Source organism: Nelumbo nucifera, chromosome 4, assembly GCF_055504915.1.
Source record: "Nelumbo nucifera cultivar China Antique chromosome 4, China Antique-T2T, whole genome shotgun sequence".
Lineage (NCBI taxonomy): Eukaryota > Viridiplantae > Streptophyta > Magnoliopsida > Proteales > Nelumbonaceae > Nelumbo > Nelumbo nucifera.
The window spans coordinates 13,489,459-13,776,810 of NC_142652.1; the positions used below are offsets into that span (position 1 = coordinate 13,489,459).

A 287,352-nucleotide genomic window follows, 5' to 3' on the forward strand; every position below is an offset into this window, starting at 1 on the left:
CGACTCCAACTCTAACTCCGACCCCATCTCCGTCTCATCACTGTCTCTGATTCCATATCTGTCTTCGACTCCAACTTTGACTCTGACTCCAACTCTATCTCTGTCTCATTTGAAAGGTTCCCAATGTAATTGTGTTCCCGATCTGGAAATTCTCTAAACTGTAGTGTTTATTTTTTCTAATGTATTAAGCAGGCAAAACGCAAAACCGGAAAGTTGTAATCATTCAAAACTGGACGAAGAAGCTGATGCAACCCAAGCTCACAATATTAAAAACTTAAAATTAACAGAAATAACTACTCAGAAAATAACATCTTAGGTTGAAAAATAAAGGAAAAAAATATAGATATGATGAAGAGAGAAACCACTCTTCTTCTTGAATGAACTACCAACTATTGTTTCAGAGAACACCTCTCAAGGCACCATTTCCAAGGCTCTGTTTTAGACATCTCTGACTTCCTTAGAGAGATGAACGTGATCTCCATCCAAAGATCCTCTGCTTAATACATTAGAAAAAAATGAGTGCAAGTTCAGAGAATTTCCAGATCGGGAATGCAATCGCTCTTTTTTATGTCTGCTTAATACATTAGAAAAAAAATTCATGAACACGGAGGAACATTCATGAACCCGGGTTGTGATTGTGAAGTGGCGTTGGAAGAAAATTCACAACCCAACAAAGCCATTTCTGAAAAGTCTCTCAGTGTTATTGCTTACAAAAATTAAAAAAAAAAAAAGAAACTCCATGATATGATAAAAAATTCCGATGCTCAAGAGAGAACAGAACATGCTTCAGACCCATTTGAAAAGAGCAACTTCCTTGACTCCTAACTTGTAAACCTCCTTAGTGGAGCAACTTCCTTGGCTCCTGAAGCCATGGTTTTTAAAACCGAACCGGTCAGGGGTCCGGTTACCGGTTCGAACGGTCTGACTGTTCGATCCGAACGGTTAGTTCATTTTAACAAAAAAAATTAAAAAATTGGAAAACAGTCAAAACCGTTCGAACCGTTAACCAACCGGTTCAGCGGTTTATTAACCAAAATGACTAGTTCTCGATTTTTCCGATCCGACCGTCCAGTCTGATCCGGTTTTGAAAACCATGCCTGAAACCAAAGACTGGCGAATGCGGTTTCAGGGCATATTTGAAATTGAAGCCAAAGTAGAATATCTGAGAATGACAGGTTAAATGGTCTTTTTCGTCCTTTCGACTTTTCCGTTAACGAATGTTACCGATAATAGGATTTAGTCAAGAGTATTTACAATTTACAAACAGGAGGGTGGAGATAGTCAATTACCAAAAAAAATTGCTAGTATACGAATTGCCCTTTCGTTTTCTTGTACGCCATTACATTTTACAAATGCATCGTACGCACACCATACATTTATAATGGCTGTAGGGCCTACTTGAAATGACAGTCCCACACAATCAAAAAACCTCAAACCGGACCATAAAAGACGATAAGAAGAAGAAGAAAAAAGAAGGGCGATGGAACCTGTGCTTCCGCTTGCAAACTCTCTCTCTCTCTCTCTCATCTGTGCTTATTGGTTCTCTACCAACAAATTACAATTACATCGCATTGGCTGACACCACCACTCCACTGTCCACTCATTCCTCAACTCATTGTTGTTGGATAGGCTATACACTACAGTTAAGCCGCTACCTTTCTGTGTGTGTTAGTTGCCGCAATGGTTGCAATTTTTATTAGAGCATTGGAACTCTTTTTGAACTGCGAATTTAATCTAATGACATTTTGGCCATGTCCGCCTTTCAGTTTTTGTATGTGAAGGTTCTGAGAGTAGTGTAAAGAAAGGAGTTCTCCTCTGATTCGTTTAAATTTTCTGGGTTTGTTAGAGAGCAACTCTAGTTTTAAACGATTCGAGCTAGGGGTTTAGAGATCTAGTATTATTTTTTCTTCAAGATGTGGAGTTCGGAAGAGAGAGTTGTTGCTGTGATCATGCTTGGTGGACCGACTAAAGGTACGAAATTGGTTGGAATTTTACGGACTTGCCTTGTTATTTGAACGTTATGATCTTTGGATTGAACTGTTGGAAATTTTTATTCTTTTTACATGCCTCCTGATAATTATATTCGAATTTCGCAGGTACCCGGTTTCGGCCTCTGTCTTTGAATATCCCAAAGCCGCTTTTTCCATTGGCAGGACAACCAATGGTTCATCACCCAATTTCAGCTTGCAAAAGGGTAACTTCTCAAATCCCTATGGAAATTACAGTTGTAGAACTCACAGTTGTATGTTAATTGAGATCATGAGAACTCTTATAGATCCCAGATTTGGCACAAATTTATCTCATTGGCTTCTATGAAGAGCGGGAATTCGCGTTATATGTCTCTTCAATCTCTAATGAATTGAAAGTCCCTGTAAGGTAAGTTGGATACTATGTTCTTATGTCTCATGTTATTTTACTTAAGATTAAAAAAAAATTGTCTAGATTTTGGGATCTTATACTGTTGGTTGTTATTGTTGTTGCTGCTGCTTCTTCAGATACTTGAGAGAGGACAAACCACATGGTTCAGCTGGTGGACTTTACAATTTTAGAGATCTGATCATGGAAGACAACCCGGTTTGGATCTTGTACTCCTTGCTTTATTTCATGTATATTCTCTGGTAATTGAACAAAAAAAAAATGGAAAAAGGAGTTTCTGCCAACTTTGTTTTCCCTGTATCAATCTTCTTTATTTTTGTTGCAGTCACACATTTTTTTGCTGAATTGTGATGTTTGCTGCAGTTTTCCACTGCCAGGCATGCTTGGTAACTTTCTTCCTCGCTACTGCTAATTTGATATTTATCATGCTAATATTTCTTCCTATATATATTGTGTAGTTCCATGCATTAATGGCTCAGTATGCAGAAAGCAGTAATTGTTTTCGTGCTGCAAGTTCCTCTTTCCAAATTCGTGATTGGCTTTTCTAAATTTTAACTGCTAGCTCTTGGCCTTCACATGTGCAGACGCCCATAGGAGATATGGTGGGATGGGAACAATCTTAGTAACAAAGGTTGGCTATTGCATCCACGAATCCTTCTTCTTGAATGCCCTTTTTTATGATTGGTGACAACCAAGAAGTTGTACCAAATTGTTAAGAATAAAAGAATGATATACAAAGATACTATGCCAAGCACCCCTTTTTTGTAGGTTATCCCTCACTACCTACCCTTGTGGGTAAATATAACCCTTTAGTATCTGCATTTCATTGTCTTTCGCCATGCTGAAATTTCATTACTCTTTTATGCAGGTTTCTGCTGAATCAGCCAACCAGTTTGGTGAATTGGTTGCTGATCCCACTACCAATGAGCTGTTGCATTACACGGAGAAACCTGAGACTTTTGTATGTACAAACCAGATATTCAGCTAGTGTTAACATATCTGAATTCATTTGGAATTTGGTTTCTCAAGTTGAGGCCTCAGGCATTCACATTATATATTCATCTATTACTCATCAATTTAATGCATAAAAAATTGAGTTTCTCATTACAGAGGTATGTGACAGAATACTCAAATGAGTGACTTTCATACATATAATTGTATACTTAATTAGTCAAGTTCATAAATATGACAATGTACTTAGGGAATCTTAAATTTCACGTAGCAAGGTAGCATACAATATTAAACTCAAAAAAAAATTGAAAAGATGTATATTCAATAAACCAATACTCCACTTCTTGCATAGTTTAGCATATACAATGCATAAAGGATGCTTCTTATATTTATCAAAAAAAAAAAAAGGATGCTTCTTATATGGTACAGTGCAGCCATGGAGTAAGCACTACGCTGTGAACTGCAGAGCTGCAACGTACCAAAAGATTGCAGCTATAGAATGCACTTTCTCTCTACCCCAATAGACAACAATCTTGGAGCACTCACTCTACACCCAAGGAATATTTTCTTACAGTATAATGTGGTCACTCAAGGAATACCTAGGAAACCACCTAGAAAGTAAGGTTGCCTACCAAAAGATCAGTTCCTATTGGGCCAAGGTTGATCCAGCCCAGGCCCATTTAATTCTACAAGGAAAATGGATTGGGTCTATAAATATGAGACTCAAGTTCCCAATCTTGTAACTAATTGGATAAGGTCTGGTTTTAGAATATCAAGTGTCTCATAGGATAAGGCTTAGTTGAGTTGAGTATTTAGGTTCTGTATCAATAGATTTAGTTCATCATGTAATGATGATCTAAGCCTTGTCCCAACTAAATGGGATTGGCTTACATGAATGCTCTTGAGTTTATCTCATTATACATGCCTTGAGAACTGTGCTTTAAATTGTTAATATTTTGCCATATATCACCCTGTTTCATTGTGGTCACTGTTACCTGACCAATTTTTGCAGGTAAGTGATCTAATAAACTGTGGTGTGTACATATTCACACCAGATATCTTTACCACCATCCAGAATGTCTCCACACAACGGAAAGACAGAGGTTTGTTGTAACTGGGAGTATTTGTCAGTGGGTTGCTGATGAATGGATAAGAAAAAAAATTATTGCCAGTAAATTTCATATTTTTCTATGTTTTAAACACACTTTTGAGAGCCTAAATCTTTATTAGAAGATATACTGATACCTTTTCAAAAGAAATAGAAGACACCTTTAAAAAATCTTTAATAGCAAGTTTTAAGATGAACCTTAAGACAAAATTTTGAATTATATTTATGTGCTTTATGTTCTTTCTCTCCTTGATTTTCCTTTTTTTTTATCAGTAATGTTTTTATACTTCCAAGAACCTGCCCCCATCTTGTAATCCATCTAACGGTTCCTTTCTCTTGTTTTCAGCTATGAACTTAACACTTCCATGTAAATGAAATCTGACTTTTTTTTTATATTTGAAATTCAAAGTGGTCAGCTTATTATATTTTTTGGTTTCTCACTTTTCTAAATCACCAAAGGATAGATAGTATAGAAGGCAAGACAACCTCTTCTGTTTTGGCCTCGTATTATATTCTCATTCTTCTTGTTCATCCACTTAAAAAAAAAAAAAACACTCCTCTTTTGGATATCATTTTTCACATTTATTTTCATTTCCTATATAGCAGCAGTATCCAATAGAAATTAGATACACCTATGGAAATTTGAGATGCTCTAACAACATAGCTTAATCTTTTGTGATAAAACTATAGAAAGCAAGGCAAACTCTTATGTTTTGGCCTTCTATTATATTCTCATTCTTCTTACTCATCCTAAAAAAAATCTCCTCTTTCTGAATATCATTTTTCAAATTTTGTTTTCACTTTCATATATATGGATACTTTATATAGCAGCAGTATCAAACAGAAATTAGATACATCTATGGAAATTTGTGAAGATCTAATGGCATAGTCTAGTCTTTCATGATAAAATAGATATTAAGACTCCAGTCTATAGATATCTGAATTTTTCATTTTTATTTGCAGCTAATCTAAGGCGTATGTCCAGTTTTGAAGCCCTCCAGTCAGCAACAAAGTATGGCATTGTGGTATCTATACTTTTCAGGCACAAAAATTCTGAGTGTTCTGGAATCACATTACATTAACAGTCACAACTTACAGATTAACATACCTTATACAACTTCCATATTTGTTTTCATTCATTTTACTTGTGGAATCAGACATTCAAGCTTAAATATCTTCAGTCCTTTGATTTGAGGAAACCTCTTTGAAATTGCTTTTGTTAATAAGAATAATATCCTGATACAAGAGAATGACAACAGTGGTGAGGAGCACTACAATGCAGGTTGGAGCCTCTATGAATGAGGTGAAGACCAACAAAGATGTTTACTAATGTAGTGAGAGAACATTTCACAAGCATCTTTTATGGGCTAGAGTATAATTCAATGACAAGCAGCCCATTCAAATAGTTCAAATAAAGATTTATTGAAGTTGGTGATAGAATGAGGTAGAGGCTTACACATTTTCTTATTTCATTAAGAAATCATTAATATTGCATAAAGGATGTAGTTGAGTGGTATCCTATTTTTGAGACAAAAGGGATATGATATCCATTTTATGATTTCAAAATAAGTTTGACATTGCCACCAAACTGACCACTAAGTAAGAAATAGGTGCAATTTAATTAATAGAATATTTCATGCTTTCTCTTCTTGAGCTTTGTCATATGTGACTCCAATAAGAATAACTACCTGGATTTTGCCAGGCTGATCCCGAAAATTTGTCGCCAACGTGCAAAATTACTGTAACATTGGTATCACATATGATATCACTGGTGGAACAGACCATCCATCACTTGACTTTTGTGATAAGGAGAATCATAACATAATTCTTTCAAGCCATCATGAGTAAAAGGATTGCATACAGTAATAAAGTTGGATATATTTTTGCCTACAGTTTGCTGAGGCATCAATTTGGTCTAAGGTTTTTTTCATCGGTTAGTTGTTTGATATAAACTTCCAAGGTCCATTATTTATTTGGCATGTATGGGAAGGGAAGCTTATTGTAATGTTATAGTCGCTAACCCATGTACCTCTTTGCTACAGAAAGAACACTTCCACCCACTTAGGATCACACTCAGGCTATCCAAAATGTCAACATTTTGCACATCCCAAGGGTGTCAGTAAAGCATAGTTACCTGGAAAATACTTAATTAATTTTTATGGCCTTAAATATTAACATTGTTGTAGGAAAAAAGGTTTCACTTTTCAGGTCAGTAGGAAGTGTCCCTATTTGAACTTATCTTTTTCTGCCATGTGACAGGTCCTTGTTGTACTTTATTTTTTTTCTGAGTAGTATTTACTTTCTCACCTGCACGGTTTAACATATTATTTAAGTTTAGAGTTCAAAATAATCAATAATTTTTCCTCATTTACATTCCTGCTTTGGACCCATTGGTATTTGAATGTTGATTGAAGCATAATTTCCTTTCAAGCATTATGCTAAAATAAGATCAATCTCAGGACCATTCCTACAGATTTTGTAAGATTGGATCAAGACATCCTGTCGCCTCTTGCTGGAAAGAAGCAGCTATATATATATAAAAACATGGACTTTTGGGAACAGATCAAGACTCCAGGGTAGAGCAATACTCCTTAATTCTCTATTTTTCCGCTTTTAGTTTTTACTTTCGTATTTGTTTCATGGGATGACTTATTTGAATTTATGTTTGTACCTACAGAATGTCTTTGAGATGTTCTGCCTTGTATCTTACACAGTTCCGGTTCACCTCTCCCCATCTTCTGGCACAAGGGGACGGTGCCAAGAATGCTACCATTATTGGTAATGTTTATGTTCATCCATCAGCAAAAGTTCATCCAACTGCAAAGGTATTTTAGTTTTTCCCTGTCTTCAGCTAAAGAACAAATGGCATCAGAGCATTACACTTACTCATAGGAACTTGTATGGTTTGCCATCAGATGATTAAGAATTTCATAACCCCCCAAGAAAAAAAAAAGTAAAAAAGAGAAGAAAACCATAAAGGAGCTCTTAAGCCCTCCTGGGAAAACCTGGGACAACAGGAGTCAGGGGAAAGCCTTAAAAAAGACACTCTTTTGGCTTACTCAGGTCTAGTTGGGTTGAGTGGCTTGGTTAGTGCTAAGATAAAGCCTCACTGTAAGATTTTCAGGTTGATGTCATCTATTGACTGAAACCAGTTGGTGGTATAGAGATGAGTTGCGGGTTATTATGGGTGGTGTAATCAGACAGATTTTCAAACTGTGCAAGAGGCAAGAGCCCTGACATCCAGATTGAACATCTTGTTCAGGTGGACTAGGAAGTAAAATAACTCTTTGGTTAAAAGCCTAGTTAGAGGAAGAGGAGTGGACAGAACTGAATTGTATTGGGGATTGCTCCTAATATGATTTTATTACTTTCTTTTATTTACTTGCTTTTGTCCATGTATAGTTATGGATTTACTTTTTACATCTAAGTTTTTCTGCCCTTCATGCGTAGAATTGGTTTTTTGCTCTTTTTCTGTGATTAAATAATGTTTATGCAATATAGAAAGAAAAGAGGGATGGTAATGTGGAAAGCAACAAAGGCAGCAATTTGTTGGGTAATATGGGAAGAGAGGAACAACAGAATTTTCTTGGAAAAAAGTAGAACAGTAGAGGAAGTGATTGATAGTATCAAGGTGAAAGTAGCCCATTGGGTAAAACTCTTGGACTGCTTTCAAGTCTTCTCAGTCGCAGATATTATAAGAACATGGTCCGAAGTAGCACAATCTTCGAGAGTAAGAGATAAAGTAAGGCTGGAGTGGAAACCACCTGAAGGCAATAAAGTACAGCTGAATTTTGACAGGTGCTCATATGGAAATCCAGGCATCTCAGGAATAGGAGGAGTATTAGGAAACTCCAACAGGAGGATATTGGGTATATTCTCAGGACCGATTGGCAACGGAAACTCGCTGAAGGCTGAACAATTGGCATTACTACGAGGGTTAAAGTTAGCCAAACAACTAGGATGCAGACATGTTGAAGTGGAAGGGGACTAAAAAGTAGTAATTTCATGGGCAACAAATAGCAGCCACACCTCATGGATGTTTAAACATGTGATTAGGGAAGTGGAGAAGATTGCAAAGGAGGTTGAGGCTGAATTTAAATGGGTCCGAAGAAGTGCAAATGGGCTAGCTGATGGGTTAGCAAAACAAGGGGCATTGAGACAGCAATTATTTTGGGCTAAACTGTAATGAGGGGTGAATAGAGTGATTAAAGGGGATCAACAGTCCCATCATCAAGTTGTATAAACTGCTTACAATCTGAATTTTAATAAAATACATATTTACTGATAAAAAAAATGTTTCTGCAATATATCTCAACTAAATTCAGCCTTAATCCTAACTATTTGGTTTCAACCAGACAAATCTTGTCCTGCCATTGTGCTCCATCATGTCATGTTTCCTGTCAGTTTCTGCGATATGTTACACACACCCACCTAGGAATGTTTCCTTGGGGGTGTCACCTTGGAGAAACTTCTAAACCTTTGGTGGGGTCTACCTTATACATAGGTCCTAAATTTAGTTCAGTTTTTTGGTTTTTTTTTCTTCTTTTGGGGGGGAGGGGGGGGTATGGCCCCCAATCACCCCCTTCCCCAGTTCTGTGCATGCACACGCACAGAAACAGTACACACACAGAATGCAATTCTTGGGAGTTACTTCAAAGTTCTAAGAGAAAGATATTTGACTATTTGATCTCTCAAATAATTCATGATAATCTGAGTGCATGCACCAAAATGAAGATCCAGAGCTCATCATCTTCCACCTCTTCCCCAATGTAAAATATGTTTTCTCAATGGTCAAGGGACTTTAGTCTATCCATAGGTATGGGAAGAATATGTCATAACACATTATGATTTCTTTGGATCTTTTTTAAGAAATTCCATCATGAAATTTTTAAATTTGTGGATGGTTTTGGAAACAAGAGTTTTTATTTTCCGTTCCTTCTTTTTTAGACTCATTAAAACTGGAAAAGAGCAGAATGTTGGGCAATTAAGAAACATCATGTCCACAAAATGAGTGTGGCAGAAATGTATGCACTTATGGATGAGTGGTAAAACTAGGAAGAGAATGGTTAGAAATTAAGTCATACAAAGAAACCTAGGAGTAGCGGGTAGCCCCAATGGGTGATAAAATGAGACAAAGTAGACTGATGGTTTCGTTGCATGCATAGAAGACCATCTACGACACCCGTTAGAAGAAGTGATATGTTACAAGTTGGAGGGGCTAGAAGAGCTAGGAATAGGCCAAAAGGGACTTGGATGGAAGTAGTAAGAAAGAATTTAAGCACCCAAATTTAATGATGGAACTACCTTGGTTTGCCATTGGAAGATAACCCTCAGAAAGGAGAGTTTTGGGATTCGGTTGTGGAGGGGTTTGAGAAGAGGCCTGCCACATGGAAGAAAAATTATCTGTCTATGGGAGGGAGAATCACCCTAATTAGGTCTACATTGGCTAACCTTCTAGTTTATTTTTTTTCAATCTTTAAGGTCCCAGTTGGGGTGGCTAACAGGTGGAAAAAACTAATGAAAGATTTCCTTTGGGAGCCAGGGGAGGAGAAGGACCATAGGGTTAGGTGGGAGGTGGTTTGTAGAAGCAAGGAGGGAGGTTTGGGTATTGGGAACATAAGGAATAGGAACTTGGCACTACTAGGGAAATGGTTGTGGAGATTCTCATTGGAGAAAGAAAATCTTTGGGTTAAGATAGTGGGTAGTATTCATGGGATTGCAGACAATGGATGGGACTCTGGGATTTTGACAATGACTACAAGAGCATGTCCCTAGAAAGCTATTCAAGCTATTTTGCCTTTGTTCTCTCCCTAGATCAGGTATGACTTACACTCAGGCAATCTCATTAAATTTTGAGAACATGTTTAGGTTGGAAAGTCTCCTCTAAAAGACTAATTTCTGGCTCTTTTTGCTATTACTTCCCTTAAAAATGAACTAGTTCTACCTTCCAACTCAACTTTTGGGTTTGGTTGGAACTTGGGTTTGAGAAGAGACATAAGGGACTCAAAGTTAGACTGTACTTTATCGTTACTATCCATCCTTGATAGGGTTTTCCTAGATCCAACAAAGGCAGACAGTAGAATCTGGACACTCACTCCCTCAGGTTCCTTCACTTATGCCTCATTCTTTAAAGCCCTATTACAACCATCTTCTGTTGGACTGTCCTTTCTTGTTAAAGAGGTGTGGTGTCAACCTATACCTCCGAAGGTTGGGAGTTTCTGTTAGGAAGCCTTTCTGGAAAGAGTTAATACAGGAGATTTGCATCAAAGGAAAAGACCCTGTTGAAGATTAATCTGTTTTATGATGTTTTTTTCTGAGTAGATGTTTTATGTTAGTTGTTAAATAGGAGATGGGGACCACAGTAGTTATGTGAGTCCAAATTTTATTATGTTTCTGAGTGTTATATATGCTGTTTTATGTTTTGCCGCCCTATAAGGGCATAGTTGTCTTTGTACTGTTCTATTATTTTTAGTATAAATAATAAGTGAAGGGGGCGGCCAGATTATTGCTCTCTTTTCTTTTCAATTTCTCTTCTTCTCCTTCTCTCTTCCTTCTCTCTTCAAGAAACTACTTTTCTTTCATATTTTTTAATTCAGCAGATTTCTACTTGGTATCAGAGCATCGATTAGGGTTTCTTGAAGCATTCTCATGCAGCCCTAGATTAGCCGACTACATGAAGTAGTAAAGGGCTGATCGATCTACTATAGATTGCCCAGTTCTTGGATTTTTTTGTGGGATCTAGTCATCAGGAAGGTGATCTACTGTTCGGCATCAAAATTAGGAAGAATTGGAGTACGGGGAAGAGTCCCAGAAAAGTTGGACTCTTTGATTTTGATATGGTCTTGGGCGCCCAAGTATTGTTAGTTTTCTTTTGATTTTCTGAAGAGGGCGATTTGGTTTTTGGAATTTTCTGAGCCTCCCGAAGTGATCGATTTACTCCTCTCTGTTGGGAGGCATGGGGAGGAGAGAAATTTCTCTCCAACTAGGGTTTTCTTCTTCCGGAAGGGTTGGTTTCTGTGTGTGATATTAAATTATTTTTTGAAGGTCTCCAATCTATTTTTTTTCTTACTGTTGAACTGTTTGAAGTAAGATGGAGAGTTGGAATACCGAGATGAAATCTACTGGTACTGTGGGATTGGGTGTTGGAGGTAGTAGTGATAATTTTGGGTCTGTGATCATTGCTACAGTAAAATTTGATGGTACAAATTATTTGGAGTGGGCACAATCAACTAAGATGGCTATTGGTGCCCATGGAAAATTAGGTTATCTCATTGGGGAGGAGAAGAAACCTAATACGGACTCTTCCCGATGGGTGTAGGAGAATTACATGGTAATGTCCTGGTAGTGTAATTCTATGTTACCTCATATTGCAAAACATTTCCTATGGGCTAATACTGCGAAGGAGATTTGGGATGAAGTGATTGAAACCTACTCTCAGAAGCAAAATGAAGCCAGAGCCTATCAGTTAAGAAATCAGGTGAGAAGTATGAAACAGGGAGAAAAACCTCTTGCTGTGTATTTCTCCATGCTGAAAACCCTATGGCAAGAAATAGATCACTTAGAAACTGTGGTATGGAAAAGTGTAAATGATGTAGCAACCTATCACAAACTGGTAGAGAGGAATAGGGTTTTTGAGTTCTTGGCAGGGCTGAACCCTGAATTTGACATTGCTAGGTAGCATATTCTTTCTAGAGAGGGTGTGACACTCTCTCAGGCCTATGCCTTTGTCTCTGGAGAGGAGAGTTAGAGGAATGTATGCTGAGACAGCCTGGGATTGACCATTTGGTTATGGTTGGTACAACAAAACCTAAATCGAATGGAGATAGAGGGAGTAGTGAGACTAGAAGGGAAGATAAGAAGGACTTGGTGTGTGATTATTGCAAGAAGCCTAAGCATAACAGGGACACTTGTTGGAAGTTTCATCCAAATCTTATGCCTACTCGGATAAGAAACAAGAAGGGAAGTGCAAATGTAGCCACTACAGGAGACTCTTCAACCCCTCTTTCCTAAACTGATTAGAAATACATTGCAATAGCAGCAGTGAGAACAGAACTGGAGAGGTTTGGACAGCTTATGAGTAAGAAAGAATCACCTAGCTCTAGCCTTCCAGATGGCAGCAAAATGCAGGAGCAAACTACACCACTTCCTTTGCACATACAGGTAGTTCATATGCAACTGCAAATCTTGCATCCACTTTAGGTAAGGAGGGACCTCCTTGGATTATAGACTCAGGAGCATCTGAGCACATGACTAATGCCCCTACCCTTTTCAATTCCTATCAGTTGTGCTCTGGTAGAGACAGAGTCTCTACAGCAGATGGTTCACATATGCCCATTGCCAGGAAGGGAACAGTTAGAGTAACCAATGATATAACTCTGTGGTGAACTGGCTAAAAGAGGACAACTCTAGGCTTTGGAAGTAAAGCAATGAAAAGAGAAGATTTAAGTGACTGACTAAGGAACTTGAAATTCAATGTACATGGGTAAAGAGAAGGGCAAATTCATTGGCAGATGGTCTAGCTATGCAAGGGATGAACAGAAACTCTATGTTTTTAGTTGTGCTGTAATAAATTACAAAGACCCCCCTGTACTATGGGGTCTGTGACAAAGACCCCCTTGTACTATGACCGTGAGACAAAGACCCCCTTCCGTTAGTCTTCCATCTAAAAAGGCCGTTACAATATTTTTTAATCCCCATACTACCCTTGTAATAACTATTTGGACAAGAAAAAAACTGTTCATCTTCCCCAACCTCACGATACACTAACAGCAACGGAAGACCGGCGGTAATCCCCTCTACCTCAGATTCCTTCACATTTCTATCTCTCTCCCCCAATCTCTCTTCTTCCTATTCCCCTTAACAGCCTCGGGATTGAACCCATTTAATTTAATCCTGCTCCGTTTCACTTACGGTATTCCGATCCGTAAGTGATCAATTCAGATCGATTGAGAGAGAGAGAGAGAGAGAGAGAGAGGTGTTTCGCTATTTGAGTTAATTTTGAAGTGATCTTCAAATACCTCAAGCCCCAGCTCGTGATTCCAAAGTCGAAACGATGTTTTCTGAAAACAGTGTAGTCTCATCCAAAACAATTTTATCGACGGCTGCCTCTCTGGCTGCATCGGTGATGCTCATCCGTTCGATAGTCTACAACTTCTTATCCAACGAAACTCAAGACTACATCTTCTTACCCCTCTGCTACTCCTTTCCAAGCACTGCTTCATTATTTTATATTTCAAATACTAATGGATTGAGCCCAGGAATTAGATTCCCTGTCCCTAGAAATTTTACAGTTTCACTAGAGAGAGAGACAAAGAAAGAATAGTTTTGTAAGGCTGCTGAAGAGAAGGGTTCTCTCTTTTATCCTTATGCCTGAACTGGAAGAAAGTTGCAGGTAGATTCTATAATATTTTGGTTTGTCTGATGATGGATCTTTTATGATGTATGCTTGTTTATCATCTTTGCTTCTGCATCATGGGGATCAAGTAGAGAAACCATTGGTCATTTCTTTGTTCCTTGAACTAGATTTCCGCGAACTTGTGACCTTCATCCTTGTGTCAACTTGAGTCTTTGAGATGTGGATGTAGAGGAAGAGTATCGGGTTGGTCATTGGTGTGTGCCCCACTTGCGAAATGTGCTTTGTTTTTGTTTCTCCACTCGGATCTTCTTCCGTGGCTGAAAAAGTTTTTGGCTTTGAACTTTTGAATCTGAGAGGCCCACAAGCTATCTGCAGTTCCAACTAAGCCTCTGACCATCAGGACATCAAGTTCCTGCAGCAGCCAATCGAGTAGTAAGAAATCTCTCCCTGTATCTCCTTTCTATTTGCTTTCACCATGCATAAAGAGCTCAATTGAATAATCCATCCCCATTGAATTCCCCATCCCTCCTCTCCCCACCATCATCAGCATTCATTTCAGCTTTACAATCGCCTTACATATGTCCAAGGGCCTTGCTTCCACCACCCCCAGAAAACGTGACTCCATCTACTACACCAGAAAACGCGACCCCATCTACTATGCCAGAAAACCCAACTCCAGCAACACATCCATCTCCTCCGGTTTCTTACTGTGGCCCTGTATCTGATGACATCCCAAGCTCTTCCTACACCCCTCCACCAGAAAGATTGGATTTCTGTGATGACTCATCTGACCAAAAGCTTAAATTTGTGACCTGTCCTTTGCGAAAACCTCAGTTTCTAACTCTCTTAATGCAAAAGTCAGGAGCTGTGATGTTTATATAGGCTTCCATGGCCAGAATTCCAATCTGATATGCTTATGTAAGGTGGCTTAAATCAGAGCTTGAGCTCCAGGGAATAGCTTGTTTTGTTGCAGACAGAGCTAAATATTCAAATACCCAGAGCCATGAGATTGCTGGTAGAATTATTTGCTCAGCCACTTATGGTGTTGTGGTTGTCACGAGTTCAAGCTTTCTCAATCGTCTCTCTCAATTGATCTGAATTGATCACTTACAGATCGAAATACTCTTAGTGAAACGGAGCAGGATTAAATTAAATAGGTTCAATCCTGACGCTGTTAAGGGGAAGGGGAAGAAGAGAGATCGGGGGGGAGGGGTGAGAGAGAGAGATAGAAATGTGAAGGAATCTGAGGTAGAGGGGATTACTGCCGGTCCGCCGCTGCTGTTAAGTGTATCGTGAGGTTGGGGAAGATGAACAGTGTTTTTCTTGTCCAAATAGTTATTACAAGGGTAGTATGGGGATTAAAAAATATTGTAACAGCCTTTTTAGACGGAAGGCTAACAGAAGGGGGTCTTTGTATCACGGTCATAGTACAAGGGGTCTTTGTCGCAAAACAAAGTACAGGGGGGTATTTGTCACAAACCCCATAATATAGGGGGGGTCTTTGTAATTTACCCTTGTTTTTAATTTGGGTGTACCTTGGTTGTTTCTAGGAGTTAAGATTGTTTAGCTCCCTTGGTTTGTAACTTTTTATTCCATTAATAAAATTCACTGTCATTGATAAAAAAAAATTTAATAATGGATATGGCACTGAACAGAATGGAATGGAGAAACAGGATTCATGTAACTGACCCATATAGTTGGGACAAGACTTAGATGATGATGATGAACAGGAAAGGTACTTCGTTAACAATTTATTACATGTTGAAATCAGTTAGCAACTTCTCTTTAAGTTTTTTATTTGAGTTTTCCTGTTCTTTAGTGCCACAGGGGCACTCTTGTAATTTCTTTTCATTTTATTATTAGTTGGGTCGCCCTAATATATAAGCTAATAGCTGGCGCCACCAGCTACATGTTTGAATCCAATTTTTTCTATCTTCCTCCTCTCCTCTGATATCTCTAGCCCGGTATTCATACATAGTACTATATGGGTATCAATATTTCAATTTTCATATTATTAAGCCAGATAATTTGATGTTACTGAAGGTTTCTGTAGTCCCCATAGTTGTATCCCCTAAACAAACCAATTTTGGATGCCTTGTTTATTTAGTACAATAAACTGACTTGGCTCCTCTGTTTAAACAGATTGGTCCAGATGTTTCAATTTCTGCAAATGCTCGAATAGCAGCAGGGGTAAGACTCATCAATTGCATTATCCTGGATGATGTTGAAATTAAGGTATGAGATTGTCTTAAAAGATATGTCAGCCATCAACGAATGCTTGCATCAAGACTTACCCATTTGTGGTCTTCTGTTCTCTGACAGGAAAATGCAGTTGTTATACATTCTATTGTGGGGTGGAAATCATCCATTGGTAAATGGTCACGAGTTCAGGCAAGAATACCCCCCTCCCCCAACGTACACATACACACAACAAACCACCCAACAAGTTATTCTCAGTTTGTTTATTTATAATCAGTGATTTAAAATATACATTCTACTGTAGTTTCATTGTAAGTTGCATGCCAGTGCAAAAACTGGCAGGGATATTAGATATATGGTCAAATTTATATTGAGCCAGGAAGGTACTGAAAAAAAGTGGCTTACATGTGGTCATACTATTTTTACCCTACTCCTTAATTATTAGAAAGATGGCACAGAAAATAGGGGTGCAACTTGGGGGAGCTCATGTTGGAATTTTGTTGAAATTTAAACAGTCAAATCAGGTGCCTGACTTACACCCGTAACTGAAAGATATATAATTTCCGCTATGAGAGTCTGATCTCAATCTTGCAAAACTAAAGTAGATCTGATTCACATGAATGAAGATATGGTGTAATATGCTCAAGGATCTTTCCTTCTGTCTGCATATTTTCTTTCCACTTCATTGTAATTGACCTGGACTTATCAACTGCTTCAGGGTGAAGGAAATTGCAATTCCAAACTTGGGATTACTATCCTAGGTATTTATTCCTGATTTCCTTTGTTCTACCTGTTTCACTTTATCTTAGAAGACTAAATTATACATGGGATCCTAACTTTATATTAACACTGGTGATTTCAAATTCAGGAGAAGCTGTGACCGTTGAAGATGAAGTTGTGATCATTAGCAGCATTGTTCTGCCAAATAAGGCTCTCAATGTCAGTGTACAAGAGGAGATTATTCTATAATAAGGGAAATTTGGTCCCTTGTTGGGCCTCCTTGTTACGGGGTGGAGTCCAGTTCCCTATTTTATTCCTATTATTACTGTTACCCAAGTGATTTGTCAACTAGGCTCAATTTGTTTGCAGTGTGAATTTCATTCGTATTAATGTAAATGCATGAGTGCAAAGATGCTAAATGCAAATTCTGGTTTGCTTTTGCTTCAGATTTGACTGTGTTGTTTGTTTGTGAGAAGGGAAATAAGAAGTAAAACATTGTCCCCGCCTTATATGGAGGATAGACGTAAGAGGAGGGTTATTTCCTTGAGAGTGAGGTTGGAATCAAGATGATGTGGTCCCTCTACTTCATAAGAGAAATTGAGTTAGGAGAAAGATGGTGCAAAATTTTTCAGATACAAAATTTGCACTGCCAGTGAGTTACAAATGAAACAAAAGGTAATAAGTCTTGTATCAGGTAGGAATACAGAATCATGGTTACAAATAGACCTGTTCATGGGCTGGGCCAGGCCGGGCTTTCACTCTGTATTAACATATTTTTCTAAGGCCCGAGCCCGGCCCTCATAAAAAGCCTGGGCCTGGACCCGAGCCCGAAATTTAGCCCATGCTGTTACTACTGCTGAAGCGGCTGAATAGAGAGAAAAATTATAAAGAAAAAAATAAAAAATGTATATTAAATTATAAATATATATATTTCAATAAATATTATATTATTTATATATTTTATATAATATATAAAATACACATTACGTATTTTATAAAATATATAATGCTGAATCGGGCTGGGCTTTTTTGACAAATCCCAAGCCCGGCCCGAAACACAGTCAGGCTTACTGTGTTAGGCCCAAGGTCAGGCCCACGGGCCTAATTACATGACCAAGACCGACCGGGGTGCGGGCCGGGCCATCAGGCTATCCGGCCCATGAACAGGTCTAGTTACAAACAAACAGATGCAAAACTGAACTGGGTACAAAATTTATATTCACTTCAGATTTGCATTGCAAACAAACGGAACCCTAAGGACAACTTTTTCCCCTCGAGGAGCTAATTTTGAGTTTATTTTTAGTTTTAACTTTATTATCTATATAAAACTTCTATTTTCTTTGGTATGCTTATGCCTTTATAGATCTTAATCCCAAGTATTTGTCATTTCCTAAACGTCTCATATTAGGGGTGTAATCAAGCCAAGTTGAATGAGAATCAAGCTGGAGCTCGACTCAAAAACTTTGAGCTCGAAACTCAACTCAAATTCGATTGAGTTTTTAAGTTTCCAGCTTGAGCTCTACTTGAGTCAATACTACTCAAGCTCAAATCAAGCTGATTGTAAATTAATCAATATTAAACATATTAGAAAACTTGAGTTGAGTTATAGAAAAAAAATTATAGATAAATTAACACTATAAATACTATAAATAAAAGTGTATTATGAAAATCAATTACTATTTATTTATTTATTTGTATTATAAATAAGTTAGTGTCAAAACATTAATATCTATTTATATTATAAATACAAATATATTAAAAATCACTTTATTATAAGCTTGATTAGGCTCACAAGCCATTTGAGTCGGGTATTGTAAAGCCTGAACTACTCGGCTGGACTAACTGCTTGACTCGAATTGACTCAAGTTTGATTACTCCGAGCTGAGTTCTAGGGTTTAGTGAGCTGAGCTAAAATCTCTAACGGAGGGTCTGGGCTTGACCAATTTCAAGCATCGACAGTTGAATGAAGCCTTCTTATACTGGCTTTAGTGTTTGCCACATCAATATAGTGATACAGAAAGTTAAAGATTTCCAGCATGATCACTCTCCTAATCTCCTTTTAGCAGCTGGTGTCAGACTGCCAGTCTATGGCATGGTTTTTAAAACCGAACCAGACCGGATGGTCGGACCAGAAAAACCGGGAACCAGTCACCTGACCGGTTCTGTTTTCACCCCAAAACCGTTTTTTTCCTAAAACCGTTGATTTTGGTCAGTAAACCACTGAACCGATCGGTTAACTGTTCAAATGGTTGACTGTTTTCCGATTTTTTAAAATTTTTTTATTTTTGTTAGAATGGGCTGACTGTTCAGGTCGAATGGTCGGACCATTCGAACTGGTAACCGGACCCCTGACCGGTTCGGTCACCAGTTCGTTTTTAAAAACCATGGTCTATGGAGATGGCACGGAGCAAGATGTTATGAGCTGGGCAGAGCTGACATGGATCCCGTTTGACAATTGGATCGGGTTTAGGTTGAGATGAGGTCATTAGTCTTCTACAATTGGTCTAGCCACTCTTTCGTTTACCTCTGCATATATAAAACCCACCACATAACAAGTCGAGACCATAGTATTGAACCGCTACTGCAAGGTAAATGTCATATCTCTAGCCTCTTCAACAATACAATCCCCTAGCATTGAACTACTCTGGTTGGGACAAGCACCATCGTTCTTAGGCAAATGCATGCCCTTTCGACAGTTGATCGTTTCCAGGAATAAAATGCTTCAGGAAAAGCATTGATATCACATATCTATCTGTGTAACAAAACACTACTAATTACAGCATATATATTATTCCATGACTTCCTGTTTGAAGTACGCAGGATCAAACAAAATGCTCAACAAAGAAAAAGAAGGGACTAGCAAAAACAGGTTGTCATTTTCCTACTACATTTCCCGCAGGTACGACTGCCGATGTGTCCCAAACCTTTTGCAGCAGCAAAGTCTTCTTACTAGGTCCCCAAAAAAAATTTATGCATTTCATAAGAATCGTCTGTTACCAATCTTCTGGGCAAGGCCTCACTATTTATACAATAGACTCGCAGCCTACATCTTCAGACAATCCATGAAAGGGGGAATAAAGCTGGTAACTCTGAGATCTTCAATTGAACTTAGTACAGCACAAGGAAGAAATAGTGTAACCTTTCTTGCACGAGGTTGGGAAATGGTCTCATTTCAGTCAATCGGCAAGTTACTCCGCCAATGGTGGCAATCAGCAGCAAAAAGGAGACAATCACCTCATTGTTGTTGGGGCCTCAACTCTAGTTTGTAAGCTTGTATTTCCATGGGAGATATGAGAACATGCCCATCTTGTGCAACATCTCCAAACTGCTCAACGTACCCAAGCATTTCTGTATCATCGTGTAAAAGATTTAAGGAAGTTGCCCTTGCATTCAGGACTGCAAGATCCTTGAACATGTAGAACAGATTAACAGGTTCTTCAGCTATATTTGAACACTGGGATCTCCCCTTCCGACAGTAGGCAGAATCCCACTGCCGCCTCTGTAAGGTTAAAACAAATCTCGAGTCCCCAATGTGATGCTGGGAGTATTTTAAGGGCTGTGGTACTTTAAAGCTCACAATGTGCACATCACATGGTAAGGGAGCTGCCAAAGGAGAGAAGGATCTTGGTGGCTTCTGGACAGATGCTTCCTGTGGTTTCTTAGCAATGAATGCCTGCATTGGGTAGTTCAGGTGGGCTCCAACACAATGGGAGAGGAGGGAAGGATTGAATGGAAGGAAAGTAGAATTTTTGTTTGAAATAGATGAGATATTGGAGTCCCTGAGGATATGAAAGATTACATTCATTGGATGGTTATCCAACACTCCTTGTCCAAGACCACGCCCATCATCTGTGACTAAACGGCGGTCCATCATAATCTCAAGCCAACCATTTTTAAGGCTTGCCACACCCAAAGATTGTCGTGTGTGGACAGAGAACCGTTGACCACTTGAATCCTGCATGAAGGCAAGAGAAGGCATTGGGTAGTAATTTCCCTGCAGAGGGATTTTATCACAAGTCTCTCTCCGGCTCATCTGAAAACCGTTTAAATCAGAATAGAAAACCCGTTTATTGTCAAGATCTGTTCTGAACCTAACTATCAGTTCTTTGTCATTGAAGTTCGAACCAAGGAGCTCAACATGGTATTCCTTCTCTATGACAAATTCCTGAATAGTGCTCTCTCCATCATAGACACGGGTGCTATGGGAGATTGGAGCTTTGTCCCATGTCGTCTTTGGATAAGAGTAAAATTCCTGCATCAGGTGGCCCTCTGATATCACAACCTGTCCTCCAGCTTGACAAATAGGTTGAGCCTCACCATTGGGTCTGAATATATAGGCCCCTCCCGAGCTTGAGTACATACCTATTTCTTCTCCCACTACTGTTTGGGACCTATCTGCATAGCTAATTTTCTGCAACAAACCAAGCTTGACATCAAAGGTGAGTATCTGATGTCGGTTCTGGATTTCTGCTGTGTCACCATCTAGTTTTGTGCAAGTATATGGAGTAGGGCAAGGTAAGTTTTTAGAATAAGTGAACATTTTTAGTTTGGCTGGTTTAGCCTTTTCACATCCAACAAACCCATTAGCAATATAATAGGTTTGCAACCCCATAGCAGGAACAGAAGCTTGCCAATGCAATCGATGCCTCCCAGTAAAAATCTTGTCCTCGTTGTGTTCCCACTCTGGAGAGACTTGGCTTTGCACACACGAATAATTTGAATCTAGTACAGTTACATCCGGCCTATCAACAATAACCATCACAATTTCATTCCTTGTTTGCTCCAGTGGATTAAAGAAGACAACCGACTGTGCACTCCCTTCTGGAGCACTGATTGCCCTATGGACTGGCTGGGCATCATATCTTGATCGGACCTGCTCTGACTCAAACAAGGAAGGATTTTGATCTGATTTCTCATGGCGGATCCCTAGTAGTACTTCAACAGCTTTAGACATGAAAACTTGCAGGTCCTGTAGAGAAGCATGCATGCGAGATCCATAGTCTGTAACTACATGATCTCTAGCAGTACCTGTAACACCATCATGATGCTGAAAAAGAGCTAGATTCCTCCTTGCTGCTGTCAACTTGTAGGAGAAGCTAGTGGGGAACTTTTCACACTGTGACCTCTGACAATATCCTAGCAATAATGCCATCATCATTTCTGATGCACGCAGAGTCTGTTCCAGTACTCGATCAACAGCTTTAAAGAAGGGCCTAGAGACATAGTAGCCACTCCAGTAGTCCTTTCCTCGATCAGCATATGTAAAGAAATCACCAGACAGAGAGGGGAACCCCCCAATCTGGGCAGAACCAACCTCTCCAGGACGGGAATAATTTATTCTCTCTACCTCCTCACGAAGGGTTTGGAAGTAATCTTCAAGAGTGCCAAATTTTGCTTCAGCATTTAAGCTGGGATTAGAATTGATATAATCAAACAACATCTGGTAATTTCTGAACTGAGCTTCCGCTTCATCAATGCTGATATAACGAAAATCATCCCCAAGAGGAACAAGAAGTGTATTTGTTCTGTATAAAGTCGATTTTTTCTTGTACTGATCTAATAACAGCAGTGCTCTCTCCTGAACATTGCTTTGGTCAGTTTCAACAGGATGGCTCCCCCACGGGCAAAGTTCATAAAGAAAACTACGTGTTCGAGCAAAGTCAAACTGACAACAGATAGCAGGCTCAGGCCCACAAGTGTGTGGGATATCATAAGAATAAAAGGGCATCATATGAACAAATATATCAGTTGTTTCCTCAGCATCCCAGCTCTGTCGCCATATATACTCCAAATTCTGGTGCAGGGCAAGTTCTTTCTTCAGCTCATAGTGAGTCCTCTGTATAAGCATGTTCTCAAAACCCATACGACGTAACAAATATGCCATGGTAGCTGAGTAACCAAATGGATCTATTGCCCAGGCATTCTTGGGAATAACTCCAATGGTGTCATTTAACCACATATTGCCTTCTGTCATCTGACACATAAAAGTATACAGAGAAAACTTAAAGATATATTAAATAGAGGAAGCAATATTAGATCCTTACAAGGTTCAAAAACAAGGTGCACATTTCCTTAGAGACCAGTACCAGTGAGATCATGCATTATGTGTTTCACCACTTTTCATGGTACATTATCCAAGACATACAGATATCCAACAGCTATCTTCAAATTTTCAAATCAATTTTGAACTCATACCACCTAAAAGCAACTTCTTAAGCTAGTTGGCTACAGATGGACCGCTCCGGATAATATGTTGGATTGTCTTCAACAGTGACAAGGCAAAGGTCTGAATAGAAGAGGTAAGGTTTATTGGCAAACAGTGCTGCATGCGGTGCTTTGGGGTGTTTGGGAGGAAAAGAATAATCATTTGTTTGATAACAAGGCCAAATCTCAGGATGAGTTAATTTCCCACATTACTTATTATTGTAATTTGTGGGCTTCCAGTTCTGATCTGTTCAAAGGCATCTCAGTAAGTGACAATAAGAGTACTTACAATTTCCTGTTCTCTTCCCCAACTCCCCCACCTATTTCCCAAAGCCCAATTGTTAGACGGGAAGAAGGAATGACTCTGAGCTTCGATGGAAGTACTTCAGGAAACTCCAGTGTAGCTGGTATAGAAGACTTAAAGCGATGATAGGAGAAACATCTGCTGGGTTTATAGCAGGCCATTGGAACTGCTGACTTTACTAAAGGTGAAGTGATAGCTGCCCTCATGGGGATTTGATTAGTTAACAGCTTGGGCATCACCATTTGGAACCTAACCATCCCCCTCCCTTGGGAATGAAATCCCATTTCAGCTGATTCCAATTCCTGTTCGAACCAAACAGACTATGGGAATAGACCATTCCGATTCCAATACCAAGGGATAGGGATTTCAATTCCGGTTCTGACTATGAACCAAAGGGACCCTAAAATGGTTAGGGGAGCAAGAGGCTGGGCCGTGGAGTCTTAAGTCATTTTCTGGAGGAGAGGGATTTATTGGATCTCATGAATGTAAATCTGGATTCCAAGGGACCTAAACTCTGTAGCAGATGGTTTAGCTAAGATTGGTGCTAACTTAGATGTTTAGGCTACCTCCTGTGTAATCTCCTGGGGTTTCCCCTAGACTGTTTATACATCTCCTCATGTACCTCTTTTTTCTTAATGAATTTCAGTTACTTTCTCTCAAAAAAGAACAACTCCAAAGAAATAATTCACAATATTGCAGCAGTTTGACATCATAAATGTGCATAGAAAGGTTTCAAAACATCACATGCCAAGCTTCAACACTGTTTAAAAAATAAAGTGTCAATTAAAACAACTATGAACACTGTGCAACAGTATTATCTAATGAACAATATTCATCCAGCTTCCATTTGGTCATACATAAAATGAAGGATAACAAACTTTATTCTTTTATTTATTAATCAATAAAGTGACTAATTATTGATCAAAAAATGAAAAACAATAAATGATCTGACCAGAATATGCTATTTTACAACATTTGATTGCATTAAAGTGGCACATTTTCCAGAAAGTGAATAGCTTGTAGGAAAATAGCATTCCTTCAAATTTTCCATAAGCCATTTCTCAAACAGACAGTTGGTCATTCAATTCATGGCCATGGATAGAATCTTAATTGCTAATCATTTAAAGCACAGAGGATTCACTAGTATGTGCTACAAGTGTGAAGAGGCAGAGGAATATCATTTGTTCATTTCATGCAAGGTGGCTGATTTTTGTTGGCACTTCTTTCAGCTCTCTTTGGGGTTAGATATTGTCAGCCTAGTTCTTCAGGGGAGATTTTCTCAAGTTGGCTGAGTTTCAGAGTAGCAAAAAGAAGATAGGATTAGCTGAACACAATAGCTGTTCGGCAGGCTGTGCAACCAATGGTAACACCCCACGCCAGACATAAAATACATGGGCCCACAATAATTCAACCTTTCACTGTGGGCCCCATGTATTTTATAACTGACGTGGGGTATTATCATTGGTTCCACAGCCATCACATTCAGCTAATCTGAACTAAGCAAAAAGGATACAATTTGCTGGAGTTGCTTTCGGTTTGCAATCTGTTGGGGAATTTGAAAAGAGAGGAATGGAAGATTTTTTTTAAGATAAGTTTTGAAGTATTGAAAGAGTGTTGGCAGATGTTAGCAGAACAGTAGTGGACTGGGTGCTGGTGTTACCAGAATTTGCTCAGATTTCAGGATCAAAAGTAGGAGAAAATATTTAGCAGTGTTAGAAATGCTAAATGTAGCTCCCTTGAGTGTCTATCAATAGTTGTAATTCTGGGTGCTGCCTCAACACCTAAATTAGATGTACTCAATCTTTTTCTTCTAATAAAATTTATTTTTATGTTGTTACAAAAAAAATCAGATTTCATGATACTCGTATATTTCATTATTTCCCACTTATTCAGGCTGTCCATCAACATCATCTAAGCCTTTCTATATGGGATCAGCCACATGAATCCTGTTCTGTTCAATACCACAGCCAACCACCTCAAGAGCTAACCTATGATACCCAAGTACAGATTTGAACATGAATATTGGAAATGGGGACATGATTCTCAATTTCCTAAAATCCCGAGCATGGATATGATACCCATGCAATATGCTTATAAATGTCATGCTTTTATATCTAGTTTTTTGATTCTCAATGTCATTTATCAAGGATTATGTCCTGCCAAATTTACATTTGCAGATTCTTTTACAGTATAATTTATTAAAACATACCATTTTTACATATTTTGAAAGTGTTAATGCTATAGAGTAAATCTACAAGTGGTCATCCAATATCTGGTTGGTTTCATGTACAAGGATCAAAATTTCGCAACATATCAGCCGATACATATTGTATCAGCAGGCTACTGATTCTCCAACTCTAACCAGTTTCAGAGGGTAGGCAGGCCTAAGCCCAACCCTTGACCCCCTTTTTTTTTGGGGGGGGGGGGGGGGGGGGGGGGGGGGGCTAAAAAAGTTACGGTCAGCCAAAACACCCAATATGCAGGTTTATGCGTCTCAGGTATATTGATACTTTGAACCTTGATGTCCAACACCAGTACACTAGGCATGCAGGTATCATAGTTGCCAAGGCAATGCCTAGGCGAAAAGGCGCCCTGGGAGGCTCACCTTGCCTAATCGTCAAGCAGTTTTGTACATTTTGTTATAAGTAAAATACTTTTATATTCTTAATTTGTTGAGATTATAATTATAAAATAGACATTTTTTATAAATAATTATAAAATAGACATTATTAAACTAAAATATTCATTTGTGTGTATATGTACTAATTTTTTTTTTATTTTCTTATTTTTTAGGGTTTAATCAACACATACATTGTAAATGCTGTATTGAACCTCAAAGACTTCAAAACCTGAACCAATACTGTATTGAACCTCAAAGACTTCAAAACCTGAACCAATACTGTATTGAACCTCAAAAACTCCAAAACCTGAACCAATAAGTACAGAAGAACTTAAAATTTTTTCTTCCACCTTCTCTTTTCTTTATTCCTATAACAAAAATAGGGATTCAGCCCCTATATTTTTTAATTTTCTTTTCTTTCTTCTTTTTCTTCTTGTGAATACATTGATTTTCTATACTCTAACATGAAGTTTATACTTTTCTTATGAAAATTATGGATAATTTTTTTTATCAATAAAGTAAGGATAATTATTAAGGAAGTATGGTTATGGAACCTAGGGAACTACCCTAGGATATATGTTTTTTACTTAAAAAATCCATTGCCTAGGTAACACCTTGGTGAATTGAAAACTATGGCAGGTATCATAGCTTCCAATAAGAAAAAGCCTAAGGAAACAGCAAATTCCCCAGTCCAATAAGAAAATGAAAACACATCAGCACAGACTCGAACACACCCCCATAACTTATACTTTGACTGAACACCACCTCTTTCCTTTCCCATTCCTCTAGATTCCCTGGCTACAACTCCTCAACCCCCTTTTGTTACAGTTTAGCAAAACAGAGATTACACCCTCCAAACCAGCCAGCACATCCTTTCCAGAACAAACCATCTGTCTCCCCAATCTCAGCATCAAATGTCAGAGACTTCTGCTCATTTGCTCAATGACTCCCATGTCTCTCTCAACCATTGTTTTAGCTGCTGCTTGTGTAACACTTTTTTGGGAAAAGGTAAAGTATAATTTCATTATAAAAGAGGGAACAAAAACAACCCCAAGGAATGTGGACTACTCATTGTTTTGCGATATCTTGTAGTTTCTTATCTTTGTTTGTTGTCTTTGGGTGGGTGAGTTAAGAAAGCTTATCTCCCCTAATTCTGTATCGCTGTATCTATTTCTTCTTCAATTAAAAAAATTTGTGAGTTATTGATCAAAAAGATGAGGGATTACTCATGTAACACGTTATGATGGCACTGGTCCACATTCACCTTTGAACCCAAACTACCCCCTCCCAAAAGGAAAAAAAGAAAGGCATAATAACATCAATACTTATTTTGTATAATATGGATAATTTATTTTTGCATATAATAATTAACTTCTCCGCATGCACTCTATAATTCATTATATTCTATCAGATGCATTCACACCAATTGCCAAATGTGCCAATTAGAATAGAACTTGCTATCTAATTCAACACCACAAGCCATCAATAGAGAGGGATCAAAATCCATAGCTTGGCCACTTGAAATGGTCATGTAATGAATTTTGAAACAATTAGCCATTAAAAAACCAGATTGGAAAGCTCTTCAAAGATACCTGCTCAATGATGGCAAAGTAATGTGAATTAGCCTGCAAAAGAGAACACACATATTAAACACGATAAACTTCCTTGAAGAAAATATTTTAGGACACATAATTAACTGCATATCCAAGGGTAGTGAAAACCTACTTTCCTCCTTATATGCAAATACATTGTTAAAGAATACAGATATTATTCCTTAAAAATGCCGATAATATTAAGTTGCACAGTACCATAGCCAGAACAGCCAATTACTAAGTTGGGGTGGTTATATCTAACTGAGTTGGGAAAAGAAAAAGCACCTAAGCAATTAGTTGCAAACTTAGAAAAACTTCACCGTAGAGTTCTAACAATTAATGGAAAATGTGCCTAGCTTTATATAATTATATCACTTATCTACAATAGGTTTTCAGCAAAACTCACAAAGCATTGTGATGTTAATTTTAGTACTCTAATGGTGCTGAGAAGAAAAACTGAAGAACTAACCCTTCTGGGTCTGATCCCAGCTTGTATGTTTTTTGAGTTGAATAAAATTACTTTACCTTTTCCAAAAAAAAAAATTACTATTTCAAAGGTTCGTTACTTTGTTAGTAGATAATCACAGGAAGAAGATCAATAGCACCAAATGACTCCACTGGTTATGGTTCTGATGGTATTGACTCCACTATGATCCTCCACTGTGATCCTATTAATCGGGACACCAGGATAAGAATTTTAGATAAGGCTGCAGTTTTTTCTATGTAAAAGGAGCAGAAGGAAGAAAGTCAAGAAACATAAGTGACATTTGTTGGATTGAAAATTTTTTGTGTATCTTATGGTGAAACAAATTGGGCCTAAATGTATTGATCCATAAACAGAGGAACCAGGATTTAGTGAAGAAGCCTGCTAGGAAACAAATTGAATTCCTCTTATAAGAACCATGAGTCTTTTACACTAATTATACATCTATGAAGAGGACAATAAGATGAAAGACGCAGTCAATATTTCTTATTGTTTCACAGATCTTCACTAAAGATTGGTCATTGCAAGGCCTATTAAACAGCAACCAGTAACTATTTGGTTCCTCCTTTTGGTCATAGTTGAACTTGCAAAAGTATAGTTGAGGTGACAAACTAGGTTGCAGTTTTAAACCTTAATCCCTTTCTAATTATCAAAAAAAAAAAAAAAAACTCTAACCCCTTTCCCAGTAGATGTGCTCGGACCAGGCCTCCCAACTCATAATTTTAGCATAGCATGCCAGCAACTTGAGTTTTGGGCTTGAGTCCAGAGGTGGCAACACCTATGTAGGCACCATTGCTTCTTATCTTCTGAGCAGGGATTAATAATATCAATATAATACACCCAATTATATCAGTATTGGTGTACCCAAATACACTTCGATACATCAACACAGAAGTATTTTAAAACTTTTAAAACATCCTTGCTCCTGAGGCTTTTTTTACATCAGTCCTTGCTTCTGAGTTAGGATTAGGATGCATTGAGATCAAAATAGATATGACATCAGCAGGATGCAGAATAGGTTGAACAGTGGCTTTTTTTTTCTTTTGATAATAGAAAAAGAGAATAGAAAATAAAACAGAGTGGCGAAACAGGATTTATGTAGCAGACCCCATATAGTTGGGATAAGGCATGGGTTGAAGAGAAGCAGATTAATTAATCAGAAAATGCACGGAACTAGTTATGATCTAAACCACCATACGAGAGAGACAAATCTAAGAGCAAAAAATTATCATATTTAAGTATGATAACATGTATATGGTTACCTCATCGTTCATAACCCAGCCACCTCCAACAATTTCTAACTGTCCATTCTTGACTAAATTGATGAATGCTTCCCTTTTCTCTTGTGAGGCATCCTTCCACCATCTCTCCAAATATGACATCTCTTCCCATATAAATTTCCGGCGGTCATCCTACAAATCCAAATTAAAACAATCTTCAGAAACCTAAAAACTCAGTATGCCTTCTTTGAACATGTCCTTTATTGAAAAATCAAAAGACACCGACAACATTGATTCCATTTCAACAATCAGTGACTACAAACTATTGCATCAATCCTGCAAAGTATTCCACTTTTATCATATCAATTTCTCTGCATTAGAAAACCCGGCAAGGGGCATAATTAGGATGGTCTCACAATCACATAAATCTGAGTCGACAGGAAAAAATGTAAAAGGAATAAAAAATGATAGTACTTAGATTCACCAATTCCAATCTAATTATTCAAGAAAACACCCAAATTAAAATGTAGTTAAAAGCGATTCCAGGACCACATGAAATGAAAGATCTATATCAAAAATTAGTTGCACGTTACACTAATTATGCTTGATTAATCAGTTATAAGACAATTCATTAAGAGTAGCAGAAATTAGATGGAAAACAGTTGCCCGCTACAGTAATCTAAAGAGTACTTCGATCCGTTATAGAACATTTCATTTCATTTCATTTCGATCCAATGATCTGTTATAAGACAAATCATTGAAAAGGTTTTGCCTGTTACATTAACATATAGAGTTAAATTCGCATTTACCTTGGAAAGAGCGTCAACAATAGTATCCAATATACGGCGCGACTGCAGTTCATAGTACTCCTCGACAGTCATCTTCCAACCGGGATCATTATGAGAATGAGGAACCACAAAAACCTTCAATTTCTCAGAATCCCACTCATTTCCTTTGTAAGTGACCCTCCAGCCTTGCTTCCATGGTCCTCCATCGATATCCAAGAATTGGATCTTATCGTACAGATCCTTCGTCGTAATATCGACAATAGCGCCAGAAGCGAATTCACTTGGGATGTTGGGCAAAGCGGGTTTCCGATAAGCAGGTTTTCTGGGTTTGGGGAAACGATAATTCCTGGGCTTAAAGTGAGAAGATAGGGGTCTTGGGATACCATAGCGAAGGACGGCGGCTATGAAGAAGATAAGAGAGATCGAGAGACCGATTGTAAAGAAGTTAGCGAAAATGAGATCTCGGAGAGAGCTTCTTCTCCTTGACTTCCTGGGAAGCTTTGGTTTAGGGCTCGACAGCGGGAGCAAAGAGTTTAACGAACTCCCCCGCCGGTTGCTGCTGGTGTTGAAGAAGGCCATCGAAGTTCAAGTATCAGCACCGGTGCTGGTTCAGCTGCATGTACAGTCTTCTGTCTCTCTAACCTCCTCCACACTGACTTTAAGCTAGTCTTCCTCTCCCTTTCTGGCTTTTCCTTTTATTTTTATTTTTCTATTTTCTTTCCTCTTTTGATTGGGTTGGAGCAGCTTCGAAGGAAAGAAAATGAGCATTTATGCTTTAACGGCCTCGTTAGAAAAGTGTACCGGAAATAGATGTTCGACTCCCTCTAATTATCCAATGACAACAATGCCCCTTTCTTTCTTTAAGATATTTTTCTGCAGAGATAGAACGTGAGTGCAGCAGGGGTCAGGCAAAATCTTGGGTCTTAGGACCGTAAGATGAGTTTTACTTGCCACGTGGTCAATTATCAGCTTGTTTACGCGTTTTAACTGAGTCCGGATCACTTGCCACAGTCTCGTGATGAGATATGGAGTGTTAGATCAAATTGGTAGAAGGTTGGAACATATTTGATATCAACTCTGTTTTTGCTACCACTTGATCATCGAATATTTTCCTATTTATCTCATTGCAAATCATACCGTTCATTTACAAATAAGAAAAGTCCCCCTCTCTTGTTAATTAGTGTCTACATTACACTGATAAATGTGTACGTGTACTTTATACATATAAAACGTTGACCCGTGTTAGCTGGTTTGTTCCGAATCCAGTACTTCGGGAAAAAAGGATAAGGGGAAAGTTATTAATGGAGGTGCATGGCACCAAATACCCAAAAAAGATAAATGTTATACGTAGTAATAATAATGGTGATGAAAGTAATTATAACATGGTAATTCTTTTTGTAAATTAGAAATGTATAATGATATATTGATATATTGTCTTTTTTACCTGTTATTGTAATTTGATGTGCTTCCACCATTAACGTTAACATTGATTGTTTGGCACCAAGGAAAAAAAAAGGCTCATGAGTGGTTTGAAGGGGCCAAAAACTATGAGACATGAATAAGGGGCCACAAGCTAATAAGATGGATTGGGGATCAAAATATAAGTAGGCTTTAGCTCTCCTTTGCCACCCCCAGCTCTGCCACGAATTGTCACTGTTCAGATTCAATTTAATTTCTAGGATCCTATTATATCGTAGGAAGACATGTTTGATGCACCGGACACGTGTACAAAGTTCATTATCGCATTATTGTTCAGGTTCTTATTCCTAAACTTTTATTTTACAGGCTCAGTTTGGAAGGAGTATAAATACAAATTTGTAGAGTAAAAAATCTTATATTTTGTATATATTTGCACTATGGTTTTTAAAAATGAACTGTTGATTAAACCGGTCAGGAGTTCAGTTATTGGTTCGAACAGTCTAACCGTTCAACCCGAATGATTGGCCCGTTCTGACAAAAAAATAAAAAAGTTGAAAAACGGTCAAAACCATTTAAACGGTTAAATGGTTTTAGAGAAAAAGTGGTTTTGGTGGAAGACAGACCGGTTTCCAGTTTTTCTGGTCTGACCGTTTGGTCCGGTCTGATTTTGAAAACCATAATTTGCACTGTAAATATTTGTCTTTGTACTCCTTCCAAACTGAGCAACATGTATCATGTAGAACGACAAAGTAAAAAAGCCAAGAAATCTAAAAACTAGAAATACACGGGACATTTTTTTTTGGTTGGATAGAATTTAATGGGAGGATGAGAATGAGATGCATGTATCATATATAAAATGCATATTTGCCTTGGGTTATACATGCAGGTCATAAAAATCAAATTCAACTGTTATATGGTTAATGTTTAATTTGCAGGCATGCTTGAGCTGTAAAGCAGGCTGGGTTGTTCGCGTGCTGGCATTACTCGGGCCATGCTGGGCTTGGGTTCCAGGCCCAATTCGGCATGGCCTACATCATACTATTTTATTCCAGTTTCATTGTATTTTTTCAATTTTATTTTATTATTTTATAGAAATAATTATATATATTAAAATTCATATGGAATAAAATTTTAAGATTTTTTTAAAAATTTATTGTCTATCTTATTATTTTTTTATTTTCATTTTTCAATTAAAAAAACAAAAGGCCATGGACTGTTCCAAGCTCCCCTCTTGGTAGATTTATGCCAAGCAGGCACGGCCCACTACAATGCAGGCGACACTAGCGATTTTAATGGTGATCAGTTATGAGTGATGACTACTAAACAAACTCAATTAAGTTTTCTTTATCAAAATACTAATTTTCCCTTAGTTTGGAAGGAGTACAAATACAATTATGTAAAGTGCAAAACCTTGTATTTTGTATTATTTTGTATGTATTTGTATTGTACATATTTGTATTTGTATTCCTTCCAAACTGAGCAAAGAAGAAAAGGGCAAATTTTGCCCAGTGAAAATTCAGAAAGTAAGCCCATTGCACTTTTATAAATAGTATAATATAAATGATCAAAATATAAAATCTCTCGTGTAATGGTGTGGTTTTATATTACACACACATAGGACAAGCCCAGATCTCATGCAAACAAAAAACTCTACACACACGGCATCTAACCACACATCAGAATTTCCCATACCTGTATGTTAAATTCATGGGGAGATGTCCACAATGCATGGCTGGATGCCCACGTCTTCGAATTTTTGGTTGCTGGAGATCCTTTCACAAACTTCCCAAACAATGTTGGCAATTTCGGCATAAGGATTAAAAGCACAATATGGATAACAACAGTTAATCAGTTTGGCTTCAGGAAACAGAAACTAAAACATGGTAAAAGGATTCAACCGATTAACTGAATGCATGGCTCCAACAGATTGACGGGTTCATGTAACAAAAGGGAAGGAAATTAGGGAATCTCAGGGGAAATCGACTTCAGTGCTCACAAGATCGTGTTCACACCGTTCACACAGTCCCAATGGTTCTCCAAAACCCATAAAACTATTTCACTGATTCATGCACAGAATAATACTGATAGTAGCCATATTGACGTGGCACCGTTGCTTATCAAAGGGGAAAATGTGCATACGTACGAGGGATTGAGCCATTGAGGGTGCAAGGCCCACAGGAAGCAATATGCAACTAGAGTACTAGACAATACAGACATGTCAAAGTTCAACTAATTAGTTTCATCCTTTCACTAGACGATCACTACGAATGAATACTCCGCGCACATCACAGACAAATACGCCAACGTCTCATAGCTAGAACTATGATATCATTCGCATTTCTACAAGGTTCCTCTCTCTCCTGGTTGACTCAACAAAAATTTAGTCATTATGTAAATCCAAACTCGTATGTGTTTTAAGTGTGTATTGGGATCCAAAGTCGTCCGTATGGATTTGGATATGATGGTTAAGTCAAAATGTTCTTACCAAGAGATGACAATTTGCCAAGTCATCAGTCGATGTGTCAATTGTTTTTGTTTTGAAAAAACAAAATCACACAAAATAAACATGATTTGAATTTTGAACCCCGGAGACCCGCATTTGAAATTTAAGAAAGCAAGCAAGAATATGCTGATCTTGAAGATTTCAGGGAGAAACATGTGAAAATACGTATTGCTTATTTACACATACCATGATTATCTCCAAGGAGGACATCAGTAACTTCTTAGTAACATCATACAAGCTCAGAGAGAATATTTCAGGACTACAAATAGCACCTACAGCTCCAGTTCAAGTTTTCAACACCTTACCGGCCTCTCATATGTTGGTGGTAAGGAGGGGCAGTTTTCATTCATGTTGGCATATGGCTCAATGGTGTTATACTGAGGCAATTCCATTTGGTACTCTCCAAGAATCTGGCAGAATGGAAGCTCACCATCTGCATTACTGCACCAACTTGGTAGGCGTGTTCGGTTATTCTCAAATATCTTTAGCATGTAAGCATCACGAATCTGCAAGCAACAGCAAAACTTTGTCAGATGACTAACTACTCATTTACCTGAGTTGAGATAGACATAAGATGCATTTTACACTTACAGTGAACTCAGTGACCTGAATAGAACTGGAAATAGGATAAAAAATTCCAGCCTCTTTATACATCTCAAGTATAAATGCAACGCATGTTGTTGATTTTCCATCACTGTACACCCATTCATCTTGTTCTGGGATGATAAGTAATTGATCAAAGGAAATGCCACGCCTCTCACTTTCAGCGAGTATTCCAGGCAAATCCAAACCCTATATCCAACTAGGCATGAATGTTATTTCCAATTAATATAAAAATCTTAATAATTTAGACAAGATGCAAGACGCAATAGTAGTAACGATTAAGGGTCATACCAACCCACAGGAAGCACACAAAAGATGCACATGACAGATAACAACTTGGACTTCCAATGCATATTTGTGGAAATCCATTTTAATTATATACAGATCACATCATTGGGTCAACATGTAAACTGCTTCCATATAAACTAATATGAGCTTTAATATTTTGCAATGTTCTGATATGGAGAATTATGGAATTTTTTTGCAAATATGAATCGATATTTGTCATTGGACTGAAGAATTTCCTCCATGATTACATCAACAATGTACTTGTAGGAGACCTAGTATCTGTCTTTTTCTAGTTCGCAATCTTTCACTTCCCATTCTAATTAACTGTATTCTCCTTCTTGATACATTCCCCCTATAAGCGCTGTCTGGGAAGAGTGTAAATACAAATATTGTCATTTTCATGAACCTTGCTTTTTTTTTTTTGATATGTTCATTAAGGGCTACACAGTGGGGGTAGCCCATCTCCCAACCCAGGTGCAGGCGGGATTCGATCCCAAGTCTCCGCTACGACCAGCAGGAGACCTTACCAACCAGCTGCTTGGCACCTTGCTTCATGAACCTTGCATATTTGTGTTCAGTCTTCCAAAATGGAGCTATAATGTCTTATTTATTTCAAACCCTTTACCTTTATTTTTTTATAAAGTTTTGTCTCCCTCATATTTTGCGACTTTTGTTTTACTTCTACAAAATTTCCCATGTCTCTCTAGTTGACAAAGTGACATAGGATTGGTATAATACAAGGATGAATCTATGAGAGTAATAATGAACTGATTTTAAGACTGACAGTAGAGATTAACAAGGTCTAGAAAGTTCTAGACAAATTCTTTGAGAACTATAGGTTCTTCACAAGATGGTGGAAAATAGAAAATTCAAAACTAAGTATACAGATGGATTTTTTTTTTGATGAATGAATGGTATTCTATTAAATAGAGATAGAAATAGTACAAGCATGAAGCACCCTAAGAGGAGGCACGAGGTGTTACCTCCCCTTAAAGGTGGTTCCAAGCCCAACTCTTTTCAGAATGCAGTTACAAATTAGCCAAAAACAGAGAATCCCTTGAAGCCCCTTGTTTAGCTAAAGAATCTGCCAATCTACTAACCCACTAAAAGCTAACTGACATGGTTCTCGTAAGCCATTTGACTTTTTTGATGATGTCCCTATATATCCAAACAACAGTTTCTGGATCCGACATCCATCCCACTATCACCTTAGAGTCTCCTTCAATTATCAAATTAGTCACTCCAAGTTGGTTGGAAATCTGTAGTCCTTGTACCACAACTAATATCTCAGCCCTTGTAGAGTCTCCATAACCCACTGGACCTAAGAATAAGGACAGAATATTGCCATCCTTATTCCTCAAGATCCCTCCTATACCCGAAGGTCCTGGATTGCCTTGACTGCTCCCATCAAAGTTCGACTTTACAACTCCTTCCGGAGGGGGTAACCAACTTGCTTGTGTTCTATTTTTCTTGGATGATGTGGAGGCCACTGCTGCCCAATTCCTTGTGTTCAATCATCTTTCTTCCTACTAAATTTTATCTCAAAACTCCATCTAAAAGTCTAAAAACTGTAGTTCCTGAAATTCTGGCAAATTTTTCTGAGTTTTTGTTTTTTTGTGGAATACCTACCCAATATCCCAGTTAAATTGCCCCTACAATACAGATGGAATTTTTTAATGAGACTATGTATACCTACATATTGTAGGGGCAATTTAAGTAGACGGCATACTGGGTAGGTATTCCACAAAAAGACAAAAACTCTGAGAAAATTTTCCCAGAATTTCAGGAACTACAGTTTTTAGTCTTTTAGATGGAGTTTTGAGATAAAACTTAGTAGGAAGAAAGATGATTGAAACTCATGGAGGAAAATTAGGGATGCCCATTACATAAAATACAGAATTGCTACTACCATATGTTGACTCGAAGAAAAACTAAATGACTATTATGAAATTTTAAATACAACTACATTATGACTAAACAAATCAAAATACCAGGGTGTGAATAGGCAACATGTAAAATGAGGAAATACTCTTTCTATCTAAAAATACAAAGAAAAAAACATAGTCAAATTTAACTTGTTTACCCCTTAATCACAAAGTATATTCAAATATTCTTCTATCAGTTGAAAAAGAAGTTGCAACCAAGGTCACTTTAAATGTTATACATGGTAGGACTAGGATCCCTCTTTTTTTCACTTGAAACCAAATCAAAATACCATTTCATCTCTAGACCCAATCTTCTTTTTTTTTATGCTTAGACAAAATGTCAAAACAGCACAATGCATCATAAGATGCCAGTATGCACCAAAATGAAACAATCAAAACATATTTGTAATGGGGCTCCTAGACAAGGTGTCAGGAGAAACAACACCTATTAATGCATGGATTTTCCAAGTTCTTCAAGCTTTTAATGAAGTTTTTAGTAATGTGATTTATGCAGTTTGATATATGGGACATCCATTAGCAAAGCAAGGGGTGAATAGAGAGTCTTTGTTTTGGGCTGTGTTGTAACTTGATTTTTGTTCAGGGATCACCTTTTCCTTCTGTAGGTGACAGTTTGTAATTCTGATTTTACCATTTCCTATAAAAAAAAAAAAAGCGAGGCCTAGGGAGGGTCAGATGTACACAGCCTTACCCCTGCACAGAGAGGCTGTTTCTAAAGATTCGAGCCCTGGTCACCCAGGTTGCAATGGAGAAACCTGACTGTTACGCCAAGGCCCACCCTCAATTTCAAGACCTCGGATACAGGACCAAAAATCGGCAATGACTTAGTCTTCCTGTACATAGTAAATGCATAACTCCCAACAGTATACAAGCATCTCTTCATCCTAGAATATACAATTTTTAGAAGTTTAAGGTCTGCCATATCCACTTAATCTTGAATGTAAGAGTCATTAAATCCGAGCAATGAAAAAAATAATTAGGCCAATAGAATCATGCAACATATTAAAGAAATTCAGGAAAAGCTATAACATACATCAGTTCCCAGACGCTTGTTTAGAGCTTCATTCCACATATTAGCAGCATATGCCGGTTGCAATCTAGTCCACATAAACATGACAGAAAGGACCTTGTAAACATGGGGAACAAGTTAGCCATGTCTGAAAAGGCCACGCATGTTTATGTACATACAGCAACAAATACAGATAAATTAGAGATAGAGACAGCAAAAAAGGTGCGCATGTAAACAAAATCAAGTGTATGTATCATGGGCAACATAGTTGGGCTGACTGGCTAGCGGTAAATGGAGAATTCATGAGCATTCCAGCCAAATTTGGAACCTTCTAGAGTGTGCTCCAGTGGACTGGAAGCACTCTAGGACATTGGAGAACTTAGTAGATCTTCCTTGAGGTGTCTAGATGAACTTAGACATGCTCTAGTATATTCTTGTTGAAGGGTGTAGAAATGTTAAGGTCTAGGACTAGAATGGTTCTAGATGTATCCATTGAGAAGAGTGCAGAATGTTTCTAGAGAAGTCTTGTATGGAGGTGGAACATGTATAAATAGGAGCCACCTCCCTCATTTTTAAATTATCCAAGTAGTCAAGCCTTGTAGAGTAGTTGTAACCATTTCCTTAATGTAATTCTATTTTCTTCTTGTGCAACACTTAGTATGTCCTTGTGTGCTTTGGTGTGTCCTTAGCATTTAAGCTTGAAGGGTCAATTAAGTAGTACATGACTTAGCCAAAGAAGCAGTCAGATTGTGATATATGGATATGGTTAGATACTATACTACCTGATGCAAATATATACACAAAGAGAGAAGGCACATATTCAGTGAATTAATCATATTTTACCACAACTATTGTTCCCATCCTCATTCACATGATTGACATAAGTTTATACTCCATTCTGAAAATTTGTCAGTTTCATAAGTTTTTTTAGTGATCAATTCAACAGGAATAAATCACCAGGCTATGAAGGCCATAAGCAATTTTAAAAACAATGGAAGCTTAAGACACCTGTACTTTGTGACAACACATACCAAGTGAGCATCAAGAGGAGGTGGATAATTTTCATCCATGGTATCGATCCAACTAAATATCATGTTATGATAACCATATGGCTTGCCTGCCATGTTCCGAGCATAGGCCCATGCTGCAGTAGCATTAAACTTTACACGCAAATCAGGATGCAAGGGAAGCAATGCTATATGCGGATTAGAGTTATCCTTGAGTGATAGTTCCCACCATTCATCCCATGGAATTATTACAATAATTTCCTCTCCCTGCACATCACCAATATATAATAGTGAACCTCTAATTTACTGCAATGTTTATACTTGTATGTTTTAAATTCTGAAAACAGCTTATGGTTTAAGATGTTATGGAAATAATAATTGAAACTGTCAGTGAACTATAAACTAGATAATAATAAAACTGTTGGTGATTAACAAAAAAATAAAAAAAAAAACAGAATATTGGTGTTTCTCATTAAAAAGCATCTATTTCACATAAGAATGCAGCCATTCTAGATGAATTCATAAACTATTCTGATTTTCCTAGCATGCAATTCAAGCTCAAGATTCATTTTGGTTCTTTCTGCCATATTATTCCTAAATGATCATCCACATACCTTGTCATTCTCATGCCCTGACTCACCAACCCATAAATTTCCCATTTCATCCTTCAAGCAAACTGCTGTGTGACCAGCAAATGCACCTGTTACCCATTTTTCTAATGTCTCAAAACCACCCCACCGCCCACGGATCTTTGAAATTGCTAAGAAATCACCAGAATGAACATCCTCTGGATTGATAATGGAACGCCAAGGCTGAGGACGCTTTTTAAATGATGCCCCCATGTGCTTCTCTAAAAAGGCTATGTTTGCACTCTGACCCCAAGCAGTGTTGGAAAATAGAGGCAAGACATCAAGCAGAGAGAGCAATGTTCCCAGCATTCCTGATGGCATAAGAAACACAGATATTCCATGCTGCTTTACCTGGTCCATAGTCACCAAGAATGTCATCTTTAGACTTATATTATCAAATGTGAAGCAGAAACGAGTCAATCAAGAGTTATACATATTCCAACTCTGCAGGTTCCTCCCATGATGCAATCTCCAAGGTGTGCTCCCTAGAAGAAAAGTAATAATCCCAGGTTACCCTATAGGGTGTAGCAAACACATAAAGATCCATACAGGTCCAGCTGTGAGCTTCGCCAGTCTGCAAAAGGAAGGGGAAGTCAACCAAGAAAATAAAGTAAACAAAAAAGGCAAATGATTCAAAGATCTACAATTCAAACATGTATGAGGCCATAAACTAATAACATATATAGCATATGCAGGATTCTTACTCAGAACATGTTCAGCATATAAGCAACCATGGAAATTCAGTTATGGTAGCAAAGCTATCACTTATGAAACATAAAGATCAATACACCAGTTCTCCAAAACTTGAGAAGATCAACTGCCATAGTGCTGTCTAAATCTAATACATGTTTGCAATTTATAGATACAGTGTACATTATAAAATTGATTTAAGGGATCATTTATGGTGGAGGCAAAGGGTCCTTTCTTGATGTATATATATATGTGTGTGTGTGTGTGTGTGTGTTTGTGTGTGTGCGCCATGTCAGAATGGTTCTCCTTTCTCCCCTACCATTTATCTATTTTGTGTTTTTTTTTATTTTTTTTTTTAAATTGAACAAAATAACTCAAGTAGCCAATCAACTTTAGGTCTTTAAGACTTTCACTTCTTCTCATTAACCCTATCTTCTCTTTCTCATTAACTCCTTTGATTATCTCTCCTCATTAATCATTCCATTAACTCTCTCTCTCTCTCCTCTGGTAACTCACTCCACTAATTCTTTCTCCTCTCCATTACTCCATTAAATTGCTCTTTTTCCTTTTTTATTTTAATTTTATTTTCTCTTCTCCTCATTAATCTAATAAACCAAAAGCAATTTGCTTAGGGGTGAACATTAGTCTGGCCCTGGCCCTGGCCCCATTAGGCCCACAAATTTCAAGGCCAAGTTGGACCTAATATTCAAGGCCAGCGTGAGCCCAACCCAACCTATAAACAAATAACAGTTTAAAAAGTAGTTAATAAAAATATCATAAATAGTTAAATCACCTAAAAATAATGAGAGAGAGAGAGAATTCTAAGGCATAGTTCCCACCCCTTCCATCACTAACCTATTTTAGCATATTTCTAAAGGCATCTTCCATTATTAGTCTATTGTATTACAAGGAGAGAGAGAATTTTACTCTCATCTAAACTTTTATTTCATATTCAAATTCTATTTAATTGGTTAATTTTCAGAAAATTCTAATTTGAAACCTAATAACTAAAATGAACAAAAAATTACTAAAGTTAATAAAAATACTAAATTTTAGCAAGTTTTTATCTAACGACTATTAAGAATTAAGAAATTAATGAAAATTAGTAGTTCATAAATTAAAATACATTTGAATTCTATTTAAAAATAATTAATATTGATAGGATAGTTAAAAATACTAATAATAAGTAACAAAATATTAAAAGTAATAAAGCAAACCATTTGCATTCTATATAAAAATTATAAAAAATAATTAAAATAATAAAACTAATAATGGCCAAATTAGAATTGTCATTAGACTCTACTTAGGAATGACCATTTATAACTTAGCCCAACCCGGCTAAGCCAATAAATTTGCGGGCTCAAGCAACAATTTTCTTTTAAGCTAGGTCTAGCTCAGGTCTACACTACACCAAACCCACACATAATGCAGGCAGTAGGTGATGTAGCGCGATCTGACTGCTCCCTGCTGGAGGTTGATCCGGCTTCCAATTAGGGCTGTTCATAAGAATGCCCAACCCGACCAAACCGACCCAACCCGAGTCGGCCGGGTTTTCATCCGTACAGGTCGATTTCGGGTTGGGCACATACATAAACTGAAATCTTGGGTCGGTTTCGGTTTTCTTGCATGAAAACCGAAACCAACCCGACCCGAACCGAACTAGTATTCTACTAGTTTGGTAGTTCCTACTTCCTAGTTTGAGTAGTTTCCAAATTCCTACTAGTCTTCTACTTTTAGACTTCTACTAGAACTAGAAATCTAGAAGGCCCATTAGGCAATTACTTAGAATTCAATTAGGTGTCCTTTTTTAGTTTTTTACCTAGATTAGAATTTAGAAGGTTTCTAAATTTTTATTTTATTGATTTACCTACCTAGATTTACCTAGTTTTTTACTCTAGAAGGCCCATTATTGACACTTGTTTTTACATGAAGAATTTATTGATTTTATTCTTTACCTGAATTAAATTTAGATTTATCTTGGACTCTTGAATATCAAATTATCAACTAATTCAGATTTTATTTGGCTTTGTACAGGAGCAAAACCGAAACCGACCCAAACCGACCCAACCCGACTCAAACCGACCAGGTCGGTTTGGCCTGTCAGTAGGTCGGTTTTGGTTCCCACCTTAACTAACCCGACCAGGTCGGGTCGGTTGGGAAAATCCCAAGAAACCGACCCAACCCGACCCGTGAACGCCCTTACTTCCAGTCAGACGACAAGCTAGGTGAATTTGCAAGACGAAGATCAAAGAACTCGAGGTGGCTAACCCAGCGAGGTCGCTCCGATGCTTAAATTAGTAATCTGATGCGAACTGAATAGCTTTGAGAACTTAGAGAGCTAGAGAGCTAGAGAGCAGAAAAATCACGCGTACCTTGTGTCATTGCGGTTGGTGCCTTTATATAGGCATTGTTTGGTGTAGGCTTCGCGCACCGCATCCGAGATTTCCGGGAGGTCATGCCTTACCGATCTGAAATCCTCAGAGGTAACCGCTATGCACGTTGACCATCCTCTAGAACATTCGATACGCGGGCCAACTTCAGAGAAACCTGGGAGTGTCGGGGTATGCATGCTGAATTTGTCGGCGAGCACATCTCGTAGGTCACCGCCTGGTCCTCAGTTAGGTCGGAAAACCCTCGAGAGAGGCCATGCCTCGCATCGAGGTCACTTTGGCCGGTGACAAGGTGTTGCAGGTCGGCCCTGGACGAGGTGCTACAAGCCGACCTAAGTTGTGGTCGAGGTCGCCAAGTCAGCGATAAAGGCAGGTCGCCAGGTCGGGGCGAAGACGAACTACGATCTGGGATTCCAAATCATCGCTTAGGTGGCATCTAGGTGTCGTCCCGCTGTTTTGGGATGCCATGTGTCATGAGGTTATTGGAGGGCCAAATCCGCCCTCATCAGTAGGGTTGTAAACGGATTGGATCCAACTGCATCTGCATCTGATTATGAAATCTCTAGATCCGCAACCACATCTAATTATTATGTTGGATTTTGGATTTAATTTGCAACCATATTATTGTGTTTAAAATGACCAAAAATTTTAAAAGTTTTAAAAAACTAATTATTTTTAAAGTATATATGTATAATTAATGTATATAAATATAAAATATTAAATGTATCAATTAAAAACTTTATATAATTATACATAATATCTATGTGTATACATAATTATACTACATATATACATAAAATAATAATTTTTATTAGACTTGGATTTTAGTCGGATCAGATGGGGTTAAATCCGCATCAGATCCAATTATTAATCGGATGCAAATTCTAACATCCAAATTTGAGTTATGAGATAATCGAATTCAAAGTCGAATCGGGTATCATACTTTCAAAGTCCATTGACAACCCTAGCAAACAGGGCCCAAGCTAAGCAACCCCTAAGCTTGACCTAGAAGTTATATACATATATGGTAAATATTATTATATAATATTTAGATAACAAATTTTGTATTAATATATAGATAGAAATTTTTATATATTTTTTATAATAGACTAAAATTAAATAAAAATTTTAGTTTGTAAAAAATCATAGTTTTATAATTAACACGAGCAAGCTTGTCTCTATCCTAAGCCCAAACAAATATTATTACACTTGAGGTGTGAGCCAAACTAGGGCAGGCAACCTTTTAAAAACTATTAATAAACTATCAAAATCTGGCCCGAGATCTTTTATTTTTTGGTTCATTAGGCTACACAATGGGGGTAGCCCATCTCCTATAGTTCCTTCGGCTTCAGTATTATCTAAAAATAGTTAAAATACCAAAAAGAATGCATGCATGGGTTGTACTTGGTTTGGTTAGTCCAATTATGAATGTCACAATGCTCTTAGGGGTGCAACTTGGATGGGTTGGGTCAAGTTGAGGATCAACTCAAACCCAACCTAAAGTCTTATTCCTCAAGTTCAGATTTAGATTAATTTAATTATGACTAAAAAATTAATATATAGATTATTTTAATTATGACTACAGCCTAATTTTATATATTTACTAATATTTAAGTAATATTCACAAAAAAAATGTAACATTTAAGCATTAATAAAATAAAAAATGAATAAAATAGAACACTAATAGATAATATGGAGAAATAATCATTTTATCAAGTAATTAGAAATAATTTATTGTTTTTGTTAGAATTTATTAATAAAATTAATCCAAATTATTAAGTTACTAAATTATTTTTGTAAGAAATTACTAAAATAAAGATTTTGTATTTTATTTTACTAAAATAAAGATTAAGTATTTTAAACAACATTGCATTTGTTCCTTATAATAGTTATTGGTTTCTGTTGTTTCACTTTCTCTTGACAGATCCTGTGCATCACATGGATCCCCACTAGTGGTCAAATATTGGGCTACCAAGTGTGAGAACATAGGTTCGAACCTGGGAGCAGCCACTTTGTACAATAAATGCCAAAGGTAAGGTCTGGATACCCTCCCAAAACCCCAGATAGCTAGGACCCAACATTGGGTAGTTGCCTTTTTATACATAGTGGAGAGCAATCCAGGGACCTAGTAAAAGGAAAGGAAAAGAAACATTATTCGAGAAAGCAGATCAACCATAAAAGGCCTGTTTACATATGTTAACTAGTTGGAGGAACTTCTAAATATTCTTCAGCTGCATCATACTATGAATATCATTTAGGTCCTTATTAATCAATACAAAGATTCACCCATTTGAGTATGCACAGTTCATAGAATAAAAGCATAAAACAGCTGAAATGTAAAACCAGAAGAATGGCCCAAGCCCCCCCTCCCCTAACATTTTCAAGAATCATATTTCGTTAACATAGAAATCCTCTCATGCACGCCTAGTAAACATGTAAAAAAGGGCAAATAAGTGAAGTACTGTACAGCCATCAACCCAGTTTCTGAATGGTGTTAAATATTCGAATTGAATAAAAAAAAGAACTAGCTATTTTCGAATTACATCAAGGTCAGTTACTCCAGTTTACTGAAACATTTTTTTCTTTTCCAGCAGCGACTATCCACACAATCAAACTAGGGTCTATAGAGCTTTGTAAGACATAATTCAGTCAATTCTGTGTTAATCCAATTCCCGACAACATCAGCGACATAAAACTACACCCAAACAGGGAATTAAAAAGAAGATGGATTATGAATTGAAGAAATAAAGATATTGATAAAAAAATCGAAGAAATAGAGGACGAACCGTGAGATATATAATACCGCCTCCCAAGCCCTTTTCATCGGTTTTTCCACTAGTGAACTCGAACCTAGCTTCATTACCATAAAAGCAAGCTCCTTTCCACTTGGTAGACGCATTGTTGGGAGAAACCGATCCGACAAAAGATGGCAAGAGATCAACGGCACTGTGGATAGTATTAAGCACAGGCCACGAAACCTGACGAGGCAGAACCGGAAGGACGTCCTTAACCCTAAATGGAACCTTCAAAGCATGTCCAGAATCCAAACCAGTCCCTAGCGCTAAAAAGAATAAGAACCCCAACCACGTGTGGCGACGGAACAACGTCATCGATGAAGATGCCATGGGTTCGGTTCGAACTGCTTATCCTTTCTTTCTGCAACTTGGGAGTTGCAGAGAAACCCTAGGTTTGAGGTTGCAAGATCAGGGATGAAGAGAATTTTGATCCATGTTTGAAAAATGAAATGGATTGAATGGAAACTTGGAAAAGGCCTGCGTTGAAATCAGATATTTAACCAGAATTGAGTAGCCAAAAAACAAGATAATTAATTACAATAATTAGTTAATTAATCATTACATATTCCTTTTTTCACGTGGATTAGCTGAATTTGATAGCTGTTACTGTGGCTGTGGACCAATCATTTTGCTCCACACCAGTCAGAAATTCAAATGAGAGATTGCAAATGCACGACTGGTGTTGAGTAAAATGATTGACCCACAGCCAGTACAACAGCAATCAAATTCAGCCATGGTCGTTCTATTCGTGTCGCTACTCGCTAAGGACCACAACACAATGAGCACGATCTGATCTTACGTGGAATCTTCTCGTAAGAAGGCAAGCTCTTCGCTTGTCTGTTAAATGGCACCCGGAGTTTTAAACTTCTAATCACCTACAATTGTCGACGTGTCATATTGTCATTGGTCCTGTTTCGTCCGGTTCTCGCAGAGGATTGACATCCGCTCACCACGTAGTTGTTTCTATATGGGATGTCGTATGCAACGAGTCATGATCCGTCCTAGCGGTACCTTCTCAGAATATTCCAGTTTTCGCAATGTGTCATTCCACCAGATGCCCTACGGGCTACGATAAATAAGGGGCGTTCATCGGCCAGGCTGGGCTTAGCACCTGTGGTGAAGGTTATACCCGACCCGATCTTTTTACTTCTGCCCGAGTCATTTTTTCTATTTTTAGCTCTTCCCCGCTCCCTTCAATTTGCAATAGATCACATTCCTGGTATGTGCTGTAAATGGTTTGTATGCACCTCACTAAACCACCTCACTCTCAATTTATCATATATTATAGCTACTCTTCAGTATATATGATGTATGCATCCATCTAATACTTCACATTTATGAGGAAATCTAATTAGCTTAATGAGATGGGTGTTTGGCAGGCTGTGGAACCAATGATAACACCCCACGCCATTGATAGAATGCATGGGGCTCATAGTGAGAAATTAAATGATCGTAGGTCTCGTGTATTTTATTACTAACGTGAAGTTTTATCATTAGTTCTACAATCCATTGAACAGCTATTGTGTTCAATTAATCCTTTTTCATTCATGACACACTCAGTCTTTAGATATTATTTCTCAACTGCCCAACACTATTCTCTATACAACATTACTGACCTTACAATTATTTTATAGAACTTTTTCTTAGTATAAGTGGCATTTGCCGATCACATGAGACTCTTAATGCACCCCACAATTTATACTTTAATTGCATAGGTGGCATCTCCATAATCTCTCTCACTCATTATGAATTATTGAGCCAAAATAACAAAAGATGTCATATTGAATTGTCTTTTAGTCCTTATTAACAATCATGGTATTATATATATATATATATATATATACTTTAATTGCAAGTGGGATATTCAGCCATTTGAAATTGGCTTGCCAAAATAATATCATGCTTATGTTCGATTTGAACTAGAGACTTGAGTTTGAATTATATGTATGTATGTACAAAACAAATATTATACATGTAAACAATTATTTTTGAAACTCGAGCTCACGAACCTCTCACAAGCTAAGCTTCATTGGGCTCGAGCTTGGTTCAGAGCTCGATTTAGATCAAACCGAATCAAGCTTTTATGAACTGAGCTCAAACAACTTATAATAAGTTCAATTCATATAACCCCTACTTTCAAAGTATTCTATCTCAATTTACCTTCAAATGCATCACATGTTGTCCAACATATCTAATAGATTAATCATGTAATAATTCAAGATTGTTGGGTTAGAAGAGCAAATACTAGGAGAGTGATCATTACCATGGATATTAGGTACATTGCTTGGTTACGGAACATGGAACACTCATTAAGCAATCATTTGGGTGTGTGACGAGACGGGATATGCTCCTCACAAATGGGCGCCTCACACGCACATCCACCGTGTATTGGGAACATCTCCCATAAATATTTATTAATAAGTATGAAAGATGTTCCCAATGCATGGTAAGATGTGCGTGTGAGGCGCCAGTTGTGAGGAGCTGATCTGGTTTTGTGTGTGATATGTGTTGAAAGCATCTTGTGGATGGTTTTGAAACAAGACATCAAAATTTATTTCATATACCAAAATCTCATTAATTTGGTTGCACAAGAGTATGTTGGATGATTACTATATGTAATACAATGAATGATTGACTTTTTTTAAACGCATATTACGATTGAATTGAAGGGAAATGAGAGATCCATCATATGGATGGCCGAACCATGCAGGGTGGTTGGGCAAATTTTCAAAAAATTTCTTTATCTCTTCCGAGAATCGTATTACCTGATTTAGAAAAACTGCATTTTCAATGTCCGCTCTTGAAACAAACCGGACCAGATCTGTAACAAAAAAGATGGAGGGATATACCTAATACGGAATACACAAATGTAGCTCCCAACGTAGGTGTTCACGCCCAAAGAGGTCACCAAATCCTGCCTCCACTGAAGATGACACAGCTTAGGATGAAGTATGATCAGCAAAGCAGCTCTTCAACAAGAACTGCCATCCCTCAACAAGGATCACACAAGGGAGTGTGAGCATAACTTTATATTTGATTTTTCTAGCAAAAATCAAAATCAATATCAAATCTTGATCAGTCCAAGACTATGGAGATCGAACAGGGTAGGGCGGCAAGAACATAAGAAAGAACTGGGTTCTACAAAAGTGTTTAACAGAAGGAATTCACCCTCTATTTATAACCTATATGGATCAACTTCCTAACCCTACCAGGAAAGAGTTATTTGATCCAAATCTTTATTTGGATCTGAACTCTTAAGTGGATAAGACTTATCTTATCCTTGCTGATCCAGATCCATATCTAATATCAAATTCGCCCACTTTTAATTAATCTCATTAACACAGTTCGAAATAGGCTTTAGGTCCATCAAGTTATTAGGCTCACTTATCTTTTAATTTGTTGGCTAGCTTGGTTCTCTTTGTATAGCGTGGGACTCTAACATTAATCTCCACAAAAACCATATGGGTTCAGCCTAGCCTCCATTACAAGGCCTGGCCGAATTCACTACCAAACACCGTGAATCCCTGAGCCCATCAGTATGAGCACTTAGTAGGCTCAACATTTACACTAAATGATCATTGGTTCCATCCACCTTATGAAGGCCCAAGGACTATGGACTTAAGTGAGATTAGCCCATCAGGTAAAAACCCTAAGTGGTCTTACACTTAACCTCTCAGTCCATAATGATCAGACACTGCCCGACAAAAGAGGACCTCTCCCTCGACTATAAGGTACAATGTCACACTCTCTACTCAAGATGGATCCCGATAATTAAAACCTTTGCAAACATTTTTCATAAAAATATAATATATATATATATATTGCAAAACAAATCTCAAACAAGTTTAAAATCCACTACCGGCAATTTAGGTTTCCATTAGAGAGAGTGTTGTCCGCGATCATTCACTTTGTCCGACAAAGGGGTTGATTCTGCCACTATGATCACCCACTCAGGTAAATTCTCAGACTGCCCCAACATACCCAAGTTATGACCTCCGCTAAGGATCTCACTGATTGACATAACAAATACAGTCCAATCCAACACCTAGTGCAGTATCATAATCAAGTCTAAGGGTTAGGTGTAACTTTCCATTTTTTCCCATCTATCTCCAAGGTCTAAGGCACAACTAGAAATTGGTTTGGTTTAAAGTTTCAAGCAAACCCACACTACATGTGCTTCGGGTCTCACCCTGTCAGCTAAGACAAACCACCCTAACCGACTTGGCAGCACATTATCATCAACCTTGGCAGGATAAACCTCCATAAGTTTATCCAACGGCTATAAATATTCTAAACTAATACGAGTCTCATAAGTGTCCAGTTGAAGGATATTGCACAAAAACACACCAGATATAACATGAATCAATTATATACTTTATTCATTTACAATAAATGTCAAAATGTACATCAATCTGATTGGAGCTAAGGGCATACACTATCTAACATGAATTCATGTGATTTCAACCACACCTCATTAGGACTCAATAGATTCACACACACACACACACATTATAGGGACCACACCATGGAATGCCCCCAAATATTTAAAAAATAATGTGTTAACCATATCTCACATTTTTTTTACATTGAAATTTTGTAAAAATGTATACATCAAAAGTTGGTTTAAGTGCAAACATCTATTTAGACACAAAATTACAGTTAGCTTAGGGGGGATTAGCTTGGTACGGTTGGATTTGGTTTACTTTGAAGCCATTAATTTCACTATGTGAAAAAAAAAACACGTCGGGATATGTTGACCACACCGCCTTGTTGGCTACTTCATCCAACCACACGATGGGAAGAGGACAATTTTGTTATCAAGATTCACATCCAAACTCCCATAGTTGCACTGTTGATATGGGCAAATTTCTTAAACTACCCGTAAGGTTTAAGAAATTGACTAACTATACCCCTATTGTTTCAGTGTTGTCTTAAAGTACTCTTACTATTTATGACCATTGGGCAAATTTTTTAAACTACCCCTAAGGTTTAGGAAATTGACTAACTATATTCCTACTGTTTCAGTAATGTCTTAAAGTACTCTTATTGTTTCTGTTAATTGACTAAATATTCCTTATCGTTAGTGTTCATTAACAAAATGATTAAAAAGACTATTTTGCGCATCACTCAAAAAACCCATATTCATGGTTAAACGGAATACATCGTTGGTGATCTTCAAGCTTCATCGACAATTCAATTTTGCAACTCCTCACTCACTCACTCTCTCTCTCTTACCTTTTCTTTTTTTTGCTTCGCAACAAATTCTAATAAAAAAGCGACTACCATCCCAATGGTAGTAAGCATAGTTCAAGCTATTCGATAATGTCATCGTCATTGACCTTGTCGATCACCACTTAAGAAATCACTATGATTGGATTTGAGGGAGACGAAGAGAATTAATGGAGTTGGTTTACGTTTTCTTGGAAAGGAAGCCCTTTTTTCATAATCAATTATGGGTTTCATAAGCTCTTACGTCTGAACGCCACTGTACCATGAAAGTGAATCAAATAGGGCAGTAGCAATTTGAGATGCTAAAATTTGAAACTCAAAATAAGGCAACGACAAAGGAGTTTCAGAAGCTCCCACATTTTGTCTCCTTCTCTCTCAAAATGTCTCTTATTCCTCTCTCATTCCCTATTTCTCTTCTTCCCCTCTCTCAATCCCCTTCCTCCCCCTCTCTCTCTCTTGTTTTCTTTCTCTACTACTGCATCGTCTCCCCCTTTTCTTGTAACATATTGTACAAATCTCTTTCTTTCTCTCTCTCTCATTCCATCACTCTCTTTCTCTATCCCTCTTATCTCCCTCTCTTTATCCCCTTCTCTCTCTCTCTCTCTCTCTCTTGTTTTCTCTTTCTCTATCGTTGTAGTAGATTTGTATCGCATTCCCCCTTTTCTTCAATCAGTGGCAAATTTGTATATAACTATAGATCTCTTTCTTCTTATCTCATTTGTTATCTATCTTCCCCCTCTCGATCCCCTTCTTCTTCTTCTCCTCTCTCTCTCTCCCTCTCTGTCTCTCTTTCTCATTTTCCCATTCCCTATTGTTGCAACGGTATCGCATTCCCCCTTTCTTCGGTCAGCGACAAATCTATATCACTATGATCTTGCAAAGTTCACAACGACGACCAATGTTAGTTATAGGAGAGGAGATTGATATTCAGGTAATGACAAATGTGGGGCGTCGCTACAACCAATAGCTCTTTGGCTTATCCAGATCTTGGAGCCCACAGGAGTTCTTGGTCACCGCAACTTCAAGATCATGCCAAACTAACTAAAATAGAAAGTCCTAATTCAAATCTCTTGTGACCACAAGAGCTCTTGGTCACACCTAGATCTTGGAGAAGAGTCTTGGTGGAACTCACTTAGGGTTTCTTTGGTGAGCTAGGGATGGATTTATCTGAACCAATCCATAGTGAAACCAACTCAAATGACAAATGCCCGCTCCTTCTACTGCAACAACCCCGTTCTTCCGGGGAAGTAGTGGTAGAGAGAGAAAAAATAAGAGGGTAAGAGAGAGACCAAGGGAGAACCAAAGTAGGAAAGAGAGAGATCTAAAGTGTATTTTTGGTTTAAAAAATGGTCATGTGATGTCACATGTGATCGAAAGTGACAGGAAGTTAACGATAGGGGAGGTTTTAGACAATTGTCGAAAACAGTAGGAGTACTTTAAGTCAATACTAATACAATAGGGGTAGAGTTAGTCAATTTCCTAAACCTTAGGGGTAGTTTAAGAAATTTGCCATTTCTTCTATCATGTCAAAGTAAATAAATAAATCCTTTTGACAACGAGGTTATAGGAAATGCAAGGGCGGTTATAAGATTCTTCCATTTCTTCTTGTTAGGTAAATCTAGTTGTAATTGCTTTATGAGATAGCAATTATGTTTATTTTGTCCATCAGAGAGGAAAAAAAACTACACGAGTCATCTTGAAAGCATTGTCCTGATTGTATGGGTTAGCTACATAATTATATAAACATAACTATATTAATAGAAAATGTACATGTTTTTTTAATATGGCAATTTTAGATGGCGACGATGGTGATAATGACAATAATAATATGTGTTTAAAATATTTTACAAACTTTTATATTTCCATGTGCACAAAAATAATTATTATTTAGTACACATTTTGTTGTTTAATATAATGAATGCATGATATTAAAGATGTATTCAAATGGTTTTTACAAAATTTATGTTGTATTTTGTTGTGTTTTATCTTTTATATTTTTCACTGTTTAATTGTGATATCAGTGATTGAACAATATATACATCGATACACATATATGCAAAATAAAAATTATACATGTAACAATTATTTTTGAAGCTTGAACTCTCGAGCCTCATAAGCTAATCTTCATTGGGCTCGAGTTTGGCTCGAAGCTCGACTTTTATGAACTAATATCAAATAGTTTATGATAAGTTCAATTCATATACATCCCTGCTTTCAAGGCATCTCATATCGACTTACTTGCAAATGTATCACATGTTGTCCAATATATCTAATAGGTTAATCATGTAGTAATCCAAGATTGTTGGGTTAAAAGAGAAAATAACGAGGAAATGATCATTACCATGGACATTAGGTACATTGCTTGGTTATGAAAATATGGTACGCCCATTAAGCAATCATTTGGATGTGTGACATGTGTTGAAAGCATTCTGTAGATGGCTTTGAAATACAAGACATCAAAATTTATCTCATATACCAAAATCCCATTAATTGATTTGCACGAGAGTATGTTGGACAATTACTATATGTAATACAATGAATGATTGACCTTTTTTTGAAAGCGTGTCATGATTAAATCCATGTAATTTCAACCACACTTCAATAGGTCTCAATAGATTCACACACACACATTATAGGGACCACACCATGGAATGCCCCTAAATACTAAAAATAAAAGGTGTTAACCATACCTCACCCTTTTTTACATTTAAATTTTGTAAAAATGACCCAAATTTATATGTATCTTAGGGGAGTGAGCTTAATACAATTGGATTTGGTTTACTTTTAAGCCATTGATTTTACAATGTGAAAAAAACGTGTTATGATTGTTGACCACACCACATTGTTGGCCACATTTGTCCAATCACACAATAGAAACATGGCAATTTTGTTATCAAGATTCACATCCAAACTCTCATAGCTATACTATTGATTTCTTTTATTATATAAGGATAAATAAGGGAATCTTTTGACTAGGAGGTTATAGGAAATTCAATGGATGTTATAAGATTATTCCATTTTTTATTGCTATGTAAATCTAGTTGTAATCATTTTATGAGATAGCAATTGTGTTACTTTGTCCATTAGAGAGGAAATAAAACTACATGGCTCCAAATTATTATTTCAAGTTTTATGTGATTGTACATCTAACACTTTTATGCAAGGCCTAAAGTAAATCATGTTGAATACAACTACACTTGAATCAACTGGAAAATATTGTCCCAATTATGTGGGGCTGGCTACATAATTATATTACTAGCAAATGTACATATGGCAATATTAAACAATGATGATGGTGATGACGACGACAATAATGATATGTGTTCAAATTTTCTACAATTTTTTATATTTCTATGTGCATGAAAATAATTATTATTTATTACACATTCTTTTTTGTTTAATATGATGAATGCATAATATCTGGAATGTGCCCAAATGATTTTTTACAAAATTTATTTTGTATTTTTTTGTGTTTTATTTTCTATATTTTTCATTGCTTAATTACGATATCATGAGTTGGCCAATTTGGTTCAAATGGTTTGATTGCTTACTATTTATGCAGACAAATGAAATTTTTACATTTTGATTAATTAAAAAAAATGAGTTTATATTATTAAATATATCGGATATAGATCTCATCGTTAGATGTTATTGGTGGAAAGTAACAACAACAACAACAACAACAACAACAACAACAACAACAACAACAACAACAACAACAACAATAATAATAATAATAATAATAATAATAATAATAATAATAATAATAATAACAACAACAACAAAATTAATAACAACAATAACAATAATAACAATAACAACAACAACAATAGTCCAAATTACATTGTCTACATTCACATGTAGAGAGAGAGAGATACTATATTCAAAAATGAGGTATTTTAGTAAAAAAAAGAGGTTCCACAAGGTCATTTATACCCATTTTAGTCAAATGGGCATTCTACATTTTCTTGTTGTTTTATTTCACAAAATTTATTATTTGACAATAACATATTGGTTTGACTAACTTGATTAGATGGTTGAATTACTTACTCGTCACTTGGACGGAATAATGGTTTTGTTTTTGCATTTGTTTAAAAAACATGGGTTAAAAATATTGAATATAAATATAATTAATACAAGTTATTAGTAAAAAAATATTTCAAATATAGCAATGATAGAAATGAGAGTTAATACCTTAAATATAAAACTCCATGATAATGGACTAAACTAGGCGAAAAGTATCTAATTTTCAAACCTTACTGATTTTTTGAGTGCAAAATTGTATTCTGGAGGTTATTTTATGCTGAACTACTGAGTATTGAGTGGAGGAAGCATCGTACAATGCCAAAGGAGTTGGCCTATGCATAACTCTGGTTTGACTAGTTGGATGTTCATGTTTGCTTGGCTTCCATTCTAATACTTAGAACCAAGGTCATGAGAAATGCTATTGCCATGGAAGAAGATCCAACATTGTCATTGCGGACGAAAAATAAAACAAGGGAAAATACATGAGAAGGGTAGTTTTGATATTTTGTAATATTCAAAGTTGCACATGACTTTGCGTGTTATGGATAACTAACGGAATACTAACAGATGAACTTAGGTGTCTATTTCCGAGAGTTCAAGGTACTCAAATGTCACAATTGAAAGTTCAGGGTACCTATATGTTACTATCCCCAAAGTATAAGTTACCTATTTATAATTTATCCTATTTTTTAAAATAAAATTTGTTCAATGAAATTTTTTAAATAAAAATAAAACAAAAGAATTGGAATCATGTCCAAGGAATTCACGTCAGCTCCCCTACATGGAGGCACCCCACAAACGTCCCACAACACATTTCAACCACGTATTGGGAACATCTCCTAATAGTGGCTCATCATTTCACGTAATATGATCGGATAATGTTCCAAATACACAGCCGGGATGTGCTGTGGGACGATGTAGGGCACCTCATTGTGAGAGGCTAATTTGAACTCTTGTCAAAGATCGGGATGAGGGTTTATGTTTCTTTCCGATGGAAACCGGGGTCGAGGATAGGATAGGGAGTATGTCCCTCGCTTCGAACCCGAAAATTTGCGGGCCGGGCTTGCAAATGCAAAGCTTGGAAGTTGGAAACATCAACCGGGCATGTTTGGAACTGTTTACGTTTATTGAAAAAACAACGCCATATATACTGGTGGGATAAACGATTTTTGGCTCAAAAATCATTGTTTGGTATGTGCATTTATTAAAAAAATGCAAATAAACGTTTATGTATTTATTTGCATTGGTTTTTCGTGAATATAGCCGTTGGGGGAAATTTCTCGCTTCCTCCAATGCCTGGGCATTTCATGAAACGATGAGCTGACGTGTATTCGATGTGGCTTCTAACGTGTCGTCCAGAGGTGGTGATCCGGTGCAACCCGAATCTACCATTCTAAAGGTGGATATCTTCTTGCTCACTGGATGACCTAGATGCTAAAGCACCAAAGAGAAGTCTTTCGCCGCCTCAGAGGAGAACACCCAGTCCAGTGACGATAAGAGAGAGGGTTCTTCGCCGAAGGGAGGAGCAGCTGCCGCCGGTAAGAAGGTCTTCGTTTTCTCCCTATTTTCTCTATGATTTCTCTTTGCAATTCAGATTTCTGAGGTTGATTGCAGTCCAGCTATCTTAAAATTCTGGTCACAATGCAAACTATACTGATTATGTGCCATATACATTAAAGCTGTGAAACTTCATATGAACTTTCCCTCATCTATTTCTCTTATTTTAAGAAGTTAATAGTCATTCTAATAAAATAACCAATTTGCATAAATGGGTAAAACAAAAGTTGCCTGTAAAGCAATCCGAAGTCTGTAACTAACACAACAAATAACTCTCTTAGGGGTGGGGGAAGAACAAGAACAAGACTAAGGCTTCTAAATTTGGTTTTAGCATACCTTGGCCTAAGGCAGCAAGGCATACTAACTTATAAACCTTGGCTTGATACCTAGGTTGTTCTTTTATTCCATCTTATCTTATGAAATAAAAATCATAAAAATATGGAACCTGTCTAGTAGTGTAGACTTTTTTTGAGTTTAACTATGTACGGAAAGGAAAACTGAATAGATTTCACAATGATGTAGGCTTATATACAAAAACTTATATGACTTGTTACTAACATTGCAAACTTGTTAGTATGGAATATATAAGGATCTTGTGCTTTTATTTTTATTAATTTTATTGGATGCAATTGAGAGAGAGAGAGTAGTAAATTGGGATGTGAAATTTACTTAAATTTGGGCTTTGGCTGGCCCAAGCCAAGCCCAAATTGATCTACCTTGTCAATGGTATATTTGTTATTCAAAAGAAAAAAGATAAGTGGTCCGATAAAATGTTGGAAAGAAGATATATATATAGAGAGAGAGTCAAAGTGAAAGTGTCGTATATTCACCTTTCGTTGGATGTGGATTATATCATATATTAGCCATTGGATCTGAAAATCAGTCTTTAAATTGAAGCATATGTAATTTAGACAGTTGGATTGACTAATGTATCCCATACACCACAATAAAAGTATCACATTGAAATATTCATATGGCTTTTTTTTGAAACACCCTACCAACAGCATGAAATGAAAAAACATTTATTATTGCCGAAGTGTAAAGGGACGTTTATTGAAACGCCCAAATTAAAATTAACCAAACAACAAAGTGGAAAACGTTTAAAATAGGCGTTTACTAGATAAACGTTTTTCTGATAAACGCCCACCCAATAATCACAAACGGAATCAAACACATAGTTAACCAACCATACTAAAGAGACCCGGTTCATGACCTGGTTCCGCAGTTCCGCCACCGCCATCGCCAAGAATCCCATTTACTAAACCGGTAAACCCTAACTAAAGACGAGAATCTATCTACTACGCGATTGCCGCCAACTTCTCGTATTTACGAAACTCGACGATGCTTAACCAAGCAAAGACATCTTCCAAAACCGTAGTTTCAAGACACCGGAGAGAAGAACTACGCTCTCATTCTCTCTTTCATCATTGACGAGTTGTATCAAGGATTTGCATAAAAAGGCAACTGTAACTCTTTGTTGAGTATAGTATCCTCTCTAGCAACTGGATTGTGAGTGAATCTTGTGGTAGAATTAAAAGGGAAGGAAGAAGAAAGAGGTAATTAGAATAGGAACTGAAAGGACATTTAGAATGCGCATCACAAGATTTCTGGACGGGATGGTTGTGGATCCACGAGTTGTTCATTGAAAGCCAAGGAGACAAATTACTCCATAGAAGCGAAATTGTTTTTTTTTTTTTTGAATTTTTTTGTCACGCTGAACTGAACTTGGTGATTAAATTTATATCATCCCTCGCTTGCATTTCGTCATCAGAGAAGGCGATCGAAGTGAGTTTCTTCCATTGAAAATCTAGCTCCTGTTAAGTCTAATATCGAGTAATTTGTTCGCATGGGTAAAACCCTACTCTGCTGCAAGTTTGTTTCCTTGGGTTTTATTTGTTCCACTCAATGGAGCTGTGTTCGGGAGTTTTTGCCTTAAGAAATTACAGTTCTACAGGTGGTTTGGCTTTTGAAGGATGCTCTTATTATAATATGATAAACGTTGTTTAGGATCTTAATCATCATAAACTACGGCGAACGATTGGCTCCCTCTAAAATTATTGTATTTCATTCGTTAGTCGATATTTTTTTCGATCCAATTTATTTTGCTGGTATTACTTCAGCACAGAAGATATGGCACGTTCTAAGCCGTCCTCGTCTAAGAAGCAACCGAAGAGAGGCGTGGACTTCAAAGTAATTTCCTGCTCAATTCTGTTCATTTAGCAAGGCATTAAGACATTATATTCATATTTGTTCCTGTAAATTTGTGCAGAAAATAAAACGGAAGATTGGTCGGAAACTACCACCGCCCAAGAATGCTACCAATACTGAAATCAAATCTAAAGGTACGTTGATCCCCAGTTTGAGGACGTTGTTTTTGCACTCGAAGTGATTATGTCTGGATGAACCATTTCTTAATATTGTAACTTTCCACGTTATCTGGCCTGATAACAAATGTTTTTATTGGACTCATGTGGAATGAGCAGCAATTATTCTTCCCGAACAAAGTGTGGCATCGGAGAGGGCAGGTTTAGCTGTGAGTAAAAAAGGGTTGACGTTAAAGGAATTACTTCAGCAAACATCCCATCATAATGCCAAAGTTCGCAGAGGTATTTATCATTGCCCCTAATCTTTACTTATGGCAGTGTAAAGGGAAACTTATTTACATTTATTGGTTTCTATTTTTGTTTAAGTTGTTAGGGAGGTAATGAAGTGATAGAATTGTTTATACAAACCATCAGTTACACAAATACATACATTTTCTCAAAAATAGTACACTTGACACTTGTATTGAGATGAGGTCCAAAACACCATTCTTGTGATTGTTGCAAGATACCGTGGTTTGGTTTTCTATACTTTGTGATTGAATCTCATAGAAGGTGGGCCCTTTCCTTTCCCTCTCAAGTTGATGGGTCTCAAATTCCAAAGGATTTAATGGAATGTGACAAGATGATCTCAGAAGATATAGAGGAAATTCTTGCATCCTCTCCCGTGTTCTTATCTGTAGGCCTCCCTTGTGAAAGATGAGGTGAGGCTGCAGTTTGATGGAAGCACATCAGACAATTCTCATAAAACCCGTTGGATGCTGGTATAGCTGGAGCTATTTTAGGTCAGGACTTGGGAGGGAGCCATTATTTGGATGTAAGGCTGATTGGGATGTTGATTCCACAAAAAAGCCAAGGTCATGTCTGTCCTTATAATGTTGCAGATGACCAGGCAGAAATACTTATTTTAGTTGTTCATCAGGGAGACTAGGTCAATGCCATTGGATGGAGCAAAATATGGGAGAAGGTCCATGGAGACTTGCTAATTTCTTAAAAAAACAAGGAAAAGACAACTCATTAGCTCAGAAGTCAGAACAGCTGGGTTTCAAGGAATTTCACTTCTATGGCTAATGGGCTTGCTGAATTGAGTTATAAAGGCTTCTGTGTATGGTTGCAGCTTCTTTCCTTCACAGTTTTAGCAATGCCATCAAACTTAGACTCGATGCAAAACCGTTTTGGTTACCCAGTCACCAGTTGAATGGTTCAACTGTTTAACTTGCTATGCAAAAAAGGCATATAGTTCCTGGTTATCTTTTAAAGATAGTTTAATCAGTGATTTAAAAGGCACGCCTCAGGCGCACAGGCGAGGCACACTTCAGGGTATGCGCCTCGCCTAGGTCTTAGGCGCAGCCCTTTCTTTTTTGCTTTTTTTTTGAACATAATGGCTGGGTCGAGGGCTCTGCCCCCGGACCCCTGTGCCATGCTCCTCCAAGAACCCCCAGTTTGGTAATATTGTTCATTCATTCATCCTAATAAAATGTCTTCTTAAAAAGCAAATAAAACTAAAATCATTATTTTTTTGTGTTAAAACTAAGAATTTAAGACCTAACATGGGCTTGTTTGGGCTTGCCTCGAGGGGCATGGCACAAAGCTGGCTCGTAGAATCAGGAATGTAATATGTTTTACATTACATTAGCTATATGAAGTACTGCAATTGAGTGAAAAAAGAAATTAGAGGTTTTACATGCTTGAAAGTGTTTTATATGTTTGATTTTATTTTTAAATTCTCATTTGAATATGCTCTACATCTTATGTTTATGTATTTTAATTTTAGATAATAGGTTTTTTAAAACATTATTTTAAAATTTTACTTCATATTTTTATTAATATTATTTTTAATATTTTTACTTTTTTTGATTTTTTTTGGCATTTTTTTGAATATTTTGACTTATTTTTATTTTTTTTTAAATTTTTTGTGCCTTGCATAAAAAAGGCACGTGCCTCGCCTTGCGCCCTGCACCTCAGGTGCAAATTGACCCCTGCGCCTTTTTTGCGCCTTGCGCTTTTAAAACACTGAGTTTAATCAACATAAGCTTAAAACAATAAATGTTATGGTCTAAGAACCAAATAACTTAAAGAGCATTTTGGGTGCAGTTTCCTGGTTAAATTGAAAAATGTCCACGATGGGTTTGAATGGGTGTTAACAAATGTTTATGGTTCCAATTGGTACAGAGAAAGAAACCTAATGTGGGAAGAGTTGGTTGATATCAGGGGCTTATGGGAAGGGCCCTGGTTTATTGGCGGTGATTTTAATGTGGTAAGATTTGCAGAAGAAATGAACATACTAGGCAGAGAGTAACAACCAGCATGATGAAATTCAATGTTTTTATTGATACTTTTGACTTGAGAGACATACCTCTGGGGTAATCTAGATTTACTTGGTCCATCCTTCAAGCTAATCCGATCTGTTCTAAATTGGACAGATTCTTGGTCTTAGTTGATTGTGAAGAGCATTGGAGTGGTTTATTAGGGAGAACTTTGCCTAGACTTACCTTTGAGTCTTTGACCATTGGCTGATTTGTGTCTTTCAACAAGGAGTGGTTGGTGGCCCTACCCCTATTAGGTTTGAGAACATGTGGCTAACACTTCTTGTATTCAAACAAAGAGTGAAGGAATGGTGGAGTGAACAACAATTGAGGATGGAATGGGAGGGGCAGAAATTTATGAAGAAGTTACAGAGGTTGAAGGCAAAAGTAAAAGAATGGACTAAGCTGATTTTTGGTAGACTAGAAGAGAAGGACACAATTCTAATTCTACAAATTGAGGACATAGATAGAAGGGAATTAGAAGGGCCTTTTGAGAGAGGAAGACATAACTCATAAGATTAATGTTTCAGTTGAAGAAGGAACTCCAAGAAACTCTATTAAGGGAGGAAATAATTTGGAAGAAATGGAATAGGGAGGGAGATGGTAATGCTAAGTATTTTCATGCAATTGCAAATGGTAGAAGAAGGAAAAATATTATCTCTTGTTTTGAAATTGAGGGTAGAGAAGCCACCGATCAAGCTGAGATAGCTAAGGCCTTTGTGGATCACTTTAAATCAATTTATTTAAGGCCTCTGAGAGAAAGATGAACAGTTGAAGGGTTGAATTGGGAAACTATTGATGCCTTCTAGAACCAACTTTTAGAAAAAGAGGTTTGAGGAAGATGAGATTAAGGAAGCAATATTTGCCATGGTTAGATCCAAGGCTCTGGGCCCGGATAGTTTCACAATGGCTTTTTATCAAGATTGTTGGGAGATTATTAAGCCATATCTTCTTAGAGTGTTTAAAGAGTTCCATAGGAAGGGTATAATTAATCCATGAATGAATTCAACCTTTATCACCTTGGTGCCAAAAAAGGCCAGTGCAGATCATCCGAGGGATTTCAGGCCAATCAACTTGGTTACTAGCATTTATAAAATAATCACCGAGGTGTTATCTCTGAGGATCAAGCAAGTTCTTACTTCGATCATCTCTCATTACCAAGGGGCTTTTATTTAGGATTAACATATTGTGGACCAAATTCTTATTGCTAATTAATGTGTGGAGGCCCAGAGAAGAGCTAAGAAAAATGGGGTGGCCATTAAGTTGGATCTGGAGAAAGCTTATGATTTGGCAGATTGGGAGTTTTTAATTAGTATTATGAGGACCTATGGGTTTGGAGATTTGTGGTGCAAGTGGATCAAAGGCTGCCTACAAACTAGTCATTTTTCAGTGGTTGTGAACGAGTCAGTGAAGGCCTGGAGGGTTTTTTGAAGCCATTAGAGGGCTTAGACTGGGAGAGCCCCTCTCTCCCTTTCTTTTCCTTTTGGTGGTAGAGGTTCTGATTAGATTGAGTTTTAAGGCTAGCCAGTTGCATCTCTTTAAAGGTTAGGAGGTTGGAAGGAATAGTGTGGTGGTATCCCATCTCCAGTTTGTAGATGACATTTGGATCTTTTGTGAGGGGGAAAATACAAATGGGATTGAAGTCTTAAAGCTAGTGGTTAGCCGCTTTGGAAGAATGTTTAACTTAATAATCAATTAGAATAAGAGTGTGGTGGTGGGTATAAATGTTATTGAAGAGGAGTTGGGCTCATTTGCAGAGATCTTGGGGTGTGAGAGAGGTGTGTGGCCCTTAAAATATTTAGGCTTACCTCTTGGTGGCAATCCGAGGTCTGTTAGCTTTTGGAACCCTGTGGTGGAGAGAATTGAGAAAAGGCTTGCTGGTTGGAAAAAGGAATTACATCTCTTTATGGGGGAGAATTACTTTGATCAAATCCACCTTGGGAATAAAAAAATTGATGAGAGACTTCTTGTGAGAGCTTGGAGATAGAAAAAAGATCATTTGGTTAGGTGGGAGAAGGTGGTCAAATGGAAGGAAGAGGGTAGGTTGGGTCTGGGAAACATTAGGAAGAAAAGCACTGCGCTTCCCCCCAGACAATGACAGATTGTGGCATAAAGTGGTTTCAAGTATTAAATACAATCTTGTGTCTAATTTCTTTGGGTTGTCTTCTTCCCCCAGGGAAGGTTGGAACTTGGGGCTCGTGAGAAACCTGAGAGGATTTGAAATCCCTTTGTGTCTAACCTTTTGAATATCTTGAACAACTTGGTTTTTGATGAGCCCAGGGAAGATAGACGTGTGTGGAATCTCAGTCCCTCTGGGACATTCACTTGTAAATCCTTTTTCTCTTCACTAGTAGCCTCTACTCCTTTCCATTCCTTCCTTGTTAAAGAAGTCTGGTGTGCCCATGTCCCCCCAAAAGTTAGTGCATTCTGCTGGGAAGCTTATCATGAAAGCATCAGCATGGGTGATTTGTTGCAAAAGAAAATACTAAATTGGTGCTTGTCTCCCAATTGTTGCATTTTGTGTAATGTAGGCCAAACAACATTTAAAAGAAAATTATTTCATGATTTGTTGACTAGATTTTGCTTCCACTAATTGGTTTGTACCCTTGTACTAACTGAAGAGTCTATGATGCTGAGACAAAGTGTTTTTCTGTTTGATCAAGATGCGTTGACTGGTATTAGGGATTTGGTGCTTAAATACCCAGCAGAGCTGACATTACACAAACTTGCCATAATAGAGAAGCTGCGTGAACGCATTAGTGATGAGGACAAAGTTGTCCGCGAGACACTCTATCAGCTCCTGAAATTAGTGATTTTCCCTGCATTGAAAAAGGTAACATGCAACATCTTTTCTTCCATAAGTATTTATACAAAAGTTTATGTTCCATAGAGGACAAACTTATTGATCTCCGATGCTGGGGAGTACATTGACTATCCCTAATTGAGATTTGAATGGATAATTTTGAAATTGGCCATTGTATTTTTTTTCCTTTTGAATGGCGGAATCAACATATCATTATGGTGATTGGTGAATCACTTGGCTCTTCAAAAGTGAAATGGTAATGACCTTGAATATCTATTACTTGGATAAGGAGATAGCAAATGGATTAGTTGGCTGTCTTGGCAGATCAGGTTAACATATGGAAGCATTATATTTGGGGACTGCAATCCTTTGGGGAGGAATGAACTTTTATGATGATGTAACTGATTGATTCAAGGGAAATCCCTTCTGGTAGATTGGTTATGGTCTGGTTTCTCTCTTTTTTTCCCCTCTGTTCTCTTTTTACTCTTTCTCATTTGTTTTTATTTTTTAATGAAAAAGGTTTTCACTGATAATAAAAGAGCTTTAATGCTTATCATGTTATAAATAAAAAAATTCTTTAAGGCTCATTGGCATAATAAGAAAGAAAAAAGATGCTTTATGACTCATTGAAATATTTTAAGCACATGGTTTTCCAATGTCGCAGTGAGTGAATGACTATGAATGAGTTCTCTTACAGGGTGCAACCATGCAAGATTTGTATACAAGTGGCATATCTGTACTTCTGGTGAACATGCACCACACAGTACTCTTACATTCAGTAGGTCAGGCACCAATTATCTATGTCAAAAGGATGTACAGATAAAAAAGGTTTTAAGCCTGTTAAGCTTAACTTATAAGATTGATCTTTGTTGCAGCAGAATGCCTTGGGGTCACTGAAATGGGACTGTTCTCCCCTATCTGTTCACTGTAGGCTGAATATAGTGTACATTTCCATCAAAGGGTAGCACAGTAATTTTATAATCAGAAGGATGCATATAGATAAAAAGGTTTTAATTTGTCAGTCACAACTTCCAGGGTTGATTTATGTTGCAGCTGGCTACCTAGCACATATAAATCATGCATTGGATTTCTGGGTAGATCAAATGATCCAACTTCAAAGAAATGTTTATGATTGTTCTGGAAGAAGTAGAACAAAATGTTCAACCAGAAGCAGGACCCTTTCCAGTTTCAAAATGTGAATGGCTGAAACTATAGTTAAAAAACTGTATTTTTTGATAGTCAACAATAATGGATTTTATTTGTGAGCAAAAGAATCCTCTCCACAAGAGTGGAGGTAATGTACAATATACAGACAGCTTGACCAACATTCCATTTTTACATACATGGCAAGTACAGCAAAGGTTTGCAAAAGCCCCATCTGGGCCTGGGCTATCCCATTCCAGGCTTCCCATATTAACTCCTGCCTTAATCAAACTATTAAAATCTAGGTTGAAAACTTTTCAAGCAGTTTTTTCTTTTCTCAGTTCCTTTTTTGATGTTTTATTATTTTTATTTTTATTAGTCTATTTATGACATGATGTTGATGTCACAGTTGAACCAATTGAGATAAGTTGAACTGGATGCCTTTCCATTTTGATGCCTGGTTTGGTTTTCAAACTGTTGATTGAAAAGGGATCTGCATCTCTATCTGTTCTCCTATAGGCTGAATAAGAATATAGAATGTGTGACTTAATATTTTGTTGGAGCTGGGAATAACATGCACTCATATGCGTGTGCAACCAAATTGGTTTGAGTCTTGGAGGACTTGCAGGTCAAGTCAAGGAAAGTCCCTGATTAAAATTGCTAGGTTTAAAAAAGTTCAAAGTATCGATACGATATGCCCTGTATCGGGCGTATCGTATCGTATCGTATCTTTTGGGGTTTGAAACGCCTGTTTACAGGTATTTCGGGACCCCACTCTTTTTTAATAAAAAATATGTTAAAATATCTTCCCAAAAACCAAAATTTGAAAAAAAAAACTAAAAAAAAAGCCATTTCCGCTTGTATCTAAGTACCGATACACCTCTGCCGATACAGAGGCATATCGTTACTTTGAACCATGGGTTTAATTTCACTATAGTTGGGGGCTATTTTTGATGTTGATATATGATTTTTTTCCTAATCTAAATTCATGCCATCTTGGGAGCCAATTGGTTTGTCACTTCATCTCAATGCCTTGTTTCTTACAGGAGTAACAAATGCAATGTCCTCTCTCTCAGCATTCTTTAAAATTTGTTTTTCTTTTCCTTTTTCCTTTTGTAAAACTAACATTTTTGCCCATACTAATTGCTTCTTATCGTTTTCTTCATTCTAGGATGTTCCAGGATCCTTAATCTCATTGATGATGGCCTATATATTTAATGGAATGACACATTTAGCAACTGATATACGGTTGATGGCTTTCAAATTTTTTGATCTTGTTGTCCAGCATTATCCATCTTCATTTTTCATGTATGCTGAAAAGGTACACACGTCATTCCCATAGTATTTTATGGAAATTTGTTACTTGTTAGTGTACTATGTGCAAGTCTGATAGAGGCTTCTTTGTGCAACATAAATAAATAAATAAAAGCCAAATGTTAGGTCCATATCCAGTCTACTTCTTTCTCCCAAGACCCAGATAGCTGGGATCAACACTGGGTAATGGCCTTTGCTTGTTTGTTTGTTTGTTTGTTTTGTTTGCTTGTTTTGTTTGTTTGTTTTGTTTGTTTGTTTTGTTTTTTCGTTTTTTTTTTGTAGAGTAAAAAGAGACAGTTCATTAAAAAAAAGAAAGAAATACAATCCAAGAGGCGACAAGTTGGCACCTCACCATACAAACAACTGAAACAGAAAAACTACAGGAATGACATCTGAATTTCAAGTACTTCCAAAAATTTTCCCTCAAATCTGATTTACTAAGTTGGGCAAAATCTGGAAGCACCCAACCCAATCGGCCACTTTCTTCCCAACCACAGTCACCAATGATTTGATGTTCTTAGACTAGTCTTCGAATAGCCTTCTATTTCTTTCGTTCCAGAGGGTCCAGAATACAGCAAAAGGGATACAGCTCCATATTATCTTTGATAGGAAACAGTAACTTTCACTAAGCTTGGAAATTATAGAATTACAATTGTCACCTTCTTAAATAAGGTGACCCCTCATAACATAATCAAATTACAAATTACAAACATGCCCAAAATAAAGTCTCCCTATTAACCATTCCTTGCTTTGTTAAAACATCAACCAAACCGTGTGCTAACCCAATTAAACTGTGCTCCAAGCTCCCTTGTCAAGTTTATTATTTCCCTTACATGGTGTCTAAACCAAGTGCCCAAATTATTTGTTTGCATCCAGCCTACGACCAATTTTGAATCCCCCTCCACTTCTAAATGTTAAAATCCCAATTGTTTAGTCAATCTGAGCCCTTGAAAGAGTGCTATTACTTCTGCCCTTAGTGAGCCACCCACTTCTATTGGGTCAGAGAAAAGGGCGAAGGTTCTTCCTTCCACATCTCTAAACACACCCCCAATTCCAGAAGGACCAGGATTGCCTATAGAGCTGCCGTCAAAGTTCAATTTCACAGAATGCTGTAAAGGAGGGGTCCAGTCCTCAAGTATGGTAGGAGGAGTGGAGAAACCTGCTACTATGTTCCATTCTCTGAGCAAATGATCTATAGAGAAATCCTTGAAGAGGTCCATAGTTTTCAGCCAATGTATGGCCTTGAAGGTGATGCCTTCTATAAGTTGAAGCAATGTTTTTTCTTGCCCTTGGAAAATCCTTTTTTTTTTGAGAAGGTAAATTATCATTGTATTAGAATGAATAAACAATGTACAGCAAGATGATGTACTATGGAAACAAAAAAAACTGTTCTCTCTAACCTTGATCCCCACCTTGCTTTACAAAAAGATTATCCTGTACAAAAAAGGATTCAAAACCTACATCCTTAAACAATCTGTGACCAGACAACCAAGAGAACATCTTCCCCACAATTTTCTGAAAAATGGAATCAGCAGAACTTATCTTGCTCTTGAAGATCCGTGCATTTCTTTCTGGTGAAAGACACCAGAATACCACTGCTGGGGTTATATTCCAGATTAATTTTCCTCTTTTATTCAGTCCTTCCTCCCTCCAACCCTTTACAAAGTCCTCTACTGGTCCTGGGCAGCAGCTTTGTACTCCTGTTATTTCTCTCTGCCCAAACTTCCCAAATAATGTCTGCTCTCATTGTTCTCCACATCACCCTTCCTTTCTTCTTTGGTTGTTGGAAGAAACTAGAGTTAAAAAGATTCACCACACTTGAGGGAGGAGTCCACTTACAATCAAAGAGAGAAGAGAACCATTCCCAGATATGAGTTACAAAAGGACAGGAGATTAATAGATGATTCACTGTCTCACCAGATGCAATTTCTTTGTTCCCTCTACCCCTTCCCACAAAAAATCTCTCTGAAGTTTCTCAAAGTTTTTCAGCCACCTTTACTGGAATCTTCAAAAAAGAGAGGTAATAAATTTGTATAAACGTGACAGAACACTTCTAATCAAAGTGATTCTGCCCCCCAATGAGAGGTATTTTGCTTTCCAGCTCTCCAACCTCTTCTCCATCCTCTCAACAATTGGCCTCCAAATCCCAACTGCAGAAGCTTTAGATCCCACTGGCAAACCCAAATAAAGGAAATGCAACCTTCCAGCTTGGCATTCAAACACCATAGCAAAATGATCCAACTCCTCCCTCCTTACAAACCCCACCCCAATCAACATACTCTTGGCCAGATTTACTTTCAAACCTGTTAGCATTTCAAAATTAGCCAGTATAGCCTAAGGTTCAGCACCTGGTCCACTGAGGCATCCAGGAAAATAAGGGTGTCATCAGTGTACTGAAGATGAGAAATATAGAGATGGCTATATTTTATCTGCCTTGCCATTGTTGATGCCAGAGTCTTGGTGGGACTGGGTATTGGCTTAGATCCTTGTTTCATTTTCTGGCTTGCTAGTTATGTGTTTAGTAATCTAAATCTTTTGAAGGTTCATATATGTCTATTTTCTTATGGTGAATGGAGTTAATTTAATTTATTGGTTTTGCATCAATGTTTCATTTTCTTTTTATTTTTGGTGTATGCTTTTTGACAAATTTCTTTAATTGTTCTTCATTCAACAGGTTCTCCAGAATTATGAGGATATTTTACGTAAGAACCATATCTATTTACAGGACAGGAGCAAGCTCAAGAATGCTCTTGTTGGGTTGGTTCGTTGCTTATCACTGTTACCATGTAATAGGAGAACTGTGGATCCATCATATGGAAAAGTACCTCCTACTAAATCTGCTTCTGAATAAATAAATTTATTATCATTCATAAAAAAAAGTACCTCCTACTAACGATGAAAACTAACTACTACTTTCTGGGTTGCACAATAATCTTTTTCCTTTGTTCTTTTTGTTGTTTTGAGAATGCCATTTTTTTTTTCTTTTCTCATTTGCAAATTGATATTCTAGAACATCTGGGTGCTCAGGTTGATTGTATTACTTGTGAGTGGCACTTTGGAATTCATATCCTTTTTATTGGCCTTTGTGTTAGTCAATGGTTTTTCTCTTTCCCCTTACAAAGACAAGCATGTATCCTGATGTGTTTCTTTCTCAGAATATGGTCTTTTCTTGGGATGTAGGATTGTGGAGAGGCCTAAGAGAAACTCTTGATGTCATTCGCCTGGCATTTCTTTGATAAGTCCAAATCTGAATATCTGATTGTAGAATTTGATCAAAGAATCCTATTGTTTCTTGTTGAGCAGTACCTCTTAAGACGTGTTTTTTTGGAGGTAAACAGTTGACAATGAATACTTCTGAGACCCTTAAAAGGAGAAGATTTAACTGGCATTTGGCTCATCTTGTACATATGTATTTCGTATTTGAGAAATTTTCTTTTCACCATTTGGATGTAGTTGGACTCCTTCGAGGATGTAGGAAGTCTTTGTAAGGCCTCTTTCTTCTCTTCACCTAAGAAGGGAAGTTATTGTAGAAGTGCACATGGGCTGCAATTTTGTGGAAAGTTTGGGAGGAGATGAATGCTATAACATTTAAAGACAAGCCCCGAACTAAAGGAATATCATTGAAAACATCTCTATGAAGGAGGCACATTGGGTAAAAATTGTGAGCATCTTTGCCCCATTTCTATAGATGATGCTAGGACCAGCACACCCTCAAATTTGTCCCCTCCAGCCCCTATCCTCATCAAACAAAATTTTGATGGCTGATACTTGGGCAACCCTGGATTTTCAGGCATAGGTGCAGTTTTTATAAACAGTGAAGGATATATCCTAGTAATTGATTGTTTTTTTTTTTAATTTTTTATGCATCATAACTCTTTTTTCTGGACCAATAGGTCATGGAGACTCAACAGGGTTTGAATTGTTAGTAGTGTAGCATGGACTAAAACCTGCTAAAACTCTTAATTACTAAGATGTTGTGGTGGAAAGGGACTTGTCAATAGTTGTAGATTCGCTTAAAAGCAGCAGTACTGGTTCTTTGACTTACAAATACATTATGAAAGAAAACAACTGGTTAGGGAATTGCTTATTACATTCAAATCCCTAGGAGATGAACTAACTAGTTGCAGCTAGCCCAATATTAAAAAGAGGTGCTTGGCATAACTCTGATTGTACTTTTTTTTTTATTTTCTTTAATAAAGATTCTGATCACTAATATAAAAATAATTTCAATAGAAACCTAGTTTTCTACTTTGCATTCCCTTTTTTGTTTTTTTTTTTTTCAGTTTGTTTAAAATGGTAAAACCATTACTAGTGTAAGACTTATTTAGGTTATTGAGGACCTTTTTGGAAACCTTATCGAGTTTATTTCCCATTATAAGTAGGTTAAGACTTAAGAGCCATTGTGTGTTAATTAAATTAAACTTAATTATATCATCTTACCTTCTAGTGTGCAAGTTATGAACTCTGTTGTATTAAGTACATATGTAGCAGATGCAGATAAAAAATGGGGTAAAACTACTTTCCTATATATGTTTTAAGTTTTCTTTTTTTTTTTTTTTACATATATGCTTTTAATTTCTCAAAAGTTTTGAAGTGGAGATAATCTTATGTTCTATGATGGTTCAACTCGATTTGGTTCACCCTTCTTTACAATTTACAATACAATTATGATTTCGGAAACATTGTATATGATGTGCATACTTATCACCTTAACTTAAGAAAAAGAAAAAAAAATGAAAAGTGAAATTGGGAGTATTTTTTGGCAGAAGGGAGGCTCAGGTCCTTCAATTTCACAAATTAGAGGATTGGTATCATAATACCCTGCAACTTTTGCTCTATTGGAGGAGAGGGATGGTTTAAGGGCCAATATGGAAATTTCTTCCTGGTATTGATGGAGATGTGCTCCTTTGTAAGTACAAAATCTTCCAAGCTGGTATTTGATACAAAATCTTCAGACTGGGCAAAACATTAGGACTCGCACTGTGAAAATAGAAGAGGATTTTAGAGTAGTAATGGGATGAATAAGAGGTGGCAGCAAAGGAAATTTGAACTATAGGAATACCATGAGAGAGATTAAATCTGCAAAAAGGAATGCGAGCATCACATACTTTTGGCTGCATAGATCAGGAAATGGGCTCCTTGATACCTGGGCTAAAGAGGGTGTACTATCCTTGGGGGAATTTATGTTTAAATTGGGGCAGACATCTAAGGCTCTAAGCTCCAATATAACTAAAATGTTCTGGTGATGATATTACGATTGGGCTACATGGCTGTTTGTACATATTTTCTTTCTTTTAGTCAATGCAATTTATAGTTACCAGATGGGTGGGCTTGGGCTACCTGAGACCTCAACCCAAGCTGGAGTCAGGCCTAGTCTGAAACCTGAGGCGCTGTTCGAGAGGGCTGAGCTGAAGATTCAGCTAAGCTGGTTCAGCTGCTTTGAAGCATGAACACCTTTAAAAGCATGAACTTCTTGTATAACAATAAAAAAGTATGTAGACACCCCCCAGTGGAACACACTGACTCAAAGAACCAAATTTCCTTCAACCGCCACTAATCCTCCCCCTCAAACACCTCCTGCCCAACATCATCTTCATTCCAAATTTCTCCTCTCTCCCCTGTTACATTTTTCTTCATCTGCTCTTCCTTTCTACTCCTCTCAAACTTCTCAAACGCTTTTCTAGCAAACTCCTCTCCACCCCAAAAGAACAAACCAAGGCTTTTTCCCCACCTGAGCGCCTCTTTCTACAATTTTTTCTCAAGGTGCAAAGCTTCAATCTTTTCCACCTTTATTAAACTATGGTTGGCATCTCTCCAGGTCATCTCATTCCTTTCACCACAATTTTGTTTTCCTCTTGAGTTGAGTCAACCCTTAGAGATCTTGACTTGAGTAGATCAAGATGGCCCCCCCCTCTCCCTCCCCCCCATGAACCTCTGAATTCAACTCTTTCTTCACTCCTCTTTTCTTGTAAACCTTCTTGTACCTTTTTGTTGGACCTACCCCAATGACCCCAAGTTTCAATCTCAAGAACACCTTTTTCACATGAACTAAATGGAGCTTGCTTGAGTTACGAGGTTTCTTCAAATCCATCTCCTTACTTTCCACCTTGTCTTTTTCTTCTATCTTCCTCTTGCGCCCCACCTCCACCCCAAGTTTGCTAATCACAACTTCCTTAACTAAAGAGTTTTCAACAGGAGGAGATTATCACCCTTATCTCTAGCAACAACAACTATTTCCCTTTCAATGACACCTTTGACCGCTTTGAAGTTCTCACCCTTCTCTTCCACCTTTCCATCTTCCAATACTCCTCCTTCCAACCCGGGCTCCACACCTTCTGCTTTCTCCTTTGAGTCACACAGCAGATTTGTGACCGGAGGAGAACCGCCAACCCTAGTCGTTCGAGCTTTAACCATCTCAGCATCAGAAGACGCATGATTCTCTATTTTTCAGCATCAACACGGTTACCAGGGCCTGGAGAACATTCGAGTGAAAGTGAAACATCACTTCTGATGTTCTTGAGATCAGTATATTCCTTCATGTCAAGCCAAATAATCTTCTTCCTACCTGATCTGTCGAACTCGAAAGCCACCCAAATCCTGTCCACCTTAATTCTTCAAAGCTTAAGCGGCCTGGATCTGTTTGACACCCCAACCTTTTGAACCTAAGATGTTTAAAAGAGAGGCCAAACATCATGTTAACATGTAACCTACCCAGACGGTTGTTTCTCTGAGGCCCAAAAAACCACTTCCTTGAAAAATAGTCCTCACTCAAACCTTCAACAAGTCACGTGGCCCAACTTAAAAAGTTGGAAATATTTTGCGAGCTAACTTCAACTCCCGAGTCCTCTTCCTCCCTCTTCTCAAGTTTATCAATCACATGTCCCTTTGTTTCGCATGGCACATCATCATTTTTAGCAATTAGATTAAGAATACCCACCCTTTCATTCAAATAGGCCCCACTCCCTTCACAAAACTTCAAGACTTTACCCTTCTCATTAACTCTTCTCCCCGTCGAGCCCCCCCCCAAGCATTACATTCTAAAATTCCAGGATTGTCTTCATCTTCAATCTCCTTTCCTTTGTCGAACTGACCTTTCGGCTCCCTAGCTATCTCCTTGAGTGGACGACACCTCTCACCGCCAATCACCCTCCCCAAACCCATGTTATCAACCCACATCAGTGGGTACCACTACGATTCTTAAATTACATAACTCTCCAGCAAATCATAAGGACAAGGGGTGTGCCCCCTTTATCAAAAATAGTTAGGATTGTGCCTCCTTTGTCAAAAATGTGATTTTCCCAAATCTCCCCCTTTTTATTGCATTAATCTTTCTTTGTTGCTTATCAAAAAGAAAGAGTTGGATTGGTCTGTTGTATTGTAGTCTTTCTATGTTATAATTTTAATAAATCCACTTTTGCTACCTATGAAAAAAATATGGGCATTGTGGTGGTTACCTTTCTTTATTTATAATGGCTCTTCACACCTAGAGTTTAGAGCCTAGTGTGCCTGAATCTATCAAAAGACTGTTTTTTTCCTCCACTGGCAGTCTCTAATAGGTTCATAAAGCTTGTTTTCATTACCATTGCTTTTATTTTGTTTTGGCGAGTATATTCTCATATAATTTAATTTCTATTTTCTGCACTGCATATTGTTTATATTGTCATTTTTTGCCTATCAATTTTCTCTTAAACTTTAATGAACTTCCAGACCACTTATTTGCATGGTTTCATTAATTTTAAATTAATATTGTCTACTTCTAATTGTTATGTCCTTTAACATTTCAGAATACTGAAACTCAAGGGTCATTGCATGCATATGAGCTTGAGGTGCCTAAAGAGCATACTGGTATGCAACTGTAGCTTCCTTCTACTTTCTTTTACTTTTTAGTTGGTAAGCACCGGGATATATGTATGCTGTTGTATTAAGAGAATACTGAACTGGTTTGTGGCAACTTGAAGTCCATAGTTCTTTCACTTTTCATAATTTATTTTCATGTTTTCTTGGTAACAGTGGAAAATATGTTAAGACAAAAAATGGAGTGTAGACAAGTAGAATGAACCCCCCTCCCCCACCCCCTCCAAAAAAAAAAAAAAAAAAGAAAAAACCACCACATGCACACACACAAAAAAATACACACTAAAGAGATCACAGAACATGCACCTACTCCCACCCTGTGGCTACTGAGCCATGTCAATGCAAGCAATCTTAAAAGGAGTGTCTCGCACAAATAAAGATCCAAAATAGAAAAAGGTTAAGTTTCAACTTCTGAGTCCTTATGAACCAAATGCCAAGAGATAACCATGCTGTTGTACCTTCATAGAACCATTTTCTTTTGTCTAGGAATTTTGTTGAGTAACTTCTTTCTCCATGCTGCTCATTTGACAGGAAAGCCACTGATGTCCACATTATCCCCTTTTGCTATGAAGTCAACATGATTTGAATTAGTGTTACTTGTATTGCTTATGTTTCCTAGATATAGGAAGGACATGGCTGCATATGGTATCGGATATAATATTTACACTAAAAATTGAAGTATCCAACATGATCTGACACCCTTGTACAGGGTCCTGGTATCATAGGCCATTTTGACTATTTTCTTTTTTCATCAACTATAGAGTCTCTGTGTGTGTGTGCTTCCCTACCTGGGGGGGGATCTTTCAGGTAGATGTAATGTATTATGCTGGATATAGTTGTCCTTTACAGGCTCAACTTCTAGACTTGTACTTGGAGGTCAGTATCAGATATAATATTGACTTTTCTAGGTTGATCATTTTGTTTTTATGCATTTCTCTGTCCTATTGTTCTTATTCTTTTTGTCTTCAAGTAGTTCACCTTATGGTTGTCTTAGCACTAAAAAATTATAAAAATAGTGATTGAAGAGAAGAAAGCAAGAAGAATAGACGGATACAAGAAGAAAAGAGTAAGAGAAGAGGGAAAAAGAGTTGGCCCACTCTTAAACTTTATATATTTAGCTCTTTAAATGTGATGAAATTACATCAATGCCCTTGTTAGGTAATAATAAGAAAAACATACATAGCTTTTCTACTGATTCCTACAGATTGCTCAACATTTGTTCCCATTGCATTGAAGTTTCTCCAGTAATAGAAGTAATTTTACTGCTGTCTGTCACTCCTGCCCTTTAACTCTTGGCCTTAGTTATTTGTATCCTTGAATGTTAGAAGCAGTGCAGCATGTCTTTTATGTTTTAATTGTCTTGCACTAGTTATTGTTAGTCTTTTATAATCTTAAAGGGAAAACTTTATATTGGTTTGTCATTTAACTTCCAGTTTGATTTTGTGTTTCATTCCATATTCCATTTTTTCTTTGAAAATAAAATACCAATGTTTGATTGCATCATTCGCTTTTCCTCTTTGTGCAGATTTCTCTTCCATCATTAAGAGACTAGAAGATATTTTGCCTATCTTGGTCAACTGTTTCCAAGATTTCATTCCATTAGTTCACCCAATGTCATCTCTTGATGCACAGTCATTTGATTGCATGCTATACTTACTTCGGAGCATAGATCTTTCAGTCAAGTTTTTTCTTTATGGGATTGATAAGCATCAAACAGATTTTGGAGTAACAAAGCCTACATATAATGAGAAGGATATGCCGGTGTGGGGAGAGATTGCAACACCAGTGTTTTTGAGGAAATTTTTGGAAGTGTTTCCCCTTAACCAACTTCATAACACTTCAGGAAAAGTGGGTGAATTTCTTTTTCTGAGACTGCTTTATTATTTTTGCAATTTGCATTTGGGTTGCTAATTTCTGTTTAATTGTAACCCAACACATAGGATTTATATGCACTTTCAACAATTTCTGTATATTCCAAAGTCCAAAGCTATCTGCATCCATTTAGTAATACTCAGGCGTCTCCCTCCATCTCTACCTACTCATAACCCAAGGAAAATATCATTCTGAATCCCAAATTGGCATGAAAATTTCTACACTAGTGAAGCCTTTATCACCTATCCAGCTAGTAAACACCAATGAAATCCCCCTTTTTTAAATATCTGTTATTATTGGCAGTCTTTTTTGCTTGTTGCTTTGTCTATTCAGGCATTTTAGTTTTACCCCTGTATTGGAATTGATGATTAGACCTCTCTCTCAGTGGTCAGTGCTGCTAACTTATTCTTCTAATACTGGTAACTTATTAAAACTTCTTCTGTTGGGTCATGAATGCACTCACATGTAATATTGGCAAGTTTGATGTGTACCATTTATATAGTGACACAATTGCTTTGATAATTCTTTTGCCTCATGGCAGGATGAAGACAAATTCTTTATCTTGAACATTGAGATTACAGAAATCTTTCTGCACTCTAATGAATGGATCTTTACTTCTGCCATTTTAATGGAAAGGTTCCTGGAATTTATAGAAAATCTGCTGTCTGGGAAGGTCTGCTACTTACGCTTCATCTTTCCTGTTAAAGTCATGGCATTACATGCTTGTCAGTTAAAAAACAATTGTTTTTTCTTTTAATAAATTTTCCTTTGCTATAAAAAATAATAGTGATTACATCACTGTTACTAGTTATACCCATTCTCACTGTTTTAACCTTGTTTATTCATCATACGCATTGATTTAATGATATTATATAATATTATTTTGCAGATTCGCTTTAATTCAAGGTCTGGTAAAGCACTGCAAGAAAAACATTTAACTTCACTACTTCCATTTATTCCAAGGCTTGTATCACTAGTGGCAAACACTTGGAAGTCGCGCCTTCTACAGGTTTGGCTTCTTTATCCAGAATTCATTCTTCTTAAAATCTGGACTTCTTGATGACATTGAGTATTGAATATGACATCTTCGTTTCTTTTAAAGGAAATGACACTGCCAGGTTCCAGCAATTAATTGGGTGTTAATCTTTTAATCTGTAACATATTCTTTTAGATTTGATAATCAATATGTATTTGCATCACATTCCTGTCATTTTATTCTTGATCTTCATTTTCAATTTTCTTGAAGTTCCCTTTGAAAACATATACATATTTGAAGATACAATTAAAGTTATTAAACCTTTCCGCTGCAGGCATTTACTATGGCATTCAAGGATTGTAAACCAGAGTCTACATTGAATTTGGCTTTCCTTTCTGCAATAGAAGAAATGCTACTTCCTGTAAACTCCCTCTCCTATACTTTTTAAAGAAATGATTTCTCTTAGCTTCCTTACAACTCATAGGAGGTGAATATACTATGAAAGTATGAATCTTACTTTCATTTAGGGCCCGTTTGGTTCACAGGAATAGGGGTCTGGAATTGGAATAGGAATGGGCCATTCCGATTCCAACTATTTGGTTGGGCAGACTTGGAATCCCATTCCCATTCCTGGTGGAATGGCATTCCCCCATTTGAGATAATGGCCATTCCCTCCCTCTCCCTTGGGAATGAAATTCCATTCCAGCTGATTTCAATTCCCATTCCGATTCCAATCTGAACCAAACAGACTATGGGAATATACCATTCCGGTTCTGATTCTGATGGATTTTGATTCCGATTCCAATCGTGAACGAAACGGACCTTTAGCCTTTTCTCCTATTTTTCTATATGAGAATCATTGAACTGTTTGGCATGTAAACCAGTGACAACATATAGAATATGTGTATGTTTCCATCACTTACTTTTTTTCTTTCCTTCCACTACAAAGTCAAAGAGGCAGGGCATACTGTTATTAGATGCAAGTGAACCAGAGATATTAGACCATCAGATTACTTGGATACGCGAGCTTCCAGTTTTGCTGGTTCGTCTGGGTGATACACTGTCTTCATTGTCTAAGGTTTGCATTTACATTACAACATTAATTTCAATGTTTCAATTGGGAAATATAGCCCTTCATCTTCCTAGATACATGTGCATTTTGAATTGCTGAATCTGGCTGGAAAGATTGAGGGACGATGTCTTTTTTTGTTGCAGATTTATTTTTTTGTTTTTTTCACTTCATTTTTAGTTCATAAATAAATCGTTTTTTCCTTTTAGTATTGAATGCAAAATGTTCTTTGTAGGTTATATTGCATCTTCTACTTCGCCTTGGACAATATGCTCCTATGAACTCCTCCCTTGCTTGGGAATATGATATCATGCAACATACATTAGGAGAATTCTATAGTATGTGTCTAGATGATGGTAAGATCAAAGCAATAAACTAGGTCAATTATTATATGCATCATATAAGTGAGTTTTTCTTGCCTTCTTGCCTTATTGGTTAGACTTCTCTTTTTGCAGGAAGCATATTATATGGTCCTTTCATGAAGCTCCCCAAAGACTGTCAGGAACTTTCTGTTTGTTGTCTATATTACTTCTCCAGTTTGGATTCACTTTTGCTTAGATCATTAGTATATTGTTGTTTGTGTAAGTATTAGCTGTCTTTTGATCCACTCTGTTTCCACATAGATTTGGTGTACTATGTTTCTCTTTTCTTCCATGGCCTTCTTTGATAAAATACTATATATGAGTCAAACAGTGTTTTTTATTTGGATATTTTCTTTTATGTTCCATTTCTTTAATAGAATTTCCGTCCCTTGTTATTGTCAATAAAAACATGTAAAAATAGAAAAAAATTCTACAAAACATGTTCCATCAAACAGTATGTTGATGCTCTACAAATTGTTGGGACTTTCTTAGTTTCTTATTACTAATCTAGTTAGTTTATTTAACTTCATTTCTAGCTGCCTCTTTACTTTTGGTTCCCTTTCTGCAAGACTATCATTTGCTTGCTTATGGTTTGTTTTTGTATTCTCATTGCTTCAATGCCACTTCATTGCAGGTGATAATTTGGAACCATCTGTATTGTTTCGAATTATAGATGTTCTCCACTCAGCTTATAAAATTGGACATCTCCAGCTCGTGGATTTAATCAGTTTCTTTGTCACCTTAGTTGCACGTTGGAAGGTTTTGCCTGGTAATTTGAATCCGTTTTTGTGGCATGGTTCTAAATTTCAAAATTGCTAGAAATATTCTCTTTGCTTTGGGTGTATATTGATTCCTTACAAATATCACCAATTTATTAGCAAATTAGGGAAAATTGAGGAAAGATTGGGCAAGCATGGTTGAAGCATAATTTTTCACAGATCGGAAAATATGGAAAATGGGGATATATTTTTAACTATCACTTGATATCTTGAAGCATCTGCAAAAATAAGGGAAAATGTTAAAAGGTTAGGGAAGGAATGAAAATTATAATGAAACTCCAAAAATCAAAATGTATCCTGGGATCCTGCATGGTGACTGCCAATGTTTTGGAGTAGGACCCCTCCAACGGGATAGTCAAATTTAACTTTGTTGGATGCTGTTTTGGGAACCTGGGGCCATCAGAAGTGGAAGGGTCTTTTAGAGATTATGAGGATCAGATTTTGCTGCTATACTCATGATCATAGTTACCCTTTTTTTTGGTTTTTTCATTTTGAGTCTGGGTTTGTAGTTCATAATTTTCCAGTCATAAAAGAACCCAGCTGATGAAGGGTAAGCAGCTTAATTTTTTTTTTTTTTTTTTGAAATTGAAGGTAAAAGAAGAAATGGATATAGTGGTAGTGTTCTTTGGTTGACTTGCCATTTGTAGATGCACCACATATCTTGCCTTAATCAGATTGTTTGATTGGAAAAAGAAAATTCAATCATTAACATAAAGAAATTTTGAAGAAAAGTGATTGGCCAAAGAGTTGCGAAGCCAGCTATGTTGTATGGAGCAGAGTATTTGGCAGTCAAGAGACAACATGTCTAGAAAATGAATGTGGCAGAAATGTGAATGCTAAGATGGATGAGTGGAAAAACTAGAAAGGATAAGATTAGGAATGACGCTATTCGTGGGAACCTAGGAGTAGCTCCAATAGGTGATAAAATGAGAGAGTACACTAAGATGGTTTGTGCACGCTCATAGTAGTCCACCAACTGCAGCAGTTAGAAGAAGTGATTTGTTACACATTGAAGGGGCTAGAAGTGTTTTGGGTAGACCAAAAAGGACACGAGTATAAGTAGTAAGAAATTATTTAAGCACTAATAATTTAGCAGTGGATATGGCTTTAAATAGAATGGACTGGCAAGACGGGATTCGTGTTGCCAACTCCATATAGTTGGGATAGGGCATGGATGATGATGAAAAATTGAAGAAAAGTACCATTAATTGGGTTTTGCCTCTAAAATTGAGCTTTTTAACTTGTAGATTGCCAGATTGATTAGTTTTAGTGAGAAAGACACATGGAGTAGCCGATTCAAGAGTATAGTTAAAAAATCTAAGTCCCTCCTCCAAAAGAAATGGATCTGATTCTTTTTAAATGTATCTTGCAGATGGCTGTGTTTCAAGCTAAGAGAAGTTAACAAAATCTCCCATTTTTGCCAGAACCTGAAAAAATGCACATAAAATTTTTAAAATATCTGTGATATTTCAGAACACTTGATGCATATATTGGCATTCATCGGGAAAAATACTGAAGTTTTCTTTTGTTTGAGATTTGTAAAACCCATGATGTTTTGCCATGTAAATACTCTCATCTGAAGCAACAACATAACCATTTCCAAATGTCTTGGTGAACCAAATATGATAATTGCAGAGTTTAAAAAATTTTATATACCTTAACTCCAAGTTGAAACCTTTGCAGGAAGGCTTTATACTCATGTGGAGAATGCTAAAAAGATATCAAACCGCGAAACTTTTAAGGCCATAACTGGTGCAGTCTGCTCTTGTCTCCGTCAGATGGGTGATGATGCTCTAATATTTCAAATAGTGCAGAGAGTTATACTTGATGAAATAGTGAGCTAACTGTGCTATCTGTATTTTATATGCTTCATTCCATTTTTCTTATATACATCATGCTCTTAATCATCATACTTGAGAGAGCACTTTTTAAGCACAAGATTTTTCCACTTAGTTTACTCATTTTGCATATCAGATACTTCATTTGCCGGTGGGGATTATTTCTACTGCAATTTGGGATCTCTAATGGTGCTCTTTTTTTCCCCAGCCCCTCAATCCACCTATTGACAACCTGTGTGGAATGCTAAGGTTGCTTGTTATACTGGACTCCAGACCAACGAAACTTTCAGAGCAAAGTATAATCATTCTAAGCAATTCCATTTCAGAATACTTGATTGATGCTGCTTCTGTAAGTGTTATCTCGTCACCTATAATCTCTAGTTATACAGTAGGTTTTCAATTGTGTTGCTGCCTTGCATGCAAAGTCTTTTTCTTAAACAGGAGCATATTCCCTCAACTCCTCTCTGTGGGGCTCATGCTGGCAATATAGTAATTCTTACCTAGACCTCCATTAGATTTTCATAATGCAAATGAAGGTTATTCTAATTTTTGTTTGGGAAAAAATTACCTCCAGATTTCTTTCTGATTGGCCACATCTTGGTGCTTGTGCATAATGTCACCAGCATATCTACAAGAACAGGATGACCAAAATAAACTAACAAAAAAGGGGGCAAACAATTCCACACTTCAAAATTTCTGTTAATTCCCCCCACAGTATTCTGCTCAAGGTTGTTCTTCCCTTTTAGAGAATAAAACCTATTCAAGGACCTCACTTAACAGCTTAAGCTTTTAGGTTCAATGGTTCTTTGAGATGGTATCAGAGCCACTTTGACCAAGTGGTCTAGCGTTCGATTCTCATCACCCCCATTATAATTAATTAAGTTTCAGCACAAGGTATGGGTGGGCCTGTGCTGTCCATGCTTCAAGCCCAATGGACTTTCGTGTGAGGGGGCATTTTAGAGAATAAAACCTATTCAAGGACCTCACTTAACAGCTTAAGCTTTTAGGTTCAATGGTTCTTTGAGATTCCCAATCAATTGTGTAAATGTATTGTCTAATTTTGAGCAAATAGAATTTTCTTGTATGCTAGACCAGGTGATTGCTGCATCCTAACTCCTAAGCAGGATTTCCTTCAGCAATCAGTTGTTTATAAATGTGTTGAACTTTCTAATGCTTGCTGTGATTCTAGAGGTCCCCCCTTTCTTTTCTTCACAAAATCTTATTGGAGTCCCCAATTCTTCATGACGCTCTAATGAGTAGTTGATGTTTCTCTTGCCCCCGAGAATGCGAAGACAATATTGGTAATACTGTGATAATGAAAATGCGAGGAGTGTTAGTTAAGGGTGTGAATGGATTAAAGGAGAGATTAGAGTTTTTGCATTGTTGCCTGGTTGGGATATTTCTCGAAGCTGATCCCGATGTAAGTGATGTAGAAGATTCTGTGTTTAGAGAATGGCAAGGAAGGGGTTTAGAGAAAGTGCAAAGATTGGGGGCTTGTACATTCTTGTTTAGCTTGAGGAGAAAACGTGATATGGAAAGGGTTTTGGAATGAGAAAAAGAAGGGGTCATCAGGTCGGTAGAGCTATGGGTGGATAGGTGGAGTCCAGACTTTGGGCAACTGTCAAAGGAGAGAGACGAAGTATGGATTGACGTCTACGTCATTCCATTGCATGCTTGGAGGATAGAGACCTTCAGAGTCGTTGGAAATGCTTGTGGCAAGTTCAGATTTATCGACTTTAGAAATTGCCGATGGGAGCAAATCCAATTTTCCAAGATCTTCGTGCAAATATAGAATGCTTGGTTGATTCCAACGTTGTTGGACCTTTTTACGTTGGAGAAGTTTACCAATTGAGGATTGCAGTTGCGGGGAGGGATTAGTGCATAAACCGGAGATGCTTCACTGGAGGAGATATAACAGAAAGAAATATTTTGGAAAGAGAGGAGAAAAAGAAGAAGAAGGGAAGGGAACAGTTGTAGTTCACAGGAGAACAACCAAAAGGGGAAGTGGAAGAAAATGAAAGGGCACAGATGATTAGGGGTAAAAAGGGATATAACATTGGGGGATCCTAGTTGAATATAGAGGGTAAAGGTGGAAATTCAAAAGAAGGGGTAAAGTTCAAGTCGATTATCAGAGGTGGGCCCAGGGTTAAGAAAAACATCAAAGTAAAAAGGAGTGAAGATAGATATTTGAAAGAGAGGAATAACATTAAAAATGGGGAAGGGGAAATTAAAGAGACGAAAAGGAAAAGGGATAGTTGTAGTGGTGATGGATCAACTTCCAATAAGCTTGTTAGCTTGGGGAACAGTTGAACAAGGGAGTGGTGCAAGTAATACACCGGATTGGTAGGAAGATGACATTGGATGGTTACGTTTGCTGCACAACAAGATCCATTTATGGAGAAAAAAATTAGAAAAGGGAAGTCGGTTAAGGAACCAGAGAAAGAAAAGAAGATAACAGAAAAGGGGGATTCTCAAGCTAACGTTCAAAAGATTCAGAAGGCACATCCGAAAGGGGAAAGTGACAGTGGTGGCCCGGATTGGACGGAGGAGAGAAGAGTGAATGAGAATCACGAGGAAGGAGGAGCAGTAGCAAAGGATTTCCAGGTTGAAGAGCCGCAGGAAAAAATGAGAATGAGAGAAGGTGACATAATTGGCGAGATTGAGGAGGCGGTCTCTGGCAAAGCACAAGAAGAGTACAATGAGTCAGGAGACATCAACAAGGATCATCAGGAGGGTACTGAGAACCTTGAGATTTCTACAGAAGGATGGGGATGGTGAAAAAGTAGAAAAAGGGGAGAAGGGAAGGGGTAGTAGGGAGGGACAGCCGGAAAGTGAGGAGTCAATTAAAGGGATCGGAAAGGGGGCGGTGGAAAAGAGTAGGTGGGAGGAAGGTAGAGAGAAGACACTGGGGAGAGAGAAGAGTAGGGGATTAACCTTGATGGAAGGGGTGGATAAGAAGAAGCTTAGGACAAGGCCTCTGGAGGAAAAAGGTGAAAAAGGGGATGATGTGCAGGAGGAAATAGAAATCGATGAAACCCATGTACCTCAGAAATCTGCTGATTTGGAGAGAGTGCTTGAGACAGACATAAAGGTGACTAAAATCCTGAGACTTTTTTTCTTAAGAGGAGAGGATTTTGCAAGAAAGCTTTTGGGGAGGTAGAAGGGAAAGAAGAGGAAGAACAAGCATCAAGGGGTCAGGAAGGGACTGAGGAAGTAGAGAAGATTGAGGAGGAATAAAAAAATGAAAAGAAAAAATAAGGGGAAATGAGAACCTGCTCATGGAATGTAAGCAGTTTAAGAGATTCTGGAAGGTTTGTCAGGTGGAATTAACTCTATTTGGGATTCTGGGATGTTTTATTGCGAGGTTTTCTGTTTCAGTGGTGCTGGAACATGCTCCTTCAGGTTCAAAGGTCCTTATCTCTAATGTGTATGGGCCTAGCTTGGATAGAGATAGGGGGTTATTATGGGAGGAATTGGAGGGATTCCATGAAGCCACAGTAAGCTCATGGCTGATTGGAGGAGACTTTAATGTGGTGAGGTGAATTGGGGAAATTATGGGAGGGATAGAAGAATGTCTGTGGCAATGAGGTCTTTTAGAGATTTTATCAGTAGAAATGAATTAGAAGAGCTGGTGCCAGTAGGGTCTAAGTTCACATGGTCAAATGGGCAGGACTCACCAATTCTTAGGAGACTGGATAGATTTCTGCTGAATGGGGATTTGGACCAGATGGTGGAGAGTCTGAAAAAGAAGGGCTATCAGTTTTTTTTTTTTTTTGGATCAATAACAAGTAAACTTTATTAGAAGAAAGAGCCAAGTACAATGCAGAGGGGGGTATCAGTTTCCTAGTAGAGGCCCCCTTTGCTTGTCAGATGAGGAACCTATTACCTGCTGGTGCGCTGCAGCTTCATTAAAGTATTTGTGTCTACTTTTTCAACCTTTTTCATCATGGCTGGGTGGGATCCTAGAGGTACTGAGATCTTTGGCTGCTGGCTGAGGGTGCAAGGAAGCATCAAAGCAAAAATAATATGGAGCTGTGTTCCTTTTGCTATATGCTGGGAGGTTTGGAAGGGAAAGAAGGTAGAGAATTTTCGAGGACAAAATGAGAAGCAATAGAAATTTGGGGGCTGTCATCAGTTCAAGGATTGTTGGTTGGGTTTTAGTTTTGCCAGAATTTGAAGGCTTAAGTAAAGCAAATTTCGGAGCTGATTTTTGGAACACTTTGAGTGTTCAAGTCTATCTATGATCTTTTTGTTTCTTCTTTGGGCCTTTCTTGTAAGCGATGGGGTGACTCCTTGTCACCAGAACATTGTATCTTCCTGTTTGATTGAATGAAATTTTTTTCTTCATTGATCTTCAAAAAAAAAAAAAAAACCTAAGGCTCCTCCCATAGGCCTCTCATGTAGGAGGTAGGTCCATAAATGTTGGTTAAAATCCATACAAACCCATCTTCTTTGTTCTTGTGTCTTATCAACAAAGAGAAGGCACCTGCCAATTCCTCTAAAAATTCAAATATGCTGTCTTCCTATATTGTTATAATTCCCCCTAAAGATCCATTGATGGTAATGGATTCATTCTTTTATTTCTTCACCCATGCTTTTTTTTTGAGACAAGTTAACTGAATCTCATTAAAACGAAAAAGAGGTACACAAGGAGGTGCACATGACAAATAGGAGTAAACCCCTATTAAGGGTGGGTTCGAGCTAAGTCGAGCTGATTACTTGGCTATTTGAGCTCGGCTTGCAGAAATATTGTTTGGCTCGAGCTTGCGCTCGGTTGGAGCTAGATACTTGAGCTCGAGCTCGACTCAGTTCAAAATCTCACAAGTTCGAGCTTGAGGTCAACTGCAAGCCAATCTTTTTCTAAAAAAATTGTACATATAAAAAGTATAAACTATTATAAAAAATAAAAATATTATATATATAATATTATTATATACAATAAAAATTATCTATTTATTATACTAGGCTTGATTAGGCTTGCGAGCCTTACGAGCCAAGCTTCAATGGGCTTGAACTCGGCTCGATTAGCAAACAAGCCTGTATATCGGGCTTGAGCTCGGCTCAAAGCTCGATTTAAACAGAGTCGAGCCGAGAACGAATAACTCGTGAGAATCTCGACTCGTGGTCACCCCTAACCCTTATAGATTACACAGGAGGAATCCTATCATAGTACAAGTCCTCTAAGAGGGCACCTATTTTTGTTCACCTATGCTTTCTATTACCTATTTCTTCCAATTTTGTTTCTTGGAGCATGACATCATCTTGTGCTCCTGAGAAAGTCTTTTAGGCTTAGTTTGGAAAGAGTATAAATACAAATATGTACAATACAAAAACATACAGTTGAAAATTACACCTATGGTAATTCAGATAATGTAAGAAAAGAAGAAAGAGAGAAAGAGAAAGAAGAAGAAAGAAGTTTCAGCAATAGGTTGTGGAAGAAGAAAAGGGGAGAGAGGAAAGAAGAATACGAACCTCTCTCTCTAGCCCCCTTTCATCACTTCTATTAATAATTCTGAGTACAATTACTTGGATGCCCTTAATGGGCAGCCAGCACTAAAGAAATAATTAAAGAAAATAAAAGAAGGTCCATAACTAAGAAACATAACTTTTAAATACTACTTAAAAGAAATAAAGAACACTTAGGCCCATTTGGCCCATTCTCACTACACTCCCCCTCAATCTGAGCATAGATGTCAATCATGCCCAGTTTGCTTACATAATGTTGAAGCTTTGCCTTTGGGACTCCCTGAGTTAGAAAATCTGCTAGCTGCTCTTCGATGCAATGAAAGGTAGACACACCTCTTTTGAAGCCACTCTGTCCCGTATAAAGTGTCTGTCTACCTCAATGTGCTTAGTTCTATCATGTTGAATTGGGTTGTGAGCAATGTTAATAGCAGCTTGGTTATCACAATACAACAATAGTGGCTCGTCACATGAAACACCCATCTCATTAAGGAGAGATCTAAGCCATAACAACTCAGAAACACCATGGGCCATAGCTCTATACTCTGCCTCAGTTGAAGATCTAGCAACCGCTGATTGCTTTTTGCTTCTCTAGGAAACAATATTTTTGGCTACCATAGCACAATATCCTGATGTGGATCTCTTGTCATCCACATTTCCTGCCCAATCAGCATCTGTATATGCTTCTTCCTTCATGTGTCCATGTTTAGCAAATAATATACCCTTCCCAAGGGTTCCCTTAAGGTAACATAACACCCTTTCTGCAGCAGCCATATATGCGTCTTTGGGAGCATGCATAAATTGGATGATGACACTCACAACATATGAAATGTCTAGATGAGTCATACATAGATAAAGAAGTTTCCCCAGTAATCTCTGAAACACTCCCCTATCAGCTAAAAGTTATCCATCATTTTTTTTTATCACTAACATTTCATTAATTAATCACATAAATAGTTACTTGGGGGAAGATAAACTTTCTTATCTTCCAACTAGAGCTTGAGCTCCCAAGAACAGAAAAAGGAAAGAATTACACTTGTGCCCAAAACATTGACTCCCTCTCGACCCCTTTCTTTGCCAACCCATCAGCAAAAGAGTTAGCAGCTAATCTTTTCACCCAGCTGATCTTGACTTCCATCTCTTGAACCAGCCACCTAAATTTCCTCCTCTCATTATTGTACATCCATAACCTGCTATTTTCTTTATTCAACCACCCTACCACCACCTCTGAGTCCCCTTCAATTATGAGTTTTCTTGTACTCATCTTCTTTGCCATTTGGACTCCTTCCAAAACTGCAAAGATCTCAGCCCTGAGAGAGTCACCCACTCCAAATGGACCTGAGAACAGGGCTGAAACAAACCCATTCTCATCCCTAAACACACCCCCAATCCCCGACTGTCCAGGATTCCCCCAACTACTCCCATCAAAATTTAGATTTAAGAGACCAGCCAGTGGGGGTGTGTCCAAGACACTCAATACTGTTTTGGTCCGGGTGCATTTAGCAATCTTGCCCCACTTTCTCAACAAATCATCCACTATGAAGTCTGTAAACAGCTCTGAAGATTTCAGCCACTATACTACCCTTAAATGGATCAAATTCTCTCAGTTCTTTATTGCCTCTCTTTACTTAAGAGAAGATCTTGGAATTTCTTTCCTCCAACAGAGCCCAGCATACTGCAGCCCTCAAACATCTCCACATGGTCCTTCCCCTTTTCATTCGACACCTAAAGAAAGGAGAAAAAAGACTTTGCAAGTTTGATGGAGGATTCCACCTACACCCAAAGAGGGATAAAGCCCACACCCAAATGGACTTTGCAAACTGGCAAGACACCAATAGGTGAAAATCAGTCTCCCCATCTGCTTTACAGGGAACACACTTGTGAGGGGATAAACATGTCTTGGGTCTCTTCTTTTGGAGCAGATCACCAGTATTGATTCTTTCCAGAAAAACTTCTTAGCAAAAACTACCAACCCTAGGGGGAATTGGTCTGCACCAAACCTCATTAACTGGGAAGGGAGGGGCAACAAGACTGGGGGACTGACTTAAGACTTTGAAAAAAGAGGCACAGGACAATGAGCCAGTGGGGTTGGGGGTCCAAATTATAGAATCCAACTTAGCAGGGTCCAAGAAAACATTAACAAGGATACCAAGGAGACACGAAATACTATCCAAGTTTGAATCTCTCACAGACCTTCTCAAGCCCAACTTCCACCCAAACCTAGAAGAGGAAGATGAGGGGGTAATGAAGGAAGAAACTGCCTCATGTTTTAAGTCAGAAAAGCCATACAAGGAAGGAAACAAATCCTTAAGAGGGGCATTCCCCACCCATGTTTGTTCCCAAAATTTTATGGAGTTACCTGAATTCAAATCATACCTGATGAGAGGGGAGAAAGTTAGAAGTAGATCATGAATGGCTTTCCAAGGTGACGCGCTTGTGGTCCTAGCTCGGATCCCAGCATCCCATCCATTTTGCTCCAGCCCATGTATGCTTACTAGTACTTTAGCCCATAGTCTCTCCTTTTCTATTGGGTCCACAATCATTTCTCCAGAAGAGCCAAATTCCTTTTCCTGATGTTCCCAAGCCCCAAGCCACCTAGGTTTTTTCTCCTAGTCACCACCTCCCAACTCACCCTATGATCCCTTTTGTCCTCTTCCGGCTCCCATAGGAAATCTCTCATCATCTTCTCCAATCTGTTAGCTACCATTGTTGGGATTTTTAACACTGAAAGGAAATAAATGGGTAAGTTGGCTAAAGTAGCCTTAACCAGTGCAATCCTCCCTCCAAGGGAAAGGTAATTCTTCTTCCAAGAGGCAAGTCTCTTTTTAAATCTTTCCACCACCGGATTCTAGAAACTCTCTTTCTTTGGCTTATCACCCAAGGCATCCCTAGATAATTCAATGGCCATCTTGAAACGTCACAACCTAGAAACTCTCTTTCTTTGGGTTGGATGCAATTCTGCTCTTTCCCTGATCTCTCCCTCCTCCAAATTCACACCCACTACACAACTTTTCCCAAAATTCACCTTTAGGTTGGACATTTGTTCAAAGAGTTGTATCACCAATTTCATGTTCTTGATGTACCTCAAGTTCCCTCCTTCACAGAACAGAATTGTGTCATCTGCAAATTGTAAGTGGGTAAGGGGAATTTCCTCCCTCCCAAGTCTCCAACCTCTTAAGAGGCCCCTAGAATCTGCTCTATGAATCAGTCTCCCCAGGACATTAGCAACCAGAGTGAATAGAAAGGGAGATAGGGGGTCCCCCTGTCTTATTCCCCTAACGGCTGGAAAGAAGCCCCACCACTGTCCCATTCACTAGCACATAATAATGACAGTTCCGAACACACCCCAAGATCCATTTACACCATCTAGTCCCAAATCCAAATTTGGTCATAACTTTTATCAAGAACGACAATTCCACCAAGTCATAAGCCTTTTCCAAATCTAGCTTACAAATCACTCCCTTCTTCTTGTCCTTCCTAAAATTCTCCACACTTTCATTGGCAATTGGGATTTGATCAGTAATTTGTCTTCCACTCACAAAAGCTCATTGATTTGGAGAGATTATTACTGGAAAAACTTCCTTCATCCTCAAAGACAAAACCTTTGCTAAGATCTTATACAAGCTATTTACCAGACTGATTGGCCTAAAGTCCTTTGGATGGGATGCATCTTTGTTTTTTGGAACCAATGCTAAGAAAGTGGAGTTCAGACCCGGGTTAACCACACCTCTTCTATAAAATTCCTCAAACACTAGCAATAGGTCACCTTTCACGATATCCCCAACAGTCTTGATAGAAAGCCATTGTAAAGGCTCCCCATGATGGGGCAGCCGCCCAGCTTGTCCCTTGGCTTTCCATACACTCTTTGCCCATCTATTATCAAATTCCATTCTTTTGGATTCTTGTATTAATACAATGTTCGGGTCAAACCTCTTTAACACCTCTTTAATCGTTGCTCTTTTCCTTGCACTTCCTATACCCCTCACACTCTAGCTAAGTATCTTCATTATCATCTCTTTCTTAGTTCCCTTCTTCACCTACCCACTACTTCCCCCCTTTTCTTTTCTTATCACCTTCCACATCCCTTTTTAATCTCTCAACTTCACTCAGTTTCCTTTTCTTCACTTTGATCTCCTCCTTTTTCTTTTGTAGGTTACCTTTCAAGACATTCAAGTTCTCCATTCTACATCCCAGCTTCCCTACAAATTCTGCTATTGAATCCTTTTTCCTGTCTCCCTCCACTAATGTCCTTTTTGCCATTTCCCTTTCATTTCTCCTCTCCTTTCCCACTCTCCTCTCAATTGACCCCTCCCCTATGATCTCATTCATATCCTTCATCCACAACACATTTTGTTCCACTTCACTAAATATTCCTTCAATAATTTCCCACACCTTCTCATTCCTATTACCCTCCCTATCAAGTATCAACTCCCCCCCCTGGTCCTTCATCACCCTCTCCGCAATCTTAGAGCACCCACCGCCTTTGTTGGCTTGACATACTAGGGTTGTAGAACTTGGAATGGGATCAGAATCTAGAACATTGGACACAGAAAACGTGTCAGTAACAAAAGCTGAATTTACTCGGTTACCTGGGTTTGTCTAGAGGGATGGAGTTGGATCCGGGCAAAAATTCTCAGCCTCCCTTACTAGTTTTGAGAGTTGGTAATTATTTGTCTCAGTGGGTTGGTTGGGGAAGCATTTATGTCCTTTGGACAATTTGGCAATCTGTCCTCTCTCCCCGTTGTTTACCCCTTGTTGATGTATTCCTGCTTCGCTTCAGGTTCTTCTGATTTACCCCTTTATTTGCGCCTTGCACAATCTGAAGCCTTGGAGATGGGTTATTCTCGTAAGACTTTGTCGCCCCACTTACTTCAAGACTCCCGAGACTCCTCTCATTGCCCGTTGAGCCTTCCTGGTTGTCTGGAATGCTCCTCCTCTCCTCTTCTATGCCCCCCTGAAATAGGCCTACAATGTTCTCCACCCATATCACCTTCATCATAACCTCCATCATCCTTCACACTACCAATACTGGTACCAACGACTGAGCTATCGTCCGAGTCTTCACTATTCTCTCTGCAGCGAACCCATCCTTCGTCCACCCCAACCTCTTCTTCACATTTCTCTCTTTCGAATATGGGGTTTGGTCTCTTTGTGGAGTGACTCAAGGAGCATGGTTTTGTTCGATCTCGACGGCGCATCCACTGTAAATCACCTTGTCTGCCAATTTTCCACTGCTGTGTCTTGCCCTCAACGGTCCTCCCCATTGTAGACGATGATAGACCGTAAGAAGGTAAGGTTTTTGCTCCTAGTCACCACCTCCCAACTCACCCTAAACCTACCTCTACCCTTATTGTGGAGTGCGGGCACAAGAACTCTGATTAATAACCCCAAACCTCTCAAAATAGGAGGTAAGGTCATTCTCAAAATATTCCTTAGCATTGTCTGAACGGAATATTTTGATGCAGGTATTAAACTGAGTATGTGTTCATGGAATTGTTGCACAAGTTTAGGCACTTCAGCCCGAGAGTGCATAAGGTAAATCAAGTATATCGTGAAAAATCATCAATAAACATGATGAAATATTTATACCCACCCATACATGTTGAATGGTAAGCCCCCAAACATCAGAGTAAACAATATTAAAAGGAATAGTTGATCTTTTATTACTTGAAGGATAAGTGTTCTGACAATGCTTTGATAACTCACATGACTCGCAGTGAAGACTCAATAGACTAATTCCTTTAAATAACTTTGGAAACAACTGACTCAATGAAGAAAAGGGCAAATGACCCAAATGATTATGACATAACATAATACGACTAGTGGACTCTAAAACAAATGCAATTCTCTTAGGTTGTACTTGGCTCTGCTCAGGCATATTTAATAGATAGATCTCATTTGCTTCATGGCCACTCCCAATCACCTTCTTAGATTCCATGTCCTGAAAAACACAATATAAAGGAAAAAAAAAGGTCACTGCAATTCATGGATTTAGTCAAATTACTAATTGAAAGCAAAATGGTATTAAGTTTAGGTACATGAAGAACAAGTGATAAGGTCAAGGCATTAGAGGTCTTAATGTCTCCCTTTCCTGTGATAGGGGCTAGGGAGCCATCAGCAAGGGATATCTTGTCTCAGCTAGAAAGAAGTTGGTAAGAGGTTAATAATTGTGAAACACTAGTCATATGGTCAGAAGCACAGAATCAATTATCCAAGGGGTTTTACGAGTACCTGAGACAAAAGCATGATGTGTAATGGCACAAATACCTAAGTGAGCATATGTAGAGGAAGGAATAGTCTCTAAAGGGGTTGTAGCAGTGGACTCCAAGTGATTGATGATTTGGCATACTTCTCATATTCAACCCTGGCGGCTGTAAGTTGTTCTCCCATTGACTTCTCTCCACCTTATCCTTGTTTACCTTGTGAAGAGGTGGCTACATTTGCATTTCCACCTTTTCCAGTTTCAACCCTTTTTCCACCATTTTCTTTCTTGACTCTGGCAGGAACGAGCTCTATATGCAACTTCCAACATGTGTCTTTAGTGTGTTTAGGCTTCTTGCAGTATTCGCAGATAACATCTTTCTTCCAGTGCTAACCTTCAGCTTCATCCCAGCATTAACATAGTGATCAACCTGCGGCTCAACGGACTGAACCTGTCTTCTGCTCTCCTCACTGCTCACCATAACATATGCCTGAGACAAAGTCACCTCATCCTTTGCTAAAACATTATGCCTCACAATATCACACTCCGAGTTGAGTCCGGTGAGGAATCCAAAGACCCGATTTTTCTCCACCAACCTCCTATATGTTTCTGCATCCTTTGTGCAACACCAAACAACAGTCTCCATCAGATCAATCTCTTGCCAAAGATTTCATCATAGAGAAGTAGACTGCTAAGGGCTTCTCCCCCTATTTAAGATTATTGACATCATGCTTCAGTTTGTAGGCCCGAGCAACATTAAGCTTTTGGGAATAGGTCTCTGTGACACTATCCCACGCTTCTTTTGTAGTTTCATCCACAGGTAATGCTGACTAATTTGTGGTTGCATAGAATTCACTAACCAACCCACTACCGTGTAGTTTTCTTGCATCCACCTTTCTTAGGTAGGATCCTCCTCCTCTAGTTTCTTCTTGCTCCTGGTAATATAACCCCATTTTCCTCTACTACACACATGTATCTTAATAGATTGAGACCAAACTAAATAGTTGGTCCCATCTAGCTTCACAGTAGTCATAGCCCCCAAAAGATTCTCCACTGACCCCCCATGTCCAAACTCGAAATCTACGGAATATTTGGTCTCTCCTCTAATTTACTCCATTGAGTAAACGGATGCAAACGAAAATCAAATTAGGGCTTTACTAGGCTAGATTTAGTGTTCTAAGCAAAGAAGAACCTTTCAACCCACCCAAAATTAGGGTTTCATAGAGTTCTACGGGATGGGGAGAAAGAGAGAAACTTTAACCACCCCTTCCAGAGGTTCCAGAATCCAATCCAACCAAAACCGCCCCTAATAGAAATCAAAAGGATTACCTCTGATCCCCAAGCACCTGGTTCAAACTATCTCTACGACCTATAACAAGGTTTCTCTAGTTATCTAGGGTTTTTTGGAAAAAATCTCCAAGAACCTGCCCTAGGCTTCAACTAAGGATGAAAAACCTCCACAAAACTCTCCAAAAACCTTCCTAACTGGGCTGCATAAGTTGTTTATTGATCAACCGATCAGTTCTCCATACACACTATGTATGGGCAAAGAAAGGAGAAAAGGTCGAAAGTGAGAACCCGCTCTGATACCAAGTTGAAAATTACACCTACAATAATTCAGATAATGCAAGAAAAGAGAAAGAGAAAGAAGTTTCAGCAATAAGTTGTGGAAGAAGAAAAGAAGGGAAGAGAGAAAAGAAGAATTTGAACCTCTCTAGCCCCCTTTCACCACTTTTATTAATAATTCTAAGTCTGAGTACAATTACTTGGATGCCCTTAATGGGGCGGCCAGCACTAAAGAAATAATTAAAGAAAATAAAAGAAGGCCTATAACTAAGAAACATAACTTTTAATACTACTTAAAAGAAATAAAGAACACTAAGGCCCATTCAACCCATTCTCACTACACATACAAAATAATACAAAATACAAGGTTTTGCGTTCTACATATTTGTATTTGGACTCCTTCCAAACTGAGCCTTATGGTTCTTCTTTTCTTCCTGCAATCTAAACTCCTAATGTCTCAACTTATTAGTTTCATTTCTTGCTATTCCCTTGTCATCCTTCTTTTCTTTATTCAATTCAAGCCACTCCTTTGTGTATTCTTTTCAAATATGTTTCTTTAATTTTGCACACTGAGGAGGTTAGTAATTCCGCCTCCATTCTCCTTTTTCTAGTTCTTGATTGTTGCTCCCTTCCTCTGAGCTCTTCCAGGTTCAATCTCAATCCATCCAGTAATATGTCTGTCCTATCAGTGTCTTGTCCTGCTGGATCCCTCTCCTCCAACCTTTTCTCTATATTCCTAGCCCCCCCCCCCCTTCCCCTCGCATGTCATTATGGTTCTGAGGAGAGTTGCACAAAAGCCTCCCAAATAATACTCTCAATCCAGTTGTCCACATCTGTTGCAGGCAAGATGAATAAATAAAAGCACAACACAAAATATATTCTAGTTCATTCTACAAATATTCTTGTATCTTATTTATCAAAAAAAAAAAAAAAACTTGTATCTTCTGTTTTGATTCTAAGATTGGCTCAAACATGGGCTGAGCCATGAGGCTCATTGGCCTTAAGTGAGGGATTGGCCCCAAAAGGGAATGCCTATGGCCTAAAGTAGATAGCTAGTCTTTGGGCATTGGGTTGGATTTATGGGCCTTCCTGCATTACAACAAGTTGCTTTACCATTCTTTAACCTTTACCATTTCAGAATGCGTACTTTGTACTTCTCAATTCTACTGCCTAATATTGTCACATGCTGATTTTCTTCTTATATAGTTGTACTCTTCCTTGTGATGATTAACTAATTTATTATTTTCTTTTGATAAATATGGATGTTCTGGATTGAACATATGGGATTTTTCTCTTAAATCAATTGCTCTTGGCATCTCATCTTTTCTCTGTTTCTTGTCCATATGTTTCTTTTTGGTCATATATTGGCAAAAATAGAATATGCTTCGAATTTGCTTATTTGATTCTTCTATTTTCAAATTTCATGCAGTACATTCCAGAAAATGGTGATGAAGTTACAGACTCCAATCAGATTAGCATATGCCAGTATTATCTCGTGCCATGCTTTTTTCTGTTTGATAGAAGTGATAAGCTCTTAAATCTTGTTTTGGATTTGATGGGATCATCAATTGGTGAAGATAATTCATCACTTGCTTGTAATCATGATACCCAACATACACTTGATCTATCAAGTAGGATTGTTGCAGTTGTGTCCATCCTCTTGTACATGCACCAGGATATAAAAATCCGACGAAGACTCTCTTCATGTAAGGGAGAGATTACACGGATTTTGCAGAAAATGCGCTTACAGGTATGCTGCTGTTCTTCAAGCATTAAGATGTTTTATTTCTTAGTTTTTTTTTGATAAGTTCAATCATGAAGTTGTTTAAACAATGGCCTTGCTTTTCTTCAATGTGGATGACTTGAATAGGCAATTACCATCATCTTTTTGATTTCTAGCTTTAGACTTGGAAAGTAGCCAATATGCTATTATTAATCAATGTAATGATAAAGGCAAGTGACCCACTAAATATATTCTCCTAAGCCAGTCTTTGAATCTTTGCACCTTTAGCAGCTTAAATTTATTTATTATTACTAGTGTAAGCTGATTAACTGTGCCCAAGTGAAGGCCAAGCCTCCGAAGGTCCAAGGCAATAGTAGTTGAGATCGAAGGAGAGAGGGGAAATTCGTAGGGTAAGTGGCAGTGTGCCCAAGTGAAGGTCAAGCCTCCAAAGGTCCAAGGCAATGGTAGTGCGAGATCGAAGGAGAGAGAAGGGAAATTCGTAGGGTAAGTGGCAGTGTGAGAGTGGATAAGCATATGGCAATAGCAGGCTCGAAATAACATCTCATGAATACAGAATGTAAGCGATCTCACTAAACCTAGCAAGCTCCTTATGGGGATCTCACAATGATTGTTAGAGATCATGACATTTCATCAATAAGATAAGGCAAGTGCGATATCACTAAGGTAGGATGAGTGTGCGTTCTCGTGTAAGGAAGGATGAGACTAGAGAGATCTAAGGTCTCACAATTTTATCTTCCAAGTAGTGTGTGATCTCGTGTAAGGAATACCTCACCTCAGTATGTCCTTAGAGAGCCTGCTTAGCATGAGGTCCAAGATGCCATGGGGCGTTTGGAACTTTGGATCATGACATGTGGCAGAGGTTAGGGAAATTGTACATAATGGTACCTGGTACTTTCCATATGGTTCCCAAGAGCATGGTATAACCGTCTTGCAGTCCCCAGGACATGTGCCCTTGAGAAAAACATGGGATTTGCCTCCCGCTTGTTTATTAAGGGCATAGAAGATTCTGGAAGGGTTTCATCCCGTTGCGTGGTGATTCTTTCCTATAAATAGGGAACCGAGCTCTGTGCTAAGGACCTTTTTTCCTAATTCCCCAATCCTGAGCTTACGGATCAGATCCCTTTGTGCTCTCTTTGATCCTTAGTGTTCAAATCCCAACTTTAGAGCTTTCAGACTAACCTTATCCCATCGACTTACAGGCAGGAGAGTGAGGAGAGAGAGATTAGAAAGGAGAGAGAATATGGGTTTCTTTTCCATAATATGGATCTATTGTGTTGTTATTCATGGGCCCCCATTTGGCTATGGGGCCCCTATTTATAATGTTTTTGGATCTCCCGCATTCTATTGCCCTGTAATTGATATTCTAGAATGTTCTAACACTAAATTGATGCAAATGGCTCTTAATCAATTGATCAATAGATCTGGTCCGGTCCGGTTTGACTCGGGTTCTTGCTGGTTCAAGTGGGTTAATGTACTTTTATGAACCCACTGTCTTACAACTAGTTGCAGGGGAAATTGGCATGAAGCTACCTAATGGATTATTGACATGCTATACACAATACCAGGTTATTTCACATGCTACTGGTACAAATATAACCCATTTGCATGGAGCATAGTTCTGGTGAAACCAGTTGGCTTTTGAACACTAATTCCAGTTTCCCATGGGTTTTGTTGTCTAAAATGTCTTCTTATCGAGATTTTAATTATTGATCACTAATTTCAAACATGATGAATGAGATCAGATCATCAGACTGGTTTATTGTAATACTCTTCTGGTGCAATTAAATACAGTTATTATTATTTTTTTCCTGTCATGCATTATGGTATATTGAAGCTATGAGAACTCTTTGGGGTTGTTTTCTGGTGCAATTTTGGACCCCTAATACCCTAGGCTTGTTTTCTTGTTCTTCCTTCTCTAAAGTTCTTTGCTGATTGTTCAACCCATTTCCGATGAGAACTCTTTGGGGTCAAAGTATTATTTTGGGAAGCCTTTTGGAAGATAATCAATACATGTGACTCTCTTCAATGGATGATTAAATGGTCCCTTTCTCCTTGTAATAACCATGGAATTCTATCGGTTGGTCAAGTTTCCGAAGGTCCAGGGGGAATGGCCGTGAAGAGAGAAGAAGATGGAGAGGAATGGTTGCATAGAACGGTCGGGAGGAGGAGAGAGATCCCTAAGAAACCCTAGGGTTAGGGTTATATGGTAGTGTCTAACGTGGGGGAGAGTTGTTCTCCCTCCTATCTATGAGGGTCATCCTCCTTTTATAGTTGTGTTATTAGGGTTAAAAGGAGGTGTTGAGGAAGTGCTCTTCCTCTTTCAGGAAGGTATTCTTGATTTGCTGAAGTGTCTATCGAGGTTTTTCCACATGTCCGATGAGGATCTTTTAGGATTAGGGTTTTCATATCCGCTAAGATTCTTGTACGTTTCTAATTCCATCCCCTTTTATGCTTGCCCAAGATCCCGTATCGGGAATGGTCGCAAAGCCTTCAGTGATTTTAACGGCAAATGTAATGTTCAGCACAGCTCGTATCGTGATTACCTTTGTGCTATCAAGATCCTCACTGTAATCAGTCCAATGGTAAACTACATGTACTTACACTTCCAATATGTGCTTCTTTGCTTGAAGAGTGGAGATTGTGCAAGTAATCTCCTTCTTAAGTGTCCTTTCATAACAAAGGTTTGAAGCTATTTTATCAATCTCTTCATTACTTCCCTATTACACTAGAAGAGGGAAGTTTTCAGCATTGCAGGAGGGCAACCGTTTTGTGCTATATTTGGTGTGAATGGAATTCCAGATTTTTTTAAAACAAAAGTCAACATATAGAAGCATTATTGACCTTTGCATGATCTGTGTTGCACACTGGGTGAAACACTAAAGATGAATTTAATTCCAGTTGATTTGGTAGTGAGAGGCTGGAGTACTGTGCTAGCTTTACTCCAAGACGAGCAATATCTGAACCATGGACAGCATCTGCACAAAGACACATTGAGCTTCGTTTTGATGGTAGTTTTCTTTGGAACCGGGTACAAGCAGGTGTAGTGGAAAAGGTAAGAGGTCATGATGGTAACATTTTAATGAGTTATTCAAGCCCAGCTGGGGTTGGTAACTTGTTAAGGGTTGAATTCTAGCTCCACTACAAGGACTGGAACTTGTGAAGAACATTGGCTGGAACAGGATTTTGTTGAGAGAGACCATCAATTGGTAATAGGTTGGTTGCAATCAAAAGCTGAGGGACCTTGATTTCTTTGATCTTTGTTTAGAGAAGAAATAGTTGTACCTTCCAACCTGAATTGCCTGTTCATCTGGATTTGCAGGTCTGCCAAGAGCTTGGCAGATAATCCAGCAAGGATGGGAATCAAAAAGAGTGACTTGGAATTGGGGATGCCTGGGCCATTTGAAAAACTGAACTTGTAACTGTTTACAATCTATTCTTTTGTTGTAGTCAGCCACTGTCTTCATTGAATTGCTGTCTTACTCTTGCAAGTTAAATTGGAATCTATGGTTCTCATCTGCTCTCTATTAATTAAAGAAAAGCACAGTTACTGATTCAAAAAACTTATTATCCAGGTATATACACCATAATAGTATGGGAATGATGAATCGAGAACCTTGAAGGATTGCTATGTTCTTTAATTATCAATTGATGTCAAATACAATGAGTAAAGTCATTGACTATTTTATTCTATATAGTTAATGCAGTCTTCAAATGAAATGGGCAATACACTTGAAGAAAGACACAAAATACAGTTTTCATTTGATCGTCTGAAGATTGCAGCAGGTCAATTAAATTGTTGGGATGCTGATGAACTCAAAATAATTTCTTTATTTGAATAACTTGCACATGTAAGTCTTCCCACCATTGCTTGCCCCAAACTTCTCTGTTACTCATTTTTTAAGATCCCATAATATATGCTATTTCCTGCAAAAACATTTGACTACATCAGATTTGCCTTTATTTGCATGTAGCATTTGTTATATAAACTCTGATAGTTATAAAGAGATATTTGCCATGTTTTTGATAAATCTACTTGCTTCCTTTTCTTCTAGATAAGGTGTTTGTATATTGATGGCTTAACCATGATTTATTGATTATCCTGTAGCTGTAGAGACCCTTAAAAATCTGTTTAGTAAGGTTTCTAAATTTCAAGATTGTTTTGGTAGATTAATGGGTTATCCTTTGAAGGGATCTGGTCCCCTAACATAGGAATTTGGTCTTCAAGCCTATTAAAAGTGCAGGTTAGAAACTAGAGCTCTTTGCTGTTATGTATGTATCATTGGTCACGCCAAGTAGCCTGATGGAAGTTCTTCAATGCTGGTTGTATGGTGACTTGGGTAATTGTCAGAGTTTGTGCCTTTATGGAGATTGATTTCCATTGCCACCTTTTGACTGTAAATGCAAGATTTCTCTAGGGAAAAAATGACAAAATAATGTAGAATGGTAGATATAAATTAGTTTCGCATTCCTTCACCAATTTCAAAATTTTTGGGTGGTAGGATATTGGTATTTTTTGAATATTTAAAATTTATTTTCTAGTTGTAGTTGTCTTAAGAATATGGTTTTAATTTTTCTAGAAATTTGTAGCTATTTAAAAAATACTACGTATGGTAACTTTCAGGATTTTCTGTTTATATTATAGGAATCCCATAATTACTATTTATAGTAAAACATCTATTTACTATTTTTAGTAATTTCTGCTGTCTTCACTTTAAGTTAGTTATAGCAGGAATAAGAAAGTGTTATTAAGGGTTACTATTGGATTTTTCTTAGTTCTAAAGCAACTAGAAGTTGATTTGTGTCAGTTTCTTAATCCAAATCAGAGTCTGTGAAGGGACATTCAAGTTCATAAGTTGTCTGTAAATAGTCATTGTAATTGCAATATAAAAAGAGTTGGTTTGATGAAATAAAGTTTGATTTAGTGATTTTTGGTTGCTGCCAGTAATTTTCTCATTATTTTCTTCTCTCACTTGTTTCTTCTAAGCAATCTATTTCTCTGTTGTTTACCCTAAGGCTATGTTTGGTTTGAAGGAAAAAGTAGGGAAAGGAAGGGAAAAGTAGGGAAACCTATACAAGGTTTATAAAGCTTTCCCTACCCTTCCCTACCTTTTATTCCATATTCTTCATCCTCAATCAGCCAAAGCACCTTCACCCTGCAAAGCTGTCCACCAGATTTGAAATTTGTAGGACCCCTACCCCATCCTACATCACAAAATCTCTCAAGGCAGTGATCAACAAAATTAGCAGGCTCTTGTTTTTACTTTTACCCTTCAATGCATTGGTTTTAGTTTTTTTTTTTTAGGAGATCTCATGTTAAGCCAAGGGGTTTGTCTTTTAGACCTTCTACATGTCTCGGGGGCCATTTCTTGGTGCAATGGTAAAATCTAATGCTGATAAATGTAACAATGGAGGTTTGAATCTTACAGCAGCCGCTGAGTGCAGAAAATGACAGCAGTTAAGTCTGTATACTGTCCTCCCGCTCCCAGGACCCCAGATAAACTGGGAGCAGAAATGGGTGATGTCCTCCCGCTCCTGAGAGGGGATTTTCCCCCTTTTTTTCTGATCAATAACAGGAATTTCATCAACAGAAAAAAAAAAAAAAAAAAAAAAAAAAAAAAAAAAAAAAAAACTACAAGGGGGGAGCTAAACCATCTTAATGCCACAAGGATGTCGACAGACACCGGAAAAGAACGAAAAGAATTACATCTGAACTCAAAAAACAGAATTCCTATTCAGTCTTAAGGTTGGCAAAGGAGATAGAATAAAGTTCTGGAAGGACCGTTGGTGCTTGGATGGCCCATTTGGTGGAACCATTATTTGGACCCAATGTGTTGTTAACCAAGACTCTTCAGTGGCTGAGAGTTATAACTATTCTGGAGGAACCATTATTTAGACCACCCTTCAAGGAGAAGCTTGTTTGATTGGGAGCTGGAAGAGACTGTGGAGCTGCTGGGGCTGCTTCAAAATCAGAGGATAGATATAAATTTGGAGGATGAATGGAGCTGGAAATGGAATTCAGATGGTTGTTTCTCTGTTAAGTCCTTGGCCCTCAAGCTGAACAGTTCAGGTCCTTCAGATTTTCCTGCCAATCAGAATTGGAATTCAACAAGCCCCTCCAAGTCTAACTTTCTTGTTTGGACAATGGCTCTTGATAAATGTTTGACTAGAGCTAACCTGGAGAGGCGTGGCATTAAGATTCCGGATCCTCTTGTGGTCTGTGTGGTTCTCTCCCAGAAACAACAGATCACCTATGCATTCATTGCCCGGCTTCCTCCTGGTGTGGGGACATTTCCTGAAAGCTCTGGGTATTAATTGAGTGATGCCAAGATCAGTCAAGGACCTGCTGTGCTGTTGGAGATTTAAAGGCCTAAACAAGAAAGGAAAATTAGTGTGGAGGACTGTTGGAGCCCAAACACCCCCTTCGAACCCAACAGCAGGTGCGGAGCAGACTCCCACCGATGAGCATTTCACTAGAAGACAGAGAGGCTAGCATGCCACACTGGCAGAGCCTTTTCCAGAGTTAGTTACACTGCCACAAGAAGATATTTTCTTCATGATTGAGTCGTTAGGCCAGCTATACAAGGCCCTGATCATGTAACAAGTGGTGTGAATGAATATCTCTTTACTATCTCTCTCTCTCTCTCTCTGTGTTATCTTCTTCCTCCCATCCCCGTTCTTCCACCCTTTCTGTTTCAGGAGGTTAAGCCACCCTCGAAGGGGCTTCCGAGGTGAGCAGCATCTCATCAAGGACCATTCCTGCAGCTGTTTTGTGGTCTATTTGGGCTGAGAGGAATAATAGAATTTTCTGTTATAGAGCTAAAAGTCCTGAAGAATTAGTGCAGAGAGCTGTGGGCAAGCTGATCTCTTGGGTGTCGGTTACTGAGGATTTTAAGCATCAGATTCTGTCTCTTATTTTGTTCTCAGTCTTGGGCCCTGTTTGAGAACACTTAAAAGAAGTACTTCTTTTAACAAGTACTTCTTTTAAAACATGGGACCACACATTAAGTGGTTTTTAAGTACTTATGGGTGTTTGGTAAAAAAGTGGGGAAGTACTTTTTTTAAAGTACTTGTTTGAAAAAGTGACTTCAAGTTGGCTTTTTTTTAAGTACTTCTTGAAGAAGTACTCCAAAAAAATAGGACGAACCAGTCCCTAATAAATTTTTATAATGCCTAAAATACCCCCGCGCCCAAAAAGCACTGTTCATAATCTTCTTCCCTGACTTGTCCCCACTCCCCAGTCTGATGCTTCACAGCTTCAGCTTCGTCATCTTCCTTCAGCCCCTCCCTTGCTCTGTCCCTTCATCTACCTCACCTCCCTGCCAACCAACTTTGCCATTGAAAACCTTTCGTCTTTCTTTTCTTCTAGTCGCCAAATCTTGGCTCCTCTTCTTAAGTTCCTCTCTCGATCTCTCCCCTATTTCTCTCCCTGCTACTGCAATTCTTAGTTGAAACTTTTCTTCTATTTAGAACAGGTCCAGCAGCGTTGGAATCTTCATCGCATTGTCAGTTTCAATCAGGATTCTGGCGAACTGTAACTGCTCCCAGTGGCGGTTCCTATCATCAAAATTTCTGAATTTGCGTACTGCATTTCCTATAGCTTTGGACGTCTCTGTACTCCATGTGTGCAGCGGCACTCCGTAAAAGAGAATGCGGTGAGTGTGAGGTGGGTTCCATCTCTGTACTCCATGCATCGAGAAGAGAACAACTCCCATCTTTTCTTTTTTGGTGACTGAAGAAACTGTTCAATTGGAATACTATTCTATTGTCGAAAGTAGATGAAATAAAAGGGGATGAAATACTGGTACCCAGAAAGAGAAACTGGAATTGAAGCTCGGAAAACTTTAATTGGAACCGAGAAACAGGGAAAGAAGATACCCCCGAAAAATTCAAAAAAGTGGGTAAATTAGTGACAAATACGGGCTGTTTCTGATGAAGAAATGTATCATTCTTCTTGGGGTTTTTTTTTACTTGAAACTCTCCTGTTTTTTCTTCATTCTTGTATATTTTTTGACATTGTTTGAATTATTTTTTATGCAAATAATGATGTTGAAAATGAGTGAAGTGAGGGTTAAATTTGTCGTTGTGTCAATATAAGCACTTATGGGGAAAGTAGTTTACCAAATATTCTCACCCCAATAAGTGCTTAAAAACATAATAAGTGATTTAAAAAGTGGGTTACTAAACAGCCTTAAGTGGTTGTTAAAATAAGTACTTGTGAAACAAGTACTTAATCATCAAACAGGGCCTTGGTGGAGTCTGTAATCTGATTTGCACTCAGGCCGTCTTTTTGGCCTGGGTTTTGTTGTACACTTGTACTTTCTCCTTTTCCGTTTGAATAAATTTACCTTACCTTTTTCCAAAAAAAAAAACCGTGGGTTTGTGCAAAGAAGACCATCTACATCACTGGTAATAAGAGGTGTTCTGTTACAAGTTGAAGGGGCTAACAGAGCTAGGGGCAGACCAAAAAGGACATGGGTTGAAGTAATGAGAAATGATTTGAGGGCCCATAATTTAACAATGAATGTGGCACTGAACACAACAGAATGGAGGAGCAGGATTCACGTAGCTGACCCATATTGTTGGGACAAGGCTTAGATGATGTGATGAACATTTTCAGATTAAAGTTGTATCTCCCTAACAAAGATTCTGCCAAGATTAGCTAATCAAGGATGTCAAAAAGAAGATGAGTACTAATTATCAAAAAAAAAAAAGATGAGTGCTCGTTTTAGTGGCCATCACTAAAATAAATTCACTGTAGACAGAAGAATGTTAAGTATCTGAATTGGCATTTTATCGAATATTGTTGGCTATAGTTGAGATGCAATTATTATCATACAAGTAAAGTTATGTCCTGTAAAATAAATGAACAAATCCTTGATTGAGGGAGTAGAGAAAGGCATACTGAATCAATTTTGGTATTATTTTTGGTCATTGAACTTCTTTTCCTTTTATTTGTTTTTTGAATGATTTTGAGCCTGTTGGAACATAAGAGTGCATGATGCAAGATGGTAATAAGATTTTGGTCTGCAATAACATACATTATTTATGTGGTATAGTGAAGCTCCAATGCAAGATTACAATGGCCACAACCCCAGTATATGTGGATAACAACTCCCTTACATGATATGTTCAATTAATTAACCTTCATCCAAGAACACAAAAGCAGAGGCCACCTATAATCAGTTTGCATGGACACATGTCATATTCTGACATCCGGTCCTTGCGACACTGGCAAAAATGTAGACCTTCCAGATGCACAATGTGCCACATGCAACTTACGTGATAATCTACCGTGAGAAGGGTGAACTTTAGACATAAATCTAAGCAATGCTTAATTCAGGGATGTCCACTTAGATTTTTTTCTTGGTGACACCAAAATTTCAACAAGAAAGAATTTGTTGTAAGACTTGGACTGGACTGGATGTCGGACCGTCAGGCAAAGGAGCTGGAGGGCATTATGATTTTTGAAGCTTTAGTTTTTAGATTTTTCAAGAACCATTTCACCCACACTATGAAGCCAGGCAAATTGTTGAAAACTGTCTTGGCTCAACGACATACCTGGGTCACTGATTCATCATATATTGTAAAATGGCAACAAGAACTAAAACCTTTTATTGACAAAGAATTGTATGTTATATTAAGCCATAACATTCGTGGTTTTGAAAACCGGACCGGATCAGATGGTTGGACCGGTTGACCCAGTAAATGGTCAGTTTTCTGGTTCCATTTCACCTTAAAACCGCTTTTTGGCCAAAGATTGTTTATTTGGTCAGCAACCCTCTGACCTAGGTGGTTGAACTGTCGACTCGGACAATAGTTTTTTGGCCATTGTTTATTTATTTTATTTTATTTTTTAAGTCAGAACGGACCATCCGTTCGAACCAGATGGTCAGACCGTTCAACCCGAGAGCTGGTCCCCAAAACAGTTACATGTCCAATCCGGTTTTTAAAACCTTATAACATTTTCTGTGTTTGTATGTTATTTATTTAATGCCTACATTCACCAAATATATATGTGCTTTTTACAAAACAAAAAAAAAAAACATGATTTACAAGGCTTGGACCTAGAAAATTAGAAAAATAACCATTAAACCACAGACAATTACACATTATGGTATATGCATAATATATTTATAATATGACTGACATGGGTCATTGGTTCAACCTAGTGATTGAATCGCTTGACATATGATATGGCCTGGTGGCATTTTTGGTTTGGTGAATGGTCTAATAATATTGATTAGATAAGTAGCATTTTATAGTATTGCTAAGAATCACATATATTTTAATAAACTCAAGGCCATTGCATGAAGTATTGATTTTTTATTAAAGAGTAAAATTGACAAGTTCTTTAACATTTATTATTATCTGCTCAGAAAAATCTTTATTTAGCGATGAAGTTGCAGGTTATTTTCCATTTTGCAGCTAATTGATCCTTGCTGGGAACAGTAGAAGCCATGTCTAATAAGCTTGCTTGAAACTCACCAAGGGCGTAAAGCAGTATCAAGTTTTGGTATTCGGTGGATCTGGCACAGGACCATGTTGAAATTCTATTGATTCATCGATAACGAGAACTTTTATTTGTTGTAAAAAAGAGGGGTACAGGTGGACACTCGGAAAACCATGAATAGCTCTGAACCACCCGAAGAGGAAAAAAACAAGTAAACAACACCTGCATATGCAAAGAGGCCCTGTACACAAGCTATGGATTCTAGGGGCACCGCTGACGCACATCTAGGAGACCAGTGGACTGATTAGCAAAGTCTGCAATTTTGAGCTGAAAGTAGCAGATTGAGAGACTGTTTTCCACATCTGCTATTTGAGATAGGGACCTCGAAAATGATATTTTCATATTGGTTGCCTTGAGGTGGTGATTGTAATGTAAATATAATATATTTTTTTGTTATTTTATGTTATAGAAAATGTAGTTTGGGGCTTGCTGATAATTGGGGGAAACTGGAAAGTTCCCCCTTTCATTACAAGAACCAAAGTTTTCGAATTTTCCTTATTTAACGACTGTATCTGCATGAAACGACAGGTTACTGGACGTTGGAGCAAGAAACCATATCCCATCTCCCGTCGGCCGTCGCATCATATTTTGTACTAAACAGTAAGTAATGCCATATTCATCCATGGATCAGAAAGGGAGAAGAGTGATGATCCAGCGGGTGAATTCAATCTTTGGGTCAAAAACTCTGAAAAAAAAATTAATCCCAAATAATCAAATTTAAATAAATCGTGACCGAACAGTCAATATTTTGTTGAAATCTCTGAACAAAATTTAAATCCCAGAAAACCAAGTTTCAAACCGAGCGATGAAACACGTTAAGATAGCATGGTTCGTTCAGTTCCAATTCTCCAGCAGCCCAGCTGCATACCCGTTTGGTGCTGAACACTTGGGATATAATGTCCACAGCATTATTTCATTACTTGGATACGGGATGCCTTTCAACAATAAGAGCAAAGCTATGAAATGAACCTAAGAAGCAAGCAGACCATCAGCTATGGACGATACAAATTTAGTTTAATAAAGCCGAAGGTTTATGGTGTATCAGTCTGACTCGAGAGGTGGCTATTCGTTCAGTTTTGATGGTACACTACAATCCTCTCCCAAGATTTTTGAGCCACTCAGAAATTTGATAATTGAAGAGTCGATTAACGTGAGCAAAGATCATTTGTGGATATTAGAAAAGCTGATGCTGTGTAAAGCCTATAGCCTATAGGCACAAAATCTGTCCCTAAAACGTGCTCTGATGCCCCAAATTCCTACAAGCCTAAAGAGCTGTCCATCTCTGATAGGCAACATATCACTGACTTGCAGCATTGTTCACCAACTTCTACAAAAAATAATTATAAGTAAAAAATATTATAATAAAAATCTAAGAGGACTCTAATCCCGGAGCACCGGCCCGAAATCAAACATATTTTACTGAGTCCAATCCGCGAACAGCATTGAATGGGCATTAACAGCAAGGATCAATAGACGACACCAATAAATCATCGATGTATCAGTAAAAATGTCAAATTTCACTATAGAAAAGATTTAGTCTAATGAAATGTGCATTTTGATTATAGGTTGTAATCACATTGTGTCACCGATCCTATAATACAAAAGATCTTCACCAAATGGAACGTACCGATGGCTGCCACTAAATGGAATGCACCAAAGGCTCACTGTAAATGTCACATGAAGTTTCAGTCTTTCAGACTACCAAAAATTGCCAATTCATCTCCTGGAGACTGCCTCAGGTACCATTTACCACATATAGTTTGATTGTACATCAAACTCGATCTACTAGTCTTCTTTGTCAGTGCAAACTGATTACAATCACCAAGCCTGAAGAATTTCTGTTTTCTTACTGCTCCTTGGATGGAAATTCCGAGCCTATAGCAAACACCAATTCATCACTTAAGCGTGCTTAGTTTACATACCAAAGACGAAGCAATTTGAGTAGCAAGGGAGAAACAAAGCACTATCTTCCACCGCCATTGGCTGCCTAAATGGATTTAATTGAACCTGCTAGTCACAAAAAATGCAAGCCAATTAAGTAAACCAGTTATTGGTCAAAAAAATAGGTAAATTAGTTTTTACCCTTTTCTTGCTCAAGGGTTTTCTTGTTTCTTTTCTTTTAGGCCTTCAGGTTCCAATTTTGTTCGAAAGAATTAGGGAAGAAGTGGCAGGTGCACATACAGGAAGCCTCAGAGGACGGTTTGTTACAGAGCTAATACAACACGCAGCCAAATGCGCAGCTTCTTCACAGTAATCAGAAAAAATAGCGGGGACATCCATCTCCTTTATTGTCTCCTGACAACAAGAAACACTGGGATATTTTATAAATTACAAATAAATATCAAAAAAGCCTTACATTTAACTTAGGGAAAGAAATTTTTGGGTTGTTAAAGAAGATTAAAAAATGAACCATTAGGAATGGGGATTAAAGAGGCAAAGGAGACCTACTATTGTTGGTAACCAGCTAGAATAAGCAGCAATGCCAGCATTTGAAGCAATGATTAGATGAGGAAAGGATTCCTGCACATGGGACAAAATCATGAGAAAACCAAAGGAGAAATTGGATGGAAATTTCACATGATCAAAAGCCCAATTTGAGAAAAGCCAGGTCCTCTGCATACAAAGTTTAAAAATTACGTTGACATAAATAGTGTCATAGTCTGTGTGTGTGTGTGTGTGAGAGAGAGAGAGAGAGAGAACCTTCACTATTTCTTTATATCTATCATGATAGAAACCTTTATGAAGCCGCATAGTCACTGCTGAATTTCTGCCATGGGAAACTAGAAGACTGGCATTATCACTAGAAGATTTGCAAGAGCAATCTACCTCAACACAATGAACATAACTCCTAAGATCAATCCTCTCACCATCCCTGCCAGTCCAAATGCAAAGATGTAATAAAATAACATCAAAGAGGGAAAATGCAAGAAAATTTTATATTTTCTTTCCTTCTTATGTTTACTATGTATGCCAATACTTGCCCTGGTAGGAGAAGGCTTTGTTGGATTTAGTAAAACCAAATTAAATAAGGCATAGGTCTTCAAAATGAAAAAATAAATAAACAAGACTACTGTGGCATAATTGGCTGTAGCCAACCTAAATTGCGGAACTGCTGGTCCAACAAGTTCCATATGCACCTGTATACCAGGAAAAAGTGCATGTAACTCTGCAAATCCGGCAAGTTGAAGAAGTTCTTTATCAGGCCCTACCAATATTTATTCATGAAGAAAACCTAAAAATTAGTAAAACAAGAAAAACAATAATACAACATAGACAAATAATGAAATAATTATAAAAAAAAACAAAGACAACTAATGAACTTAGCTTTTATAAAGTCAAAAAAAATGAGGGTAGAGAAGTTGCTTGAAAAAGAAAGATCTTTCAACTTGCTATTATCAAAACTATTACATATGGATTCAAATTTATGACCACCATTACAATTATCTTCATTTTTCCAAATCCTTAGATGATTATAGAAGGCCATAAGAGATTGAATACAAAACAGAATTTTTGCTGATCCATGATAATATTAACATGTGACAAATGAAAATAAGAATGAAAAATATCTCCGAGGTACAAAAATTAAATGTTAAATATGGATGCCCTGCCCACCAGCCTAATTAAGAAAAAATAACTGTTTCACAAAAAAGGAACCAATCTAAATGTCATACAAGGACCTAGCAACAAAACATAATTTAGGAGCTAATCGCCATTTATCATCAAATGCTCTTTAGGGGCCATTGCTTGGTGTAATGGACAGTGCGAGAATGCAGGTTTGAGTCTGAGAGCAGCCACTTGGTGCAAAAAATACCAAAGGTTAGGCTAGTATCCAATCCACCCCTTCCAAGACCTCAGAAAGCTGGGACCAACAAATGCTTTTCTACAAAACTTGAGGGGTTAAGTTTTTATGTTCCCAGTATTTAAATTTATTTCCTGGTTATTTAATAAATTCTGGGACAAAAGGGTGTTTAGAGAGGGATCCCCCCAAAGGGATGGCAGACAAGAAATCTTGTGAAACCTTCTTCCTGGCAATCTTTTGCAAAGAGAGGAAGGTGGGTGGGGTGGTTCCTGCTTTAATTAACTGCACATAAATTGCACATAAGCCATCCAGGGAAGATAGATTTGTCTGAAGCCTTTGTAAGTCCTTTGTTTACTTTAAAAAGAAAAAAGTTAAAACTGTTCACTCTTTCTGCAGTCCTTGTCAGAATAGCAAAAGGGAAAAAAAGGAAAAAAGGGAAAAGAACAAATAATATCATCCATAAAATACTCTCCTGACTTCTAGAAAACACAATAGTCACCAACTCTGTCAAGGAGTTCGCGAATCACGGGTCTTTAGACCCATCCAAACAAGGTGTTTATGCAGGATGCCAAAGACCATGCGCCCCTAACAGAATGAAGAGACATCCATGAACCTGATTCCTTGCCCCGCATCCACCCAATTACAATTTGATAGTCTCCTCGATCTATAATTTATCATAACAAATGGAGGTAGCCCTTGTAAAAGACAAAACAACTCAGCCGAAATGGGATTCCTTTGATTAATGAAGCATGTTTTCAATGTTTTGAAAACCAGAGGCCCAGGATAGGCTTAGCACCTTTGACAAGGGCTATAGTCCAGGCCAGGTCCCAGGCCTATGATTTTAAATGTAAAAACATTAAATATATAATAAAAGCATTCTCTCTCTCTCTCTCTCTCTCTCTATATATATATATATATTATGACAAGTAATATGTATAAAATTTATGTTATACTTTATATAATATAAAGTAACACACAGCGCACTGGATAATGCATCAGGCCCAGAAATTTCTGGGACGGGCCACAAATGATCATCACTACCAATGACTTCTCATAAAGTGAATATGTCTCACCAATGGGGTGCACTTCATGAAGTCCCCCTCAGAAAAAGCATAAAGCAATCCCAGAATTGTTGGATGAACTTAGCCACAAACGGTTATGTGTTTTTTATTACCAAGAAGCAATTCAGAAGAAAAGGATAATATAGAAAAGGATGTGATCTAAGTTGCATATCCAATATAAAACTACCATATTGACAGAAACAAATTTTAGCAAAAAGATAACTAAATTTGCAGGTTCTCCTAAATAAAAGTACCACTGCACATGAGAAAAAGAAATTACTTCAAAAATTATTGCTCAAGCAGCAGAAAGCAAGTAAAGATATACCTAGATAGTGAATATGGATCTTGTTGCTACTTCCATCAACTGATCTTGTTATAGTAGCAAGTTGAATAGCATGGTATACTGTAAGTGTCTGAAATTAAAATAGATATACAAATCAATAACTAAAGAAGTTATAAATTATAGAAAATAGAAACAGCATGAAGGATGTCTAAATACAATAAACAAACAGAAGTAGGTGATTATTGACAATGAATTTTACCTGTATTTTGTGACATAGATCAAAGTCATCTCATACATCGGAGGTATTTTTTTATTACTAACCTGCTTTGAATTTTATTGATATAGTAAAGTTATGTGTAAAATTCCAGCAGAGATTTTTTGTATCCTTTGATTTATTTTGCACCCTAATTTATGATGTAACTATTTCCTTTGCTAAACATAAAACCACTGAATTTATGTACCCCTGTAAAGACTAATTTTTTAATTCTTTTTTTCCACTGAACAACTTAATAAAACACTAGAAAATTAATCTTATAACTTGGTCACCAAACCATAGGTCCATAACATCTTGGGGATATATAACAATATCACAGACAAACCTGTGGTTAAGCATGAGAAGAATATCAATATAAGGAAGCTGTCCCATAGTTTCTTTTGACTCTTTTCCCTATAAAATATGATTAGGCCTTTCTTTGGGAAAAGGTAAGCAGGGGTTAAAGCCAACATCAACTTGCTATGTTAGAAAAACAATCAAATTACAAACAATAACAGGTAAGCCCATAGGCATCCTTTGAGATTACAACAACAGTCTAATAGGTTACGAAAACACCCAATGAAAAAGGAATATTATAGCAAAAATAGACTTATAGCATACCCAGTGGAGTAACAAAGCAACAGGTGAATGCAATGGGAGGCACCGCCACTCATAGTAGTCTTTCCAACTTCTCAAACAGATTGATATTGGAGTTATTGGCTCTACATGATTTTCAAGGTAACCAATAAAAGTATCATCTATTACTGAGAATGAATGATGGTTGCAAGCAACAAAAACTAAAAGCTAAGGGAAAATTACCACAGCATGGGCATAAAGTGCTTGGAAGATTCCAATCATCAATTATCCTGTGAATACACACCAGAACAATAAAAAAAGAAAGACTGTGTTATTACAATAAATTTAAAATAAAAATTTTAAAGGAACACCATCAATTATCCCTTATACATATATTACCACAAAATTTTAAGGTTAACTTTTGTAGCACTCTTGGCAATTTAAATCAAAGAAAAATATACAACAGTGTATTTAGTAATAAAAATACAGATAGAAAATAGTAAAAAGAATCACATGACAATTGCAGCATCATAACCATTATAAAGGTGCAATACCTTAATTGCCAACCACCTTAATCTTGATCTAAAAGAAAGGTATTGGAGATAATAATGGCAGGCTTTGTCCATTACCACTGTTACAATGGTTAAAACTGCTGTTACAGCAGTATTTTATTTTCTAAATCATTACAAGTAATCAGCTATTTTGTTGAATCATATATTACATTTCATGAATAAATAATGCTCTTATGGCACTTAAATGTTATTATACAATTCCAAAGCTTGCTTTGGGAAGCAGCTCATTAGCAATGCCACTTTTTCTGAATATAAAACAAACCTCTCAAGACACTTGCTCACCTATCCTTTTGCTAGTTTAAAAAAAGAGAAGAGATAGAGAAATGCACACATACATCATCATCATCCAAGCCTTATCCCAATTATATGGGGTTGGCTACAAGAATCCTGTTTTGCCAATCCATTCTATTAAAAGTCATATCCACTGTTAATTTATTAGTGCTTAAATTGTTTCTACTACTTCTACCCACATTCGTTTTGATTTATCCTAGCTCTTCTAGCCCCTCCCACTTGTAACAAATCACTTCTTCTAACAGGAGCTGCTGGTGGCCTTCTATGCACGTGACTAAACCATCTTAGTCTACCCTCTCTCATTTTATCACCTATTGGAGTTACTCCTAGGTTTCTACGGATGGCCTCATTCCTGATCCTATCTTTTCTAACTTTTCCACTCATCCATCTTAGCATTTGCATTTCCATTATGCTCATTTTCTCAACATGTTGTTTCTTAACTGCCCAACACTCTGCTCCATACAACACAGCTGGCCTTACAACTGTTTTATAGAATTTTATTTATAATCTAAGTGGTAGTCTCCTATCACACAAAAGTCCAAATACACACCTCCATTTTGCCCAACTTACTCTAATTCTTTGAATGACATCCTCCTTAATCTCTCCCTTGTTATGAATTATTGAACCAAGGTACTAGAAATGGGCACATTGAGTTATCTCTTGGTCTTTAATCCTAAGTGTATCCTGATTTACACTCTTATACTAAATCTACATGTCATATACTCAGTCTTAGCCCTACTTACTTTAAAACCTCTTGTTTCTAGGGCTGCATTTAATCCTTCATTAGTTTCATCAATTAAAACAATGTCATCCCCAAACATGCACTATGGAGCTTCTTCCTAAATGTGTTTAGTTAATTCATCTATGATCAATGCAAATAAATAAGGGCTAAGCATTAAACCTTGGTGAAGACCCATCATAACTGTAAAATCCAAAGTCTCTCCCACTAGTGGTCTAACATTGGTTGTTGCCATGGTTCAAAGTATCAATACGATACGCCCCATATCGGGCGTATCGTATCATATCTTTTGAAAAAGATACGGTCCGAAACACCTGTTTCCAGGTGTTTTGGACCCCCAACTTGTTTTAAGAATAAAAAACATCTTATAAGCTTCCCAAAAAACCAAACTTTGAAAAAAAACTAAAAAAAAAAAAAGTGTGTATCGGTCGTTTCTAAGTATCGATACGATACAGCTGAAATGCATAACGTATCGATACTTTGAACCTTGGTTGTTGCCCCCCTCAACATATCCTTAATTAGGTCTATATACCCACTTTGAACCCCTTTCTTTTTCAAGATCCACCATATTATCTCTCTAGGAACTCTATTATAAGCCTTTTCTAGATCCATGAACACAATATGAAGATCATTCTTCTTCCATGGCTGATCTCCCTGGCATAAATCCAAATTGGTTTTCTAATACACTTGTTTCAAGTTGTAATCTTTATTCAATTATTCTCTCCCAAAGTTTCATAGCGTGGCTTATGAGTTTAATCTCTCAATAGTTATTAAAATTTGTATATCACCTTTGTTCTTAAATATTGGCATCATACTGTTATTTCTCCAATCATTAGGCATCATCTTTTCTTTTACTATCTTATTAGATAGCTTAGTTAGTCATAAAAAGCCTACCTCTCCCATACTTTTCCACATTTCTATTGGAACCCCATCAAATCCTAACGCCTTTCCTTTGTCCTTCTTATTTAGTGCCTCTTTTACTTCAATAAGTCTAACTTTACATAAACTTATTGCATCATTAGATCTTGAAGGTATAACAATGAGAAATAACTGAATAATATCATTGCATCATGCATAAACTTATTGCATCATGATCTGTTGCAATACATAGATCATGGGGACAAAATAATATCATTAAGTATGGCTATTAAGGTAATAGCAATGAGAAATGACTGAATAAAAATTAAGACTATAGTAGTTGTCTTTAATACATAATATGCTCCAATATGAAGTAAGGTTAACTAACAAAGTTAAAAAACATTGGCATGGTATAACAAAGCATTCCTTCATCCACAATAGGTTAGCTTCTCAACGCATCTCAATATGATAGGTTACATGTTGAAGAACTACAGGACCAGAGAGTGGTAATGGTGGATGCTTCTACAGTTCCATTTATTGTATTTATGATGTTTCTAATTCCAATGATACTATAACATTCTGATAACCATAGGTTTTTAGTATGGCACAAATTATTGACTTAATCACTTCCATTTAGAGAAGCATTTAGGTTCCTATCATCGAACATTTATATAGGATACAAGAACAAAACGATGGGCGCACAATGTAGTTTCTACCCCCACATCTCCATGCAGACGGAGAGGATAAAAGTAAACCTTAAATGGTCAGAAGAAGCAACCGAAGTCCCACAACTACATTCATATTTCCACATTCCGACAAGATGAAGTCTCCTTGTCATCAAAAAGGAGCAACGAGTCACCTGTTTTTCACAAACCTAATTCAAAAGAAGAAGACACAGAAGAAGCATGTCAATGAAACTTATCACTAATCTAGTCATGCAGACAGAAAGAACAAAACTGGGATAGAAATTTTAGTCGACTTTGGCATAAAGAGCCATCTACCAACTGCCAACAACCAAATTACCAGTCACCTGGAGCGTAGCTTCCTTAGAGAATGTAAAGGGGAAATCGTGCAAGACCTCTGCGGACCTCATTTGTAGTTCTAACCTTTCACATTCTTGTTTGTGATCTCTCCAATGTGAAAGCTGAAGAGAAACAAACATAATAAGAGATAAAATCAAAAAATCAACGCCCTTCACATATTTTCCGAAATAAAACTAAACCAACGAGCTGAGTGCCGACCCAAATAAAACTACGCTTTCCATTAAATCAAAAGAGAAATTTGAGTTTCGGGCATTAACACGGATGAATTGTACAGCCATAACTATGTTTTCCGGCTTCTGTCACTGAAATTCAGTAGCAACTAGCAGCAACAACTTAATAGAGTTGAAAAATAATGAACTTTATCATGCCTGGTGAGAAACGGAACAGTAAGCGACGGCTCCGCAACGACCACAACGTCTTGTAGCTGGACCGATGCAGCGCGTTCCCCGTCCCTTCGCAGCGCATTCCATCGTTTCCCAACCCTCTTCCACGGTCTACAACGCTGCAACCACCCCTACTACATATTATTATTTTCGCAGTGCACGATTACTAATTCATCCAGAGTTCAACCGACGAGTTTTGGAATCGCTGATTCTGGCAATAACAGACGCCTTTACGCACGCTGAGTGTTGGATGTTGGTTGAGACTTGAGAGCACAGAGCAGAGAGTCTGAGACAAACGAAACCTTGGTCTACGGACGGAACGTCTGCCTCTTTAGACAAGAAATTGGAACAAGTACGGCGATCCTGACTCCTGAGCCCACTATAACTCCCACTCCCACTAAGCCCACGTTATCAAGATCGGGATCCGGTACTAATCCTTGCCTACTCGGTGGCATTAGTTTTTGGACGGCCCACTTATAGGTGAAACCCATCTAATATTAGACGCTGAAATTCGAAAATTAACGCGTGACAAGCTATGTGTTTGATTCCGTTTAGGTTTTTTCATTCAACTTTTTTATTTAATTTGTTTGTAAAACAGAGAAAGATAATAATTAGGTATTATTAGGTTTGACATCAGTATAATAGTGACAAAACTTTGGAACATGTGGGAAGCGTATTATTGGTAGCAGATCCAAACTCAACTACAAGTCTGATCGAACCCGCATGGGTCCGCCCTACGCGCGCCCGACGTGCACATCCAACCGTGTAGTCTGCACAATGTATTAAGTTCAAAACTATCGAAAAAGAGGTTCGGGTATTGTACATTCTAGAGATGATTAAATGTTAGATGACGAGTATGTGTATTGTCAAGTAATTTCGTTCGCCCTGCGTCTTATTCGTATAAGCAAATAGGATTTGAAAATTTAAGACAAGACCGAACCTTGAAAATGAACAAGCCGATACGAGTTGGTTAGGTTTTTCAGAATTCAGGCAACACTAGGCTTGCAGCTTGCTAACGAGTAACGACCGGTCGAACACGACCCATTGTCTGTCACCTAAACTGCATCAATTGCATAATGCACTTATCTTACAATGCCCATGGTTTTGAATGTAAAATAGTTCCAGTGGCCACTGTGAGCTAAAATTCAAGCAATATACCATCATCATATGCTAATGCTCCACAGATTCAATTCCCAAATTTTCTTGTAGCAACGTAGAATTAGAAGATACATTGAGTTACTAAAAAAAAATTGATTTTTATCCCATTTAAAATTACAATGAACAGAAAATGGAAAAGGAAAAGCATAGTACAGACAACTTAGCTGGATCATCAAATGCTAAAAACAAAGAAAAAGGTCGACATTATGTAATGATGTGGAGTGGAGGACAGCCATTCCAGTTGGTGCATAGAGTACATACACACCCAACTTTAAGGCCATCTCTTCTTTCTCAATAAAAATGGAGTAAAAAATGGCATTTCATTATTGTACATCTCTACTTAGTTAATGGAGAGTTTAAGAAAAGGGGTAAATCAGGAGAGCTGTTGTATTGGTTTCTTGCCAGCAACTTCAATGTACCATGACTTCCATGCCTCCATGTAATGAGCAAATAGGTCACTCAAAGCTGTACACACAACCCATTGTATGTTAGTCACTATACTTTTCATTTAATATAACAAGCAGCTCTGCACCAAGTTGTCTTCCTAGCAGTAGTACAAGAGCGCATTCCTACAGCTTGCAGATGATTTGAAAAAGCACATTCCCTTGTTCACTTTTGGCAATGTGACTGTGAAGACCAGACCAAACCAGAGATCGGGGTTCAGCACAGATCACGGCCATCAGATCTTTGATTGGAAAACAGCCAACCATTTTGATAATCATATAACATAGTATATGAATGGCACAATATGAGTAATGCACGCACAAAAAGGAACAAGGCCGTAAAAAATAAATATCATTGCATCACCATAATCGTCATCCAATCCACTACTACTTCAATTTAATTAACCCATTTATGTTTGGGCTGTGCATATTAATGCAATGAACATAGCATAGAAGTAAACTAATGTTAAAGTCATTCCCGTTCTATACCTTGATTGTGATATTGAGGACGATAAGTAGAGGCTAGACTCTCCCAATCTTGCACCCTGTTGGAGCTGTTCTTATCGGAATCACTGACTTTGGGAATCCCAACTGGACTGAAAGGACCAAACACAAAACCTTTGGAACTCTGCTTTGACTGTTGTTCCGCCTGATTTCTATCAATATGTTTGTTCAAATCCTCTTGATCCATCTGGTTTTGCATTTGTGCTTTCGTATTCTGGTTTAGCTTCTCATCTTTCAAATGAACCATCTTAGTCCTCTTAAGATTAGTGTTAGTAATGTCAGCCCCGAACACTCTTTTCCTAGTGTCTTTCAAATCCAAATTGGTAAATCCGTTCTCAGGTTTTCCTTTCATCCCCAACCACCTGAATGCTGGTTTCCTGCTCTCTGAGTGATGAGTCTGCAAATCAACCAGGAGAAAATTGAAGCTATGGGGATTTTCAAAACAGAACAAGCATAATCCTTTTATATTTCCTTCCTTCCCAATGATGAAATATCTTACCTTTTCAATGAGGTTCATGGAAGACAATACATTTGCAATGTCGTATAGCCTTCTAACTTTTGCTGCAGAGTTATCTTATGAAAAGAGTATTAGTCATGGAGCTGTGCTTTCTCTCCAAAATATCTACCTAATTATGTCAGTGATAATTCCAAATGAAATATAACAAAACAAGATCATTACTTCTCATCTGTGAAGAATTTTGGGCATCACCAAGCAATATCCTTGCAGCTTCATCTAGTGAGATCAAATCCGCCTGAATGAAAAGGAACAAAAATTATTAGAATTCCATAACAACAAAACTGTAACAGGTGAGTAATCGCAAAATTTGAGCTTACATTGGAGCAGAGAAAGAGCTTGACAAAATTCTGTGTAAGAAGTCCGAGAGATTTCTCTCTTCTGTTGTCTGCATACACATAAAATGTAAAAAAAAAAAAAAAAACAAACAAATCAAATATGATCAAATTTCGTATCCCAGATAACCTGTCAGTTCAAACACTTCTAAGCTATATTTTTTTTCTTTCCTAGAAGTTAGTGAACATGAGATGCTTAAGATTGTAGAGAGGTTGTGTAAATACATAAAAGGTTTCCGTTGTTTAATTCGGAAAATAAGATGAACTTAGGAGAAAATTACCAGCTTTTGAAGATGTGGAAGGCTTAAGAACGGAGTTGGGGCTTGATTTGTCATCCCCATTTACGGTGTTAGGATCCAAGGATTTTTCATCTTCATCATCTGAGATCTGAAGTAGAAAAAGGCTACTTTCAATTAGCACTAGAAGAAAAAACAGAAATGTAATAATGGGAAAAAAGCTTATAAAAGTTTAACCTACTTTTCCATAGTTGCAGGCATCAAAAGTGTTAAATAAGTTTTCCCTCAAAGCCTCTTCCTAATCAAAGATCATAGCAGAATTAGGGAATCTTTTGAAAATTTCCCCACTGAGATCTCTTTAAGCCAAAGGAAAGCAGAAAAATTAAATTACCTTAAGTTCCTTTAGAGCCTGAGGAATTCCCCCAAATCCCTTCCAAGAATACCTGTTTTTCGCTTTCCTTGCCAAGACCTATCAAAAACCTAAATTGCTAAGGATTTGCCCATCTCAAGAACTGAAACAAAACAAATGGGAAGAGATGAGAGATCATACTCCAACGCTTTCCAATACATTGACAATGTCATAGATCCGCCGCCGCTCAACTCCTGAAACCTCATAAATATTAAGAAACCTAGATCAAAACTTCAGACGCTAGAAACAAAAAACAAACAGAATAAGCAAAATAAAAGCAAAGAAAGGAGCTTAAGGGTCTGACAAAAACCTAATCGGTTTGCAGCATCATCCAGTCCGATTGATTCAACGCCATCTCGATTGTACAAAGTCAAAAAGCTGCCGAAAACATAGTGAAAGGAGTCATATGATATGAGGGGGCCGGATGATGGAGCAAGATCTACTAGAAAGAAAAAGAAGCAAGGATTACTTAGAGCACAGGAGTCCAAGGGATTTCTGCTTCCTGCTATAGGCATGATGCCTTGCTTCGGGCTCTCGAAACGCAGACATGGAAGACATCTCTTTAGTTCTTTTTCCTCCTCGTCTTTGATATCTACTTCTTCTGGTGTCACAGATCAAATAACCGTAGAAGTCAATTATAGATCAGTTGAAGGCAGCGAAAGTATTGTCGTGGAGAAGAGATCCAGAGTTCTGAGAGGGAAAAAAGAGATTAGGAGACCGTTAAAAAAGGTGGGAGATTTTGTTCACCTGGCGGGTTAGGAATTTCAAACAGCGGCTCGGTTCCGAGCCATTTTTGAACAGGCCGCGGGAATTCAAATTGAGAACATAACGCGCGTCGCGCGCCGGTTCTTAAATTACCAAGATAACCTTGCCCACTCGCCCGTTTGAGGGTCGTTTTGGTAAATTCCGTAGCTTAGATTCGTTAAACAAAAGCATGTACTTGTTTTAATTGGCGAAAATGCTCCCCTAGAGCATACGAAATTACAGAATCACCCTTGCTATAAATAGGATTAATTTAGGGGGAGAGTGGGGGGGGGCGAGTTTTACGAGGGAGAGGGAATCTGCACTTGGCTTGGTCCTTCCCTGCCTCACGGCTCTCGCCAATGACAGCAAATCACATGTTTGCTTGAATTTCTTGCCATGTAATTGAAGCAACACGTGACGTGACCAAGCCATCAGTTAATAGAAGCCCTCAAGGTCTATGTGGTCCCACTATAGGCAAACGAATTATTTGTGCCACTGCCACGTTATTTTTAATATATAAGTGGCACGCGTACAACGCGTACGAGTACAACTGAATTCCTACTCAAATTTGGGTGGACCGCCCCCGGCACGATGTGAATCAGCACGCATGGTCCACGTTAATAATATATAAATATACATATTAGGGTCATTTACTTAAACACCTCTATAATATACATATTTACTGAAAAACATATCTTTATTAATTTTTCATTTAAAAAACCTTGCCATTCCCTTATGGAAATACAATTTCGTGATGGAGGAGGGTTGAATAAAGCAATTGGAAATCACAGGGATGTATAAATTTGTATTTTCTTAATTGTTTCTTTTATAAAAAAGAATTTTGTGCCGGGCCTCTTCCCCAATTTGTCGTGCCATGCTGGCTCATGGCACTTACTTCAGGCACAATCAATCCACATTATACCTGTCTATTCTCAGCTTTCCCTAAGCCAAAAACAGCAAACGTAACACGGCCCGTGGTGCTTTTACAAATACCATGGAAAGAGAGTGGGGTTTGAATTAATCAATTCAAACTAAACAGCCTTAGAGTGTGAAGATGATGTATTTATGTAATTTGAACAAAGTTGGATGTTATAATCTATATCCGATCGGAATTGGATTTGACCCTATCCGATCCAATTAAAATTTAAATCTGATTATATTAATTTATATAATTATAAAAATATATTCTATATATAATAATAAATTTAATATATTATGTTTATATTAATTCATTATATATAAAAGTTGAAAAATAAATAAATTTTTAATTAACTTTTCTGGTATTTAAAAAAAAAAAACATAGCGGAATTGGATTAATCCAAATCTGATCAGAGTCAGAGTCCACTATGATTCGAATTCCAATCCGAATCTTTAAATCCAGTTGGATTTTGGATTAAAATCAGACGTAAATTCTCATTAATCGGATGGAATGCGGATTTTGATCATCCAATCCGAATCTGGTCCCATTATAGCCCTAGGTTTATGACAGTATAGTCCATGTCCGCAGTCCACCTCACATGTACCAACGCCATATTTGCTGTAGACCTATGGGCATTGACTTTGTTGTAGATTCAATGAATGAACGCCACCTATTATTTGCACAACACAACCCACAATTCATGAATCCAAAAATTGCATTTTTTTTTCTTCATTTCCTATTTTCACTCTTCATCTCTTCCTTAATCCTTACCTTCTCTTCATTCCCTAAACCCTAATCTACTGGTTTTTGGTATATGAATTGAACCAAAACAACCTAAATGATCTGCACACTCCAAACCCTCATATAGATATTTGTCATTTGGTAAGTCTTCACTCTAGTAGATTTCAACTTAAATGGTTTGATTATTTGAATCCAACTTTCCCCTCTTTTGGCCACTGACAAATAATTATTATGTGAGTTTTTTGGTAGAAAATATAATCCCTTTAAGAACAAAAAATTATTATATGATTGTTTTAAAACTTCTGAAACTTGGGTAGAAATTATTAAGTTAGAAGTCGTCGTTCACATACTCTGAGAAGGGCTTTCTAATTGAAAATTATTATTATTCACATAACTTGAATTCCTTGGATTGGATCCTTTCTTCAACTTTTCACAATGAAAAGTACAACTGGTCACTGGGTGTGATTAATACATCAACAGTACCCTCTTTTATTCTAGTTCCATATGCGAACACAAACAATGCTTACACTCGGGATTTCCAACCTACTCTCTATCCGCCGTGAATTGGAGCCAGATGTGTGACTCCAACTCACTATAGATAAAGAGTGAATAGGAAATCTGGACTCGAAAAACAGGGGAAAGGAAATCGTTGTGTTAAGAAATTGAAAACAAAAAATAAATAAATAAATAATATCCATTACTAACACTAGTTATGCAAAGAACACATTCACTGGGTCCACAGCAAAATCAACAATTGTAGGTCTACAGCAGGTCCGACTTCATCTTTTATATATCTTCTCCCAAGCATTAGCGGAGTTTCAGGGAATCAAACAAACTGGCCGATAAAACATAACCTATCACAGGAGTTCAGATAGACCACTGTGGGAGATTTGGGCTGTTCTGTAAGGCATCCTATCTTTTCCCAATCATACATACACTTTACTGTTGGTTTAATTTGTTTCTACCCTTTGAATTATATTTTACTGATGAATCTAACTTTGTCCATACTCTTTCCTTGTTTACATTTCATAGGGCTAAATTTGGAAACAACACATATATATATATATATATATATTTATTTATTTATTTATATGCAAAATACAAAGTTTTACATATTTATACTCCTCCATCCAATTTGGGCTGAAGGAATTCATGTTTAAAAGTGCAACAGTTTTTCCACTTTCTTTAACTACAGTGAAGTTATTGGGCATTTTGATATTTGAATGTGGAAAACCTGTATAACGTCTATTTCATATTTTTACGTTTAAATCATAATACAACAAGGTTTTTAAAAACGAACCGGAAACTGAACCGGTCAGGGGACCAGTTTCCGGTTAAGTGGTTCAACCGTCTAGGTTGAACGGTTTGACCCGTGATATCATAAATAAATTAAAAATAAAAAATATATTTATAAATAATAAAAAATAAAACTATCTAAATAAAAAATAATATAGTACGAAATACATAAAAAATATAAAAATAAAATACAGAAAATTTTTAAAAAATACAAAAAAAAATCAAAAAATACAGAAAAATAAAACCACAAAACTTCGACAATAAATCTCTCTTTGTCTCTCTCTCTCTTATTGGATGGTGGAATAGCTATGACTAACCACTGTGAATCCTCCATCTACTTCGTCTGAAGCAAGAAACAAAGCAGCCTTTGCTATATGGGCGGACTTTAACTTAGTGCCCTTCAAGTTGGCTGCAGCACAAGTGACAGCTTCCATGCTATCTGGGTCCAAATTGTAGGCATTGTAGGCCAATGGGGTAGCATATCCGAAAAGGGAGATGCAATTGACCCTGATGCCATGAGCCCCCAGCTCACTACAGGTTGACCAGAGCAGCCCCACCAATGCATGCTTAGAAGTGGTGTTTGTATGAGGAGCAAAGCCACCCAAGGCCACTGCCACAGTTTTAGTGCAGACAATTGAGCCCCATATCTTTCTCTCCACCGTATCCCAACATGCGTGCTTAATCGTCATTGCCACCCCTCCCACATTGGTGAGCATGGTGTTGTCGAACTCTTCCATGTACATCTCTAGAATGCTACTTAGAGGACCCAAGATCCCTGTTGATTGACACAGGTGATTGTCAATGCAAGTGGCTGCAACTGTTACTACAGCTAGAAACCCTCACCTGTCGTTGCAAAATCACCGTTGCAAACTTGGCCGCAGGCAAGCTCGCCATCCGCCACTGCAAGTGTTAGCCGCTGCAAGGCCCGCCAACTCTTACTACTGCCAGCAAGTTCACCATTGCCGGTCGGACACTGGAGGTGTTGGCCGCCACAGGTGGTCAGTTGGGTGTGAGGGTTAAGAAGAGGGAAGTCGAGAAACCCTAAAGCTAAATTGACTAAACATTCATACCGGGTTGGGGAGAAGGGTTTTTTTATTTAAAACATTGAAAATAAAAAGAGCAACCCACGAACTGCTGCCCGGGTTGAACGGTTTAGCGGTTCGACCGCACAGGTCAGCGATTTTCTGATTTTTTCAACGGTTTTTAAAAATTTATGGTTTTTAGTAAAATCGGACCCGAGGGCTGACCGGTTACCAGCTTTTTCCCGTTCGACTGTCCGGTTCAGTCTGGTTTTGAAAACCATGTAATATAATATTGTATTATAATAAATTGTATATTATCAAATACAAAATTCTATATTATTTACATATTATATAATATTTTTTAAGCATTGTATATGATATTATGGAAAAGGTAATGTTTTATATATTAAATTAAATTATGATATTGCATGTATTATAATAATTAAGCATGTTATATTAGAGGATTATGTGAGATTCCAATGTTAAATGGCAAATTTTTCGAAGGGCAACATTATCCAAATAACCTCTTAATAGAGTAGAGTCACGTAGGCGAGGTGATACGAGTTGATGCATTTCTTCATCATGTAGAGTCTAATCTAGAGTTGATCACTAGAGTTTCGTGGGGATGGTCTTGTTTATAATCTAGAAAGAAGCACACCTATGTTTCCTTTTCTATCCCACGTTTTTATTTCCACCCTCTTTGTCTATGCCTTAAATGAGTTTGATTATGGCCTCATGTATTTTAAGACTAGTGTGGAGTCTTACCATTGGTTCTACAGCCTGCTGAACAGTTATAGCGTTCAGCTAATTCTATTTCTGCCATGTGAGGATGGTGTGAGGCCTACTCTGTGAGAAGCAGATCTGAATTCATGCATCTGACACCCCCCTGATGCAATCTCCTGAAAGCAAAATCCTTCCAAATACTTTGCAAACAGGGCACCCAGCCCAACATTGGAAATATCTCCCCCTCGGAACAAATCATGGTTTTCGTCAGTTTTCAAAACATTGGAACAAATATATGCATATACATATCTATCACAAACTTGTACCCTTCGAATTTTCTCTCCTTTTCACCCTTTTGGTCACCTCAGAAGATATGATTTTTTTCAATTGGTAATATAACTAAGGATTCTTTCTGTATGACTTGTTTGTACGCATCCCTGTAAATTTGTTTGTAGATAACCTAAAGCAATGAGCTGCTGGAACTCTAGACAAGTTGCACATTCTACTCTTCAAAGCAATTCTTCCCGCTGCAACCTTACATATAAGAAAATACTATTCAGGACCCGTGTGATGCACGGGTTTTGTTAACAGAATGCCAAGCAAATTGAACACTATCACATTGTTAGCGAGCCCATAAGATAAACCCGTGGATGATAAAACAGATTGTGGTGTGAACCAATCCATGAGATAGTGTGGATCAATCCACACCACAGCCAATGGCACGAAACTGAATATATTGTGGCCAATCCACACACTGAACACCACCTTAACTAGATGCTTATGCTCTTTGATAGTGAGAAGAATTTGAAACTCTGTTATTTGCAACTTCCCTCTTAAATTACCATTTAAGAAAATTGGAGATTGCCATTTTCAGGCGGCAACTACATGGGCTTCTAGAGGGAATCTTGCACCCCTCTAGAATTGCTCCCTTAGGTAATAGAGCACAGAGAGGCCATTTGATGTGGCTTAACATTAATTTAGTATATATGCTAGTAAGCCTTGTGCGATGCACAGGATGGGGCACTCCTCATAGTCCCTCGCCCCTGTAGTCAATACACTACCCATCCCCGCCTCATCCTTGGTGATGGGGCGGGTTCGAGGCCGGGCACCTATTTCCTATCGGAGATGGGGAATCCCCAAATTTTCCCCACCTCGAGGCAACCACTTAAAAATAATTTAATTTGTAGATATTTTACAAATAGGATTATGGGAATTTGGAGGTATTTTAGGAATTCGATTATGACAATTTAGGGGCATTTTATAAATGGAATTATGGGATCCTAGGATTATAAGAATATATGAAAAACATAGACTTGTTTTAAAAATTAATATTAATTCTATTGATATTTTACAAATTTAACATCGGGTTTGGGGAATCATATGCAAACATCGTTAGAGAAAAATATTTTCCCCGTCCCCACCCTATCTTTTCCCCATACCTATTTAAAATTCGAGAAAACTTGCCCCATTCGGGTGGCATAGGGTAGGGCCCTAGTTTTACATGGAAAATTGTCACCCCTACAATTCTAATAATTTTCTATAACTAATTAACTAACATTAAATTAAATTACAATATTTTATGATAATTTCCAAAAATTATTTACGATAACAATAAATTAATGTGAATTAATATAAATTATTTACTTTTTAAGCCTAAATTATTTACTATTAATCAAAGTGATGTAATTATAGTAATTGAATGTAATTATGGTAAATTACATGGATTTTAATTAAAAGTAAATCATTTGTTAATTAATGTAAAACCAAATATGGTTGAAGTCAACCAAGTAGCCTAGACCAATGGGGATAGATTTAATTATTTTCCTAAATCATTTCATAATTATTTATTAAAATAATAATAATGGATTGTTATTTAAATAAATGTGAAACAATTTTTGATAGATTAATTTCCTAATTTGATTTTCCTAAAATTGTTAATAATTATTTAGTTGAATAATAATAATGGACTATTATTTAAGTAGCTTTGGAGAGTATTTTTTTGTAGATTAATTTCCTGATACTTTAATTATTGTTTATTTAAAAAATTATGGATTATTAGTTAAAGAGCTTCCTAAATTATTTGATAATAACTATAATTATTGATTTTATAGAAATTAGTAAATTACGCTAATTAGTAATATCTTTTATGAATAAGTAATTGTTGTGAAAATTTAATGAAAATTTATTCAATTACAATGATTAATGTAAATTACGCTAAAACATTAAAAATTTAAACATTTATTAATTAACCAATGGCTAGTTTTCACTAATGATTGGTCGGTTTCGAGTAACCAACTCCCTAACCCGACCATATTAGTATGCCTAGCCAAACAATCTCCAATTGAACTGAATTGCCTATTGAACACTCCTAATTTCAACTAAATTAATAGTCTAATCTCTAACAAAAAACAATAGTTTAATCTCAATAATTATTGAAAATTTATAGCAAAAATACACGACTAATGAAAATATATTTATAACGAAAATACAATAAATAACTAATAAAAAGCTTTAAAACCTTTAAATTATTTAATCTACTTCCACTATTTCAATGATATTTATTTTTTCATTTATTTATATTTTATATTCTTATTAAAGTTACTACATAATTTTGTTATTTAATTTATTTTTTGTTTTTAAATAATGTTTAAAATATGGTTCAATATTCAAATTTTTATACTGAAAACATTTTAAATTTATTTTAAAATAGCATATAAAACATAAATAATTATTAAAAAATAATATATAAAACATAAATAATACCTTAACTCACTCTGAACAGAGCAAGTTTTCTCGAATCTTAAATAGGGATGGTGAAGAGACAAAGTGGGGATGGGTAAAATATTTTTGCTCCAAATCAGGAACAGGGATTGCATATAATTCCCTAAACCCATTGGTAAATTAGTAAACTATCAATAGATTTAATATTGATTTTAAAATATCACTAAGTTTTTCCTCATATTCTTATAATCCTAGGATCCTGCAATTCCATTTATAAAATACCCCCAAATTATCATAATCCAATTCTGAAAATACCCCAAATTCCCATTATCCTATTTGTAAAATATCCATAAATTATATTATTTTTAAGTGATTACCTTGGGGTGGGGAAAATTTGTGGATTCCCCCATCTTTGACGAGGAATGGGTCTCACCTCCAACACGCCCCACCACCGGGGATGCGGTAGAGTGTATTGACATTTTGTGCATCTTATGGGGCCGCACTAGTTATAATTACTTATGTGCTTTTGATTTTTTTTTTTAAGTTATAGCATAATTTTGTTATCTAATCTATTTTTTGTTTTTAAAATAATATATAAGATATGATTTAGTTATTAATATTTTGATAGTAAAAGTGCTTAAAAATTTATTGTTTATAATATTATTTAATTATTTAAATAATACCATTATTTAAAAATTTAAAATATTAACGATTTGTTAAATTTAATAATCCATGAAATTATAATTTATACTACTATTACATAGTTTCGTTATTTTAACTATTTAAAATTTAGTTACATTAAATATTTTTATTTAAATATTTAAAGAAAATGTAAAATATTTAATCGTTTTGTTATTTAAATTTTATTTATTTAAAGTAATTATGTAATCTTAAATATTTTGTTACATAATTATTTAGCTATTTTTAATATTTTGTTATTTAAATAATTTTTATTTATATTTTTAAACTATTATTTAGTTATCAAGTTGAATAATCCATAAAATTATAATTTACATTGTTATTACATAATTTCATTATAAATTTCATAAAAATATAAAATTATTAATAATATGAATATTATTAAACCTAATATAATTATTTTGTGTTTTGAATAAATATTTTAAAGTTACTACATAATTTTATTATAATATTTAAATAATTTTTTAATTTAAACTTTCTTTAGATAGATATAGATGAAAAGTGGGGTAGAGGATAAATAGAAATTAGAGATATTAGGAGATAAATAAGAATTAGTGAAAGATAAAGATAATTAAAGAGAAAGTGGGTGATAGTAGTTTACTAATGAAAAGGAGAGAAAAAAAGGAGATAAGCCATGTTAGGTGGCAACTCCTAGTGTTTTTAGAGGGAATCTTGCACCCCCTCTAAAATTGCTCAGTTTGGGTAACGAAGCAAGGAGAGGACTGCTGACATGGCTGTGTTTGGTTCTGTAGGCATTTATTGAAAAAACACCACCACATCAATGCCACATAGGTGTTGGTGTTTATTACAGATGAATCAAAATGAAACAACTGTTTGGTTTCACCATTTATCAAATAAATGGTAAAAAACTGAAACGCTTTGATTTTTGTGCATGGGGCATTTGGGGAAACGTCAAGTTTTTGTTTCCCCTAACACCCCATGGTTTCTTGAAACCAAATGCTGATGCGGCACACTTTAATGAGTATTAATCTAAGGTGGAGAATAAAAAACGTATAAAGTGAAGCCCAACCAAACAACAAAAACAGGAACCAAACACATTATATAAATAAACATTTAAAGTGAAAAAGTACAAATAAATGACCTATCCATAAACGCCCAGGGAACCAAACACATACTATATAAACAGTCATTATGGTGGTAATATTCAACACCAATAGTAGCCATAAAAAAAAAAAGATCAATAGTAGTATATCTGGTCCATCATCATTTATCACATGGACCTATGCTCCCATGGCAAACCAAAAGTACCTCGTGAAGATTTTGATCATTTTTTAAGTTACGATGTCACACAATAATGATGCCAAAGCTTCTCTTTCTCAGCAGCACCCAACCTTTCTTGTCTCAGGACATTCCACAACGAAGCTACTAATAATCTCATAGCAATAAACCAATGCAGTTGCATACTTTCACCATCGCAGCTTATCTAATTGACCAAACTCTATTGTTATACATAACAAGTGTTCGTACCTCTATCGCAGAAGCCAAACTGTCAATATCCAACTTCTTATCTTTACCTCTGCTCACTTTCTTCTGTTGAGGATCCTTCCCTTTATTTCTGTGCACATTGATTATTTGTTTCTCATTCAAAACCCTATCAATCCCTCTTTTCCATAATACCTTTTCTTCTCCTCAAAACCTCTGGACTCTTCAGGCCTCTGGAACTTTTGATGGCTTAAACTTCATCTTTTAACAAGAACCACATAAAGTCAGCAACTCTATTCAAGGAACTGTTATCATTCATACCACATCTCTTAACTTCAGTACCAATAGTTAAAAAGGCAACCCTAGGTTTAGTTCTACTTTCTAGAGTTTGATTTCTCAATGTCTCTATCAAACTGCTTTTGAGTTCTAATATGTAGAGTAATTTTCACATTCACCTTCTCTTTTTTCTTTGGGTACTTCCCTTCATAATCTTCCATTCTGCTTGTAGTGCTACTTGATTTAAAATTTCTTAGCAGTTGGCAATTTAATTACCACCTTCAGTAGCAGTGTTACTCCTCAATGTCGTCATATTTGTTTTCTTTACATATTCCCCTTCATAAACTTTTCACATCATTCTGCTTACAGTACTACTTGATTCAAGAATTTCTTAGCAACTGGAAATTTAATTACCACCTTCAGCAGCAGCATTACTCCTCATATTTGTTTTCTTCACCCACTGACCTTTATAATTATTCATACCATTCAGCTTATAGTGCCACTTCATCTAAAAATTTCTTAGCAATTGGAACTTAATTCTCACCTTCAGCAGCAATATTACTCTTCGACTTTTTTTACATAGCTCCCTGCATAACTTTCCATATTATTCTTCTTAAAGTGCTACTTGATTATAGATTTTTTTGCAAATGGACGTGACTGTGTCACCAGGGAGCAAGAGACTAGGTAACATAATTCACAAAACAAAATGATTAACTAAGTAGGCATTCTCATTTTACGCCTGGAGTAATTAAACACAGCAGGAGAGATGAGGAATCTATTCCATGAGAAAGAACATTTTTTATCCAGTCGAGTGGGATGGCAGGAGACAATCAGTTTTCAACTAACAATATAAGCTCACAGAAGATTTTGAGGTAGTTCAACAAGATGCTTACTTTTGTATGTTTAACAGTGAGATTGTTCAACATTTCTACTTTTACCAGGTCTTGTGAAATTTTAAAACATACTCTTTTTCAGCCAAGTAACACCAATAATGGTGAATTCTGAATTCAGTGGGACAACACCACACTTCCATCCAGAGAAATTTCACTTAATTTTTAAAATTCAAAGGAAACAACCTGCACTTAATCTGTAGACATCAAAGTAACTTGAAAAATAAATATATAAATACCTGCATAGAATCAATGTATTCCGAAAAAAGAATGATATACATACACTGTAATTATGCAGTTACGAAATCTAGTGAAATAAAAGTAAAACCATAAATTTTGTCAATATATCTCAAGCATCAAAATGATATAACAGGAAAATGCCTGCTAAGAGTTCATTAACCTTCTTTTGTTTCACCCTAAATCCAGTAAAACCAAGAGTCTTAACTGAACATCAAAAGAACAGTACATGAAAATAAAGGTAAGGTTTAGTTCACGAATGGTGAAATTGGAAAAGGAATACAAAAATAAAATTGGGGAAAAACAGTCAACCTATTGCTCAACATTCACGACGATAAAAAGAAAAAAATAAGTAGTTGCAAGATGAAGAGGAGCTAAAAAATTGAACCCCAGGCCTAAGGCTCGACAGTAGTCACCTGTTGCCATTCCCCGTCCACTGCTTCCTTCCACAATGTAACATTGTTGTTCCCATCAGCCACAGCCAAAATATTTCCAGTCAACGACCAGGAGACCCTCCAAACAGGGGTCTTGAAATCCTTCAAGATCTTACCTTCCCATTGATCCCCTTCCTTGGCCACAGTCCATATAATAACCTTTCCATCCTGCGAAGCACTTGCAATAGTTGATTTTGGAAGGCCCAGATTTGGTGCCCATGCCACATCCCTAACCCAATCAGTGTGCATCTGAAGAGCAGGGAAGCAATCCATCTTCCAATTCCCATTGGAAAGTTTCCAGACCTTCACTGTGTTGTCACAGCCACCAGAGACAAGCTTCTGAACAGGGTCAAGCACAGCAGACCCAACAAGAGCACCGGGAGCCATCGACGGGGCCCATGAAACAGAGGTAACGCCAACAGGGTGAGCCTGGTCAATCTTCGTCGTATCCCACCCACCATCAGCCCTGGCAGTAAAAACCGATATATTGCCATCAGATGATCCACAAGCCAAGCAGAGACCAAGTTCATGAGGCGCCCAAGCAATAGAATTAACAGAAGATTTGTGATCAGTGAAGATCTGGGCTTGCGTCCACTCGTTCTGATTGCCTTCCTTCCAAATTATCACTTTGCCATCATAAGAGCAAGAAGCAAGGATGGACCCAAACTTTGGGTGAGCCCATGCAACCTGCCAAACAGGCCCTTGGTGCCCGCTCAAGGTAGCAAGATCCTGGGAACCAGAGCTGCCCACACCAATTATTTTGATTGTGCTATCGGAAGAAGCCGTAGCCAAGCGCTTGCCATAATAATCCATGGCCACATCGTGAACGGTATCTTGGTGACCCGTTTCAATCTTCTGTGAAGGCATCGTTCCTTTACCTTCGTTTTCTTTATATCTCCTCCAATAGATACCCTAATTCTGACTTCTCAACTAGTTCCTGCAGAAAAATCGAATTGGAGTAAGCATTAGGCGCCTATAAACAACGTTCCGATGCTAAGCTGAACATAGAAGGGTTTTTCCCCCTCACGATGGCGCGAATTCAATTTTCTGGCTTTTTTTTTTTTGACAATTTTGTGCATACTGTAGACAATGAGCATCACAAATCCAACAAGAAACTCTTCTAACGACATAAATTCTGAGATGTAAATGGAAGGGAGGAGATTGAAGCTTGAAACCCTAGATCTCACGAAAAAATATAACAATATGAAATGAATCTCGAAAATGGATTGGAAGAATAAATTGAAGATGAAAAATGTGGCTACAAATGCATCAACATTAGAAAGCGCAGCGAAGAAGAGAAACAGAGAAGAAAACACCACCTCCCAAACCGACCACCGACGGGCTCAGCGACAAGTACCAACTTCGCTGATGAGAATTGCGCGAAAGGCCGCGTTCTATCGACTACCACGATGAACTTCGACGGGCCCTAATAGAGTAATATCTGACATAAAACTGGTTGTCGTTTGATTTCGGAACGTCTCGGCATGAAACATTTTAAGATTTAGGTTTGTTTGGCCGCAAGGATGTAGCAAAAGACTGGATCTAGAGTTGATCATCTTTACTTTAGACCGGCCCAGAATCTCGGTCCAGTCCAGTTCAGAAACTTTCGGGCTTCGGCCTAGATTTTCTTGTCCAGTTTCCGGGCTAGACCTGGGCCCAATATCTGAAGCCTGGTCCGGCCTGACTAGGAATATACATATATTATAAGGGAAATTTCTTGAATTACCCCTAAATTTTAATAAATGGATTTATACACTCTTATAGTTTGCAAAATCCCTCAAGGCTGCATTTGTTTTTAGTTTAAATGCGAATTGACATAAAATTCTACTATTGATTCACATTTATATGCATTTATTTTCAGTGTAATGTTTACATTAAAAACCGATGTAAAAAGTTCCATTAGTTGAAATTTTCATCGATTATTACATCCAAAACTAAAGTTCCTAATTTTTTTTTTATAATAAACATCATCATTAAACAATTCATGGACAAATCGAAATGTTGAATTCACCCCTTAATTATTCTTCAAATTTTTAAATATAAACACCAATCACCGGTTGTTCCAATAACCCCTAAGGTTGTGTTTGGAAACGATGCAAATGAAGCATAAATTTCAGTTTAGGGTAAATTTGCACTCTGATTCACTTTTGCTTGTGTTTGGCAATATTATATTTATGCATTGAGAAATGACCGATCAGTGCACATCAATAAAAAAAAAAAAAGTAAATTTGTATTCAAGTGGGTTTTCATTAAAAAAAAAGCATATATTTTATATGGAATTCATGTTTGCATCAATTATAACTAAAAATCTGTTTGGTAAGAATGTAAATTTATCAGTGCAAAACTAACTCAATTTTGCATATATGAACCATTTTACACTCTAATTATTTACATTCACACTTATTTGCGTCGTTTCAAAAGGCAGCCTAATGTTCATTGTTTGAGTACTAGTTCCAATCACATTTCGACGTTATCCACAACCACATTTCATGGCGGAGAGAGGACGAGTGGTTTGTTTTCAAATAGTCATTACCAAGATTGGGTTTTCTGACAAATAAGCACTGAGCATAGCCAGAAGACGAAGAACGGAATGTCCCATTACTTGACGCAGGTGGATCACAAATGGAAGACAGACTTCATATACATAGTAATTGCATTTTGGACCTATGGACACAAGACTTGTGGACCACTATAAAAATCTCTTCTTGAGTAATCCAAACCAATCATATAATTCCTTGCAACCTGCGTCCTTGTTCTCCGGAAATCTTCTCAACACCAACAATCAGTCCCTCGCCGTCATACAATGCTCTCTTTCATAAAGCATCAACTGTGACTGAAGTAGCCACCTCCATCAATTTTCCTTGTACTTGATAGGTAAAACAATGAACATTTTGTTATAAAGCATATAAAGGGTAGACCTTCAGTTACATAAGATTGTCTATTTCAAATCAAACCTTAAGATATAGAGTAGGAGGATTTAAGAAACCTCCCTTTCAGAATCTTGGGATTTGTGAAAGCTTTGCCTGATCTCACTCACTGTGAAGATGAACACCCTGTTTGTCTTGTAGACTTGATGTGGGATACTGCAACAACCGTCAAACAAGCTAGTGTAATGTAAATCAGTATCCAAGTGCTCTTTAAATTCCTTTTCTTGTTCCCAGGTTCTTCTAAAGTTTTATACACCTTCACTCAAACAAATAAAGAAACTATAATAACATTCTTGATATTCCTTTTAGATCTCATTTGCTTTTCAGTAAGTTATTTATCTGGATAAGTGTATTTACTTATGTTCTTTTTTTGTTCTAGGTAAATAAGACAGTGACCATTTTAGCCATAAAAATCCATTATTAAAAGGGGCATTTTTGTTTCATCCAAGTGTTGGCAATTTTCTCTCATGTAGAGATGGTAGGTAAGTGATACCCATTAAAATAAATTTTCTTTGGTCCCCACATAAATAGGCTCGAGTTTGGCTCGTTTCATAATCAAGCCTCTGAATTGGGCTCGAGCTTGAACAGCTCGTGAAAAGCTCGGCTCATTGCCACCCCTATTTACCACGGTAGTAGAATCATCGTTGAAGAGGAAGATAACCAACAACCAAGAAGACGAAGGCGAATAGTGTGGCTGGATGGTTTTAGAGTAAAAAACAAGATTAAATTTTGATTTGTTGTTTAGTTACCAAAAAGAATAAAAGTTTTTATGATCCATTATTATAAAAAATCAAACCATTTTATTAAACTAATGATATCCTAGAAGATGAATACTATGCCTAACCAGTGGTATAAATTGGAAAGACATAATCCATTTCATCACCTAAACCCAAAAGGTCTAAGTTATAATTTGTTAAGAACAAATAGAAACAAACTAATCAAAGGCATTTCCGTTTGAGTGAGGGAAAGAGGTAAATAGAGAAGTGAACTTGAAAGTGAAGATCATAACTAATCTTTAGAGGGAGATTCATATTTACAAAGAGGCTAACCAACCGGCGGATGCTCTTGCAAAACTTGGTTGCTTAGCATCTCAGAAAACTGTTTATGATTGCACAAATACTCTTCCTTCACATATACAAAACTTGATTATAGCAGATGGTCTAGGTCTTCTTTTTTTTAGACAACGTTGATTCTAAGTTGTCTAGACACTTTATATTTATATGAGCCAGGCTTCCTTTGTATAGAGCGAGGGGTAAGGCTTCACCCCCCCTTCAAGGTGTTTTCTGCATATCAATAAAATTTCGGTGGCCACTCCTCCACCAGGAGTAAATTTTGGGGCTAAAAAAAATCTTTGTAGGGAGAGGAATGGTGATGAATGTTTTGAGGAAGAGGGCAAAAGATATTCCAAAAACCATAGCTACTACAATTCAATAGCTTAGACGTATTAACTATTAAGGTTGATATTTTTTTCAAGTTGACATACAAATTTATTACATGTTTATAAGTTGAATTATGAGAAAGTGAACTCCCATAACAATAGTCTACGTTAAAAAATGGTTAGGTAGAACAAAGAAATGTTTTTGGCCCTCTAATAGTATCAACTTAAATATAGATGGGGGAAGTTTTGATGAGGTTAAAAGTTCCATAGTGCCCCAATCAAATGTGAAATATTATATTCACTAAAAAAGTCAAAATATTATTATACTATAGTGTCTCTATCTTGTTACCAAAACCATTGATTAAAAGTTTTTTATTTATGTTTCATAGGGCTACACAAATGGGGGTATCCCATCCTCCATCCCCTTAACCCTGGTGGTAGTGGGATATGATAATTAACAAGTGACACAATTGACAAGGTATAGGATGCCAAATGCCACTATGGGTTTGGATTAGATTGTAGCTACTAAAGACCTAAATCCAAGTTGAGGTCAATACCATATTTTCATCTCAAATTAGATTTTTGTTATCATACTTTATTTGCATTAGTGAATTTAATTCTATTTTTAATTATTGATTTTTGCATTTATTTTCTCTCAACTAGTTTTGAGAATATGGAACATGACTGATGAGGGCGGATTTGGCCCTCCAGTGAAATTGTGACACCTGGCACCTCATACAAACCAAGTGCAGCCTTTTAACATCTGGGTAGCTCGAGAAGCTCGGGCAGCTCGGCAGAGCTTGCCACAGCTTGCCACTTACAGACAGCTCAGCATGGCTCGCCACTTAGGGGCAGCTCGACACTTATAGGTAGCTCGACATAGTCAGCTCGCCACAGGTAGCTGGCCACTCCTCAGGCAGCATGGCGTCTTGCGAAGAGCTCGGCACTTAGGGGCAGCTCAACGTATCGTAGGAATATCTCCTGCCTGACAACCGTACCTGACAGATCCAGAGACCTGTGCCCACGTCTCTCGCTAGGCGGCGCCGTGCCTGACAGTCCTGAGAGCTGTCCCTTGACTGGCAGGGCCGTACTCTGTAACAACCGCTTGCACCCTCCACCTCAGCTTTGGCAGTAACGACTGTGGCAGAGAGACAGAGGCGGTTACGCCTTACTTGACAGAGGCTGTTACGCCTGATTTAATAGAACACCACTATATAAGGACTCCGACCCCCAAAGACAAGGGGGAGAGAATGAAAAAATGGAGGTAATCCCTGCTCTCTAGCTCTCTCATTTTTCTCCAAGCTCCCTACAATCAGAATGCTAACTTAGGCATCGGAGAGTCCTCGCCGGGAAAATACCCCCGGGTCCTCTGATTCAGTTCTCGCAAGTTCCTCAGCTCCCGTCGCCTATAAAGAGGAGGAAAAGATGGAGTTCTCACAGGTCCTTCAACTCCCACCGCCTACAAAGGAGAGGAGATCACCTCATGCAGAGGGCAGTCGGGTTGCGCTACACCAGGGAGCTCCACCATCCCTTGAGTTACAGGCCACCTAGGAGCAGGTCAAATGACGAGTCCACCCAGGTAGCTCACTGCCAGGGAGCTCGTCACCAGGTAGCTCACCACTAGGTAGCTTACCACCAGGGAGCTTGTCACTAGGGAGCTCGTCACCAAGTATCTCACCACCAGGCAGTTCGCCACCAGGGAGCTCCATCATCTTCTTAGTCACAAGCCACCTGGAAGCAGGTCAAATGACGAGGTACTTAGCCAAAAAAAATTGATACATCACAAAAATTGATACGTGACCAGAAACGGTTACATCAATGATGATTAACAAAGAAATGGATTTTAGTTACGACTGGGTCATCTTGTGCTCTCAAACCCAATTAATGGCATAGGCATTTTGGGACTAACACTAACAAACCCCATAAGGTGAGTGTAAATTTTGGTAAGCTTTTGCTTGCATTGCATATTTTATTTGCATCAGTGTAAATGCATGGAGTGCAAATGGGCCGAGTGTAACCAACCGAAGGGTGACTCAGTTGCTATGTTAACGACTCTCGGAAATCATAGGAAGTTACACTTAGGAAATCCTATGTTAATTGGTTTGTTTCAATAGGATTCAGTCCACCCTAGGAAATCCTGTTTTGAAACAGCCTGGGCCCGGGCTCACCACGATAATTGTCACTTCAGTCACCGTGATGCACTGCACGACGGATCGAGTACTCCCGGTGCATGTTAGCAACGGGTCGATGCCAAGTTCAATTTTGGGGTTTAGAACCTTAAGCGCGAGAATTTCAGAAGAGTAAGAAATGGGTTCAAAAGAGAGTTGCAGAACCGAGCTCCGAACGGCAATCCGTCAGCTTAACGATCGTTGCCTCTACTCTGCCTCAAAATGGTATCAATAAATCCTAAGCCACTGTCAACGTTATTCTTTTTGAAGCTGCTGCCTCCCGCTTCATTTCAATTTCAGATCGCATTCATCGGTCTCAAAGTCCTTATTTACTTCTCGTGTTATCACCATTCCAATACTTAAATTTGGCGCCTCTATTTATACCTGTTCCTTTGATTCACGGGCATCGAATTGATCAACGTTTGCAGGGCAGCAGAACAGCTGGTGGGAATCGAACAAGATCCAGCAAAGTTCACACCTTCTCACACCAGATTCCAGCGCGGGAGTTCAAGCATTCGCAGGAGATTCCGTACTAACGAGCTTCCTTCCACGCCCACTGCTGGTGTTTCGTATATCACCACTCCAGTTCCAGAGGAAGACGACCTTGTCGACAGCGATTGTTATCTTCTTGCTAAGTCCTACTTCGATTGCCGGGAGTACCGGAGGGCTGCTCATGCGCTTCGAGACCAGACGGGGAAGAAATCAGTTTTCTTGCGTTGCTACGCCCTTTATCTGGTTTGATATCATCTTAACGTTCGTTAATATTTTTTCTCTCCAATTTGCTCCCTTTATTCCTTACTACCTTCGTATCCCCTCGCTGGATTCTTTTTATGTATACTTTCTTATGGGATAGTAAGGATTGTTTGCGTTTTCGTGTTGTATTTTGGAATTTGTTTTAATTGCCAGTTTGTAATAGGAATTGCATTACAAAAGCATGATAATTATGAGCTTTGACGGGCTCTATGTGCATTTTATGGCTTCGTCTGCAAAAAATGGGCTTGGAAAAAAATAATTGGTAGCTCCATATCACTATGATTGCTTGTATCCAACTCTAAGAGAAAGTGTGCCATTGACCTGCTCGAATGGATCTTTGGAAGCGAAGCATTTAGCTTGGAGTTGCCATATCTATCGGATGATTGTCAGACTGAGATTTTTCTACCGCAGCACTTCTCATATTAGATGCTTACGTTTTAATCCTCAATTGTATGAGTTAGACTGTTAAGCCTAACCTGTCAAAGATACTTTTCCTCCTCAAGCTTTGTGTCATGAACAGACACTAGTTCGCAGCCCACAAAAGGATTCACATCTGCAAGACCAACACAGTAAATGGAACAAGAACTAAAATCTAAAATCAGTTGAAACACCATATTCTTTCATCATCTGATTACCACCCTTATTTTAGATTTGTTTCCTAATTGGTACCTTATTGTAGGAAATTAAAGAGTTGGCAATTGGCACTGTCCACATTTTCGTTGTTGGTATGTAGTATATCTGGTGTTTACTTTTATGGTTATGTGACAAAATGTGTATGAGAGAACTTGCAACATCATTGACATATTAGTCCATAAGATGAACAATAAAGATTGTAGCCAATTAACATCAAATCAATATGCTCTATAAAGCTTTTGTTGTTTTTCTAAGTTTGCACATAGTTATCTGTCTCATTTTATTGCTAATGAAGGCTGGTGAAAAGCGGAAAGAGGAAGAGATGATAGAACTTGAGGGACCCTTGGGTAAGAGTGATGCTGTAAACCATGAGTTGGTTTCTCTTGAGAGAGAATTGTCAACATACCGCAAGAATGGTACTATTGATCCTTTTGGCCTTTATTTGTATGGTGTCATTCTTAAGGAGAAAGGACGTGAGGATCTTGCACGAACAGTCCTTGTGGAGTCTGTTAATAGTTACCCTTGGAACTGGAATGCCTGGTCAGAACTGCAGTCATTGTGCACCACCATTGATATCTTGAACAATCTTAATCTTAAGAATCATTGGATGAAAGACTTCTTCCTTGCCAGTGCACACCAAGGACTCAGGATGTACAGTGAATCCTTGTCAAAATACGAATATCTTCAAGGGACTTTTCCTTTCAGCAATTACATTCAGGCGCAAATTGCAAAAGCCCAGTATAGTTTGAGGGAATTTGAGCAAGTTGAAGTTATCTTTGAAGAACTTCTAAGAAATGATCCTCATCGAGTGGAGGACATGGATATGTACTCAAATGTGCTTTATGCGAAAGAGAGCTTTTCTTCCCTGAGTTACCTTGCCCACAGGGTGTTCTTGACTGATAAATATCGGCCCGAGTCTTGTTGCATTATTGGGAATTATTACAGTCTGAAGGGGCAACACGAGAAGTCTGTTGTGTATTTCAGAAGGGCACTCAAACTGAACAAGAATTACTTGTCAGCTTGGACTCTGATGGGCCATGAGTATGTTGAGATGAAGAACATCCCAGCTGCTATTGATGCATATCGGCGGGCTGTAGATATTGATCCATGTGATTATCGGGCCTGGTATGGTTTGGGACAAGCATATGAGATGATGTGTATGCCCTTTTATGCACTATACTATTTCCGGAAATCAGTATACTTGCAGCCAAATGATTCCCGATTGTGGATTGCCATGGCTCAGTGTTATGAAACTGAGCAGCTTCACATGCTTGAGGAGGCAATCAAGTGTTACCGGAGGGCAGCAAATTGTAACGACAGAGAGGCAATTGCGTTACACCAGTTGGCAAAGCTGCATAATGAACTTGGGCGCACTGAAGAGGCAGCTTTTTACTACAAAAGGGATTTGGAAAGGATGGAAGCCGAGGAAAGGGAGGGGCCAAATATGGTAGAAGCTTTGCTTTTTCTTGCCACATACTGCAAAGCACAAAAAAGGTTTGAGGAAGCAGAGGTTTATTGTACCAGACTTCTGGACTATACAGGCCCAGTGAGTAACCTAATCTGTTACTTTAACTCATTTGACAATTTTTTTAAATGCCCAAACATTTCTGTTCAGCTTTACTAATTCTTATATCTCTGCGAGTTCAGGAGAAGGAAACAGCAAAGAGTCTTCTACGGGGAATGAGAGCAGCACAGTCTTTGCCTTCAATGGATGTTGAGCATTTCCCTCCATGAGAATTTCATTCCAATATAAAAAATGATTGAACACAGGTACATCCCACCGAGTCCTGGTTTACTGAAACAAATATGATAAAAATATGCCATAGATCAGATCAGACCAGTGAAGAAAATCCAAACGTTGCATGCTGGAGAGAAACAATTGCTTCAGAATCCTTATTCCAGGGCGGTAACTTGAGCTTTATAGAAAATTCAGTCTGAACCCTACATTCCCACTTGATCAAGTCTTGTAAGTTACATGTTTGGAACTCTATAAATCATTTACTAAGCATTGCTAGTGGTATACATAGTATTCACTTTGGGATTTGTAGATAAAAGCATTTAAAGGTTAAGCAGTAGAACAACTGGCAATTATTTATGACTGATAACTTTGCTGGTAACTTTTCTTTATTTGTTTGCTTGATTATATATTCCTTTTCAGTTGAATTTGTTATTATTTTTCCTCTTTTTCACTATGTACAGCAAGGAGATGGTGTTTCTAATTAGTCATCATTCTCTTTGAATTCTCAAGTTAATCATAGAATTTGATATCCAGAAAAAAATAACAGCTTTGGTGGTTTTTATTTGATTGGATTTACAGTTCATGCTTATGGGTATATACTGTCATTTGAAAGAATGTAAATTGGTCATGAAACAAAACAAGTATTGAAAAGATGTCTTCCCATCTGTGAGACTGGTTATAGAATCTTCAAGCTTGTTCAGAGCAGTGGTGATGTATACCAATATATCTGTGGAAGGTATAGGTCCTATGATTCATGGGTTTTAGCTTGTGCCATTTACTGCTTAAAATTATCCAGTTCAATGATGTTAACCATCGTTTAAAGGCTCTTTTTTGTCTGTTTGATTATTTCATTACCTTTTTGGCTCATTAATCATGATGGTTTTCCAGCTGGTGGCATTTACTGCTGAAAACTATTCAATTAAATGATGATAATCATCGTTTGAATTTTTTATTGCCTTTTTCTTTGTTCATGAATCATGATGGGTTTCCTTGATGTCAAGTATATGTTTGGCATTGATCCTGCAAACTGTGCTGCTGATGTGTGGGTTGGAAGCACCGTTAAAACGGTGCCTTTTTTTTTTTTGTTTGGAATCGTTGCTGCCAGGTAGGACGTTTCCTGGAGCAACAACTTTTTCTGTTTGGTACCAATGCTCTAGGAAATGTTTTCTGCTCTTCTACGCATTATCCACTGCCACATCACTGCCCTGTTGGCAGCAACGAGCTGCAGCTCCAGGAAATGCCAAATTTGGCATTGCTCCAAGCCAAGGTTCAAAATATCGATACGCCCGGTATTGCCGATAGGGGCGTATCGGGCGTTTCGTTACTTGTTTTTTTACCCTTTTTTTATTTTTATTTTTTCAAAACTGGTCCAGGGGAGCCGGTCTAGGACCCCTCCATCCCCAGAACCGGTCAGACCCCCGATACACCCACTGTAGGGGCGTATCGGAAGGGTCCCGGAACAATACGTATCGGCCGATACGTAACGATACTTTGAACCTTGTTCCAAGCCATGCCTTTCCGATTTCTAAGGCGTGGCTTGGAGCACTGTTTTTTATGGAAAAACGGTTCCATAGCTGTTTCCTGGAGCACTGTTTTTTCCTACATGGCACTGATGTGGTGCCGTTTTCTGGAGCAACAGCAACGATGCCAAACAGACCCCAAATGGGTGCAGAGGACCAGTTGCTTATGATCATTTGAGCACATCAATTTTTGGCACGGGAAACCCATTGGTGGCATTAACACCCATAAAAAATGTTTCCCTTTGTGGTTTGTGAAATATGCAAACCAAATCTACCAATGTCAAAGTTGGTTTATTGTGTTTAGGATGTTTACTGGGTAGTGTGTTGGATGTATATTTTTTTGATAAGTAGGTAGTGTGTTGGATATTCTGTTATTAAGCCAAGTTTCCCTAGCGTGTGATTCACGCTCGAGATGCTACCGCTAGAAGTTCCCATGTCGTGGTGGTCAATGCATTATGCATGTGCTTAGGGGAATAAAAGCTGTGCCATCTCTGTGAATGGGTAGCAGCTATTGATCCAATAGGGTATTGCATGAGAAGTCTCTCAGTTGGATCCTAAACTTTAAGCATATGCTATTTACAGACATGAATGCTATTTTGAAAGCAGCCCGATATGAATGTCTTTGTATTAGCAGGTCCTGAGCAACAGTATGTCGTTTGAGACGGTGCTTCTCAATGGCAATAATGACTGTTGTCTATTGATGAGGGAATTTGGTCTGGATTGAGAATGCATATGGCCCAGCTAGGATCCTAGGACGTGCTAATAATTGAACAAAGTTTAGGACTGTAGGATAAAATTGATTATCGTGAAAGAAATTGGTAATAGAAATTGAAATTTCAAGCCTGAAATCCATTAAAAATTGACAACTCTTTAACAATCTAACTTAAGAGTGTAACTATACCATAAGCTAGATTTCAAAATGACTAGGGCCCTTAAAGAGAGGCGTAAAGAAATATCCTTGTTGAAAAGGCGTAAAAATAATCGAAATATTTGCAAAAGGAATGTTATAGGCTTCTTTTATGCTTTAGACAAATGGAGCCTTAAAGTTGAGACCTGAAACTAGCTGGCGTCCCTGTAATCAGACATCAGAGACCACCTGCTTAATCAATTACTCTGTTCATGGACCGAAAGCGCACAACAAATGTTTACACTTTACAGACTGGACGTGCTTGCTTGTCTCCGAGAATAACCTCCTAAACCAAGGCTGAAGCCCATGGTGGATTAAGTTATCAGTTTTCTCTGGCACCGTCTGGATTGCCCCGTTATTATTGGTATACGAGGACCGAGTATGGATCATAATCTTGCAACGTATCGGCTGTACTGTATCAGCATGTAGATCGAAATTTTGCAATGTATCTGCCAATGAGCATCGTCAGCGGGTAACTATACATATTTGTATTTTTAATTTTCCAAACTGATCCTTAAAAAGAGTTGGCAGTCAAAAGTACAACAACATTTCGCATTGGTAATATTTCGTTAGATTTTTTTTTTTTGGTAATGAATATTTCATTAAACAATCTGGCATATATTACTTGAGAAAAATACCTCTTGCCGCTGCGTGTTCTCGGTTCACCATATTTTAGAATGGAGTACAAGGAACCCTTTTGTTCACCATATAGGCTTTGGCATTTGCATTTTAAATATGCATTTTCCACGATGATTGTGGTGTGCACCCCTTTCAAACTATCTCATTTTAACTCTGGAAACTTGCAACATTTACTTGCAAACTCAACCTCAAATTCATTTTTAGAGAGTCAAGCATCGCAAGACAGGGTTTAGCCATGACTGAGAACCCAACCACATCCAGATTTGGCAACACAAAAATTGTTAAAAGTTATGGGATCATCGCAAGACAGGGTGAATGCGGTGTTATTTACTATGATTTCACCATCATATGTCAAAAACGTTTCACTCCAAGTGATAAAACACCACAATAATACCACATGACTTGTAATCTGGATTCTGTCCTTGATCGATTTTGCATCAACTAAAATCAACAAAGGTTCTTCAGTTCGATCACACCCAAAAGGTTCAACTTCAACTTCAACCACTCTCCAATCTCAAATTGCAATCACAATTAATATTAGAATAAATGGTCTACCCTCAAGCTCTCAACCATCACCAACAATTGAATGTTGTCTACTTTGGGTTGGTAAAGAAGTTATTAATGGAGGGCATGATCTCGGGAGTCCTGTTGCGAACAAACTTCCTGAGGGTGTGCTCAGCGTATTTCTCCCCTTCTGAGAAGTTCTCCAGCACTCCAGCAGCTCTAGTTTCCTTGCTCACCCTGGTTCCAGTTCCAGGGAAAAAACATAAACATCCATAAGTAAAACATTATAGTTTCATACTTTCATGTGAAGCAACTGCCTTGAAATCAGAATTATTAAATTGGAAAATACGGAAAATCCAAATATCTTCACTTTTCATAAGTTATTTACTGGAAAGTGTTTTCTTACCCATGTTCTTTTATTTACTATATAATAATCATTTTAGCCATAAAAATTATTATTAAAAGTGTTGATAATTTTCCCCAAGATGAAAAACTTAATTTACCCACCTAGAAGCCTGATCCCCACATAAATCTGCAAAAATAACATGAATTTCTTGGTCGGATGATCCCATTGACCAACTTCCCCAAGTTGTGATGTATTTCTAGAATGTTTATGCTGGAAGAAATTCCAGCAATGGTGTTAAGCAGGGAAAAGATATACCAATTCGCTTCACTACCAAGCAGAGCTTTATGGCTAAATGACTTCAAATACTGGGGTCACATTGGAATGAAACTTGTTGCAGTAGTACAAAGGTTTTGAAGCTCCAGTTAGGAACTTTGAAGGTGTACAGAGGAATAAGACTTGCTTAGTTTTACTTTGGAACTAATATCGCCAAATAAAAACTAACCTGCTAACATACTTCAGGAAAAAAATGGAGATTAGTTAAATGGACCGTCCTGTGATAAAAAGATAAATCATCACAGAAAGAAAAAAAAAAAAGCTGATTTAAAAGCTTATTTCCAAGTTCCAACAACTCTAAAAAGAAAAATAAAACAGAGATGGAAGCTTCCAAGAAGGGAAATCAGCAGAGATATTAAATGCCATGCAATCAACTTGATGCAGAAGGAGCAGCAATTGAAAAGTTTACAGATCCTCCAGAAAAGTAGAGCCAAGACAATCAACCCAAAGGTTGGAGAACTTGGATCGAATTCTTTTTAAGTGCTTTTTTTTTTGGGGGGGGGTCTGAGGATTGTGTACCTAGTGCATCAATTTAGATGGTCCGAATTTCTGGAAAGAGGCATCCTACTTTGATAAATCCATCGACTTTTTTATCTATCGTTGCTCTATAATAATACATCTATACTCAGACCATCCATGTATTAACCAATAATGCATAGAAGAATCAAGTAGAAAGAGATGGGGCTTGATGGTAGATCACCTCACTTCAGGGTTGATGCAGATGTTGCGCACCAACTGAAACCCGCAAATTCCTACAGCAACACCAACAGCGGCGAACAGAGGATAAACCTTCACAAGACCCCAAAAATGGAAAAAAAAAACCCATAGAAATCATGAGATTTATAGATATGACGAATAACAAAAAGATATCAAATAGAGAATAAGAAAAGAAAAAGGTCTGAATGATCCGTAAAAGAAAAAAAAAAAAAAAGAGAAAAGAAAAGAAAAACCTCGGGCCTCAGCCATCGATTGACAGAGGAAGCCATGGGTTAATGCAGCACAAGGATTCCTTCAGGAACGAAAGAGAGCAGACGGACGGCAGTAGAAAGTAAAGTGATGACGGCTCGCAAATCGCAATCGCAAGTTCGCAACCAACTAAGCGGAACACCAAGTCTGGCCCCTTGTATTTGTTTCTTCCACCAATCTCGTGGTACTGGTAAGTGATTAGTATATCCACATTCTAGGAATGATGTAAAGGGACAAAAATGCCCCTTATTTCATTAACAATGACCTTTATTCAACAGTTTGTTGACCAGAGAGCATCAAACCGGCAGTGCAGTCATTCTCAAACGTCGGATTTCAATCAAAAGTTAAAACTACTATTACCGTATCCTCTTTTTACACTGGGCATTGTTAATGGATAATCCGCTGGATTTATTCGGATCCATTTGACATGTAAATTGTATCATTCTTGGGTGCCCTACCCGTGTACTTTACATATTGGACCTTTGCACTAGCGCTGCAAGGCGGCTCGTTTGGGTTGAGGCCAACCCTAGTTCGACCGTAAGTTTTAAACCCAGTCCTAACCCTAATCAGTTTCGATTTATCTAATCCTAATCTTAACCCTAATTAAATTCTTTCAATCCTAATCCAATCCAAATCAATTTCGAGTTGGACTGAAACTAACCTTCTTTCTATCCTTCAAGATCTTACAAAATTTTTTTAATTTTAGATCTTAACTCAATTTTCATTACATATATTAATCTTATATTTTATTATTATTTATTTATAATATTTTTATTGGTTCTTTAAGTATATATTTCATAAAAAAAAGTATTCGAAATGACTATAGTTTATTATGATGACTTGTAATAGATCTTTCATGGGCAATAAGCTATATAGGTGACAAATAACAAGAGGAGATAAAGAATAAAATACTCAGAAAATATAAAATATGTTATTAAGGTTTTAGTATTTCTAATTAGAATCAAGTGAAGTGATTATTTGAAATAAAATATATGATAGTATGTGATGGTGGCTATACAACTATCATGCATCTCAACAAATCAATGTATGATATATATGTACTACAAAGTCGGCTTGCTCGAGTAGTCAACCCTAACCCGATTTTTTTTTGGGTTGGGTTTGGACTAACCCGGACCAAGTTGCAGTTTAATTACTTTGCACACGACAAAGCCATTTTGGCCCATTCAAATTTGAGGGCGAAAACATATATTTAATTTCTGTTTGGTTTGCGGGAATAGGAATTTGGAATTGGAATCTGTATGGGCTATCCCGATTTCAAATGTTTGGCTGAACAGAATCGAATCCCATTCCCATTCCTGCTAGAATGACATTCCCCCATTTGATGGAATGGCCATTCCCTACCCCTCCCTTTAAAAGGCTGATTCCAGTTCTCATTCTTATTCATGTTTAAACCAAAGAAATATACCATTCCAGTTCCAATTCCGGCTGTGAATCAAACGAGTTTACTGATGGCGCCCTTGTTACTTTCAATGCGACAGTATAAATATTGGGAAGAATGAGTGAGAAAATATGAAAGATCATAAAAATGGATTAAGCTAAAAAAAAATTAAGTGCGACTTCAGTAAGTCAATCAGATTACTTAACATAGACTATGATGATTTAAAATAAAAGACTATTTTTAGCCACCATAAGAAAAACTGAAACATCAGAGTCCGAGATTGAAGGAGATAGAAAAAAGTCAGTCGCAGAACATGGATTGAAATAGCCAGAAATGATTTTAGGGGATCAGGAAAACTGATTTTAGAGAAACGGGAGCAACACAAACATGCGTTGGAGCAGTGAGAAATGATTTTAGAGCTCATGATGAGAAGCCATTTGACAGAATAAACTGGGTAGGGATGTCAAATGGGAGTTCTGATCTGCTCCCAATAGAGCGCTTCTTACACCAATTTCACAACAAATCCTAGCTGTTGGTCGGGATATCTCCTGTACTTTGTGTGTAGGAAATGGTCATGGTGGGATGTGATGTGAGGTCTGTATGAGATATAATCTGTGAAGAGCAAATCCCAATTCCAATGGGACACTAGTAAACCAATTTTGACCCGACCCCATTGGGTCAGAGTTGAGTCAGGTTTGGGCTAATTGAGGTCAACAATTCAAGTTGTTGACATAGTAGCATTTAAATCATTTTAAATACAGCTTCTGCTGAACCGTTAGGTCGAATGGCCAGATGTTTCGTTTGGATTTTGGTTGAGATCGACAATCATAGGTTGAATTATTTTTGCTTTGGAGTGCAGGTCAACACTTGAACTGATCGGGTTGAATAGGTCAAAGTGTGGCACATCATCAATTGAAAGAGGAGCCCGCAGTTTGATTCTTTGGGTCAATTGGGTGAATGGTTCAATAGCAGTCAACGATGTTTTTCGGTGCAATAAAACTGGCCCTAAGCCTTATGCTCAGATCCCGATTCATCTGAGTCCGGATTAGGCCATTCCACCGCAGAAATATGAAATTACAGTTTCCTATGGCCCCTATAAACTGCATCTTATCCGTAGAATTGGCATTGATTTCAGATCTATATTCATCTACCTGTATAATAGGGTTAAAAATTTTGGGGTGAGTTGAACAGTAATTCTTCCATTAAAATATTTATAAAGTATTTATTGAATGTGCTTTCTATTCTCAATTCATCTATAAAGTGATGAAAAAAAAAAAAACTCATCTACAAAGTAATGATGAATATTCTTCTCACTTTTTGACAAACTAGACCATTCTTCTAGTTTCTGTGGAGTGATAACTCATGCATGCCCCTGGTATACGTTTGCTTTCCCAAAAAGGTTTTACATTTACATTTACACTTTTGTAACATTATTAAATAACAAAGTAGGGAAAGGTAGAAGGTTGGAACCTGTTTTGTTGGCAGGTGACCTCGACTCAGTTTCGTTATGACTCCGTGTTTTTCCTGATATTTCCAACAAAATTGAGCGTGCAGGCTACCGTGACAGGACCGGATTTTCTAACCACTACTTTATACATGATGCTACCTGCACTTTTGGCTTAATTCGAGAAGAATACAAATACAAGGTCCAGAAATATATAGGGTTATCCTTACCAAAAAAAGAAAAAGAAATATATAAAGGTGACAATCGATTGGTTTTGGATCGGATCTAATTCGATTCAAACTTTATTAAATTGGATTTGGACGGTCCATTATAATTATTGGATTGGACCAATTTAAAACAAATTGGTCTATATTCTTATTAGTCTGATATACGAAAGTACCTTTACAAGAATATATACTTTGAAGAAACATTTATATGAAAGTAATACTTTTATAAAAATATTTTTACAAAATACTTTCATAAAAAATGATTTTACAAAAGTGCGTTTTCAATGCCAAAATGGTATATTTTTATAATTTTTAGATTTTTTTATTTAAATATATTTTTGTAATTTTTTATATAACTTTTGATATTTCATTCGATTTGTTTTGGGTCCATTGAATTTGATTTATTTTGAATTGAATCCAGTCCATTTGTAAGTGGACTTACATTGAACTGGATCGGGTTGGACCAAATCCAGTCCAATTGACACCTCTATAAATATAATATATGATACCATTCACATAATTCCTGTCCAAGAACAGATAGAGTGAATTGGCTTGGAGTAAGCATCAGTGCATCATTTATCCTGGATGGACCCCGCCCCCCTTATTAGATGGATGATGTAGTTTGGCCATGGAATCCCTCCATGTCGTAGAACAGTATGGCAAAACCGATCATATATCGATCCCATCCCACTTAATTAAAATAATATTAATAATAATAATAATAAAACCTCCTTTCTCGTCTTAGAATATGAAATTTAGAAAATAAGAGCAATTTGGGTATTTAAAAATGCCTAATACATCAAAGTTTGATGCCCAGAAAGGCTCAATTTGGAAATAGTACAAATGCAAATATGTACAGTGCAAATATATACACAAAATATAAGATTTTGCACTTTACATATTTGCATTTATACTCCTTCCAAACTCAGCGTAAGGAAGGTGTTTCACTTTCAGCACCATAGTATATAAGGAATGAAGGATGTTAACGTAGTTTATCCTATAGAAAATTAATCACGCAGTTCAAGGTTCCTTAACTGAGCAATATGAACGAGAGGATGCATGAAGAATCTTGTTGAAGTCCAAGTTGCACTATTATGAAGAGGGTTTTCTTCTTGGGGGATGTATTCTTTCTCATATCAGTTATCACAAGTTCAACAATATTGGGGGATCGGATCTCTCTTTCTTCTCACAGCGTTGAAGCTTTGAAGGTGCTCGCCTAAAAAGTAGTGATATGGGGCACTCTTCGCAAATAGATGACAGATCTAATTCCAAGAATCTTGTGATCGATCAAGCACACAAATGGCTTGAGTTTCAGGACTTATAAGCATTACTAGTTTATCAAGGGTTTGTACTCTATTCCTTCAGATGCATTTTCTGCCCTTCCAGCTGGTTGGTGGCGGTCCACTGAGCATTGGTATATTTTTTTTCTCTACTAAAGTCGAGAAAAGGCTAGCTATTTGTATGAATACAATTTGAGAGAAACAGAAAGCCGAAGGAAAGCTATCAAACTAATTAAACCGAGCCTTTTAAGGATGAGTGCAGATTTCGCATCGGAATAGTGAAAAAGGCGCACTGCCGATAAAGTGTAAATGTGACAAAAAGTATGAATTTTGCATCAGATAAGAGTGCAAATCAATAGATACAAACATAAATTTATATTTAATTAAGATTTGCATTACAAACAAAGAGAGCCATGGGAGGACCAAAGCAAGGCCAAAGTTGTCCACTCAAGGTTCATAAATTTGATATACCCCTATTTGCTGAAAGGGGTTTGTCAGAATTTTGAACCTTGTGCTTATATATTTTTTTTTTCAAAAATTGAGGGAGGAGGGGGTAAAAGAACATACTTTTAGGAAAAGATGGGAAAACTTGTATAGGTGTTTCTATATTTTTTATACTTTCCCTATATTTTCCTTCAAACCAAACATAACCTTTATTGAAGTGAGCGGACCAAAAGAGGATGAAGAGATTATAATTTGCAACTAAGAGGAGGAAACAGGGCCTCGTAAGTAGATCCCAGAAAAGGCTCAATCCAAAGATGGGCCGGGTTAAAAGTAGCATTGCATTCATGTCCACCCATGTGTCTGAGAGAATCATAAGCTTCACATGAAAACATGGTCTAAATATAGCCGTATTTTCCACCGGTTGATGATCCTACTTTATTAGTGGGCGAAAGAAGATGTATTATCAGAATTTGAAGAGACAAGATACAAGAATACAATAGAATGAATTATAATAAATTACAATGAACCCACCTAATTTTGCCATATTGAAGATTATTGAATGATTTATATATGCTGCTTCTCTACTCTAACATGCTCCCATTCTTTCTCTTTGTTGTTGTAGTGTTGAAGAATGAAGAATAGTTGAAGGAAAGTGAAGTGAGCCTCTTTACCAATAAAGCAAATCAATACATGTTGTTTGTAATCTCATCCTTAATATTCTATTACACTTTGGAGTATAAATTAAATGGCGATCTTTTCCAAATCAAGGACCCCAATGGTGCTTATTAAAAATAATTGTGTCCCACGCGGCCTCCTTGTCTAGAATCCAGATCCTTATTTGATTCCTGAAACGACTTTGGCTGGTTAAACAAGGCCGTGTGGCTTAAGGGTGTTTCGGTCGCTTTGTCCCTCCATTTAGTGGCCGACACTAAGTCAACCGGACCGGGTTTATGGTTGTATGGTGCCTCTCTACGCATTAAAAAAGGAGGGAGCACCCACTTTTGAGTTTGTAGGTCTTCTAGTTTTGGTAGTAGGTTAACGGTGGGAATTGAAGCATTATTAGTAGGTCCGGGGGTGGGTCCCTTTTTCTCTGTGGGATCAACGTTGGATCAGATCAATCCACTTGCACAAATGCAATCCCATGCCCATGTTTGCAGGGGATGACTCACTTTTAGGGTTAGGGCAATTTAGACTTTGGACTTTGGGTTTAATGTGTCTAGAAAGTCAACTTATTTGTTTATGCGTGAGCGTGAGAAACAACGTCAATTCATTCACACTTTCACAGCAGTGAATCTATCATGTGTTATCATGCAAATCGGTCCTCCTTGTCCTTCTGTGTGAGTGGGCCAGCTTAATAAGATAGCCCCGATATTTCCGTGACGTCTCGTCGTTTTCTTCTTCGGAACTCGGAAGGTAATGACTAGCCGGGAAGCGATTGCAATTCGCGCGACTCTTTTCTTTCTTTTCAATTTCCACGTAGTGTAAAATTTGTAAATGTAAAAAGGAGAAAGAAGGGAAATGAGAAGACGAAAGACGTAACGCGTTACGTCTTGTCAACAAAGAAGAAGGGTCTCTTCTCATCTCATCTCATGTAATGTAATTGGGGAATTGGAAATTTGGAATCGGAAGGGAGGTAAGAAACACCGGAGGAGATGGCATGGGCGCATGGGAGGAAGGATGACTTCTCGCTCCTCGGTGTAACGGTGTTGTCATCTCCATCTTCAGTAATTCACTTTCTGGTTACTAATCCTCTGCCACTCGAATTCTTCCTCACTCCTTTGCTTAAATTGCGTGGTGGTGGGCTCCATTCATCCAATTTTAAAGTAAATTTTCGAAACCTCCCCTGAAGTTTTTCATTATTGTTAAAACCCCTCTTAAAATTTTAATAATTATAATTATTTCCTGGAGCTTTTTAATACAGCTGCAAGTTAATTCCTTATATTAGAATCAGGCACAAAAATATCTAAGATACCCATGTAATTATTGTTAAAGTTAATTACTTTTTACAAATTTTATGAATTAAAAAAATAAGAAATTTAAAGTTAACGATAAATTTAAAAAAATATATCAAATTCAAAAAAGAGGTCGAAAGAGTTTGAACAAGCCATTCATATGAAAAAAAAAATTTAGAAAAAACATTTTTATCAATACTAGCTGCATAGCTATTTTGAACATTTTTATAATTATTTTAAAGGACTCGAATAAAAGAGGCCAAATTGCAACTAGGTCCATAATTCATTAATTTGAGGGGAGCTGGGGAGGTGATTTCAATTAACAAAATTCAGAGGAGGTTTCATCAGCAACCAAAAACTCCCGGGGGGGGGGGGGGGCGGGGGTTTTACGAGATCAACAGGATGATTTTGATGAGCCAGGTGAAAATCTGTCACAGTGACTATTCCAGCGATCTTCGTGAGATCTTGTCCTTTTTAATTTTTCCACGGAAAGAAATAGAAGCCTCCGTTTGTGGGACCCGCTTTTCGATTGCATTGGAACTCCCAAATCTCTACTATTTGACCATTAATTCTAGAGAAGTGGGGGTGTGGGGTCCAGCTATATCATTCTCGGATGCTACGATCAACCCCCGGCACCGGCTCAGCCAGTCTTACGTCTTACGTTGGTTACGGCGAAGGTTGTCTGTCACCGGCAAAGCAACGGGTTCCCCTTCCTTTACCATCGTTCGACTCGGCTGCCGTGCCCAGACGGGATCGAGGCTCGAGCCTCCGATCGCCTTGGTTCCGACTTCCGTGTCGGAACGAGGTCGTGTCAACCGGGATTTGACGGCGCGGTCTTCGATTGACTGCAGGTCAACATTGCTGTTAATTGAGCCACCCAACTGGATGGGACCACTTCCAGTTTCCAGTCGAAAAAACCCAAAAAACATCATCCCTTCTTCCCTCTCTTTTTTGTTTTTAATCTTTTTCCTTATTTTTGTGCTAGAATCACTTACTTTACTTGTTACTTCAATAGTTCAACGATCTTTAATTTATCGCGATATGCCATATATGGAAAGAAGGTTCCACACTTTAGACGTACGGAATTTATAAAGTCTCGGTTTCCTATATGACGATCTCAATCGTCCAGCAATGCATCGATCTCTAATAGTGGGGGCCATTTCAAAAAGAAAATTAGAAAGTCCGTTCAAGTTTTTTTTTTTTTGGATTTTCACGCGGGAAATTGATATTTTAATTTGGTGAGTCGGTACATACACAAAAACTTGATCTTTCTCTCTTGCGAGTTTAGCTCGAGATTTTCAAATTCAATCGAAAAAATGTTTTTTTTTTTTTTTTTATTTGGAAAGAAAAGATATTTTTTTGGTCTTGTGATGACGTGTCAAGTGATACGGAGTCGAAGAATAGACGACAACAGAAAGAGAGAGAATTTGGGTGGATTTGCAGATCGGAAGAAAGTGGATTTCAGAATCTCACCTTGCTTTAAAAAAAGCAGAATTCAGATTTGTTTTGGAAAGGGAGAGAGAAGATTGAGATTTGGAAGTGTGAGTGGGGGAGAGAGAGAGACAAGGACAGAGACGTAATCCTAGTGTATAAAAGGAGGGAGCCAAAGGGTGGTTCTTTTGTTCTCATCGTTTTCGAAGAAGAAAGACTCCGCGAAAGAAGAAGAGATTCCCTAACGAGATTCGGCAGAAATTCGACTGAATGGCTAGAAGCAATGTTTTTTCCCGGCGACAGAGGCCGGAAAAGTTCGAAGACTTGGATCCTTCTCTAGAGGTGGTTGAAGATTTGGATCCCTCGCCTTCGATGGTGGAGTCTGAAGGGCTACACGTTCTTGCAGTTGATGATAGCCTCGTTGATCGTAAAGTCATCGAACGCTTGCTCAAGATCTCTTCTTGTAAAGGTCTCTTGCAGATGTTCTCTTCCTTTTTTCAATTCCTCCGAATGGTGTTTAGTTCTTCTTCATACTTGTCGCTGTTTGTTTTAGTTGGCTAATACCTAAGTTGTTGAAATCTTCAGTTACCGCGGTGGATAGCGGAAGGAGAGCTCTGCAATTTTTAGGTTTGGATGGGGAGAACTCTGTTGGATTAGATGTAAGTGAACTTAGCTGATCATGGCTCTGTATGGTTTCTCATTAGATTTTGTTTTGTTTTTAGAGGTTTACCTATTTCGTTTCTAATTGTAGGGGTTGAAGGTGAATATGGTTATCACCGATTATTGTATGCCTGGGATGACCGGATATGAGCTGCTCAAGAAAATAAAGGTTAGATTTAATTTTCTTTTGAATCATACTCTGCCGGCTTCAAAACAGAGAAAGAACATCAAATTCGTTATTTACTTATTTACATTTTTAAAGCAGGAATCCTCGACCTTCAGAGAGGTACCTGTGGTGATCATGTCGTCTGAAAACGTATTGGCTCGGATTGACAGGTATTTTCTACCTATCCTCTGTTTTCTTAATCTCTTCTCTCCTTTCTTGCGTTCAAGAGTTTAAAAGCATCAACTCTGCTTTAAAAAGACCGAGTAAGCGTTACTAAAAAAGAAAATGGAGTCATTTAGCTCTGTTTTGAGAAAAAATTCATAAAGATGATCTAGTGATCAAGCTGCTTCGGATTTTGTTTTGATGGTTTTGTTTGAACTTGTGTGCTCTGTAGAGCTAGTGGATGATAAGACATGGAATACAACTATTAACAAACTACTTTTGGTTGTGTTTGTTTGAACAGATGTTTAGAAGAAGGGGCAGAGGAATTTATAGTGAAGCCAGTAAAGTTGTCGGACGTGAAGCGTCTGAAGCATAATTTAACGAGAGAGGAGGGTCAGGAAAATGAACCCAGATGGTCCTACAAGAGGAAATTGCAAGATGGACCTTCATCCCTACCATCATCGCCCCTGTCGTCATCACCCTCTTCATCGTCCACGTCCACCTTCACCTTGTCATCTCCATCGTCGCCGGAGTCACCATCAAGACGAGCTAAAGTAGCCAGCAGCGAATAACTCTTCCCATTCTTTTTCTTTTTATTGTAGGTTTTTTAGATAATTTCTAGCCATGTGTACCATTGATTTTGGGTTAATTACATACAGTTCACACTATTAAGTGTTGCCTTTTTTTTTTTAAATTTTCACTAATCTCAATTGAACTTCCTACATTTTTCTTTTTGGGAAGGGAAAGGAACCGAATAGTTAAGCCGATCGGGTTGTGGATAGGAATAGGATTACTGGACTTGTAATAGGGTGGGTTGTTGGTTGTCTCAAGGTCCAACAGCCAAGAGTTGTGCCCCAGTCATGGTTTTAACGCAGGGTCTTCGTTCATAGGCTGTAAACACTGGAACGTAATACCTGTAGAGAGTTATAGGAGGGCCAATAGATGCAGAAGGGGTCTGTTCAGTGAGTGACTTGTAGCCCATAATGGTCTCTTGGCGTTTTTGCTTGTTGTAGTTTGGCAGGACAAATTAGCCAATCGATTGGCCAAGGATGGGGGTTGTATGCATGTAGGGTTCCTTGAGTTAAAGAGCTGGACCAGCTGGTTAGGTTTGCCTAATTTATTAATTGATTCGGATTATAATAGGACTCTGACGAAATCAGGATTCAGGAAGTGGTCCATTGTTTCAGACATTGTTTGTTGGAGAGAGAACAAATCAGTATTGGTGGATCTATTATCACGAATCCGGACTTACAAAAATGCCATATGCTACATTTGAATACGGCTATACAATTATGATATCTTGTGCTGGACTCTTGTATATGTTTGGGAACCTTGAAAGTAGAGAAACTTGCAAGTGAGAAGATTCATGGTTGTGGTATGGGGGCCTATATTTTCAACTTTCAACACATGAACCTCTTATATCATGACAGGACAAAAGAAAACATGAACACGGGTTTCTTCTGTGTGCACATACTGATACTGGGAGGGGAGGTTGTCATTTGGAAGCGGTTACATGGCACTATGTATACCTACCCATAATCCATGCATGGCTTTCTGCACTGTCCAAAACCCACGACAACTAATACCTAAACACATTCCCAATCACAAAAGTCATTTCCATTGATTCCTATTTCCTTCCACAAGCTCAACTCCAAACTGGAATTGAATTCAAATCCAATCCAGGGATTCATTCAATTCAATATGGTCCACCCCCAATCCTAAATCCCTATACGGCTATACCCCATCTTTATTCAATCCCTGTGCATCTCTCTATTTATTTGCTTATATAAAGCGGATCCCCCCACTGTTCCAACGGAAAACTAAAAAGAGAATTTCTGTCCATTATTAATATCAGTTGCAAATGTAGTATTACTATTATTAGCCTTTTTGCTTGTCTATATAAAACTAACATACGAGTGTGTCATTTCCTTGTAAAATGGAAGTGCGTTTCTTATACTGAAACCTTTCAACTATTATTTCTACCCCTTTAATTGCAAAATCTTGTTCACCTCTTTTAATTTGCTTTTCAATGTAAAATTAAAAACAATATTCAACCCTTACAAAATTATCTTTATTACTTTCTAGCTACGAACCATGAAAGGGGGACATCGACATGGCCCTCTCCCTCGCTAAAGGTCTAAACAGAAGCCTTCTTAATGTTAAAAAGTTGATTTTTTTTTTTTTTTTTTTTATAATAACACTACTCAACAGTACTTGTATAAGTTGTATTCTACTAGGTTGGCATGAAACAATGCAGCATCTGAAGATTTCCACCTAATCCATGCATGTTTTCATGTTAAGTAAGCTTAGGATTCTCCCAAACATGGACCACGGTGGGGGATCTATTACTATAATTGGGATCACCTGCCAACAGAAGACGTTCCAACACTCTCCCAACATGATCTTTACATCGCACATCTCTCACCATGAGACTGGGATCCGCCATATATGAGATGTGTAGTATCAGATCATGTTGGCAGGGTATTGGATAAGAGTGCAAGTCGGGCAGTTGGGTCGGGTTTATGGTCAACCCAGGCCCGGTCCTGAAATTTGGGTTTAAGGCCTGATCCTGAGGTCAAGCCTGATTTTCCCAATCCGAGTCCAGTCCTCCCTGTAATTTGATGCATTTGGGTTGGGCTTAGGTCCGGGTCGGGCTCTGGTTAGTCAATGAACCCACTCTAAAATTATACATATATAAATGTATTTATGAAAAAATATATAAACATTCTTATGTATATATGCAAATATGTATGTGTATATATATATATATGTATGCAATATTTACATATATACATATATCTATGTACAAAAATGTATATAATTGAGCCGGGTTCAGGCTATCTAAAGGATAGGCCTGAATCCGGCCCCGAAAATAGAAAAGCCCGACTTCTTGGACCCAAACCCAGCCCGAGGACCGAAAATCCAAGTTCAGCGTGTATAATATTCCAGGTTGGGATGATTCGGGCTTGGGCTGAGTCCGCCCAAGTTGCACCCCTAGTATTGAAACATCTTTGTTGGCAGGTAATCCGGACTTCTGTGTGTATCATCAATTCATTACTAACATGTTTTCCACCTCTACCCACTACACTAACTCTAAAATCATCCCCTTGGAAGTCTTCCCTAGATTCTTTTTGTAGTGTTTCAATGTGAGTGTCCTCGTTGCAAGAGTGACGAGATGTCTCTTGAGCTGCCGTCTGCCGATGTGTTGGCATGACGGACGGGGACCTACCAACCTACCATCGAGTGGGTCCTCTATTAAGTATTGCAACTTTATACTTCTTTACGGAGGAATCGGATTCTATTGGACCATCAATGACATACTTTTTCAGCTACAATTTTCAAATTCTGTCGAAATTTTACTTGGATAGATCCATTTGACGATGGGCCCGAATCTTTTCTTATGATTGATGAGTCACACGGCAATTGATATTTGAGAGGGCACCTCAACCCTCTTAGTAGGTGAGGATGCCCGAGTAGGCAGATTACTTGGTTGTGCGGTTGGGCCTGTTGTATATAATTGGTAAATGGGTTTGGCCCAGTTAAAGCCCCACTCTAAGACCCGGACCTTAATCTCAGGCTTACCCCAACCTGCAGTAAAACCTGAATTCGGCAAACCTGGTTGGGTTTCAAGGTATTCTTATTCATATTTTGCATTTTCATAAATTTATAGTTTAATTTAAAAATATAATAAAAGAAAATTACATAAAATTGTCATTGGATAATGCATACACACATGAGAAAAACTATGATGCCGAAAAGGTACGATCCCATTCCCATAGCAACCGAAGTTTTTAATCTTCAAACATGGCAAGAGGGGAGGTTCAGGTCAGCAATCTTCTTCAAAATAAGACATAGGAGACAGTACTCAAATGCATGCACCATACCATACCCAATAAATGCTCCTTGAGAATAGGTGGCATAACTACCAAGTCACAATCCCTATATAAATTATATTTGTAAGTATCCAAGTGGCTGTCTTATTTTTTTTTTTTTCGCTTCAAAAGTGGTTGTCTATTTAGTCAATCAAAAAGTGACTTCCTACCTGTTGATGGGCTGGGCTTCGATTTAGTTTTTACCAAAACGTGAATAATTGAATGGGCTTGTCTAAAGTCCAAGGCTGAACAGTGTAATATCGAGCCCAAAGCCCAACCTGGGTCACAGCCAGTTTACCCACTTCATGAAACTCCTAATTTGATGTTTCTATCATTAATGCTAACACTAGTCCAATTGATACATTTTTTTTTCGTGGAATTAGTAATCTGATATGATGTGACAATATAATTTCTCAAAAATATGTATATCGATATATCTCAAATGTTTTTTTTTTTAAACCCCATTTCCAATAGAAACAGCAATGATACGAAAGAGAACCTTGTGTTACTGTGTTAGAGAGTTAAGAGTGGTTTGATACAGCGGTACAGCCTAAGATATATCTAGCCACGTTTGAATTACTTTCCCTCGATCCTCAATCTTCTGTTTCTCTCTTTTGTTACATCAAAGCAGACCCAGCCTTGCAGATATCGGTGGGATGACTACGGATTTTGGACGACACTCTTTAGGCGTGGCCATTTAGGTCGTCTTAACTCTTAAATCTTAAATGCAGTTGAAATGTGGTTGAGAGGGGGGACCATTCCATCTACAACCGGTAGATACATATTTTATTTTTATTTTTGTTTTCGTACATTTTTAATTATATACAAGAAGAAACTTGAGTAGGTCACATGTCTAATTTATTTTTACTTCTTAAAAATAAATTTTCAAAGACCGATGAATAATGTATTTCATGGTTTCATACGAGAAGAAAATAATAATATTGATCTGGGTATCCCAAACCCACCCGGTTCGGCCAAAATTTGGTTGAAACAGCAAGACTTTGATCATTGTTAGCCTTATATGTGTACCACATTGACCTGTTTAATTAAGCATAATTTTGTGCAAAAAGCCCAAAACTTAATTAGCCCAACTCGTTTAGCGTAACGAACCTGGGGCGGTTGGCCCTTGATTGAACTCTTATCTTGTTTACCTTTAAACGTGGGCCCCTTCAGTTGCCGATTTTGAGTAGGTCACAGGTCCCTTTTTTTTGGGCTAAAATTTTCAAGAATCTTAGCCCCAGGTTGAGTCACAACTACAAACGCTGACCTGGTAATCTTGATGGCAGATTAGGTAATCGTTGAATGGCCTCATTTGCAGTAGCCCGAACTTACAAACAATCACATATATTTGAATAATCTCTTCCTTGTAGCAAAAAAAAAAAAAAAAAAAAATTGGATGATTGGGAGTCTACCTTATGACTTTTGATTTTAAACTTACGTGGCATGATATCCTTTTTCTAATTAATAGTTTTTAATACTGATCAAACGCTGCAGCAGTTCATCTTCAAGTCTTATATTCAAAATCCATCAAACACCCGTTCAACGCTTTTCAAGTCGTCCTCTACAAATCAGACGGGGTAGGAGTAAGGAGTCGGACGGACCAAACCCATCATCACAATTCAGTGATTCACAACTACCGCCCCGACCATTTCTTTGCTTCACTTTCAAACTCTCAAATTACCCAAATGCCATTCAGCCATTGTTTGTGCTGAGTTTGCAGATTCCGGTGACCATGAGGACAGATGTGTCATATCAAGTGCTCAAAGGCCCCGGAAGAATCTTAAAAATACTCATTCACAAACAACCACTCTTGTTTGAAACTGTCAGCAACGAAAACTCGAAATTATTAACCCAAAAATGTAGAAGAAATGACACTCTGTTTCAATCTTCTCTGCAAACTTCGCCTTAGGTTTTACGGGTGTAATGGTTCGGCCATGGATTCTTCCTTCTACTTTCTATTTCTTTTTCTTGTTTTCTTTTCTTCCCTTCTCTTCTTCTCAGCCGAATCCTCCGCAGAACATCGAAACTTTCTTTCCGACTCCAACGTTCAATTCTACGAACGACGTTACCAGTCTGTCGGTAAATGAGACATCGTTACCACCGACCCCAGTGAACCCACCCTCGCACTTGCACACGCAAACAGTCGTTAAGGCCATCGCAATTACTGCTGCCTGCACTCTTGTTGTTGCCGGGGTCTTCTTCTTTTTCCTTCAAAGATATACCATCAAACGACTTCGCCGCCGTGATGACCAAAACCAGACGGTTTTTCGTCGCGATCAAGTTGTGGTTTCCCGTGATGATTTCAGGCGATATGATCTTAAAGGGGTGATTGTTGATGAGAATGGATTGGATGTGCTGTATTGGAGGAAGCTTGAGGGTGGACAGAAAAAGAGAAGTTTCCGTAAGGTCAGACAACAGCTCGACGATGGAGAAGAAGAATTGGACGCCCGTAAACAAGAGCGACGCAGGAGAACTGAACCAATTCAGGAAATTCCTCTGCTTCATGAGAGCTCTTCAGCTTCCTCTTCGGAAATTAGGCGGGAAACACGAGATCCACGTCGAGAAGAGGCTAGCTCACCCATATATGATTGGATTCCTCTACACGAAGTGGACAGACCACCGTCGCCAACTCCACCACCAACTCCTCCACTGCTAGCAGCCTCACCTGCGCGACCTCCAGTATCGACACCCTCGCCTAGACCAATTCCGGCATCAGTGCCCCCACCTTCATTACCACCACCGCCGCCGTCACCACATCCACTATCAGCGCGCCCACCTGTGTCATCAACATCACCGCCACCACCACCACCTCCTCCTCCCCGTCCTCCACAAATTTCAGAGGCGATTCCAGCGAATAGAAGCCCTGTAGCGCCTCCTCCTTCTCCTCCTCCCGCTCCTCGTCCTTCTCCGCAAACTTCAGAGGCGATACCAACGAAGAAAAGTCCTGCACCTCCTCCTCCTCCTCGGCCGCAAAATTCAGAGGCGATTCCAGCGAAGAAGAGTCCTGCAGCGCCTCCTCCTCCTCCTCCACCAGTACCGCTGAAGAAAACGCCAGCACCACCGGCGCCACCACCTAAGCCGGGAGGTTTTGCTTCATCGTCCAAAGTTCCTCCTCCGCCAAGAGGGAAATCGATCAAAAGTACACGTGCAGAGACTAAATCAGAAGAGAGCACGAAGGAGAAAAGCTCTAGCCAAGTGAAACTCAAGCCTTTACACTGGGATAAGGTGGCGGCTAATGCCGAGCACTCTATGGTGTGGGACAAGATGAGTGAAGGCTCATTCCGGTATAATTAAAACTAAAACGTCTATCTATTGTTCTTTTGCTTTTAAGGTAGGTTGATGAGCAAGTCATCACACTAATCCATATTTCTTCTACAGGTTTGACGACAATCTCATGGAAGCCCTGTTCGGTAGTGTTGCCACCAACCGGAAATCCCCTGAAAGAACCAGGACGTCAACGGATCCGAGTAGCTCCAACTCCGGTCAGCCTGCGCGCACCTTCATCCTCGACCCACGGAAATCCCAAAACAAAGCGATAGTGCTTAGATCTCTCGCCATTTCTCGCCAAGAGATCCTTGATTCCATCCTTGAGGGTCGTGGCCTTAGTGCTGATACCCTTGAAAAGCTTACCAAAATTGCCCCAACTAAAGAAGAAGAAGCCCGTCTACTTGGATTCAGCGGCAATCCCAGCAAGCTTGCCGACGCAGAATCCTTCCTCTTCGACATCCTCAAAGCTGTTCCCTCCGCCTTTTCTCGTCTCAACGCAATGCTTTTCAGATTAAACTACGAACCAGAAATCCTCCAGTTGAAAGAGTCCTTACAGACGCTTGAATTGGCTTGCAAGGAGCTACGAGCTCGTGGGCTTTTCTTCAAACTTTTAGAAGCCATCCTTAAGGCAGGCAATCTCATGAATGCTGGAACAGCAAGAGGGAATGCCCAGGCGTTCAACCTTAATTCGCTTCGAAAGCTCTCAGACGTTAAAAGCACAGATGGCAAGACTACGCTCCTCCACTTTGTTGTGCAAGAAGTAGTTCGGAGCGAAGGGAAACGCTGTGTGATCAACAGGAATCACAGCCTCGGCAGAAGTTACAGTCGCAGCAGCAGCAGCAATGGTAGTGGGAGCTCCGAGGCTTCAGCTGCAAAAGAAGAAAGACAAAGGGAATATATAATGCATGGGTTGCCGGTGGTTGGAGGACTAAGCGTTGAGTTTTATAACGTAAAGAAATCAGCGGCAATAGACTACGATGCCTGCATCAAAACATGCTCCGTTCTAACAGCCCGCATTGTCGAAATTCGGGAGATTTTTGAGAGATGCAGTATCAACGAGGGAGGTGGGTTTGTGAGGGAGATGAAAGGGTTCTTGGATAGAGCTGAAGAAGAGGTTAAGGCGTTGAAAAGGGAACAGACCAGGGTAATGGAGCTTGTAAAGAGAACAACGGAGTATTACCAGGCAGGGTATTCGAAGGACAAAGGGGCTCACCCACTTCAGTTATTTGTTATAATTAAAGATTTTCTTGCCATGGTTGATCAGGCATGTATAGACATTACTCAAGAGTTGCAGAGGAAGAAGATAGAGAGCTCTCATACACCAACACAAATGTCACCCATAAAGAGGATTATGGTGAAATTTCCACAATTGCCACCGCACTTCATGTCTGATAAATCTAGGACCTCCTCTTCGAGTTCCACTGATTCAGATGATGACTTCTAAAATTATCTACTTAAAGATTTAGATTGGGTTAGTGTATATAGACAAGAAGAGTTCACAGGGCGGAGTTATTTAAAGGAGAGAGAAATTATATATGAAATGCTGAAATGGAGGATAAAGAAACAGACCTCGTGAATTTATTAATTAATTGAATGGTGTCAGAGCGTTCATTCTTGTTTTAGAGCGAGGATTGATAGGGGAACGTCAACAAATTGTTGAGTTACAATGAAAAAATTTATTTTCATTCTTGTAATGCAAATTGCCTTACGAACTTTTTATTTTGATTTCATTTGTCGCTGCACCTGGGTTGGGTGGTTATGGGTTTGGGTATGGATTACCCACGTTGAATAGCCCTTCAGAAGATATCACAAAAAAAAGAAAAGAAAAGATATGCATGCTACCTATTATTATTATAGATTGATTGATGGAATTTCTATCCAGCAAGAGATGAATTTGGAAGCTTGGTCATCTGGTTTGAACCTCAGTCAAACAGTTCTGGGGTCCAGTTGACCTGGAGACATAACCGGTTTCCGGATGAACTGGTCTGACCTTCCAATCTGGTCCAATTTTCAAAATCATGAGACCCAGTTGCCTCGTAAATTTACAAAAAAAAGAAAAGAAAAGAAACAGATAGAGAATGAAAATATGGGACTTGGGCGATGGATCTATAACTTGATAGAAAAGCTTTGTTTTTTGATTTTTTTAATATAAAATTTAAACATTTTATACATATATTTGACGGTGTTTGGTATGGTTTCTGTTTATTTAAAAAACAATGCAAGTTCATTGTCATGTGGGCGTTTGTTCCAAAATATTATTTGGTAAGTCTGCTTATCAAATAAATGTTTGTCTCAATTTTTGTATAAGTCAACCATTGGGGAAAACTTCATTTTAGTGTTTATTTATTGTTATGCATATGTGACGTCTAATGGTGCCTAATGACATATAATGGCGCCTAACAATCAAGTAAGTCGAAAAATGTTTATCAATCATTTTTTTTTTGGTTTTGAAAATAAATAAAATACAAACATTTTTCAAATAAATGGAAGCCATACCAAACATCACCTTGAGATAATGTTTGCTTGAGATAAATGAGACGAGAGGTGGTTTCTCGAGTAGTACCTCAACACTCAAGTTAATAAGAGCAATAGGGTTATAGGGTAGTTGGCTAGGCCGAACTAGTTAAGATGAGCTAGACTTAATCGAACAAACTGAAGAGCTTAGAGAGCAAGTGAGCTTAGAGTAATTTTATTAGGTAGAGAGCAAAGAGACTATCACATGAATTAGTGGGCCCCATTGTGAAAGATGTGGGCCCCGTGCATTTTATTACTGGCATGAAACGTCATCATTGGTTCCACAGCCAGTTAAACAACCAAAGCGTTCAGCTAAACCTTACTCCTATCACATTGTGTTTTTTGTTCATGGGACACGTGTCAACTTTCAAAGTAATCACCATTCGAGTTGTTAGGGACGTGGCAATTTTTTAAAAATTCCTTCTAAAGCCCACAACCCACTACCAGACTACAACCCCCCCCTGCCCCCCCCCCCCCCCCCCCCCCCCCCCCCCCCCCCCCCCCCCCACCATTTAGACATGTGGTCTTTTCATTTTTTTAGGAAAACTAGACACATGGCATTTCCTCAGAAGTTGCTGCTAAAGCCCACAACCCACTACCAACATTTAGGTGGCATCCTATTAATTCAAGAAATAGGATTCAAAAAGTGGGTAGTTTCACTCCTAAATATTCTCAATAAACAATTACTTATTAGCTTAATACATGTTTATTCATAGTCTATTAAATACAAATGGTGGGAACCATTAATTACAAACATGATTTAACTTTTAGGAAGCAACCTAATTTAACTTTTAAAAATAAATAACTCAAAATAGATTTATTAGATAAATAATAAATACCGAATAAAAGTGGGTTACTGTTTACGAATAAGATCTCCTTTAGTATCTTAAATCAAATTAAAAAAAAAACATAAATTAATAATGGCTCTCAAATAAAATAGGTCAGAATAGATTGTCAATTACAAAGATACAATACCCATATTATTTTTTTTTAATTTAATTTTTGATAACTAAATTATACACACATTTTACCCCGTGCTTAGTACGGGGTCATTCTCTACTTATACATTTAATCAAGAACCTTGGCGGCTAGATGGGCTTGGCTGGTGTCTGCCACGTGTCTTTACGTCATCCAGGATTTGCAGTGTGTACCAATGACATATTAGCTTGCAAATCATATGGAAGTGTAGCACATCATTGCCTCTTGACTCATCCGAGCTCTTGGCACGTGTCGACTTCAATTCGGCCATATATCGTTTTTCTAATATTCCACATGGCAGGCCAACCCAAGCCCAATTCACTAACTACCTCATCAACTTGCATAATTTGATTAAGGAGAAAAATGGTTAGGAGAAAGAGAAATGTTTAATTAAGAGAACAACTATAGAATTCTGAAATTACAATCCTAATAATCTATTAGTAGCATCGCATCATGCCTGTAGATTTGATATCAATCTATGTGTACCGTAGGACTAAGAATTCTGAAGTGGATTATTGGGCTGAACAGTCATTCTCTCTTTAATTAATACATGAGTGGGGAGCCGCAATTGACTAAGCAAGGACACATTAATTATATGGCTACATTGGTCGGTAGGCGAGATGTAATGGCATAAATGCTTTGATGGAGCCTCTTAAATTGCTAGTTAAGCTCCTTTTGGTTGCAATTCATTTGTACTGGTGTAAATGTATGAAAATGCAATAGGCCGAGTGTAAATTCTGCTTTAATACTTTTGTTAGCTTTTTAGATATAACCTTATCTTTGTTTGTAATGGGTGCAAAATTTATATGTGATTCAGATTTATACTACAGCCAAACGCATCCTTAAGACTTAGAAATTTAAATGTGGCTTCTAAAATCAACAAAGGCTTCTTTCTTATGGCCACAAGAAGCCTCCAAGTTACAGGTAGGTACGTCTGGATTCCATTAGCATTTGCTTCACGTCAAAAGGGTTCATAAATTTCTTGTATTATGTTCACTGAGGAATGGGGCCCTATATTTGCCCTGTTGCTGTATGCACTTGTTATTGTGTGGGCACTGGGCAGTAGAGTAGCCAATTATGACCGGAATTGCGCATGTTGTGTTGGCTATCGACACACGCTCCAAACATAACCCCACCAACTTATTCTAATTATTCCTTGAATGATTTTCTTCAGAGCAAGATATATCTTCTTCTGGATGCTAAGTAAAAAATATCTGGTTTACATTCTGTTTCTTTCTCTCATGTTAAGAGATAATTTAATGGATTAGCTCATGCCTCGGCTGCATGGTGTTACGGGTCCAATATTGAAGATGAATGGGTTTTGAACCCACCGTTTTATAGTCAAAGTTTTTTAAGTAATTAAGGAAATTTCTGTAGCGAAAAATAAGATATATCTGTATAAGAAAAAAGGAATGAAATCAATTCAGAATCACAACTGTTGTGACCATTGGTTTTTAGGTCGGTGGTTCGACTGTTCTATTCAAATGGATGGTCTATTTTAATTTAAAAATAATAATTAAAATAAAAGCAGTCTTCTCTGAGTCGAGTGGGTCAACAGTTTGACCGCTCAAGTCAATAATTTTTGACTAAAATATAGGTTAAGGGTGAAACGTAACCATGTCTCTGAATGATTTTCAGACCAAATGATTTAACCATCCAAATCAACGATGGTTCGAAAACCATGCTACAATTACAAGTCTACAAGTTAGTGCTTGGCTTATCATCTAAGAAAACAAACCTAAATATTGACTTATATTAAATATTGCAAGACATGATCAATCGTGGGAATCAACATGGAAAAAAAATGACTTACAGAAAAAAAAAAAAAAAAAAAAATTACAAGGAATGCTATCTTTACTACAATTACTAACTTTTTGAAAACAAGCATACAGAATACAACCATTTTCCATGCAACCAAACACCCTAAAATATCAGCTTTCTAGGAAATCGTTAGATTTCGTTTATTCTATGTGCAAACCCACTGGTGATTCAAATAATCTAAGTCTGAACTCGACAAAAAAAAGAAAAAGAAAAAAGACCAAATCAAATGTAAACCATGTGCCAACCCGTCGAAATTAGCTCATGTCACCCTCATAAGAACTATTTGATTACGGGTTATGCCTTAAAAATCAGCTCTCAACTCTCACATGTTATAAATCCATGGCCCATTGGGAAGCAAGAGAATACCGTTGGATTGAAGTTGCTCAAGAAGGGAGTTTACAGTAGAAATTGGCAAAGTAAAAGAAGAACGAGCAAGTAAAGTAACAAACCATAAATATATCTGTGAGAAGAAGTGATTCCTTCCTTCTTCCTTGTCGATTTCCTATACTTGTCTAACAATATTACCGATTTACCGTCTAATCTACTGCTTCAAATCTATGCTTGTAGGCTCATCAGTCCTTTGAAGTTAGAACTATACGTTGGTACTCGATAGGAGAGACGACTACGGAAGATGTGATGTCGCACAAAGTTTAAGATTATATAATATTAAATCAAGGTGCGTCTGGGTTCCAAAAATACCATCTTGACCTTGGTATGAATAATGAATGCCCATTATCCAATAAGGTGGAGGAATTTAATTCATCAACTTGTTCAAATACTAAAACCTCACTTTGCTTTTTTTTTGAAGGAATTGTATGAAGCCAGCGTGGATTTTCTTGCAAGTTGTGGGCTGACATTTGAGAGCTAGGCCCATCTATATACTTCTAGATAGGGTAAGACAATGAACTTTTTTTGCCACCTGGACCCACACTAATGACATTGAGTAAGGGCTGCTACCTCATCCTCATCTATTTCATGTTATTATTTTTTTTTGGGTATTCCACATGTTAAAAATGGATCTATAGCGATACATATATATAGGTTGTAGAAAGTAGAAACTGAACCCAATTGTTGCAACTGGGCCGGGCGCTATGACTCGAGTCCAGTAAACGATTCATCCCGTTGTTTCAAACCCTAGACCTACCGGGTCTGGAGCATCAATCCATCAATCGACTGGTCTAATTCAAGCCCCCTTCTCCGTCTGATATGTTAGGATGGCCATTATAAGTGAAAAGCTATACAATGAATCATCTTAAATAACGGGATATTTAAATATCTTTGAACTAAAATAAATAGATTTTTAATTTACTTTTCTAATTTTCAGATAAATAAAAGGTAATTTTGTCATTTTAAACAAGTGCGAATGCCATGGGGCATTGGGCCGGGCCCATAGGAGCTAATGTGACATGATAAACGTGCGGCCCATTGGCATATCCACTTTCACCGTACTTCCACGCATTTGAACACGCGCCTCTTCATGTGGACAGTGGACCGGATGCAGTAAATGTGCAAAACATAGGAGATCATATTAAAAAAAAATTAAAGCCGTATTTATTATTAAATTAATATTTTTTGATAATATTATTAAATTAATATGTACATAAGAATACAGAAGCAAAAAGAAAAAAAAAAAAAAAAAAAACTTGAAAACAAAAATTGGTGGGTCGGGCCGCTGGAGCCTGGAGGAGGGGCAAGAAAGAAATAAGACTCGTGAGAGCAGCGATGCCAATTGCCATTAGAAGGTAGCAACACAGCCAAATCACGGAGGGCTCGGCCATGGGCTTGGGCTTTAATGTATCTCTAATTATTCTAGATAAAGTGTATTATTCAATTATTAATTAAACCTATTCTTTAGTGTTTTAAATCAAATAAAAAATAATGTCTGAATTTCAAGATTTATTTCTGAGAGCAAGGTTTTAAATTTCGCAACGTATCGGCTGATACGTTTCAGAAGAGTTGCAATACACGGAACATGTCTAATTATAGGGTTTCGTATTTATTCGTCTGTATCGGACCGATACGGGTCCATCGGCTTTGTATCGGGCCGTTTCGGATATGTATCGGCCGATACAATCCGAAACGCGCCGATACATATCCGAAATGGACCGATATGCATTATGTATCAGCCGAATTTAATTTCCCTCTTCTTTTTAAATTTAAATTTAAATTATTTTTCTCTCTCATTAATATCAATTTTAATTAAGTCTTAAAGTTTGGGACGTCACTAAATGCTAATATAATTTAATTAAATGCTCATTAAATTACCTTTGATTACAGCATTTAATAATATCATTAAATGTTATTTAAGTGAAATAACTTGTAAAAAATCACAAACCAAATACAACAAGTTTCGAACCCAAGTCATTTGCTTGTAACAATAATTAATTAACCATTTTTTTATACTTAAAATAATTTTTCTTGCCTTGGTGGATGTTTCCCAACAAATGCTATAAATTTGATTATTAATATTTATATAATAATAAGATGAATACCAAGTTATATTGATTTATTAAAAATTAAGGTATATATTAACTTATACATATAATAAATATTATCTAATTCTAGATATAATAAATATTAACTAATAAATGATTTCAAAAAATATTAACTAATAAATATTAGTATATATACAAACATTTTAGTTCTTCTATTATTTTTCAATGGTTACTAATTATATCCCGATATTTTATATAAATCATTAAAAAAGGGTTTTTTATGTTTAAATTAGTTATATTCACATAAAACTCATTTTTATTATTGTTCATATTTTTAAGGATTTTTTTTGGATTTTCTAGTATATACATGCGTATCTTGATTTTTCGCCTGTATCTATATGTTTCCAAAGCGTATCTCGATACATCTCTTAAAATTATCTTTCTGATACACCTTGCGTTTCCGATACTTTGAACCTTGTCTCAAAGTATGAATTATTTTAATTACATTGGGCTTAGATTCTGCATTGTACTCATCAAAAGTTTCACAAATTCCCAACCCAAATTGCACCCTTAAGAATGGGGCCATTTACTAGTATAATAATATACATTTTGCAGTATGCCTCAACCCTAATCCGGTTTAAAGATTGGCCTAAAGAAATAATAATAATAATAATAAAAAAGCTTAAAGATTAAGGTGGTGTTTTGGTTGGTGGTTTTATTATTGCCTCGTTCAATTTTAAGAGGGGAAGCTATTCCTTACTTAACCTATATTTTTGGTTGAGAAAAAACCCAGCTGTTATTGTGTCATATTTAATTGACTATTTTTGCAAAACTGGATTCTTGAATATTTTTATGGTTATAACTTATAAATGGGTCATTCTTTTGATCCCAGATCTCTTAGAACCAAAAACTCTGCACATGCTGTGCGTGTATATTATGGGGAGAAAATCCAAATGTGCAGCTGGATGCATGTGATTTCAGGGTGTGAGCAGAATGTTTAATTTTAGTGGATCCCGTTTCCATTTTTTTAACTAAATACCAAAACAAAAGTCTCCATCTTTTAATCTTTACTATCATAAAGCCGATCGATGCTTGTCTTGATTTTGGTGCAAGTCAAAAAATTAAATCAGAGTGCTATATTTTTTATTTTCATCTTTACTTGTAATGTATGATAATACGTTTCACTTGTGTTAGTATTGAAAAAGAGTTTAACCATGATACCATAAACATATGATATTCGAAAAACTTGTAAGCATTTAGCTGGTTATCATAAAAGTAGTAAACCAATTTAAGTGGTTATTTGTTAAATCCACGTAACGTTTCAAAAACTGGATCGAACGTGGAATCATTTTGGCCATCAGTTCTCGGGTTAAACAGTCTGATCGTCTGGTTCAAACAGATGATTCATTCTGATTTAGAAATAATTAAAAAAAAAAAAACAAAAATCGTTTGTCAAGTCAACTATTTAGGTCAGTAGGTCGTTGATCAAGTCAACAGTTTTTTTGACCCAGAAATGGTTTTAGAGTGAAATGAAACCGGTTGCCTGACTGGTTCCCAGGTCAACCGGTCCGGCCGTTCTATCTGGTCCGGTTTTCAAAACCATGAATCCATGGGAGGCTTTTCAATATCTCATCTTTTTGATAGCATGGTTATTCTCCATTCATAAAAGCGACATCCCAATTTTTTCAAAGACACTTAAAAAACCCATCAACCAACACCTCTTAAGCAAATTGGATTATATTTTTCAACCCTCAACCTAACCCGGACCAAATTGCATGCTTGATTGTTGGGCACTTAGGCACAAAATAAATAGTATGTGTGTATTTTTAAAATTAAAGTGTAAATTGCTGAAACCTTCCTTTAAAGTTAAGTAATTGTAATCATCTCCCCTGAACTCTCTTTCTAGAACCTTATAAAACAAGATATTAAAATGCCCAAAATACCGATATTACTTTTGAGGGTGGTTTTTATGGGCAAAAAACAATATAAACTTTATGAACAATATAAATAAAGAGAATTTAAAGTTCCAGCTTTACTTGAGTGATTGATAAGAAGGGAAAATTTGGAAAATAAATCAATTTCAGAAAAGAGATTAAAAGGGTTTTGGATAGGGGTGCTCACAGTTCGGTTAACCGAACCAGTATTACCTATTTTTAGAAAATTGATAACCAAAACTGAATCGAACCGATCAATTAGCCAGTTCAGTTTGTTAGTTTTTTATACTTACAATATATATTATAAAAATATATAATAAAAACTAGAAATATATATAAAATATTATATCTTAAATAATAAATAATATATTATGTATTATAAATATATAATTATATATAATGCATATTTATTAATTTACAATAGATAGAATATATAGTATAAATAAATATACATAATATATATACTAGCCAATTTGGTTAATTGTCGATTTTTTATATTGGTTAATCGAAACCAAACCAACCGGTTCAGTTAATCAGATTTTTGGTTCAGTTTTGATCGGTTTTTTTTTATTTGGTTCAGTTTTTCTTGCTCACCCCTAGTTTGGGGTAGTGATTCATATGAAGAGAAAATTTTAAAAATAAACATTTTTTGTTAAAAATAATTGCATGAGTATTTTGAACACTTTCATGCCTTTTTTTAAGAAGGTTCCACCAGAGGGGGTCTATAACTATGTTAGAACATTTAGGGGAGGTGACCACAATTAGTAAACTTTGGGGGGGGGGGGGGGGGGGGGGCGGAGGTTCAGTAATTTACCCCAAATTAAAATCAGTTGGGCTCCATTTGATTTGTGGGGAGATTTGGGTGCGATGGGAAAAGATGGGATGGGATGGGAAAGTGTACAAGTTTAACTTTCCAATGTTTGGTTTTACATGGGAAAATAGAATGAAAATTATCCAAGACAAAACAGAGGTCTGGGAGGTCCAATCTGCAGAGGGAGGATGAAGACGAAACAGAGATCTTGGAGGTTCAATCTACCCTCATCGCTGGTGAATGCCTACCATCGTCATCAACGGTCTTACGTGTCACAGTTTCAAAAATAGTAAAGTTGAACCACACAGACAGAGAAGGAGGAGAGGGAGCTTTTCTTACTTTCTCATCAGTTTCTACTATTCATCATTATCTCTAACCCAAGGTTCAAAATATTGATACCCGGCGTATCGGGCGTTTCGATACTCGTTTTTTTAACTTTTTTTATTTTTTTTCAAAACTAGTTCAGGGGAGCCGGTCTAGGACCCCTCCATCCCCTGAACCGGTTAGACCCCTGATACACCCACTGTAGGGGCATATCGAAAGGGTCCCGGAACGATATTTATCGGCCGATACGAATTGATAAGTAACGATACTTTGAATCTTGCTCTAACCCATTTTATTTCTCTACACTTCACAGTAGATATCCGATCCTTTGCATCTACATGGTTAATTACGAGATACGGGTTTTCTCCGTCTTTTTTTCCCCTCTGGATTTATAAGTAAAGATAAAAATTGAGGTTTCTTATCATGACTTCCTGCTATTATTCTTCCGGGTTTTTTCTGTTGAGATTGGCATGTTATTCCGGGATATACCATCTGGGTTCGTATCCTGCGGTTCTGCTTTTGTAATTGTATGCCTGAAAATGGAGGGATTTCAGCAGAAAAGATCGTTTGGTAAGGGGAAACCATATCACGGATGTGCGGCGACGCTCAGAAACATCTTTGATCAGAAATCCGACATTAATCTTGTCCTGACGGAGAGAGTTCTCAACGAAGGTCAGGCATCGGTTCTCTGTCGGTCCTCTTATTTCTGTTCTTTATGTTCCTATTTACTTTCGTTTTTTATCATTCGTACTATTTAAGGAATTTTGAATTCATCATTCCCGTTGAGGTGGCGATTACCAGCAGATTTGTTACCGGCAGTGGTGGTGATTACCAGCAGTGGAGATGAGGATGAAGACGATCTCGATTTTTTGCACTGGGGTCGCATTGTTTTGGTGCGACCCCGAATCTTTAATTTTTGGATCTAGCATCCCACATTTTTCTCACCCCATCCCACTCTTTCCCTCAAAACAAATACGAGAAAATGGAATATTTTTAAAATATTCTCTTTGGGGACCATGGAGAAATCAGCAAATTGCTCCGGTGGAGTTAGGAGTGAACACATGGTAGAAATTAGTGTGGTTTATATTTTTGACTTCCACCTTTACTTACACACTAGAGAATGACCCCTGTACTAAGTATGGGACTAGTATTTTTGATATATTTTATCCATGTATTATAATAAATTTTGTTTGCCACACCTAAATATAGTTTTGCTTGAAATTTACTAATTATTTGGAATATCTAATTTAAGTTTGTTATTTAACATTTAATTTGTAATTGGCAACCTATTTCAATTTGTAATTGCCTTTGTGTCTTTTATTCAAGTTAAAATAAATAAATTATAAAGATTATAGGGCTATTAATTTGTTATTTTGTTTGACACCTGCACTTAGTATGTGGAAGGGATTATAGCTTATAAGGGCAACTTTTGGGTCATATTATCAATAAAAATAATCTTTTTAAAATAATTTCTAGAATAGGGTATTTTTTAAAAAAAAATATCAAAAAGCGGTAGAAAATTGTTCATCTTCTTCTTCCTTCAAACCATCGAATAAATCTCCCCACCTCTGATCTCTTTCTCTTTCCTCCTCTTCCTCCTTTCGATGGCCATGAAAGAGCTTCATCGTCAAGCACTACCTGGAGTTGGGAAGGTGGACGCCATGAAAGACCGGTGTCTAGAGCTCAGCACTACTTGGAGGAGTTACGATGGCCATCGCCAAGACCGCCATGAAAGAGCTTCGTCCGCCTTTCACCTTCTGACCACTTTGATGGAATGCATGATCTTTGTTTTTCCTCGTCGAGCACTACCTGGAGGAGGAGGACGGAGCTCTTTCAAAGAAGAAGGCGGAGGGGATGATAAGAGGTGCAGAAAAGAAGGCGGAGGGGACGATTAGAGGGGAGGATGAAGGCGGATGAAACTCTTTCGTTCTCCCTTCATTGCAGCTTTGCTCCAAACTCAGATGCAGAAAAGAAGAAGCATAAGAAAAAAGAAGAGGAGGAAGAAGAAGGATGAGGAGGAAAGAGAAAGATAGAGACGAGGTGGGTATATTTATTCAGTGGTTTGAAAGAGGAAAAAGAATGTTTCTACCCTTTTTTGATATATATATTTTTAAAAAGTTACTCTATTCTAAAAATTATTTTTATTGATAATAAGAACCAAAAGTTGTCCTTATCAACTATATATAATCCCTAGTTTTTACTATTCAATAAATATCAATAAAAACTAGAATTAACCATTTCCATGTTTTTTTTTTCAGAACAAAAGTGAAAAATGGAGTTTTGCGTTTTCACTTTTTCCTAATAATGTGAAAAACCACCTCCCAAATCCTATATCTTGAATTAGTGTTTGAGTAGGGGGCTTTAGATGTGCGATATCATGTACCATTTATACTAGTATTGAAAAAGAGTTTAAAGATTATTATATCAGTAAGATATGATATTAGAAAAATTTGTAACCAAACAACTGGTATGGTATCATAAAAGTGGTGGTTATTTATTAAATCTACCGGAGGTTTTTTCAATATTAATTATGTCCTTTTGTCAGCATAGTATAAAAACTATCAACCAAACACCTCTTAATCATATTGGATATCCCAACCCGTATCAAGTTGGGCAGTTGGGCCCAATAAGCATCATGTAATGTGTGTTTTTGATTTTTTTAAGAATAAAATCAGTTGGGGGACCGTCGTGGTCCGTACGTGGAGAACTCAGCAAGTTGTCATTTAATGATGCGCTCTCATTGGATATCCCTACGTGTGACGTGTCTACCATTCATCGTCATCCCAAAACAAAATTCACTTGGAGATTTCTTTAACGTTTTTTGTCCACCCATTTGCTCTGCTATGCTGCCCTGTCATACACACTCACAGTCTCATCCATTATTGAGATTTGAGACTACTCTCGTCTCGCTCACTCCTTCCACATCTTCCCTCAGTGATGTTGTATTCTGATCATTCCACTTGCAGGCCGGAGCATCATGGAGGCTTATTAGCGCTCAACGAAAATGCGGTCATCCGCCCAGAATATCTCTAGCTCATACATTCTTCCACAGCTCCCACTTCAGAGTTAAGCTCAATTTCTTTGTTGTTCCCAGTACGTAAGATTTAATTTCTTCTCTCTCGATCTTTTTTTAGTTTCCTTGTTTAATTCCAACATGGACATCCTGCTGTTGCTTGTCGATCGGTGATTGGAAACCTGTAGCTGTAGGAAGAAATGACATTCAATTCTGCAGCTTTAATATATACTTTTGAGTAACTCATCAATTTCTAGAAAGAGGTGGAGAAAATAAATATACACATGATATGTTGTAGGAAAGATCCATTTTTAATTCTTGATTATTTGTTGGATTAAAAATGAAACCTTTTTTTCAGTCAACGGAAAGGCTGGATAGCTTGATTCAGATCTCAAACGTAGGCTACTTGCTAGCTGGTTCGAATTCATGATCTCTCTCTCTCTCTCTCTGCTCCAGGGTATCTATACTTCACACTAGATAATTGGTCGTCCTAATTCCCAATCTTCTGTTAGTCCACCCCATTTATTTCTAATTTAGTCAGTATTGCAAGCTATATATTTGGTGAAAATCCAAAAGTTAATATGGGATTTCCAAGTGGAAAACTGGTGCTCAACCAAAACAACTCGCCCCAAATGCCGAAACCGTCCCAAACAAGGCCTAGATCTAGATGGTTGCAAGAATTCGGTTTCTTGTTCTCAAAGAAATCCTTTGCGCGTCTATTTCTAAAGCATTGCTGACAACATTCCTTAACCACAGTTTTAAATACAAAGCTTGGTGAAGGAAACCTTCTAGCTAGTTATGACTTAATTCATTTATACGATGAAATTTACGTGATAAAAGCTACACGTTCAGTTTCTACTATCCTCCCTTTTGGCTTTTGCACCCACTAGACTTCATATTAGTTCCTGCATCGACAAATCTCATCCCTCCATTGAATCAATACAAGTACGAAAGAAGAGGATAGCAGAGTTAAGGTTATCAAAAACCTGAATAATTAATTATTGCAGCTAGGAAAGGTAAGCTTCTTTTTCTTGTGAGTTATCTCAGTTTGTATGTAGATGGATGAGAAAACTCTGTTCCGGGGCTGCAAAATGGTTTCAGGGCTTTGCAGCTGCCTGCCGCATATGGTTGTCCCATCACAATTTAAGAAGTGGTGTAGCATTGCACATATTGACGTATTTTGCTGATTGAGACTACCTCTTGCAGACTAACTCTTATATTATTATTTATTGTTGGGCTCCGAGCCTCCAACAACAATAAAAGAAGAAAAATGCCAGGATTTTTTTTTTTTTTTTTTGGTTTAAAAAAAAACTGTCAGGAGAAGGAAGTTAATCTACCTGGAGACTGGAGTAGTGCAATTGTTTTGACCCAGAAGAAGGAGAGGAAACGTCCCATCATGGTTTTCAAAACCGGACCAGACCGGATGGTCGGGCCAAAAACCCGGTAATCGGATCCATTTTCTTTTAAAATTGGATTTTTCTTAAAAACCGTTGATTTTAATCAATAAATCATTAAATCGGGCAGTTAATCGTTTGAACGGTTTTAATCGTTCTTTATTTTTTGTCAGAACAAGCCGAACATTCAGTTCGAACGGTCAGACCGTTCAACCCACTAACCAGACCCTAAACAGTTCAGTCTCTGCGTCGGTTTTAAAAACCATGCGTCCCATGACCATGTATTGAGCTCCATTCTGAATGACCCAAAAGCAAGCAAGTTCCTATCAGCAAATCAGGTTCAAAATTGCTTAATAGGGAAGAAATGATTTGGCTATTGACAAGTTCCTATTGTCCTCCGTTTACAATTTAAAATCCTGAGTTGGAAGAAACAACAATCTATTCTGGGAAGACAGAATTTGTGATGCACATCTTGCGGTGCCTAATTAATCTGATAAAATGATCGTCCGAAGGTGATGAACATGAAAAGGAGATCGTTAACTACTAGAAAACACGAAAAAAGTTAATTGCATAAAACCATAGTTCGGGTGGCCTGAGTTAATATGCAACGTTGAAGCTTTATAGAGCTTGGGAGGTTTTACTTTGAGTGGAGATAGAACTTAGAAGACATGAGAGGGAAAGATAGCACTTAACGCGTCTAACATGGTGGTTGGTGATCAATATTCTATTGGTTTTATCATTTGTAAATGAAGGATCCTGGGCTATGTTTCGGTTTGATAGAAAATAAGAGAGAAACGGAAAGTTACGGGGAGGTTTTAAACAAATGTTGTGAAATTTCTTAAGAACATTCCCTCAAGTTTCTTTTCTTTTGTTAAGAATTTTCTCTCAAGCTTCTGTGTTCTTTTATTTATTTATTTATTTTGTCAAACCATGCCAACAGGTCTCGTTCTATACAGGTTTGCCTTTGCCCTAATCCAACCTTCAATGCTTCCATCTAACCCAAATTAATAATAGGATAAAATATAAAAACATCCCCTAAACACTTTCATTTTAACAAATACCTCTCTTGAATTTTTGAAAAATTTGACATAATCTCCCTTCTATCACCTTCCCAGACGGAAAACGTTAGAATGATGTACCATTTTTTCTAAATATCCAATTCTACCTTTTTATAAATTATTTTACATACAAAATTACTGGAATGATACTGTTTTTACTTGACAAAAACCTCATTTTAATGGTCATCTTCTAATGTTTTTCTTGAGTTAAAACAAGGTTATTCAAAAGTTGAACAGGAGAGGTATTTGTTAAAATGAAACTATAGGAGAGGCTTTTATGATTGTCAGAAACTTCAAGCAAGGTTTTTGTATTTTACCTTAATAATACAGTGTGTGTAGATATAATTTAAGTTGGAATCTAATTTATGGGTTCTAGGGTGTCACTTCCTCGATAGTGAAGAAAAATCAAAACAAACATGAGAAAAAAAAATCCCAAACTTTAAAAAGGCAAATAAATCACAAGAATATATATTTTTCTTGGATGCAAGTAGATCTATTCAAGGGTCGGGCTGGGCCGATCTTTGTCTTTATATTAATAGAATATATTCATGCCCAAGCCTTAGCCTAGCCCGACTATCGTGCTTTAAGTTTAGAGCCCAATCCCAACCCTCATATAAAGTTTGAAGCCAGATTAGAAATTTGAAAAAAGTTTTATTTTTCTTTTATTATTCATTAAAAAATCTGTTTCATTTATATTAAAAGCCTCTAAACCCAAAATAATGAAAGATCTCACTATTACTTGAAAAAAGAGAAAAAATCCAAACCCAAAATATTAAAAGATCTCACTATTACTTGAACTGGGCCTCTTTAAGAAAGCCCGAGACTAACCCGAAAAAAAGTCAAGCTTGATGTTTTAGACCTGAGCCCATACGTCCAAACCCGACTTAGAATGGGATGGGCCAGACCAACCTGTCACGCTAACACAGCCCATGAACTGGTCTAGATGTAGAGCTTTTCACGACCTGACAAGGCAAGAACAATGAAACCTCAACCTGACTCGGGTTGAAGCATAACCTGACCCTATACCTGAATAAACCTGACTTTTACCCAACCCCATAAGATCGGGTCAAGCCAGATTTACTGTTTTAACTGGACTCAACATGCTTCCAAGACTGGGACCCACCACAAGACCGTGACCCATATGTGGGAACTCAGATAATGTTGGAATGGAGTGTCCCAGCCGTATAACATCTCCCAATGTTGTTATTCATGGGATGTGCTGTGAGGTTGAGGTGTACTCTGATATAAAGAAGAAAATCCAGATTTCCTAAAACCCACCTACCAGTGGGAAGTTTTGTTTATTGCCCCTGCTATATTGCCATATTCCATGTTTATTGAGAAAGCTTTTGGGTTTAGCAGCTATTTTTTGATCATCCACTTGGTTGATGATTCTATCTGGTATGAAAAAGTTCAGTGCAACCCACGCGTTTTGGATTCTTAATAATGGATTAACCAGAGAGAGTCAGAGACGCGTTGTATTCCCAGATGCTATCAGAATTATTCAGAAACAAATTAAAGACCCCGGAAGCTTCGACTTGTTCTTCGACGAAGGCGAACATGAAACTCTCTCTCTCTCTCTCTCTCTGTCTGATCGTTGGTAAAATGTGATAATTCGTCGTTACATTGTAAATGTCGAACAAGATTAAGACGATGACGACGACGTATTAACGTGGAGGAGGAGAGGAAGAATACCAGGAGGCAAGGGCCCATTCCCACCAAAAAGAAAATATGAAGAAGAAGAAGAGCATAAAAGAAAAAAAAAAGGAGTAATATCCTCCTCCTTCTTCTCCTCTCCGTGAATCAATCACAACAATAATCTTGCTTCTTTTTCTCCTTCAACTTCCCAAGCTTCCCTGTCTTTTCCCCAGCCAAAATCCCGACTAGAGTACGAGAAGGAGAAGAACCACCCTGCTTATTCTTGTCCCTCAAATTCACAGAATTTCTATTTGGTCCCTTTGCAAACTCTCATCATTTCCCAATTCCAACGGACGATAGAAAAAGCAAAACTATAATACAATTATGAGCACTTTTATCAAGTGGGTGAAATCTAAGTTCTTCAAGAAAGAACAAAACCAGGTTCGGGCGGCGTCAGATGTCTATGATATTGAGAACGGATTACCACCGGATGGAAATCCTGCTCCTCCTCTTCCTCCACCTTCACCCATTTGCGTCGTCATCGACGAGAACAACATTCTCAGCAATGCTGAGAGTGGATTATTTCCGGGTAGAGTTCCTGGTTCGGGATCCGACGGAAGGACTAGACCAGCTGCTGCACCGGGAATTGATGGAACTGGAATAAACCGACCTGTTTCTGTTCCGACCATGAGAACTCTGATTATGAGTTTTGGCGTGGAGAGCGTACTAGGTACATCAGTGGGGTTATTTTTGGTTGCAATGAACATGGATTTTGATCATGTTGGCGGAGAAGGAATTAGGCTAGTCCCCAAGATATTCGGGCACCATCCCGTTTTGTTCAAAGTGTTCCTCGGCGCCGACGTGGTCTGCATGGTCTGTTCATCGACGGCGTATCTGCTTCCCGGATCAAACGCCGCAATCCATCTCCGTATATGTGCATCGTGTGCACTACTTGTTTCCATCTCCATCCCAATCGTCAGTATGATGAGTATATAGATTAATAGTAGTAGTAGGCTAGTAGCCATCCATCCCAATCAGCTGCAGGAGTAGTCATGAAGTCTTAACGGAGCTGCTGTCAGTACTGTTTGTTGAAAATTCGAAGCCATGAATTCTTAGATAGTGTTTTACTTTTCTCTTTCTTACGCAGGATTGAATGTGGCATATTGATGACCGGAAGGTTTTCTTTCTGCGAGAACAGAGAAGCTTCAGTAGGAAATGTGATTGGAAGCGGATCGCCTTATATCCATTGAAGATCCCTCGGGCATCCCCAAAACATGGTTCTTAATTCCTTCGATTTACTCATCAACAACTTATCATGCCAATTATAAGAAGTTGATGGAATATTTGTTTTCTTGGGTGCAATTTCAACAAAGCTCTAACCCTGTGGTTGAATTCTATTCCAATCGTATGGTTCTTTCTCTAGATCTTTTTATGGTTGGGTAATCAAGCAACTATATATAATGTTTTTTTTTTTTTTTAAAAAAAAAAAATTGCTTTCTTTGATGATGAGATGGGGGCTTAATTATATGCAGTAAACTTCTGATTTTCTTCAAGCTCATGCATCTACCCCATGTTTTTGTAAACCAGAAGAAAAATCTAGTTCATGTTTCTCGAAGTTATTTATGGCTTCAAGCTAGCTCCTAGCTAGGCTCTGGTAGTTCAATTCTCATCTTTCAGATATTGGTTTTTGCTTAGCACACTAATTAATTCTTCTTCTGCAATTAAACATCATTGGTTTCAGATGCCAATGATATTAATATCTCTATCCAAATTATACACAGCTATTATTTCTGTAGGTCGCTTTATCAATTCTAAATTTAATATGAAATATCTAGCTTGATTGTTACTTGCATGGTATCAAGGTCCCCTGTTTATGAATGATATGTCATGTTTCTTAGTCCAAAAAAGAAAAATACTTGATTTCTTACAGCCTCCAATATAATCCTCTACACCTTCACAGTTCCAATTAATCTTTTATCTTACAAAATCTTATTATAGCTTTATAGTATATAAATATTCTTATTTAAATTTATAATTCCACTAACTAGGCCTATCAGTCACACTTGATAGTTGATGCTCCACTTCTACTTATATTGTTGCATCTTTTCATGTTACCATCTTTTCTTTCTTCTCTTTTTTATATTTTTTTTCAGTACTTAATTCCAAATACAGTATAAGATCTAAATATGATTATTTGGATAGCTTTTCTTCTTCATGATTTCTATGCATTTTTTTAATCCCTTTCGATCTGTCATTAAAGTATATTATTGATGAAACTCACCTTGCTATACATCCTATTTTTATGCATGCTAGAGACAAAACAAAATTGATTATAATAGCAGGGATAACTTTGGGGTTGTGAATGTAATGAAGATGTTAAACTCAGAAAGAGAGAGAGAGAGAGAGAATATAATTAAATTATATTCTTTTTAATGTGATACATTTTTTTAATTTTATTTTACATAAATCTATATATTAGACCTTTTTTCAGTACAATTTAATTTATAAATGATGAAGCATTAAAAGTTAAAACTAGTAAAAGGGGACCCAAAGCAAAATTTGCTTGTGCAGGGGTATTTTTGTTCATTGCAATTCGATTTAGGAAAAGGAAACCCTATTCTAACGTGTATTTAGTAAGAGAACAACAAATGACATATCAAAGAAGTATTATGAGAAGTTTTTAGTTTAGTTTAGTTTGGTTTATTTTATTTATAAACAACTAAATAATTATTTTTCTTAAATTTTAAGAATTATTATAATTAATTTATAATATTATCTTTTTTTTTTTTAATTTTGGTGTTTTTTATACGAGGCTTGCGCCTCACCAATTTGAGGCGCAAGGCAATGAGGCGTAAGTCTAAATGGAGACCATAGCCTCTTAGTAGAGGGGCAAGGTGCCCAAGGCTAGATGTTTTGGCTCCACCTCGCCTCAATGTGTTTTAGAACTATAGGTTCACTGGCTCTATATTAAAATTTAGGTCTTTTGAGTTTGATTGAATTACACTCATCAAAACCTTCAAAAAAGTATAGCTGAGAAGATCATACAGGATCTAGTCTAATCCACATCGATCCATTGGATTGTTAATCATAGCTAGTGACCAGTTGCTCAAATAATGATCTCTTAAAGGCTCAGTTTGGAAGCAGTATAAATACAAATATGTACAGCATAAATGCATACAAAATAATACAAAATATAAGGTTTTATGGTCTACAAATTTGACTTTGTACTCCTTCCAAACTCAGCCTTAAGGATAGATTTCTATACTTTTAAATGTAAGAAGGATCCAATCCAAGAATTCAAGCTTCATGAATAACAATAAATTCCAGTACCAAATGTGAATGGTGATTTTTAACTTCAAAGTCTAGCCAAGTCTAAGTCACATGACAGCTTAAAAAATTTTAACGCAATCATATAATAATTATTTGCGAGAAACAACAGTGGCCAAAGGAGGGGAAAATCAGATTCAAACAACCCAACTATTTAACTTGTATAGTCGAAATCTATCATGGCCTACACAAATTAGGGTTTGGGGAAGGAAGAGAGGCTGAGGAAAAGATGAAGAGTGAAAATAGAAGGGAAGAAAGTGTAAATTTTGAGTATATGGGCTGCACAAATTAAAAGATAAATAATAAAAGCATAAAATCTTGTTTGGGGCTAAAAGTTAAAATGCTGAAATTTAGTACACATAAAATCTTATTCCTGTTTTACTAGGGATTTTTGGGAAAATAGATAGAGATATCTGTTGATGTTTCCCTAATAAGCGAACAGTTGGTCATTAGTCATCTGCCACTTCTTGTCTCCTCCATATCTCATTTAACTTAAACATGAAATTAATTTAGTAGCTGAGGTTGCAGCCATGGTTTTAAAAAAGGAACCGGTGACCGAACCGGTCAGGGGTTCGGATACCGGTTTGAACGGTCCGACTGTTCAACTCGAATGGCCAGTCCGTTCTGACAAAAAAATTAAAAAATTGAAAAACGGTCAAAACCGTTCAAATGGTTCGAATGGTTAACCAGCCGGTTCAGCGGTTTGTTGATCAAAATCAATGATTTTGGGGGAAAATGGAACCGGCCAGGTGACTGATTCCCAGTTTTTCTGGTCCAACTGTCCGGTCCGATCCGGTTTTGAAAACCATGGTTGCAGCAACTTGAAGTGGGTTTAATTAATTACGCCTTTTTCATGTCTCTCTCTTTTCACTTAGCCTCATGTTTTGTATTCAGTAAGAAGCTCTACTCACAAGTCTGAACATGAAAAAGAATGACATTGTTTAGAAATCAAAACAGAGTGCTCTGTCTGTCGATCAAGAGATGGTATACTAACAACTAAAAAAACAGTCACATATAGCTAAGTTGTATGTAAGTATGCATGTATGTATGTATTATGCAGTTAAAAAGAAACTAGTCAATTCAGATGCAATGCATGACTTACAACAGTAAAATTTGAAGCAATAGTATGATCTCTTGGATTTGATGCATCTATCGACAACCTTTTTAACCATAAAAGCAAATTTCTATCTAACTGATTGATGTAAGCTCAGATGGCCCTGTCCAATCGCAGGGAAGTGAACTTACCATGTTGTCTTCGGCCAATCCAAGCATCAACACTGATCATCTATGGGATGGTTTTAGGGTTTATCTTCTGTTAATCTGTCCTGTTCGAAGATCAATGCATGAAAAGATGGGGGAAGAAACACATGTCTGAGACATGCATGTATATTTTCATTTCTACTCCCGTTTGTTACATACTTGCATATTCCTTGAAATTGAAAATATTTCTTTCTGCTGGAGTATATATGCTGATTAGTAATGGCCTTGAATTCGGTAGAGCTGATGTCCTGATTCTTTTCATTCAGTATCGTAGCATATATTCAGAAAGCTTCATTCAGTATCGTAGTAGCATATATTCAGAGAGCTTAAGATCGAGAAGACGCTTATCTCAGCTTTGAGCTGTTCAAACGTTACAACATTCGAATGTAAGGAGAGGGGGTGAGACTGAAGAATTCTTTGCTGCAAGCCTATTGGACGCGATTCATATATAATTTATTCATAGGCCCCTTCTTGTTCTTTAACTCAGAAGTTATGTCCTTCGCGAGCTTACATGATTCATGGCAACAAATTCACTTATGCCCTTTTGTGTGTGCATTTACACGTCTACTCTAATTTTTGTTGTGTAAATGTTTTCAAATTGAATTATGAAATTTTATTTCCTTTTTAAAACTATGGGGCTCGGCTCGGACGGTCACCACATCTCTCTCTCTCTCTCAATATAAAAAGTGGTCACAGAGGAGAGAGCATAATATGGACTTGCGGCAAGAGAATTTGGCTTGAACTTGTCACCTGGTGAAAACAGTACTAGACAGGGCTCGTTTCAATCCTCAACTCGGTGATAGAAGTAGGTCATGGACTGGACGTGTAATATGCGGAAAGATTAAGGGGCTGTTTGGTTCGCAGTCAGAATTGAAATCAGAATAACCTATTCCCATAACTTGTTTGGTTCAGACAGGAATGAAAATGAAAGCTGAAATAAGAAGAAATGAAATTTCATTCCCGCGGGAGGGACAGGGAATGACCATTCCTTCAAATGGGGAATGCCATTCCATAAAAAATGGAAATGGGATTCTGATTCTACCCAACTAAACAGTTGGAATCAAAATAGCCCATTCAATTTCCAATTCCAGACCCCTCTTCCTGCAAACCAAACGGGGCCTAAATTTTGTCCTTAATTCACATCAACCATAAACGCATTGAGGTTCTGGTCCGGATTGAACCACCACCTTTGGATCAAAATTTAACGGGAATGGTCCACATGCTGGTTATACTTGAGTTGGCTTGGTTTAATGGGCTTTGGAACTTTATGAGAGGGTAGGGTGGTTATGTAACATAACCATTAATGGTAGATTGATCCACGTTTACAGCTTCCATGCATAAAAAGATTTCGGGAAACTTGAAAACCTTGTGCCAATACAAGCCTTTCCGTTTTGGGTTCCACTAGATTCTCTAGCTATAGTACACACACCTGGCTGAGCTCTCTTTCAACTATTACTAGAATCCACCACAACAGAAAAAGATCAACCATGTGAACTGCCTATTGAGACTATACATATTATCCAGCCTACTAGGCTGTTACTCTCATCAATGGCTGCTGGCACGGTTACTTATCTCAGTGCCTATTTCAAGACGAACTGATCTACATTTGATACAATAGCATATTTTCTTCTGGTTCCTCGACAGCAGTCTAGCAGATTATCATGAAATTGTATCACCTGTGGACTCGGGTCCATGACGAATCTTATGATTTTGACTTCCCTGTGAAATTATAAAATGCATCATAAATATTGTCAACAGAAGAAGGAACAAGTACATATCTGAGTGTAAATATCACTAGAAATTCAAATATCTGAGTGTAAGTAATACGTGTATTATGTAAGGATTTTCCTTCCAATTTTAGTTTCCATAGATGAGACGGCTAGACAGAGAATGAATATAGGATTTGCACCGACTTTCAGTCAAAATTGCAAATTCATTCCAATTTGCCTACCGATTGTCAGGCTTAGGAGTTCATTATATTTGGATTTGGGTGTCAACCAGAAATTTCAAGATGAATGCTTGGTGGGCAGAATGAGTATACCAAGATAACAGTTACTGCAAAAGCTGTAACACGTGAGGGCCCACCATGTTAGGCAAAACCCATTCGACATGCTGGCCCACTAAAATGATGCACCTAGTGAAGATAATGAATATGGTAAAAAAAAAACATAACACTTGCAGAGAAGTATCATGGCTGTTAATACCCAAGGTTCTTCTCAGGCCTTTGCTCAACTTCAGCTTATCAACACCCCCCCCCCCCACCCAACACAAAGAAGGGTATATTCTTGGCTAGTCTGCCCCATCCACTAGCAGTAATAACGACCAGAACCAACCTTGGTTTCAGAATAGTCCATACAAAGCCTAGAATTGATGAATGAAAAATAAAGATAAGGGTTATTACATGGATCAGAAATTGTCCAAACTGGTAATAAAAAAGAAGAGTAAGGTCTCGTGAAGGATGATCCATGTGTGTGTCATTTCCTTGTTCATCAAGTAACTTCCCTTTTGAGGAGGAATCATTAAAGCAATTGGAACATTGGTGAGATAGGCACTTTTGAAGGGACACAAAATGAGAATTTACTCGAGCAACTTGAAGTAGACAGTTTAACTTGATGAAAGATATTCATGAATTAGAATAACAAATGATATAGAGGCCACAAAATACCTTATCTATACGAGTTTTTGACATCCCCTGTGTCCGATAAGAATCAGGCATTGGTGTAGCTTTGAAATTAAGACTCTGTCTCAGCTTTTTAATCTCTGCTTCTTTCTTCACCTGCATAATACATTACAAGGACATTACAATGTATCAGACGTTCTTGGAATGTTGATATCCTGTACGAAATGATTTTTCTGTATTCTCCTTAGCCTTTCAGGTGGGTCTTATGCCCATCAAAACTGTGGTCTAACTTGTGCTCCAACTAGAGGTATTTGTTATCTGAAGGGGGGTACCTTTGTCTTTGACCCCAGGCGCATAGTTTCCACCTCCTTAGCATTAGACTTCTCCTCTAGTTTCTTAGAGAAATGAAACAAAGTGTAAAAATTTGATTCATCACAAAACATCCTGATCATTTAGGCTTGAAAATAAATATAATATGTAGAAAAGAGAATTAGGTTCATGAATACCTCTTTTTGTTTCTCTGCTCTCTCATCACTTCTCAATCCAAAAGAAGAAGATGGGACAGACTTAGCACTTGTCTGACTAACACCAGCTGCTCTGAGAGCCCTGCCATAAAGCAACCAATTCAGCATTGAGCTTTCAATATAAATACCAACCAAATATTCACAAAAAAAAAACACATTTTCTTCATTGATGAAACAATAAGAATTATGGGTTTTGTTCAGGAATTAAAGCTCTTTTTCTATTAAAGGATGTGTCCGGTATATATAATACACATGCACAAATTGGTTTGCAGCCCAATCCTCATTTTGCCCACTATTGATTGGACTGCATTCCAAGAATTTCCCAAGTCCAAGCAAGTGCTCACCTACCTTTTACTAAGCTGCCAAACAACCTATGTGTTAGTTGCAGAGAAACAGTTGTCAAACCAGTATACACATTATACACATGCAAATAACGGTTTGCAGCCCATTCCTCCTATTGGATACTATTGGATCTATTGGATGGACTAGAACAAGCGTTCACCTAGCTTTTACCAATCCTCCCAATGACATAACCATTAGTCCAAAAGAAACAGTTGTCAAACCAGTGTAATTTGATCCTAGGTCCATTGTTTGCCAATAAAAAATAAATCAATAACAATGTCCAAATGGGCTTTTATATTTGCATGACTCATATTGATAAGCATGTGTATCAAATTTTCAAAGCAAATTCTAGAGTAATTCCGATTATCATTCAACCCAATTAACAAATCTTACCCTGCTGAAGCAAAGTTCTGTCTTGGACCCACTTGATCTGTTTGATATCTGCCCTTTTCCACTCCCTTCCTGGTACTGTACTTAGTAGGATAAAGATTTAGAAATTAGATCATTCTGAGGTTTATAGAAGTTGGATGAATGAAAAGAGACAGCAACTGACATGTATCCATTACTGTAACTATCTTCTTGCAGAAAGTTAACAAAAACTAGAAAAGAATACACATTTCAAAGCAGATACATTGCATGCATGAATGCAGGTATTTATCTAAGTAAGCAGAGTTGTTTACTCGTTTTGTGAACATTACCTTTGCTTCTCCTTTCGCAGATTCATTGAAGCAGACATATTTCGTTCTGTTCCCTTGACCAAGACCTGCAAAAGCCAAATGGTGAGACCAGAGACACGCAAAACTGAAGAACCACTCAGCAACCTACATGCTGCCATTGATAAAGATAACAAGTAGAAAGACTTGGTTCAAGTGTTGGCATGGCAGTCAATAAAAGGTAAAATGACCAAATCATAAACCTGCTGGGGGGCCAAAGGTCTTGCTTCACTGGAAGTTCTTTGTTGGCTTAAACTGTTCTGAAATGTCTTAAATGCTTTTTTAACAATTTCCTTATCTCCCATCTTTTCCATTATGAAAGATCTTCTCGTTGTGGCATGAGTAGCAGAATCAGAATTTGTGGGTTCCAGACTAAGAGACAGGTGCAGTGTGGGAGTTGATCTCTTGCTTTCCACCGTTGAAGGATTCTGTTTCTTTGGTAAAGACGAACGGCTTGCCTTCCTTGCAGAAGTCCGAGAAGCAGATGTCACAGTGGTAGCTGATGCAGACTTAGACACCCTAGGGGTAGAAATTTGTGGTGATATCTGTATTGGTGTTGCTGGCTTTTTCCTTTCTCTTACCAAATTCTTATGTTTGATGACAGGAGTTCCCTGAAGAATTCCATTTGAAACGATGTTCAGCAACTGATGTCTACAGCAATGGTTTCTGCAAAAGACCAATTACAAGAAGAATTTTGGTACTTCACCTTAAGAGATTCCTTCGGCGGCTTCAATTTAGCATCCTCAACCTTTTTATCTTGAATGTTACTTTTCTCATTACCCGGCTGTTGTGGCACTTCCATTGGGGACTGAAATTCTGGAGAACGATTGTCTTCTTTAACTAAATCAACCATCTCCCGTTTGTTCGATTTCGGGCTCTCTGAGGTTTTCAGTTCTTCCATTCCCTCAACCAATGAAATTTGGCACGCTACCTCAACGGTAGCATCCTTGTTCGACTCTGGAACCCTAGCAACCTTGTTTGGCTCATCCATAATAGCTTCCTCATCACTTGGCTCTTGGCATTCTCCAGAGACCGTATTATTCTCGTTTGGCTCCTCAATATTGGTGATACAGGAAACACTGGTTGAGTTGCTCTCCAGCTCAGTGGCTTCAGTAGTTCTCTCAAAGTTCGATGGATCGAACTCAGCATTATGCCCATGGACATTACCAACTAGATCTCCGTTACTTGCTTCATGTAACCTCAGTTTATCAGCTTCCATTTGCTTCTCCTCTTCAAGCAGTTGAGCCCTTCGAGCAGCAATCTTCTTGTAATGGGCTTCAAAATAAGCCTTCTTCTGAGCAACCGATCCGGGGGTGGAACACTTCTCAACTTCTTCCAGGTACTTGTTTGGCGAGAAAGACGACCATCTCTCCCAAGACAAAGAGTCGTTCTCAAATCTTCCAAACGAGACCGATACCTCAAGAACAGACTTAGAAGAAGTTGGTTTTTCCATCTGTTGGTTTCATAGGCAACAAAACAACCACTAAAGTTGAAGCAAGAAACGGCAGGATACATCATAAAAACGACCAAGCAGAAGCAAGAGTAGAACTTGAGAATTTTGCAAACACATACATACAACCGGAAATCAACGAACATTCATCGACAAACAAAAACACAGAACATGGAAACAACAATTATAACGAAATTAAAGAAGAAGTGGGTTGGGGAAGACAGTTCCAGTTGGTTACCCCATTTTCGCCTTCGAGAGCATCCATCGTCGATTCGACCATATAGTTCATCTCTAGAAGATCAGGATCGAGTTCAGAGCTGTCCCTGAAAGAGGGATAATTAAAACCTCGCAGCCAACATGTGACACCGAACAGTGATCAGTACAAGAAGATTAGAATGGAGACAAAAGAGAAGAAAAAGGGAGGATAGAACCAAGAAAGTGAAGAAGAACGGAGAACATGTGCCTCCATCTATTTCCTTTTGTTCTCCCCTTGATAAACTTAAAGAAGCTTTTTACCGATACTAGATCCTTGTTTGTTTCTGATTATTCTAAAGAATAACTCCAAACCCAATTACCCCACTCATCATCACCAGAATTATTGTTGTGTAAAGCCAGGTTGTTCAGAAGTATCTAGAGCCCTAGAACTTATCCAAAACTATTCCATTATCTTCTTCATACTTTTCAGCAACCTACTGAGAATGTATCGCAGAGATCATTCTGCAATTTTCTTTTCTTTACTGCACTTTCTTTCATACACGGTGTTGAGAAAGTACGCATTGATGGAAGAGAAATGGAAAGGTTAAAAAGGTTGCCTGATATTTAGCGAGTTTACACGTGACCGTAGAGCGTCCAATCAAAAATCAACCAGGCCCCAGCCCGATTACTTCCACGTCTCGTCTGGGCCCATCCATCAAAATGGGTTTGGGTGTTGAAAGGTATGGTGGGCACGAGCCCACTTGTGTTCGAGCATTGTCGGCCAGCTTTACCTTGTACTCTCTTCCAAATCTACTGCTACTGCAGTGCAGTGCAGTGCAGTGCGGTGAAGTGCAGTGCAGAAGAAGGGTGAACACTGAACATAAATCTCATTAACTACATTGTTAGGATCATATTTTTGGAGTTCCGAGTTGGTTATGATATTTGATAGGCCTAACAAATTCATTTCACCCACATCTTGAAATAATGTATAGCGTAGGGCCCATTTGTATTGACAGTTGGGGTCCATATCCTTGTCATGGCCTTTCAAGTTTCAAGCCCCACCCACAAAATGAATAAACTGGGCTTCCATTAGGAAGCCCACAAACCAACCTCAGCTTAATTATAGTCTTTGTGTATATATGGTTCTAGTCTTACCAAATTGAGTATCTTATTAATTTTTAAGTGCCATTTCAGAATAAATCTAGTTATTGTCGGCCAAAGCCTATCAAGCAAGCAAATCTGATTTCCCTTTCTGGCTTTCTCATCTAAACCTGAATTTCCTTACTTCTACTTCGTTATTGCTCCCTTTCAAGCTCTACTCCTCTCCTTCCACTTTGGTGTTTGTTATGTGGTTCAACTGGATCTGATTAAATTTGTTATGTGTTCTTTTAGTTCTGTCTCACTCGAGATAATTCAAAGGGCTAACTTTGATCATTTTCTGAAGTCAGTGGGATAGACCATCTTAATGGTTGCTGGAACATATTGTAAATTCTGTTTATGTTTTTTTATTGGATGTTTGTATTTGGTAAAACCAAGAAATATAATAGTTACAATCATTTATGACAATTAGGCATTATTAAGTTTTACATCAAATGACTTCTACAAACAGTTGACATGCACAAAAACCAAAATCCACTTTTATCATTCTCGATACATACCAAAAAAGGAACGGGATCTACTTCTCACACAAGGGCACCTTACATGCACATCCACAATGCATTGGGAACATCTTCCTTGAATAATAACTTATAAATAAGAGAGATGTGCATGTGAGGCGCAAATAAAGCGCCCAATGTAAGGAAAAGATCCTATCTCACGAAAAAAAAAAAAAACTACTGAAATAATACTTATGCATCAGCATTTATTGAATAAACGCCCACGGAACCAATCACCCTATATAATCTTTTATCTACCAAAAAACACTTTATCCAACCACACTGATCGATCCACCCAGAAAACTTTCGTGAATTAGGACCAGGTTTAGGAATATTGTCTTTATGACCTCGTCCGGTTCCGTCCCTCGCTTCCTTTTCATCTTTCCTTTTTTTTTTTTTTTCTGGTCTTTTGTCTCTCCATTCTTCTTTTGACCTTCCATGAGAAGCGATTGACAAACCATTCGATCAAATTTATATTCGAACTGTTTTTTTGATCCCTCGAGTTTGTCAAATTGGCTCCTTTTCTCTTCCCCTTCTTGGATGGTGAAATTTTCGTCTGTAGTTAGCCTCCTTAGGAATAGGACACCTTGATGGGTTGATGTGCCCATGTTCGAACAAAATATATTGTCACGTTGTTAGTTATTAGGTAGATGTGTCACCCCTCAAAACTATCCCGTAATCTCGTTGTCTGTTGTCTCACTGAACTCGGTGCACAAATTCAACTACGAACGCTCTAGCCACTAGCCTCTATATAACTATAAATGCGAGCAACCTTTCACACAAGAAGACATAACAGAGCGTTCCTTTTCAAGTTTTTATCAAAAAGCTCACTGTATGCATGGTACATAACTATTAACTACATATTGTCCCTCACCACGTCTATTGACGTAAAAGCCCTCCGGTTGGGCCGAGTTGGGTAATCACAGAAGAAAATGAAAAGTTGAGTTCAAATTGACTTCTTCACGCAATAACGAATACGTCTCCTTGAGGAAACCGGAATCAGTCAATCAGTGCAAGCCCCATTCGAACAGTCTTTGTTCCTCCTTTTTGAGTGCCAAAAAAATAGGACAGGTGTTTGATTTACATGCTGAAGGCAGCAACCCCGAACCAAAAGGCCAAAGAAGCTTCGAGAAAACGGAAGAAGAAAATGGTCAAGAGTCCCTTTTACCATCTCTCTACTCTTGGCAGCCGAATCCTGAAACGGACAGAATCAAAACCAAATCAGGAACAAACAACCGAAGAATCTATGAAACATGTGAACTGCATATCAATTGATAAATCTTTCTGAGATAATTCTTCCTTGAAACAGAACGAGAAATCAAAGCCACCTCTTCACACGTGGGTGCCATAAACGTTGCCAGATGAAACAGCGCATACACAAACTTCTTCTTTGAAAGAAAGAGAATGAGGAGTAAAGAAGAAGAGATCCACCATGAGATATAACAAAATCAATCAATCAAAAAGGGGGAAAAATTGAAAATCCAATCTCTTCTATTATCTTCGGTATACACATGTGAAAGAATCGCCTTGGACGAATAAAGATAGAAAAGAATCAAAGAAGAAAAAAATTCAAAATCTGATTAAAAACGATCTGTGCAAATGTCGCAGCCGTTGTTTCTATTGTGTTTGTTGTTGGTGCTGAGGTTTGTATAGATCATAAGGTGACCAGAGATGATCAAGTGGGCATGGGGTACCAGCATCCAGTCTCTCCCACGGTTTCCCTTTGCCGCTCCAATGCAGCAAACTCACTGGACCAGGATGCAAAGACCTGCAGCTACCCAGTACGTTATCCCCACCAAGACCATGTTGGTTCCATCTGTGATCGATAGCTTCAACATCTCCGGCAAAAACAAGTAGGAATGGCGGAAGCGAACCCAGTTCGTAGATCCTCCTCTCTTTCTGTAATTCCATCCAGCCCTCTATTCTCTTCCTGTAATTGCCCTGCCTCCATCTCACCAGATCCATCACCATCACACCCGTATTAAAGTAGCATGGCTTCCTCCCTAAGAAAATCCTCGACATAGCAGGATCAGACCAAAATCCATCCGTGAAATATCTGGTAAAATTCGCGTGACAATACTCGGGCGCACCAATGACTCGAAGCCCACTGAGAGAGATGTTCCAGAGCTTCTGTATATCATCAACGACGACGAGATCGGAGTCGAGATAGATGACACGATCGACGCAGGGCTCAAGTATCTCAGCCAAATAGTTTCTTGCATAGTTTAAGGGGTTCTCGAGGGCTTGGCGAATGGAAGAAGAGATGAGATTTTTGACGACGGTTTCTTTGAATAGATAAACCTTGAAATGCAGAGAAGGAAAAGTAGAGCGGACAACTTGATCGAGGGATCTTGGACTCGCTGGATCAGACTCTGCGACTATGAAGTGGAAGAATACATTATCAGGGCAAGAAGCATGCCTAAGAACGGAGTGAACCGCAGATATGGAACCTCGGAGGTATTCCGAGTCAAGAGTCATGGCGATGTGAACATGGGAGGGATCGCACGACGTTATGCAACCTTTGAAAGAGGAGACTGGACATTCAGCACCGTTTCGGTACTCCGGCGCTTCGGCGAATACGGGCAACCATCCTCTGTCACCGTTTTCTTTGATAGGAAACGATCGAATGGCATGAGACGGCTCTAAGAGAACAAGAAGGGGAAGAAGGACGAACAATGTGAGAGTGAAGGGAACAGTTGATTGTAAAGAGAGCATTTTCGTTTCAGACGAGAGGGAGAAGTGGCTTCAGTTTCTATTAGTTATTCATGCCGTTGATGATGATTTTTATATCGACGCCATTACAACAAAGAATGAAAGAAGAAAGGGAAAGAGGAAGGATCCAAGAAAAAGACGTCTAGAATCTAGAGAGGAATGGTCAAGAAGGAAGAATGAAATCGCAGACGCGGCCTCTTTCTTCTTTATCGTTTATATAAATTGATAAACTAAACGCGGCTTCGGTTTTCCATGTTACTATTCGGGGGTTTGGTATACAGAGGAGAGGACGCGGGTATATTCTGCTATTCTCCCTTTCAAGTTTCAAACTCTCAAGTCTCAACCGCTGAACAAGAATTGTTTCGGGGGCTAAAGTTAAAATGCTTAAATTTTAAAAGGGTGAAATCTTATTTTACTTGTTTTTTAGGTTATTTTAGTAATTAGATATAAATATTAATATTAATGTTTACCTAATGACCAAACAGCTGGGCATTCATGCCGCCAGCTGTGAATGATATTTGACGGCTGCAGCAATCAGACTGGCATGGAACAGAGAGGGAGAGAGAGAAGTCTGGATCCTTGAGTGACGGCAGAAGGCCTCTGCTCATCGGCCCAATACCATGTGATCACGTGCTCTGAACCGAGACACGAGAAGTGGGCCGGGCCCGGGAAAACCTCACAACTCACAAGCCACAATTTCTGGCTTCAAAAGATATGTCTAGGTATCCAAGGAGATTCCCAAACCTAGTCTTGTTTTAGTTTTAGTCCTTTCAGGCACGATCAAAATCTTGATGCGACTGTAAGCTTCACGTTTTTAAATTTGATTGGATTTATGAATATCATTGGCTCAAAGTCTCTATAGAGCCGATATAAATCGGGCCGCAGGCTGACCCATTACTGTAACACGCGGGCCACGACGTGGCCCGGCACACACCCCAGGCCGTTAGGCTATGGGCGATGCCGAGCTTAGGTTTTCAGGCCCGTGGGTCAGAACAACATGGCCGTAGTACATGTATATGTATATGCAATGTTTTCAAAACTGGTCCGAACCGAACGGTCATATAGGAAAAATTAGGGTCAATTGACCGGTTCCGTTTAATCTTAAAACTACTTTTTGGCCAAAAATCATTGATTAGGTCAGCAAATAGTTGCTTCGGACAGTTGGACCGTCAAACTGTTCGACTCAGGAATGGTTTTTGGCCATTTTTTGGGGTTTTTTTTATTTTTTCTGTCAAAGTGGATTGTCCGTTCGGACCAAACGATCAGAATTCAAATCGTGAACTATACTCCAGAATGATTCCCTATCTAGTCTAGTTTTAAAAACCTTATGCATATGTATAATAATTATGTAATAATATATAATATATGTAAATTTTTATTTTCAATTGTGTTGTACTTTTTCTATTTCATATATATAAGCAATTGTATACATCAAAGTTAATATAAAATAAAAATTTAAGATTTTTTTCAATTTTTATCTATTTTATTAGTTTAATTTATCATTCTTTTTTCAAAATTTAAAAAAAAAAAATGCCTCTCATGGCCAAGGTGAGGCCATGGCCCAACTTGGCCCAAGGCTCAACAAACAACCTAGGCCCACCTAGGCCCGTACCATGGGTCATATCGAGGCTGGCCTGTTAAGGAACCCAAAGGAGGCAAGCACGTCCCACATAGGCCCATGGGCTAGCATGGCACAACTTTCTAAAGCACAAGCAACCTACAAAGTTGTGTCATACCCGCCCAACATAGCCCGATTTGTACCTCTAAGTCTTTAGATGCAACATTGCGCAGCAAGCAAGTTCACTTTCTTAGTGAGTTATTTTATATACTTTTACTTTTGATAGAAGAAACCAAGGTTTTAAAAACTGACCCAAAAGTGAAACTATTCTGACCACCAGTTTTCGGGTTGACAGTTCAAATAGACAACCTATTTTATCAAAAATATTAAAATTTAAAATAAAATAATTAAATAAAAAAGAGCCAAAAACCATTGAAAACCAACGATTCCACCACCTAGGTCAATGGGTCAATGACCAATTCAACGGTTTTTGGCCAGAGGCCGGGTTTGGGATAAACAAAACCGATTGTCTAACGGTTCCCGAGCTGAACAATGATTCAAAAATATTGGAAGAAACATTTTATTCACTATCCTATTCAATAATAAAAGCTAGCCACCGATCCCTATGATTAAATTATAGGGGAGAATGACTGTTTAGCACACCCTAAAAATTCTTAGCCCCACCATACAGTTGGGGTAAGTGCAAGCTCAGAATTGATGTCAATTCGTAAGCCATGGTGTTTTAGGGTGGGGGTATTTATAATTTTGAATTGTGTAAGGTTGTACTGGAATTCAGAATTTGTAATGTACATTTCCATAAATAATAAGCTACCAACTACCACGTGGCTAATATAAAACTTTGAGATGTTTATTGCTACCATCTGGTTCAGCGTAAAAAAAAAAAAAAAAAAAAAAAAAAGCGGTAGGACCATCCATTAGTGAGGCTGTCCACTAGTATAGGAGTCTCGTTTGTCCATAATTATTATTCATAGTCATACATATAATTAAACATAAATTCCCCCCAAAAAAAATCATTTATTCTTTCATTTAACATGTAAATTAACCAAATAAAGTCTATAAAATAAAATTGGAGAGAATTAATATCTGCATAGTTATGATGTTCCACGTGAGGTTTTTATTTCCCTAATATCGGAAAATTCTCGATTAATGCTGTGTGATTTATGCCTAGTGCCATTTGATCCCCAAAATTTAAAATGTGACAATTCAATACTTAAACTTTTAAAACATGACAATCCAATACTTATAGGTGAAGTGACATTTGAAAATGACACAAATGTACTTCAAGTGTTATTTAATTTTCTTTATTAACCATCCAAATGCTGACAAAAAATTAATAATCTCGAATCCTTGCTTCTTCCATTGAAGAAAGATAGGATTACGTTTGAGTGGGCATTCTAGTGACCCCAACTTTCTTGAATAAAAGAGGCAAGGATTTGAAATTATTAATTTTTTTTGTCAATGCTTGGATAGTTGATAAAAAAATTAAATGACACTCGAAGGACATGTCTTTTTAAAATATCACCTAACGATTGATTAACTGCTAGTTAATGGCAGGTGCTGGATTGTCACGTTTTGAAAGTCCGGGTATTGAATTGTTGCATTTTAAAGTTTGGGGACCAAAGTGACACTAGACCCAAAGTATGGGGCACTCATCGGGAATTTTCCCCTCTGATAATACACAGATTAATATTTAAATGATGTAAGGGGCCGAGCTACCCCCTCCCCCTCAGTCTTTATGTAAACTTCATTCTTTTTACATGGGTAATTTCTGGGAGTTTTGACGAATTAATTAAAATTAAAGGAAAATTCCACTTTAGTACCCTGAAATTTGTGGATAGTGCCAAGTTAGTAACCAAACTTTCGAATGTGTCACTGTAGTACTTAAGCTTTCAAAAAGTGTCAAGTTGGTCCCTGCCATTAATCTAATGTCAGTTATCTATTGAAAATGTCATAACTACCCTTCAAAAGAAGACGCTATCCATTATCTTCTACCTTGATAAGTTGATATTTGAACCAATTGAGGTGTCTGAGATGTTAAATTAATGAAGTCATTGTCTTCTATCTTTATATCTTTAAACATATTTTTGTCTACTTATTTCTTTGCTTTTCGGTTATTATTTTCTTCTATTATATTTTATATATTTTTTCTTTTTTTCTTTTTTTAAAGATAACCGGTTCAATCTCAATAGAAAAGACAATAAAAAACATATTATTTTAAAGTATAATCTTGATATTTTCAATAGATAACTGACGATGGATTAATAGCAGTTGAACATGCCTCGCAACTCGCAAGCCAAGTCTGCTGAGTGCAGCAGAGTGGTTGTGTAATGAGATCTGTTGATTAATTGGTGGAGAGGTCTGAAGGTTTCAGTAGTAGTAAAGACAAATTAATTACTTAAGTCTTGGGGAAACGATTTGCCTTAAAGGAGGTGCAGGGCCTTTTTAATTACACCGGTCCACCAACACACACGGTGACTCGGACTCAGACGTTAGTGGAGAACAACCTTATAATACACCAACATCGATCAATGAACAGATAGATCGAAAACCCACTCAAATATTTAATTAATTTATTTTACTACCACGCGAACAAAACAAATATACATCATCAGGTGTAGTGTAGCTCTCCAACTCCAACGGCTTACTTACAATTTCGGATGTGAGATGTGACCCATGACCAGCCAAGCCAGCGTTTAAAATTTGAAGTCCGTCGATCGATCGATCGGAACGGTGACGACAGATGAGATGATGAACTGAGGTAAGCACTTGTGTAGTTGTGCTGGCCCGTTTACGTTTCTTCGATTTTTTTACTCTGGCCCGTTTCATTGATTCATTGTATTTGTTTAAAATTTTGGTGACGAGTGGACACATACGATACGTTTCATCTCTTAGAATCACGTCACGTGCTAATTATTTTATTTCTTGTTTCGGCCGGTATCCGGCATCTTCTTTAGTTGTGGTACGCGAGTTTTGGTAAACCAAATCTGAGGTAGTTATTATTACAAGTAGTAGAAGTAGGTGAGCTTAGCTTAGTTAAGGTTGATGCCTTAACTGCCTGACAATAAAATTAAAATTAAGATAACACACTTCTTCCATTGGATGATGATATCATGATAGTGAATTAAAGATAAGGGTATTTGGTTTTGGTTTTTTAGAGAATAAAAGAAAAACAGAGGTTTAATTTCTTTGTAAATTCTGTGAAATTACATCTTATTTTCTATCAAAACCAAACACATCCTAACAAATTTTTAATTAGAAATTCATCAATAACCTACTTGCTTCCCAGAAATTGGCCTGTGGTTAGTTGTGCAAATGGACTTATTTTTTTTTACAACAACTGCTTTTTATTTTTACTTTTTTATAATTTTACAACAGATGCTTTCGGACTGGGTAAACATAGTAGGTAAAGAAATGAACTATGTACTGACTACTCAGTATTAATCGTCTTCATCGATCTATTAAAGTGTTGCTGTAAAATAAGGATTAAAGAGTTGAGTAGTGCAAATTATCTTTGTTACTAGACTTAATAATCTGCACTTTGTAGAATAAATTAACCAGGAACACGTACGCTGCCTTGATTATATATATCATTCACCCGATTTCAAACAACAAAAGATTTTCAAGCTATTGATGATCAGCGATGAGAGAACGTGACCAAAATGGGATACCCAATTTGTACACCTAGCCATAATCGACCACCTATTTTTCCAGGTAAAACCCACTGAAAAGGAATATTAAAAATACAAAATTATAAGGCATTGGCACAAGAGGAGGAGGAGGAGGACTCAGTCAAGGGAACGAGGAAGAATTCAGACATTGATATTATTTCATTATTTGATTAGAACAGTGGAAAAGACCATCCTATCCTTTTTCCAATGCTAAAAATGTATCTCTACCATGTGCAATTAATTAATGCGGATGATTATAATTTATATCATATAAATAGGGGCAGAGGGGAAGTTGCCAAACAATGAGATGATTACATACGTTTCCCTGGAAAACTTCTAACATTCACCAACTCATCAAAGTATTTCTCTGGTGAGGAATGAGGAATGAGGATTTTGATTCTCTCTTCTTTTTCGTTTTAATTTTACACCAGGCAAATATGCTGTAGCAGTCTTTATGCTACGTGTGAACGACAAAAGTTGTTTCTAGAAGCAACATCTTATCAAGTTCAAATCACACTGGGAATCAATGGTATCATCGTAATACACTAAGACTGGGCCCATCATCCATACATGTGGATGCCACGTATGAGGCTGATACATGTGCCACATCATGATTGGTCCGTTGTAGAACATTTAAAAATGCCATCGGTTGGTACGAAAAAGTAAACGATTGGGCGCGCGCGTGAGTGGTGACGCTTTTCAAGAAAACCGTGAGCCAGCTGCGACAAATGGACAGTCCAAGTCCAAAATCACTTTTGGTCCTATTGAACCGTGTTGTTTCTTGTTTGAAATTGGAATGGCGGTGTTTGTGTTTCTTTGTTAACAAGTTTCGTCCACTTGCCACATCAGTGTTGCAGAAAAACTCTGAAGAGTGAATCATGTGTTTACTTTAATCAAGTTTCGTTCACCAAGGTCTTAAAAATCGATCCGAAAGCAAAATCGTTTTGATCATCAATTTTTGGGTCAATGATTCAATTGTTTGGTTCGAATGGATGGCTTGTTTCAATTAAAAAATAAAAATAATTTAAATACAAAAAGATTAAAAATCATTATTCAGATCGAATTGATCAATGGTTTAATCACTGAATCAATGAATTATTCATCAAGTCAACGGTTTTTAGCCAAAGATCGAATTGAGAATGAAACGAAATCGATTGTCTGAACGACTCTCAGGCCGAACTGTCCGACTATTTGAATCAACAATGGTTCGAAAACACTGTCATCAACAACCATGCAGCAACACCACCTCTCCGTTGAGACTTCTACACACACGTACACAAAAAGACATGCCATCCAAGTTGGCAATGTTCTTTGAGCAATGGCATAATGGAAATGTATAGAGAGATCATGGCATCCTCCACCGGAACTGGGATCAGCTTTCAGCTCCCAACGTATCACACCCGACACGAACCTCACAGCCCCATCCTGCCATGTATCCCACATTTCCCATGAATAACAACACAAAGGACATAAGATATTCCCAATACACGGTGGGATGACGCTGTGAGGAGCAGATCTGATTTCCCTCTACCTAGAGATTTTCTAAGTAGGTGTTTGGTATCGGTGTTGGGAACATTGTACAATTTTCTTATAAAAACAGTGTTGGGCATGTGGAGTTGTAAGTATTTTTTGTTTGGAACCAGTGCTGCCATATAAGCATTTTCTGAGAAAACAACATTAGTTTTGTTTGGTACCAGTGCTGGCAGCAATATTTTCAACATTGATCCATATTATCCAATGTCCAAAATGATGCCACATCATTGCACCACTATCAGCAATGCACCGTTTTCTCAGAAAACATTGAAGCTATGTTTGGTTCTATGGGTGTTTATTGAAAAAAATACCACCACATCAGCGTTACATAGGCGTTGGCATTTATTGCAGATGAAGCAAAATGAAACAACTATTTAGTTTCACCGTTTATCAAATAAATGATAGAAAACTGAAACGCTTTGATTTTTGTGCATGGGGCATTTGGGGAAACATCAAATTCTTGTTTCCCCCAATGCCCCAACGTTTCTTGAAACCAAATCCTGATGTGGCACATTTTAATAGGTATCTGAGGTGGAGAGTAAAAAACGTTTAAAGTGAAGCCCAACCAAACAACAAAAATAGGAAACATTTCAAGTAAAATATGTTAAAGTGAAAAAATACAAATAAACGACCTATCATAAATGCCCAAGGAACCAAATACATACTAAATTTTACATTGCTCCAAACCACACTTTCCCAATTTTCAAGGCATGGTCTGGAACAATGCTTTTTTTCTTTTTTTTTTTTTTTTTTCTGGAAAAACTGTACCAAACAAGGGGGTGTTGTTTGAAGCACCGCTTTTTCTGATATAGCACCATTTTCTCATAATAAGTCATCGATGCCAAACATCACCTAAATTGACGATGAATCAACATCTCTGGTGGCAATTACTAAATGCATCATATCCAATCTAATATATCTAAGGGAGTTCGTTATATGGTACATACGGCCAAATCGGATCAAACTAAATTGAAATCGGCAGTTTAGTGCGTTATGAGAAATTTTATAATTTTGATTTTATGGTTTCAGTCTGATTTTCTGAATTTTAGATACCAAATCAAATCATAAAATAAACAGATGGGTTGTGCAGCTCTCTTCTATCCAATCACCCTCCCCCCTTCTCTTAGCCTTTACATAAATTTTGTTAGCCCTCAACTTTCTGTTTTTCAACTATTTTCTTTCAAACCAAACAAGCTTGAACTACTCCTGAACTATCTATCAAAGTATCTCTCAGGTTTAAATTTTAAAACCCTACTTAAATTACCTATGAAGTTTTAAATGCAGTATCTTTTATGTTTTACCGTTAGATTAGATAGAAAGACTCTTTTACCCTTAATTCAACTTTTCAAAATTTATACCTTTACCTTTTTTTGGGATAAATATTAATAGAATGACCCGTGCAATGCACAGGGTATTTGATATTGATGGTGATGTTTGACTATGCTTTTATATCTCGGGCATAGATGAAAGTTCACATACCGTTCAAGTCCTAATACATAAAAGAAAAGACTATCCTCACAAAATAAGGTTGCAACTTGGGCAAAGTTGGCCTGAACCCAACCGAAAAAGTTGGGTTGGGTTGACGTTCGAGTTAGGGTTAGGGTTGAAATTCATGAACCCGACTTTACTTCAGATTGGGTTAGGTTTGACCCCTTAGCCAACCCGACTCTATAGTACATGTAATATATAAATATATGTTATATGTAATATATAATATACATTGATTTATTTAGATGCATGATATTTGTATAGCCCCCACCACATAGTATTATGTATTTCTTTTAAGATAATCATCACTTCACTTAATCCTAATCAGAAAGACTAAAACCTTAATAACATTATTTTATGTTTTTTTTTTAAATTTTATTCTTCATCTCCTCTACGTTGTTTACCTTCCAAGAAAGACCTATTGTAAGTTGTTTTTCTGAATTTTGTACCAAAAGAACAAAAAAAAAAAAAAAAACGTTAACAAACAAATACTAATGAAATATAGGATTAATATATGTAGTGAAAGTTGAGTTAAGATCTAAAATCAAGAAATCCTATGAGGTTTTAAGGGATGGGAAGAAGGTTGGGTTAGGGTTGAAGGAATTTAGTTAGTGTTAGGGTTGGGGTTAGGTTGGGTTAGGGTTTAGAACTTAGGGTTGGGCTAGGGTTGGCCTCAACCCGTCCCGACTTGCAGCCCTATCACAAAATGCCAAGATCTAAATTTTATAATTATAACATGTTGGTTGCAAATGCGTAATATTGAAACATTAATGCACCAAATCAATTATAAAGTTATATATATAATGAAACACAAAATTTATGGAGAATTGGAGATGCCACTCTTAACTGATCTCCTATTTTGCAATAACTTAAAACCTATGAAAATAATTACTATTAACGATTAGAAGTAAACTAAACTATTATGTTAATTTACTCAATTAATTATTGAATAGCAGAATTCATATTTAAGATGATTATTAAATAACTTACATTTAAGCCCAAAAAATATTTTCTTCTTACTTTTTAACTAAAAAGGAAATAAAGAAAGTAGTTGGAAGCAAAATTTATCAGCCAACCACTAGAGTAATATGTATGTAAACATCTTCTAGGCACATTGATCATTTTCACACATTTGTCCAAGAATAAAACAATCGAACGATTCATAAGGTGTCAAAGTGTTGCATACGACTGAGGACATGAGTTGCAGGCCCTACTTAACAGCCACACACATTATACAGTCCCAGTGGCCAAATGCCTTTATAAGACGTGGGCCCAATTGACAAACATGTATAGGGCCCATGGAATGAAATTTTTGTATTTTTGTGCAATTTTTGTTATATTTTTTCACTTTTTATATTTTTCTATAATTTTTTGTTTTATTCTACAATTTCTTTTCATTTTTCTGTAATTTATCGTTTTCTTTATTTATTGTAATTTTTGTTATTTTTCATCAATTTTTATGGTTTTCTATATTTTTGTAACTTTTTGTGTATTTCTTTATTTTTGTAATTTATATTATTTTCCTCATTTTCTATTTTTTTTCATAATTATTTTGCATTTTTATTTTTCTTTAATGTATGCTATTTTCTACATTTCCTATATTTATTTGTATATTATGTATTTTTTATAGTTATACTTTTCTAGAATTTATGTACTAAGGGGTAGAATTGGTATGAAAAATCAGGGTCTTTCGACCACGCTAATTGGATCATTTTTATTTTTTATATATGGTAGTAGATATAAATTCTCATTTTATTCTACTATTTTTCTTCATTTTCTGTAATTTATAGTTTTCCTTTGTTTTTTGTAATTATTTTTTCTTCAATTTTTGTGATTCTTTATATTTTTTTGTAAATTTTCTCTATGTTTCTATGTTTTTCTGTAATTTATTTCCTTCAATTTTTGTGTTTTTTTCACAATTATTTTGCAATGACAATATTACAATGGGAAAAAAATAGAAAGTTGAGGGTAAAGCTGGAAAGTAAAATCAAGGTTTTTTGACCAAACCAATTACAACATTCTCATTTTTAGTATGGTATAGATTTGTAATTTATGTTATTTTCTTTAATTTTTATGATTTTCTATATTTTTTGTAAATTTTCTATGTATTTCTTTGTTTTTTGTAATTTATATTATTTCTGCATTTTATGCGATTTTTCATAATTATTTTGCAATGACATATATACAATGGGAAAAAATAGAAAGTTGAGGGTAAAGTTGGTGGACTAAACCAATTGCAACATTCTCATTTTTTTAGTATGGTATAGAAATTTCTATATTTTTTAGTAACTTTTCTATGGATTTCTTTGTTTTTTTTTGTAATTTATATTATTTTCTTCATTTTATGTTTTTCATAATGATTTTGCAATGGCAATATATACAATGGGAAAAAAAAGAAATTTGAGGGTAAAATTGGAAAATAAAATCAAGGTGTTTTGCCCAAACCCATTGCAACATTCTCAGTTTTTAGTACTAAATTAATATTAAGCCCATAATAGGATTCTTATTATCTAACTAAAATTAATATTAATTCAATAAGAGGTGTCTTTTGTATTGTTTTCAAGTTTTGGTGTTTAGATGATTTCACATGCATTATGTTAATCCTAAGTAACGTTCATGAATTTTTAATTTTTATTTTAAATATCAAGGTGAATTTATAGAATAATTGGTTGATATATGATTTCAATAAAAACATAAATACCGATAAATTATTGGTTATGGGATCTCAAATCTCCAATCACCATTTAGCAGTCCTTATGTTTCATGTGTAATTGATGAGAATTTACGGACGATTGTAATGAATTAAATGAAAATAGTAGGTAACAATAAGGTCAGCACCGAAGAGTGTAAGTAGCCATTTATGATAAAATCAAATACTTGAATGATCAAAAAAGAACATTGGGAAACAAAAATTGTTAAGAGTAAAGATGGAAAGTAGAATCAAGATACAACCATGTTAATAGTTTGCATTCTCAGTTTTTATCATTGGAAAAAGTTTGATGGACAGCGTGTGGCCTCATGAATCATGATAGTTAAATAAATTACTGAAAAAACAAAAATTATAGAGGGTAAAAAGGGAAAGTAAAATCAAGGTTTTTGACTAAAAATTAGCATATGGCTTCAGGAATCATAATAGTTAAATAAATTACTGAAAAAACAAAAATCATAAAGGATAAAAAGGGAAAGTAAAAAAAGGCTTTTTGACTAAAAATTGTTAACATCCCCATTTTTATAAATGGTACAAAAATAGCATTCATTAGAAGGGCTTGGGTCCTTAAACCAGAAGAAACACCCAATCTAAAGCATTACAACATAACATCCTGAAGTTTCTGAATACCCACATACAACCATACCATGTTTTACAACTCGAACCATAGCCAACTTGTATTATGTCATACTTTACTGACTTTACATAATTAACCCAAAAAAACAGAAAAGTACGGACAGGCTCAATGCAGAGTTATAAACATTCAAAATGTCAAATTCCCACTCTATACACCAATGCCCACCCATAAATTGGCATCAATTCCGAGCTGGCACCCACCCCAACTGTAATTTGGGCCTAAAAATTCTGATCCTAAGCTGAACCGTCATTCACCCCAAAAAAAAAACATATCCTTTAGCTAAGATTTTTTTTTCTATCGTTGGAGATGTAAGGGTCTGTTTGGTTTGCAGTCGAAATTAGAACCGAAATCAGAATCCAAATCTTCTAAAATTGGAATTGGAATGATCCATTCCTATAGTCTGTTTGGTTCAGACAGGAATGGGAATGTGAATTAAAATCAGCAGGAATGAGATTTCATTCCCAAGAAAGGGGCAGGGAATGGCCATTCCCTCAAATGAGAAAATGTCATTCCATCAGGAATGGAAATGGGATTTAAATTCTGCCAAATCAAACAATTAGAATCATAATAACCCATTCGAATTCAGATTCCAAACCCATATTCCCGAGAACCAAATGGGGCTTAAAAAGTACATACTTCCCTTTACCCTTACCCTAATAAGGGCATGTTTAACTTTAACCACATGTATTTTGCCTTTTCGGCCCATTCCTTCATTTTAGGGAAGGAGAGAAGTAGTCGTACGGTGAGACAAATGCTTTAATTCTTTCCAAATCTAAAGATGTCAACAGCTCAAATGTAATCTGACTAAATAAAATGGGACACCGAACCCTACCCATCCGCCCATCCCATCCCACCAATAGTACCCTCATATTCAGTGAAGGCTATAGTTATAAGTAATTCAATTATAATATACCAATGGGTTGGATTTGGTACAGGTTGGCTCAACCCCAACCCGGCCACTTATCAAATAAAAAAAAACCAACTCGGCCTGAACCCAACAAACCCTTATGCCCCCACCCCTATGTGGGTCCTGTCTCCCCCTGTCCCATGGCCAAAAAAAAAAAAGGAAGTTATTATTGAAAGAACCACCATTACAAAACCTATAATTAACAATATATTCTTCTTGGGACCTTTCAGCAACAGAAGCTGGGCATCATTTTAGTTGTCCTTGTGCTGAGGAGGTTTGGATTTGGAAACAGGTGGAGCTGATCACCCCATCTTGTTCTCAACCAGCAGCTAAATTTGAGCTTTCACCATATACTTCCTTTTCAGTAAAATATATGGCCGCAGCTCAACAGGATATGTGTTCTAAGCTCTTGCTGTATGAATGTGCATTTGGCAAATATAGTTAATTAAGAAATGCTCAAACTATTCATCTAAATAGCTCGGATGAAGGTTCTTTAATATCTAGAAATCGTAACTGATTCTAGCTTTTCTAGCTCCTCTCTCCCTAAATCCTTTGCCACGTGGCCAATTGAAGATAACTCCAGTACAGGGTGAACCCCCCCCCCCGACCCCCACAAACAATTAGTATTGTAATTGTTGTGCAAAACTGAAAATATAGATTCAAGTGGCACCCAAAAATGAAGTATAAATTGAGATAGAGAGTAGTAAAACACAGAGAATACATAGATTTACATAATTCGGCATATGCTCTAAATCAATTATAAAATCAACAATGATGAAGAGTACAAAGTTGTACACAACCTTTCAACTTTTGTTTAAACCAAAAAGCTATATATAAGAGAAACTCCCAAACTACCTAACTGTTTGTATTCAGGTCTAACTCAGAAGTTGAATATGGATGGGGTCTGAAACACCAAATTTTGCTATAAGGTTTTCTCGACTTAATTCAGAGAAGGTCATAAAGCAGATCACAATAAAGAATTCAAGGCACCAATATAACAGCAATGAATTTGCTGCCCTTATTGAGTGGGAGATGTGAATTCTAAAATAACCCCCCAACCCCTAAAACAACGTAGGTAGAACTCACAAAATACAATGCATATGTGCATTTAGCTTTCATTTAAAAACTTAAAAGCAGAGCAGAAAGGATTATAATCTGATCAGGACCATAGTCTACTCATCCTAAACTTCCATTAATCCCCAGATTTCGGGGCTCGGCAAGCGGAGCAGAAAGGATGATGCGCTTCATCTTCATTTCAGACGACACTTTCAAATGGTTGTAAAAGAAATTTTCCGCCACCCATAGAAATATTGCCCATTCAAATGACCACCTGGCTCTGTAATTCTACGACAGGCGAACACAATGCATTGTGCTTGCTGAGTTCTTTCTTTAGGCTCGGGCTCTGTTAGTTTGTAGTGCAAATCTGAAGCGGGATGAACAAAAGATAGGGGGAAGTAGTTTGAAATTATTAGTTGAATTTCAATTATCATATATGAATATGAAACCTCTGGAAATTTTCTTTAAGAGAAACATAAAATCAAAACTATTATTTCTTTCCCAAAACTGTCATTTGTAATACTTTTATTTCAATATCATATTGAAATTCATTCTTGCGTAGCCTGCGGCAGAATTTAAAACAAAAAACAAAAAACAAAAAATCAAATCCAGAATACTCTAAATGGAGCCCATTTGATTCAGTCCAGCTATTGACTCTTTTATCCTTTGGAGTTTCCTTTTTTCTTGAGGATGGGAAAAGCCAATAATCATCAACCGCCGCTTAACCTTTTATTTCTTGGAATTTGGTTAAATCGTCCTTGAAAGTGGAAAGTTGAAACTTCGATTCCTTTCAGGGAAGAACGACCTTGACTTCCTTCCTATCTACTCCAAATGCCTGCACAAGGGGAGCCAAGTTAGTCTTAACTCTTCTATTCTGTAATTAATGCCAACCAATGTTCTCCATCTATATGGTAAACATGATTACTATTTCATTTGTATAATAATCATTATTTTCAATATATTTATCTGTAAAAATGTAAACAATTGTTACTATTCAAAAAATGAATTGAACTCTGAGGAAAACACCTCTTATAAACCCATCTAAAAACATACAACCAAGTATTTCTATTTAAGTTTTTTTTTTAATTTCCACCTTGTTTTTGGTGTTTAGGTTGTATATGGTCTGATAGAAGGTAAGAGAGAAACAGAAAGTTGAGAAAAAAAGAACTTTCCCTCGACTTTCTTCTCTCTTACTGTCTATCAAACTAAACATGGCCATGAGTCTCTCCCTGTTTCTCATTAAAACAGATAAACATAACCATACTAAGAAAGAATGATAGCAGAGAAATGGAACTTACCTCAAGTCCAAAATCTTTTACATAAACATTGGTGAAAAGTTCAGAAGGATCGGGCATGGGACTTTCCTGAAAACATGAGAAAACAAGTGGCATCGATAACAGAACCAGGTCAACAATGAAAAATCTTGCCCTATAAGGAAAAGCCAATATACATGTCCAGAACCATAGCTAGGATCTATGGTAGAATAAGTCAGCAATATCCACAACATATGGCCTCTTACCTTAGCCTGAGCAATGGCTTCATCTACTTCTTTCCTGAGATTCTTCTCAATATCCTGAAAAAAGAAAATTATTGCAAAATTCAATCTTCTGACACAATGAGTTTCCTCCTTATTTCCTAGCTCTGAACTATGCTCAGACTTTGGGGTTTTGTTGAAACACATAATTCATAACTCAAACCTACAACCTTGAAGTAATAAAGAGAGAACATAAATGCAGACAACAATCAAAAAGGCTTTCTATATCCAGACAAAACCCATTCAGATTTCAGACAAGACAAATAAAGTTAGCCCTGAAAATCAAGAATCTAAAATCACCAAAAATAAACATTTAAAGTCTGTGCAAAATAAATACCTTTAACTCCTTTTCAGTTGCTAGGTTATGAGATATTATCAACTTTTTTATCCTTTCAATTGGATCACGCACCTGTAAATCACAAGCCAGAGGAGAAAGGTAACTTTAAGTTCATATGGCCAAAGATTAAAAATAATTTCAATTTAGAAGATTTATCAAAAAAATAATTTCAATTTAGAAGCTAAACATTGTGAAATTAACAACCTGTCTCACTCCAGAAATCTCATCTCGTGTCCTATAGGTGCTTCCAGGATCTGACATGGAGTGCCCATGGTACCTGTAAGTGTCCATTTCAAGAATCTGAAAACTCATAAGGCAAGGCATCAGCTTGATTGAAATTAGTGTGACTGTGACTTAAGATATGGACACAACAGTATTCAATCTTTAATACGGGCAGTAGTCACTAAGCCACTCTTCTTTTGGACAAGTAATCACTAGGCCACTGTTTTTTGGATAAATAATCACTAAGAAACTCTTAGCAATTAACAGAAAATACTTAATAAGCTAATTTCTTCCTATCATATTTACACAACCATAAATATAAGAGCAAACCTGCCATACAGGGCAAGAAGTTTGGCAAATCAGGATGGAAAGGTCAAAGTCTAGATGCTCAAAGACAAGTCACTCAAAACAAGTCAACCATCCCAATCACTTCTATTGCAAGATTGTCTAAACAAGAATCAGCAAATCTTACAATCCATCTGAATAACCTGTTTCATTCTGGATGCCAATACATCTAACCTCTCTATAACCACCTGACAAACACCCTCCACCTGGCTAGAGTATCCACAAAGGAATTTGCACTTCTCTTCACCCATTGAAGCTGAATTTCTAAACCCCTAGTTAGCCATTCGAACTCCCTTCTTTCATAAAAGTCATCAAGGTTTTTTTAATCAATAACAGAATCAATTTATTAAAATAAAGAGAAAGATGAGTACAATAGTAAAAGACATCAAGGTTCATCTCCACCCATTGTGTCTGGTAGTTCTCATTCTTGCAAGGCAGTAATAAAGGTTGTCTAGGGTGTAAAACTAGCAACCACTTGCTAGCCTCTAATCATAGGGTCAACTAACACCCATTAATTTCCACTTCTTTTTTACCCAATCTGTAACTCCAACAGCCAGCTTGTCTTTGATGATGATGCCTTCTTGCTTCTTATGACAGAATCAGGTAAAGTATAATTTTTACAACTAGATCTGTAAGATTTGAACAATAATTGATGGATTATTTTTGAACTCTAAGATTTGAATTGGAGCCTTTGGATGCATGAACCAAATTATGAATAGCATCATTAATTGTAAGGATGGTTGAAAGCACCAGAAACACAAAACTAAATGAATGACCCACACAAGTATAATACGTTTGGCCTTATAACTATCCATAGATACTATCTTATCAATTCTTCATTTGAACAGCTATGTCCAAATGCCCAACTTAGCAGGGGGCTAAATATAGGGCTAGCTTCTAGACATTCACTACCTCAATGCTACCTACACATAATGATGTATTAGGGCTGGAATAAACTATCACAAGACATAAAGAGAGAGGAATAGACAGACAGAGAGATAGAGAGAGAGAGAGAGAGAAGGTTAGAGAAAAAAGAGAGAAATCCCAAGGAATCACTCCAAGGGTTCTAGAATCACTCTAGGGTTTGTAGGAGTCACTCCATACAGAAAATTTGCAAGAGAGCTCCATTCATTAGCTTCAAAAGGAAGAAAATACATTTATTTATAGTGGCTTGTGTGGCTAGGAATACTGTTCATAATAATTACACAATTGCCATTCTTTGTCTTGTTCATCAAGAAAGACAATAACTTTCTACCAAATAAGATAAATATTGAAAGCTAAGCCCTAGCAAACTAGAAGAACAAGATGCTATGGCCTAGGTCCACATAGGGGTGGTCAAAATGACGAAAGTGTCCCTGATCAGATCAGTCCAAGTCCCAAGAGTCTTCCCCGTGACAAATCAGAACTTGTTTGTTGGCCTTCTTACGAGAATAGGTCTTATAATGCCTGGACTGGTCCCCATCACATAAAGATGCCAATCTGGATGCTTTCTTCTTAGTCCTACGCAAGTGGTATCACATTTGCCAGGACATCAAAAAGACTATCAATTAGTTTAATCCTTCATAAGCGGAAAATAAAGACAAAATCAAGTGCTGGTTGGTCAGTTAACATGGATCACTTTTTTGGGGATGATAAGTATTTAGCATGGATCACTTCAACCATAGGCAGTGGTAGTATAGCATCTCTTCCGGCCATCAAAAGGAGAGGCCACCATAGCTGTTAATCCACCCGAACTCAACTTAATTCAGATTTAATCCCAACTATTTGGGGTCAGCTACGTAAATCCTGTCCCATCATTGTGCTCTATCAAGAATCTATTTTTTCTGTTTTTTAAATCCTTGGATCATTTCTTACTTCAGCTCACATTTTCTTTAGTCTTTCCTTTCTCTTTTAGAACCCTATCCTATACTTGCACAGAGTATGATGTAGGAACAGCTCAATTCCATCCCTTTGAGAATGTTGAATAATATTCCTTGATCAGAAATTTATTGTTGTTGAGGCTGTAATGGCTATTTGAAGAAATGAAAAGGAAAATAGAGAGGTAGAGACTCTAGAGAGAGAATACCCGGAATCATTTACAAGGTGTCTAGAATCACTCACCATAATCAGCATAAGCTCAAGAAAACTCAATCGATTCCATTGATCTTTGTGTATAACGTCCATATATATTAATAGACTCTAGACACATAATAATCCTAGGGTTCAAACTATTAGACACTCATAAGAATCCTAGTACGACTCAAACTGAATTGCCATTATCCTATTTCAATTCAAAGAAGACCTAATAACTCTAATCCTACTCATTCAATGACTCTGAAACTTTAAACATAAACAAACTAAAAGAAGACAAATCAGACCCTGTCATTGGACCCCACATAATTTTTTTTTTTTTTTTATCAATAACACTTTCATTAATTCATCAGTAGAAAATTTACAAGTGGAAGACAAACACACTTATGTTCCAAAAGTCACAAAGAACTTCAATGACCCCACATAAATTATTAAGTGACAAAAATACCCTTGTTACCCAAAAATGCAGATATACATAAAATTTCAGAAATTTCCAATTTTGACTCTTCAGCTACTGCATCAAAGTAACTCATTATGGTCCACTAATTGACTAATCAGCCATCTGATCCCATGGCCAAATCATCTCAGTTAACTTTCCCTCATCTTGTCACCTACCAGCACCAGGTTAATCCTAAGTCCTTTGAATCATAGTTTTCATGGCACCAAGGCAAGGCTAAGCAACAGGGAGGTGCCTTGTCGCCTAGGTGGCTGTCTAGGCATCACCTAGGCAATGGATTTTTTTTAAATAAAAACCATGAATCCTAGGGTAATTCCCTAGGTTCCATAGCAACCAGCAACCATCTTTCATTAGTAATTATCTATATTTTCATAAAAAAAAATGTATGGACTTCAGATTAAAACATATAAAAATCAACATATTCATGATAAGAAAAAGAAGAAATAAAAGAAAATTCAGAAGATAAAGGGCTGAGCCCCTGCTTTTGTCCTGGGTGAAAAAAAAGCATGGGAAAAGAAGAATATGTTGATTGGACAAAATTTTAAGTTCTTCCTTTCTTATAGGTTCAGGCTTTGAAAACTTCAAGGGTTCAAGACAGTATAAACCAACATGAGTGTTGATAACAAAAAAGAATATAATGAAAAAACTAGTATTTTAACTCATATAATGAATAATGTGGATTTACTAATATCTATTTTACAATTATAATCTCAAAAAGGTAAGAATATAAGAATCTGTAATAGCATCATGTACAAAATATCTAGGCGCTTAAGCAAGGCAACCCTCCATGGGCACCACCTTGAGTTATGCATGAAGAGGTACACATGCAAGATGCAACTATTCCGCTCTTGGTGATGAAACTAAATCAGATTTTATCAAGGCTTATCATGGTCCAACTTATGCTTACCAGAAACTTGACATCGCCTTCTTCTCCAACGACGACACCAGATTTGTGGATATGAAGGGTTTTTTCAATGCAGTGATGATTTCAGTCTGCTTCGCTGTTGAAGGGTCTCTTTTCTGAAGTTATTGATGGAGCGTGGATTCTCTTATAATAGAGCAGGTGGGGGGAAGCGAAGATGGGAAGCTTCTGCCTGGTTCCGTAGATTGGAGAACGGAGGGAGGGTAAGATGCAATATTTCTTATAGAGAAGTGGTGGTGGCGGGGGTTTGGCCTACTTTTGGGGAGTCAGAGGTGAAATGGGTTAATGGTAATAGGGTGGTAGCAATGGATCCTCAGGGGGTGACTGCGAGAAGAGAGTTTTTGAGGAGCTGTTTGGTGGGTAGGTTCCGATGGGGGGTAGAGATTAAGGAGGTAGAGAGGTGGGCAAACGGCGTTTGGAGAGAGGTGGGGGTGTGAGAGTGAAGAAAATGGCGGATGGTCTATTCCTCTTTATTTGTCTGTCAAGAGCTGGTGCGGATTGGGTTTTAAGACAAGGTCTGTGGCAGATGGGAAGAAACCCCCTTTTGCTGGATTGGTGGGGGGCGAGTGCGGGATGTCATTACCCTGATCCCTTCGAAGTAGGAGAGGACCTGGAGTCATGTTGGATTAGGGTTTATGGCCTGCCACTCCTGCTCTGGTGCCCAAGTGTCATAAGGGCTATTGGGGATGCTTGTGGGGGTTTTACAGAGACGGACGATTCCCCGCTGGAGATTGCGACCTGCGAGTGGGTAAGAATGAAAATCCGCAAGCGAAACCAAATTCCAAGCAAGGTTGAAGTGGTGGCAGGGGAAGTGGTCTTCACGGTTCAGATCTGGCAAGAAGTTCTGCTGTCTGTTCGAAGTTGGAGAGGTGGAGAAGGGCTGTCTCGCGATGTCCTTAAAGGAGACAAGGAGAGTTCGAATTGCTCCAAAACGTTAATCCTGGAAGATTTCGGCGAAAGTGAGCTTCCCGATTTTTCGGTAGCAGAGAGGTATCAAAAGACGGACACGCGAGTTGCTTCTCCGATGACCGTAGATAGAGAAGAAGATGCAAGTTTTGGGGTTCTTTTGAGCCGTCTGATGTTGGTGACTTTGAATGGTACAGATGGGTTTACCCAGGATCTAGCTTGAAGGAGATTCAAAATTCAAATCTGAGGGGCAGCGGGTAGGCTTGGGGTACTAAGGCCATTAAAGCCTTAATTAGAGAATGCCTTGCAGAGCTCTAGCTGGCCCCTAGGGAAGTTAGTGTGCCAGAGAATTGTCAGAAGGGCTGTCAGCCTCCCCCACTCGAGTCTCAGTGGGACCATGGGACTTCGGATGATGTTAATGGGCCTGGAATGCTTTATTCAGCCCAACCGACTCTTCAACCTTTTATTCTGGAAGTTGGGCCTGGGCTCAATGGTTATATTGAGTCTAGTCCATCCTCTATTCGAAGGACGACCCTGACGCCAAATTTCAGTCCTCAGGTTGGAGGTGGTCTTCAGGGTGTGGGTTCTGGGGAGGCTCGGGATTTTCAGGAACGAAGGGGGCTGCTGCTAGTAGGGAGAAGAAAGGCAGAGAGGGAGTTTCAGATCCCTGCACTGGTGTTGTGAAATCTTGGCCTTCCCAAGCGTCTACTCTGGCAAGTGAGACTCAGCTAAAGTCCAACCAACTAGCGGTGCTAAGAGAGGAAGAGGAGTTGATGGAGGTGGATCCGATAGTGATGGTGGCTGCAAATTCTCAAATTGCAGGTGGTGAAGGTATTCTTGAGGGTGTTGGGCCACAGGTGGGAGGTAGCAAACTTTGTGTTACGGATAGGTTTGCTGTCATGGTTGGGCAGTCTCAGAAGAATAACAATCTGTTAGTGGATCAGTCGAACCAGGTAGGGGAGCAGTTTGAAAGTGTTTTTGATTCATCATGGGTTTCTTCTAAGTTGATGGGATTGGGAAAATTTCTAAAGATCTCGCTAGAAGGCTTGGAAGAGGAAACAGTTAAGTACTTAGAGGGGGTAGAGAAAAGAATGAGTATGGCCAGGGGGAAAGCTGTAGTAAAAAAGGGGGGCAATAAATCTAAAAAATGTAGAGAATTGCTACGCTTGACTTGGAACCTTAATGATAAAGTTGGTAGGAGTGAGGGGAGGGGGGAGAAAGGCTTAAGTGCCAAGTGTTCTGTTGTTCCTAGTTTGTTATGGAGCTTAAGATATTATCTTGGAATGTTAGGGGGCTGGGGTCAGGGAGAAGGAGGCTGGTAGTTTGTGACTCTCTGAAAAGTTCAGGTTCAAAAGTGGTATTGATTCAAGAAACTAAATTGGAATCTGTGGAGGTCGGAGTGGTTAGGAGTATCTGGGGGGGAGGGGGAGGTTAGGTGGAGGTCGAAGTCGGCAGCTGGTAGTGCAGGGGGGTTACTGAGTATGTGGGACCCGACTGTTTGCAGCTTGATCTCTCATCAGATTAGACTTTTTTCAATTTCTCTTGTCTTGAAACTTGCAAATGGCAATGTGTGTCAGATTACTAATGTGCATGGTCCTAATGACCGAAGTCGGAGGGAGGAGTTTTGGGAGGAGCTGGCAATGGCTAGGGGAAGTCTGGATTGCCCGTGGATTATTTATGGGGACTTTAATGCCACTCTTTCTAGGGAGGAGAGAAGCTCGGGGGGAAGAAGATCAAGGGAAATGGTGCAATTTGCTGATTTTATCAATAGATTTGAGCTTCAAGATTTACCCCTTCATGGCAATAGGTATACTTGGACCAACAATCAAGACCTTCCTGCCCTAGTGAGGCTGGATAGGTTTCTGGTTACTTCTAACTGGGAGGATATTTTTCCGGAGTTTAAGCAGATTGCCCTTCCAAGGCCAGTGTCGGACCATATTCCCATTCAACTGGTTTGTGGTGTTAGAGAGAGAACAAAAGTTCTGTTCAAATTAGAGAATGTTAGGTTTGAGGATGACTCTCTAGTTCTGTTGTTGAAGTCTGTTTGGGAGGATATGCAGGTGGGAGGTACCAGTTCATTCATTTTAGCAAAGAAATTGGGAGCCATTAAAGCAAAGCTAAAGATTTGGAAAGTGGAGAGAAGTTTGAATCTAGATACTGAGAAGAAGACTCTACTAAGTACCATAAAGGAGATTGACACAGCTGAAGAATTAGGTCCTCTTATTGAGGAGCTCAGATTAAAAAGATTTCAGGCTAAGTTAAAGTTTGACAAATTGGCAATGGCAGAAGAAACTAAATGGAGACAGAGCCAAAGTGGCGTGGCTGAAAGAGGGGGATAGGAATACACATTATTTTCACAAAATGGCAAATGCCAAAGCTAGAGCTTCTATAGTTACCAGGCTGGAGGGAGAGGGCAGGGTAGGTATCACTTAGTCTGATATGAAGCTAGTGGCAACTAGCTTTTACAAGAAGTTCTATAAGGAATCTTGGGCATTCAGACCTTTCCCAAGATCTCTTTCTTTTAACTAGTTGAGTGATGAGCAGTCTTCTTTCATTGAGAGACCTTTTTCTGAGGAGGAAATTAAAGAAGCTATCAAGTTGTTAGCTGATGAAAAGTCTCCAGGGCCCGATGGTCTTACAAATCTCTTTTACATTAAATGCTAGGACGTGGTGAGACAGGATTTATTGAATGTTTTCCAGGACTTTTTTGAGAGGGGTTCATTGCAGAGAAGTCTGAATACTACCTTTATAACCCTCATTCCAAAGATTGAAGGTGCTATGGATATTAAGGATTTTAGGCCAATTAGTCTGTTGCATAGCTTCTGCATAATCCTATCTAAAGTCCTTATAGAAAGATTGAAAGCAGTTCTTGGTAGGGTTATCTCAAATAACCAAAGTGCTTTTATTCCGGGTAGACAGATGCTAGATTCAGTTCTTATTGCCAATGAGCTCATTCATTCCAGGAAAAAAGAAGACTCTCCAGGTTTGATTTGTAAACTTGATATTGAGAAGGCCTACAATCATGTTAACTGGAGATGTGTAGACCTTGTGCTTCTTCAGATGACTTTTGGGCAGAAATGGAGGAATTGGATGAAAGTATGTATCACTTCCCCAAAGTTCTCAGTCTTGGTAAGCGGACAATCTGCAGGTTTCTTTGATAGTTTTAGGGGTCTTAGGTAGGGAGACCCTCTATCTCCTCTATTATTTCTATGTGTAATGGAGATCCTCACTCTTTTCTGCAAGAAGGCTGCTGAGTCAGGGGATTGGGAAGGTTTTGCAATGGTGTCGGGGGGAGAGAAGGTGGACATTCTTCAATTTGCAGATGATACAGTATGTTTTGTGGATGCTTCCCCCTCTCAGGTGGAGCTAATTCTTGGGATTCTCTCTTGGTTTGAAGTGATTACAGGCTTGAAAGTTAATTGGAATAAGAGCCAAATTATCCCAGTTGGACTTGTTTCCAATTTAGCTGAGTGTGTTGGTATTCTGGCTTGTCAGATTGAATCTCTCCCGGTCAAATATTTAGGACTCCTGCTTGGGGTGAGTGGTGGTTCCTTTGCTATTTGGGACCCAATTATTGAGAGATTGGAAAGGAAGTTGGCTTCTTGGAAGGCTAAATACCTTTGTTTTGGGGGGAGGGTGATTCTGATTAAGAGTACTCTCTCCAATTTGCCTACCTACTTCCTATCCCTTTTCTCTATTCCTAAGAAGGTGGCAAATCAGATTGAAAAGCTTCAACGGAATTTCTTTTGGAGAGGCTGGGAGGAGGAGAAAAAAGTGCACTTGGTGAGTTGGGAACAAGTCTGTCTTCCCAAATCTGAAGGGGGGTTAGGTATAAGGAAACTGAAATATTTTAACTCTGCTCTCCTATGTAAATGGATTTGGAGATTTGCTGTAGAATCTGATGCTTGGTGGAGATCTCTCATAGCTAGCAAATATGGTGTGAGCTGGGGAAATTGGAGATCTAGGGACCCCCCTCCTAACTGGGGTAACTCTCTATGGAAGGGGATAATGAAGCATTTTCCAGAGTTGGCCAGGGAGATCTCAGTCAGGGCTGGTAATGGTAATAGGATCAAATTCTGGAAGGACCCTTGGTGCTCAAATGTTCCTCTTGCTGAATCCTTCCCCCTCATCTTCCCAGTGTGCTTCAGACCAAGAGGCCTCAGTTGCTGAGTGCTATAGTATATCTGGTGATTCTGTTCTTTGGACTCCCTCTTTCCGTAGAAATCTCTTTGATTGGGAGGTGAATGAGGCAGTGCATCTTTAGTACGGAGGATAAATGGCATTGGAAGTGGAATCCTGACAGGATATTCTCTGTTAAATCTTTGGCGGCTAGGATTGGTAGGAGGGGTGTTCCTGATTTCCCAGTTCAGCAAGTGTGGAATCCTATCAGTCCGACTAAAGCCAGTATCCTTGTTTGGACTATGACTCTTAACAAATGCCTTTCCAGGAGAACCTTGTAAGCAGGGGAATTCAGATTTTGGACCAGTCTTGCAGCTTATGTGGGTGCAGTGCTGAATGTACTGATCATCTGTGTTTACACTGCCCGTTCTCGGCTCAGTTGTGGAACCACCTCCTCAAGTCCTTGAAGGCTTGTTGGGTGATGCTGAGGTCGGTAAAAGAGCTTTTATGCTGCTGGCATATTGTGGGCTGGAGCAAGAAAAAGAAGACTTTATGGAAAATGATTCCAAGTGCTGTAATGTGGTGTATCTGGACCGAGAGGAATAGAAAGGTGTTCAGCAACAAGTTTCTAAGTCTGGAGGACCTAACCCAGAAGTTAGTGGGCAAATTGATTTCTTGGTTGTCTGTGACAGCAGATTTTAGAAACTGTAATGTATCAGATGTATTTTTTTCCTTGTCTTGATGGCTTGTGTAATCGCTGTTTAGATCAGTCAGCCTGTTTTGGGACTGATCTCAGCCTCCAGTGTGTATTTCATTCTCAATAAATATTATCTTACCTTTTCCAAAAAAAAAAAAAACTATGCTCTGATGTTCTCTCCTTTCTAGCTTACCACTGATCCACCTTAGCATCCTCATCTCAGATACACTCGTTTTTTGAAATCTTATTTCTTAATTTCCCAGCACCCTGTTCCACTGGTTAACCCACTCACTTAGTAATCAAATGCCTTAGTCAGAAGACTCAGAACTAGAACCAGCCACTTCTATCCTTTAGATTTATTTAATGCAAATTATATCAATAAAAAATGCCTTTTCTTTCCCTGTTTCATTAATTCATTCCCCCTCATATGCATACCTTCTTTATCTAAAGGAGACACAATGTCACCTGGTTTGATTGTGCAGCCTCTTTATGCAAATAAGTTCAAGCCTGGAAGTGACCACTTTGTTCAAAAGAATGTCAAAGGTTAGGTCCATAAACAGTCTATCCCTCCCAAGACCAGAGATAGCTGAGACCAAAATAGGGTAATGGCTTTTCTAACCCAGTTATACCATTGAAATTTAAGCAAATATTTATCTCTACATGCCTAAATTAGTCCAGGACACATTTAATTTTATATTCTTATCTCATCCTTTGGTAGATCCCTTTACTTCCAAATCATATTGGCTTTCAAGACTGCAAGATTGAAGACTACTTGGCAATGTTTAAATTCCAATTACTTCTAAAAAATATTCACTTCAAGCAAAATTTGTCAGACACTAATCCAGGAATAGTAGTTCTGCAGGGTTCCAAAACCATTAATATGTCCATATCTATACCAATGACCAAACTTGTTACTCCTTTGTTTTAATTTGTTTAACTTGAGAGTAGCTGGTCACACTTCTCCACATTCATTGCAAGTAAAAAAGGGAAATCACATTCAGATATTACTCTTTAAGGAAAAGATTCAGATAGAATGTGCTTGTGAAGCAATCACACTTCCCAAACATGAAAGCATTTATGTTTCCCTATGATTTGTACAAAAAACAAGTCAATCTCTAATATTCTAAAAACATCAATATTGATCAAAAAAAAAATCTAAAAACATCAATATTGATCAAAAAAATTCTAAAAACATCAAATGTTATGACCAAATTTTCCACAAATACAAAAGAAACGAATGAAGATAACATGAAACTGAAGTGAAAAAGTTTAATTGAAGTTTAACCAACCATTATGAATAGCAACTAGTGTAAATAAGGAAAACATTTATTTGCAGTGAATAAGTAGGCTGTCCTTGAAGAGTAATAAGTCCATGTTTTGGCACAAATATTACTAGCAACAGCTATAACATGGCATGGTTTACTTTAGAGCTTAATTATTCAGATACTTCTTCATGATTTGATTAATTAAGTTGCTAAGCACCATCTATTTTCTACATAACTAAAACGAATGAAACAATTAACTTGGTGCAAACAATGTGAATGATAAAACCATTCAATAAAAAAAAAGAGACAAAATCATTTATCTCTGTTATTTCATGGCATCATTTCACATGACTAAGAAACATCTCATACTCAAAAGGAAAAGCCAGTTATGGAACCAAATAAAGTTTAAGTTCACAAAAAGAAAAAAGCAAAAGAAAAGAATAATAACCTAATAGATGTACTCACAATGGGTCCATTCTTCAGAGCATGTTCCTTGGCAAATTTGCATGCCTGCTTAACAGCAAGAGCATCCATCCCATCTACCTGTTACATGTACAAGACATTCAGAAACCAAGGACAAAAAAGAGATAGCATGTAAGCAGAAAACCAAAAATTGTTTAACCACTGTACAATGACTTCCCTAATATTCATCTGTCAAGTTGAAAGAAAACTGTGGAATTCATCCACTAATACCACAACCTCATGGAACCCACCAAAGATGATGCAAATTCATAGAACTTATAAGACGATAATATACTCTATAAGTAATACTGCCAATCACAAGTTAGCTACCAGGAATTGAAAGATATTAGGATAAGTTCATAATTCACAAGAAAGAAGCGGTGGATATTGATATTGGAGATAATTGGTTCACATAGATGCAACAGTAAACCTGCACGAAGCTATCACATTAGAGGTCTGACAGACATGTATAGGCATCTAACCTTGTTCTCCTTACATAGTCCCCTTGTTAGGACCAGACTAATTGAAAATACATATGATCTTTTGTTCCATTGTCTGTTCACTCCAGAAGAGAAAGATTAGATGCCACCACTAGGACCAGTTACTGTCATCCAAAGCCATGGTGGCCTCCCTCCTCTTCATAAGAAGCCAGCAATTACACTTTCAACCAAATATTTACTTCTTCCCGTCTCTTATAGAAAAGGAGAATACTGCAAAAGTTGTCCTCCCAGACATCAGTTTATACCAAAATATCAGGTTATAAAACTGGAAGCATTATTAAGTACATACGGAAATACATGAGAAAACCAGGGATGTTCCGATCTATGGTTCAGAAATTCTGCATATCATAGGACAGATGTTCCACAAAGCCTAAATACAGTCCTATGAAATGGCAAAAAGAAACAGGAAAACTAAAACCATGACTTCAAGTGCATGACACCCTTTTTCTAACCGGCAATTTACTCGTGCAATAGTCATCCAGCATTTCAAGTGATTAATCTAAGATGAGACTTCTCATCCTCATCAACACCTATCACAAAGTTAATCAGTACAATTGCCAACCATCAGACACCTTATGAACAGTTATTCAGTTGTTCCATGCACTTTGATCAACTAATACATTCGCCAAGGCCACGCTTAATGTTTCTCCTCACAACCAGTCAACACTTCATCACATATCACAAGTTATGCACAGGTATATTCCCAATTGAATAAACAGAGCACCCATCAGAAGTCAACTTTAAAAACCTCATCTCTGTAACTAGAGATAAAATACAAGTGCTAAACTACGAAAAAAAATGTCTTAACTTATCCAACAAAATTGAAAATGGGAAACTCAAACGCACAGAGCTTCAACATAACATTCACGACATGAAGAAGAAAATTGAATCAATCTCACCTTCAGACCAGGAACATAATCCCCACGCTTGTAATAAGCTGGACTCTTAGCTGCTCTCCATTCTGCCGTCCCCATTCCATCTGCAAAACCAAAATCCTTGGCAAAGTTACGTATAAGAAACAATGTAAAGATGGAAAATTAAAGCCAAAGTGCAGTTCAATTCTTTCTTGGGGTCTTCATTACTTACAGTGGTTGTTCTCGCAGACCAAAATTGCAGGTAGATCCAAAAGAGCGGCCATATTGAGAGCTTCGAACAACTGGCCTTGATTGGCCGCACCGTCACCATACATAGTGAACGTCACAGTGTTGTCCTTGGAGTACTTCTGGGCAAAGGCAAGACCGCACCCGAGTGGCACCTGTGCACCAACAATTCCATGTCCACCATAAAACCCAGCTTCCTTCTTGTAAAAATGCATGGAACCTCCCTTCCCCTTGGAGCATCCAGCTTTACGACCCATCAATTCAGCAAAAGACTCGAAGGGGGTCCCACCCCGGCCGAGAAAAATACAGTGGTCACGATAAGCGGTGATGATGCAATCCTTCTTCGTGATGGCTGCTTCCATGCCTACGGCGACGGCTTCTTGGCCGTCATAGAGATGGCAGAAACCACGAATGAGCTTGGATTTGTAGAGGGAATCGGCAGCGATCTCCATACGGCGCATGACCGCCATGTCGTTGAAAAAGCCAAGGAGTTCCTTTGGGGTAGTTTCGACGGAACGGCAGGGTGGGTCGATGTTATGACCGACGAAGGGAGCGCTAGTTTCGACGGTGATGACTGTATTGTCATCGGAGGATGACGAGAAGGGACGGCGGAGGGATGTAGAAGAGGAAAAGCAGGAGAGGGGTTTGAGGAGCTTGGAACGAGAAGAGGAGGTAATTTGGTTGAGAGCCATGCCGCTCGTCTGATAGTGTGGTTTTTGATCGGTTGATTGATAAATCTTCTTCTGACTGGTTCGTTGTGAGGATGGTACTTGGTAGGAGGGGGCGAGGGGATCTAGAATTAGAATTTAGAAGCAGAGAGCGAGAGGTTGCCGGACAGAAGGGAAGGTGGAGAGAGGTGGAAAAGTGATAACAGAAATCCAAATTTCTGTTAAATTATTAGTTTATTAAATTGACAATTAAAAACGATTCCAATCCAACGGTTTTAGCACTGCCTTCTTTTCGTCAATTATTAGGGATCAAGAGAATTTCTATTTTCATAAATTTATTTATATAATTGAAAATACTGACAAATGGGAGAACTAAAATAAGAAAATATAGTTTCTCATTTTTTTGACAAAATGGGATTACATGATTTGGGCACATCCAATTTTTATAAAGGGGCATCTCATTAACACTACATAAGCTATATTATATTATATGTTTTAAAAATTTTTATAAAGGGGCATCTCATTAACTATGTGCCTGTTGCTGGTTCATAAAGAAGAGAGGTGCCCGAATCACTACCTCTCCTTTCAGCTTTTCGCCATCACCAAAGGTCCAAAATGATTATTTACAACTTCGGGCACGTTCACGTTCTACCCGTTTCGTTTAGAGATATTTTGGATGGGCCATTACGCGATGTTGGTATCAGAACTAGCTAGAAGGAAAAGAAAACAACAAAAGGATTATTTACAAGAGTTCGGACACATTTCGTGTTGTACCTGTTTTAGAGACCCTTGATATTAAAGGAAGAAAATGAAAGAAAGAGGAAAATGACAAAAAAGATTCCAGCCAAATGTGCTTTTAACCCTAACAATTGTCTGTCTTTGTTTTTGTCTGAACAAAGTTTTCGATATAACATAGAAAGAGATATAGCAGAGCGCCAGTGAGAGGAGAAACAATGCTCATTCTATTGCTTTCATGTTTCATATTCTTGGAAAGGAAAAAATAATGCTCAATTCAGAGATAAGCAGCCACGGTAACGGTAAGAGTGAAATGTTACTGATGGTACGTAATTCGGCCGGTCTTAGCTGTCAACGATCTTGTCTCTGAATGGAATTGCGGGGAACCTGAAACGAAGAAGATGAGGAAGCTCCGGGGGAAACCCGGTGTGGAGGCTCCGAAGCTCAAGTTAGAATCCTTCAAAGGCAAGATAAAACCAGATAGCGCAAAGTTTGCATACCTTGTTCCTGGAGGTAGGGGGCCTTTTATAGCCACCTCGTGCACTCACTCCTAAGCTTCTGTCAGGTTGGGTATGATTACCTCTGGTCTCCTGCCAGTTCGGGTGTCATCCCCTCTGCTGGTCAAAACCGCCACTGCTCCCTTTTGTCGGAGCCGTCTCTGCAACTGACGTTGACGGTGGCAGGTGGCGGTGGTAGGTGACCGTTGAAGTGCGGCTGTCAAGCGTCAGATCCCAAGTCAGTCAGATGCGTCGCCCCTTGGATACGGACCTCCTCGGTGTCAGGTATGGTACGTTTGTTCAGTTCAGCGTCTCGGAGGCGAAGTGCTGGAGTGGCGAACGAGGTGAAGTTTTGAGTTCGGATAGGGGAGTGTCCCGAACTGCCATGAAGCGAGCCAATTCGGGTCACTGCCTTGTGTGGCTCAGGGCCCGAGAGTTCAGGCTCCTCGTAGGGAGGTCGGGCTTCTCGTAGGGAGTTCGAGCTCTTAGTAGGGAGGTCGGGCTCCTTGTAGGAAGGTCGGGCACCTCGTAGGGAGTTCGGGCTCCTCGAAGGGAGTTCGAACTGCTGGTTTCTTCCCTTTGGTGCTTGCGCCCTGGGTACGCTGTTTTAAGTGCCAAGCTATTTGCTTTTGCCACGTGGAGTGATTGCGAGGTCGGGCCAAATCTTCCTTCATCAATTGCCCCCCACTCCGCGCGCTAAGGGTCTTGCCCTGGCGCGGGGAGTTCGCAAAGGTGTCAGGTTGATTTGCCCTGTACTTCGAATCTTGGTTCTGATGGTGCGAGGTGCGTTGTCAGGGTTCTTTGGGTTTCTTCGAGCGCTCAAAAGGCGGGAAACATGTCGACCTGCCTGAACGCTGATAGATGCGACGACACGCGCTTTATTTTGAAATTTCAAAAAACACACCACTTGGGAGACGCGACAGCAAGCGTCTTTTCAAATTTGAAAACGTGCCGCTGCCGCTTTTATTGAGAGGAGACATGCGCTGGCATTCTGTTAGTTTCGAAAAGACTTGCGCCGGCGCTCTGTCAATTTCAGGAAGACGTGCGCCGGCGCTCTGTCAATTTCAGAAAGACGTGCGCCAATCACGTCCCAATCTCAGGGGATGTGCGGTTAGTGCGACTGTGGGCCGTCGGATTGGCTTTGATCTAAGCCATCGCTTTTCGATCACTGTGAGTATAAATAGCGGGGGGGGGGGACCCCGGTCGCTGTCACTTCTGTATTTCTCTCGAGCTCGCATCCTGGTTTTTTTAGTTCGCGTTCAAGGTCTTTTGCTCGTTCGAGCTCCCGTGGTCTACATCCTTTTTCCGGGTGAGTACTTTCCTGGAATCCATCTTACTCCCCGATGTCTAGCTTGGATAGCTCAGATAGTCCTTCCAATGGGTCTGATGCAGGTTCTACGAACTGAGTTGCATCCCCTGATAGCTCTAGCGAGCCGGAGGTAGAGCTCGAGGAAGAGTTTGAACTCGTAGGCCAAGGTGCTTCGGGTAGTTTGGCGTCCACCTCTCGTCGGGGTCGGATGTTAGACAAGTTTGTCCCTTCGACCATGACGCCTGAGGGGCTCCAATCCCTTATTACCTACTATAACTTGCCCGGGGAGTACGCTTATTTCATACCTTCGGGTAGCTTTCCTTGGGAACACGGTCCTGATGAGATCGTGATATTCCGGAAGCAGCTCACCGCGGAGCTGCGATTGCCTTTCCATCCCCTCCTTGTCGAGGTCTTGAACCACTTCGGCGTGAAGGTCGGCCAGCTTCACCCGAACTCCATTCGAAATTTGGTGGGGACAATCTCCTTATTTTGCGAAGTGAGCTTTCCTTTGGACTTGGAGATCTTCTCTTCAATCTTAATGCTTAAGAAGCAAGCGGGTCCCCTCCCCGGGCGTAGGCGGGCATATTACTTGTCTCCTCGCCCGGGCTTTAAGCTTTTACATGAACTCCCCGACAAGGTCCTGGCGTGGAAGTGGGACTATTTCGGGGTGCGAAGTGTGTTGGGGTGGCCATTTCAGACCGGGTGGGGGATGGTCGCTCCTGACTCCGGGGTCACGCTTGACAAAGAGACGGCGAAGGGCCTCCAGCAATGGGCGCGGCTTGGGCTGAAGTGTCAACAGTATCTGATGGAGGCCAAGCTCATTGCGGCCGGCCTAAGCTCGGGTAGGTTCTTTACTTAGAGATTCTGTCTTGCTGTCTTTCTTGCTTTTTACTGATGGCGAACTTCTTTTCGTAGGTGTGATGGACTCTCGAGGGACCTGTGGTGGGCACTTGTTCCAAGGCATGAAGAGGAGGGAGCGGGTTGCCAAGCGAACTCGCGCCGAGCTGCCCCGGGATGCGGAGCCCGAGGTGCCGGACTATTCGTTAGAAGATCTGCCCAGGGAGCCTGAGATGGTTCCTCCAATGCAGGAGCCGGCAAGGGTCCCTTATGCTGAGACTACTTACACAAGGGCTCCTACATACTCTGGTGCTCCTACTAACTCCGGGTTTGCTCATACGCGAGCTGGGCCCTCAGGCTCGGGGGCCCCGGGGGATTTCAGGAGTGTGTTGTCGCCGACCCATGCTCTTCAAAAGAGTAAGGAGGTCATTTTCCCCGAGGAGGTCGCAGCGTGGACTGATCTCCCTCTGCATCAAGTGGCCTGTCGTGCCGTTACCCATGCCATGGTGGTAAGTGATCTCCCTTTTTTAGAGCTCTTTGGCTTTCGTTTTGTTGGTTCTTTTAATCACTCGGTTACTTTTGGTAGGTGAACTCTTCTATTCACGCCTTGGCGGCCTAGGTGGAAAGGAGCTCGAGGCAGGCGCGAGCTGCCGAAAAGGCTCTTCGCGCTGCTGAGACGACTTCGCGAGCTGCTGAAGGGGTTGCTCGTGCTGCCGAGGTTGCTGCTCGTGCTGCCGAGGAGGCTGCTCGTTTTGCACGGATCAGGCAGACGAGGTCTCAAAGAGATGCCGAGGCTATGGGAGTGGTGGTGAAGCACATGGCGGACTTGAGGATAGATCTGCAGCATCAGGTTGAGTACCTTCAGGAGGACATCAGGGAGAGGACGCAGATCTTTTCTCAAGGTATTGAAGATGCCAAGAAGAAGGTTGTTGATGAGTACATTGCTTCGCCGGGCTTTGATGATCTGATGGTGGATTCATACAGGAGGGGTTTAAAACTAAGCCGGTGGATGATCCGGAATACGTACCCCGAGCTCGATATTAGCGCCATATCCACTTTGCGCATAACTCAGGAGATGGCCAATGCTGCTGACGGTGAGCCAGACTCCGAGGGCGAGGCGGGACCTTCGGGTATTGTTGAAGTGCCTTCCGATAATGAAGAAGTAGCTCCGGGCTTGTAATTTTTTTTTTTTTTGAAATGTACTACCTTACTTTTGAAATGGAATGACTCTTTTGGTTAAGTGTTGGTTGTTCTTTCTCCCGAACTGAGCATATTTGTCGAACTAACCATACGTCCGATCTGTTTCCTGCCCGGGTTACCGCACTCACACGGCTTGTTTTGGTGGTGATTTTATCCACTTTGCTTGGTGGTCTGTAGGTAGTATCGCCTTAGGTTGACGATGTTCCATGCTCGGGGTACTTGCTTACCCTCTAAGGTTTCGAGCTCGTATGCCCCCCCGAGTGCTTTCTTTACTCTGTAGGGTCCTTCCCAATTTGGTCCGAGTTTGCCCACGCCGGGTTCGGGTACCATGATGTTACGGAGAACCAGGTCGCCGACGCGGAAGCTCCTCTTCTTTACTCTGGCGTTATAGTACCGAGCTACTTTTTGCTGGTAGGCCGCTATTCGGATGTGTGCGAGGTCTCTTACCTCATCCAGTAGATCGAGGTTGGTGCGTAACTCATCTCCGTTTGTCTGGTCGTCGTATGCTTCTAGTCGCAGTGTGGGTATTTCGATTTTCGCCAGGATTACCGCTTCGGTGCCGTAGGTGAGGTTAAAGGGGGTCTCTCCCGTAGCGGTTTTTTTCGTGGTTCGGTGAGCCCACAGGACACTTGGTAGCTCGTCCGCCCACAACCCTTTAGCTCAATCTAGTCGTGCTTTCAGTCCGCGGAGGATGGCTCTGTTCATTACTTCTGTCTGACTGTTTTCCTGTGGGTGTACGACCGACGTGAAGTTCTGACGAATTCCCATATTTTGGCACCATTCTTGGAACTTGATATCCTCGAACTGTTTGCCGTTGTCGGAGATCAATACCCGAGGTAGCCCGAAGCGACATACTATGTTCTTCCAAAAGAAGTTCTGTATGTTTCGGGTTGTAACTGTTGCTAGAGGTTCAGCTTCTATCCACTTTGTGAAGTAATCTATTGCCACCACTAGGAACTTTCTCCCACCAGTTGCTAGCGGGAATGGCCCCAGAAGGTCGATGCCCCATTGTGCAAAGGGCCATGGACTGGTGAGGTACTTGAGGTCGCATTTTCTGATGAGCTCGACGGCTTCTACCTTCATCGTTGGCCAGTAGTATCCTTATCGAAGTGCCTTTTGAGCTAGGGATCTGCCCCCCAGGTGTCCACCGCATAGACCTTCATGAGTGTCGCGGAGTACGAGCTCGGCTTCGGTAGGCCGCAAACAACGCAGGTAGGGGAGCGTGTAGGATCGTCGGTACAACCGTTCGTCTATTATGACGTATTTGGCTGCCTGGCGCTGCACCCTCTTGGCTGCATTGCGGTCCGCAGAGAGGGTTCCATCTAGCAGGAAGCTCGCGAGTGGGTCGATCCAACTCGGCTCTGCTTCAAGAACGGAAGCGACCTCTTCTGCCCCATCGAGAATGTTGGGCCGAGGTAAGTCCTCTATGTACATGGTTCTCATGGCATTGTGACTCGTGCTGGCTAACCAGGACAGGGCGTCGGCCTCAGTATTCTCTGACCTCGGGATTTGCCTGATGAAGTGTGATTGGAAGTTGAGCAGAGCTTCCTTTACTTTTGCCAAGTATGCAATCATAGTGAGCTCGCATGCTTCGTACTCGCCTGTAACTTGGTTGACCACGAGCTGGGAATCACTGCAGATAACTACATGCTTTGCTCCGACCTTGTGGCTAGGTTCAACCCGGCTATCAATGCCTCGTACTCCACCTCGTTGTTGGATGCCGCGAACTCAAAGCATAGTGCGTATTCCAATTTCGTTCCGCTCGGGCTGCGTAGCACTATTCCTGCCCTACTGGTTCGAGGAGCCATCTACGTGAAGGATCCAGGGCTCATCATCCTAGTTCGCGTTTGGCCTAACCAGGAGAGATGCTACATTGGTTGCTACTTCACGGGGTTCAGACTCTATTGGCTTGGGAGCTCCAAGCTCGCCCGAATTGGGGATCTCGGGCTCGACCGGCTCAGGGGCTTCAAGGCTAAACGTGCACTCAACGATAAAATCTGCCAAGGCTTGAGCCTTAATAGCAGTTCTTGGCTTGTACTGGAGGTCGTACTCGCTGAGTTCGATGGCCTATTTTGTAAGTCGACCGGAAACCTCAGGCTCGAGTAAGACTTTCCTTAGAGGTTTGTCAGTCAGGACGATGACGGTGTGAGCCTGGAAGTACGGGCAGAGTTTCCGAGCTGCTATCACCAGTGCGTATGCTAGCTTTTCTATCTGCGGGTACCTTGTCTTTGCTCCCAGTTCGGTTCGTAGTGGTTCCTCGACGGAAGCACCGATCTATAGTGTGCGAGCTGGGTCTGTAGCCGAAGTCGGGACTGCGACCGTTTCCTCTGTGGGCGAAGCTCGTTCCTCGCCTTGCTCCGTAGGCCGCTCCAGTTCAAGGTCGTCGGCCACCTTGGTTTTTCCCTTCAGGGCGGCAACATAACACTTGCGAGACTCGAGCTGGTCGCCCCGCGCTACCCCCACACTGAAGTCTGTAGGGAAATTCATTGCCAAATAGTATGTGGAGACCACTGCCCGCAGGATATGCGTGATTGGTCGCCCTATTATGGCATTGTATGGGGAGGGGGTCGCGACCACCAGGAAATCATGGTTGAGTTTGACCGCACAAGGTCATGTGCCGACTTCCACAGGTACTGTTATTTTTCCGAGTGGCCTAACTTCCTCTCCGCTGAAACCCACCAGAGGAGTGTTCACGGGCTTCAGCTCGCTCCTCTGTAACTGTAGTTGGTCAAGTGCTGACTTGAAGAGGATGTCCGCCGAGCTACCCGAATCTACGAGTACGCGTCTGACCTCGAAGTCGGTGATCCTTAGTTTAATGACAAGCGCGTCATCGTGGGGGTAGTGGACCCCTCGCGCATCGTCTTCCGTGAAGAAGATCGGTTCTTCAGTCTTTGGTCTTTTTGGGGGGTTCTGTTCCTCGAGGGTCGCTTTGCGAACTGACGTCCAGGCCGCTACCGAGGTACACCCTACTACCACCGAACCTCCCACAATTACATGGATGGTTCCCCGAACTGGCCTCTCTTCCGGAGGTTGTCGCAACAACGGTTCGGCTGGTCTGCTGCTAGATTCGGGGGCATCCTTTCCGTGCTCCCCTTGCCGACCTGCCTTATTGTTATTATTGTCATGCTGTACAAAATTCCTTAGGTATCCGCGACAGATGAGTCCCTCTATCTCGTCCCAAAGATTATTACACTGTTCGGTACTATGACCGTGGTCTCTATGGAAACTACAGTACAAATTCTTATTTCTCTCGTTCGGATTTCCCTTTAGGCGAGGTGGCCACTTTACGTATGGGGCGTCCTTGATCGTCATTAAGATCTCGATCCGCCTCGTGTTTAACGGCGTGTAATCCGTCCGAATTGCTAGGGGAGCTCGGAACGACTGATTCGCCTTTGGCTCCCGGGCCGGGTTTTTTTTGTCAACTGGGTTGGAGGGCTCGCCTTCCCTCTTTCTTTTCTCGTTCCCGCTTTCGATTTGTTGGTTGATTTCTTCCTATGTTCTCATGAACTTATCCGCGAGCTTGAGGAATTCGGCCACGGTTGCAGGCTGGTTAGCTACCGTGTGCCATTTGAACTCTTTGTGCGTTACTCCTCTCTTGGCCGCCGCGAGCTGCACTGTAGGGTCTAACCGCGGTATCTGTAAGCATTCTTCATTGAACCGCTTGATGTAGCCCCTGATGGATTCTCCTTCCCTCTGGACTACTCCGAATATGCTTTCCTCTGTTCTGGGGCACCACTTGCTGGTGACAAAGTGTGCGGTGAAGACCTGCACGAACTGGGCCCAGCATCTTATCGACCCGGGGGCCAGGTTCCTGTACCAAGTGCGGGCTACCCCCCTGAAGGTGGTGGTGAAGGCCGCGCACATGCACGATTCACTGGCCCTAGCGATGTGCATTTGGGACTGGAAAGCGTCAATGTGGTCGTTGGGGTCGAAGGACCCATCATACTTGTCCAAAGGTGGGAGCTTGAAATTTTTGGGCAAGGGGACCGCCAGGAGTTCTGATGCGAGGGGGGAAGGAACTGAGAGAATCGGGGCAACTCCTACCTCGTCCGAGCTCGTCTCTTCCTTTCCTTTGAGCTCTGGCAGGACACGGGTGGCAGTTCGGCGACTTCGCCGGCGCCTTCGCTGTTGAGTGGGCCTGGTACTGGCGCTGCTGGCCTCTGTGTTGCCGAGCTCGATGGGCCCGGAATGCTCGTAGTCTGCTGGCCTCGGGCCTGGAGCGCCGAGGTGCCGACCTTGCGGGCGAGGTTCCTGACCTACCTGCGAGCTGCGAGGCGGGGGTGATTTTTCTCTCTCTTCGGCCTGGGGATGAGGCCTGACTGTTAGGGGGGTTCTAGGGCCGGGAGGCTTTTCCCTGGTGGGGGCGTCCATCCTGTGGGGAGGCCTTAACCGGCCTCGGAGCAGGGTGCCGAGGTGGAAGTAGTGGTTGGGGGAACTGCTGTTGATAGTGATACTGGGAGATGTTGTGCAATACTTGGTGTTGATGGAGCTGGTGTTGCTGGAACTGTTGCATTTGGGCTTGCATTGCCCGCATGCACTGCATCAGGTCGTCCAACCGGTTTTGGCTGGTTGTCAGGGGGACGGCAGTTGGTTTAGTAAAGGTTGTCTCGATAGGGGGAGGAAAGGGGATGCTCATGGCAGAAAGGTTTATGGGCGCCATTGCTTGTGGCGCATTCAAGCTGGGAATCCCATCCACCGAAAGGGGGATGGTGAACTGTCTGACGCACACCACGGGGACTTGAAGTTGTTCCCCGGTGGTGTTTGTCTCCGTGCCACGTCCGGCGTTGCTGGAAGAAGCCATGAGTGTTGGTTTTTTTGAAGAAAAGAGGTTATGAGAGTTTGGAGGGAGGCTTTTTGAAGCGTTTCCCACAGACGGCGCCAATTGATGGTGCGCAATCCGGCCGGTCTTAGCTGTCAACGACCTTGCCTCTGAACGGAATTGCGGGGAACCTGAAATGGAGAAGATGAGGAAGCTCCGGGGGGAACCCGGTGTGGAGGCTCCGAAGCTCAAGTTAGAATCCTTCAAAGGCAAGATAAAACCAGATAGCGCAAAGTTTGCATACCTTGTTGCTGGGGGTAGGGGACCTTTTATAACCACCTCGTGCACTCACTCCTAAGCTTCTGTCAGGTCGGGTATGATTACCTCTGGTCTCTTGCCAGTTCGGGTGTCATCCCCTCTGCTGGTCAGAACCGCCACTACTCCCTTTTGTCGGAGCCGTCTCCGCAACTGATGTTGACGGTGGCAGGTGGCGGTGGTAGGTGACCATTGAAGTGCGGCTGTCAAGCGTCAGATCCCAAGTCAGTCAGATGCACCGCCCCTTGGATACGGACTTCCTCGGTGTCAGGTATGGTACGTTTGTTCAGTTCGACGTCTCGGAGGCGAAGTGCTGGAGTGGCGAACGAGGTGAAGTCTTGAGTTCGGATAGGGGAGTGTCCCGAACTGCCATGAGGCGGGCCAGTTCGGGTCACTGCCTTGTGTGGCTCAGGGCCCAAGAGTTCGGGCTCCTCGTAGGGAGGTGGGGCTCCTCGTAGGGAGTTCGAGCTCTTAGTAGGGAGTTTAGGCTCCTCGTAGGGAGGTCGGGCTCCTCGTAGGGAGTTCGGGCTCCTCGAAGGGAATTCGGACTGCTGGTTTCTTCCCTTTGGTGCTTGCGCCCTAGGTACGCTGTTTTAAGTGCCGAGCTATTTGCTTTTGCCACGTGGAGTGATTGCGAGGTTGGGCCAAATCTTCCTTCATTAGTTACCGTTCATGAACACATAATTCTGAGAAATCTTTGAAACCTGTCTTAGTTCACTTATGCAACTTAACGTTCCTCTTGAAGTCTTGGACACCTTCATTTCCAAGCTTTTAACAGTATTTAATCGTCACTTTTGTAATCTTTGATCCTCTGTGTTTCTCTTAAACTCTCTCTCTCTTCATACTTGTCACAAGGAGACACTTTGACACTCTGTCATTCTATCTTTCAAAGAAACCATGTTAGACGTTATATATCCAGAACCAGGGGTCAATTTGCGCCTGAGGTGCAAGATGCAAGGTGAAGCATGTATCTTTTTAAGCAAGGCACAAAAATTAAAAAAAAAAAAAACTAAAACATCAAAAAAAATGTCAAAAAAATATAAAATATAATATTAATAAAAATATAAACTTAAATTTTAAAATAAATATTTTAAAAAACCTATTATCTAAAATTAAAATACATAAACATAATATGTAAAGCATATTCAAATGAGAATTTAAAAATGAAATTAAACATATAAAACATTTTCAAGCATATAAAACCCACAATCTCTTTTTTCTCAATTGCATTACTTCAAGTAACTAATGTGGCATATTACATTCTTAATTCTATGAGCCACTTTTGTGCTACGCCTCTCTAGGCAAATTCAAACAAGTTTATGTTAGGGTCATAAATTTTTTGTTTTCACATAAAAAAAATAATAATTTTATAGTTTTAATTGCTTTTTAAGAAAATATTTTATTAAGATGAATGAATAGACAATATAACCAAAAATAAGGAGTTCTACTTCGCTCCACTCTAGTCACTAGACTCAAAAAAGGAAAAATGTGTCAAATTTTCATAAGGCACATGCCTGGGCTGAGGTGCAAGAGGCACAAGTAGTGCACCTTTTGAAAGGGCTGCACCTAGGACATGGACGAGGCGCATTTGACTACCCTAAAATGTGCCTCACAAGTGAGGCACGCCTTTAAATCACTGTCCAAAACAAGCAAAACCCACATTTTTAATCTCCTAAAAAACCACCAAAAAAAAACTATCTTCGTTGCATGGTCTCACAAGCTTCTACAACCAATGACAACCGAGACCCATCTACAAAATATCCTCCCAAATACACGTAGCCATGTAGGGATAAATCCTCAAAACTTCTTTTGCATGGATGCTTTCTAATTTATGCATTTTCATGATGAATACTTGTTGATTTCTGCACTGCATTGGGTTATGAAAACAGAGAGAGCAAAAGCAAGAGGACCCATTTTATAAAAACCCTCTCAGACCTCAGGGAAAACTCAGATGGAGGTCCGAAGGGAATTTCACTAGAAGAAGATAGAGAACATCCTCAGAGAGGGAGACCAACAGTAGAATAAAGGGATAGAGCCGTGACAAGCTCAAGTGGTTTGTTCTCTGAATAGGATATTGAGATGGATAGCGTGAGAAAACAGAGAAGCCCTTGTTGATCAATTTGCTTGAGAGATCTACACCATCAAATTCAAGTCCGGACCAGGATCCATACATCACATGATACAACCTCGTGGGCCAGAGGACTAGGCGACTAGGAGTAGGATCTGCTCATAACAAAAGGTGTACCAACGTATCTGCATCCACACAATTTTTTTTGTTGTGAGCAAATCCGGCCTCTGGATCTACACCATCAAATACTGATGACATCTTGGAAATTTAAAGACACATGAGTTGACCGATGACTTTTCAACAATTATTCTACAAGTAGCCTACTCAGCAGAAGCACGTCATCAGAATCAAGTCAAACACGCGTCAATGGTCGTAATGACCATTAACACCATTCCCTTATTGTTGTTCTAAAATCAAAAATGTACAACTGCACAAGGGGCAGCTCCGGTAATTAGCTGCTTGTCAAATAAAACTTCTCTCTCTGCGTGCCCAACACTGCAATACTGACTGTGATACTGAAGCCACCGCGTCCGCGAGGGAAGATGACGACGGAGAGGAGAAACCTGGGTGTCGTTACAGGGATGATTATGGGGGAGGATTTGATACAGAGAGCCTGCTCCTTGGCCATTAATGCTCATACGGCCGGTCGGACCTATACACTCGAAAGACAAGCCTATTCGTCTCAAGTCTTCTTTGCCTTCTCTGGGTCGTGGTCCGTGGATGATTGGTTTGCTCAAAAGTCCTTTGGAGATTCTAAAGTCGACCTTACTTTATTCCCTTCCCTTAGAAGCATCGGCAACGATGAAACAGCCATCGTAAACCGATCGTTTCTCCGTCGTTTTGAGACAGTGTTAAGAACGACTCAGTTCCCCAAGGAGGTACCCACTACCCAGCTCTAGATCTCTTGCTTCCTGTTCCAGTTTATAACTTGTTGCTCTCAGTGATCATTTTGAGTGGCAAGAAATTAATGAAATTTTCAGAAATTCAAGTTGATATGATTTAAGCTTGACTAGTCTCTCTAAATTTCCAGGTAGAGAAAGCTGTGGCTGAGAATAAGCAAATAGTTTTTACAGGGCACTCATCAGGGGGCGCAGTTGCCGTCCTTGCGACCATCTGGATACTAGAAAACTACAGACCAGAAGAAAAGCACAACCCAACTCCTCCTCTATGCTTGACTTTTGGATCTCCCCTTGTCGGAGATCGGGTTTTTGGACACGCTCTCCGGCGAGAGAACTGGTCCCGCCACTTCGTCCATTTCGTCAATAGGTACGACGTCGTTCCTCGGATATTACTCGCCCCTCTTCCATCCATTCAACGACTACTGCAGACGATTCTTAATTTCTTCAACCCGAAGTCCAAATACTTTCATTACGAACCCCTCGGCAAGTCTCTGGAAGCTACAGAGTTCTTTGGTACCGTAATGACGAATGCACTGTCCGTTGCAAGTCACTCCGCCTGCTCATTCATGGGGTGCACCAATTTATTGTTGGAGACCGTCACCAGCTTCGTTGACCTCAGCCCCTACAGGCCTTGTGGAACCTATATATTCTGTGCCGGGAACAAGAAATTGGTCGCCCTCAAGAACCCAGATGCCGTTCTGCAACTAATGTTCTACTCTCTCCAGCTGAGCCCTGAACTTGAAGAGAACATCGCAGAGGTTGCCTATAAAAGTCTCGAAGGCCATCTGATTTACGAGGCTGAATTGCAAGGGAGCCTAGCAATTCAAGACGCGGTTGATCTGGACAATCTGGAAAAGCTTCCACTATCCTCGGAAGGTGCGGGCAGTGATTTGATGAGATCAATTGACATAGCCTTGAACGATCTTGGGCTGGTAAATTATCTGCTCCCCCTGCTGCTTACTTACAAGTTCAATCCGAGATAACCAGTAAACTTTGTTGAAACTGAAACCATGTCACGTCTCTTTGTTTGTGCATTCCAGAGCGCGAGAGCCAGGCTCTGCCTTTGTGCTGCTGGAGAATTGGAGAAGCAAAAACTGAGAAATCAAGCAAAGATCGAGGGCAACCGCAGCAAGATTGAAGAAGGGCTTAAGATGCTCAAAGGATACCGGGCCAAGTGTGAGGTACGCGAGTTGGGCTACTACGACGCCTTTAAACTCCAGAAGGACACAGAAGACTTTCACGCCAATGTGAAGAGACTCGATTTAGCAGGGATGTGGGATGAGATCGTAGAGATGTTGAAGAGATACGAATTGCCCGACAACTTTGAGGCAAGGAAGGAATGGGTGGAATTGGGGACAAGGTTCAGGCGTCTTGTGGAGCCTCTGGACATAGCCAACTACTACCGACATTTGAAGAATGAAGACACTGGACCCTACATGAAAAGGGCTAGGCCAAAGCGTTACAGATACACCCAGAGATGGCTCGAGCATGCCAATCGGAAGGAAGCAGGATACTACTCTGAATCCTACCTCTGGGCCAGGGTAGAGGAGCTCTGCATGGCTACCGAAAGCAAACCTTTAGAAGAGGTCAAGCTTATGGTGTCTGAATTGGAGGCATTAATCCTGAGAGGGCTAGAAATTGGGCAAATAAGAAGAGACGTGTTCTTGGAGAAGACCACTTTTGTCAAGTGGTGGAAGAAACACGACCCCCTGTTCAGGTCAGAGGCTCCAACCATTGCAGCACTCATGGACGGGAAAGCAAGAGAACTTCCACCTGTTGATTAGACAACACCAGCTGATTTCAAATAATAACTTACCATTTATGCACCCACCCTTACCTTGCAAACTGTTGTGTGACCCAGACCCGATTGCCCCTTCAGAATTCAGATATGTAGAGTTTTCAGCTTGAAATGTTTCCAACCTTTTTTTTTTTTACTGGTATCGTTTACAATTTGATGAGCTATAACGAGCATCCTCATCCCAATGTCTATCTATCTGAATATGGAATCGCCTGTCTTAACATCCAATTTAAGTGCATGCACCTTGGATATCGAGGACTCAAGGCCATTAAAGCATAATGATTGATGTAATGGAGGTTGCGCGATCATCTGTGTTTCGTGTAAAGGAAAAATGGAAAATATTTAGTTGTTTTGGCATCATTTCATCAACCTGGTTTTCTAACTCAGCCAAGGACTTGATATCATCAGAATCTCTGACTGAAAAAGTGAAAATGAACAAGTAAACCTCCGGAATTCATAGATTTGAATCCAGTCAAAGACTTGAAATCAACATCGTAATGGCATTGATCTCTGCACGAGTTGGAAGTATGGAATTGCGTCTGCTTTTGACAAAACCTTGGTTCTTACTTCAAGAAAAGGGTCATAATGTAGAATATTAAACTGGATTTTTCATTATAAGATAAAAACTCGGTACAATCATCATAGAAGTCCAGACCGAGAGAGAGAGAGAGAGATGTATAGGTGCAACCAACAACTCAAAACAAGACAATTTGGATGGTGCACCGTACACCAAGAGGCTGTCAAATTATTAGGAACAAAGACAGTTTGGGAATGCATGCAAAAAAGCAGACAAGTATCATAATTATTCAATATAACTGGGTAGCCTGTAATCATTCATCTTTTTGTGGTGGACATCATTTCATAATTACATAGGCAAGTGGATGAGAACATAAACAGATGGTGACAAACCCAACGTGGAATTACAGGTTCAAGTGTTTGGCAAATGAAAAGAGAAGCCTAAAAGGTAATGTCGAACAATAACCAAAATACTTTCAGCAATTATGGACCCAAAAAAGATTGCTTATCACCATCTTCTACCTTCCATGGCTTAGGCCAATGGTCATCTTTCCTCCAATCTCCCTTCTTCATCCCTAAAAGAAAACAGAGATCAAAATAGCAGAAAGGACAACAGGTGAAATAGATATTGCATTACAAGAGTAAAACAAATATCCAAATTCAAGTATTTTAGCTACATCTTTTAACAGTAATCTGTGGTATTCCACATACATCTTCCCGCCGTAATACAAAACCAAAAACAGGAAACAAAAAAGGACATAAAAATGGCACCAAAGAAATATCAAAAAACCAAGTCAAACAAGTATTCAAATACCCAGCCATCCTTTCCATACTCGTACAAGTGCATTCAAACGAAATTAGTCATCATTTAACAGTCGACCTATATCGGTCCATGTCTGTGGTATTCCCCCCACTGCCACATGACCCAAAAATGAACGAAAGGAACATAATATAAAAACCTGGCACCATAATGTCTAATAGCATTTTGGTAGCAAGAAAAATGTCCAGTAGGATTTTGGGTTAAGAGTAATCCAGAAAATTCTCTTTGGGATGATTGTAAATAAAAAATCTAAAATAAGACTGAAAAAAAAAAACATAGGAAATACCGTAACTCAAAGACTAGGTTTTGTTTAAGACACTAAACATTCAATATAATTTACTTGTGATTATTTGTATTATTTGGTTTTTTCTAATTTTTATACACAGATAGAATGAAAACTTAAGACTGATTCAATCTGTCAGCGACATAATAATAGCAAACATTTGCAGCATAAATGGTCATAATGGGAGAAAAGCTAATAAAAAGAATGAAAAACGAAGCAATTCATATCATGCAAGAAAGACCCTCTAAATGGCAAAGAAAATAAGTGAAAACATTATAAAACTTATATATAATAACACATTAAATAATACAAACTACAAAATTGGGCATATAAAATTAAATCAAGTATAATTAAGCATATTTCCAAAAGACCCATAAAATTAAGCACTTCATGACTAAAAAAGGTGAACATACTACAGAAAACCAGAATTACATAACATAATATCAGAATCAAACAAAATTATCTTACCTCATTGGCACAAAGTGGGAGGCAGGTCCACATGCAATCTTAACAAAATATTAAGAGCCGAGAGTCTTTGGGCCAATAGAAACTTTTCCATGTATCTTTTTTTATTCCAACATGATCTTATAGTCGCACATCTCAAGCGTGTAGGTGTATGTTGCCAACAATGGAGTCATACTGTGGAGATGGCAATCATGTTTGAGGATGTGTGGCTATAGATCTTGTTGGAAGCAATACGGCTATAGATCATGTTGGAAGCAATACGGCTATAGATCATGTTGGAAGAAATACGGGCTTGTGGGTAGCAGATATGGATTCAATTATTTTGGGGTATTTGGTCGAGAGAAATGCCAAGATCTTCAAAAATAGGGATTACTCAGCTCAGAATTAGAGTCACAGACCATTAGGTTATGATTGTGGAGGTGAGAGACAAGTGGCCTTCACATGAACATCAAATTATCAACATCCCATCCTCATCTTAAGAAGTTTAATATTGTCTGGTCTCACACTGCAGTTAAACATCAAGTTGGACTTTCTGATTGTTAATTTGGAAATCCAAGGCCTTTGGAGTTTCAAAAACAGTGTCAGAGAGATCCTAACTTCCTTTTTGAGGTGGTAATGGAAGTAAGATTGCTAGAGTGGATGAGAGGTTACATTCATGTGCCTCAGAGATTGTGCTCCTATCAAAAAAAATTGTGTCACCCCACCTAGTTTGGATTCCTAGGCCAGCTAATTCAATTTCAAGCAGGCTTGCTAAAGTTGGAGCATTGATTGAGTAGTAAAGCCTTCCAAACCAAAGCAGTTTGTTTGTTCAGTGCAGTTAATTTTATAATGTATTATTTTCTGGAGCAGGACTTCAAGTCTTTTATTGTTGTTGTTCTTTTGGACATTAAGGCCATTATATATTCCCCAATACCCTCTGTTTCTTAGCAAAACCTCTTCTATTAACATTGAAAAAAAAATGGACTATTGTAGAGATTCACAAAAAAAAACAAAGGAAAACAGCAAAAGAATGAAAAAAAAAAAAATCAATCAGATGGTGGTCCAACGTCCAAGATGAAAACAGAATCAAGATGAACTGTGAGGGCTGCACTCTTAGGAATCCTGCTCATTCACGTATAGGTGACACCTTTAGAAATTTCAACAGGGACATCCAATTGGCATTCTCTGGGCCAATAGAAACTGGAAAGTGGGAACTCCACACAAGCAGAATTACAAACTGTACTTAAAAGACTGAAATTGGCAACTTACTCCAGTATTTGTAATCTGATTGTTTAAGGGAATCCTAAGACCATTATATCCTGCTGAAAGGTGAAGTAGCTGGGTCATGGAGAGATCAGATCAAGGGAGCAGGATGATTGGAGCTGGCTTTGAGTGCCTCAGTATGCTAAAACAGTTGTTAATTTACAAGCCCATGAATGACAGGCCCTGATGTGGGGAGAATATCATGTGCATTAAGGAAAGTCTGATTTGGGTCTTAGGGGGCTCTAAGTGGAGCTGTGGGGAGAGTATAGACTAGCTCCATGTATATAGAACACACAATTGTGTAAACAAATTGTACAGTTCTGATACACTTAATAAATTTTTTCAGTTATCAATCAAAAGAAACATATTTGGACCTTGGAACATTTTCCCTAGAAAAGTAGGAAGATTTTTTGCATGGTGTAGGATGCTCTTTCAAGGACAGCTGCATGTTACCATAAACTAGTATTAAGTTGGCAATGTGCTAACCATGACCATAAAGAGAAACTAAAATATCAGTCACACCAAAAGCAACATGATGGATTGTCCTTGCCATGGAAGCAGACCCTGTTATAAAAGCATAGAACATGAGAGAATGTCAAGTAGGCAAAAGATCAAAAGTTACTTCACAATCAAGAAATAACTACAAGACTGAGAAATTCTACAATGATCAAGATGAATCCCTCCAAGAACTAAGGAAGGCTCCTCAAGTTGGGAGACTGGCTAACAAACACACACACACACACAACATAGCCTCTTTCATGAATCCTATTGGATGCAGAGCCTAAAGTTGAGAAAAGGAAAGCAATGATAATGCCTTGGTCAAGGACTATACTAGGGAACCTCGAATGAGTTCCAAAGGGCCAGAGTAAAACAAACCCAAAAGTTTGGGCTTTGGCCACCTATCCTGAAATCTATGGATTTGCTTATCTATTGAATTTCTTGATATTAACTAGAGATTTTATTTGTTGTTTGCTGCAAGGTTCAAAATTTCGATACGTATCAGGCCGTATCTGCCGATACGTATTGTATCGGGAGCTTCCTGATATGCCTCTCCAAGGGGTGTTTCGGGGTTGACGGGTTAAACCGACCCCTCTGAACCAGGTTGAAAAAAAAAACTAAAAAAAGGGGGAGCGATATGCAATACAGTCCGATACGCCCCTACCAACATATTGGACTAACAACATTTTGAACCTTGGTTTGCTGTCAAGTTCAGAGATCTTAGGAAACATTTGAAGTTCTTGGGAAACCTTTAGAAGCTTTTTAGAAGTCAATAATTATCTTGTAATAAGTAAATATTTATCATATGAAACAGGGAGAAAACTTTTGTAAGGTAACTAGTTTTTTGTTTTTTTTTTTTTTTCTTATGAACAGGTAAGGTAACTAGCAAAGGAAACATAGATTTTAAGTTTTTTTTCTTATTATACAATACTATGTTAGATTTTTTAAGTTTATTTTCGTATTATATAGATTTCTTTAAAATCTAACTTAGTATTGTCTCTACATATCAGATCTACATTTCAACATCACAAGTCTCATACTGCATTGTTGGTTCACCATTCTACTTTATTAAAGATCATTCCTGTATTGCAAGTCCTCATATTTTTATTCACTACCTCAACCCATGTCTTTAGACACTACCCTAGCTCCTTTAGAATCATCAACTTGCATCACATCGCTCCTTGACATTGCAACAGGTGATTTTCTATGCACATAATCAAAACTATTTCAGTCTACCTTCATTTTTAAATCTAAGAGCTATTTCAAAGTTCTAATTATTGCATCCAAAAAACACTATGAACATGCCTGAACCATCTTAATGTACCTTCCCTTGTTTTTTCCAAATCGAAATTGCTTCTAGATTTACAAGAATGCACTCATTTCTAATATTGCAACTCATCCATCTTAATATCCCCATCTCTGGTATACTCATCTCATGGATGTATTGCTTCTTCAATGACAAAGACACTGCTCATACCAAGGTTCAAAGTATCGACACATATCGGCCTGTATCAGCCAATACGTATCGTATCGATGGCTTCCCGATACACCCCTCCAGGGGTTGTATCGGGTCAGACCATGGTTCAGAGGGTAGTCGGGCCTTAAATCGACCCCTCTGAACCGGCTTTGAAAAAATAATAAATAAAACCTAAAAAAAAGTACCGATACAGGCCGATACACCCTACCAGCGTATCTGCCTGTGTCGATACTTTGAACCTTGGCTCATACAGCACTAACATTTTGACAACAAACTAATATCTTAGAAGACAAAATATCTCTCAAAGGGCACCAAAATCGCAATCCTAAGAAGAGTCCCAACTGTGATACCAAAAAGGCATGGTACCTAAAAGACTGATAACCAATCAATCGGCATCATAGAAGTGAAAACCAATCAACTGGTGTTCAACAAAATTCATGAGGGGTTCTGAATAGGTGAAAGTTCTTCCCATATGGCTATACCATACCTTTTCGGCATTATTGAAATCTCTTCCTAATAAGCACATTTTCTAACCTTCCTACTTAAATTCCAAGTAGAGCTCTTATATCAGTTGGCTGCTCATTATGCAAAAGCATCTAGTTGATAATAAACATATCCTACATTCATCAATGGTGTATCATAAAAACTTGGAGAGGGAAAGAGAGGCAAGTTTTAGCACTATCGATGACCCCATTATAAAGCTGTATTCCCCTCATTGCCACAAAGAACCCCTAAAAGTCCCAATGGTCAAGACATAATAATCTAAATGATTGGAAGGTAGATATGATCATATTTATGATTATAGAGCTGCACAAACACCCTCAAAACACAATCAAGCTAACTCTGGGGTATTGTTGGTCGGAAGGTGGACATGATCACATCCATGTTTCTAAAGCCACACAGCCACATTCCAATACCAAAAAAGCTGATTCCAGGATATTGTTTTCAGACCCCATAAAGCAGTTCCCCAATCTCTATAATTGAACCTGAGGACCTCTCCTAGTAATTAAATATGATGATCACTGATTCCATCAAAAGTTGCTTTTATGAGTTGTGGCAAACTGAGATAGAGATGTGCATAACCAAATGACACGTGCATCTTATGTTCCACAAAACATAGAATGGTTGTCAACCCTTTCTTACTCTCTAGGTCTGGCAAATTCCTGTGGAGACATTTCCTTGGATGTGTTTAAAAGCAATTTAGTGCTTTGCAGCATCCATCATTGATGGTTTTAAATGGCAACCCATGAGGGGTCTAACCAAAAAAGGGAAAACAATCTAGAGTTTTGTTTATCTTTGACATATTGAGTGTAAAAGATTCAAAATTCAATTACTTAAATTTGAAGGGATGGTTCTGAGGAAGGTAATTCAAATGGTGTTCTCATGGACCAAAATACAGTGAGTTAAGAAATGTGTTCTGCAATTGCACAATGTATTTTTTTTTTATTCCAAGAGATCATTGAGATCCATCTTGTAGTGGCTTATGCTTGTAACTGACTATTATCCTTTTTCTATATAATATAATTCCTTATTTTACCATTTTCTTTAAAGGGAAAAATATCCCATAAATGTCTAGTTTCAATCTGATTTTTTTGGGTAATAGTTTCAATCTGATTGGTATTCGCCGAATACAGGACATTCAAAATGCACCTCTCCACCTCATATACCGAGCTGTAATTATACGGGGAACATCTTTTGTCTTTCTCTCACTACCAATTATTGAACTGCAGTGGGAAAGAAACAACACATGAATGCATTGCTGAGATGAGCAACTAGCGTGGTGCTCTCTTAGTAAACTATTGACCATATAAACTAGTAAACTATTTTTCCTTTGAAGAGCATATCATAACCCTTAAGCAGCTTCTTGTTGTACAGGCCACAGGGATCATTTTACTTGATAATGTTCTCTTACAATTTGAATAGAAATATGCATTTTACTTTGCAAATTGGAATAACACTACCTGTTGGTCTAAACAGCTGATTCAGTAATTTGTTCTCAGAACCCTGATATGCTACAGACAAACACCCACATCCATGAAGTGCCTTTTTTCCACAGGAAAGAATATAAGTACCTTTTTTATGATATCACTTACTACCAAAATAATGATGGAAAACATGTAAACTTATAGCTGATACAACAAACAAAAACAAAAGAGCCATAAGTTGGCATCATGTAAACTTGCTATCAATGCATCAGAAAAAGAAATAGTATAGTAGTACAGAATCCTATGCAGAATAAAGTATTTAAGGGGGGGTTTCCCCAGCAAGAATGTTTTTTCAATTGATTTTCCTGACATCGCAGTTATTTTTGTTTTGGGAAAAAAAATCATTCTTATTGGCAAACAACCCCTTATTCCAAAAACAGCAGCAGAAGCAGTAGCATATTGCATGACAATTAGGGCTACAAATGGACAGGATCAAAATGGTTATACCTAAATGTAGATTTCATCATTAAAATCCGAATTTGAATTGAATCTTAACTGTTGGATTCATATCAGATTCAGATTGGATTTCAATATTGAATACCATTAATAAATTAAACTAAAACTGATCAGTATATTATATATTATTAATAAAATGAAGTCAAAATGACTTTGATATTGTATATCATGAACAAATTGACTTACTCAGATCACATTGGATCAAAGAGGATCCAAATTCAATCCAATCACAAAAGGATCAAATTTGGATGATTGGATCACCTTCATCAGATCACATTCCATTTCCATATTGGACAAATAAATACTGTTAGCAGCCCTAATCAGAACAAATAAACTCTTTGTAATCACAAGTAACAACATACAAAAGATTAAATCTAATTGAATGCTATTTCCAGGACAGGGAAAAAAGAAGATAGAACAGAAAAATACAACCATCATTGTGCAGATGTTTTAATGCTCCCCATAATTTTAATTTCCAGAGCAGAATCCTGAAACATACCACCAATGTAACACATTTGATCAATTAGAGAAAAAAAAACAAGAAAACTGCAAGAAAGTGATCAATCTTCTTATTTTTCAGCTTAGGGTAAAAAAGCAGGTTAGCCTTCCATACAATTCCAACGGGAATTAAATATGGCTTATTAAAAACAAATTGAAGTCCTTGCACAACATGCCAGCATCAAATTGCAAAAGTACCACTTTTTGCAAGTACAAAGTTGCACAAGCATATTAAGCAAAGTATCTGACAAGCATTTGATGAAAAATTGAGCATGGAAAAACATTGTAAGAACACAAAGCCACAATAAAGCAAATAATTATCCCCAACAACGAAATAAGAGATTCATCAATACAAGATGCAAGTTCATTCATTTTAAAAACGAGTTCCCAAAAGCAGAATCAATGATAATACAGTTGAACGCTCCATATATCAGTGAAATAAAAACTATAGTTATATCAAATGCTTTTATAGTTGAAGGATAATCCGAGGTTCAGGATCACAAATATCAGGTCAACAAATATTCACAAAGGAAACCAAAGCAATATATTGTACCAGAATTCTTGATGTTTTCAGTATCCGTCCACCTTATGTATTCACATACCCAACTACCCACATAATCTTCTACATTAGCATATGCAACATACAATGTAAGAATTGAACTCATAAAATATCCAGTTCAGTTCCCGAAGTGTTTCACATCCTTATCCTGTATTCACATTTTTCTCGAGGAAAACCAGAGCTCTATTCTACTGGTGAACAGACCACGCAAGACACACTAGAAAAGAAAGAGAAGTCCCGCATACATCATGTTCAAAGAAAAGAAAGATTTCTCCCTAAGACCTTGTATTCATACTGCAAGAACGACCCAACCGTAATGGCAGAGCACCTCCATTTACACCCATCTCCTCGTTTATAGGACCGTACTGCTTCCTGCAACCGGGACAACGCCCATCAGCCTCGAGAATCCTCTTGTGACAGAATAGACAGAGACGGAATCCACATGAACATGGCAGAAAACTCGAGTCTGTAAGATCCAAATCTTCGTAGCAGATAGGACACGAGGAGGGCTGCGACATAATATTGTGGCAGGCCCAGTTGATGGCTCCATGACCACAATGCCGGTCCGAGTACATGGGAAAACTATGCTGCTTGGAGAGATTGGGCAGACTCTGCGGACGGAAAGCATCATCAGGCCTCCATGCACGACCATTCGGCACACACCTAGGGACCATTTCCTTAGATTGCGGTTTTAAAGGGCCCACTTCACAGGTCTTATTGACCAATTCACGTGGAGCAGTTGATCTAGTTGGGCTATCAAGTTGAGCTGGAAGTTCTGTAGTCGGGTGTTGCTGCTTGTCTTCTGCCGTCAAGGCATCGGCAACGGCTTCCCAGTCATCCTCCTCTTCTTCGCTGACATTTCCAGAGCAACATCCGCTGCTGCTACCAGGACGATCCTTCCCCGAGTCATTAGCTTCCAAGGTACTACCAGTGAGACCGTTTGCCACATAATCCAAATCGCTGTCATGAAAGCTTGATCCTTCGTTCTCCTCACCTCTTGACCTCGTGTCCAAATTCTCTAGGTACGAATTCCGGTCATCGGTCAGAAGCAACGAGGATGGAGGAGATCCATCTCCACCATTCGATTCCTCCTTGGATCCCTTGTTCTGGACTGCATTAAAATTCCACTCGTCCATGTTTATTTAAATAAAAAATAAAAACACAACGTATAATCTGAAAGATAAAATGAGAAGAACAAAACAAAGAGAAAGAAAGAAGAACCTTTGAACTCTCCAAACATGTTACACAAAAGAATGAATATGCATTGAGAAAATATCTATCCCATACCTTGAGAAAGCCATTGCTCGCGTCTGGCATCAAGTTTGCATTGCTTCAATTTCGCAGTCCTGTTGGTCTGAACAACCAAAAGCAAATAAAATTAGGAAGAATTGCTAAAAGCAGAACTTGCAATTACAATTATAATTGCATAAACATATATAACTATAGAGAAACCAAGATTGATTATTTACCCTCTTTTTCTTTGCCAAATCCTTCGACAACGCAGTAACTGAACCGTTCATCATCGAATCCAAAACCATGGCTTCCACTAATCGCGCGCAACAATTGATTTCCCAAAAACCCTAAATTCAGATGAGATAAAACCTCAAAAAGGAGAATAGACGAGAGATATGGAGGGATATAGTGGATAACGAACGAGAACCCCTGAAATGTGCAATGCGCTCGCCAAGCTATGATGAAGCTCGCTCTCTCTGAGTAAAACCCCGGACCTATCTGCATATATAACGCTGTAGTTACGACTATGCCCTTAAATTCTGATTAAACTACGGAGTCACCCAAAACCCGTTTGATATGGATATTGTCCATATGGATGCCAACGGGTTTGGTTCGACATGGAACAAAATTTAAAATTTAAAACCGACACATTTTCTGATTTTCATCCCAGTCCGGAAATCCGAACTTGGGGCTTATTCAGGCCCGATCGGGTCTGGGCCTGAATATATATATATATATATATATATATATGTAATTATTAAATATTTTATATTTTTACATATAGTTAATTAGATTTTAAATAGATCCTTGAGTTAAGACATCTAAAGTATGATTAACATATTTTCAAAACCTAAATGCCTTTTCATTTTTTAAATTATGATTGTTAAAATATTTTAATTGTTAAATCTAATCATTTCAAAGATTTCAAAGAAGTACGAATTACTATTAAAAAAATGTCTTGTCATCTTTCTTAAATGGTGGTTGTTCGTACACTTGAATAGTTGAACCAAATCTAATATTTTGACTCTGAGTTGAGAGATTTAAAAAAGTATAATAAAAAATACACTACACACCACTCCAGATTTCTGAATTCCACTGTTTCTTCATAATTTTATTGTTTCTTATGGATTTATTCGTTTAATTGTTTGAAAACAGATATGGTTATATCTAAACTAATTTATTTGTAGTGAAAAACAAATGGAATATTATCGATTGGATTTGTAAGGGACTGATGGGTTGAAATTGGATAATAAATTAAGCTAAAATTTATCAAAATATTTATATAGTTATAATAAAATGAACTAAAAATTACTTTGTTACTTTATTTTATAAACAAATCAATTGAAAATTATTTGTGTGAAACTTGAACCTATGATTATTTAATATATTCACAAAAGACAAGTTGTTTTTTTGTAAATAATGAAGATAGGTTTTGTGTGTTTTATGCCAAAAAGAGCAGGAATCAAAGCCGCAACTCTTTTGCAAAGGGCAGATTGGTGTTGTTTACAATTGAATTTTTGTCTCTCTACTATGAAAGCACCTCCCATTCATGATCACATTTGAAAAGTGGTTAAATGGACTTGAAATGTATATGAGATATCAGAAACAATAAAATACATTAAAGTATTTGTCTTGATCCAATATGGGTAGTTAAAACTACTCACAACAATGTACATTGTTTCACTAGAGAATCCCCCATTTTTACAAATTCAGGAGAAAAGGGCAATCTATGTCACCTTATACCTTGTATACAGATGGTGTTTTCTCTTATTATTCTCATCGAGCAGCGAGTGCTTATGTTCATCTCTACAATGATAAGAGGGGGTGATGGCAGCTGCAGGTAGTATAGTGCAAGTACAGGATCCAGGTGAAGCTAAATGGATGGCATTTCTTAGAGGGCTTCATGAAGCAAATGAAGAAATATCAATGTCATCACTATTTTTTGTGATGCCATGGGAGTCTACACGATACATAGCAATACTGTAAATTGTAACTGGGTCTGTAAGTTGTATTCATATGAATTCTACTATCTTACAAAGTCTTTTGATATATGCACAATTAAGCATGTAAATAGACAACAAAATATGCTAGCTCATGGAATTGGTCTTTCAATTACCATTTGCAAAATTAGACAATCAGATACCATTTGCAGCTCTACTTAATACCAACCAATAAAATGAACGACAAAAGAAAATTAGCGGAAACTTCTTAATAAATTTTGTCAACAACTTTCCCTCCAAATTTCCGTTTCTCTCTCAACACAGTGCTAAGTTTTTTTCTCAATTAATTAAGCCAAGTCAAGTGGGGATCACGTCGTATAGAAACCAGACTCAGCTGAATGAGCCAAAACCAAGCTATAAGAATTGGACCAAACTGCCTCCAAATTGGAAATAGATTCTGAACATACTTTTAGGGGGCATTATGCAACATGAATTGCTTTTCTTGTTTGTTTATTTGTTCAGAAAACAAATCAAAAACATATATGGTCTGGAAATAGATTGCTTCTCAAAATATAAAATACATAGGAACAAAAAACATGTTATTGGTTTTGTATGTGTTATCTATTTGCAAAACAAAAACCAAATACATATTATTGGTTTCTAAAGCATGCTTTCATTCGATTATTCAATATTAGTCTCAATAAACCATATAATCTCTATACTATAGAATTTGTTTTAAAAACAAATATTTGGGTGGTTTCCAAGGCATTAGTTGATTTTCCATTGAAAATAAAACAAAATTAAGGACATGTGCTTTTTTGGGGGTAAATTGCAGAATTAGCACCTTGTACTTTGGGGCTAGTCCCACTTTAATACCCAACCTTCCAAAAGTGTCATTGTAGTACCGAATTCTTGAAAACATTGGGTGGCATGTGAAATGACACAATTACCCTTTCGAGTTTTGGATAAGCAAGAGAAGCATAAATCTTTATGCCCTGGTTTTTATGTTGAATAACCAATGCTTCCTGTCGAAGAAGTTGCACAAAAAAAGTCATTGGAGAAGAGGGATATAGACCATTGTCGTTGTAATCCCTTTTATTCGGTTGTTCAATACATAACAATTGGCTGTCGTTGTTGTCAGAGAAGATGAATAATTCTTGCCATCACCATGGAAGACAATCAAGATAAATTTGTCTTATAAATATTAAAAGTGGTATTATTGGCATTAAAAAATAAGTCACGTGATAACTATAAATTGGCAATTTTCGAGGGTTCAAGTATTACAGTGGCACATTTTAAAATTTGGATACTAAAGTGGGAGTCCCAAAGTACAAGGTACTATTATTCAAATTTACCCTTTTATAAACATTCATGTTTTAGAACAGCCTCTTAATTATTATAAGTAAAGGGAAGATGCTGCAATGATGAGCTAAAATCACTAATAAAGCCTAACATTTTGTAATTATTATTAATTTTTTCTGTAAATAATTGTCTCTCATCTCCCACCATATCTTCTTTTTCTTGCTTTAAAAACCAGGATTTGTTTGGGAAGGGTGCAAATGTCAGGTTAGTGCATATATACACTCTGATTCGGTTTGTTGGTGTTTGGTAAAAATGCATTTGAAAAAGAAAAATGATGTAAGCCTTTGGACTCAAAGTTAATCAATGTAAAAAGGATATATTCTAGTCTTGGGGTTCGTGTTTATACCTCTTACAACTAAAAATTCTTTGACAAAAATTAAATTTATTAATGCAAAAATAAACAAACTTTACATTTACATTTTACATGAACCAAAATGTAATCTACATATTTGTATTTACATTTTACACCCTACTTGTACTCTTTCCAAACGAAAACTAACCATTTATATTGAAAACTTTACTGCTAAAGTTTAATCATGAGATGATGGTTGATAATGAGTTCAATTGGAATGTAACGATTTTAGGTTTCTACTGTTGCCAACTATCTCTCTCTCTCTCTCTATATATATAGCAAGATGGTCCACATCACTATGTCTCTTATTTCTTCAAACCCCCTTCTTAATTTCATTTTTTTGAATTTTTTATTTCTTAATTCAACATAATTACCCATTAAACTAATACTAAAATAATATGGTCTTAACTATTTCCAACAACCATAAATAGAGAGGGATTTGATCTTTTAGGATGTGTTTAGTTTGAAGAAAAAAGTAGGGAAATGACGGAAAAGGTAGGGAAACCTTTACAAAACTTGTCCCTACCTTTCCCTACTTTTTCCCTCAAACCAAACATAGCCTCAATGTTTAGCCAAGTGGTACCACTTTCCCCCACTTTCTCTAAATTGTTTATAATTCCTATTTATCATCTCCCCCACTTCTTATATACATCCATCTAAAGAAAGTTAAAATTAAAAAATTTCAGAATTATTTAAATATTATAACGAAATTATATACTAACTTTAAAATGTTTATTCAAAACACATAAAATAATTACAATATATTTAATAATATTCATATTATTAATAGTTCCATATTTTTACAAAATTCACCATGGAATTATGTAGTAACAATATAAATTATAATTATATGAATTATTCAATCTAAATGTTATTCAAATAATAAAAATTTAACATTAAAAAATAAAAAAAAGTATTTAAATATCCCAATAACTAAATATATTAAATAACAAAACATTAAAAATAGATAATTTTTTATATAACAAAATATTTAATATTACATAATAACATTAAAATAAATAAGACTCAATGAATGGAAATTTTTAAATCATTTACACAGTATTGAAATATTTAAATAACGAAACATAACATGACTAAATTTTAAATAGTTAAAATAACAAAATTATGTAATAAATTTAAAAAAAATATTAAAAGTAGAAAAATAATTATAATAGATTTCATATTTTTCATATTAATAATAATTTATTATTTTTACAAAATTAATGACCAATTATGTAATGATAGTACTAGTTATAATTTTACGGATTATTAAATTCAATAAGTAATTAATATTTTAAAATTTTAAATAACAATATTATTTAAATAACTAAATAATCTTGTAAATAACTATTTTCACTTATATCAATTAATAATTATGGAATTCAAATCATAATATTTATTAGTAATAATTTTACAATAATAGTGTACATTCATTATATATACTAAAATTAATGGTTATTTTATTTTAGTAATTATTTATTATATTTTTATAAATATGTTTTCAATAATTAGTTATAAATCTATGTTTGTTTTGTTATTTAACAGTAAAGTACCAATAATTACTAGAGATTAAACAACTATTATTTAACTTTTGAAGTTTAATTTATCATATTTATTATATTTTTGTTATAAATTTATTTTTGGTAATTATGTATTTTTTATAATTTATTGATTGATATTTATTATATATTAAACTATTATTTTTATAATTTATTGATTGATATTTATTGTATATTTGTAATTATTGTATTTTATTAGATATCTATTGTATTTTCATTAGAAATTTATTTTTACTAATTGTATTTTTTTTATAAATTTTCAATAGTCATAGGAGATTAAACTATTATTATTTATTAGAGATTAAACTATTAATTTAGCTGAAATTAAGAGTGTTCAAGGATTGGTTCAATTCGATTGTAGGCTATTTCGCGAATCAAATTGACCTAGTTAGGTAAAAAATTTGTCACCCAAAATGATTGACCACTACTGAAAACTTGCAAACTCGGGTTATATCAGTTTGGGTCTTTTTCAGTTTGGTTTGTTTGTTTACAAGATTCAAACTTAAAAATTAAATTTAAATTTAATGAATTATAGTGGTATTATTAAAAAATTAAATTTATGATATAAATATTTTAGACTATGAATAATGGGAGTTTCCCACTTTTTCATATTAAAATATAAAATATTAATATATATCTATGGTCGAGTCAGTTCAGTTTTAGTTGATAACTAATAGCCAAATCGAAACCGACCTAACTTGGTCAAGTTGGAAAATTGCTAAATCAAGACTGATCAGAAATACTAAAAACCGACCAACTCGGATCGAATTCGATCGGATTAATTATTAAAAAATTAAAATATAAAACAATTATGTATTCCTATATATTTCTATTGTTTAACTTTCACTTAAAAAAGCCCATACATCACACGAGTTCCCGTTAATGTATATATATGAAATGGGTTAAAGAATTGACAAATATTTTATTGGGATTTTTATTATTGAGTGTGATTGATAATGAGCTTGGAGAAACTTGCAAACCCGGGTGTATTAGTTTGGGTCTATTTTCAGTTTGGTTTGTTTGTTCAAAAGATTTAAACTTAAAAATTAAATTTAAATTTAATGAATTATAGTGGTATCATTAAAAAATTAAATTTATGATATAAATATTTTAGACTAAGAATAATGGGAGTTTCCCACTTTTTCATATTAAAATTTGTATTTAAAATATAAAATATTAATATATATCTATGGTCGAGTCAATTCAGTTTTAGTTGATTACTAATAGCCAAATCGAAACTGACCTAACTTGGTAAAGTTGGAAATTTGCTAAACCAAAGCTGATCAGAAATACTAAAAACCGACTAACTCGGATTGAATTCGATCAGATTAATTTTAAAAAATTAAAATATAAAACAATTATGTACTCCTATATATTTCTATTGTTTAACTTTTCACTTAAGAAAGTCCATACATCACACGAGTTCCCATTAATGTATATATATGAAACGGGTTAAGGAATTGACAAATATTTTATTGGGATTTTTATTATTGATCGTGATTGATGACGAGCTTGGAGAAACTGTCTCTACACTTGCGTGCTTACGGGTCGTCGGCCTCGATGCTGATTAGTTCTGATCACCCTACTTTGTATTTTTACATAGATTTTATGAATCGAGTAATGAATTTATTTCCTTTTTTTTTAAAGAAATTAAAACTTAAATTATAAAATTGAAAATATGTACATCAAGACCTTTGACCTTTGGAGGCAATTGAAGGACCATATCCGAACCCCTCCTACATGCCTTGATACTACTTCATGAATTTCTCCTTTTCCTTAAAAAAATCCGAATATATAATTTCGGTATTCCCACTCCAGATCATCTATTCCATTGTTCCCGTGTCAATTGTTTTGATTTGTCATCCACTGTTTTTTTCACCCATAGTGGAGAAATAATTCATCAGCAATACCGAACATGATATAACATGACATGACAATATATGAAGTTTAAACAATCAAACCCCTCGTCCATTTTGGGGAATACAGTAGTAGAGGATCATTTCTCATGATATCATTAGCCCGTAGAGGATTTTGACCCATTCATATGCATTATTCACAAGATGCTATAATGGCACATGGCATGTTAGTCATGAATCATTTTACGGGAAATGTTATTGATGTGCAGCTGTAGCACTAGGAACATCTCTCATAATCATTATACGGGAAATTATTGATGTGCAACTGTGTTGTGGGTATTTTATATATATTTCATGGGAGATTTATAATCTATCATAAATAATGTTTATTTTTTCTAAATAAATAAATTGAAAAAATGTATTAATATTTAGATAACAATTGTATTTTTTAAATAATTAAAAAATATTATTTGTTGACAAAAATATTGAAAATTAATATTTAAATAATGAAAAAATAATTGAAAAGGAGAATCATCGTATTTGTGTTAGAATTAACATTAAAAATTATTATTTTATTGATAAAATATTAAAAATAAAAAGTTTAAAATTTATTAAAATTAAAGTAATTGGACCAATGTAACACAAATGTAATACATGTGCATTACGTTGAAACCTTTCCACAAACTGTCCACACCATAGTGTAGAATATTAACGAGAAAATATTGTAGACGATAAATTGGTGTATAACCCGTCCCCGTCCATGCTATCTTGTGGATGGGGACTATCCATACATAGCAGGACACCATATTTTAATACACACTACCAAATACCACCTTAAGAACGGGAGATGCTCCCAATATACGGTAAAGACATATTGTAAAGACGGTGTGAGGCGTGCATTACGAGGACCAGATCCGGACTTGATGTTTTCAATACACGGTTAGGATGTGTAGTGGGGATTGGGGCGCGTACTGTGGGAAAACCCAATGCAAATTTGGGTTCATAGGTTTAGGTAATGGGTTTATTTGTAGCCACATTGAGTTCACCCGGGTTTTGTGGATCGACCGGGTGGACTGGTCTAAGTTCATTACCCATGTAGAAGATATGGTCTGGAAGGCTGGAAGCATGCTAATCCATGGCAGTATTCCCGCCATGCGGACTCTTGCACTGTGTTCCTATCCTTCAGACTTCTCTCACCTTTTCCCTCTCATTTTCAATCACAAAGCTACTCTTTTTCTTCATCCCCACAACAACAGCACTCGCAAATTAGGGTTTCTTTGTCCCCAAACAGTTCGCACATCAAATACAGGTCCAACTCTCTTTCTTCCACTCCGTAATTCTCTGCGGTCATCTTTCCCCGTAGATAATCAACTGTCGGACGCAGACGACGAAGATGACGAAGACGACGAAGCCGCAGATGAACATGAAGAATTCGCTGTCGACGTCTCCGATGAAGACGAACCAGTGGAAGACACCGCCAGTTCGACCATCCCAACGACGTCGCCCCGTTTCGAAGAGCACAAATGGCAGAGAGTTGAGAGGCTCCGGTCAGAAGTCCGAGAGTTCGGAGAGGGAATTATCGATTTGGATGAACTCGCTTCTATTTACGACTTCCGAATAGATAAATTTCAGGTATTTTCTTGTTTCATGCTTCTATTTTTGCATTCCCACAAAGCATGTTTAATTTCCCCCTTTTTGTTTTTGAAATTTAAGGCCAATAAGTGTTATAAACTTTGTGCAGAGGTTGGCTATACAGGCATTTTTGAGAGGCTCATCAGTTGTGGTTTCTGCACCGACAAGCAGTGGGAAGACTTTGATTGCAGAAGCTGCAGCAGCAGCCACAGTAGCTAGGGGAAGGAGACTCTTTTACACAACGCCGTTGAAAGCCTTATCCAATCAGAAGTACCGAGAATTCCGGTATGCAGTAAACGGAATTGTTGAATTAGCCGTTGCACATAAGACTGTAGAGTATTTCAAATTAATCAGCTTGTGATGTGCCAAATTAAGAGTCACAAAGAATTGAGAGAAATCATTTTGATGTGTCCGTCATTTCAGCGAGACGTTTGGTGAAAGCAATGTTGGTCTTCTCACGGGAGATTCTGCAGTTAACAAAGATGCTCAGGTTTTAATTATGACGACAGAAATTCTGCGCAATATGCTATATCAGAGGTACATCTTTTAATAGTTTCTTATCGGAATTGATAATTTATTAGTTAGTTCAACTTAGTGGATTGTATTTTATAGTTATCTAGCTCTTGGGTAAGCTAAGACAATTAGTCATAAAACCAATGAGTATATAAACACTTATTAGTTGAAAGGATCTGAAATTTTAAGTTTTTACAATGTTCTATTGCAATGCAGTTTTATATTAGAGATTTACAAGCAAGTAAATGCAATTTTGTGCTAGAGGCTAGAGCTTTGCGAGCAGGTTAATGTAACCTTGGGCTAGAGGTTTACAAGATTCTATTTACTTTACATTATCTGGAAATAAGACCTTTTTCCCTTTTTAGTGGCACAAAGCCACCGTAGCAGCAACTTTACTTGTATTCTGATGTTTATAATGTTAATTTATTCAAATGCAGTCGCTTTCTCAAAAAGTTTATTTCATTCATTATGTTGACATAGTACTGTTAAGATGGCTTTTTACTGTTATTCTTTTTTGTAGTATTGGAATGGTTTCTTCAGGAAGCGGATTGTTCCATGTTGATGTTATTGTCTTGGATGAAGTACACTATCTTAGTGACATATCTCGGGGTACAGTTTGGGAAGAGATAGTATGTTCACACTTTGTAATCCTGGTTATTATTTGACATTTTATTTTCTTTTCTTTCCCAGTTCTTAGTAAGCAGTCTAATTACACTAAGATTAGTCCAGGTGATTTATTGTCCAAAAGAGGTTCAACTTATATGCCTTTCAGCAACAGTGGCAAATCCTGATGAGCTGGCTGGTTGGATTGGGCAGGTATTATCTATGTATTGGTTCAATGTAGTGATTATAAAACTGCATACCAGTTCAGGGAGTGTAATAGTGCTTGCATGATATGGATTAGGCTTTGTTTGGCTTATCTGGAATGAAATGGGGCACCATACCTTTTTTTTTTATAACAAAAAACTTTCATTGCAGAGAAAAGTAAGAAGCTAAAAAAATACAGCATACGAGTCCCTCTAGGAGAATTGAGGACAGGAACTTGAGAGGCACAGAAAAAATGCAAGTTCATTTGCATGCACTAATACAATACAATAAAAAAGGTCATTACCAAATGTTGATTCAATCTGGGGTCTTAGGAGAGGTGGACTGGGTACATACCTAAACCTTGGCTTTATTTATTTATTTATTTTTGGGGGGGGGGCACAAAGGGGATGCTCCAGACTTGAACCTGCATTCTGATGCTTGTCAGTCAAAGATCTTACCATTACACCAACCACTGTTCCCTGAAAAGGACCTCATAGACGTTGTTGCTAAAAAAAGACCCCATAAACTCCCCAGGATCTATCCTGGAGGGTGTGCTCCTATAAACCCACTTTTCGCTAACCCTTACATATTCCCTGGTTAAACTGTTAAAATGAGCTGATCATTGGACCTGATGGAATGAGATATTTGCTCTTGATGGAACAGGGTAACTGGTTATTCATGTTACCTGCTCTTTCACAAGGTAATAAGTTTGAATGTTTGAATCATCAGTCCATTCAAATGATAATAATATGTTGGTAAAGAGCTTTTGGTTGCTTTTTATTTCTAACGATAAATGACTTATTTAACGGTCATTTTTGGTCCTGGAAGTTGTTAGTTTGTTTGGATGGCATCCCTTCAGTTCTCAGGTAATCGTAGAAGCTTTGCAATGGGAAAACAACAAACAAAGAATGCTGTGGATATTCAAATAGTCTTCCTTAAATGTTTCCGAGTTCCTGTTACTGAAGTGTCTAAACACTGACATTTCTTGGTGGAGTTATGTCTGATGATCTATTGCTGAAGAAAAAGAAAATAAAATAAATGAACAGAAAAAAAGAATATATAATATATATCTTGAGAAATACTAATCCTACTCTTGTGGGTAGAATTACAGTTGTACTGTCAGTCTCACACCAATGCTTTTACATGGGTAAGGTGGTATAATTATCATAGCACCCCAATCTGAAAAAAACACGCACCATTGATGTTGAACCCATATAAAAGCAATTGTGAGAGTGCATCTCTAGTCCTACTCACTATTGTATGATTAACATCCTTCAACCTAGAAGCACTTTCACCAGTGAACATGACAGTTAACATGTCAGGTATTACATGATAAATGACTCTCATGAATAAAAGTTCTGCCATGTGCAGCGAACATTATGGTGTCTGGTACAGTGGAAATTTATAATTTGAGGTGTATTTGTTACATAATATCTTACCATGCACTTGTTTGGGCCATTACTAATGTAGCATTTATGGCCTATTTCATGTTTGTGTCTAGCAATGCCAATATTGAATTTGCATTTTGGTATGTCAGATTTACAAGATTTTTGAAGGAACAATTGGTTAGTATTATTAGTTATTATTCTCTTTTAATGTGTTTTTTTTCTTATTATCCAGATTCATGGTACAACAGAATTGGTGACATCATCAAAACGGCCAGTTCCATTAACCTGGCATTTTTCTATGAAGAATTCTTTGTTGCCACTTCTTAATGAGAAAGGAACCAGCATGAATAGGTACTTCCTCTGTCAATTGTCTCAATCCTTTTTTTTTTTTGAGAAATTGGTAATGTATTAAAAGAAGCAAAAGATATACGAGCCCTGCTCAACAGGAAATTGAAACAGGGGAGAGAAAAACAAAAGCTGATTACATATCTGATCTAGATACAAAATGATTTCTATGATAAAAAAAAGAACTGAAAGGTATATCCTTTATCTGTCTATGCATTGCGGACCAAGAATAGATCCTTCCCCATAAGCTTTTTAGAATTGTATCCTCCGAATTGCACTTGTTTTCAAAGATTCTCCTATTTTTTTTTTCCAACCAAATAGACCAAATTACTGCTGCTGAGATCACTTCCCACAAGACTTTCCTTCTCTTGGAAAGACCCTCAAGCTGCCAGCATGACTTTCCCTCTCTTGGAAAGACCCTCAAGCTGCCAGCACTCCAACAAAGAGATCAGATCTTTTGGGAAACAAAAGTTAACTTCAAACAGCCCCAAGGCTTTTCCCCATATCAAGCTAGCAAGTTTGCAATGAATGAAAAGATGTTCTGCATTTTCTGAAGCTGCCCTGCATAAACTACATCTGCTTGGCTCCACCACCAAACCCCTTTTTGCTAGTGAGCCTGCTGTCAGGCACTTTCCAAGAGTGGTAGTCCATAATAGAAAAGCAACTTTAGGAGGAGCAACTGACTTCCAAATTCTCTGCTCAAGGAAGTTCCCTTCTCTTTGTTTAAGCATTTATAAAATGAGTTAACAGAGAACATCCCTGAGTGATCTCCCAGCTAGTTCCTTTTATCCGCCCTGGAGAGATCTGGTCTGATAGAGCTAAGGGTGTACATCAACTCCAACCAATGTGGTATTTCCTAATCATTCATATTTCTTCTGAAAATGGGACACCAGTCTCCTGTAGTTCTACCATGATAGTAAATCTCAGCTACTAGGCTGTCCTTATTTTGGGCTAATTCAAACAGTGTTGGGAATCTTTCTTTCAGAGGGCACTCCCCACACCACCAATCCTTCCATTCAACCTTGATTTCCTTTTTAAAATCAGATGCCGATTTCTGAATGCCTTTCCAAACTGAGCACCCATAGGATAAGCTGGATTCTCCTGGGTCCCAGTCTAAATTGGTCAAACCATATTTAGCTAAAAACACTCTTCTCCATAGACTCTTGGACTGCTCATTCCATCTCCAATACCATTTGCCCAGGCATGCCAAGTTGAATTTTCTTAATTTCCTGACCCCTAGGCCCCCAACTTTCCTTGGTTTAAAACCTTAGTCCAGTTGACTAAGTGAATTTTGTATTCCTCCTTCCACCCCTTCCATAGAAAATCTCTCATTCTCTTCTTGATTGTTTTTGCTGCATCGTCAAGAATTGGGAAGAGTGAAAGTAAGTAAGTTGGTAAGGGGGAAATCACACCTTTGATTGGAATCAGCTTCCTTCCTTTTGATAAGTACTTAGTCTTCCAAAGAGCCAACTTCTTGTCTATTCTCTCCACCACCAGATCCCATATTTTTCTTTGAGGTACATCTCTCCCCTAGAGGCATTCCTAGGTATTTTGTGGGCAGTTTACCAATTTTGCACCCAACACAGCTCGCCAAAGTCTGAAGATCTCTTCCTTCTCCCACTGCAAACATTTCACTTTTATGAATGTTAATTCTTAAACCTGATACTACTTCAATAACAATTTCCATGAATTTACCAAAAAAATAACAATTTCCATGAATGCTTAGGAAGTTATTATCTCTAGGATTTTGGCAACAATGAGCTTAAAAGTTACTTCTTCTTCCCTTGATGATAAGTGTATGTTGAGTCATTGTTATGAAATTGGGATTTATGTGTGATGCTTATCTCACGTTTACATGTATAGCATATAGCTTATAACTAGTTTATAGATAAAATAATATTTCCTTCTCAAATGAGCTTTACTTATGCTAAGTTGAAGGGAAGAAGAGGAAACCCAAAAATTGAGGCTGGAAATTTAATATGAAACCATGCATAAATTCCCATGATTCTATAGTGGTTCTCATCATTTCGAGGGAACCTGAAAAGGTATTTATATTTTGACTGCCATGGTAGAATAGACTCTGGGCCTACAGCCAAACTCTGGAATCTTGTCAATTGGTTGTCCTGGGAATATGCATTTCTCTATATCGTACTTTGGTCCAAATCCCATGGATGAAAATTCCCATCCAATCATAGTTGTCAAGGCTCTGCATTCTCTATTGTAGACCTGTGGAAAAAAAATTCATTCCTTTCTTCAGGGCTTATGAGACTGTAATTTGGGTTTGAATCCATGTTATTTAAATTTCCTCAAAGTGGACAAAAAAACACCTGTATTTTCTAGCATTTCAGTAGGGATGGTCAATACAGGGTAAAAAATTAGTTGCTAATGTATAGCTTATAAATGAAATGGTCAGGTTAAGAAGTTTTATAATTGGGAGAATAAGAGTAAACTTCAATTATTTTCAAACAAAACAGACAGGAAATATGGTAATGATTGGATTGTTTTCCAGCTTAACATTCTCTTTTTCTTCTCTATTGTGTATGCGCAGATTTGTATAAAATGCTCTATTTATCATTTTCTTTTCTATCCTTTGACCATGTTATCTATCCCCCCTTGCTAGCTTCTGTCATGCATTATGTTAACAATGTTATGTATGTTATAGTAATGCAGATGCATGCCAGTGACCTAGTGTGCACTACAAAGGTGCATAGGCAACAACACTTTCTGTGCTAAATTTCAACATATCTACTTTACTTACTTCTACAACTAAGGTGTTTTCTTTGGAGGTACTAGATTGATATAATGCACATTTTACTACTCATAAAAATATAAGTAGAAACAATAAAGCACACAACAGTGACAAATAATTATAGATGTATAAAGCAAATGGAACAAGATAAATGACTGAGAGGAAAATTAAGATACCAAGCAAAAGTGCTCTGGTTTTCTGTAACAACCACATCTTCAGCTTACTTTTGATAAAATCCCAGATTCCAGCATAAAAATTCAATATTGAGAAAAGAAACCCTGGATAATCATGAGAATTAGAAAGTATGTGGTTGCTGATTTAACTTTGAATGACATGTCAATTTCAGTTCTTGCTGGTTTGGCAAGCTGGCATAGTAGAGAGGTTTTGATTTGAAATTGGTTGGATTTAGCTGATTGTTGTGAACCTAAAGCAATGCTGCTGATCTTATATATAATGCTAGGATAATCATAAGCAAACTAGTAGGATTATGTCATAACCAGTCAATAAATCAGTCCAAAAGTCAAACTGGAGTTTGGCTTGGTTGTCCAAATTCATCATATGCACCATTGCAGATGCCATTGTACTTGTGTGAATTATCCAGTTCTGTATAACATATTACTTATTGCAGCTTACAGGTATGAAATAAGTATTATATGCCATTTCCTTTGGGATAAGGACATATCTAAAACAGTTTTGAAAACTTGAAACACAGACATGTCAGTAAAGTTCATTTGTATATTCTGAATTTGGTTCCTAATACAATTGAGTTATGTACTTTTTTCTATGTAGAGATTTGCATATCTAAAATCTTATATGAATAAAATTCTAGTAATAATTGAAACAAAAGATATGATTGTTATGCTTTAGAAGTTTCGGCATGTGTCTGACATGTATTTATGTGAATTTTGGTAGTTGTCTTTGTAGAGAACATTGATGTGGGCCCCACAGCTATGGTACCACTCTGTCCGTAGGGTAGAATGTATTTAGTCACAGCTGTGGTTATTTTGTTGTTCTGTTATTTTTAGTTTCAGTTTTATATTGGTTGTTATTTGTTAGTAGTTATGATGTAAACACCAAGAGTAGATATGTCCTTTCATGTAACTAGCATAACCTATATATATTAACTTAAAGTGGCATATTGACATTCTGTTCTTCTCCTCAAAATCTGTGTTCTATTGCTCTTCCATCACTCTTTCTTCTACATCTTCTTCACTTTCTCTTCTCATCGAACCTAAAATCTCTTAGTGATCAAGACTGAATAGCAGTCTTGAAAACCTACATGGTATCAGAGCCAAGTTAGGGTTTTTCATGTGAGTCTAATACCAGTCGACCACATGAGAATCTCCTAGGACTGAAAGCTGAAAAGGAGGAGTTCGCAGACTGATTCTTGGAGATCGCCAGAGGTACTAGCAGCTGTTGGAAACTTGCTAGGGTTGCAGAGTGTTGGTGGTCAGGAAGGATCAGAGAAGACTAGGGTTCAGGTAACCCTAGAAGGCAGCGAATTATTTTTTCCTTATAAGTTGTTACTTTTTAATAGAAGTTCTTTCAGAGAAGATAGGTTGGACCTATCTGGAGGGGAAGGCCGAACCATTCTAGCTCTTTCTCTCTTCGATTTCCTAGGGTTTTACATCAAACCTTGGACCGAACTGTGTTTTTCTCTACTCTAGGGTTTGAAAGTGATCTGCGGCAAGCCCTAGTGGTTGACTGAACTCTGTGATCTACCTAGAGCTACTCTTAAGTTGATTGGTAGATCTGATCAGATTCTAGGGTTTCTTATTAACCCTACTGCAAGCTCATCTATACAGTTTGGACTGTGCGACTGAATTGCTTCCTTTCAGGACTGATTAAAACCCTACTGAAAGCTCATCTATATAGTTTGGACTGTGCGACTGAATTGCTTCCTTTCAGGATTGATTAAAACCCTAACTTTCCCTAGCATATTAGTTTTGTTTTAAAGCTGTTCTCAGAGTTCTAAGGGGGTTAGAGATCTACGGACAGTTACTGCTGTGTTGGCTAGTTGGTTTCAGATCAGAATTACTTCGGTTTTGTGCACATACACTGAGAATATAGATCAGGCCTATACTGTTTTGATTGTGATTGGTGATTCAAGTACTGTTTTGAGACTTGACAGAAATGGAGTCTAAAATTCAGGCAGAAGGCAGTCTTGGGAACATCAGTTATGGTGGTATTTCTGAGATGGATGGTCAGATTACGACTGTAAAGTTTGATGGATCAAACTATTTGGAATGGGCCCAATCAGCCATGATGACTATTGGTGGAAGAGGTAAATTAGGGTACCTCCTGGGAGATATGAAAGAACCTTCCAAGGGAGACCCGACATATACCAAGTGGATGCAAGAAAACTACTTGGTTATGACATGGCTGTGTAATTCTATGCAGCCTCATATTAGCCGGAATTATTTGCGGGCAAAAACAGCTAAGGAGATATGGGATGTTATGAAAGAAACTTACTCCCAACTCCTTAATGTTGCCAGAGAATATGAATTGAAATGTGAAGTGAACACCCTTAAACAAGGAGAGAAACCGGTATCGGTCTACTTCTCTACCTTGAAGTCCCTGTGGCATGAGATTGATCACTTAGAGATTCTTGAGTGGGAGAGTCCCAAAGATGTTCAGACCCATAGAAAGCACATCGAGACAAACAGAGTGTTTGAGTTCCTGGCGGGACTGAACTCAGAATATGATATTGTGAGGCAGCAGATTTTGACTAGAGACAATGTGACTCTCTCTCAGACTTACTCATTTGTACATAGTGAAGAAACCAGAAGGAAGGTTATGATGCAACCCATATCAGCCTTTGTAGTGGCTACACCCAAATCAGGGGGTGATTCAGAGAAGGACAGGAGGAAGGAAGACAAGAAGGATGTAGTATGTGAACATTGTAAGAAACCCAAACATACAAAAGAGACATGTTGGAAATTGCATTCCCACTTGGTTCCTGCGAAGTTAAGAAACAAGAAGGGCACTGCTCATGTAGCCATGAACACTGATTCAACATTCTCATCTGGCACAAAAGGAACATCTTTGGAGACCTTAGCTATAGTTCGGGCTGCCCTAATACAGCTAGAAAAGGAGGTTGGAAATTCAGCTCAGCCACCGCAGCCTCCATCAGCCCCTGTCACATCTGCCTTCGCCCATTCAGGTACTCGAGCTTCAGCCTATCATGCCTCAGCTCCAGGTACTACTGAACCTTGTTGGGTAATAGACTCAGGTGCATCTGATCACATGACTAGCTTGCCTTCACTGTTTACTACTTACCATTTGTCTTCTGGTAGGGATAAGGTATCTATTATTGATGGCTCCCTAGTTCCTATTTCTGGGAAGGGTGACATCAAGCTTTCAGATACCATCTCCCTATCATCTGTTTTGCATGTGCCTAAGCTTGATACTAACCTTCTTTCAGTCAGTAGTATTACCAAGGATATGAATTGCTCAGTAACCTTCTTCCCTGACCGATGTGTTTTTCAAGACTTGGAGACGCAGAAGGTGATTGGGACTGGCCGTGAGACGAATGGGATCTATCTGCTCGGGGAGAGGTTTCATCAGGGGGAGTCAGTAGAGAAGTTGTCTTTTGTTTCTAAGAGTGTGAGTCCGGTTATGCTTTGGCATAACCGATTAGGTCATTTGTCTTTTCGATCTTTACAGAGTCTGTTTCCTACTTTATTTGAGTCTATTGAGTTGTCTCAGCTACAATGTGAAAGTTGTGAGTTTGCTAAGCATTGTAGAAAGCCTTATTTATTGAGTAATAAAAGGAGTGATATTTCTTTTGATATTGTGCATACTGACGTTTGGGGGCCTTATCATATCCCTTCCATGGGTGGGTACAGATATTTTTTGTTATTTGTTGATGACCATACCCGCTTTTCTTGGGTTTATCTCATGCGTTCACGAGATGAGGTACCTTCCCTGACCCAAAATTTTCACCAAATGATCCTAACCCAGTTTGATGCCAAGATCAAAGTTCTCCGATCTGATAACGCAAAGGAATACTTTGCTAAATCATTGACATCTTATCTTCTTCATCATGGGGTTATCCACCAGAGCTCTTGCCCTCATACACTTCAGCAGAATGGAGTTGCCGAGAGGAAGAATAGGCACATTTTGGAAGTGGCTAGAAGCCTCATGTTTACTTCCAATGTCCCTATTCACTTCTGGGGGGACGCTATCCTCACGGCGGTATACCTTATTAATCGGGTCCCTTCCAGGGTCCTTGATATGCGATCTCCTTTTTCACTTCTACACCCACGTGAGGACTTGTTTTCTATTCCCCTTAAGACATTCGTTTGCACTTGCTTTGTTCAGCTTCTCGGACCCCATCCCTCCAAGTTCGAACCCAAAGCCTCCAAATGCATCTTCCTTGGTTATGCACAAACTCAAAAGGGTTATTGCTGTTATGATTCTATCTCCGGGAGGAAGTTTGTCTCCATGGATGTCACTTTCTTTGAGGGGACACCCTATTATCCTCGGGTTGCCCCTCAGGGGGAGAGTAGTGAGAGTGGGGGTTTGAGTTCTTGTCTTCAGGGGGAGAGTAGTGAGAGTGGGGCAGTTCCTTTACCTATTCCATTGGGTGATGAGAACTGCAATGGTGAGGGTGGTCAGAGGGATCAGGAGTTGAGGGTTTATCACAGGCGGTGCAGGCAGGTTGATCCTGATCATCAGTAGTCCAGACCAGCTCCAATCTCATCTGCAGCTCCAGGTCCAGATACTTCAGTCCCAGAGCCCACAGAGACTTCCCCTACAGATGATCTTGACCTTCCAATTGCAGTCCGTAAAGGGAAACGACATTGTACCACATCCACAGCCCACTGTATTTCCCATTTTTTATCCTATGATCGCCTATCTCCTACCTACAGGTCCTACCTTAGCTCCATTTCCAATGTCCCTATTTAGAACAGTGCAAGAAGCCTATCTGTCCCTGAATGGAAAGATGCAATGCAAGTTGAGATGGATGCTCTGTTGAAGAACAACACCTGGGAGGTAGTTGATTTGCCAAAAGGAAAGAAACCAGTTGGGTGCAGATGGGTATTTACGGTGAAGCATAATGCAGATGGATCTATTGAGAGGTATAAAGCTCGGTTAGTTGCAAGAGGGTTTACACAGACTTATGGCATAGATTACTTGGAGACATTTGCACCGGTAGCGAAGATGACTACTATTTGAGTTCTCTTGTCCCTTGCAGCAAGTCACACTTGGCCTTTATACCAAATGGACGTGAAAAATGCCTTTCAGAATGGAGATCTGCAGGAAGAAGTTTACATGTGTTTGCCTCCTGGCTTCTATGATGCAGAAGTAGGTAAGAAGGTCTGCCGGCTCAACAAGGCTTTGTATGGTTTGAAACAGTCACCTAGGGCTTGGTTTGATAGATTCAGACTAGCACTTGTGAAGTTTGGATATGTACAGGCCCAGTCTGATCATACCCTATTCATCAAGAGGGTGGAGTCTTCTTTGACACTGTTGGCAGTATATGTTGATGATATTGTGGTCACAGGGAATGATAGCCATGAGATTGAGTCTCTTAAACAGCTTCTTCACCAAGAATTTGAGGTGAAGGACCTTGGTGTACTCCGGTATTTTTTGGGTATTGAGGTTGCTAGATCCAAACAGGGGATCTTTATATCTCAGAGGAAATATGTCCTAGACCTGTTGGCAGAAACTGGAAAGTTAGGTGTCAAGCCTACAGATACACCAATTGAACAGAATCACAGGATTAGTGCCGAGAATGGGGAGCTTCTTGAAGACATAGTTATGTTCCAGCAACTGGTAGGAAAGCTCCTATATCTCTGCCTCACTCGGCCAGATATTACTTATGCTGTTAGTGTTGTCAGCCAGTACATGCATTCTCTTAGAACCACACATCATCTTGCGGTAGAAAGAATCTTAGCCTACTTGAAGAGATGCCCAGGTAGGGGTATACTTTTCAAGAACAACAATCACATGAAGGTGGAGGTTTATACTGATGCAGATTGGGCTGGGAGTGTTGATGACAGAAGGTCTACCTCGGGATATTGTGCCCTTGTGGGAGGAAACCTTGTCTCCTGGAGAAGTAAGAAACAAAGTGTGGTCTCCCGGTCAAGTGCTGAAGCAGAATATAGGTCCATGGCCAATGGAGTGGCTGAAATCCTATGGCTAAGATCTCTACTTGAGGAGTTGGGTATTGAGTATGGGAAGCCCCTGATGCTGTACTGTGATAATCAAGCCGCCATTAATATAGCACATAATCTAGTACAGCATGACAGAACCAAACACATTGAAGTTGACCGCCATTTTGTGCGAGAGAGGATCTCATCTCAAGAAGTATGCCTCCCTTACATCACATCCAGTATGCAACTAGCCGACATTCTTACTAAAGCCGTATCAAGAAAGAAGCTAGAGGCAGATCTATCCAAGTTGGGAATGATGAACATATACTCCCAACTTGAGGGGGAGTGTAGAGAACATTGATGTGGGCCCCACAGCTGTGGTACCACTCTGTCCGTAGGGTAGAATGTATCTAGTCACAGCTGTGGTTATTTTGTTGTTCTGTTATTTCTAGTTTCAGTTTTATATTGGTTGTTATTTGTTAGCAGTTATGATGTAAACACCAAGGGCAGATATGTCCTTTCATGTAACTAGCATAACCTATATATATTAACTTAAAGTGGCGGCGGCAGAATATTGACATTCTGTTCTTCTCCTCAAAATCTGTGTTCTATTGCTCTTCCATCACTCTTTCTTCTACATCTTCTTCACTTTCTCTTCTCATCGAACCTAAAATCTCTTAGTGATCAAGACTGAATAGCAGTCTTGAAAACCTAGTCTTTGTGGCCAGATAACAGAAGATGAAGTGTCCTTGATACATATGATATTGTGTCTGAGACTCTGAGATACCCAGTTAATGCATCTAAGATCATATATAAGTATGGCATATTTTACAATTATGTCATATTTTAACTGAATCTTGATTCTGAGAACAGGCACCTTTCCATCTTCACCAATGGTCATTCTTCATTGTTCTGTTTAAAATTAAAACTTAGATCTTCAAATCACTCTGCACCACTGTTCTTGACATGAAATAACACAAACATACATATGCATATGTATATGTATGTATGAACACACTCTTCATAAGGAGCTGCACATGGTTTTGCAATGACAGTTGCTGATTAAGGACTTCACTTCTTGGTTATGGATTTAGATACATTTGACCGCCATAGATTTTTTCATTGTTATCATGTTTAAGATGTTCAATAAGAGTGGGTGCATTTTAATTTTCCAGTGGCTCTATATGCACTATGAAATCAAGTATAATCAATGCGTATCACATCACTGTGGCCTTATTTTTATTTGCCATTTCTTTGTCCTGGAACCCATTGCTTGGAACTCAGCAGTATTTATGATTTCGTATGTGTTGGAACAGGAAGTTGTCACTCAATTATTTACAATTTTCTACTTCTGGAGTAGAACCTTACAAAGATGATAAATCTAGAAGAAGAAGCTCAAGAAGACGTGAAAGCGAGAATTACAGAAGTATCAATATGTATGGACAGTCAGCACTGTCAAAGAATGACATAAATACAATCCGCCGTTCACAAGTATGGATTTGCTTTTAGTTCCTGGCTTTTTTTGGCTGGCTATCTTCATTTGTGAAATGCTTATCCTGGGGTTATTTTGACATGTTTTGTTCTTTCGTTTTTTTTATTGCAAATTTCTGACGTAAGAACATTGTTGTTTTCCAGGTTCCTCAGATTAGAGATACTTTATGGCAACTTAGGGCAAGGGATATGCTGCCAGCTATTTGGTTTATTTTTAGCAGAAAAGGATGTGATGCAGCTGTTCAGTATCTTGAAGATTGCAAACTTTTGGATGAGTGTGAGATGGGCGAAGTTCAGCTGGCTTTGAAGAAGTTCCATATACAACATCCAGATGCAGTTAGAGAGACTGCTATAAAGGGCCTTCTGCAAGGTGTAGCAGCACACCATGCTGGCTGTCTACCCCTGTGGAAGTCATTTATTGAAGAGCTGTTTCAGCAAGGACTTGTTAAGGTTGTCTTTGCTACAGAAACACTTGCTGCTGGAATTAACATGCCTGCTAGGACTGCTGTTATTTCATCTCTCAGTAAAAGGAGTGAAGCTGGACGAATCCAGTTAAGTTCAAATGAACTGCTTCAAATGGCTGGACGTGCTGGACGTCGAGGTATTGATGAAAGGGGTCATGTGGTTCTTGTTCAGACTCCCTATGAAGGAGCAGAAGAGTGCTGCAAGCTTCTTTTTGCTGGAGTGGATCCTCTTGTTTCACAGTTTACTGCTTCTTATGGAATGGTTCTGAATCTTCTTGCAGTAAGTGCATATATCATAATCATGAGCTGATATCTTCTGATGTATTTCAGAAAATGATATAGTTAGTGCCACACAGGGTGCAAAAATCACTCGCAGATTGAAGGAATCAGAGGACATGAAACATTTTCAAGCGGGACGAACGTTGGAAGAAGCTAGGAAGCTAGTTGAGCAAAGCTTTGGAAACTATGTTGGGAGCAATGTCATGCTTGCATCCAAAGAGGAGCTCACAAAAATACAGAAAGAGATTGAGGTGTTAACTTCAGAAGTTAGTGATGATGCTGTTGATAGGAAGGTCCGAAAGCAGCTCTCTGCGATCACATATAGGGAAATATCTGATCTGCAGGAGGAATTACGGGTACTTCCATAAGTCCATTTTTTTTTCAGGTCTTGACAATCTCTGTCTCATGTTTTAAAAGGCATGCTTGATGCATTAGGCTTATAGATGACTCATTTTATCGGGTGCTCCTCACTTAAATCCAATTGTGCCTCACCTGCCTTCTTCTTATGTTTTGATGAGTTACTATTAAATTTGATTTTAACAGGTAATTTCATATATAAGTTGTAACCATGGTTTTAAGTGTTCAAATAGTTTAACCTACATAGATTGATAGAACTTAAACCTATAACTATGCAGCCTTCATATTAATAACATGGCACTCTAACCAATTGAGTTAAATGGGCTTTTAGATTTTATTTCTTTCACAATCTAGATTTTCATTTTCTTATATAATATTTTTTTTTAATTTTTTTTTTCCAAAAATGGTACCTTACTTCATCTAGGCATGCAAATGCTTACTCATGCGTCAAGCTTTAGGAAGAGGGCTGATTGTTTTAGCCTGGGCTGGGTCTAGGCTGACCTGGAATTTTACATTTATTTATATATATATGTGGCGAAAAAAAGAGGAAAAAAAGACAATTGTATATACCCAGGAGCTTGGCCCAGTGCAGTTTGCCTCTTGATTCAACTTAGAGCTTTGTATCTTACAAACCTCAAGAATGACGAAATGAAGAATAGCCAAACCTATGGTTTTTATGCATCTTTCCATGTGGTGCTATTAGATTTGCATAGGCAAGTAGACATTTTGCTGAAACTGTACTTTGTGATGGTTGAATCCAAAAGATGTATATATGGATTTGTTATTTTATATCATTAACAGAGATTTCACATTAAATGGATGGCACACCAATGCTTTCCAACAGCCCTGGGAGAGGACAGATAAAAAATAAGCCAAAGACCGATACTGTCATACTTGTACTGTAGTCTGTAGAAAGAAAACAGTTGCATATTAACACCAAGACCAGGTATGCCCCAATCTAGATCAGTCTTATTGACTCCCATCCTGCCTCAATTAACTGCTAGAATATTGGCAGCCTTTATTTTTTGTATCATCTTTTGAGGATGTTTGCATTTCTTTCTCAGGCAGAGAAGCGACTTCGGACAGAGCTGCGACAAAGAATGGAATCAGAGAGAATTGCATCTTTAACTCCTCTATTGGAGGAGCTGGAAAATGGACACTTACCCTTTGTGTGTCTGCAGTATAAAGATAGTGATGGGGTTCAACACTTAGTCCCTGCTGTTTATCTGGGGAAAGTTGATTCCCTTTCTGGTTCAAGAATGAAGAGCATGGTGAGAGTTGGCAGTTTCTTGTTGTATATATTTGTCCCTACTAGATGCAAATGATAATTGAACCTGTATTTTGCTTTAAAGTTGGAACTTCTTTGTGCATGAAGTTTTGTTTTAATTAGGGTTTTGGTTTTGCCCTTTTTGTCATGTTTCATTCTCACATTTCATTCCTGTTAGATCATAGCCAAGTTTGCTGATCATTCTCTAAATGGCAGATTTGTGCTGATGATTCTTTAGTGCAAACTACCATCAGAACAGAGTTACACTCTGGAGATGCTGGAGGACACTTTGATGCTAAACCATCTCATTATGTGGCCCTTGGTTCAGATAACTCTTGGTATCTCTTTACAGAGAAGTGGGTTAAAACAGTTTATAGGACTGGCTTTCCTAATATTCCTTTAGCTCAGGGTGATGCTTTGCCTCGGGAAATTATGAAGGCTCTTCTTGATAAGGAAGAAGTACAGTGGGAGAAGCTTGCTAATTCTGAACTTGGAGGCTTGTGGAGCATGGAAGGATCCCTTGATACATGGTCTTGGAGTTTAAATGTTCCAGTCCTTAGCAGCCTTTCAGATGATGACGAGGTGGATCTATGCAATTATGGAATTTTCATTTTAATTTTTCTTTTGTATTTATTTTGTTGGGTCAATATTACATTGCATTGGTTACTAATTTATTGGCTTTGGTGTTGCAATTGGAAGAGATTTAAGACAATTACATGGTAGATGCTTAGCCTTTTTTTCTCCAATTGTCAGGTGCTGCAAATGTCGCAACCATATCATGATGCTGTTGAGCTGTACAAGGAGCAAAGGAATAGGGTTTCCCGATTGAAGAAAAAGATTGCACGTACTGAAGGCTTTAAAGAATATCAAAAGATCATAGATATGACTAACTTCTCCAAGGAAAAGATTGAACGTTTGAAAGCTAGAGCAGATCGTCTAATTACTCGAATAGAGCAAATTGAACCATCTGGTTGGAAGGAATTCCTTCAGGTATCAATAAAATATTGTTTCCTTTAAAAACCAAATATTTTTTATAGCACTTCTCTTATTACTCAAGAAAGTATTCCCTTGTATTGCATTAATACAATTTATTGTGTCCAACCAACATATTGCTTCTTATACATGCAGTACTCTTTTTTGATTTTTTTTTGTTTTTTCTTGGTTTTTTGGTTTATGTCGAGGAAACCTCTTTCTGGTTCTTCTTAATGTGCTTTTGCATCTATAGGTTCATGGGACTTTGCATCTCCTCTTTTAATACTCCCCCTTGTTGTCATTAAGGATCAGTTTGGAAACAGTACAAATACAAATATGTACAGTACAAATGTATACAAAATAATACAAAAGACAAGGTTTTGCACTCTACATATTTGTATTTGTACCTCTTCCAAACTGAGTGTAAGGGAAAATTTGTGTCTGAACCATTATCTTTTTTCTTTTCTTTGGTTTGGAACAAAAAAGTGGTTTTTTATGGGGCTAATTTAAATCCTGACCCCTCAAACCAACAGAAATAAGCAGCATTTGAAACTTTTAACGTTTAATGCCATCAAATTACACTGCATGGTTGAAAAGAATGGTTAGTGTAAATGCTGTTGGAATACTGAGTTTTGGAAACATGCAAAATATTCTTCAGTTGTTTCAATATGCCAGCTTCAATGCTCACTGCTGATTTTTTTTTTTTTTCAAATTTTGGGAACATGCAAAATATTCTGCAAGTTAACTTTTTTTTTTGGGGGTTAGAAAGATAAAGATATTTGTGTTATTAAATTTTCATTGTCTCCTGGAGTGGGACTTGGAAAATGTATCACCTGCCTTCCCCCCCCCCCCCCCCCCCCCCCCCCCCCCCCCCCCCCCCCTCTCTCTCTCTCGCTTAAATATATTCCATATTATTTGCTATTTTTCCTCACATGCATGACAGACATGCTTATTTGTCTTTTTGTTTATTATTATCTTTTATTTTGATGTCATCCAAAAGATACAGTTCCTTTCTACTATGATGCCATCCAAAAGATACAGCCATCCCAGCTGCAGTTATCAGCTCTATATGGTCTGAGAGGAATGACAGAATTATCAGAAATGAGAGGAAAGAGCTGGAGGTGCTGATCCAGTGTATTGTAGCCAGACTTGCTTCTTGGCTTTCTGCCATCCCTGTGTTTTGTAATCAGAACATGTTTGTGATGCTTAATTCTGTCAATCTGTGGGAGCTTTGATCAGTCCCTTTGGGGATTTATATTTCTTGATCCTTCCCTTTCTTGTATGATTTTTTCATCATGAATAAAATTTACTTTACCTTTTAAAAAAAACAACTAATGATAGGCACCCAAAAGTACATTTTACTTGGCCCATATGCATTTTGACTTTGAGAACATCTATGTCTACCAGATCAGCAACATTATACATGAAGCCAGAGCATTGGATATCAATACACATATGATATTTCCACTTGGTGAAACAGCAGCAGCAATTCGAGGAGAAAATGAACTTTGGCTTGCAATGGTGCTCCGGAATAGAATTTTACTAGAATTAAAGCCTGCACAACTTGCTGCAGTTTGTGGTAGTCTAGTTTCAGATGGAATCAAAGTTCGTCCTTGGAAAAATAACAGGTATTGCCATTTTTTTTCATTGCATTGTGTGCATTCCTTTCTATTTTTGATTTTTGGTGTGTATGCTGCTTTCGACTCACTTCTATGGTTTAATAAGATAGCCAAAATTTACTGATAAATAAATAAATAGATTGGTAAATAAATAATAAAAAGATAGCCAAAATTTTTCTCCAGGTAAACTGGCGAAGTATAGTAGTATACCAAAATGAGAAAATTACTGTTTTTTAGTTGCGCTACATGTGTACAGAGGCAGTTGCAGTGCACCTTCACAAGAAGAAAAATAAGCCAAAAAGCAAAATTCCAAGTTAGAGAGAAGCCTAAAGAAATCTGGAGATTGTTTTGTGGGTTCCATGGGGTTCCAATGGGCCCAAAATTTAAACTTTCTCTAGGGCATGCCAAAACAAAGAGGGGAATCCCTATCGATCTGGTTAGTAGTTTTGGAGATATTTGAGTTCTCCATTAGTGAGAGTAATCAGTGGCGTTTTTGTAATTTTCAGTTCTGGGCCTTCTGTTTAACTTTTTATTTTTTTAGGGATCTGAGAAGTTGTAGATTTGAGCATAGCCAGTCTTGTAGAAATTACCATTTTCAGCAAAAATAAACTTTCTACCTACACCTATTCCTATATTTACCATTTAGAGACACCCTTTCTGTGCACTATAAATTTGTCTCTTTACAAGCCAATTAGTAAAAGATCACAATAGAAAAGCATGACAATCTTACTGTACAACTTATTAGGCTCCACAAGTAGGGCATGTAAATGAGGTTATTCTTGAAAAAGTGTTGGGTGAAAATATTGCTCAAGATAATCATCTGTGAATGTAAGAATGAGTCAAAACTCAAAACAGAATAAAATAGGGTTAAGCCAGAAGGAATCTAGTGAGATGAAACCATGTCAGAAACAGGCAAGGCACAAGGGAAGCAAACCATAAAAAGTGTCGGTGTAAGAAGCTTACAGAAAATGCCAAGGCAATGAAAAAGAAACACCAAAAGAAAGGAAGTGGATGGTACATAATAATCTGAAAAATGTTAAAATGCCAATCTTATCAAGGCACATATTCTGTGGCTTTACTGAAGTATTTCTATGTTTTTTTTAGATTCCCTGATATTCCTGTGTCTACTGCGCTCATTATTAGTGTATTTTTTTAATCTGCATTTCTTGGGGAATACTATTTTGCTGCAAAATTTATTTTCTAATGTTTCTTGATAAAATTGCTCTTTATGCTGGGCTTTTTCAAATGGTTTCAGAACTGATAACTGTCAATTGGCCTTGGTGCTGTTGTGGCCATAGCGTATGTGTTTGTTTTTATTCTTGTTCTTCTCTACAACTTTTATAGCTGTTCTGGAAGCATATACTTGTTGAATCCTTTACAGCATCAAGAAAGGCTAATTTTGATCAGTATTTGATCCCTTCAAACAAAATTAACAGTCAAACTCATTGTAGCATATGCTCCTTTCTTTGATAATGCTGCATTTTTTGTTCCTTTTTTGCTTTTATTTTGGATACAATTTTCTGAATTTCACTGCTTTGATGGGACTCACCTGGGAGAAGGGTTTGCTGGTTGAGCAGTCTGGATGTCCTGTCGATGCAAGTTTTTATGTAACCTGATCCTAGGGTTGTACCAGGCTGATGAGTAGTACGTTTTTGGTTTAGTTGCCTGTCTGTCTGATTAGGTGAGTCTTTTATTAAACTAGCCATATTCAGGCTCAACTGAACCTTATAAGCTAAAAAATGATGGGTCAAATTTTCTTTCCTCAAAGTGAGACTAGGCTCTTGATCTAGCTGCATTGCTTATTTGAAGAACAAAGCATCACTTGCAGTGGTGGGAGGAGAGTTTTGCTATACTGTTTGTGTACAATATGCCAGTGGTCCATGAAATCTCTAAATTACAAATTGATTACAATCCGTAATTTCTACCATGTGTATATGTTATTAAATTGGATCCTTAATTTTTACCATGTGTATATGTTACTAAATTAGATGATTACTGCAATAGCTATGTAGAATGATGCAGGTGTATTACTATGAATGGAAGTTGAAAATCATTTTGTGCCTGAAATTTTAATTTTGCAGCTACATATATGAACCTTCAAATACTGTAATCAATATCATTAAGATTTTGGATGAGAAAAGGAGCTCCCTTTTGCAGCTTCAAGAAAAGCATGGAGTAAAGGTAAGTTGCTTCTTTTTTTGTTTTTTGAAAAGCATGAGCGGTGTCCTTCCTGTACTTAATTTGCTTCTATAGTTATTCAGGTAAAAATAACTCGTTCTTGTTCTGATAGAAGTTGCAATACAAGTAGTTAACAAGATAACCATGCTTTCGTTTTTGTAGATACCTTGTGAATTAGATAGTCAATTCTCTGGAATGGTTGAAGCCTGGGCTTCTGGTTTAACTTGGCGGGAAATTATGATGGACTGTGCAATGGATGAAGGGGATTTAGCTCGCCTCTTACGAAGAACAATTGATCTATTGGCTCAGGTATGTACAATTTATCTGTAACATATTACGTGTATGCATGTATATCTCTCTGCATCCATCCATGACTTTATGTGTTTGTAGTGTTAATTTTCCTACTTTAGTATGAAAAAGGTTTTCTAACAGGTTCAAGCAAAGAAGCTCACTAGGAAAAACCCCACCGATTAAGCCATGTGGAGGAATCCTATGGCAGACCTGAACCTTCTACTGGGTAGGGCAATCTCTGGATCAGCCCTATTACCCAACTTTGTATTTGACTTCTCCACAGATGGGCATTAACCGTCCTAAACAAGGGCCTATTAGTGTTTGTATAGAAGAAACATAATGAAGTATTGATATAAAATAAATGAATATATACATAGTAAATAATTACGTTGGAAATTTTGAAAAATTTCATTTCATTCAGCCAGAAGGAAACACCAGAATTTTACAGTTATGTATTTATGTGTAGGAAGCAGGTTTGCTAGTCAAGTACTTAAAATTGTTTCAATATTTCACAGTTGGATCATTTAGACTTCTTTATTGAATTTCTGACTTCACCTGACAATCATTCTTTTTCTAGATCCCCAAATTGCCTGATATTGATCCAGTACTGCAAAACAATGCAATGGTTGCATCAAATGTCATGGACCGTCCACCAATAAGCGAACTTGCTGGATAACTTCATGAACCACTATGAAGTTACCATATAAATATTGTTCCTGTCAAGCTATCATCCAATGCCATGGTCTGCTCACGAATTATGTGGAATTGGTTGATTGAACTTTTGAGTCTTTCTAAAGCTATTATGATGGCTACTGGGCCTGAGGTGCTGGTGGAAGATAAAGCAATATTTGTATCTAACATGGCTGGATGACCTTGTAAGTAATTGGAAAGCTACTGTCTGCATATTGTTTGCCAAAGAGTGGAGGCTTTTTCATACTTATGTATTGCATATTCCATCTAACTGCAGAAAATCCTCCATTTTTATTAGCCTTTCTTAGTTTGAGTAAATGAAAACATTTCTGGGGTAATATTGACGTCTGTCCTTTTGGCATCCTTCTTTGAGATTAGGTCTAGCAGCTTTTATAAACTGGCGGAATTGTCCATTGTTTTCTTAGCCATGGTTTTCTTCTGCAGGGTTTCGACACTAACAGACTTCTTGTGTGCTGTAGGATTGCACTCAGTCAGAACCAACTATTTTCACCTTATTGGGTGGGCATAGGCTGCAAATTATGAGTTGAGATAGTTTTGGTAGGGCATGGGCTAGGGCCTCAGCCTTGGGCCAACTTTACCCACGTAAGTCTGACTATTCATACTGCACAATTATCATATTACATCTGCATATACATAAAACTCTATTGCTTGGATCAGTGTCACACTGTTACGCATGTTATGTAGTGTTTCCACTTTCCAGGTGTGGACTGTCAGTTTTGACACTGGCAACGCTAATCCTTGTTAAACCTCTTTCCTTCAGCCTGAGCTAGTTGGGATCGATTGAATAGATCATTTTAACTAGTTACGATGAGGGAGGTAGCAACCAATTTGAACCAAAGATGCCCCTGAGATGGACATCTGATTTGATTGATGACCTTCTGCTGATGACAGGTAAAGCACATCATGAACAGACTTAGGGGTTTGCTTTAATATGAATATTTTTTTTTGGCTCTTTCAATGGATATGGGTCCAAAGATTAGATACAAGATAAAAAAAAGATATAGAAATCTTATCTTTATCTTATTATTTTGTTATATATATTTTTTCTATGGAAAAAAGATATACTGATTTTATCCAATTGATTAGAATCTCTATCAGAATTATATACGCTTCATGAAATCAATAAAAAAATACTATGCTAATGAAACACTGCACCAAACTATCAAAGCAAATTGTGTTTTTGAAACCAAAAACCCGAGTGTTTGCCAATATGTATGACTTGTTTTTAAAATAAATGCTACTTCAACATCAGCAAAAATAATATGGGTTGTGCTGACATGGCGGTTTCCTTTGTTTAAGAAAGACAAATCATGCATGTACCCTCTATATAACACGTTTTTGGTTTCAAGTTTCAAATTTCAAATAAATATTTTCTACAATTTTGTAATTTCTTTTTTGTTTTTTCAAACCATTTACCGGGGGGGGGTCCAGTTTTCTTGTGGTAGGAAGAGTACTCGTACATGGATCTATCGCAGACATCTAGATAGGATGATATGATGATATTTAGGGCTATATTTGGTATTAATGCCGTTAGGCAATGGCCACACCTTGGAATTTGGTAAAGTTATCCATGGTTTTATGCAAATATCAAATTGATATTTAGTGCCATTTAGGCATCATTAGTCATCGCATATGCAAAAGGAGAAAATGTTGTCCGTGTCATTGTTTTCAAACCGTTGATCTGGATGGATTGACCGTTCAGCCTGGGAACTGTTAAGGCTCAAACTATTAATATCTTTGACCTGGGCAATGGTTTTTGATTAATTTTTTATTTTAATTAATTATTCTATTTATTTTTTAAGTTGGAATGGACCATCTGTTCGAATCAGACGGTCTAACCGCTGACCTGGAAACCAGTGGCCAAAGTGGTAATCTCGGTCCCTATTGGCTATTGCAACAAATATTAAAATGATGTTTTCTTCAAAAGTGGCATCGATAGAGCCCTAGGTACTCAGTGTTGTTTGAAATGGGTAGAAAACGTTCAACCAAATAAAAAAAAAAACAGGGAGAAGGCAAAATGCCTGCATGGTGCTAACTTGGCAGAAACATCTTAGCAGAAATGACATCCATTCCAATCAATGAGATGAGGCGAGAAACTTGAGCAGTGACACCCATGCAATGCGCGTGGTAAAAAAGACAGAAGCATTGGGCCCTTTAATATACCTAAAGTGTCCCTGCTATTATATATTGTATCCACTCGACTTTTCTTAGCATTTCATCTCCTCAATGAATGAAAATTGTCCGGTCCACAGCGAGTGCACTGTTAAGTCAATTCTAGGAGATTGTTAGAATCTTCAGGGTCTGAGTAGTTCATGGTGAGTAATTTGGTCAATGTCGCACATAACTAACTACCCCAATACAAGGTGACCTATCGTGTTTTCACCAGATTTCGGATTGATATTTAAGGGGAAAGAGAAGAATAACTCAAGGCAACAGTGTCTGGGCAGGTGGGCACCTGTAACCGTAATAAAATCTATCTATCTATCTATCTATATAACAATACAGTCCATGTCATTATGCCTCTCTTTTTGCTCTAAGCCCCTTTTTTTTATTTTTTAATTTTACATAACTACCTATTAAACCAATAGAGAAATAACATAGGCAGTATCAATATTGTTTTTTTTTTTTTCAAAACTGGTCAAAACTCTGATACACTTTCTATAGGGGCATATCGTGGTGCTCCCAATACGATACCTATCGGCCGAGTAACAAGTTTTTGAACCTTGCTAACAACCATAAAGAAATAGGGATTTCCTATTGTTTAGCCAAGTGGTACCACTTTTCCCCATTTTCTCCTAAATTGTCTCTAATTCCTATCTATCCCTTAAATTATCTCTAATTTAGTAGAGAGATTCCCTCCTAAACTATCTCTGATTCCTATTTATCCTCTCCCCCAATTTTATCTACATCTATCTAAAAAAAGTTTCAATTAAAAATTTTTTGAATTATTTAAATATTATAGCAAAATTATATTTTGACTTTAAAATATTTATTCAAAACACAAAAATTAATTATAATAGATTTAATAATATTCATATTATTAATAATTCTATATTTTTACAAAAAATCGTCATGAAATTATGTAGTAACAATATAATTTATAATTTTATGAATTATTCAATTTAAATGTCATTCAAATAATAAAATTTAACACTAAAAATTTAAATGTTATTTAAATATTTCAATAACTAAGCATCTTAAATAACAAAACATTAAAAATATCTAAATAATTATATAACAAAATATTTAATATTACGTAATAACATTAAAATAAATAAAATGAAAAAAATGAAAAAAATTTAAATATTTTACATATTATTTAAATGTTTAAATAACGAAATATTTAACATGACTAAATTTTAAATAGTTAAAATAATGAAATTCTGTAAAAAATAAAAAAAAAAATTCTTAGAAGAAAATTAATTATAATAGATTTCATATTAATAAAAATTTAATATTTTTCAAAATTAAGTTCTATAAATAGTTTATATTTTAAAAATTTATTTAAAATTTAAATAACTAAATAATATTGTAAATAACTAATTCCACTAATATCAATTAATATATATAGAAAACAACTTTCAAAAAAATAATATTCATTAGTAATGATTTTACAATAATAGTGTATATTCATATATTTTTATCTATACTAAAATTAATATTTAATTTAATTTCAGTAATTCATATATATATATATATTTATATATACTAAAATTAATATTTACCTTATTTTCAGTAATTATTTATTGTATTTTTTGATAAATATGTTTTCAATAATTATTTATAAATCTATTTATGTTTTTTATTTAACATTAAATTGTTAATAATTATTGGACATTAAACAACTATTGTTTAACTTTTGAAATTTAATTTATCGTATTTTTTTTTGTATTTTTGTTATAAATACATTTTTAGTAATTATGTATTTTTTATAATTTATCGATTAATATTTATTAGAGGTTAAACTATTATTTGAGATTACACTATTTATTAACTAAACCAAAGCCGATCGGAAATACTAGAAAATCGACCAACTCGAGTCAAGTTCGATCGGATTGGTTATTAAAAAGTTAAAATATAAAACAATTATATACTCCTATGTATTTCTATTGTTTAATTTTTGCTTAACAACTCTCATGCATTGCACGGGTCCCCACTAGTTATATATATAAAGAGTTAATTTAATCAAATGGTTGAAATCGCAACATATTTACATTTACATTACTCAAAGAATGGAGCTGCCAACCAATCATCCATAGTGATCACTAGGGGTGGCCATGAGCTGAGCCTTTCACGAACTATTCGAGCTTGTCTTAGCTCGGTCTAAACCGAGCTTTGAGCCGAATTTGAGCCTGATATATAGGCTCGTTTGCTAATTGAGTCTAGCTTGAGCCCAATGAAGCTCAACTTGTGAGGCTCATGAGCCTAGTATTAAATAAATAATTTTTATTATATACATACACACATAATAATAATAATAATAATAATAATAATAATAATAATAATAATAATAATAATAATAATAATAATAATAACAATAATAATAGTTTTATTATTATTATTATTATTTTATCAATATAATAGTTTTATTTTTCATGTATAGTATTAAATAATTTTTATAATTCTGAGTTTTTTGTCTAAAAAATAAAAAATAATTTTATACATATAATTTTTATTTTCCAAAAAAAAAGATTATAGTCGAGCTTGAACCGAGCCGAGCTAGAACTTGTGAGATATGAACCGAGCTAAGCTCAACCTCAAGTCTCTAGCTCGAATCGAGCTTGAGCCTGATACTACTCCTATGAGTTGAGCTCGAATAGCTAAGTATTTGGCTCGGTTTGAATCCACCCTCAGTTATCATGGTATATAATAAGCAAAACCAACAAGTAAAACTCGTTTGTTCAGTTTTGTTTCTGACTTTCTATTTTTAGTCTTAAGACCGAATATCCCTTAGAAGTTAGAACGACTATGTGGCATGGGTTATGGGTAGAGAATTAGAAGGAAAAACATGGCAGTGGTTTCATCATCGCTTGAACCTGCCACATAAGAAGAGTTTGGGGTTGAATGAAAATACAAAGTAGTAGTCTCTAGTAGAACCCTTGGGCTTCAACCCACATTTGCTACGATAGTCTATAGCCCTGCCTTGTGGTGAAACAACTGAATCAAAGCCTCCAACTGAGGCTGCAACTTGGGCCGGGTTGGCCCGAACACAACCCTAATCCAACCCAAAAAAGTTGGGTTGGGTTGATGTTTAGGTTAGGGTTAGGGTTGACCCCTTAGCTAATCCAACCCAACCCGAACCCGACTTTATAGTACATGTCATATATAAATATATGTTATATGTAATATATAACATACATTGATTTGTTTAGATGCATGATATTTGTATAGCCCCCACCACATAGTATCATGTATTTCTTTCAAGATAATCACTTCACTTAATCCTAATCAGAAAAACTAAAACCTTAATAACATTATTTTATTTTTATGAAAATTTTATTCTTCATCTCCTCTATGTTGTTTGCCGCCCAAGAAAGATCTATCATAAGTCATAACTCATAATAAACTATAGTCATTTCTAACACTTGTTTTTCTGAATTTTGTACTAAAAGAACAAAAAAATAACGTCAATAAACAAATACTAAAGAAACATAGGATTAATATATGCAGTGAAAGTTGAGTTAAGATCTAAAAATGAGAAATTCTGTGAGGTTTTAAAGGATGGGAAGAAGGTTGGGTTGGGCCCAACCCAAGCCGAAATTGACTTCAGGTTGGGTTGGGTTGGGTTAGGGTTAGGGTTGGGGTTTAGAACTTAGGGTTGGGCTAGGGTTGGCCTCAACCCGGCCTAACCTGACCTGACTTGCAGCCCTACCTCCAACATCTGTCGCGTGCAAAGAAATTCAACAACTTTGCTACTTTATCCGTGGTCATGGTTCTTAAAACTGAACTAGACAACAAACCGGTCAGGGGTCCGGTTCCTAGGTTGAACGGTCCAATTGTTCGAACCGAATGGATGGCTTGTTTTGACAAAAAAATAAAAAAAATAAAAAAGAAACCGACCAAACCGTTGAATGGTTCGAACATTTGATCACCCGGGTCAGTAATTTGCTGACCAAATCAACAGTTTTTGAGGAAATAATGGTTTTGGGGTAAAACGTAACTGATCACCTAACCGGTTCCCTGTTTTTCTGGTCTGATCAGGTTTTAAAAACCATATCCCTAAACCAAAACTACAGCTCCATTTGGAATGGCCGCTTACCTACAGCCAGAGTGGCTTTTAGATACCTCAACCTTTCAACCTTTCCTCTTGATTGTTGCCTCTGGTAAAATTGGTCAACAAGAAAGAAAAAAAAAGGTCTTACTGTGATATATAATCAAGTTGGACTGACGTTCTTTCTAACATTAGGTGATTGACATCTCATGGTTTGTTAATACTTTAATGGTCAATGCTTATGCAAAAGTTCCACCATGCTTGTGACGTGCAGAACGCAGAAGCAGTGTCGTCCGACCCAAACTGTACAAAAGTTCCAAAAAGCTCTTTGGCCTTGCCGTATTTAGCTGAGGTAAGTTGGTGACTTGGTGTTGGTCAATCGATAAATTGACCACAATACCCTTGTTCATTTTTTGATATATCCTACGGAAAATAGAATATTTAAAAAGTATCAATTATCTGGCTAACTGATACCTTCTCACAACATGGATAAACAACTTACCCGTGGGCGGTATGGCGTTGAGATCACATCTGCGCCCCATAAAGAGCATCCCCATGCACATCTCAGCATGAATTGGGAATCTCCCCCCTTCAAATTACCCCTTTTCTTTCAATCTGGATTTTTATGGTTTTCTGTGGTTGAAGGATAATTCAATAGTTAAAGTGGTGATACAAAGGCCTAGTTCGTTTTAATTTCGATGGGTAAGCATGCTTTCAGCGTTGTTATATGCTAACACTTACCTGGGTAAAGAGAGAGGTGACAGGGAGACCGTGCAGAAGTCTTGAACGGACTTGTTTATGGGTTAGACTCGGGCTTAGCTTTTGTCAAAATTTAAATGAATCCGGCCTGAAGCCCGAGCCTAATACAGTGGAAAGTCAGGGCCGAAGCCCAGCCATGAACAGGTCTAATCATGACTCATGAGTGATGCATAAAGCCAGCTTTACCTGCTTGCATTTCTCGAAAACAGATTAGAACTCCCGAGGAGACGAGAACGTTGGTAAGCAACCCTGGTAATCCCCAGCCTAATTTTGTTTTGCACTTCATAGGTCTCATAATTCCTGTATTGCGACGTATTATACTCTCGTTTGCTAGAATTCGTGTTTATTATGACATTAACAACTGAGAAATTCCATGAAGGGGAAGGGGAATTGATTTGGGCACGTTTGGTGGCAAACCCTGAACAGTAAAACATTCCGAGTATGAATAAGGAAAAATTTATGATGATAGGAATACATAATATTGGAACCCCCCCCCCCCCCCCAATTTAAAACCCAACTGATTGATTACCACTTTTAGATTAGGGCTGTCAATGGGTTGGGTCTACCGATGGACCTGATCCGACCTAACTGATTGTAATGGTTCTGGTTTCTTCCAATTAATAATTTCCAGTTCTTGCTTGTTCTGAATCAATTCAGATCAGAAATTGATTTCTCTCTCAATGGAATGATTATAATATGCATACACTAATAAGATATTCAGGAAAAGCTGAATATATATACCTACTTGTATTTGAAATATATTATAAAAATTAAAAAACCAAAAAACTGAACCGATCACAACTAATTCAGTTTGGTAATTTTCAAAAACCGTTGGGATCTGCTAACCGACCAGTGAGCATCATGGTTCGGTTATATGAACACCCCTAACGAATGAAATTTTTTATCCGACGAGCTTCATTGTTGGGTTATATGGCATTGTACAAAGTAACGAATCAA

General features: G+C 37.9%; 17 protein-coding genes, 1 long non-coding RNA gene and 1 pseudogene across 48 annotated transcripts; 8 read left to right on the forward strand and 11 right to left on the reverse strand.

Annotated features, from left to right (window-relative positions):
- The first annotated feature begins 1,448 nt into the window (after nt 1-1,448).
- On the forward strand, nt 1,449-17,155 carry LOC104607977 (uncharacterized). 3 transcript variants are annotated; one of them, XM_010273781.2, is made up of 16 exons: nt 1,452-1,642; nt 1,767-1,971; nt 2,097-2,194; nt 2,276-2,376; nt 2,496-2,574; nt 2,702-2,762; nt 2,961-3,007; nt 3,245-3,337; nt 4,340-4,430; nt 5,399-5,447; nt 6,895-7,011; nt 7,113-7,260; nt 15,933-16,025; nt 16,113-16,181; nt 16,708-16,750; nt 16,858-17,155. In XM_010273781.2, exons 2-16 carry the CDS (start codon nt 1,914-1,916, stop codon nt 16,956-16,958), a joined length of 1,248 nt encoding a protein of 415 aa, XP_010272083.1. In that variant the 5' UTR covers nt 1,452-1,642; nt 1,767-1,913; the 3' UTR covers nt 16,959-17,155. The 3 variants fall into 3 exon arrangements, with proteins under 3 accessions (XP_019055094.1, XP_010272083.1, XP_010272084.1); XM_010273782.2 differs by having other exon boundaries at nt 1,847-1,971; XM_019199549.2 differs by having other exon boundaries at nt 1,449-1,971.
- Nucleotides 17,156-19,412: 2,257 nt separating this feature from the next.
- On the reverse strand, nt 19,413-30,663 carry GMII (golgi alpha-mannosidase II). The gene is made up of 4 exons (XM_010273783.3): nt 29,943-30,663; nt 29,176-29,325; nt 27,430-27,462; nt 19,413-22,683 (listed from the first exon to the last, which is right to left on the reverse strand). Exons 1-4 carry the CDS (start codon nt 30,498-30,500, stop codon nt 19,945-19,947), a joined length of 3,480 nt encoding a protein of 1,159 aa, XP_010272085.1. The 5' UTR covers nt 30,501-30,663; the 3' UTR covers nt 19,413-19,944.
- Nucleotides 30,664-33,945: 3,282 nt separating this feature from the next.
- LOC104607980 (zinc finger MYND domain protein) lies at nt 33,946-45,674 on the reverse strand. Of its 4 annotated transcripts, none has more exons than XM_019199545.2 (7): nt 45,189-45,674; nt 39,756-39,896; nt 39,308-39,700; nt 38,718-38,960; nt 37,711-37,803; nt 34,435-34,635; nt 33,946-34,349 (listed from the first exon to the last, which is right to left on the reverse strand). In XM_019199545.2, exons 1-7 carry the CDS (start codon nt 45,525-45,527, stop codon nt 34,137-34,139), a joined length of 1,623 nt encoding a protein of 540 aa, XP_019055090.1. In that variant the 5' UTR covers nt 45,528-45,674; the 3' UTR covers nt 33,946-34,136. The 4 variants fall into 4 exon arrangements, with proteins under 4 accessions (XP_019055090.1, XP_010272086.1, XP_088759384.1 ...); XM_010273784.3 differs by having other exon boundaries at nt 39,308-39,673; nt 45,189-45,673; XM_088903258.1 differs by lacking the exon at nt 37,711-37,803 and having other exon boundaries at nt 39,308-39,673.
- Nucleotides 45,675-57,245: 11,571 nt separating this feature from the next.
- LOC104607981 (ARM repeat superfamily protein) lies at nt 57,246-106,620 on the forward strand. 6 transcript variants are annotated; one of them, XM_010273789.3, is made up of 21 exons: nt 57,246-57,794; nt 58,130-58,199; nt 58,279-58,351; nt 58,493-58,615; nt 63,300-63,469; nt 65,754-65,903; nt 68,571-68,717; nt 73,681-73,741; nt 75,276-75,598; nt 76,164-76,295; nt 76,512-76,631; nt 76,933-77,019; nt 77,548-77,676; nt 77,903-78,023; nt 78,123-78,248; nt 78,664-78,798; nt 80,492-80,643; nt 80,855-80,995; nt 95,307-95,627; nt 99,317-99,469; nt 106,047-106,620. In XM_010273789.3, exons 2-20 carry the CDS (start codon nt 58,140-58,142, stop codon nt 99,458-99,460), a joined length of 2,715 nt encoding a protein of 904 aa, XP_010272091.1. In that variant the 5' UTR covers nt 57,246-57,794; nt 58,130-58,139; the 3' UTR covers nt 99,461-99,469; nt 106,047-106,620. The 6 variants fall into 6 exon arrangements, with proteins under 6 accessions (XP_010272091.1, XP_010272090.1, XP_019055083.1 ...); XM_010273788.3 differs by having other exon boundaries at nt 57,246-58,199; nt 106,028-106,620; XM_019199538.2 differs by having other exon boundaries at nt 57,246-58,199; nt 99,326-99,469.
- Nucleotides 106,621-107,627: 1,007 nt separating this feature from the next.
- LOC104607982 (zinc ion binding protein) lies at nt 107,628-117,033 on the reverse strand. 7 transcript variants are annotated; one of them, XR_737036.3, is made up of 11 exons: nt 115,975-116,829; nt 115,594-115,707; nt 115,319-115,437; nt 112,347-112,393; nt 112,149-112,249; nt 111,317-111,404; nt 109,228-109,336; nt 108,832-109,003; nt 108,580-108,651; nt 108,313-108,442; nt 107,628-108,141 (listed from the first exon to the last, which is right to left on the reverse strand). XR_737036.3 is itself a non-coding variant. In XM_088886315.1 (11 exons), the coding sequence occupies exons 1-10, from the start codon at nt 116,074-116,076 to the stop codon at nt 108,259-108,261; spliced, it is 1,092 nt and encodes a 363-aa protein (XP_088742441.1). In that variant the 5' UTR covers nt 116,077-117,033; the 3' UTR covers nt 107,628-108,138; nt 108,214-108,258. The 7 variants fall into 7 exon arrangements, 5 of the variants coding, with proteins under 5 accessions (XP_088742441.1, XP_010272095.1, XP_010272096.1 ...); XR_737035.3 differs by having other exon boundaries at nt 107,628-108,138; nt 115,975-116,818; XM_088886315.1 differs by having other exon boundaries at nt 107,628-108,138; nt 108,214-108,426; nt 115,975-117,033.
- A 141-nt stretch (nt 117,034-117,174) lies between these two features.
- On the reverse strand, nt 117,175-120,342 carry LOC104607984 (E2F transcription factor-like E2FE). 3 transcript variants are annotated; one of them, XM_010273799.3, is made up of 11 exons: nt 120,058-120,342; nt 119,899-119,966; nt 119,730-119,782; nt 119,571-119,648; nt 119,421-119,477; nt 119,225-119,330; nt 118,929-118,996; nt 118,774-118,846; nt 118,594-118,655; nt 118,080-118,491; nt 117,175-117,612 (listed from the first exon to the last, which is right to left on the reverse strand). In XM_010273799.3, the coding sequence occupies exons 1-11, from the start codon at nt 120,144-120,146 to the stop codon at nt 117,521-117,523; spliced, it is 1,158 nt and encodes a 385-aa protein (XP_010272101.1). In that variant the 5' UTR covers nt 120,147-120,342; the 3' UTR covers nt 117,175-117,520. The 3 variants fall into 3 exon arrangements, with proteins under 3 accessions (XP_010272101.1, XP_010272100.1, XP_010272103.1); XM_010273798.3 differs by having other exon boundaries at nt 118,594-118,667; nt 120,058-120,341; XM_010273801.3 differs by lacking the exon at nt 119,421-119,477 and having other exon boundaries at nt 118,594-118,667.
- A 3,229-nt stretch (nt 120,343-123,571) lies between these two features.
- LOC104608069 (short-chain dehydrogenase reductase 3b pseudogene) lies at nt 123,572-125,133 on the reverse strand (annotated as a pseudogene).
- Nucleotides 125,134-131,424: 6,291 nt separating this feature from the next.
- Nucleotides 131,425-133,220, reverse strand: LOC104607985 (protein transport protein SEC13 homolog B). The gene is made up of 2 exons (XM_010273802.3): nt 133,053-133,220; nt 131,425-132,670 (listed from the first exon to the last, which is right to left on the reverse strand). The coding sequence occupies exon 2, from the start codon at nt 132,598-132,600 to the stop codon at nt 131,695-131,697; it is 906 nt and encodes a 301-aa protein (XP_010272104.1). The 5' UTR covers nt 132,601-132,670; nt 133,053-133,220; the 3' UTR covers nt 131,425-131,694.
- A 4,999-nt stretch (nt 133,221-138,219) lies between these two features.
- On the forward strand, nt 138,220-141,767 carry LOC104607986 (anaphase-promoting complex subunit 8-like). Its single transcript, XM_010273803.3, has 4 exons — nt 138,220-138,431; nt 138,635-138,941; nt 139,888-141,138; nt 141,240-141,767. The coding sequence occupies exons 1-4, from the start codon at nt 138,346-138,348 to the stop codon at nt 141,324-141,326; spliced, it is 1,731 nt and encodes a 576-aa protein (XP_010272105.1). The 5' UTR covers nt 138,220-138,345; the 3' UTR covers nt 141,327-141,767.
- Nucleotides 141,768-144,794: 3,027 nt separating this feature from the next.
- Nucleotides 144,795-146,725, reverse strand: LOC104607987 (uncharacterized). The gene is made up of 3 exons (XM_010273804.2): nt 146,530-146,725; nt 146,280-146,368; nt 144,795-145,137 (listed from the first exon to the last, which is right to left on the reverse strand). Exons 1-3 carry the CDS (start codon nt 146,563-146,565, stop codon nt 144,990-144,992), a joined length of 273 nt encoding a protein of 90 aa, XP_010272106.1. The 5' UTR covers nt 146,566-146,725; the 3' UTR covers nt 144,795-144,989.
- An 8,138-nt stretch (nt 146,726-154,863) lies between these two features.
- LOC104607988 (two-component response regulator ARR5-like) lies at nt 154,864-156,404 on the forward strand. The gene is made up of 5 exons (XM_010273805.3): nt 154,864-155,191; nt 155,308-155,381; nt 155,474-155,551; nt 155,648-155,718; nt 156,012-156,404. Exons 1-5 carry the CDS (start codon nt 154,993-154,995, stop codon nt 156,280-156,282), a joined length of 693 nt encoding a protein of 230 aa, XP_010272107.1. The 5' UTR covers nt 154,864-154,992; the 3' UTR covers nt 156,283-156,404.
- Nucleotides 156,405-161,360: 4,956 nt separating this feature from the next.
- Nucleotides 161,361-164,540, forward strand: FH8 (formin 8). The gene is made up of 2 exons (XM_010273806.3): nt 161,361-162,866; nt 162,961-164,540. The coding sequence occupies exons 1-2, from the start codon at nt 161,506-161,508 to the stop codon at nt 164,291-164,293; spliced, it is 2,694 nt and encodes an 897-aa protein (XP_010272108.1). The 5' UTR covers nt 161,361-161,505; the 3' UTR covers nt 164,294-164,540.
- Nucleotides 164,541-180,667: 16,127 nt separating this feature from the next.
- On the forward strand, nt 180,668-186,958 carry LOC148792032 (uncharacterized). 2 transcript variants are annotated; one of them, XR_016085461.1, is made up of 2 exons: nt 180,668-185,477; nt 185,620-186,958. It is a non-coding gene; the product is annotated as an uncharacterized LOC148792032 (long non-coding RNA). The 2 variants fall into 2 exon arrangements; XR_016085462.1 differs by having other exon boundaries at nt 180,668-182,171.
- LOC104607990 (neurofilament heavy protein) lies at nt 186,688-191,783 on the reverse strand. Of its 2 annotated transcripts, XM_010273807.3 has the most exons (9): nt 191,241-191,783; nt 190,259-191,005; nt 189,756-190,163; nt 189,538-189,602; nt 189,233-189,307; nt 188,480-188,579; nt 188,306-188,368; nt 188,019-188,129; nt 186,688-187,072 (listed from the first exon to the last, which is right to left on the reverse strand). In XM_010273807.3, the coding sequence occupies exons 1-9, from the start codon at nt 191,289-191,291 to the stop codon at nt 187,013-187,015; spliced, it is 1,680 nt and encodes a 559-aa protein (XP_010272109.1). In that variant the 5' UTR covers nt 191,292-191,783; the 3' UTR covers nt 186,688-187,012. The 2 variants fall into 2 exon arrangements, with proteins under 2 accessions (XP_010272109.1, XP_088759164.1); XM_088903038.1 differs by lacking the exon at nt 188,306-188,368.
- Nucleotides 191,784-194,287: 2,504 nt separating this feature from the next.
- LGT8 (glucosyl transferase family 8) lies at nt 194,288-195,749 on the reverse strand. The gene has a single exon (XM_010273808.3). It carries the CDS (start codon nt 195,565-195,567, stop codon nt 194,470-194,472), a length of 1,098 nt encoding a protein of 365 aa, XP_010272110.1. The 5' UTR covers nt 195,568-195,749; the 3' UTR covers nt 194,288-194,469.
- A 13,848-nt stretch (nt 195,750-209,597) lies between these two features.
- Nucleotides 209,598-225,333, reverse strand: LOC104607993 (pyruvate dehydrogenase E1 component subunit alpha, mitochondrial). Its single transcript, XM_010273809.3, has 8 exons — nt 224,062-225,333; nt 223,875-223,954; nt 222,479-222,556; nt 211,215-211,310; nt 211,011-211,082; nt 210,659-210,712; nt 210,438-210,503; nt 209,598-209,974 (listed from the first exon to the last, which is right to left on the reverse strand). Exons 1-8 carry the CDS (start codon nt 224,765-224,767, stop codon nt 209,930-209,932), a joined length of 1,197 nt encoding a protein of 398 aa, XP_010272111.1. The 5' UTR covers nt 224,768-225,333; the 3' UTR covers nt 209,598-209,929.
- Nucleotides 225,334-236,511: 11,178 nt separating this feature from the next.
- Nucleotides 236,512-239,388, forward strand: LOC104607994 (protein EDS1L-like). The gene is made up of 3 exons (XM_010273810.3): nt 236,512-237,341; nt 237,494-238,294; nt 238,403-239,388. The coding sequence occupies exons 1-3, from the start codon at nt 237,006-237,008 to the stop codon at nt 239,144-239,146; spliced, it is 1,881 nt and encodes a 626-aa protein (XP_010272112.1). The 5' UTR covers nt 236,512-237,005; the 3' UTR covers nt 239,147-239,388.
- A 571-nt stretch (nt 239,389-239,959) lies between these two features.
- On the reverse strand, nt 239,960-249,688 carry LOC104607995 (uncharacterized). Of its 10 annotated transcripts, none has more exons than XM_010273813.3 (6): nt 249,429-249,677; nt 249,247-249,313; nt 248,242-249,070; nt 247,335-247,390; nt 242,973-243,050; nt 239,960-240,251 (listed from the first exon to the last, which is right to left on the reverse strand). In XM_010273813.3, exons 1-6 carry the CDS (start codon nt 249,495-249,497, stop codon nt 240,160-240,162), a joined length of 1,191 nt encoding a protein of 396 aa, XP_010272115.1. In that variant the 5' UTR covers nt 249,498-249,677; the 3' UTR covers nt 239,960-240,159. The 10 variants fall into 10 exon arrangements, 5 of the variants coding, with proteins under 5 accessions (XP_010272115.1, XP_010272114.1, XP_010272116.1 ...); XM_010273812.3 differs by having other exon boundaries at nt 247,332-247,390; XR_016085734.1 differs by having other exon boundaries at nt 240,190-240,251; nt 247,089-247,390.
- A 7,662-nt stretch (nt 249,689-257,350) lies between these two features.
- EMB25 (DEAD/DEAH box helicase) lies at nt 257,351-280,503 on the forward strand. Of its 2 annotated transcripts, none has more exons than XM_010273817.3 (18): nt 257,351-257,893; nt 258,003-258,178; nt 258,317-258,430; nt 258,927-259,035; nt 259,136-259,222; nt 260,834-260,952; nt 271,113-271,287; nt 271,432-272,031; nt 272,108-272,386; nt 273,452-273,658; nt 273,871-274,236; nt 274,408-274,644; nt 276,034-276,254; nt 278,327-278,426; nt 278,586-278,732; nt 279,292-279,589; nt 279,884-280,007; nt 280,126-280,503. In XM_010273817.3, the coding sequence occupies exons 1-16, from the start codon at nt 257,366-257,368 to the stop codon at nt 279,388-279,390; spliced, it is 3,564 nt and encodes a 1,187-aa protein (XP_010272119.2). In that variant the 5' UTR covers nt 257,351-257,365; the 3' UTR covers nt 279,391-279,589; nt 279,884-280,007; nt 280,126-280,503. The 2 variants fall into 2 exon arrangements, with proteins under 2 accessions (XP_010272119.2, XP_010272118.2); XM_010273816.3 differs by having other exon boundaries at nt 280,186-280,503.
- Nucleotides 280,504-287,352: the final 6,849 nt, after the last annotated feature.

Excerpts from the sequence above, each read along its gene's own strand:
- LOC104607993 (XM_010273809.3), bottom strand. The coding sequence starts at position 224,767 with ATGGCTCTCAACCAAATTACCTCCTCTTCTCGTTCCAAGCTCCTCAAA. Across the intron at positions 223,955-224,061 it reads GGTCTGCGAGAACAACCACT|ATGGAATGGGGACGGCAGAA; the intron begins GTAAGTAATGAA and ends TTGGTTTTGCAG. Across the intron at positions 209,975-210,437 it reads TAAAAGATTTTGGACTTGAG|GCATTTGGAGTAGATAGGAA; the intron begins GTAAGTTCCATT and ends CCCCTTGTGCAG.
- LOC104607987 (XM_010273804.2), bottom strand. The coding sequence starts at position 146,565 with ATGGCTTCCTCTGTCAATCGATGGCTGAGGCCCGAG. Across the intron at positions 146,369-146,529 it reads ATCGATGGCTGAGGCCCGAG|GTTTATCCTCTGTTCGCCGC; the intron begins GTTTTTCTTTTC and ends GGTCTTGTGAAG. Across the intron at positions 145,138-146,279 it reads TGCATCAACCCTGAAGTGAG|GGTGAGCAAGGAAACTAGAG; the intron begins GTGATCTACCAT and ends AACTGGAACCAG.
- LOC104607981 (XM_010273788.3), top strand. The coding sequence starts at position 58,140 with ATGGCACGTTCTAAGCCGTCCTCGTCTAAGAAGCAACCGAAGAGAGGC. Across the intron at positions 78,024-78,122 it reads TAGTATGTGTCTAGATGATG|GAAGCATATTATATGGTCCT; the intron begins GTAAGATCAAAG and ends CTCTTTTTGCAG. Across the intron at positions 78,249-78,663 it reads ATTAGTATATTGTTGTTTGT|GTGATAATTTGGAACCATCT; the intron begins GTAAGTATTAGC and ends ACTTCATTGCAG.
- GMII (XM_010273783.3), bottom strand. The coding sequence starts at position 30,500 with ATGGCCTTCTTCAACACCAGCAGCAACCGGCGGGGGAGTTCGTTAAAC. Across the intron at positions 27,463-29,175 it reads GCTGGGTTATGAACGATGAG|GCTAATTCACATTACTTTGC; the intron begins GTAACCATATAC and ends TCTCTTTTGCAG. Across the intron at positions 22,684-27,429 it reads ACTTTGCCATCATTGAGCAG|ATGACAGAAGGCAATATGTG; the intron begins GTATCTTTGAAG and ends TTTATGTGTCAG.
- LOC104607980 (XM_019199545.2), bottom strand. The coding sequence starts at position 45,527 with ATGGCATCTTCATCGATGACGTTGTTCCGTCGCCACACGTGGTTGGGG. Across the intron at positions 39,701-39,755 it reads AACCTGCAGAGTTGGAATAT|ATGACATTCTTGGTGACTAT; the intron begins GTATAACTCTTG and ends ATAAGTCTAAAG. Across the intron at positions 37,804-38,717 it reads CTCCTCTTGATGCTCACTTG|GTCCTTTCTGTCATGTTTAT; the intron begins GTATGTGTTGTC and ends CATGTTTACAAG.
- LOC104607985 (XM_010273802.3), bottom strand. The coding sequence starts at position 132,600 with ATGCCTTCACAGAAGATTGAAACGGGTCACCAAGATACCGTTCACGAT.
- LOC104607988 (XM_010273805.3), top strand. The coding sequence starts at position 154,993 with ATGGCTAGAAGCAATGTTTTTTCCCGGCGACAGAGGCCGGAAAAGTTC. Across the intron at positions 155,382-155,473 it reads AGAACTCTGTTGGATTAGAT|GGGTTGAAGGTGAATATGGT; the intron begins GTAAGTGAACTT and ends TTCTAATTGTAG. Across the intron at positions 155,719-156,011 it reads GTATTGGCTCGGATTGACAG|ATGTTTAGAAGAAGGGGCAG; the intron begins GTATTTTCTACC and ends TTGTTTGAACAG.
- LOC104607986 (XM_010273803.3), top strand. The coding sequence starts at position 138,346 with ATGGGTTCAAAAGAGAGTTGCAGAACCGAGCTCCGAACGGCAATCCGT. Across the intron at positions 138,432-138,634 it reads CTCTACTCTGCCTCAAAATG|GGCAGCAGAACAGCTGGTGG; the intron begins GTATCAATAAAT and ends CAACGTTTGCAG. Across the intron at positions 138,942-139,887 it reads GTTGCTACGCCCTTTATCTG|GCTGGTGAAAAGCGGAAAGA; the intron begins GTTTGATATCAT and ends TTGCTAATGAAG.
- LOC104607984 (XM_010273798.3), bottom strand. The coding sequence starts at position 120,146 with ATGTCTTCCATGTCTGCGTTTCGAGAGCCCGAAGCAAGGCATCATGCC. Across the intron at positions 119,783-119,898 it reads TGATGCTGCAAACCGATTAG|GAGTTGAGCGGCGGCGGATC; the intron begins GTTTTTGTCAGA and ends ATGAGGTTTCAG. Across the intron at positions 117,613-118,079 it reads TCCTCAATATCACAATCAAG|CTTTGAGTGACCTATTTGCT; the intron begins GTATAGAACGGG and ends TTGTGTGTACAG.
- LOC104607990 (XM_010273807.3), bottom strand. The coding sequence starts at position 191,291 with ATGAACTATATGGTCGAATCGACGATGGATGCTCTCGAAGGCGAAAAT. Across the intron at positions 190,164-190,258 it reads CGCCGAAGGAATCTCTTAAG|GGAACTCCTGTCATCAAACA; the intron begins GTGAAGTACCAA and ends GGAATTCTTCAG. Across the intron at positions 189,308-189,537 it reads CTGCGAAAGGAGAAGCAAAG|TACCAGGAAGGGAGTGGAAA; the intron begins GTAATGTTCACA and ends TACTAAGTACAG.
- LGT8 (XM_010273808.3), bottom strand. The coding sequence starts at position 195,567 with ATGCTCTCTTTACAATCAACTGTTCCCTTCACTCTCACATTGTTCGTC.
- FH8 (XM_010273806.3), top strand. The coding sequence starts at position 161,506 with ATGGTTCGGCCATGGATTCTTCCTTCTACTTTCTATTTCTTTTTCTTG. Across the intron at positions 162,867-162,960 it reads ATGAGTGAAGGCTCATTCCG|GTTTGACGACAATCTCATGG; the intron begins GTATAATTAAAA and ends TTTCTTCTACAG.
- LOC104607995 (XM_010273812.3), bottom strand. The coding sequence starts at position 249,497 with ATGGTTTTGGATTCGATGATGAACGGTTCAGTTACTGCGTTGTCGAAG. Across the intron at positions 249,314-249,428 it reads ATTTGGCAAAGAAAAAGAGG|ACCAACAGGACTGCGAAATT; the intron begins GTAAATAATCAA and ends TTGGTTGTTCAG. Across the intron at positions 249,071-249,246 it reads CGAGCAATGGCTTTCTCAAG|TCCAGAACAAGGGATCCAAG; the intron begins GTATGGGATAGA and ends ATTTTAATGCAG.
- LOC104607977 (XM_019199549.2), top strand. The coding sequence starts at position 1,914 with ATGTGGAGTTCGGAAGAGAGAGTTGTTGCTGTGATCATGCTTGGTGGA. Across the intron at positions 1,972-2,096 it reads GCTTGGTGGACCGACTAAAG|GTACCCGGTTTCGGCCTCTG; the intron begins GTACGAAATTGG and ends CGAATTTCGCAG. Across the intron at positions 2,377-2,495 it reads GAATTGAAAGTCCCTGTAAG|ATACTTGAGAGAGGACAAAC; the intron begins GTAAGTTGGATA and ends CTGCTTCTTCAG.
- LOC104607982 (XM_010273793.3), bottom strand. The coding sequence starts at position 116,076 with ATGGAATGCGCTGCGAAGGGACGGGGAACGCGCTGCATCGGTCCAGCT. Across the intron at positions 111,405-112,148 it reads TTGCTTTGTTACTCCACTGG|ACACTTACAGTATACCATGC; the intron begins GTATGCTATAAG and ends TTTTAATTTCAG. Across the intron at positions 108,427-108,579 it reads CTAGCTGGTTACCAACAATA|GAGACAATAAAGGAGATGGA; the intron begins GTAGGTCTCCTT and ends TCTTGTTGTCAG.
- LOC104607994 (XM_010273810.3), top strand. The coding sequence starts at position 237,006 with ATGACGACGGAGAGGAGAAACCTGGGTGTCGTTACAGGGATGATTATG. Across the intron at positions 237,342-237,493 it reads CGACTCAGTTCCCCAAGGAG|GTAGAGAAAGCTGTGGCTGA; the intron begins GTACCCACTACC and ends CTAAATTTCCAG. Across the intron at positions 238,295-238,402 it reads CCTTGAACGATCTTGGGCTG|AGCGCGAGAGCCAGGCTCTG; the intron begins GTAAATTATCTG and ends TGTGCATTCCAG.
- EMB25 (XM_010273817.3), top strand. The coding sequence starts at position 257,366 with ATGGTCTGGAAGGCTGGAAGCATGCTAATCCATGGCAGTATTCCCGCC. Across the intron at positions 259,223-260,833 it reads TGGCTGGTTGGATTGGGCAG|ATTCATGGTACAACAGAATT; the intron begins GTATTATCTATG and ends CTTATTATCCAG. Across the intron at positions 278,427-278,585 it reads AAGAAAAGCATGGAGTAAAG|ATACCTTGTGAATTAGATAG; the intron begins GTAAGTTGCTTC and ends TCGTTTTTGTAG.